This window comes from Paramormyrops kingsleyae, chromosome 13 (genome assembly GCF_048594095.1).
Source record: "Paramormyrops kingsleyae isolate MSU_618 chromosome 13, PKINGS_0.4, whole genome shotgun sequence".
Classification (NCBI taxonomy): Eukaryota; Metazoa; Chordata; class Actinopteri; order Osteoglossiformes; family Mormyridae; genus Paramormyrops; species Paramormyrops kingsleyae.
The window spans coordinates 23,436,755-23,673,786 of NC_132809.1; the positions used below are offsets into that span (position 1 = coordinate 23,436,755).

General features: G+C 43.3%; 10 protein-coding genes, 2 long non-coding RNA genes and 1 other non-coding gene across 20 annotated transcripts; 5 read left to right on the forward strand and 8 right to left on the reverse strand.

Moving 5' to 3' along the window:
* The first annotated feature begins 3,461 nt into the window (after positions 1-3,461).
* On the forward strand, positions 3,462-12,633 carry LOC111843576 (tetraspanin-3-like). The gene is made up of 7 exons (XM_023811247.2): positions 3,462-3,662; positions 6,342-6,533; positions 6,797-6,871; positions 7,595-7,696; positions 7,935-8,087; positions 8,989-9,072; positions 11,726-12,633. The coding sequence occupies exons 1-7, from the start codon at positions 3,600-3,602 to the stop codon at positions 11,816-11,818; spliced, it is 762 nt and encodes a 253-aa protein (XP_023667015.1). The 5' UTR covers positions 3,462-3,599; the 3' UTR covers positions 11,819-12,633.
* A 1,858-nt stretch (positions 12,634-14,491) lies between these two features.
* pstpip1a (proline-serine-threonine phosphatase interacting protein 1a) lies at positions 14,492-35,284 on the reverse strand. Of its 2 annotated transcripts, none has more exons than XM_023811243.2 (15): positions 35,060-35,284; positions 33,872-33,972; positions 32,890-32,964; positions 30,520-30,554; positions 28,165-28,271; positions 27,774-27,836; positions 26,169-26,273; positions 25,785-25,830; positions 21,744-21,823; positions 20,908-21,006; positions 20,552-20,648; positions 19,838-19,925; positions 16,124-16,209; positions 15,646-15,746; positions 14,492-15,131 (listed from the first exon to the last, which is right to left on the reverse strand). In XM_023811243.2, the coding sequence occupies exons 1-15, from the start codon at positions 35,090-35,092 to the stop codon at positions 15,000-15,002; spliced, it is 1,248 nt and encodes a 415-aa protein (XP_023667011.2). In that variant the 5' UTR covers positions 35,093-35,284; the 3' UTR covers positions 14,492-14,999. The 2 variants fall into 2 exon arrangements, with proteins under 2 accessions (XP_023667011.2, XP_023667012.2); XM_023811244.2 differs by lacking the exon at positions 35,060-35,284 and adding an exon at positions 34,842-35,041.
* Positions 35,285-36,468: 1,184 nt separating this feature from the next.
* On the reverse strand, positions 36,469-41,418 carry rcn2 (reticulocalbin 2). Its single transcript, XM_023811150.2, has 8 exons — positions 41,257-41,418; positions 40,672-40,821; positions 38,790-38,892; positions 38,453-38,649; positions 38,242-38,355; positions 37,753-37,846; positions 37,505-37,647; positions 36,469-37,055 (listed from the first exon to the last, which is right to left on the reverse strand). The coding sequence occupies exons 2-8, from the start codon at positions 40,810-40,812 to the stop codon at positions 36,912-36,914; spliced, it is 936 nt and encodes a 311-aa protein (XP_023666918.2). The 5' UTR covers positions 40,813-40,821; positions 41,257-41,418; the 3' UTR covers positions 36,469-36,911.
* A 17,396-nt stretch (positions 41,419-58,814) lies between these two features.
* Positions 58,815-77,640, forward strand: LOC111843562 (uncharacterized). Its single transcript, XR_002838192.2, has 2 exons — positions 58,815-58,904; positions 76,562-77,640. It is a non-coding gene; the product is annotated as an uncharacterized lncRNA (long non-coding RNA).
* Positions 71,086-71,167, reverse strand: trnas-gcu (transfer RNA serine (anticodon GCU)). The gene has a single exon. It is a non-coding gene; the product is annotated as a tRNA-Ser (tRNA).
* A 44,301-nt stretch (positions 77,641-121,941) lies between the features above and the next one.
* Positions 121,942-128,834, reverse strand: isl2a (ISL LIM homeobox 2a). Of its 3 annotated transcripts, none has more exons than XR_011982299.1 (7): positions 128,702-128,834; positions 128,099-128,288; positions 127,362-127,579; positions 126,023-126,303; positions 124,996-125,163; positions 123,775-124,420; positions 121,942-122,464 (listed from the first exon to the last, which is right to left on the reverse strand). XR_011982299.1 is itself a non-coding variant. In XM_072698416.1 (6 exons), exons 1-6 carry the CDS (start codon positions 128,757-128,759, stop codon positions 124,304-124,306), a joined length of 1,077 nt encoding a protein of 358 aa, XP_072554517.1. In that variant the 5' UTR covers positions 128,760-128,834; the 3' UTR covers positions 123,689-124,303. The 3 variants fall into 3 exon arrangements, 1 of the variants encoding a protein (XP_072554517.1); XR_011982298.1 differs by having other exon boundaries at positions 127,362-127,624; XM_072698416.1 differs by lacking the exon at positions 121,942-122,464 and having other exon boundaries at positions 123,689-124,420; positions 127,362-127,624.
* A 3,847-nt stretch (positions 128,835-132,681) lies between these two features.
* etfa (electron transfer flavoprotein subunit alpha) lies at positions 132,682-145,030 on the forward strand. The gene is made up of 12 exons (XM_023811163.2): positions 132,682-132,804; positions 134,985-135,134; positions 135,453-135,534; positions 135,770-135,852; positions 137,181-137,280; positions 137,659-137,769; positions 137,980-138,081; positions 138,181-138,249; positions 139,346-139,428; positions 140,908-140,973; positions 142,606-142,686; positions 144,532-145,030. Exons 1-12 carry the CDS (start codon positions 132,766-132,768, stop codon positions 144,565-144,567), a joined length of 1,002 nt encoding a protein of 333 aa, XP_023666931.1. The 5' UTR covers positions 132,682-132,765; the 3' UTR covers positions 144,568-145,030.
* Positions 145,031-145,633: 603 nt separating this feature from the next.
* LOC111843517 (transmembrane protein 266) lies at positions 145,634-193,476 on the reverse strand. The gene is made up of 11 exons (XM_023811161.2): positions 192,922-193,476; positions 186,731-186,825; positions 179,340-179,528; positions 157,919-158,073; positions 156,207-156,280; positions 155,728-155,784; positions 154,897-155,035; positions 153,246-153,361; positions 151,884-152,073; positions 149,518-149,580; positions 145,634-149,427 (listed from the first exon to the last, which is right to left on the reverse strand). Exons 2-11 carry the CDS (start codon positions 186,742-186,744, stop codon positions 148,910-148,912), a joined length of 1,515 nt encoding a protein of 504 aa, XP_023666929.1. The 5' UTR covers positions 186,745-186,825; positions 192,922-193,476; the 3' UTR covers positions 145,634-148,909.
* A 2,668-nt stretch (positions 193,477-196,144) lies between these two features.
* LOC111843519 (uncharacterized) lies at positions 196,145-199,375 on the forward strand. Its single transcript, XM_023811164.2, has 5 exons — positions 196,145-196,355; positions 197,064-197,140; positions 197,392-197,485; positions 197,714-197,866; positions 198,464-199,375. Exons 2-5 carry the CDS (start codon positions 197,116-197,118, stop codon positions 198,537-198,539), a joined length of 348 nt encoding a protein of 115 aa, XP_023666932.1. The 5' UTR covers positions 196,145-196,355; positions 197,064-197,115; the 3' UTR covers positions 198,540-199,375.
* Positions 199,376-200,292: 917 nt separating this feature from the next.
* Positions 200,293-204,552, reverse strand: fbxo22 (F-box protein 22). The gene is made up of 7 exons (XM_023811139.2): positions 204,333-204,552; positions 203,567-203,699; positions 203,386-203,467; positions 203,021-203,116; positions 202,556-202,708; positions 202,222-202,387; positions 200,293-201,980 (listed from the first exon to the last, which is right to left on the reverse strand). Exons 1-7 carry the CDS (start codon positions 204,461-204,463, stop codon positions 201,590-201,592), a joined length of 1,152 nt encoding a protein of 383 aa, XP_023666907.1. The 5' UTR covers positions 204,464-204,552; the 3' UTR covers positions 200,293-201,589.
* Positions 204,553-205,928: 1,376 nt separating this feature from the next.
* On the reverse strand, positions 205,929-209,207 carry lactb (lactamase, beta). 2 transcript variants are annotated; one of them, XM_023811151.2, is made up of 6 exons: positions 208,535-209,207; positions 208,068-208,134; positions 207,640-207,830; positions 207,182-207,488; positions 206,830-206,995; positions 205,929-206,608 (listed from the first exon to the last, which is right to left on the reverse strand). In XM_023811151.2, exons 1-6 carry the CDS (start codon positions 208,913-208,915, stop codon positions 206,086-206,088), a joined length of 1,635 nt encoding a protein of 544 aa, XP_023666919.1. In that variant the 5' UTR covers positions 208,916-209,207; the 3' UTR covers positions 205,929-206,085. The 2 variants fall into 2 exon arrangements, with proteins under 2 accessions (XP_023666919.1, XP_023666920.1); XM_023811152.2 differs by having other exon boundaries at positions 208,541-209,198.
* A 3,658-nt stretch (positions 209,208-212,865) lies between these two features.
* Positions 212,866-224,820, reverse strand: tpm1 (tropomyosin 1 (alpha)). 4 transcript variants are annotated; one of them, XM_023811250.2, is made up of 10 exons: positions 224,578-224,820; positions 223,864-223,989; positions 219,862-219,995; positions 219,192-219,309; positions 219,035-219,105; positions 218,025-218,100; positions 217,554-217,616; positions 217,389-217,458; positions 216,655-216,733; positions 215,678-215,908 (listed from the first exon to the last, which is right to left on the reverse strand). In XM_023811250.2, exons 1-10 carry the CDS (start codon positions 224,689-224,691, stop codon positions 215,905-215,907), a joined length of 855 nt encoding a protein of 284 aa, XP_023667018.1. In that variant the 5' UTR covers positions 224,692-224,820; the 3' UTR covers positions 215,678-215,904. The 4 variants fall into 4 exon arrangements, with proteins under 4 accessions (XP_023667020.1, XP_023667022.1, XP_023667018.1 ...); XM_023811252.2 differs by lacking the exons at positions 215,678-215,908; positions 216,655-216,733 and adding an exon at positions 212,866-213,725; XM_023811253.2 differs by lacking the exons at positions 223,864-223,989; positions 224,578-224,820 and adding an exon at positions 221,716-221,858.
* Positions 224,821-230,970: 6,150 nt separating this feature from the next.
* LOC140578212 (uncharacterized) lies at positions 230,971-235,305 on the forward strand. Its single transcript, XR_011982302.1, has 3 exons — positions 230,971-231,056; positions 232,687-232,827; positions 234,209-235,305. It is a non-coding gene; the product is annotated as an uncharacterized lncRNA (long non-coding RNA).
* The last annotated feature ends 1,727 nt before the right edge of the window (positions 235,306-237,032 follow it).

Sequence of the window (237,032 nt, forward strand, 5' to 3'; positions counted from 1 at the left end):
GCATGCCAACATAACGCCCATTTTCAAAAAAGGGGATAGAAGTAATTTGTCAAACTATAGGCCAATCAGTCTAACTTGTATAACTGGTAAAGTTATGGAGGCTATAATCAAAGAGAAAATGGTAGATTACCTGGACTCAAATAACATTTTGAGGGATAGCTAGCATGGATTTAGGAGAGGTAGATCCTGTTTAACAAATCTGTTGGAGTTTTTTGAGGAAGCTACTCAGGAAGTTGATGATAAGAAGGCCTATGATGTCATCTATTTAGATTTCCAAAAGGCTTTTGATGTTGTTCCCCACAAGAGGCTCTCACTTAAACTCAAAGCGACAGGTATTTTAGGAACTGTAGCGACTTGGATTGATAACTGGTTAACGGATAGGAAGCAGCGAGTAGTTATAAGAGGCTCGATGTCACAGTGGGCCTGCGTTCATAGTGGGGTACCGCAGGGTTCAATTTTAGGACCACTTTTGTTCCTAATTTACATAAATGATATAGACACCAATATATACAGTAAACTGGTGAAATTTGCAGATGACACCAAGGTGGGTGGTGTAGCAGATACTGAACTAGCGGCTCAGCAGCTACAGCGGGATCTTAATTTAATTAGTGACTGGGCTGACACCTGGCAGATGAAATTTAACATAGACAAATGTAAGGTACTCCATGTAGGGAGCAGAAATATAAAGTACAGGTATTTTATGGGACCTACTGAAATAAAGGTAGCTGATTATGAGAAAGACCTTGGTGTGTATGTTGATGCTTCCATGTCTCATTCTCGCCAGTGTGGGGAAGCAATAAAAAAGGCCAATAGGATGTTGGGGTACATCTCCAGGTGTGTGGAGTTTAAGTCAAGGGAGGTAATGCTAAGATTATACAATTCCTTGGTGAGACCTCACCTAGAATATTGTGTACAGGTTTGGTCACCATATCTTAAAAAGGACATAGCGGCCTTAGAAAAGGTGCAGCGTAGGGCCACAAGAATGATTCCTGGTCTTAGAGGAATGTCATACGAGGAAAGGTTATTTGAGCTAAATCTGTTCAGCCTCAAGCAAAGGAGACTGAGGGGGGACATGATCCAGGTCTATAAGATTCTAACAGGTTTGGATGCTGTTCAACCGAATAGTTACTTCAGCATTAGTTCAAATACAAGAACTCGTGGCCATAGGTGGAAATTAGCGGGAGAACATTTCAAACTGGATTTAAGGAAGCACTTCTTTACACAGCGTGTAGTCAGAGTATGGAATAGTCTTCCTGATAACGTAGTGCAAGCTGAATCCTTGGGTTCCTTTAAATCAGAGCTAGATAAGATTTTAACAACTCTGAGCTATTAGTTAAGTTCTCCCCAAGCGAGCTCGATGGGCCGAATGGCCTCCTCTCGTTTGTATAGTTCTTATGTTCTTATGTTCTTATCTTATCTTCCCGTAGATGCCAATGGCTTTGTGAACCTTTCAGAAACCGTCAGACCTGCTTTGACTTCAGGAAATCGATTGCTGTTTGACTGATGGAAAAGCAGCAGTGAAGCAGGTTTGCATCAACCCTACAAAGGACTTACTGTTCATTTGGCAGGTTTGTTTATGCAAGCAGTGCTCTCCAGAGTCAAGTTTGAATGTAATGTTTATCATTCAATTGTTTATTTATATTTTTACAGAGAGACCTTCAGTTTTATTGCTTGGAATTGCTACATAATTGAAGAGAGTGAGATACGAAAATGAACAGGTTATAAATATTTCAGAGTTGTGTTGATCGGGTTACAGCTGATATCCCTGTTGCAGTGCTGTACTGAAACACAATTCGATACTGAGGTAATCAGTCATAGTTTATGGGAACACTTAATGTTTCTTGGTCATTTATAAGCTGTATTCGTCTTTTTATGTCTAGCAAAGAAATAAAAAAGAGCAATAATTAAATAACCTTGCATCACAGGCCAGGATAGGTGACTAAAATATGGATATAACATAAATGAATTAATAAATACAAATGCAAATGATGCCTTGCAATGGGTTGGTGCCCTGTTCTGAGTTTTCCCTGTCTTGTGCCTGTAGTTTCTGGATAGGTTCTTGACTCCTGTGAGCCTACATGGGACAAACAAGTATAGAAAATGGATGGAAACATGGATGGATGGCAATACAAATATCTGTTGCATTCTAAGGTTATACTGAAAAGTTTGCAAACATAATGGTGTCTGATTCGTACGTGCAATTTTTTATTTGAAAACACCTGGTGGTAAAATTAACTCGAGTCACATAGCAGCAACATGAGTTTCTGTGTCAGGTGCCTTTGGAATACAAAACCCAGAATCTATTATGTACCAGACAGGTAAATAAATCATGAACAAATCAGGATCAAATGTTTGAATAAAACCTTCTAGAAAATCAAGTTTAAATGCAATTTTATAAAATGCAAATCAAAGCTAAAGTGACTCGTTCACTTGTACACATATGCAAATAGTCAATCCCATAACACATGAAGTATGATGGTTAATAAAACAATAAATCAACGATATTTAATTAGTGTTTATGGTGAAGGGGGCACACAACAGCCATACTTCCATCATTTTTTACCGCTAGAGGTCAGCATTTTGTACACGTTGTAAAACTGTTCAGTTAGCACATAAAAACAGAACACCAAATGATAAAATATTTAACAAGAAATGCAATGAAAGAAAGCCATTCAGACAAAATATGCATGTTTTCCTTTCACAATCAATATATACTCGTACATTTAATAGTTTTTCTTGTTCAGTATTATCACTGACAGCTTTGTATATAACACAATGCAAACCTGTCATGGGAGGACCGAAAATGCATGGGGGTATATAAACAAAATGAGAATAAGTAAGTGATGAAGTTTTAAGTTTGTGATAGACTTGCATGTTCCAGGGTGTGAGCAGTATTAACATCATTTTCATCATGCCGTGATTTAGTCAATGGTCCAAGGTGATCGTCTGAAGCGAAGAGCCAATATTATACGATAAGCCCAACACTGGAATTCTTTAGATGTAAGATTGTGTGATTTTTTTGTACCCAGTCTGGTTCCCAAAAGGTGAAAGAAGTTGGAGAGGATATAGGTGATCAGAGAAGAATGTTTACCATCCAGGACATCATGATGTCACTACAAATGCATCTTACTCTTATTTATAATTCATTGTTAAACTTGGCGTTCTGTGAAAAGGTCAATAGGCCTACCATGTTTTCGTAACACAAAACTATTCTCACCTTAATAACAAACATGAACACAAAAGAACATGATAGATGCTAAATTTCTATGCGTTCCCCACAGTTATATCCCATAGTTTTAAGCACACTCTGAAACACATATGTTGTAAGATAAATATAAATGTAAGAATACAGTTAATTTCATCGTGAGAGTTCTTTTATTAAGCCACACGTTTTAATAAAGCACATGTCCGCTGTGCTGCAGAAGCGATGAGCTCATCGAGTCACGTGACCGTGTCCGACAGACTTGTGCGCTGGTGGCGATTTCATGAGACACTGGGAGACACCGGGGCAGTACAACAAGGCAGACCGACAGCCATTTTAACATTATAACCGGCAAGCAGCATTCACCACACGAATAAGAAATTATATAAAAGGAAATATGGGCCAGTGCGGTATTACGTCTTCGAAGACAGTTCTGGTTTTCCTTAACCTAATATTCTGGGTAAGCAAACCTTTTGCTATTATTTCTGTATGCGAAATGGTCAGGAAGGCTGTAATATACGCAGCAGATTTTGTGACTTAACTGGGAGAAGCAATGTGCGTCGCCAGACTGCGATCCAGCTTGGATTGGAGGGGGGCCGATGGCAGCGCTGGGACAGTCGGCTCCGGAGAGGAAACTGCGTCTATTGTGCATTGTTATACTTAAGAGTATATAATTCTACCTAAATGTGGTGCCATAAAATGGGGGGGGGGGGGATGTGGAATCCAGTGCAGAAAATGACATTCTATATAATAACACAAGACGCAATACAATATTATATAATGCTGCATTATGTAATATTATATATTGTGACGAAGTTGCGTTCCTCTTGGTTTGCAGCGGTGGTTGAAAGTGGAGATGCGGCTGTTTCTATGGAAGGTTACAGCTTCAGCTGCGCAGGAATGAAACTCCGTGGCGTCTCAGCCACGGTCATTAATATGAGCACCGCGATCGTTCTTTTCTTTAAATCCTTCCCTGCTTCGCGAATCGTTTTCTGGGGCTTTGTGTTACCCGGTGAATTAGCGTCCTTACGGTGCGTGTGGTGCATTATTATCTATATCGCACATAGCTACAGCAATAATAAAAGCAGGAAAAAATGTCGGTGTGTCTGTCTATGCCACCTATTTACAGATATAAAATAGCATAGGTCATTGCTTTGTTTCGGTGTGATAATGTTGTTCCTCAGTATCCGGTTCTTTCAGATGTGCCGAGGTATGTGCATACAATGCATAATTTTAGCCATGTACTGTGTGCCAGACGTGGCTAACGGTGCATTCTCGAGTTCACCAGAGACGCCTAAAATGCCGAGTGCAACATATTCATTTCGTCAAAAATAGCTTATAATTTGATCTGGAGAATGTAAGAAATATGACTGAACAATGGATTGGCAGGGCACCAGTAATTGCAAGGTATTATTTCACAGAGAAAGGAGATAAGTAGGTTTTGCAAACATTGCATGATGAATTGGAAACCCTTTGGCCTGAAGACCTGATGTAGCCTCTTTTGGTCCCTTGGGGGGTGGGGAGGGATGATGGGAACAGAGAAACCCGGGTAGGCGTGGCACGTGCCCTGATGCACCCCTTGTTAGCCTGCTGGATCCAGGCAGGATACTGGAAGGGCTGGCTGTCCGGGTCTGGCTGTGCACAATACCTACAGCTTAGAGGGGTCGCTTAGGTATCGTTAAAACCGTTAGCTTCCACCTTTAGCTAACATTAAAACACCCGATCTACCCCCCCCCCCCCCTCACCCCAACCATTGGCATGATAGCAATAATTCTCTGTCACTAGGCAGTTTTCAGTAATAATTGGCATATAACATAGTTTAGTCATACCAGGATCTGAGCTGCAGAGTTCAGCTGATATTAGAAATATCTGCCATGACAGAAGACATCAAATAGAGAATGAGTATAATTTTTGGAAAGTATATATTGTTTGTTCAGAAATAACTTTTCAGTTTTTCTCCCCGTTTTGGTATTTCTGTAAGCGGCGTGTAAGAGCCATGGCTTGTCGACCCATCGACACTTCATGATCAGCAGATTTCAGACGGGACAGCAGCTGTCCCTGATAAGTATTTATGAGCTGGGATTATCAAGACACACATCTCCGCAGTGCTGAGGGGCTGTTTGTAACTGTGCGCATCGTCAAATCTGTCTGTCGCCGCGAGCGACAGTGAAAAGACGCCTGTGTTCTTCAGACACACGGCCTCTGTCACGGAAGTTGATGTAAAAGTGAAATATATAAATAAAAATGTCGCTTTCAACACTGATTTAAAAAATGAATCTAAAAATAGCTGGATCTGACAGATTCTCTCTTCAGTGAATTCATCTTGTGGTTAAAGTTTATTTAATTTCTCTATTTTTTTTAGTATTTGGTAACACCCGGATGACTATAAGACATCAATAGAATGCAGAACTTCCTTATAAGACCTTCATTTAATTGAGAAAACATCAGTAATTTTTATGTATGTATTCTTCTGCTTGAGTGGATGAGGTTTGACCTCTATATTGGTGAAGCATTTTGTGTTTTTGCCAGAACGGACAGGTCGTTACTCAAACCGCCACACAAGGTATCGCCAACCACTCACAACCATTCACCGGGTGACAAGAGGAAGTCTTGTATTTTTCTTTGCAATTTTCATTTCACGATGACAGACTCCTTGTAGGAAAGGCGTGTGATTCTCTGTATCACTTTCTGCCAAGTTGATAGCTTCTTTTACACACGGTATTCACTTTGTGTCTCTTATTATTCTCTATCTACAGCTTTCATGTAACATTTTCTGTTCTTCACCTTTCTTGGCATATACATCACATTTCCCACCGCCTCGGAATTACAGCACCCATTATTCTTTATTTACTGCATTGTCAGTACTGTGCTAAATGCATTAACTGACAAACATCAACACATCACTAAGCGGATAGGAAACCATCTGTGACTGTGACGTCTTCTACAGACAATGGCCTTCTGTCCTGAAGTGTCCAAAAACAGGTCAAGTTGGCTATTGTTTTCATTCCTGTTGTCTGCTAGGCAGTGTTAGTTCACACTAAGACATGACGACTCCATGACCTTTGACTCTCCAACTTCAGCAGCACTAAACAGGTGGACCCAGCCCCTGATTATCTTTCTCCTCCCTGTGTTTGTACAGGCGGCAGCTGGCATTCTGTGCTACGTCGGCGCCTACGTCTTCATCACATATGATGACTACGAGCATTTCTTCGAGGACGTGTACACACTCATCCCCGCCGTCATCATCATCGCCGTTGGGACCCTCCTCTTCATCATCGGGCTGATCGGCTGCTGCGCCACGATACGAGAGAGCCGCTGTGGCCTGGCAACAGTAAGGGGACGCCGGGGAATGTGGGCCTGTTTCCGCTTATGCACAGTCACATGGCCAGGCCCCCTGCTGGCCACTCAGGGAACAACTTATTAGCCTACAACTCCCGTAGACTAAACAGAACTTTGGGTCAAAGTTTGAGGGTCTAGTCAAGGCATTAATCATAAATAACCACACCCTGTGTATTTAGTTTTCACAAATGTCATTTGCAGGATTCTTTGTGACAGGAATCCCTGAATTTATTAATCTCTTTTTACCCCCAACAGTTTGTGATAATCCTGTTGCTGGTGTTTGCTACTGAAGTCGTGGTGGTGGTTCTAGGTTATGTTTACAGAGCAAAGGTGAGTCTTACCTTGTCTGGCAAATATTGAAGTTGGCTGGGCTTCTGTTAAGGCAGATTGAAAAATTCTTAGGAAATTGGTTTAGCTCATCGTAGTTGATTTAGAAGGAAGTAAATGTTAAGTGATACGTCGGTGCTGGTGATTAAGTGACTGCAGTGTGCCCTCTGAGCCACGCCAGTGTATGTGTTGGCACTGTCTCAAACATCCTGTTCGCACACCCCTCTGGACATTTACAGTGGGCCACTTCTAGAATTTAATGCCATTCCAGTAGACAATGTAAAACTTCAAGCATTGACTACTACATTATTGTAGCACCTGTGTGTCTCATATCCAAGGTGATAGAACTCCATGGTGTTCCTGCGTCCAGGTTTACAGTCACGCCTCAATCTGCGAGGCACAGCAGGCTCCAAACTATTTTCACATTACATTATAGTGCGTAGTCTTTTCCAATGAGCCTTCGTTTACTAAAATTATAGCCTGGTTCTTAAAGACTAAGAACATATTTTGGCTTTACATGTAATCCATGTTGCTCTGAATTAGATGAAATGTTTGGAATTTGAAATGTAACTCAACAGGTTTCTAACGACCCAAGTCAAGTTGCACCAGTTCAGCAGTGACCCACATTCTTGTTTAGTCACTGTGTTAGTCACCCGTCTGCTGAATATTGAGAACATTGTGTGAGTCCTGTTAATGGTATCTCATTAAACAAGCTGTTTTATTCAGGTTGAAGATGAGGTCGATTCCTCCATCCAGAAGGTGTACGAGGAGTACAACGGGACAAACTCAGATGCCCCCAGCCGTGCCATCGACTACGTGCAGAGACAGGTAATAAAGGTTTACCAAACATTTGAAGCTGATTTTGATGGAAAAAAAACATTTAATGTTGTAGAAGTGTGGCTTAGCGTAAAGCCTTCAGGTTCTATTTTCTTATGGAGAGAGTAAGCTAACTAGTTAATGACTTGTAATTTATGTCCGTTGAATGTACGCTAAGTAAGGTTTAGTGCTACATCTTGGGATGGTTACCATCTTCAGCTCCACGTTTCTCTGTCTCTCTCACACTCAGCTTCACTGCTGCGGCATTCACAACTACTCAGACTGGAGGAACACGCGCTGGTTCAAGGAGGTCAGGAACAACAGCGTCCCCATCAGCTGCTGCAGGCCTGGCATCGTAAACTGCACCGGATCCCTCACCCGCCCGGGAGACCTCTACCCGGAGGTGAGGCGTGAGGGAGATCTGTCCCAGCCTGGGGCAGCAGCGTTTGTGGGCAGGAGGGCAGCTGGGCGGTTTGCAGTGATAGCAGTGGGAATAAACTGGAAGATTGATGCAGGAGGATAACTGGCCCACTATTTTTCGGTTTGATCACAGAGAGGCTGCGGTATCAGCTAAAACCCTCCATGCCCCAGCAACGGCTACAAACTGTCTGTGAATAAATTGGTCACATAGTACATTGATTTTGTGTTGACGGCAATGACTGAGGGAGACACACTAATAATAAACTTTCACTCGTTTGTAGCCCATTGTGACAAGATGATAAAGGGAGGTTGATCTTCCCGCTGTAATCAAGGCAAAGGGCCGTCATGGGAATTAAACTGTGAAGTTTCCTGGCATTCCTTATTCTCTGACAGCTTAGCGGCAATTTTGCTATTGATCCTACTTACGAGAGCCATGATCCTCTTCTCAGTTGTATTGAGGGATTATTATTTTTATTTATTGTTCATTTTAGTTTGATTTTTCTATCACATCTTCTAGATTAAATGTACATGAAAGCATAATTAAGAATGGTTCATAAATATTATGGTCAAGGCGATTGGAATGACTCATAATGGAATGGAGGATGCATTTTTCTTCTTAACTACATTGTTTCCAGTTATCATCATTTTTGGCTTAATCAGGGTTGAGTCATTTAGGTTAAGGACCTCCCTTCTCACAGAATGCCTCCCAGTCTTTAACCTTTACACCACAAAACATTCTTAAATTACACATTTGTAATGGGTACACTGGTGGATCGCTCCTTTAGGACTGTATTGTAAAAATACCAGTAAGTTCTTTGTAATGGTTTTTATGGCATTGTGTGACACTTGTTGTTTCTTGCAATGCACTTGTTGTGTTTCTCCAGGGCTGTGAAGCACTTGTTGTGAAGAAATTGAAGGAGATCATGATGTACGTCATCTGGGCGGCCCTGACATTTGCGTCAATACAGGTAAAAAAACAAAAGGGATTTTCAACAAATTCCACATCAATAATCTGTGGGGCTCTACTAAGCTTTTTGATTCAATAACCAACCACTACAATACCATGCATTGTACATAAATTCAAAACGATGAACACTAGACATAGTAGTTGAACCATGAAATAACATACAAGGACTTGAAATAAGAATAAGCACAAGCTGTCGTTTCGAGTAAGATACACATGCAGACAAACCTGTGTTGCTTCATTTGTATAACTTAATTGGGATGACAGTATTAATAAGTTTGGTTATTTGTGTTAGCTTAATCTCTATTGGTGGTGTCTTAATGAGTTTTTATTGCAAATTAATTGCTCTTGTTGGATATCAGCATGTTATGCCAACAAGAGGATGATTGACTGGAGTATGTATTGGTATGAAATAAAACAATGACATATGGATATATGTCCCTAGTGAGCCATCCATGAGAGTAACTAGAAATGCACAATAGATTTGGTTAATATATCAGTTTCCGCCAATGTTACTTAAACGTTAAGACATCGACATCGGTCAGATGTGTCTTGGTGACGTTGCCACCCAATATTTAGACTTTAGTCCATATTCAAAATTGGCAGCACCAGACATAATTACTAAAATAATGGTGATGTTTGCAATGGACGATTAGCCATTTTTTGTTATGGAGGACGAGGGATTTTGTTGGTTCATTTAGCACTTATAACCTTCGCTATCATCTACCAAGTTGGCACCACTACACCGATGTCTGATTGCTTGTGTTATATGATGTGGAAGCTCCACACATTTTCGATACGTTAAGAAGGAATGTTACAAACATCAGTTTCACTACATATTTGTATGTAGCCAGTTATTGGTATCAGTTTCGGTAATATTAGACCAAAAATACATAGGTTATTGGTTTGGACCTAAGTTTCCACATTGGTGCACTATTAAGAAATGTGGATTAATGAGCACTACTACAGCATTGTACACTAGTGTAAGATGAGGGTATACAGGAGGAGAAGAGCTGCAGTACTGAGTGGGAGTATTGTTGCATTAATGCAGGATATACAGGAGGAGAATATCTGCAGTACTGAGTGGGAGTACTGTGACTATAAAGTAGGGTATACAAGAGGAGAAGAGCTGCAGTACTGAGTGGGAGTACTGTGGGAGTAAGGTGGGGTATACAGGAGGAGAAAAGCTGCAGTACTGAGTGGGAGTACTATGACAGTAAGGTGGGGTATACAGGCGGAGAGCAGCTGCAGTACTGAGTGGGAGTACTGTTCCAGTAAGGTGGGGTATACAGGAGGAGAAGAGCTGCAGTAATGCAGTACTGACTATGAGTACTGATCCAGTAAGGTGGGGTTTAGAGCAGGGGTAGAGCTGCAGTAATGCAGTACTGAGTAGATGTACTGTTCCAGTAAGGCGGGGTATATAGCTTGCCTACTCCCGCACTGACTTGGTTGTGTAAGGACTTAATGTGCAGTATAAACCCTAAAGGGGCCTAACAGAAAGTGCACCCAGGACCAGAAGAGCATTCCGACTCAGACTCCGCTCATGATAACTCAGACCTTGAAATGAGAACAAGCAACTGCTTTTAAGTAACCTAGAAAGGACCGTGTGTCCCCCTGTGTCTGAGCGAGCGGCTTTGTATAAGCAGACTGCTAAATGTGCAGTAAATTTCCCACCACATATTTTATTTATACATCAGAAGCAGGCTACCCATCTGTTATTTCCTGTTAACAAGTCTGCTGACAGTCCTGCTGTCAGGCATTTCTGCTTTTTCTCCTTTACAAACCTTTTGTTTTCGTCAGTTTTGCTTCATTAATTTTTTTTTCATTAAATCTTCATTATAACCTGGGCTAAACTAGCTGAGAGGGAAATTTAGAAGATGGTAGGCAGAGCAATGGAAGATTAACACATGGTCACATTATCCCTCTTCCAAGTGAAATTTTATCCGCCGGTGCTGTTCCTGCCACCCCCTTTGCATGATCTGGGGCGGGGGGGGGGGGTGCTCCAGTGACTAAGCAGGCAGAAACTTTTACTCTGTTCAGTGTGGACAAAATTTGTATGTGTAGATTTTTTTTTCTGTTCAGAGATTTTATCTGGGGAATCACTTGGGCTGCTATGGTTTGTGTGCTGGGGATGCTGGGAATTGCAGTCAGCAGTAAGAAAAGTAACTCTGCTATTTGTCTGGCCTTCTGTTTAGGGGAATTTCTACTGCCAGGCTAATTCCCCAGAGGTCTGTCTGCCCTGGGCAGACCCAGAGTGATAACTGAGGCTCAGAGTTCGGATTACACTGTTAGTCATTTCACAGTGCAGGAGATCAAATCTGTATAGAGGAACCTTTTCATGCTCTGTTTGCTGGCCCATAGCATGTAAGAGCCCATATACATGGCTTGGGCTATAGGGTGTGCCTTTCATTTGTAGGGCTTCTCTTTATGTTAGCCCTCAGGCTAGGCCTAAAGCTGCCCCTTTTTTCTCTTATCAATGGGGAAGCTTGGCGTTACTCAGCAGCTGCCCGTGTCACGTTCCAGGGTTCATGTATCCCATTTCCCAGCCCGGCCCCTATTCTGACCACACTTTCTGCCTGCACCCCCCACCTCAACCCATCCATGTGAGAATGCCTCCCTCCTAAGCTGACGGTTCTGCCCGCCTGTCTTGCTTTTAGATGCTGGGCATGCTGTGTGCCTGCGTGGTTCTGTGCCGGAGGGGTCGCGACCCTGCCTACGAGCTGCTGGTGAGCGGCAGCACATACGCCTGAAGAGGAGCGAAGTCTGAAGCCAGCCCCCCCCACCCCCTCCCTCCCCAACAGTCCCTCTCTGCTCACTCTGCACACCGGGCGCGGGCGGGGATCCTATTTATTTACACACATCATAAACTGCTCTTTTAACCTAAAGTATTTCAAAACCGCTGTAAAATAGTGATGGCCAGTGTCTGAAATGGCATTAAAACATTTGTATTTTTTGGCTGTTGGGGAACCCATACTTTTGTATAGGACGTTTGGTGGCTCCTGTTGGCAACTGGAATCTACTGTATGAAGTGATATTTGGAATGTCTTATTTCCTCGCGTGGCAGTTTGCACTATGTCTAGGGTTCGGGGGATATTTTATAAATATGAAATGACGTACACACTATAAATATTTTCAAGATGGCCTTCTGCTTTATGAGTCCTGGCTGTGGCAGGAGTCCTGTTAGTGTAACTCGCAGAGGGACCCTGTGTCAAGACGGTCCAGTCAAACACTGCTAAATTGTCCCTGATGTTTTTCTTGTTCTTGGGGATCCAGCACTCCACTTACGTAGTTTGAAAACGGACTGTATTTTCGAATTGACCAATTTGCACTGCGTAGTACGTTGTGAAAAATCACACCATTTCATAAATTTTTTTCTTCCGTTCTGTGTTCCTTTGTGACGTCAAGTGGACTGGTAGGAATTAGATTTGATTTGAAGATGTAACTACATAGAGTAACACGCCCCGATGTAAAAACTGAAGTCAATGTAAATAGATTAGGGAGAGAAACTTTCATGAAATTAATCTGTAAATTCCAAATAAAAAACAAACCTTTTTGTCCCACAGAATGATACTTGTAATACTTGTATGTCACAATATGAAAATGGTTTAAGGTTTGGGATTGTTGAAAATGACCCAGTTTTTCTTAATTTTTATGGAAATTTATTAGGATATTAAATTATTAGTGTTTTATGCCTTTAATGACAGCTGTTTCTGACTTGGCACATCAATTGCAAAAAATGATTATTCCAGTCCCGATTTAAGCAGCTTTCTACTGAAGTTCTTTTATTCACCTAAACAAGGCCTAGATGGTAGATTTTGTTGTTGTCATTGCCAATTTAAAAAAATATTATAGAGTGACTGGAAAGGACCTATAATTTTGTTGGATTTTACTCAAGTTCCCCTTATCTTGCTTGATTACTCTTGTCAGTGAAACGGGCAGGTGGTGAGTCACCATGGACAGGGTCCCCTGCCACCGCCACCCCCCCCCCCCCCCCCCCACAGAGAATGGCAGGTCACAAAGGCTCATTGTTATGGAGGGAGGGGAGAAGTCAGAATGTGCACATTTGTATTGTGCAGGAAAGGGCAAAGTTCACCTCTTTTCCCATGGAAGAGAGCTTGGTTTCTCTGATTTACTCATGGTATGTGAGTGTATGCAAATGTCTACCTCACAAAAGTGCTTTTAGTTACAAGCAACATGCAGACGTCCCAAACACATTTCACATTGTAAGGCTTATAACCAAAATCAGCTTTTTGCTACTTCTTGGAGCCATAGGTCACTCTAATCTCTCTGATTCATTTCTGTATCTCTGTAACTGGTGTGTGGAGTGTGTTTTATTGCACCATGCAATGTCCTTCTACTTTCAGCTTGGTGATCGTCACACAGAACATGATCATCACCAGAGAAAACTGTGTTGAAGCCTCACAATATATGATGTAACATTAGTGCCCTGAATGGTAGACGGCCGCACTGCAGATGGCTGCGTAACTTTCATTCCTGTTATCTCCATGACTCATTTTAGCAGCTGAGTTCATCCAATCTGTCTGCTTTATCAGAGCTCCTGAAACCTTTGAGCTCCTTGGACTGAAGGAACTGATGTAGAGAGCCTGGGTGTAAATGTGGGTGTGTCTGTGTGAGTGTGTCAGTCTGTGTGGGTGTGTCTGTGTGAGTGTGTCAGTCTTTGTGAGTGTGTCAATCTGTGTGAGTGTGTCTCTGTGTGTGTCAGTCTGTATGAGTGTGTCTCTGTGTGTGTCAGTCTGTATGAGTGTGTCAGTCTGTGTGAGTGTGTCAGTCTCTGTGTGTGTCAGTCTGTGTGTGTCAGTCTGTGGAGTGTGTCTGTGTGTGTCAGTTTGTGTGTCTATGAGTGTGTCAGTCTGTGTGTGTGTCAGTCTGTGTGTGTCAGTCTGTGGAGTGTGTCTGTGTGTGTCAGTTTGTGTGTCTATGAGTGTGTGTCTGTGAGTGTGTCAGTCTGTGTCAGTGTCAGTCTGTGTGATTGTCATTCTGTGTGCGTGTCTGTATGAGTGTGTCAGTCTCTCTCTGTGTGTCTGTGTATATCTGAGCTTTTTAATAGTCCCACCTACCTATGACTGAGTCATAAGTAGCATCATGGGCTCAGCTACACCTGTCAGTTTCTGCAACCAAACCTTCCAGAGTAGAAGTGTGGGCATTTGCGCACCCTGGCAGACCTGCATACCATTTTTTCCCCATTTAAACATTCCCTGTTCCTACTTGAGAAATTCAGGTCACCTGACCTAGATGCACTCAAGCAGGATCAGCCCTGGGGTGTAATCTGGCATCCTTCAGGTATCCAGTGTGGGTCATTATTTGGGAATGTGCTAAATTGGTCCATGCAAACCACTGAAGATGGGGGCTGGTTATGTGGTTTTTCTCTGGTGAATCTCTGGCTGATCATATCCACATTCCAAGGCCAGAACATTTTTTATAGTGCAACATGTAACATACAAATGGAGTCTCAGCAGCTGGATTATTCAAATATTATATATAAAAAGCCATTATATATTTTAAAGAGTACCACATCTATGTAAATCACACATACTAAACATCTGGGTGAGTAGCGTTCCTGTGGTGTGCATTATTATAAAATTAATGTAACATTCACTACAGTAAATTAACATTCAGTTCAATATAAATAACCGTCTGAATGGGGGCTGTCGTATTTCATTTATCGAGGTTTTCTATAAATAAATGAAGCCGATTCTGTCAAGCGGATAGTGACATTAGCGAAGCCCCTAATGGTCCATGTTCGTTATTTCTGCTCTCAGTAGTTCCCCCGTCACTTGTACTGCGGATGTCTTTGACACCTTAAAACCATGAAGTCCTTCCTTGGGGTGGCACATTTACACAGTGGATACATTCAGGTAGATTCCCTGGGGATGCGTGGGCAGGTGTGAATAGGCAATCACACGCCTTGTGTCACACTTTGGTCAAGTAGGTCCCCGGCACCAATCCCGATCGCCCATTCCTCTCCACTGTCCACCATCCGTCAGCTGCCTGATCAATGACGGCCACGATGTCCCCCATCGAGATGGACAGCTCATCTGAAGTCTGTGGAAAATAAAGGGATGGGGGGGTAGTGGTGTCAGATTTAAGCCCACCCCTCCAAGCATAACAAAAGCCTCATTCACAGTTCATCTCTACGTCCTTGAAGCTCTACGTGGGCCTGAAGTTTGTCACTGACTAGCAGACTGTGGGCGTCTGCTGTGGTGGGTCCTATCAATCGCAGCAGAGATTGCATCCTCACTGTGGTCTCTTGTGGGAGTTGTTACCATACTCCAGCAGTTACATAGGCCGTATTAATCTACATCTGTGTTCTACTCATGCTGAAGTGAGGTTCTGTGATACTACATACATTCTCAAAAGTTCAGATCAGTTGTATAATGGAGTTATGTTAAACTGCCTTGGTACCGATTAAGTCAATATAAAAATCATGACAGCTGTAATACGTGAAAAATGCAGCCCTCTGGGTTTTTCACTTGGACGAAAACCCTAAAGTACTTAATCGGCTGGTGGAACGGCCTGTGCGGGGGCTGCGGGGGCGGGGATGGCGGTTATCTCCCACCTGGGCCTGGTAGTCATATAAGGCTTTGTATCCCCCTCCACTGTTTCCACTCGTTTGGACGGGTATGGATGCATAGACCCCGTCGGATTTCTCTGGATTGTCTAGAGGGGAAACAACATGCAGCGTGTGCAAGTTGAGTAATTTTTCATATCAATTATTTGGCAACAAACAAACATGAAACTGATAACTGAAACAGAAGTGTTTTTCAGGTAACGTTCTGCGTTAAATTTAAGACAAAAGATGATTTGAGTATAGCGCCATCTGTTGGTTTGACATATTCTCATACGTCCTCAGCTTGATGCATTATTTATCATTATTGTATTTCTAAAAACAATGTTTTTGCTTTTTATCAGAAAATATAATGTAGTTTTATGCATTTTCTTTTTTCCAACAATTCCAAACTACACTCCTTTTTCTTTTGGAGCCTCCATACATACAGTACATACAGTCACAGGAGTTACAGCTTATCAGTACTGACCAGTAAAGGGTGCTGTTTCCCCAGCACAGCTGTCAATGTTCATCCTTGATCCACTGCTGCAATTCCCTTGTAACAGATTGGAAAACCTAAAAACAGAACCAGACGTTAAGGACGGCACTAAAAAAGTACAATAGTTTCCTGTAGACAGTTTTCTTGTGAAGAAATCAGCTTTCAGAGCCATTATCCAACTGAACAGCTTTGAGTATTATTTATCCTGTACAATAGCTTAATATACTTTTTAAAAAATTCTATCTTCTGGCATTACAGTTTTCAGTAGTAAACTATCCCCTTGCGCTGTAGTAGGGCTTCCTGTCATCAAGACAAAAAAAACACAGAATCTTGTCACCTGGATATTTTCTCTCACCCATTTCTCTTTTAGATCACATTTTAAGGCAACCAATCATTGAAACATGTGGGAAACTCCAGTGCTTTGCATTATGTAATGTTACTTGTAAGACTACATTACAATAGCACAATACAGTGAATTCCCAGTTAATGCCACAACAGCCCTACTATTTTACACATAAAATGTCTATGACATTGGATATTATTGCTGCTTGGGACTTTTCTTTCTCACATTGCTTCTACCCAATGCATGGTCACCATGGAGTGTATACTAGGCAGTATAAGCAGGAGGCAGCGTAAGCCAGACCACCATCATCAGCACGCATAGTAAAGACCATTTAGAGACAAAAGTCCATCGACACAGCCTGACTCTGGGCTGGAGATAGGAAATCAAAGACCCTCGCAGACATGCACTGTCACCCTGAACTTTTCTAGACATTATCCGGAGGGGCTCTACGTGTGAACGCAAATGTCTGAAACATTATACAGACTTTACCCTGTGAGCTCTTTAGTACGCAGTCCGGGTAATTTCTGATTGACCGCCGTGTGTGAATGCGGCAGGGAGAAATGCAGAGAATTGACTGCTAGAGAGTGGGTGTGTTGATGTTGTTTCTATCATGCGACTGGTGCAAAAAATGGAAGAATACAAACATCTTTTACTCAAAGAAGACCCCACTGAACACGGCTATCTTCTGTCAGTAGTGCTGCAAACAAAACACTGTGATTTCCGCTTCGCACTTTTCTCCATCACACCCTGCCCCCTGCATGCTCTACCGAAGCGTTACCCCTCGTCTAAACCAACCGGAATATTTCTAGTAGGTGTTTCCAGTAACTCATTTAACACTGAGGATCTCCAGCTGTGCGCCCCATGTGTGAAAATATCCCCACCTGATTCTGCAGACAATGTCCAAAGTTCACGTCTGAAATCAGCTCAAGCCACTTGGTGCAAACCCACGTGAACATGGGAAGAGCTTACAAATGCAACACCCAATGATGGAAGTATGCCCACAAGCCTGTACTGATATATAATTAAAATCATCAGCACACCATTCTATACCTCAGTGGCCCCTTTACCCCTGCACGCCTATACACGTCTGGATATGACCCCCATTTGCCACAGAAAGCCTGAAGGCATAGCTGAATAAAGTGTTGGAAAAATTCCTTAGGGATTATGGTTCATGCTGGCTTAATAGCATTGCACAGCTCATGCAGAGGCCTCAACCTCAAAGTCAAGCTACAATCCTCTCATTCCATCTCATCCCTATGGTGCCCTTTTGAATTTCGGTTGGGGAATTGTGTAGGCAGACTGGGACGAAGTGAGGTCTCACGCTGTTTGAGCCAACTAAGCATGATGCGGCACATTGTCTTACTGGAAACATCCATTTCAATGAAGGGAACACTGTGACCATGAATGGATGCCTAATGTGTGCCAAGAAAACAGATCTCCTCCACCCTTACAATCAATCAAACATTTCAATCAGACCAGGTGACATTTTTCCACTCTTCAATCACCCAGCAGTCATACCAAGTACAAGATCACTTACAGCTTGTGTCTTGCTTATTCCAATACTTAGTGGAACAGTAAATAACCCTCTTGACCCACACAGTCATGTGAAATTCTAAGATTTTGCGTATCAATACAAAGTTCATGACAGTACAATTAGAAAAAGACTGAACAAATATGGCTTGTTTGGAAGGTCTGCCAGGAGAAAGACTCTTCTCTCTGAAAAGAACATGGCAGCACAGCTTCGGTTTGCAGAATTGCATCTTAACAAACCACAAGACCTCTGGAACAATGTCCTTTGTACAGACGAGACCAAAGTGGAAAGGTTTGGCCATAATGCACAGTCCCACGTTTGGCAAAAACCAAGCGAAGCATATCAACACAAACACTTCACACCAACTGTGAAGCACAGTGGGCTAATGAATTGGGCTTGTGTTGCAGCCACAGGACCTTGCAGTCATTGACTCGACCATGAACTCCTCTTTATACCAAAGCACTGTAGTGTGGTGGGACTTTAAGAGAGCTGTGCATGAATGACATCCGCAAACCTCAATGAACTGAAGCATTGTTGTAAAGAAAAGTGGGCCAAAAATTATTATGTCCTGATATGTATAACTATAGAACTGAAAGCGGGTTTATGTGTATGTGCAGGTGTATATACAGCCGTGAAAAAAATTGAGACCACAGCACAATTTATATATATATGCGCATCATTATCACTCAGTTTCAAGGAGCATGTACCAATGGGTAGATGTGCATGAAAAAGTGGCCACTGTATGTCTAAATATTAGTTTAGTGGTTGATGGATGTTCCTCTCCTGCCCAGGGGTCGTGGGTTGGGGTTAATGACATAAAAACAAAGTAGCCAAAATAAGGTTTTCCTGCAGGGTTACTGGTAGGGTTACTATGTTTGGTGAGACAGATAAGAAGACACTCAAAAAATGTCACAAATATAAAATAAATAAAAATGGCTTCTATCTTTGCCGCGAGAAACAGCCACAGTTGTAAAATACGAGCAATTTATAATAAAAAATGAAGAAAAAAAGTATTTTTACTTAAAAAAAAATTCAATAAAATGTGATAAAACATGTTTTAATTTGGGAATATTTGCTTACATTTTTTAATATTGATTAAACTTCAAGCAACTTCACACTGTTCACACTGTTCACTCTGTTCACACTGTTCACTCTGTTCAACACGAAAATAAACAAAGTGTCAACGTGACAATGGTTTCCAGATGTTGACATCATGTGTGAGCAGCATGACAACGCAGGGATGTGCATATTGTTTAACTTTTAAAGTAAACATGTGCTTGAGCCATGCAAACGCGGTGTGACGATACTGAGTGGCTGCCGCATACTGAGAATTGTAAAATTGTAACCTAACTTTTAAGGCCCGATTACAGCTGTAGGGGTGGCCCATCTTACCCGCAAAGGGCCGGTGTGTACGCAGGTTTTTGGGATAAACCTTTAGGTCAGCTGGTCAAACCCAGGTGTGAGAACTCTTCAGCCAATCAATCCTCTAATTAGTAATCTAATTAGGGATCTGCAGTGAAAACCCGCATATACAACGGCTGTGAGAGAAAGTCCATGTAGAACAGGGAGAACATGCAAACTCTACAGATAGTGGGATTCAAATCTCCATCTCTGGAGTGATGAGTTGACAGTGTTACTCCGCACAACATGACCTCTCTGTATGATACACACTTACTAACCTTCTTTGTTCTGACCCATAGTGCTTCGGGAAGAAGCGTCTACTAAACAAACACACAGTAAAATGGAAATGAATATGAAAAACCATATTCTTTCACTTCCTCATGCCTTGTGGTTGATGTTAGGGTTGGGGGGGCCAGGGCAGAAATCTTACCTCTTCTTCACCAGCCCGCTGAAACGGGCACTGCCGTTAGAGCTTTCAGATTGGTCCCTGTCATAGTAATTCTCAAACGTGATTGGACCTGTGGAGATGAGGGGCGGTCTTAGAAAGATGCCACAGTCCGTGTGCTAACCAGGCAGGTGTGGATGCTACAAACACACCCGAAACGGGCCAAACAGAAACGTGAGCACATTTTCACTACAGGCCCTTAACACGAGGGTGCCGGGTAGCTGAGTCACTTCAGCTGGTGAAAAGCCAAGTTAGTGACAGAAAAAAATAACCAAGCTTCTTCTAAACAAGAAATCAGAGTGAGTTACATATTTGTAAAAACTGTTAAATGTCTGGCAAAGCATTGCATAGATAACATTGGTTTTCAAAATTGTCTTTTGCTTCTTTGTGCTGGAAATCTAGTGTAAGAAATACTTGGAGGACATTAAGGTCAAATGTATCTGCCCCCCCTTAACAGAACAACTGGGGCCAGTGTGCCCCCCCTAGTTGAAATGGTCTAGAACTGCTACTGTATTGTGTACTGTACAATGACAATAAAGAATTGAATCTTTAAAGGAAAGTTGAATATTAAAGTGGCAAGCTTGAGCCAACCTGGAAAACACTGCCCCCTGTTGGGAAATATATGCTATTAAAAGATTGTGTTGTGTAGTTTTGTTTTACAATCATATTAATTAAGCACAGTGAGTGCTTAAAGCCTACCTGGGGGCTGTGAACCCGTCTGTTTGCTCTGGATGAAGGAGTTGTTATCTGCAATGATGTCACACTGTTCTAGACTTTTCCTCACCTCCTCATAGAACTGCAAAACAACATCATATTACCAAAGTTCACAAACTAAGGAGGACATGTATAGGACTGATTTGGGGAATATAGAGCACATTCTTTTATGAATCTTCTCTTCATACCCTGAGAATAAGATTCTCATTTGGTTTAATCTCAATTAAAAACCCAAAATACAAATACAGGTTTACTGTTGTTAGTGATGTACTGGTACCATTGACAAGATTCTTAACCTGTTAATTTCATCAGGGTGGTTTAGTTGGAACACAGATACTAACCTCATCATCGCTGACACACTGCACTGAGAAATGGTTGCAGTGCACCCACATGGCATTGCGTAGCACATTCATACGGTCCATCTCCTGCTGCTGTAACACCTAGAACCCAAAAAACATTAAGAAATCATCTTATTAACCATGCAATACATTCTTATGGTCCATCTCCTACTGCTGTATCACCTAGAACTCCCAAACCATAATGGACGCAATTATGCATGGCAACACATTCAAAAGGTCCATCTCCTGCCACTCAAACACTGAAAATTATCTTATGATTATGCAACACATTCATCCATCCATCCATCTTCTATCACCGTTTGTCCTATTAAGGGTCCTGGGGTCTGGAGCTTATCCTGCACATATACCATTTCCAGTTGCTCGAAAAACCCAGTTCTTCACAATAATGCCACATGTTCTGTCATTGAAATAACTAACCCTAAAAATGATGCTTTTTGTTCCTTTTGCTAAATTATTGGGTATAACTTGTATTATATAAGAATGTGTCAAACTCAAACCCAAATTTGCTATTTTCAACCATCAGTGTTCCGTTGCCACTTTATCCCTGGCAGGGTCGCGGTGAGCATGGAGATCCTCCCATGCTGAGATATATGCTCAGACACGTTTGGCAATATAGAGGCATGATCTGGAATAGGATCCACCCCCAGAATTCTTACTGGATGAGAAGGTGGAAGATTGATGACCGATGAATAGATGGAGTTTCCATAACTACTTATTTTTGACCATGCATGCATGAGGTGAACAAGAACAGCCAGGGCTGGAACTGAACCCATAACCCCCACATCCAAGACAGGCTGAGTACAGGGGGTCACTGTTACCTCGCAGGTGCTTTGGTGCGTTTTTTCCCAGTCCAAGCGGGTTTCATCCAGCTGCTCAGTGCTGGCCACGTACTGCTTTTCTGCAGAAGGAAGGACACATGTCACAAAGATTAATCACTCTACTCAAGCTTTTCTGACTTCAAATCGAAAGCAGTACAAACACAACAAGGAACAAAGTGAACTGCGAGCACATTCTGTTTTTCCTGGAATGATCGTGCCACTTCCTGCAGAAGCGAGGGAGCTGTTTTCACAGTTCAGAATTGCCCGGTTGTTACTGTTCATTGCTGAAAGGGGAACTGGGCTCGCTGTGAGTGAAGAGTTTACTGGGGAACCCGAGTAGAAAATAAACTACATCTCCGCTGTGCACATATAAGCATTCATCTTATGCAGCATTTCTGACTCATGCAAAGTACAAGAGCAGTACAGCTGTGGTGTAAGTCAACTAGATGAACTTAATTAATTTGGGTTTGCCCAAGAGGTCATTAAAGGTCTTGGTTTTGATCCAGGACACTCACAAACTCAGACAATCAGACTCCTCCAAAGCCACGATCAGAGCCTTCATTTACACTGCAAAGGTCACAGCATCCTTGACAAAGTCATGATTGGTGAAACTTTCCTTACCAACAGATGCCCCACAGTTGCTGGACCCCACGACTCTGCCCAACACCCAATCCATGCAAGAACAGAATAGGAACAAGAACACACTCCTGACGAACCCCAGAATCAACTAGGAAGAACGGAAAAGGTTCTGGCTCCACTCTGCACATCACTCACAGTGCTGGTATACTGGCCAGCCATGATGTCCAGCAACTTCAGGGGGATTCCACGAAGTCTCAGGATGTCCCACAGGGAAGCTCGATCAACTGAGTTGAATGCTTTACGAAAACTGACAAAGGCTACAAAGAAACCCTGCTGATATTCGCGTTTGTGCTTGTGATGGTTGACTTCTTAGGGTAAAACCAGACTTCTTTGGTTGCTAACAGGCATGCACGTGATCGTGGATCCTGTTGAAGATGCCCCTAGTAAGGACCTTACCCGGCACTGAGAGCAGTCTTATAGGTCATAGTAGTTGCTGCCATTCAAGCAATCACCCTTCCCTTTCCAGATAGGGACTTGCAATACCAGGAGGACAGCCTTACCACCAGCCTGGAGAAGTTCACCCCAGATACCACAGATCCCTGTGGCCTTCCCTACCACAGCTGGTTCACCACCTCTGCAATATCGGTGGGATTGGGTGGTTCACAGCCAGAGATGTCCAACGTCCTAGCTGGATGGTCAGCTTTAAACACCTGCTCAAAGTGGCCGGCCCAATGGGTCACAACTGCAGTGTCATCTGTGAGGACCATTTCTTCATCCGCCATGACTGTGACTCTCCAAGGAACAGATCTGGATGCATAATGATTTGTTGGCAGGATGTGGGTCGCTAGACCACAGATTCCTCTAACAAATGCCTCCTTATCTGCCCTCAGAGCCCTTGCAGCCGTCCTTCCTAGTTACCAGTACAGACTGTTGCCATCAAGCCATGTGCTGTTACTCAATAATATGCAATAACATCAAAGGAGCATAAGAACATCAGACTGGAAGTATTTAACAGTTGAAACAAGAACTAGTAGCACAGTGATTTGCAATCTTTGTAAAAACAAAGTTTTGAGAGCTGTAAGTAGCATTTAGTGGAAAATCCCACTAAAGAAAAAGCGTGCAGTTGTGCAAGACAACGCGGGTAATATGAAAACCGCAAAGGATGATTTGGGAGTCACAAACTTGGGCTGTTTTACACACTCGCTACAGCTTCTGATACGAGAGGCTGCTGTCACAGTGAAGTGTAAGTGATGCTGTTGCAGTGGGAGAAAAATTGTGGGACATTTTAAGCCTTCACTACTTGCGTATACTTTCCTGAAAGATATTCAAATTGAACTGCAAATACCTCAAAAACGCATAAAGCATGATGTACAAATGAGATGGAACAGTACGTTATGCATGTTTCTAGCAGTCTAATTAACAAAGCCTTTTGGTATGCATTTTTTCATTTGTATTTATTAGTATAAAAAATAATTCATCATTCATTCATCATTATTGTATCGGAATCTGTAACAGTTTCAGCAATTCTGAATCAGTATTGGATCGGAACTGAAAAAATGTGGATAGGCCCATCCCTAAACACAGGCATCAGCAACCTTCAGGCTCTTCCTACAGAAGGTCTTTCACATCATATTAGAATCAGCAGTTCGCCCAAGTCTGCAACTTCCTCACACAAACTGCGTGCAATCTCAGAAACAGCTTGATCTTGGAGTCTGGCTAAGTCCAGCCTCATTTCCCTACTAGGTGGTAGACTACTGGACCTAAGCTGAATCTTCAGAGTGGCATCAAGTCTGTGGTCAGAATTCACAAGCTGGGTGCTCCTGTAGACCTGAGGAGCCTCTAGCGTCTGCCCAGGATGATGTGATTGATCTCCTTTGACACCAGAACTTGAGTACCAAGTCTAGCCATGCAGCTCAGGGTACTAGAACCAGGATCCAGCGACCCACAGCCCTGACGTTTTTGCAAAGTCGATGAAGATGGAGCCACTTTCACCACGGTCACCAGACTCTTGGTCGACAGCCCTGTCAATGCCAAAGGTCAGGTGGAAGTCACCCATGACCAGAGGAGTGTTAACTTGTGTGCATCCATCAACCACCGAGTCAGGTTACACTGAGCGTAAACTGACAACAGACAAGTCACCCAGAGGCTGCCTTAATCTGAGTCGCATAGTACGCTCATTGAAAGGAGTGACATGGGATACCATCAGGAGGAGCCAACCCACCATAGCAAAAGCTCCTCCCTGAATATGGCAGCCATCAGAGCAACCAGACCAATAAGAAGTGTGCCCACCTACAGAGATCTGACCACACTCTGGTCTGCATACCTCAAAGGCCAACCTCCACTGAAATGCAGAGCTTATGAAGCTCCTTCGACAGCAGAGTAAGATGGTTATCATGCCAGAGAGCCAAGACATTCCACAGATCTACCCAGATGGGCCGCCTCAGACCCAAGTGCTGCCGTGCAGCCAGCGACACCTCAGCCCCACATCAGCATCTATCCCCAACATCTCTAATCCTATTGGCTCTCAGCGGTTACAACTGTTCCGGGGACGAGGCTCCTGAGGGCTTCCCCCATCCTCTTCATGACGAATGCATCCTTCCTTTGGGTGGCTGCAGTAGAGATACTCCCACGGAGAGCAGAATAGAGTCCTGTCTGCTGTTTGGGAGCTGGGTGAAGATATTCACGGTGGCTGGAGTGCCAGTCCCGCCACCAACCCCTAAATATTTCCCTGCAAGAATATTATCTGTCCCTGGACAAAAGAAGCTGTCGCATTAAGAAAACCACATGAAAGCATTTGTTATGTTGTTATTTTGTAGCAAGAAAGGACCAAGACACTGCTTTTTAGGCGACATTCAAAGCAATGTCGTCGGATCAAATCTACCACTGTCCAGGCTTCAAAGTATGGTGGGGGCAGCATCATGCTTTTTAAGCAGGGAACAGGCATCTTGTAAAGGAAGGATGGGTTGCACATTGCATAGGGAAATGCTGCAAGAGAACCTGTTTCAGTATTTGGCGAAGGATCATTTTTCAGCAAGGCAATAATCTCAAACTCCAAACCTCGATCCAACTGAGACTCTGGAACTACTTGAAAATTTGAATCCCCTGAACCTGAACAACAGGAGTAATTCTGCTCATGAAAACTAGCCAAATACTTTCCTGAAAAAAATGCAAAGCAGCTACATACTGTTTTTGCTGCAAAAGGTGACTTTACAAACTATTAAAATGTGACGATTATGCAAATTTATGCAAACCACATATTCTTGCTGATTTTCCTAAGGACATTTTCTAACACGAGTCGCAATAAAATAATCCCTGTGTTTATAAATGAAAATATTAGGTAAAGCTTTACATTTACTGCACCCTAGGAATGGTGAAGAGTGCTTTGATCAACGGGACGAGCGCCCAGAGATGCACGGATGCCTCCGGCAGCGTCACGGCCACAGCGTGTCGGTCGTTACTCACCGGCCTCCTTGGCTGATTCCCTGCACTGCTTAGCCTTGTTCTGGGCCTGACGGAGGGGGAGGGGTGCAATGAGAGTGAAATTATGATGAGGAATTTAAACTAACCATATCTATGACACTATGTGGTGCATGCTATATTTAGTTATATGTCATAGCATGATGCCTATACTGATAAGATCGTTTGACAAGGTCATTTCCACCCTTGCTATTTCGACGAACGTGTGGTTGTTTCATAGTTGTTTTTCCGACTGCCTTCTGTACTCCTTTCTCGATGAAGTATATATAAATTCAAATAGATAATACTTGTGGGTAATGGTTACTGCAGCTTCTGGTAAGACGCAGCAGCGCTCTGCTGAACTCTGTCCAAGTTCTCACAGGTAGGTACCTTCTCGCACTGCTTGGGCGTCAGGTTGGGCGCATTCGCTGCCTTCTCGGACGCCTGCTCCGCCTCGTCTGCTTCCCTACACCGCTGTTCGTACGACCTTTTGGACTGAACAAAATGGTCGATAAGGGGTTTGGGGTGGTGGTGGTGGGGGGGGGGGGGGATGGTTGGGTTTCCTCTGTGACACATGACGTGCACACAAACCTCACAACAATACTGAATCTGCACGGCATGCTTCTCCTAAACTTGGCTTTTTGCTTTGGGGTAATTTGCACACAGGAAGTTCAGTTGTTTTTTTTTTTTCTTTACAAGAAAGGGGCTGCAAGAAAGGAAACTATCTGCCGTTGTGCAACGTGCAAGAGCTGAACAAAAACCAGAAACATGAACTAAAAAAAAAAAATGACTGAGATTTGCACAAACACAACAAGATAATCAGAAACAAATGCAGGCGGAGTGCTACCAGCTTCTGGTACACCCATGCCAGAAGAGGAGCACTGCACTGTCACTGCATCACTGTAATTCATAGTACTTTATAGTTTAGGCTTGCTCCCTGAAACCCTGCAGCTGCATGCTGCTTTAAGATTAGACCACCATTGTTACTGTATTCATTCAGGTGTCCAGTCACCTAGGGAAGTTAATGGGTCCTTACAATAATGTAATAACTGCTGATAACGTTTCAATTCTTAACGCAAAAAAAAAACAATATTAACTTAAAAGTAATATAATAACATTTCTGAATCGAAAACATTACAATGGTTTGTGCATAATTTAATGTTATTACATAAAAAATGTATTAAAAATGATATTATTGTCAGTTACTACACTATTGGAAGTTATTACATTACTGGTCTGCACAATCCAAAAAAGGATTTGATTAGATGATTATGTGAGATTTTTACAGCAGTATATGTGTGGGAATTTCAAAGACATCAAACTCGTCCTGGTGTCCATTACAGAGAACATTCATAAACGGATCAGTAATTCAACACTAAAATAACTAGACTTCTTTCATACTTTGCTAAATAATACCTGACGTATTTTCTAACAATGATATATACACAGCAACTACAGTTTTTTGTACTTTTTTTTCTCTGTCCATAAAATGCATTTGTTGATATGGTGGCCATTTTGTCAGAGAGAAAGAGTGAGTTTTCAAACCCCATCCCCACATATGTGGTATCATTGGAAGGCCCAGAAAGCAAAAAGCATCTTTATCATGCAATAGCAATAACTATGTTTTTTTTTCAAATCAGTGAAAGGACAGATGCAAAATCAAAATATTCACTACAGTGGACACAAATGGACGGGCGGAGTCTCAGGATGTTATATATTGTGAGTTGCCTCCATGGGTCACAGAAAGGGCACAGGGACCAGGAAGGTTTCAGTGTAATTTCACTATGTGGCTCCAACCTTTCATGCTTTCCTGTAGCGTTAGCATCCTATTCGCCGAGCTGAACTGTAGTCTGTTCCTCTTAGGTAACGCTCTCTGACAAAGCACGCTGCCTTCCGATACGAGCTAATAATTTCCCTAAAAGGCTTCTGACGCAGCTTTTGTAATCCCTGCTGGCATAGAGGGAACCAGCTGACAGTGTCTACTTTGCAACTCACCTCCATTGTTTTCTTGAATAATGACACCTTTGTCTTCTGAACTTTTTCCATAATTCCTTCAAACTGCAAGAAGAGACAAAAAGTAAATACAGCAAAAGCCGGTGATGTACTGCAGTATTATAAGGATTTGCATCGGCCTTATAAATGATTTAAGCAATAAAAAAGATGATTTGACAGAAGTCATCAAGCACAAAGGCCACGAACTCTGCTGGGGTCACCTGAGCAACCGCTGTCCTGTAATTCCACAACAGAACCGTAAATAGTCGTAAAATTAGAGGAGATAGAAGACCAGGAAAAAAACCATGTTCATGAAATTTCAAATCTCTTTATCGAAAGAGATGAGGGAAGCTCTCCAGACAAGCTGACGGGTCTGAAACACAGGCTTCCTGACCTTCTTCCTTTGCTCACGCTGTCGCTCTCGGAACTGCTCCATTCTCTTCACTTCTTCCTTCAGAGTTCCCGATAACTGGATGTGAAAATTCCCAATTTTCTCAATCTCTGAAAAAGGAGGTAACAGTCACTAAAAACAAAGCAACCAGCAGCTTACCTGAGCACCACCAAGCTTCCTGCTCTCCTTATAGTTTTATATAGCATTATATAGTATTTATATAGTATTATATAGTATTATAGTTTTGATTTGTTAAATTAGTTCCATATTTTTATATTATTTAATTTTCAAGTCCAATTTAGTTTTAGTTAGTTTAATTTTCTATATTTCAATTTATTTTTAATGTATTTCAGTTTCGGCTTAAGATTTAGTAATTGTATCTCTTGGGATTGACCGAAAGCTGTACAGCTCTTTTGTGTGTCTGATCTTTTTCGAGAACCGTACATGAAAATGCAGTTCACGCTATGTAGTAACATCCTCAAAAAGGGCAAAACATGTTCCAGGTAATACTAATTACTTCAGCAAAATAGTGTTTAAAAATGGCAACAGCAAGTGTTTGACGTTTGTTGTCATTTTATTTCATTTAGTTTTGGAAGGAATATTTATAGTTTTTTTTTTTTAGTTTTTTATATTATTTTCAGTCTTGTTTTATTTTTATTTCAGTTTATTTCAGCTTTGTTTTGCTTGACGATAGTAACCCTGCTGTACAGCCACCAGTTGTGGTGTTGTCTGGGTTTACTTCGATGTTCACAGCCTCGCAGTGGGAGAAATGTCATGTCACTCATACTGAGAAAGCTGCCATCCGCCCAGCACAGACACACACACACACACACACGTCATCACTGGCAACGCTGGCCTTTCTGTGTAATGCCATTAAGGGACCAGACAGATCTCTATGGCGGACAGTCATGTCGAAGCTCACTGCGTCCCTAGCAGTAGGGATGACGATTGATGATTCTGTTGAGTTGAGGTGCAATCAATGGTATAATCGAAATTTCCTATAAATAGGTTTCCTTCCTGCAAAGTGAACGGGTACTGATGCCATGTTCAGATGAAGCAAGCGAAAGAAAAAAACATAAAAGCAGAAAGAGAGAAAACTGAGGTCAGGGTGTGCGGTGAAGATTACTTGTGATGTTGGGGTAACCTACTTCTTGAACAGTGTGCACACTCATGCGCCCCAGTTGTAATTTAACACTATAAGTGTGTGAATGTACGTGTAACGGAGGAGTAGGCTTTAGTTCGATACAACAAAAATAACCTTCACTACCTCATACACACTTATGGTTAAAAACCTTCATGACCGCTGCCTTGAGTCGCTGCAAACCCATGCAGGTTGTATGGTTTAATAACAGCGGGGCTATTTCTGCAGATGCATCGCACCTATAGCAAGGCTACACAAACTTGCTTCTGATGACACACCACCCTGTGGAGCTTAGCTTCAGCATAGTTGGCTCTAATACTGTGATGCCACAGAAGGGCCTGATTATCTCTATCAGGAAAATTAAATTCGGGCTGCACCTTAGCTCTGGTGGGTGGTAGGACTGGGCAGCCCCGATCTACAGCACGCTCACGGAGCTACAGACACGGCCCCAGTTCTAAAGAGTGACCAGCAGAGTGAACTGAAATAAACGACATGAGCTTTACTGGCCATGTCCAAATTCAAGGGCTGCATCTTTCGAAGGACGTGGTCTACGAAGGCATAACCTTTCTTTGAAGGCACCGACCTGACACATTCGATCTTCGATTGTAGTCTTAGAAGGATACAGCCCTTAAATTCAGACACAGTCACTGAGATCAGGACGGACGGCTTCACCAAATGGGCCTTTCAGGAGCTCTACAGCAGGGGCATGCAGCCCCGAACCTGGAGTGCTGGTATCCTACCTGATGAGTTACTCTCTGCCTGAGATCAGGTGTGGTTCATCAGAGACCAGGTAAGATGGAAAACCTTTAGGATTCCAGCACTCCAGAACCAGGGTTGCCTAACCCTGCACTGATGTTAGCTGGGTAATGCTCTCAGACAACAAACAATGAATGTGGCTGAGATAAGCAAGAAGGGGTAAATGTTGTTCACAATCAATCATGCCAAACAGATTTTGTTGTCATAGAGACCCTGTGTCACAGTCCGTTGTATGTTTTAGATGTATAAGGGCAGATCTAGGAGGAAAAGGGTTTACTGATTAGACCCATATCAATGTTGAACATTATATTGAACTCAATGCCCATGGAAAATGACACAGACCAGTAGTTTGAGTTGATATTGAAACCAAGGGTTATGGCCCTGAAATTGATATCATATAGGAACAAAATACTGACTGGTGTAAACTTCAACGTCAAACTAAGCTTCAACGTCCGACTTACGGGCTTTGAGGTTTTCAAAGGAAGATTTCAAGGTCCTGTTGAAAAATTAAAATTAAAATATATTAGAACACAGAGATATTGACTGAAAACATGTAAACAGTTTCATGTGAGTAATGTTTTTACTTAGAGGAAGCTCAGTTTATTTTTTGTGAAGCAGCCCAACCCTGTATAGGATGACAGTGAGCTGGAGATTTCAGAAACTGATCAACTGAAAAGCCCTGTTTGAATCCAGAAAACACCAACATTTCAAGGCAATTGTGAAATAAATTATGTAGGTAATAGGTTAGCTAGACTGAAGCAGAGCAAAAACAAGAATCCATTTATTAACATAAATCCACATTTACACTCCGAACTGTGTCATTCGGTCCTGAAATCAAATCTGCAGTTTGAAATGTCTGTGCAGATTTTCAGAGCTATCTTGAGACCTTGTGTGTTGGGCCAATATTCCTTTGACCAGACACAGGGGGGGGAGGGGGGGGGTGACTTTCTCCCCTGGCCAGAGGGCCTTTCTGCATGGCCCTTCCTGTAATAGTGAGCTGTGATTCACACCAGCAGTACATAAAAACACCAAGTTACACTCCGCATTGAAATTTGCGGTGAATGTGAACAGGAAGTGAGAGGGCAGTGTGAACATATATGTACACTGGATACTCAGGGCCCTGATGTCTTATTGCAGATTAAAAAAATAAAAATAGTTATTCACATCCTGCTCTGGGCACATCTTAAAAAACACATTCACATCCTGCTCTGGGCACATCTTTAATACTCTTTAAAAGATTTTCATATTGATTTGAAACAGAAACCAAAATGCTCAAAAAGCTGTAATCTTTATTGTAAATACAGTAATGTCATTGCTTATATCCTTTACATTTAAAAGGTGATGCAGCCAATTTTAAAAACATGCAACCATGAGTCTGCCTAGAATGCCGTTCATGCTACTTCTTCATTTTTAGCATGATCTACAGAAATAAAGTCAGAGGAACTACAACACAATTAATTGTCACACATGAATAATCGGTATCAATACAGATTGAAATTACTAAGGCTGTAAATGAAATCACTTACTATTGCCATAGGTAATATACAACTGGGTAACACTTTACTTGAGGGGGACACAAATGATGTAGTTGTACACTTTTACTTAATGTATTAATTACCCAGAAACTAAGAATTAGTTATATATTGATCCCATGTTTGTTCATCAGTCATAATAATTAATGTATTTCCTGCAGTTCCTATTGTTATTCATAATTTGTACTTGAGTAGTAACTGAGTTACTGTGTTACTCGTGTCCCCTCAAGTAAAGTGACACATCTGTCTAAAGGTGACCTGAACTATCTTACATGACATGAGCAAGAGCCACTACGGTCACAACCATGCAATGCTCCCAAAAAGTATATGTTTATAAGAGCATTAGGCCTGTTTCTTAAAGCTTGTTGGCTTGCCCTGGTTTGCTCAGCTTTAATAGGAAAATTACACAGGAAATCACCTTCGACCTTTTCGGAGATCTGTCCTATTTTTACTGACCGGTAGAAATTCTGCTGCCACCTCAAAATTTTGCTTTGGTGTTACAAAAGCCACATACTAAATGGTTTCAGTTAATGAAAATACATCAAGTGCAGGTGCTTTTTTTGGTAACTGTCAAGGTTGAAAGTGCATTGAGCAGAAGGTATAAGCTGTGTCTGTTAACAAGTGGTTCATTTCAAGTTTTTAATGTATCTACTATTGGCCAGATGCGCAGAAGGCAAACTGCCCTTTCATGTCATAGATCAACGTGTAACTTTGGAAGGACCAGACTTTTAAGGGTTAAAAAATGTTTGCAGACCATGCATATGTAGAATGTAAGTTTATAATGATTATTTTTGTACATGGAACATGTGCATGGACAATTTTATGCATTCAGTGGAGATGCAAGTCAGGATGTTGGGAGATATTGTTAGGCCTGATAGTTGCAGGCACACATGCGGTCATACACAGCTACACACAATCCACTTGTTCATTTCAGTGTAAGCGTGTTGCAAAAGATGCAGACACATTCTGCTGCAGTCTTGCTCAGTGTCACTCTCATAGGCACAGGCATTGGGGCACAGAGACACGGATTAAACAGTAACTTAAATGCAGCATGTTTTGTCGTTCTCTGATATCTCTATTTGAATAAGGAGTTTGCATTTCCTGTTAGTTCGATAGCAGCTCATCAACAGAGGTACAAGCCTTGACTTCTGGCGCACGCACAATGCTGTTGCAATGTAATGTTGCTGTGTAGAGTTGACTCACGAATGTTTTACCAAGTGTGCATGCATAAAAAAATAAAAATAACTACTAACAATATTTAAAGGGACAGAAGCCCAACCCAGAAGTGAAACAGCCTACCCTATTTCAGTCTGTCCACCAGCCTTCCGAGAGATTGTCACCAGCTCCCTTCCATATCTCTCCTCTGCCTGCGCCCTGCGATGGTGGGACAGGAATGCACAGTTGACAGTTTTCCATATTTCAAAACATGCAGGAAGCAGGTGGTATAGCGGCAAGACTTCAGGTATTCAGTGAACTATCAGATCAGAGAAAAAGAGCCGTATACATGGAGAAATGTAGTGATTCAGTGTAGCAGGAGGCAAATGGAGCTCAGTTAGGGCCCCTTGACTTAGGTGGAGTAAGTGATGTGGCCTTGTGGGTTAGAGCTCTCCGCCTGTGTCCAGATGATTGCTGGTTCAAATCCCATACTGTTAGAGCCCTGAGCAAAGTCCTTAACCCTAAAACACAGCACCAGGGGCCACTGGAAAAATGGCTGACCATGATCTGTAACCCTAAGCTTTACTCTCACCTGGATGTGAATGTGAAGAATTCCTGCGTACTTGTACACTGGAGAATAAGTATCACCATCAGTGAACAAATGACTGGCAGTAAGAACAAAGGTGAAGTGCAGGGGCCGCCTCAGTCTGCCAGGGCCGCTCTGACACCCCTGCTTGTGCATCCAATCGGATCTTAATGTCCAGTGGAGGTGGCGTGTACCATGGGCCAGCCCTGTGACGCCCTAAGCCTGCTGGTATGTATCCTACCCTGATAATCCTGAACCACGTTATGATTACTGTTAACTTAGCCAGTTACTTATGAACCAGGTGAGTAAATGGATTGTTCCAGGCTAACACAGTCATCATCTATTGAATAAGTGGAGATTGAAGACGGATGGATGGATGGAGCCAGTTTATCTTACTTTGATCAACAGATACTATACTGGCACAAGGTTGGAGATACTGAGGACCATGGTTAGAGATTCCTATGGTGTTAAACCATTAAATAACCAGTACACTGTACTCTTGAGAATAACTGAAAGGATGTGGAAATCACAGGAACTTACCTCATCTTCAGAAGTTCCTCCATGTCTTTACACATTCTCCTGCCATCACACATCCGTTGGATGAGAACCTCATACCCAGAATTACTGGTGAAATCCTCTCCCTAAAAACGGCATGAGTAACCATAGTTAAACTATTTCTTGAACTTTATTGCAAGAATTAATTTTGATTAAATATTAATTTCTCCTGGGGCTTTCATTGATCCAGGTACCTTTGTGACAATAATAATATGAGCGTACATGCATTCTTTCATTTACATCCCACCATCTGCCTTTATTTACATGTGTTTAGTATTTACCCTTGAGTCTTAATAGGTTTCCATGGATAACAATCTATTAAGCTGTTAATTCTAACACTGATCTCCTGCCTGTACCAGCTGGCAGGACCTGGGTGAGGCTGCCACACCCAGATGTGCAATGAGGAGGCAGATCTGTAACTCCTGCCACTACAGAAGACAGGCTTCTCAGCTCCTTTAAGTGCCAGTCCATTACTAATAGCCTCAAGAAATCGAGAGTAACAAGAAATCAATCCATTCATCCATCCATCCAGGACAGAGTTGTAAGCTTTACCGAAAAACACAGATGTATAGCACACTGATAAGCATATTGCAGTACCTCCAGCACAGATAAAATAGGTATCATTGTTAATTTCTAGACTGCAGAATTATCTCACAAGCCGTATTCGCAAACACCCCAGCTTCACACCAGTTCCATATTAAAGTTTTCTAAGCTGTTATATTTTGACTAAATCATTATAATAATAATTTTTAACTGACGTATTTTGCCTGTCTGCTTGTTTAACAGAAGTAGGGTACGTGTTTTGCTAACCCAGTTTCCCCGCAGTTATTCGCTGATGGTTTACCCTGACTGTTCTACAAACAACCAAAAGTGAGACAAATAAGCATTTATACAAATATGAATATTTCATTCAGAGATATTTCCGAACTACAGTATATGTTACTATATCCCACACATTTCTGACGCTGTCAACTCGCTGCCATCTGAAATTCTGCATGCAAATATATCCTCTTCGCCTTTTCTGCACAGCATAATCTTCTATAGACCCAGGAAGAGGTGGCTATGTGTATTATTAAAATATCTGAACTAGTACTAATAAATAAATAGTTAGATCTAACAGGATTCAAGCGCGCAGCACCGAGGATTTCAAAAAAAGGAAATCGAGCATCTTACCCAAAATGCATCTTTAAAGCGTAACCCTTCCATTCTTCCAGTTCTGCCGCAAAACGTAAGTTAGTTAGATATTGTAAATTATGTAAGTAGTCCAGCGGAAGATCCGGTGAGCAGTAAAAAAAGTTTTTTCAAAAAAATATATATACATATATAAAAAAATAAATAGATCTAAAAGCGACTTTTTACGACGTTACTTGCCACATGTAGCGTTCACCCAAATCAGGAAGATATGTGAAATGATGTCACTGTGTATAGGCAGCCCCTGTACTTACTGGCAACTCGATTTGAATACCAGTTGTACTCAGATTTTGAGATAAGATTGTTTGGGGGCAACAATGCACTATAGTCATGTTATGTTTGGCACATATAAACATTATACAGAATAGCCCACACATCTATGCAGTGCTAAATACTAACTCAATTATTACTTGCCAGATAAATGGGGTTGAACAATGAAACAAACATCGGAGAAAAGTACTTGAGGTTTCACGCCTATATATGCGTGGGCTGATGGCAAATCTTCACTGATTGCACATTGCATCCATAAAAGCAGAGTCTGAAGGTTGAATTAGCAGAGCAATAGCACAGCTGTACGTATAATATTGCAATCCACACAACGTAATGGGAGACATATCAGAGTTCTAAAGAGGACAAATTGTTGACATGCGTCTCGCTGGCGAATGCGACCACAGCAGCAAGTCTTTGTGGTGTATCGAGAGACACGGTGTCCAGGGTAATGTTGGCATACTACCACAAAGGACAGACCACATCCAACAGGAGTAACTGCGAGAGGAAGCTGTATGAAAGGGACGTCTGGGCACTAAGATGTACCTAAAAAACATAAAGCCACAGCTGCCCAACTCACTGCAGAATGTGCACCTCACCTGTTCATCAGGAAACAAAACTGTTCATCAGGAGCTCCACAGGCTCTATGCTATAGCCAATCCTTTGGTCACTCTTGCCATTGCCAAACGTCAGTTTCAATGGTGCCAGAAGTGCCTATCTTGGGCTGTGGACAATGTGAAACATGTTCTATTGTTCTCCACCCTCACTGTCTTTCCCACATCCGGGAGAGTTAGTGTGGAGACGCCCAAAGTGGCTTACCAATCCTAATAATTATAGTCTAAAACCAGGTGTTTCAATTTCATTGCCAAACCCCAGTAGTTCAATTCTGGTTACGGGCAAAAGGAATTTATCAGACCATCGTTTTTCTATTTCTTCAGTTATTCACTACATTTTATAACAAACCACACTTAAATTTATCACCCATAATTAAAATTTCATTTAGTGATTTGCAATTCGCTGTGAACTGCTTCTAACTACATCACCCAGTGAATGTTGGACGTCAGATTACTTTAAACGGTTTTCACACCAAGGTTTCATGTGAAACTAAGAACCATAAAAGGAAATAAGGGTTAGAAGAGATGACATTTTAATGTAATTATCATCTGCACCAACCATCATTATAAATACAGACAGAACATGAAGATATGCACGTATTACACACTATAAAACACTAAAATATGTAGATATCTTGTGGTGATGTCAGAGGCTGGGTTTTGCACGTTTCAGTATGCCAGACATCATTGAAATTGGTCTTAACATCACTTGTGGGGAGGGCGGGGGGGAGATCTAACTTTAAATACAGTTCATTTGATCCATGGCAGTAACACAGATACAACCCTGTATAAAAAAAATTACCCATGATTCCCGGGGATCTCAGCCATGCTTTTTTCATCATTTAGTGTATTTAATGTTTAATAGTTTAACGCTAAGGGCTTTTATGGTATGACAACAATCAAAAAAGGCCACTAGACAATTTTTTGCTTCTTTTGGGAATGAAATTTCCATGCTATAGCTCGTCGTGTGCCATATGAAGCTGTCTGCCGTAGTCAGTGACTTCACTGTTCATGAAGGTCTGCTGATTATCCAGGATCTCCGTCTGGGACAGCATCTCATCACCATTCTGATCCATCTCCTTGATCAGATGCACAGCCTGTTTAAAAGGTTAAGGCAAGTAATGGTACCTCAGGTCATTCATGAATACTGAATCACTGCCAACCTGTACTTCCAGTGGTACAGCCACAGCCTCACAAGTGCAGAGACGTAGTCGACGTACTATAATCTAGCACAGATGTGTCAGACTCCAGTCCTGTGGGGCTGGAGCCCTGTGTAGCTTAGTTATTTTTCTGCTCCACCACAAATGATTGAGCTCAAGAGCTGTGTGGTAATTAGTACAAGGAGTTGTAAGTAATTGAACCAGGTGTGTTAAATGAAGGGAAACCCAAAAATGTGTAGAGCTCTGGCCCTCCAGTACTGGAGTGTGACATCCCTGATCTAGCATAAGCAATTGACATCGTTGAAAGCACTTTGGCATTCCCTCATTTGACCTTGTGTGGAGTTCCATCGCATGACCTCTTGTGGAAGTGCCAAAGCAGGGCTCACCTCTTCTCTGGCGGAAACGTAGCTGTTGGGTGCCACCCACCGTAGCTGCTCTTCGCGGTTTAGCTGACCGTCCTTGTCCTGGTCATACAGCTCCTTAAACCGAACAGTTTCGTCGACCTCCCACTGTGAGGGTTTGTCGTCAGCTTTTATTGGATGCAAAGACATAATCGGTTTACTTTTTCAGGCAGGAAAACCGCACTGATGATGAGCATTGGCAGTGCTTGACAGGAGAGTGACTGTTCACTTGCCATTCGTTCGGATATCTCCGAGGAATTCCTCTAGACTGATTAATCCATTTCTATCCTTGTCATATTCATGCAGTACGTCCTCAATGGTATAATCCTAAAATTAGAAGGATTCCTGAATGAGATTCAAAAAATATACAATAGTTTATACAATAGTTACCATGGCATAATGTAATATTCTCTTGTAGAAGTATTAAAAGCATCCATTACCAATTAGAACGCACTGTTATATATGGACAGGAGTAACATTACTTCTCCCCATAAGCAACTCATAAGAGTGCAAGAAGAGTCCAACCACATGGTGTTATATGACTTTAAGGTTAATGAATGTGTCTTTCACAGTACTCTGATCTTCTTTGCTTGGTACGATATTCCAAATAATGCATTCATCACAGAAACATTTGGAAATACAGTGATTGACACGGTTTAGTACCAAAAGCAAGTATGTGACAGTTTGATGGCCATCATAACCGAGAGACCAGCAGGACTCACTGCCATGTGGTCCACTTCAGATGGGTGGGTGAATGCCAGGAACTCAGTGAGGTTCAGCCCTGGTATGCCATCAGAATCAGCATGGTCAAAGCGCTTCTTCTCTTTTAAATGAAGCTGGAAACATTAAATGAAGCTGGGGTGTTTAAAAGTCAACAGTACTGTTTGTGTATATACTTAGTTTGTTTTACGACTTCTTATAGTATAATCGTACAAATCTCAGAGACTCCTCTTCAGGGTCTTCTGGAATTTTCCTTTCGTCAAAATCAATGGGATTATCATGCACAAATCTGTTGTATTCATCCCATGAGATGAGGCCATCTCCGTTGGTGTCAAACTCTGGGAACCTTTCCTCCGCATCTTCCAAAGCATATTGCCTGTACACCTTCTGTATCCACAGTGTGACCTCATCTACTGAGCAAAAAATAAGACATCTACGTTAAATCTCTTATGACACACTACGTTTTGGTTTTTTCATTTCAAACTGAAAAAAAGTCTGACACAAATCTATGTTCAGCAAACTACTTCTATTTAAAATTTTCAGTCATGACCTGCAGACAAACGCATATCTGAATTTGTGTCGATCTTCTTCACAATTTCTACCAGCTTCTTTCTCTGTTCAGCTGGGCTAAGCTTTGTCACCTCTTCTTTTTTCTGAACACCAATGATAAACAAAAATAAACTTTTAAATATACATATAGTTTCTAAATAAATGCTTAAAAATTCAACAGACAAGCAACATGCATAATAACCAAACTATAACCACTGGCAAAAAATATGGAATCACTACTCTTGGAGGATGTTCAGTTAGTTGTTTTGCTTTGGAGTCCAAAAAACAAATCACAGATATGACACAAAACTATTTTACCTTACAGCTGAACATTCTGGCTTTGTAAAACATACCTCCAAAAAATAAAATGACATTGCTGCAATTAACGGCACCATCTTTTTTTCAGATCAAGTAGAGGAAAGAATTATGGAATCAAGAACAAAGAAGAACAGAATTAGTGCTAGTACTTTGTTGCACCTCTTCTAGCTTTTATGACAGCTTGAATTCTTTGAGGCATGGACTTCACTAATGAAAAACAATATTCTACATCAATCAGGTACCAAAATTCCCATATAGCAGCTGAGAGATCAGCTTTGCAGGATAGAACCTTGTCCTGTGCCATTTTTTTTCAATTTCCACCATAAATTTTCAATTGGATTGAGATCCGGACTGTTTGCTGGCCATGTCATTGAGTTGATATGCCTTTCTTGAAGAAAAGTTTTAACACTCTTTGCTCGGTGGCAAGATGCATTATCATCCTGAAAAATGACTTCATCATCACCCAACCTACTTTCGATTGATAGAATGAGAAAATTGTCTAAAATTTCAATGTACACCTGTGCATTTACTGTAGAGGTAATGACTGCCATCTGTCCTGGTCCTTTACCTGACATGCAACCCCATATCATGAGTGACTGAGGAAATTTGCTTGTTTTCAGTCATCTTTAATTGTTTCATTGAGATGGCACCAAACAAACATTCCAGCATCACCTCTTTGGCCAATGCAGATTTGGAATTCATCACTGAATACCACTTTCATCCAATCATCCACAGTCCATGACTGCTTCTCTTTAGCCCACTGTAACCTTGTTTTCTTCTGTTTAGGTGTGAATGATGGTTTACGTTTGGCTTTCCTGTACCTAAATCCCATTTGCCTCAGCCGATTTCTTACAGTTCAGTCACAAACATTGGCTCCTGTTTCTGCCCATTTGTCTTTCATTTGTTTTGTTGTGCATTTTCTGTTTTCAAGGCATATTGCTTTAAACCTTCCCATTTTGTTTGTACTTGCTCCAAATTTTAGACACAGCTGACTGGGAACAACAAACATCTTTTGCCACATGTTGATTTACCATCTTGAAGGAGTTTTATAATCCTTTCCATTGTTTCAACTGACAGCTCTCTTTTGGGGCCATGTTTCCTGTCAATCAGCCAGGTGCAACAGCTCATTAAGGTCTGCAAGCACTGTTTTACCTGCAGACTAATTTGCATAATTAGACTTGTGCAGGTATTTGTTTCAGAAATGCAAATTACAATGGTGATTCCATAATTTTTTCCTCTACTTGACATAGAAAAATATGGTGCCATTAATTGCAACAATGTCAGTTTATTTTTTGGAGGTATGTTTTACAAAGCCAGAATGTTCAGCTGTAAGGTGAAATCGTCTTGTGTCATATCTGTGATTTGCTTTTTGGACTACAAAGTAAAACAACTGACTGAACATCCTCCAATAGTAGTGATTTCATATTTTTTGCCAGGGGTTGTAACAATATGACAATGTACTCTTGCTTAATAAACTGTAATAAATCTATTACAATTGTGAGCAGAGGGATAATAATAATAATAATCACAGCATATTAAGGTTGTACACTATAGAAAGCAAATACCTCTTTTCCAAGAACATTCACATCATGCTCTTGGCTGTGTTCTTCCCTAAAATGATGGTCTTCATGCCTGGCTTTGTGAGCCCAACACATAGCTAATAGCACCAGACTGATACACACGATGTACTTCACTTTCCTCAACATAATGTTTACCTGCGGAAGAAGCAAATTCGGATTAACAGTTAGATAGTATATAATATAGTATATGATGCAATGGGCTCCCATCCAGGAATCCTGGCTTAGTTAGCATCCCTGCAACCCTGGTTAGATAAGTGACTACTGAAAATAAGAGGATGAATGGATAGAATAATATGAGCAACATCTGTAATGAAATGTTGCGTTTTAGTGCAATTTACGCGCAAGTGCCCCTACACGAGGTAATATCTGAAAAGTAAAACAAAAATATTTAACCTATCGTAAGTTATATAATGTCTGCATTTACTGTACGTTTCTCATTATTATAACGCCAGACAAAAGCAAACTGTACAGTTAATACAGAGATAGCGTTTCGCATCTTACAATCTACCTCTTGTAACGAAATGTAATCGTAATAATACATGAAAGTAAAAATGGAAAATATTTGCATACCGTATATCTAAGTTCCAGCAATATTAAAACCAGAATACCTTTCTTACAGCAAAATAAAAGTTAGCTTATTGGTGGTTAACTTTCTGTAGCAAAAGCAAAAGATAGGAAAGTTCCATTTCCGTCGAACAACGAAGCGACAGATTTCAAAATAGCAGCAGGCACTTCCCTCAGGCAAACGATTTATACATATAAACTTGCCAACAATCAATTTGCTAAAGACGGTTTAACCTAAATAATGAGCAGTCCTTCAGGAAAATTTAATTAAGCTGCCAGTTTATTAATTAAAAAGATAATCGTAATTATGGATTTTCCATTTATTTGAACAATAACTGGCATCAGTCAAATAAATTACATTTATGTTTTACGTGCGGGACAAATATCACTCTTCTATGAACGCTACAGTTACCTCATAGCAAGAAGAACTGTATCTTTGCTTACATAACGTATGATGTTTATTTTCAGAGCATATTATGAAAATAAACGTCATACGTTATGGGACTCTTATTTTGAAAAGACACTTCAGCCGTAAATTAGTTAGCGCAGGCGTTCTCATAGCAACTTAGAAAGGTCCAATCAGGATTGCCATAGTTAGCACTGTTTTCTCGCAACATTTGGATACTGTAGAAACAGGGTTGCTGATGAAAAAGTAAAAAGACGAAAGTGAACAAACCGCGGATCCGGGTTTTTTTTTTGTTTTGGGTTTTTTGGATAGTTCAAAAGCAATTGCAAAGTAAGATTTATTAGAACGATCACAGAATCACATATCCCATAAAGAGCAGGTGCCCATTCATTCCCTCAGGCTCAGACCGCAAAAATCAGAACTGCTGCTAAACTGCCTCGGCCTATTACATATTAAGTATTATTGTATTAAGAACATAAGAACATAAGAACTATACAAACGAGAGGAGGCCATTCGGCCCATCGAGCTCGCTTGGGGAGAACTTAACTAATAGCTCAGAGTTGTTAAAATCTTATCTAGCTCTGATTTAAAGGAACCCAAGGATTCAGCTTGCACTACGTTATCAGGAAGACTATTCCATACTCTGACTACACGCTGTGTAAAGAAGTGCTTCCTTAAATCCAGTTTGAAATGTTCTCCCGCTAATTTCCACCTATGGCCACGAGTTCTTGTATTTGAACTAATGCTGAAGTAACTATTCGGTTGAACAGCATCCAAACCTGTTAGAATCTTATAGACCTGGATCATGTCCCCCCTCAGTCTCCTTTGCTTGAGGCTGAACAGATTTAGCTCAAATAACCTTTCCTCGTATGACATTCCTCTAAGACCAGGAATCATTCTTGTGGCCCTACGCTGCACCTTTTCTAAGGCCGCTATGTCCTTTTTAAGATATGGTGACCAAACCTGTACACAATATTCTAGGTGAGGTCTCACCAAGGAATTGTATAATCTTAGCATTACCTCCCTTGACTTAAACTCCACACACCTGGAGATGTACCCCAACATCCTATTGGCCTTTTTTATTGCTTCCCCACACTGGCGAGAATGAGACATGGAAGCATCAACATACACACCAAGGTCTTTCTCATAATCAGCTACCTTTATTTCAGTAGGTCCCATAAAATACCTGTACTTTATATTTCTGCTCCCTACATGGAGTACCTTACATTTGTCTATGTTAAATTTCATCTGCCAGGTGTCAGCCCAGTCACTAATTAAATTAAGATCCCGCTGTAGCTGCTGAGCCGCTAGTTCAGTATCTGCTACACCACCCACCTTGGTGTCATCTGCAAATTTCACCAGTTTACTGTATATATTGGTGTCTATATCATTTATGTAAATTAGGAACAAAAGTGGTCCTAAAATTGAACCCTGCGGTACCCCACTATGAACGCAGGCCCACTGTGACATCGAGCCTCTTATAACTACTCGCTGCTTCCTATCCGTTAACCAGTTATCAATCCAAGTCGCTACAGTTCCTAAAATACCTGTCGCTTTGAGTTTAAGTGAGAGCCTCTTGTGGGGAACAACATCAAAAGCCTTTTGGAAATCTAAATAGATGACATCATAGGCCTTCTTATCATCAACTTCCTGAGTAGCTTCCTCAAAAAACTCCAACAGATTTGTTAAACAGGATCTACCTCTCCTAAATCCATGCTGGCTATCCCTCAAAATGTTATTTGAGTCCAGGTAATCTACCATTTTCTCTTTGATTATAGCCTCCATAACTTTACCAGTTATACAAGTTAGACTGATTGGCCTATAGTTTGACAAATTACTTCTATCCCCTTTTTTGAAAATGGGCGTTATGTTGGCATGCTTCCAATCAGAAGGTACCACACCTTCAGATAAGGATTTTTGAAACAGTAATGTTAAGGGTCGGCAAATAATATCCCTCATCTCTTTTAACACTATAGGTAAGATGCCATCAGGGCCCTGTGATTTATTTATTTTGAGCTTAGCTAGGCTTTGCAAAACATCAGCTTCAGTTATATATATATTAGTTATAGACGATGTTGAATTAGTAATAAGAACTGGTAAGTTACTAGTGTCCTCGACAGTGAATACCCGTGCAAAACTATCATTGAACTCATTTACTATGTCAATGTCGTTTTCAATTATAAGACCCTTACTATCCTGCAGATTAGTAATTTCAGCTTTTAGAGCTCTTTTAGAGTTAAAATACTGGAAGAAACTTTTAACGTCATCCTTAGCCTCCAATGCGATCTTCCTTTCGACATTCCTTTTAGCTCGTCTAATGTCATTTTTTAATTCAGCCTGTAGATTTAGATACTCTTGCTTTATTATGTCATCATCAGTTATTTTCCATCTCTGGAACAAAGCCCTTTTCCTCCTTACTTTATACTTTATGTCCCTATTAAACCACCTAGGTTGCAATTTCCTAGATTTATTCTTGCTAGAAACAGGTATGAAGTCCTCTTGTACTTGCAATAATGTGCTTTTAAAAAATTCCCATGCCTCTTCAACAGTTTTGTTATTTAACTCCATCCAGTTCACGGTTTCTAGTTTTAATCTCATACAATTGAAGTTAGCCTTCCTAACATTATATATTTTTGATTTGGACTTTGCTCTTCGGGCACTAAACTTAACCTCAAATTTAACCATGTTATGATCGCTACTGTCAAGTGGTTCTAAAACATCTAATTTACCAATCCTGTCCTGGTTATTAGACAAAACAAGATCAAGAATGGCATCTCCCCTGGTAGGGGTGTTAACAAACTGAGTAAAAAAACAATCCTGTACTAATTCCACCATCTCAAGTTCATTTTCAGAAGAGCCAGCAACAATGTCCCACTGTATCCCCGGTAGATTAAAATCACCCATAACTACCACATCATTTTTATTGCTCATAATCCTAATATCACTGTATAACAATCTGCTTTCCTCAGCAGCTACATTGGGTGCTCTGTAACAAACACCGACAATTAGGCTATTTGAGTTTGTAGCATCTAATTTTACCCATATAGCTTCCGTACTTTTACTTATATCAGTAAGCTCCCTTGCCTGCAAGATTTCCTTTACATATACTGCAACACCACCTCCCTTCTTACCTATACGGTCTTTACGGAACAATGTGTAACCATCCATATTATATTCTTGTCCATCCTTATCACTCAACCACGTTTCAGTTATTGCTATAATATCATAAGAGTCCGATGAGATAAGAGCCTCTAAATCATGAATTTTATTCCTAATACTCCTGGCGTTTAAATACAGACAACAAAGGGTAGGCTTATTACAGTGCCTACTTATAATATGATTTTTTTGGGCTTTCCGTTTCCCCCCAGTTACATACTTAACTAACCTCCCTGCCCCCCCAGTCCCTAGTTTAAACATTCCTCAACTACTCTACAAATACGCCTTCCCAGTACACTGGTTCCCCTCCGGTTCAGATGCAACCCATCCGGCTTGAACAGGTCCCACCTGTTCCAGAAGGTCCTCCAGTGCCCCATAAACCTAAACCCCTCTTTCCTACACCATCCTTTTAGCCACGCATTTAATCTCCTTATCTCAGCTAACTTAGCCTCACTTGCGCGTGGCACGGGGAGTATTTCGGAAAATACCACCATGGACGTTCTGCTTCTAAGCTTATTGGCGACTTCTATAAATTTATCCTGCAGAACAGCCCTTCTACCCTTGCCTATGTCGTTGGTGCCAACATGCACCACGACAACTGGATCCACCCCAGCTGGGGCCAAAAGCTTGTCCACACGATCTGGAAGGTCTCCTACCTGGGCACCAGGCAGGCAAGACACCGTACGGGACCCTCTATCACGCGTGCACACATAACTGTCTACTCCCCTAATAATTGAATCCCCCACTACCACAACCTCCCTCTTTCTGGGGGGAGGGGGCTCCTCAGTGCCCAAGGGCCCACCTGCTTCCCCAGTCCCTTCCGGCTCTAAAGCTGGAAGCACCTGAAACCTGTTAGACACAGACACCTCAGGTGATGCCGCCTCTGTAACGTGTGTACGCCTTTTCCTGCGTCTACGACCTACGGTCACCCAGCTCTCTCGACCTCTCTGCTCTTCATTCTCCCTCCCCCCCGTTAGTGGCGTACACACCGTCTCCCTAAACGGCGTATCAACTAGCTCATCTAACTCACTGTTGCATTGGATGCGAGCCAGTTGCTCCTCAAGGTCGCGAACCTTGACCATGAGTGAGTCCACTAGCTTACATCGCTCGCAGATGAAGTCCGACTGGACACTAACGTCCAGAAGGGCAAACATCTTGCAAACGCAACACTGAGCTGGCCCCATAATTAACTAACTCACTATGACCCCGTACTCCCAACCCAGTAAATTTATATAGTGTATTTAACTATAAAGATTAATTTGCGTAACAATAAATGCAGTAACGTGCGGAGTACACTAAAATAAGTTATTACTTGTGTTAAAACGGAACTTAATTATTATTTTATTAAAAATTTTAAACCTGATAAACTTACTACTACTTACCAGAAGAACTTCTGCCTGAACCAAGTATGAACTAAAAACAAGGCGAAATCGAAGTTGCTCTTGGGAGGTCGAAAAACCACAAAAACCCCCTCACAGCAGGCTACTGCCGGAGCGGGAAAAAAGTGGAAAATGTCCTCCCGGCCCCGACTGGCGACCGAGCAAAGCTCAGGAGCAACTGTCCTTTTCCGACGCTTGGTAGCGATACCGACTTTAGATGTTATTAGTTATAATCGCCCCGCGGGTGTTTGTTACGGAGTTTAAACGCGGACAGAAAAACGCCGCGCACGCGACACCCGCAGCTCTCTGTCGGTAATAATCGCGCTGTTGATTAACAGACAGGACAGACAAGCACTCACGCTGACCGAAATAAGAACAATAAATAGAAATAAACAGCCACCCACGTAAACAGGTAAAGCACACAAACACTCAAAACACTCCAAAAAAACAATCCCAAACAATCGCTGCAGCTCAACACCACTCTCTCGCAGCAATCCCAGCAATCCCTTGCAGATTGACGTGCAGATTTTCCGCAGCGACTATATTAATTATATTAATAATATAGCCTAAGTATTGTTTTCAATGAAATCGTAATATAATGTAGCACTTTAGAAGATACTGTTTTACTAGCCCCATGCAGCTTCTGTACATGAAGAGACGTATACGGACGTACGGCCTGTCTTTGAAAACGTTTACATTAATTTCAGATACTTAAACTATATTGTCGTTGCATTGTCAGCACATTGTAGGCTGGTTTAAGCCATATTGCTCAAATTATGGGAGTCAGCTGAGCTGGAAACTTCATCAGGACCTGACAATCAGGGCTGGACTTTGCGGTCTCCCACAATGAATTATGATGGTCTGCAAACCGTCGACCCACATGCAAAATGCCCAGTGCTACGAGGAATATATTAATTTCTCTCGTGCTCTACCTGTCACCCTATACTTTGTTAGACGGTGTCGCTGTGGTTTTAATGTCTTTCTACGAACGTGTTGAGTTGTACCATTAAACATCGGATGTCTTTTCGATATATGTGTGTTTTTTGAGTTTAATTATTTAAATTGCTGGTTATAAGATGATTACTGGGAAACCACGCAGTAAACGCTAGTATTGCTTGTAGGGCTGCATCTTTAGTATAGTAAAACATCGTGAGGCGTGGTTTCCAATGCTAACACACATACAGAAATTACGGGACTCCACATTAGTGATAAAAATCTCTTTACATGGAAATACGTAGATAATCTCATGTTCAGCCATCAATAGTACCTTTGTGCATATATTTGAAGGGGGAACATTATTAACTTAAATATAACTATAGGTTCTCCCTGCTAAAATAGACACGCAGCAATTAACTCCCAACCGTAATACTAATAACACTAGTTTATGCACGTGTAATTATGTAGCTGAATTACTTTCAACCTTCTTACGTACTTCTTTGCCCAAATGTGAGGGGAAACGTATGTATAGAAACGTTTTGTGTGCCCAAGTTCAAGCAAAAGCCCCCAGTGCCCCAAGATGTACACTCTGTCTAAAACAAATAATTAGGAAAAAAAACTGTGGCAGCACATTATTAGACTCTGCCACAACGTCAGGGTCAGCATCCCTCCGACCCTTTGTGTCTCTTTATTTTTTTGTGACTTTATTTCTTGAATTTTGTTTCTCAGTGTTTATTTTCCATACTAGTTTTCTTGTCTTAGGTTGGGCTTGTGTTCTGATCTGTTCCTTTCTGGTTCTGTTCAGTAATCCTTGTGTTTTATTTCTAGTGTTTAATTCCCAGTTAATGTTTCCAAGTTTTTGGTATTGGTAAAGCTCCTTAGTGTCTGTGCCCATTAGTTACTAGTTCCACCTGTTGCCCGTTTCCTTGTGCCAGTGTTTGTTGATTGGTTAATTGATTGTCTTACACTTCCTTGTTTGCCCCAGTCGATCGTCACCTTCTTTTCTCCGCCTGCACCATGACCCGCCACCATAACAGAATGACTCACTCAAGAACAGAGCAGTGGCCTGTACTACGAAGCGGGGTTACTGGCTTATCGGGGTAACTTGTTGGATTTAAGGTAGTCTGGGCAAAATGTAAGTGAGCGAATATGAAGTCCATTTAAGCTGTGGTACCTTAAATCCGACAAGTTACCCCGATAAGCCAGTAACCCCGCTTCGTAGTACTGGCCACAGGACAGGCATTTAAATACACAGAACACTGGGGCAAACAAGAAACAGGTGTAAGACAATCAATAGGGAAAATAAACACTGAGAAAAACAATCCAAGAAATAAGAAAAAAGATGAGACTGGCCCTCAAGCCAACCTTGAACCCATACTAGCAGAGGCCTGTACTACGAAGCAGGGTTACTGGCTTATCAGGGTGACTTGACGGATTTAAGGTACCACAGTTTAAATGGACTTCATATTCATCCACCTACATTTTCCCCAGACTACCTTAAATCCAACAAGTTACCCCGATAAGCCGGTAACCCCGCTTCATAGTACAGGCCACAGGACACAATCTGAGCAACACACTCAACACACTGAGCTATAAGGCAGTCAAGGAAACAGGAGAAAACACACAAGGGTTTGACAAGGAGTGACAGGACAGGATGACCTGCGACACCTGCTGGCCAAACAGGGAAGAGACACAAAGGGTAGGGTTGGATGGATGCTGACCCTGGCATCAACACCTCTGCCCTTCTACCTTCTACAGAACATCTGGAATACCCTGTGATGTACCCACCCCTCACATAATGCATTTTTATTGGCTGGTTTTACTATCACTCAGCATTACAGTAATTACAGCAAGTGCATTCCATGCATTTGATGAATAATCATTGTACTTGCTATATTACCAAGTTCTTAGCCAGAAGGTATCGTTTTCAGATAAAATTTCATAAAAATGTAAGAAAATAGAACTGGAGACAAAAAACAACTTATATTGGTAATACAGTTTGCAATTGTAAATTCCTTGGCCTAACAGCATCTTTGTCACGGACCCGAGCGGATTTGGCGCGGGAGCGATGGCGTGACATGGTGCAGGCAGGACAGAAATGTGGACGACCCGGCTCACGTGAACAGAAGGGGTTTACAGACAACTGCATGTTCAATGAGTTGAACCATGCGGCCGACAGGGAGCGGGGAAAACACAAAGACTGAAAACAGGAAGGACAGGATGACCAGCAACCCCTGCTGGCCAAAACGGGGAAGGGACACAGAGTGAAACGACAGGAGCTGACCCTGACAGTCTTTGTAGCACAAAGCACCCCAGGGCTTTCTTTCTTCCTAATAATGTTCCAGACCGTGGATTTTGGGGATCCTGAGGTCTGGCTGATGGCAGGGAATAAAGTGATATAATTTCTACATAAAAATATATAAACATGTCCTTTAATAAAATATGAGAATGTGTACTTTAACCACATGTCAGGTGTTTGGTTGCAAATCTAAAACTGTGGAGTACAGTGGCAAATAAAGACAATGTGTCTTTGTCTTAAACATTGTTGAAGGCACTGTGAGCCTATAGTGTTGCACTACAGGCTAATATATAAAATACACCAATGTACTTTTAATTGAATTCCTTATATTTCCCATTCAATGCGCACAAAGACACTTTGAAATATCAGAATCAGAATACCAACCTTGATATTGCTTGGTATCGGATTGAAAAGAAGTATTGCCATCCCTAGTCCGGCATGACTAGTTTCTCTGAATTGTTCTTGACTGCTGCCTACGTCCAGCCCTGTGATTCCTTGGAGGGACTCCAGGGTCTCCCTGCATTTTATAAGCTGTTACGGGAGAAGAATGAGATATACTTTGAATTCGCTTAGAGGAGTTTACCACTAGAGGGCGATGTTCCCTCTTTTATTCTGCATGGTGTCCCCTGTTGGCACGGAAATATATGAGAAAAATCAGAGAAAGGCGAGACAAAGTAATAAGTGAACGTTTGTGCTGTGATAGGCTCAATAATAAATAGTAGACCTCAAGGAGACCACAATGGAATTTATTTCTATTTTTCTGGGTGGTCATTGCTGTAAATTCATCATCAGCTTGCAGCAACTTTTCAGCTCTCAAGACAACTCCTGAAATTGTCTTTGATTCTCTCAGAGTTGGCCCATGTTTTTCCCACTTTCTGGCACTTAATGTGTGACCTTCCTTTGAAAATACTGTATGTAATTCGTCCGGCTGCCACTTCTGTGGGTGGCAGTGAAGGTCTACGTCCACGAGGAGTCTGGGCAAGTTTCAAACCAGCACCCCCATGGCACCTCCCAGTTGCCCCCTCAGACGGCAGAGCCCTAGGTCGCGGCCTGTGTCACATAATGGGGTGACCGGCACTGGTGGGTGGTCACTACTGCGCCCTGGTGAAAGAGCTCTGTACATTGTGCTACTGTACTGGAAGAAGGTAAAGTCGGCTGTCTCTGCTCGCCAATGAACGTGGCCCTAATGGAAACAGCGATACGACACCAAAATAAACACTGCTCAAGCCCCCACCGGCTTCCACAGTCCCAGGCAGCGGCGGTGGAGCCAGGCCCCCAGGCACCAAGCCACCAGAGCAGGGCCACAGGATGGACCCGTCGACATGCTACCAGACCTTCCTTTTTGATAACCTGCAGCAGGAAGTGGACAATGATGCATGACAATCACCAGAGCCTTGTGGAATGTGAGTTACGACCTCAGTGTGACCCTGGCCTGCCCCTCCCGAGTGGATATGTGACATCCTGATTTCAGGTGTCACCTGGGAAACAGCAACACCCCTGGCATGCAATGAAAGTCAATATAGACGTCAATATAGTCAATGGGACATTTCCACCAAGACTGTGATGTACTTTTGTATGAGTCTGACTGTCAGTATTGGGTATCTTATCCCACATCAGAAGTAATTTCATGTTTTTTTGATTACCAGTAGGTGGTGCTGTTGACATATAATTTATATATATATATTTTCTCTCAGTGGATCTTGTTTTAAGGATCACACATTCCTTTTGTTTTCTGGCTTGTGTCAGAGAGCTGTGAAGGTATCCCAGTGAGGGAATTATCATAGGTTGCTCCCAAGCCATTATGGCGGCAGGCAAGATTGATGACAGCATGTAAATAGGGTGCGTGTGGGGGGGGGGGGGGGGGGTGGGCAGGGGGGCGGGGTGAAGATAAGTCTTCTCCCGTACTGAGGTGGAAGCAGCGTTTGGTTGGAGGAGGCCCTTCTGAGGTCAAAGAAATTCCCTTCTCACCCATGTTTTGATTTTTGAAAGGTTTGTGTGGCTCATCTTTGCTACAGACCAAATAGTATGAGTATCCTATGCAGGGGTGTCAAAAGGGACATGCATACCCTGGCAGATTCAGGGGGGCCCAAAACACAAGTTCAGGGTACCAGTTGTAAAAATTTTCTGAGGGTGGCAAAGGGGATGTTTTGTCAGTGGGGCCAGAATCTCTAGCTGCCCCCCTGATCATATCAGAACTCTCAAACACAACTCATTAGTTAATAGATACGATTTTAGCCATTCAGTGTTTAAGTTTTATTTTCAGGGTTGGTGTGTCGGGTTGGTTTGCAGATGGAACATCTCTAATTTCCCTCAGTCACATTGAACACTCCACTTGGTTAATGTGTCACCCTGCACTCTATTGGGAATCTGTGGTTGATTCCTGCTTAAAACTGCTCCTTCTGTATTCCTCACTCTACTGGCAGTGAACCCCATCTGGAATTCCACATGGGAAATTTGTGACATCATTCACTTTGTTACTGGGCATGTAGAGCAGACAGCGATGAATTTCTGGGAACCAAAGTTTGCCTAAAAAAGATATTTGCCATCATCTGGTTCTTCAAACAGCAGCATCTGGGTCTCAGGAGACTGCATCACGTGGTCAAACCAGGGCGCCCCCCCCCCCCACGAATGCCCTTTGGATTCCTCGACTCCTGAACCCTCACATATGCCAAGATGAGGAAGACTGAAGTAAACAGTGGCATGTCCCCATGACCTGGGAGGAAGATGACACGATTCATTCCCTCCGGAGAGAGTATGCCTGGAAGTATCAGCATCCATAAAAGTTTTTCCAGGAATCTGTGACATAAGTGCCATCCACAGGCAGTTCCAGTGATTCCTTGAAAATGACACAAACTGCAGTAGAAGCTCCATCTACAAAGACTCCACACCGAAGGCTCAACAAACATATCGGGGCTACTAGGCTGCACACAGAGAATAACCTATACCTTTCCTTTTAGTCATTTTCCATGGTGTGTATCTATTAATTTCCTCATTCTGTAAATTCCTGTCCAAAAACTGTCATGAAGAACAAGGCATTCCCTTTCGCGGCTAAGTGTCGGTCTTTAGCTGACTCTAAACCTCCTCTCCTTCACCTCTGACCTCTTTCCTGTCACCCTGACAGGTGGAAATTGCTGAGAAAGGGTCTGGCAGCGTAAAAGGGGTTAAACCCCGCTGGAACGTAAAACTGGTTTTCCATTTTCACCAAACTGGCTTTCTGTAACCTTCTCTGCCGCTCCATATGTCCGTGAGTAACTGTGAATCTTGCAGTGGTGTTCACGCAGCCTACCTTTAGTCCTGGACACAGGTATCATCCTATACGAACCCCTTCTATACCAAGTCACACCATTACTGCTAATACAAGCTGTGGGCGGACAAAATTAGATTAAAAGAAAATCATCTGCTAAAAATTTAGATGTTGAAAGTGTTTCTAGTGGAATCTGCACACCTCCCAGTCAGCCAATTGCCATGGGAAAATCATTATTTAATGAGATTTCTGGGTTTTTGATTTCCTTAAATGCAGACCAAGTGAGTGGCTTAGGCAGGGGTGTGGCTCGACTCAGGGGTGATGTGAGCATTATTCTGCAATATGAGGCCACAGGAAATAGATATTGATCGTAATGGGCTGCCATGGGGTGAGATAACCATTCACTGTCAAACCCAGCATGCACTCTAAGATGGTTTTGCCCACCTCTGTGAGTCTCTAGTGGTGTGTGAGTGATCTGGACCATCTCCAATAAGATCACGCAGAAAGACTGTAAAACACACATTTCCTTAATTAAATAATTTGCTTAATCCCAGCTGTTCCGCTTCACTTCTTATCATTTTTGTATCCCATCCCTTTTTCAACAATTGTGTCTGATACAGATGCAGCTATGCCATATTTTTCAGACCCAATACAAGTACCAGGTATGAGTACGAGTGCTCGCTTTCTGGTACTCACAATACCGATACCAATTAAGGCTAGGCAATGTCTTAAAAAATCATATATGATATTGAAATTTAAAAATTTAAGATAAACAATAATATAAAAATTACACCCCTGACAATTCTAAAGTCCCTGAATTGCTGCTGTTGATTCTCGTTTTTGAGTCTGTGGGAAATGATGGATTGGCAGGCTGGATTTAATTATTTAACAACATATCCAGAGCAGTGTAAAACTGTGTATAGCAGTGGTTCACAAACCTTTTATACCACGTACCACCTCAGAAAGATTACGCCAGCGGTTCCCCTGTTCCCATCATGCGCAGCCAGTCTGTTACTATATCTGAACCACACTCTCTGTGTACCACCAGTTCAACATTACGCTTGATCATTAGGAACAATATACTGAGCTTCTATTAATATCACTGCACGAGGGTTATCGTTTGACATTTTCTCTCTCATAGTTCAATGTACCTGCTGTGTCTGTCTCAGTACTGTGTCTCTGTCGCTACAGTCTCTCTGTCACCTCTGTGTCTGTCTCAGTACTGTGTCTGAGTCCGTACAGTCTCTGTGTCACCTCTGTGTCTGTCTCAGTACTGTGTCTCTGTCCCTACAGTCTCTGTGTCTCCTCTGTGTCTGTCTCAGTACTGTGTCTCTGTCGCTACAGTCTTTGTGTCACCTCTGTGTCTGTCTCAGTACTGCGTCTGTGTCCGTACAGTCTCTCTGCCACCTCTGTGTCTGTCTCAGTACTGTGTCTGTCTCCGTACAGTCTCTCTGTAACCTCTGTGTCTGTCTCAGTACTGTGTCTCTGCCGCTACAGTCTCTCTGTCACCTCTGCGTCTGTCTCAGTACTGTGTCTGTGTCTCACTGGCTTTGAACACTGACATCATTATATGCTCTTCTGATGTAATTTCTTTGAACCTGAGTACCACAACCTTTCACATCGCCCCCTTTCTGAAATGTTTACATCTCTCTGCAGTATCATGCTTCTTTGCCAAAAGAAGACCAATTTCTACAATTTTACTGTCAATTTGGTCAGATCCCCCAATGCCTTTCAGTTTAGGAGCCATTATTATCACTATGCAAATTCTCCTCAAAGCTTGATCTTCCACTAGCTCTTTTCCAGTTTAGCCTGTTTGGATGAGTTTTGTGGGGAGCATCTTCATGTCCCCCCCACACCCTCGCTTCTGCTACGCTGCAGTGGCCGGACCTTCTATCTTCACTTGATGACAGTCATTAGCAGCGCAGGAACCCTATAGTCATTTATGTGTCCGATTCCATTCGTTGGTAATGCAGGATGATATCAAGTTACGGTTTCCAGAGTCACGGCCCTCTGAATGCAATATCTTTCCATTTCCATAACCTCACCTGTCCTGCATCATAAGTGCATCAGTATGGCTGCTGTCTGTATTTTTGGGCCATGAATTGTCTTCCCACTCCATTCTGAAACACACCAATAACTTTGCAGATGTTCACCTTCCCCCCATTAAGAAGCAGTTTCACAGACTGAATCGTTCATAGAACTCTCCCTACATACAGTACCATGCAAAAGTCTTAGGCAGTCAAAAAATCTTCATGTTTCGTGTACAACTATGATAGTATGTCTCTTCAAATCTGTCAGCTTAGCCGTTTTGAAACCTTCTAAAGTTGCCCCAGTATTTTTTGCACCAATGTATTTTTTGACCCAACGGCTACCCTACTTGGTTTAGTTAATCAGTACCTCGTTAAGTTAACTAATCAAGTTAATTAATTAATTGAGCTGGTGGTGCAATTTAATGAACATATGGAACAGCTGAAGTGCCCCGGAGGAGAGGTTTGGGAACTGAAGGTGTTCTTCTAGCTATCCAGCAAAGTAACTTTTTGGAGAACAGAAGAAATTCTTATTTTTTATCTTGCCATTAATTTGAGTTTTTTTCTGAGCAAATATACACTTACTACCCTTATAAAAAGACTTGAACATTTTCTTTGACTGCTTTACACATAACATTACACATTCTCGATGTAGCCGATTATGAATCTTATAGATCCCACAACTTACCACACATACTAGCTTTTTCTATACATCTACACACCCGTGCACCTAATAGTTCCCCATTGACATGACACGATAACCCTCGTGATTTGACATTGGTATGTTTAGTTAGACACAGAAGAAACAACTCTCACTCCCTATATCCCTCTTATTCAAATCACGGTCCCCGAGGTCCGAGCACTGCTGGTTTTCCAGCCTTCCTTTACCTGTCAGTCAGGTGTGAAGCCTCTGACCAATCAGAATCAGTAATTATTAAACTAACTAACTGGGAGAACTGAAAACAAGCCCTGGATTTGGAATCGAGGTCCAGATTTGAAGAACCCTGCCCTAGACTGTAGCTGATGCTGATGGTTCTAAAACAGTGTTTCCCATTCCGATCCTCCGAGACCTGCAGACAGTCAACCAGGAGCTGGGAAGGAGCAAAAATGTGGACCATCTCTGAGGACCAGTTTGGGAAACACTGTTCAGTAACACTTTACTTGAAGGGGCACAAATACTTAGTAATAACAAATCATATAGAAATCATGAACAAATACAGTTGCTACTTGAGATGAAAGCTGTCATGATTCATTCATGATGAAGAAATGTCAGTATTTCACTTGCGTTATTCATTACTTGTACCTCAGTAGTTCCTTAGTAGTTCACAAAGGTTTACAGAATTAATAGATATAGTAACAAATATATTAACTGCTTGAGATAAAACATCAATCACTATTCATTAATGATGCATTAACATGAGACCAGTATGTAACTAAGACTTAGTTTGTGGTTAATTAATCCATAAGTAATAGTATAATACTATATTATTTTTGCCCAGTCAAGTAAGGTGTTACCCAGTGTTCTAGGAACATCTGATGTTCATGATGCAGAATTGTCGTAAAGAGAAACACCTCACACCTCTGCCAGAAACTGCGTTCAGTAATCAGACTATGTGGCAGAACAAGTGGAACCATCCTGATCCACCTGACATTCCCACACCATATCCTAGGCCCAGAATGCCATGTTCTGGAAGGTTTTTACATATAAACATAACGTGGGCATAAACAGGGTCATAAGCATATTTTCCCAAAATGCTGTATAACTGAGAAGGCAGGATCAGCCAGTCCCTGGAGCCATTGGGGTTAGGGGCCTCGCTCAAGGGCCCGACCGTGAAAACACATTGGCATGAGAGTTGAACCAGTGACCATCCAAACATGGGCACTGAGCCACACACCATCCCCCAAATACACGTCCTGGTCTTGACTTAGAACAAACTAATAGTAAACAGTTTTGTTGTGCCACAGATTTCTTGAGATGCTTCTATGCCTCAGTAGGTGTCTGTCTCAACTATGTCATTGTCCCAGAGTCTATATCATTATGGACATCAGTGGTTTGGCTCCCTAGAGCTTTGCCTGTAAAAATCTGAGCTGGGGGGGCACCGGAGGAGGAGCACATGCCACTCCCTCCCCATTGACATAAAGCAGTGCCAGGTGTCAAAAATTTGCATGAAACACAGAGTAACACGAGCCTGTTTTATCAGTGTTTGCATTCGGGCTCCACATTATTCAAAGATTATTCAGACCCAGCAGCATCGGCTCCAGTGGGGAACCTTCTACATACAAACAAGCACTGCAGTGATCTGTGAGTTCTCAGCAATTAGGCTTCATTACAGCCTTTCAAACTGTAACCCTCCATGCTGATCTATCTATGAGCTGTGCATGCCCATTTCTGCTCTGTCTGTGACATCACAGGTGAGCTGTGCATGCCCATTTCTGCTCTGTCTGTGACATCACAGGTGAGCTGTCCATGCCCATTTCTGCTCTGTCTGTGACATCACAGGTGAGCTGTGCATGCCCATTTCTGCTCTGTCTGTGACATCACAGGTGAGCTGTGCATGCCCATTTCTGCTCTGTCTGTGACATCACAGGTGAGCTGTGCATGCCCATTTCTGCTCTGCCTGTGACATCACAGGTGAGCTGTGCATGCCCAGTTCTGCTCTGTCTGTGACATCACAGGTGAGCTGTGCATGCCCATTTCTGCTCTGTCTGTGACATCACAGGTGAGCTGTGCATGCCCATTTCTGCTCTGTCTATGACATCACAGGTGAGCTGTGCATGCCCAGTTCTGCTCTGTCTGTGACATCACAGGTGAGCTGTGCATGCCCATTTCTGCTCTGTCTGTGACATCACAGGTGAGCTGTGCATGCCCATTTCTGCTCTGTCTATGACATCACAGGTAAGCTGTGCATGCCCATTTCTGCTCTGTCTGTGACATCACAGGTAAGCTGTGCATGCCCATTTCTGCTCTGTCTATGACATCATTTTTGCTCTGCAAATTTTATTGTGGAGGTCTCCCAAAATTGGTGAATTTTAATTGGCTAGACTTCATATTACCACAGCAGCATTGCTTTTGAAAATATCACCAAAATACCCTATTGCACAGTATAATGTCTGGATGGTATGATGTATAAAAAAGCAAATACCACCCAAGCCTATCACTTTTCTTGTTTCACCAGCTGCAAGCATGGTATAGTTAATCTGAATGGCTGGTACCACACATGATCTATGTACAAGACAGCTGCTTTTCCATTCCTCTGCACATTCTGCTAATTGATGATGAGCTGCTGTCCAGTTCATATTACAGACGGGTATTGTGAAGAGACAATCCACATCACAGCTCCAACATACAAGGGACTTTATTAAACTCAAAAAAGAAACAAAAAGACAAAACAAAGCAGGTAAATGATTAAAAACTAAGACGGAGACTAAAAGAGACTAGCAACAAACATGCGGCAACAACAGCTACAAACACACAATAACCAAGGACAGGGGCAGGCACATGGATACACCAATAGCGAAGGTAAGCAGGAACAGGTGTGGGCCAATTACAATCAATCAAACAAACACTAGGGCTGCGAACAACACAGGTGAGGGTCATAATCATGAATAGCTCAAACAAAAGGGATGACCAGCGACACCTGCTGGCCAGGCAGGGAATGATCCTGATGGTTCAGTGCTCTGGTTACTGTGCTGGGGTGTTCTGCAGTGTGTTCGGGGTGCTACAGGGGTCCTCCAGGGGTTTGTATGCATACTCATTGCTGCAGCCTGCGTCTCACTCCCTCTGCTCTGCATTGGGGCTCCTCATACCGATCAGCTTGCTTGTGTTTCACAGCTCATTAGCAGCAGGTTTATTCTTAACATGCCACTGAACGACGACCTGTTTAGGGGTTAACGAGGCACCACTCCCACAATGCCCGGCTACCATTGATGATCCTCTTTTTGATGTAAATTTTATGAAGACCTGTCCTAAGTATGGAGATGAATGGCTTTTTGATAGCCTTTAATGTGCATAATCTAAGCCCAGATCAGGCCTTGTACTGGAGAGTGAGACTCTGTCCTGCGTGGCTCGAGTAATCGAACATACTGGAACATGCTGGAACGTGCTGGAACATGCTGGAACGTGCTGGAATGTGCTGGAACATGCTGGAACATGCTGGAACATGCTGCCATGACCGGCAGCATTCTTTATTGCATCTTTTATTGGCTGGTGAGTTTCAGTGCCATCATAAACTTACCCATTGTGAAATTCCACATAGTGTTCTTTAAATACTTTGACCTAATGTCCTGAGGGACTCTTAATCAGTTTTTGCTTTTGTATTTCTGTAATAAAAAATTCCTGGTGCTTTAAGAATTAGTGTAACATAATCTGCTTTATTCAGTATATAGAGTTTTTAAGGAACTGTGTCATGTAAAAGCTGCTTCAGTGTATCTGGTAGAATATGGGTGTGCAACATCATGTTAGAATACTTCTTTGGGATGGGGTCTATGTGCAAGGTGTCACTTGTATGGAGCCGAGGAACAGAAAAATGTATGTAACCTAAATTCTGTACACTTTCCCCATAGAGAGAATCCGTGTGATGTGGCTTGTTTGATACAGTCCTTGGTCACTGAGTAAACTCACCTCTTCTATGCCTCTTACCAGAGGTGGATAGTTCAAGTACAGAAAGTAAAATCCAAACCAACATTTTGTTTCAACCAACCAGTTCAGTGCTCTGACTTTGACTGCATACTTAACCAATTGGTTGTAACAAAATCTTGGTCTGGATTATTACTTTCTGGACCTGGACTATCCACCTCAGCCTCTTGCTACCGTTATTCTCTTGTTGCTCTTGTTTTCTCCTCCTCCTCCTGATTCTCTAGGCAAGCATTACTCTGTCTGTGAACTTAGAGTTCAAGTGCAAAATGCGTAAAATATGGTTCATCTGCTGCTGAATTCCACAGGGTGAACACAATAGGTCTGAGTGAAATGGATTTGGAGAAGCTGACTTTCTGTAAATTCCAGAGAGCTGCTTGCTATAATTGTACACTCCTTTGGGTAAAATCTGCTTAACAACTAAATATCTTTAACTAAGCTTTATGCCGAAAAAGATAATTTGATGTGTTATTTCCTGCTTTGAAAGCTTTGTATTTCTGTTTTTATTTACTTTTTCCCCTGAGAAATCGAGATTGGTGTTCCCGAAAAGAGGCAAATCATTAACGTGCACTTTCTCTCGGAAACAAACACTCTGTTAGATAAAATGCTGGATGCCGGGGATCGTGTTACAAAAATTACGGCAAATGCTTTCTATGCTCTCTGAGTGAGTCGGCCTTAAGTGTAGATCAGTCGTAACAGAATCAATACAAATATGATCTGTCTACATGGGTATCTGTTATTTCAGCATCTGAACTTGTTCAGGATGGCAGCCGGTAAGTGCTTTCACAGGGTAGCCCTGGAGAACAGTTTGTGTATCTGTCTGTATGCGTGTCTGGATATTTTTCCACTCAGGACAAGTGATTCCTTTTTACATTGTACTTTTTACATTGTACACCACGATATTCTTGATGTAACAGATATTATCATGCAGTGCTGGTCCCCACGGGTTAACACAACCAAAGCTTCTTTATTCTTCGGAAATCTGCGGGAGTCCACTATGTTTACTCATGGAATCCACATGTTTAATGAAACCTGACTCAGTGAACAGAGTCTCTCAGAGTCTATAGTTGGGAGTCATGTGACTGTCCAGTGGCTGCCTGGGCTGCTGGTGAGCTTCAGGCAGCCCCTGAGCCATGTGCACCAATCCTGCAGTGGTGAAGGAGCAGGAACTAAAACACAAAGCAGAGCAACTAAAGTACAGAATCAAAATCACAGAACCAGAGGCAGGATACAGGAAATGTGGATTTCAGCAGCCAGAAATTGAGGGTGTGGCCCTTTTTTATGAGCGAATTTCACCGTTTGGTTTATATGAAGTCTGGAACTTCCAGTCATATTAAGGCCCATGGCCCAATGACATCATTCCAGGATGGACTGCAGTGATTTGGAGTTAGTGATGGTGAGAATCCTTAAGCTTGCGGTGTGAAGTGAATACCATGTTAGTTATGCAGTCACAGCTTGCGGTAAACTTCAATAAGTTCACAGACTGCCACTCAGAGATAGTAGCCAAGGTAAAGTAGGCACACAGTGTGCTGAAGTATGGGAACTCGGAGGTAAACAACATCATACATACATACACACATACATTCTTAGTAACAACTCGTTTAGTAAGGTTCTGAGGGGATCAGACTGTTTTTGCATGGTATACCCAAGCGCAACATATATATTAGTCTTTACTGTTATCTGGTAACATTTTGGCTACAGAATTTTTGGAAAAAACATTTTTCATGTTTTTAACAATCTATCAGTAGAGTCACATGCATAACTATTAGGAATACATGTTGGTTACGCTTAGGCACTCAAAATATAAAAAGTATATTCCAGCTTATTAGGGAAATATACATAGTTACCACAAAATGTTAACAATGTAAATGTTAAACAATAATGAGCTTTTCATAGATATATGAAGTACATGTCTCTTAGGCTATCAAAGTATTTTACTCTTGAAACAATAACAAAAAATTATTGATGTAGAGAAAATTAAGAACTGGTACCCATTTTTTTTGTACCCATTTTTACTAACAGTTATGGTAAATAATACCAAAAAATTTGCACAAAAACACAAACATGCTGTTAATGCTCCTAACCTCCCAACAATCACAAAAATGTGCCAGCATAATGGAGGGAATCACCAATATTAACAGTTTCTAAGAGTGGATGACTTTCCCTCCTTGTCCTGCATGCTTTGCCATCTGAAATGTGTGGAACTGCACATATATAAAAATGTTTCAAAACAATCAGTACGTTAGCTGTTGCTCTTTGAGTGAGATCATCATTAAGCCAGCTAACCTTCTACAGAGAAACAGAACTTTTATAACTTTGTCAGATTTTTAACATTTTAACAGGGTGGAACTTTAAGAGTGTGACAAGCAAGATAACGTTTCAAAAACTAAAAAAAAAAACAAAAGGCAGAAGTGATAGTTGAAACTTACCTCTGTTTGCACAGTTCAATTCTCGCTGAAAAAAAAGATGCTATTTCCAGAGAATGGTCTCAAAGGAATTGTAGCCCTTTTTTAAGAAAACGAGAAAGTATACATACTAACAGAGTGGAAGATGACTTAGGGACACATAGTAAATGAAGATAATTGTAAAAAAATAACCATAGTTTCATTGGATTTCTATATATGGTTTGAGGCAGTTAGCTTCTAGGTAGCCTAGTCTATAACATAATTAAAGAATATTTTGGGATTTTTATCACTTGCTGGTTCATAGTACTTGTGGAAGCTGATTACTGATTACTGATTACATGATAAAATTGAATGCACATTTCAATAAAAATGCATGTAAAATACAAAAAGACATTAAAAATACCAATTATCTCTGTTTAAGTGATATATAAGACTTAAATATAAATTAACCCATGTGGTATAAATATGTGACTCATTTTAGAGAAAATATGAGTAAGTAAATCATAGGGACAGAAAAGTCACTGTGTAACAGGAATGATGGATATATGATATGCTGACACATATTAACTGTTTTTTTTTTAACAACAAAACACGTAATTACAGACATATTTTTTAATAAAGAGAAAGACTGGGTACATGGTTTACTTGCTTTTAACTTAGCAGTTATGAATTTTTCCAGAGGGCAGAATTTATTTAGTCCATTAATTTTGGATCCAAGGGGAAAATGAAAAAGATTGAATAAAAAGACATCAGTGAAGTCATATAATCCAGGGCATCCCCTAACTCCATCCATCCATCCATCCATCCATCTTCATACTCATAAAAACTAGTTATGGAAAACTGACGTAATGGCTGGGGAACCAAAGCATTTTTCATTTGCAAATAACTTCTCGTTTATTTGGGAAGACAAGATTGTATTAGCAGCTCGACAGGTTTGACTGAGCACCAGGGAACTACCTGGAACCGTCTGCAGTCAAGGGTCCGTGTTGTGAGTGAAATCAGGTCCTGGCTACTGACTCCTGATTAGCACGTTCTAGGCAGTGGGAATAAGCTTGGTCACACACGTGGAAGCAAGGTGGCACCTGAGAGATCCACCATGTTCCTCTTTAGTGTGAATCTATGCCCTTAACCAGTCATGTTAACCTATAGGTCAAGCAAAACAGGAATAATTTCATTGATGTTGACGGTTGTTATAAAGTAACCGAAAGCCATTCATATTCGGAGGCTTTTTGGGGGTGCATGCTTTCTCGGATTCAAGGGAACAAGGACAGAAAATGGGATATGGATTAGAAAGTCAGTCCTCTGTGGGTCCGGGAAAAGCACAGATTCTTAAGATACTGCCTGTCAGCTTAGTTTGGGTCTGGCTCCCAGTTCGTTTATTACAAATATGACTGTGATCGTTACATTCATATCTATTGTGACCTACAACAAAGAAATATCAGGTTATCAGAGTTCTGCCGCAGAGCATGGGAATACTGAAAAACTAGTTTGAGTTAATTTTTTGGTAGATTAGTAAGCAATAATTTATCAATTTACCTTCCAGCTGTTTACCTAGGGTACGGTCACAGGGGGACAGAAGATAGCACAGGGCATAAAGCAGGGTGGTGCCCTGGATCGGATGCCAGGCTATTACAGGGCACATTCACACACAATCACACTCTAAAGGAAATTAGGAAATGCCAGCTCACATAACTGCATGTCTCTGAATTCCAGGAAAAAACAAAATTGAGCACTCAGAGGCAGACTACACAAGACAGGAAGGACATACAAACTCCAGACTCACACAGAAGAGGTGGGATTCAAACCCACAACCTTGCAGGTGTGAGGGTACAGCATTACTGAGCTGCCACCAGGAAGAACTAAGCATAAGAATTTCTGCTGCGACTGGGAAGGACATTCATTTGTGGGCAATGTTTTCCAGTAAAATAACTGATTGGTCAGAGGTCACTTTAACGGGGGTGGGGGGTGTGTGTCAATCCTGTAGGAGTATAACAGAAACAGCAACATGACATAACCCCACACTGCCTGGGCACTAACGTGTAAGACTAACTGTTAAACTAGGTCTTTGGGAAGATTCAGAAAGATCTCATGCAAAAGGAATCAAGTTAATAGTCATCGGAATGTTAATGGATATGAGCTGAGAACAGATGTAGAGCTAAATACTGTGGATTGGGGTGGTTCTGTACATGCAGTCACTATTTATAATCTTTTGGGGGAACCTTTGGCAAAACATATTCTGTATTTAGCTTGTTGGCCTGAATTGAACTACTTGTACCATTTTTCTGGTGGTGATATCCAAGCCGTCTGCAGAAGTACTGGGTATATACTGGATGAAATAACAATAACAATAGTTAACAACTAGAAATAGATGTAAAATTACAACAGTGCTGTCACTGCAGTGGTTTGCAATATTCATTGTGCCGCTGAATAATTCAAATATGATTTTATGAGCAATATTTCAATCGAGAGATATTTAGACACAAGGCTGGAAATTAAGCTTTCCCTCTCGCCTGTGGCGAGTCATTTAGACAAAAGAAGAGAACAAAAAAATTGCTTCCCTGAAAAAGCCCAGTTGGCTAGTTACAAGCATTCTTAAATTCCAGTGCTGGGATTTAATTTCTGTGGATATACGTGCTATATCCTGCTATACTCTGCTATACCCTGCTATACCCTGCTATACTCTGGAGCTGCCTGGTGAGAGGGGATCTCTGTCCACCAGCAGTGGCGGTTCTAGACCGTTTCAGCTATGGGGGCCAGACTGGGCCAGTTGTTCTGTTGGGGGGATTAGGTGTATTTGACCTGCCCCCCCGCAGAAACTCCCCTGTCCACTGGGCTGGGCACCATAGCACAGGTGGATACCTGTCCACAGCCCTCATGACTTCTCCTCTTCCATCTCCGCCTATGTGTCCAGCTGCATCATGCCTGCTTTTGAAAAGACGCCACTTAAATGCTCTCACACGAGCAGCTGTATGTAACAGGCGAATCATGGATGGTACAGATGCGCAGGGTGACGTCCCTGCTGTGTCCCGCGATTCCCTGCCTTCCTTTGTGTGACAGTCCCATCCCCTCAAAGGCAGCCCTTCTGCCTGCAACATGCACGAGATCCCATTGCATGTGACAGCTCGTCGGTGGTATATGGTTTTCCTCTGACCCCAATGCCTTCTTCATTTTAACCCTCTCTGCTGCTAATCTCTAATGCCTCTCCAGCACCACTTTAATCTATTGGTTTCCTTGTCGGAACACTTTCGTGCTTGACCACGGGGGGATATTCTCCGTATTTGAAACTCAAATCCATCCAACCATGCATCTATCTTGTTTAACTCCTCACCAAATACATGGTCACCATGAGCTTGGGGCCCATAGCAAGGCAGGGGACATCTTGGACATGAGTTACATTATGCGATAACACCAGGCGTGAGGCTCGATTAACGTTTGATTAGTGGACTTTTGTTTGCGGCACAGAGTGATGCATTTCCCATGATGACATCATCGTGCTCTTGACATTTTCCCAAGGCCAAATATTGGTGAATCCAAAAGCAAAATAAATCTATATCTGATGTGCTTTTTAGGGTACTATAACCTTGCTTTAAGGATCTCTTTCTTAAATCTGTTATGTTCCATCTTATTTGTGGGTATACCACCATTCCAGGCCCAACTTCCATAACTCTCACCAATGTGAAAGATTTTTAATTAAAAGGAAAGACCGTTGGCTGAGCCGTACAAAGGTCAAAAAAGAGGGCTCTTTTCAGAAACCGGCTCTAGCTCTCAAAATTTGCTACGTTGCCCCATTTAAGGCCGTGTGAATTAAATTGAAAATAAGATGTGATGATCAACAACCCTGGATCGATGCATCATGGGAACATGTAACATGTGGCCAGGCTGGGCCTCCCCTTACTTAGGGTTATTGGCTGTCATCCGTCCGGCTGTAATATTATAAATGCTCTGCCTGTGAACCTTTGCATTTGATAGATTGGCTTTTTTTATTGCAAACCTTTGACCTGGCACAAAAATGTGGCTGACCTGAAACACTGCCATCGTTCTTCTGTATCAATATGTAAGATTCAGAGGAGACTTTGGAGAGCAACTGGGGCGGTCTAGTGGACAGCCTACAGTATGAGGTAATGTGGAGTTTAGGGACTGACTAGCAGGTAGCAGACAGGGTAAGGAGGGTTATGGTGTAAGCTGGTAGGTCAAGTGTTAGTGAAGGACAGAAGGTTGGGTAGTATGAGTAATCTCTGCAGATATGTTAGGTGTTGGGGATGTAGGGTCAGGGTGTAAGGAGGAAGTATGTGAATGATCAGGGGAGTCTCGAGGCTGGGCAAGGTCACATGATGTGGTCACATGTTCCTGTGCATTTCTCTTGTGCTCAGGGCAAAATTCCTATAGTTTATTGCTCCTCTTCCCCATTTTGTTAAACCTAAAATTTAATTTCCATCCACACATGGGTGAACATGTACAATTAGAAAATGGACTAGCCGATGTGATTAGGGTTTAAGGTAGCTAATATGGTTAGCAAAGATCTAGAACAGTGCCTCACATCCCAGTCCTCGGGGACCCCAGACAGTCTACATTTTGCTCCCTCTCTGCCCCCAGCACACCTGTACCCATCACTTGGTGTCCTTCAGTGTTTGGTTCTGGAATGGTGACCAGATAATCTGTCAGGGAGGACATTTTGAGCCAAAAATTTCGATCAAAAGGACCTGGATGTCACTTAAAGCCCAGAGTTCTTGCTGTGTGCTGAATTGGTTGCTTTCCTATAATCATACCAAGAATCACTAATGTTAATGTGAAACAGCTGAATGAGTCTTTCAACCAAGGGAACAAGCCAGTCAAAGCACAAGTAGAATTGAACTATTTAGCTAAGCGCAGGAGCTTTTCAGTTCCAAAGTGTCCTCCCTGACATTGATTATCTGGTCACCCTAGTTCAGGTGTGCTGTGAGGGAACAAAAATATAGACTTTCTGGGCTTCCTGAGGGCAGCATGGAGAAACACTGGTTTATTAGAAATAGTATTCTAGGGTATGGGAGGAAGCTAGAGTGGCCACAGTAGGAGGATCACATTCATAAATCCATCAGCTGGCCCGGTAGCTTAAGCTAACTGCGGGTATGTGGGCTGGGGTATGTGAACGGCGCCGCCCTTCTGCTCTCCCGCCGTTGGTACATCATCATGGCGCCCCACAGGTGTCTCATCTCCATGCTTTTATTCCCGCAGTCAAATCAATGTGCTGTGCTGGCTGTCGGGGAGGCTCAGCGAGGAGACCATTACGGACCATTAACAGACGGACGTCTTCCACCGTAAAGCGCGTTTGGCGATCGTCACGGCGTCGGGCTCTGCCTTTTAAAAGTCGCTTCTTATGTGGAATGGGACGCCAGGCTTTTCTTCTTCCTCTGGTGTTGAAAGAGGCGCTCTCAGCGTTTTGGCTTTGAAATCAGCCCGACTACAAAAGAGACGAGGGAAGTGGTGGTAAGTGGGGTAACCTGATAGGACGGCGTGACAGCGTGCCGCCGCAACACGCTGCCAACGCTTGATGGGCACTGCTAGCTAGTCTGGCACTCTGCGGAGGATGTCAAATCTCTCGCTTCACACTGTAGACCGGCCCTCTTGTGACAGACAAAGGGGATGGTGGCGGGACCTTACCATAACACAGGCACCGTTTGTGCTGCCATCGCAGGGTGTGACGGTCGAGGAGTCTCTCGTGTTACTCCTGTCACAAGCCCTTCAAGGAGCTCGCTAGCTCCCTTGTCCTCCATCTGCTAGAGATGAGCTGTCAGTCAAGTGTGCCCCGCCTTCTTCCACTCCCCTGTCCTTCTGACAGCCTACACCCATCATCTGTGTATCAGTCCATATGCAAGAAGCAGAGACCTGATGGGTTTAATGACCATTAAGCGCATTATCAGTGTTTAACTCCTTCAGAATGAATCTGCACCAAAGGTATTGGGGTGTGTAGCAGTAAGTAACGGCTGTGATGTGATTGTGTGGGTGGGAGAGTATGAGTGTTAGGATGGTAGGGGGCAGTAGCGAGTCATGGCTCTTTCAAGACACTAGGCACTTTCCCACTGCAGGAATTTTCTTTCGGGAACCAGAACCTTTTTCAGGACCCAGGAACATTTGTCATATCCCCATTGCAGGAACTCGACCCAACTGTTGTTACTCGGAGGTAGTTCCTGAACCATTTTCTAGTCCCTACCCCAGATTAGGTACTTTTTGCTTGAGAGGAAATTACTGAGTTGGGCTTATAGCAATAAACTTTGCTGATTGGTTGACGACAAGCACCAGCACTGACTCAAGTTATGCAAAAGTGTGGGGAAAAGTAAAGCAAAAATTATTACTTGGAATCATTAAATTTTTAGTTGGAATTATTAAATTATTAGATGGAATTATTGTTATTTTGTATCTAAATTACATTTAAAGCATTAATGAATGCATTTTTGCTCGTCTTTATCTGCATCAGAAAATTTGATCAATATTTTTGTCCCAGGCCTGCATATTTAGTGTCCCAGGCCATATAAATAAAATCTAAATAAAATGAATCATCCAGTTTGAATCAATACAGGACGGATTCATCCTGTATCCTCAGACCCCATGATCGATCCCCCCAGTAAGTTTCATTCATTCAACTATTCATCTTCCAATATTTTGGGGTGGCAGTGTGAAATTATGCATGATGTTTAACCTACAAGCATTTGTGTCTCGCATGCTTATTTAGCATAAAGGTTAAAAATCCTGTTGTGCGGCGGGAAATCAACACACAACAGTGAGCAGGAACTACAAACCTTCCCAATGGCGACAGCTAAAGAACTCGGAACCAGGTTCCTGGACTTCAATGGAAAGCATGTGCACATTCTGGGTCTTTATAAAGTAATCTCACCCTCCTTTCAAATATACAGCAGTCGGGACTTGAAAAACCAACAGGAATAGAGATGTGTCCCCATCGAGAACTGAGCTGCACATCTGCACCTCCTCTCCATACATGCATGCATATACAGACAATGCACACCCACATGGGCAAAATGCACAGACAGATACACACAGGCTCACATTCCAGCACTCAGCAGCAATATATGCACAGAAATGCTCACACAGGCAGGTGCAAACCTTCACACGCGCGCAGACATGTTCACATGCTAATTTTCTCCTTCAGCAGTGCAACTATGAAGGTCAAACCAAGACAGGTTTAGACCTCTTAGTATTAAATCTTTATCACACCATAAAATCCTACATCTTTCCTAAAAGGATGCATTTTCCCATTAATCCCAGCATTTTACAGCAAACCTGTTAGCTCATCAGTCATGAGAAACAAGAAGTTGCTTTTGATGCAATATGCAATATTTGGGGATTAACTTTTCTTTGCTTAGGTGTCCATACCCCATTCATAATTAACTGCTGAGAGACGGGTCACGTGATTATCCATGCGCCGTTCATAATTAACTGCTGAGGGACAGGTCACGTGATTATCCATGCGCCGTTCATAATTAACTGCTGAGAGACGGGTCACGTGATTATCCGTGCGCCGTTCATAATTAACTGCTGAGGGACAGGTCACGTGATTATCCGTGCGCCGTTCATAATTAACTGCTGAGGGACGGGTCACGTGATTATCCGTGCGCCGTTCATAATTAACTGCTGAGGGACAGGTCACGTGATTATCCGTGCGGCGTTCATAATTAACTGCTGAGAGACGGGTCACGTGATTATCCGTGCGCCGTTCATAATTAACTGCTGAGGGACAGGTCACGTGATTATCCGTGAGCCGTTCATAATTAACTGACGAGTTACGTGATTATCCGTGCGCCGTTCATAATTAACTGACGAGTTACGTGATTATCCGTGCGGCGTTCATAATTAACTGTTGAGGGACAGGTCATGTGATTACCCGTGCGCCGTTCATAATTAACTGACGAGTTACGTGATTATCCGTGCGCCGTTCATAATTAACTGCTGAGGGACAGGTCACGTGATTATCCGTGCGCCGTTCATAATTATCTGCTGAGGGACGGGTCACGTGATTATCCATGTGCCGTTCACTGCTGAGAAATGGGTCATATGATTATGAGAGAGTGAAATCTCCACAGTTCTATCAGTGCATCAAACTCTAATATGGAAACCAGACTGCAGCCACAGGCTACGTCCCTCACCCAGCGATAGGGATGAATAATTAGCATCTGTCATGTATCTACTCGTGTCCGTCAATCAATCTCCCTTTGCCAGGTGGGAAGAAGCAGCACCACGCTGGTCGTGTTCACTGTTAGTACATGTACAGAAGGGACATCCTGTATCCTGGAGAAGACCCTCATAGCACAACCCTATACTCCATCCACAAGTGCCTTCAACTGCCCTGTTCTGTAGCATATGCAAATTCACAGTAAGGTGTAAGGCAAGACAGAGCAAGATCAATCCAGCTTCGGCAAGAAAAAAATGTTTAAAAAAAAGGAACTGGCTGTATTAAATGACGAAAGATTTAACGGCTCCAAAAGATGACATCCATTATTCATCCAGGTAACCATTATTCTTCAATCAGCTATCATGAGGGTAGGACCAACAGAGCCAAACAACGGATCTTCATTGTGAGCTGACTGTTAACATGTGGCGAGAGCACGTCACTGCAGAAACCTTCACCATAGTCAAAATAAACCTGGGTGAACACAGCGAAAAATACAACTGGCCGAGGCACATGGCTGAACCTGGAGAAAGTGAAGGTAACGTGAGTAAGGCAGCCGTCGTTTGCTGGATGTGACCTTAGTGGGCTTCACACTCAGGGCTGGTCTTCTCCGATTCTGGTGCTCGCAGTGGCACTGCGTTAAAGGTGCTGTTCAGTGTTCAGGTTCCTGCTCCTGCTGAGATCTTGCTGCTGGGGATGCTGGGATACCTCGCTGTACACTGTAAAGAGAGATACATGTTTTCTGTGCGATATCTATTATATATTAGAAGTCCATTCATCCACTAACTGCTCATCCTTGGGGGGGGGCAATTTCTCCCCTGGTCCTAACCTGGGGACCCCCAGATGTTCCCTGTTTTTGCTCCCTCTAAGTTCCTGGTAGGGATCAGAAATGTGGATTGTCTGGCAGGGAGCTGGGAGGGAGCAAAAACGGTCCAAAAATGTGTATTGTCTGGCAGGGAGCTGGGAGGGAGCAAAAACGGTCCAAAAATGTGTATTGTCTGGGGGTTCCCAAGGACCATGATTACAGAAACACTGGACTTTAGCAGACACTTTTTTCAGTCATTGGGACAATTGGGGGTTAAGGGCCTTGCTTAGGGGCAGTGACAGTGACATCACACTGCCAACCCGGATTTACGCCAAAAACCGCAGGAACAGCATCTCAACCCCCACAACACCTTTGACAATAAATACTCGACAAGGATGGGATTTGAACCCACGCATGCAGAGCACAATGGATTAGCAGTCCATCGCCTTAACCACTCGGCCACCTTGTCACAGTGCAAATGCTGCTTCAATCTTTAGCTAGCCTAACTGTATGTCCTTGGAGAAGGGAAGGAGCCAGAAAACCCAGAGGAAATCTATGCAACATGCAGTCCAGGATTAAGACCCCCTGCCCTGGAGGTGTGAGGCTCCAGTGGTGCCCAGTGAGACATCAAGCCACCTTTATTTGAGAGGCAGGCTAAAAAAATGATATATGTGGTGGACATTAGCAAGGATGGCTCTATTACCATGTTGGCTGAGACAGACGGGGGACGGCAGAAGGGCAGGATGTCCATGCTCAGATGCAGGCCACATGTCCCCCCCCCCGACCCGAGTCACACGTAACGAGTAGATGGAAAGCAAGGGAAAAGTTGTCTGTCCTCAAAGTAACACCGATGATCCTGATTTACGGCCACTCTCTGTGATTGGGCAGGGGCGCCGGGGATCGATCGCGGTGCCGCGCATCCACCTGTTAAGAGCTTTTCCGCTAATTGGCTGCCAGAGTGCCGCCAAAGCCACAGTGTTTCCCGGTGAACAATAGCATGCGAAAGTGCGTGTAGAGCCGGCCTGATTCTCTTCCCACGGGCCATTGATTTTTAAATGAAGTATCACAGAAAATCAATAGTAATCAACAAATAGAATGCAACACAGTTTAGTGTCATGCCCCAGGCCTGGGCTCAATCCGTTTCCGGGCCTGTCACAGCTGCAGTGGTGAAGGGGAGGGGCCTAAATCTCCAAACAGGAAGTGAAGCTGGAATGTAGCAGTTGGGGTGAGTTTGTGCCCTATCCTCAGTATAAGCGTTCCCAGCTGAAGGTCTAATGGTGATGATACCTGGGCAACATTTTAAGCAACTTTGTTGGGTAGTGTTGCCGACCAGCGTTGCTGAGGCACTTTCCCAATAATACTGGACAACAAATTTGGAAAACTTTGATCAGCAATGGGCAACTTTTGCGATCATCCAGATCCAGACGAGTCGTCCTTTGTCTCACCTGATTGGCGGTTGTCCCGCAACATTGCTCAAAGAGTTGCCCTGTGTATCATCACCTTAAGCTGTTCCTCAGGCCCCGGATCACACCGCCCCAGACTAACTCGTCCCTCTAACGTGTCGGTGAACCTTCAGCTGAACCGTGAAGCTCACAGGCTATAGGCTAACTGGCATTCCTTTCCGGCACGGAGCTATCAGTCACTGCCACGGGGCTAATTACCCAGAGCAAGCCTGAGCCACAGGCCCGCATCTCCCCACTTGACAAGCTAGAGAAAACTCAGCCGACAGAACCACCTCACGCCCTTCCCGGGCTGGCTATAGAGCATGTTGATTTGTGATGGTGGGGGTTCAAACGCTTGCCATGTTGTTTCCAAGGTCACAGCCATATTCCACTGCCAATTTCTACAGCAAGGGCTTTTACTTTGGCTCATTTGAAGGTTCCAAGGTTGCTGCGAAAGTCCTGCCGTGTGTTAACAGCTTTGGTGTCGCAAACCCCCAGCACACACTCAGTGATGGGAAAAAAAACGACATTTTCTATGCTTATGATTAATGAGTCTCATTCCTTGGGGAATTAATAGCTCCCATCATTTAAGCTAGTCATGTTAGCATTTTTTTAGGTACCGAGGACTGATTGAACTTGCCCTGTCATGCCTTGTGCTGTGGTACGGGGATATTCTGCCAAAGGACAGGCCAGTAGTGATTTCCTCCCATGATGGAGCACAGTGGCCTGCTGTCAGGACCTCCAGATTGCCAGGCCTGGGCCAGTGCTCCCATTCATATCTGTACTACGCAAGACCCAGTTGCAGGCTAAGCTGACTAAAGCAATGGAGAAACACAAACGACCTCAGCCCTGCAGTGAGAGAGCTACTGTATGAGGTGCCCTGATTCCACTCCTGCGTTGACAGTTACTTACAGACAAGAGTCTTGGAAAGTGCAAATGGGCAAAAGTCTCTCGCTAAATTAGCGCACAACTAGGTGGGATTAGCCTGTCCATAGACTTGACATATGGTTTGTATGCAGTAAATATATAATATATAACTTTAATATATAATATAGCAGCAAATAGTGTACTTTATTCATCCTTGTGGGGAATTTGGGTAGTTGTCACCTACCCCATCTTGCTCTCCATGAGACACACAGACAGGTGAGAGTAGGTTTAGAGGTTAAGGGCTTGGGATTTGAACTGGCAACCTTCCGAGCCTACAGGGATACGCCATGCTCTTTTTTTTTTTTATAGAGTCAGGCCTGCTCTCTCTATCCAGCCAGCGCCATTGTTACTGTCAACCGCTAGATTGTATATCTGGAAAAAATGCTCCCATTTTGCTGCAGTGAGATTTATTTTTTTAATATGGGTTTCTTGTAACACTTGGCATGTGGACTGTAAGCTGTGTGGCAGTTTCTGGCAGGGCCGGATCGAGGTTTAGCTTTATACATTTCCTTTCTGTTCAGTGTAGAACCTTCCCACAACACCCCTCGCATGCGCTGTCCGTCACCAGGAACAGAGTTCTCTGTGTCTGATTCAGTCCTGGTAACATGGTAAGATGAATACAAAGGCAGCCCTATTTGCAGAGTTAAAATGTAAGTATGGCGGTACATTGTCCAAACCCTCAACTTCACAGAAATCAGATGAGGAGTTATCTGTTACAGCCACATGATAGTCAGGCTTAGTATAATACTTAGCATTAAACTTAGCATAAGATTTTGACATTGGTTGGAAATTTATTGAAGATGGTCATGGCATATGTTTCTATAAGAGCCAAACAGCTATATTTATTTGTTCTGTAGATTTATTTGTGTTACTTTGCCTTCTTTGTATGTTATTTAGTCTTTGGAACATAAATCACTACCTACACAGCATTATTCTTGTTATAATTATTTGGTTCTTATCATAGCGTAAATGACGTGGTGGTCCATGTATTAGATCTAAGGTTGTGTTGTGGTTCACCGCCCCTACAGTGTTTAAACTAACATACCACTGATCATAAATACTACTGGTCATATAATAAAAACATTTATCATTTGACATGGGTTATGGATTTGAATCCCTCCTGCTATATGTTTGCACATTTAGCAGGATCTTCCCAATCTGTGTGGATTTCCATCAGGTATATCGCTTTGGCTAATCGGTGTCTCTAAATTGGCGATGGATCTGTGTGCCCTGCAATGGACTGGCATCCCATCCAGGGTGTAGCCCTGCCTGGTACCCTGTGTGGCCTGGGATAGGCTCCAGTGACCCTGCAGTGGTTAGCAGATGGATAGATAAAACATCCTTCCATTCCTTTTTCCTGCTGATCCATTCGAGGGTGAGGGTGAGAGCCAGATGTGAAGGGTTACCCAGGTGGCACTCAGCGTGGCATATCTGCAGCGCCCTCTGCTGGATGCCAAGGTGGTTCCAAGCCTGCCATGATATCCTTGGTCCTCCCCCCTTACCCCAAAGTGGGACATGCTTAAATTCAGAATGAGCCTTCAGGGGCCTTCTTATGAGCCCCCCAAACCACCAAAACTGGATCTTCTCAGCACCAAAGACTAGTGAGTCCATCACCTTCTCCTGAAGAATCCCATTTACTTACCTCCTAAGTAAGAAGTAAGCTCATTTGGTTGCCCCTACATATAATCTATTTTTTTCCCAGTTATGCAAAGCTCTTGAACCAAGATAAAGCTGCAGTTTGTCTGCAAAAATGCCTAACTTCAGTTAACATTTATTTATTTATTATTTAGGATGACCAAATCGACAGTGTGCCAACACAAAGAGTTCCAATTAGCTATTTGTAACAGCCAACATATGTAAGTGCCTATTTTGTGAATTAAATACTAATTCATTAGGTTCCACACGTGTAATTACTCAGTCTGGAGTGAGCCAAAGATGACTTTCTCCATCTTCTGCCTGACAGGCATTAATCAGTAATGCCGCTTTAATGGACAGCTTGCTGATAGCCTTTCGCTCCCACCGTATCGCTCATCTCTTCTCCTAACCTTTCTGTGGGAAACTCTTTGGCAGTGAAGAGCTGCACGTTCTCTGTAGAGGCTGAAAACACAGCATTCTTAGCTGCAGAAGAAAATGATGATTTTAAAACGAGCAAGACGATTATATGAGCCTTGAAATTTTCCTTGAGTTTTTTGATATTGATAAAACCCACTAATACAGCTGATATACATGACGTTTTGTATCTTTGGAGTGCTTCTCCCAGCAACGTTCATTCCACAGCTCCATGGTGATGTCTATTTTTCTTCTCCATCTCTGTGGAGCCTGTGTGTGGTTCTGCGATCATTCAGGACCTCCAGTTAAGTGCTTATTAGTCTGGGTTACCCCTTTCTGGGAAGCTGTCCTCGAATGGCGCATGATAAAATTCACATGCAGTTCATGCACTATTCAGAAAGATTTATAATGCACTTGAAGATAGGGAATAAGTATAATAAATATATTTTCCCTCTATTGTGTCTCACATCTGGGGCAGATATTTGATCTTTAGAAAAATCTGCATTTGGAAGTGATTTAGGAACCAATTTGTTGTACAGCAGACTTTTGAAATTAGCTCTGTCCCTACTTGGAGATGCAGACCTTGGATAAAACTGAGTTGGTTGTCGGCTCACACTGCTGTCCAAGCACAACAGGACTCGATCTCGCACACTGCTGTTACATGCATACCGCCCCCCCCAATTTGTGTAAAAGGACGTGTTTTGCCTGGGTAATGTCTCCATGGTGTTTCTCTGAGCTGGGAAATGTAAGATCCCGTTCAGGGTGTGGGCAGCTATGTTCCTCTCTCAGATACTGGGACCTGCCATCAGGGGGCCTTCGCCGGTGGAATTGCCCCCCTGGCTATTAGTTTATCTGTCGGCTGCTGTCAGTACTTCCCCCCGCTAGTGTGCGGGGATCTGATTGAGAGGCCTTATCAGTGGTCCTGTGGCATGTAGCTGCCCTCTGTCCTGCCTGACAGCCCACACCCCATGCGTAGACTGACTGATGGTCTAATCGCTGATAGATGGCCGACGCTTCCGGCTAAGCTGCTGGCCGAAACTCCGCCATTCACAGCCCCCGGAGTGCCAGGGGGCTGCTGCGTTTGGTGAATGACCTTATTTCGTTGCCTGTGCAAGAACACGAACTACGGCCATGTTTATTGGTAACACACCAAAAAGAGGCATGGACGGACGACATGGTAACAAGTATCCAGTTGCTGGCACATAAATCGCAGCCTCATGTGTAAGATGGACAGCAGTGTCAGGCTTTGGGAGCAGTCAGGAAACCCAAAGCGCATAAAATAAACACAAGCGCAGAGCTTTGCTTGCCCTAGTGACCTTCTCCTCTCCCCTTCATTTTCTTATCTTCGTGGGCCTTGATACTCAGAGCTGTGGACACTTCTACTCTGTCATTGAGTCACTGGCTGTTATTTTTGTTTGTTTTTGTTTCTTCTCCTTCTCCCTCAGGCTAAAGGAGTGCAAGACATCACTGGACGCCAAGGCACAAACCCCAGACTCCTGCAAGTCGAGCGAGATCCTGTCATTGGACCTGTTTGAAGTATGACCGGGCTCAGGAGCGACCATGGGAGCAGAGCAGCAGGGCCGGCTCCTGTCCTTAGGCGCTGAGGCCCTGCCAGTGTCAGAATACCTTTCAGTTAGCACTTGATTTACAGCCAAAAGAAACAGGTTAGTTGACCTGAAACAATAACCCAAAAGAAACCATTAACGGTGGAACAAAACACAGTTTGTGATCCTTGGGGCTGGTGCTTATGGAGCCTGTGGCCCAGAAGCTTATGTAGGTTGATCCAGAAGCTTGTGCATGGGAAGTTAAGTAGTACTGGGCCAATTTTACAGTCACACCTCTGGTCTGTGCAGGCTCTAGATGTTGATGACCTGGTGTGGAATGGGCTCTACCTTAGCATCCCAGAGCCAAGATCTGGTAACACTTTGTGACCTAACCCTAGTGGACTCTGGTTTCTGTCACACAGGCCAAGTCTGGTGCATGTTTCCAAAGCACTAAAGCTATCAGTAAAATATCTCCCAGCCTCTGGTTCACTCAGGGGACCAGCAAATGTTCTCCAGTATTTATATAGCTCTTTTGGACTATATCCACTGATTTATACAGTGGATTACCACAGTAATATAAAGGCTTCTGAATGTAAATATTCATGGGGTACGCTCGTATTGCCTGAGGTATACGTGTGTTGTTTTTTGACATAAATAATCTGCCATTCATGGCTGCATGTTAGAAGGTTCCGGCAAGGCTGGTCTGCTGATGGCCGTGCAGAATATCTCCAACAACTAGTAACACTGGCAGAATAAAATGCCACTGAATGATTTGTCCTGGCTTGGGGCACAACACCTTATGCCAGTGCTAAATGTGACAGTCCGCAGCCACGGGGGACGACAGACAGCATCCAATCAGCTCACTGCAGGCCAGATTCACCACTGCTTCACATCACCGTCATTCACAATATATTTCATTTCCTGACCACTGAAGTCATTTTGCCAGGCTTATTTTTTTAAATAAATTTGAGTCCAAATGATCGGATCTGAGAATTATTAAGTGGTTGTTTTATTGGTTATTCTCCTACTGAAAGAAGTTTGGTTTTCCAGGGGTAAGATATCGTTTGGGGTTCTGTTTCGAAATGAGCTCATATCAAACCAGCCAGTTTCAACAGTGGCGTTACCTTGTCTTATTACTCTACTTCCATCCTGACGTTGACAGAAAAGTTGTAATTTACTTTATCCATCCATTCATCCATATCCCAACCAAATACCTCAGCCAGAGCTGTGGGGAAGCCTGGATGGTGTCCCAGGCAACATCCGGCATGAGGCAGAGGAACTCCCAGGATGGATGTCCAGTAAACAGTATCACTGAGGATCCGGTATTAGTGAATCTATTGAAAAGTGATCCAGTCACGTGTGGCTTAAATTACAGACATGTCATGAATATACACATGCTTTTTATGGTAATTATGCAAAGTGAGTGGATATATGAATGGCTATGAAGATGGCCAATGATGGTCACAGAGAAGATGGCGAACACAAAAGAGCCAGAATCAAGTTACCGAACAGATTCAAGACCGCAGTGAAAGTGAAGACATTGAAGACCACAGCGACCTTAGCACATGTATGAAAGAGTAGTGTGAACCAGATGGTGACTTAGTCTGAGATCATCAGTCCTGCACCTCATCTATCATGTACAGCATCATTTTAATTGGCAGTATCTAAGGGAGACTTAAATGAACCGAGAATTTTACGCAGCTGTAACTGTAAAACATGAAAGTGCAGCATTGACCTGGCTTGAAATATTAGCCTAGGAAACAAAGATGATGTTTGAAATGTAGCATTTAGTTATATTTTAGGTGGAATGCCACCTCTTCTGGTGTATGATACTGATACTATCCAGTAATATAGCGGCAGATGTATCTGATCATGAGCAGGATAATCTATAGTCCTGTCTATCGTGGTTTGTAATCGCCCCATGGGTTGGAAAAGCTCAAGACACGTTTTTATTGTCGGGGCGGTGGCTAGGAAGCTGATTATGTCAATCATGAGCAGGAGGGGAGGGGCAAGGGCCCATTAATGTATTTCCCCTGGGGCAAGTCAGTGAGCGAGCGGGCAAGTAGAGTGCAAAAAATAGCTGTGAGTAGTGGTCTGGTGGGGGGCGGGGGGTGTTCTTTATGGGGCTGAGCCTGTCAGGACTCTGTCATGCTAAGAGCGCTCGTATCCAGTGCACTCCTGAAAGAGACACCAGAGGTCAGTTACTCGGAGCTTCATGGTCTGAGCGACTAAGTAAGTCTCACCTAGAAAACACCCTAAGCGTTTAGGCTGTAAGGATGCCAGTTGCTGTTAGGTCAGAAAGCACCTTCTGTTGCTGTAAAAGTCAATGGAAGGTCCTGCTTCTGTATGACTGCAAATATGGTATTAATTATCTTGGTAGAGCATCATCCTATTTAATGTTGCCGTTTCATTTTTATTAAAATGCTGGCATATATGAGTATCGATGTTGCGTGTTGTTCAAGAAAAAATTACTCAAGATTTTTGTTTAAATTGAATATACATTAATAAACATTATATGATTATGTCTCTGATAAGTGGTCACCTCATTGTACACGTGTGTAAGGATGTGTCAAAGAACAATAATATTTCTCACTTTCTCAGTTTGGCCATGGAGACATTTTACCTCAACCTGATCTTATGAAGGAGTCTCACACACATGATAGCGCGATGTCACGTCTAGGAGGGTGTTTTTCCGTATCTCCCTTAGCTACTTGGGCTCCTTGGTAACTTGATGCACTGACGACGGCCCCTGACTGTCCACAGGTCCAGCACTGGGATGTATGACGGATGCCTGTCCACGTATCAGCCTGAACACATCCAATCTCAAATTCACCTCATCCCATCCCAGCAGTTCCGTCACATTTTGGACCAGTGAACACGATCGAAAAGAAGAAACTACAGGAAGAGCCCATAGCACCGTGTTGGTATTTGCCACATGAAATCCTCTGGTTCCTGGTCCCCGGAAGGTTTATGATGTTGACTAAGGCACCAAGTTTCCAATAAACTCTATCCAGCTGTAAATGGGAGGCTGCAGTTGCCGATAGTAACTCAGAAGGTGCCAGTTTAGCATTGGATGAGTATTAATCAACAATGTAATGTGATGGTGCTGCTTCACAGACAGGGTTAGGGAGCCGAGTCAGCTTGCTGAGCCCCTTCCTGTTCTAACTCCTGGTCAAAGTCAAATAAACAGAGTCTCCATCAGTATGGCCGCCCCGGGCTTCGCTGCCCCAAGGCGCTTTGGGAACATTGACCTAACAAGCATCTCCCATGTCACTGCTTTGGCTGCTTCGGGTTTGTTTTCTCTGTGGTATCTGATAAAGTGTCCACTTTCTCCTCCGAAATCTGGGACAACACTCGATACCGCAGCCCCCTGCCTCCCCCGCTACTCCCAAACACACGCACACACACGTTTGCATGCATAACTTTGTGGGGACCGTCCATTCATTTCTATGGTCAAAACCATAATCCCAGCAATGGCAACCTTAACCCCTACCCAGCCCCAACTATAACCATAAGCAACCAAACAAAATATAGGTCTTTTGTCGTTTTTAGATTTTGATTTAGATTTTGATTGCAGTCACAGATTTTTATAAAACTGTGCTTATGCTTGTGGGGACCATTTTTTGTCAAAATAACAGGCTTTTATCACACAATGTAATCTATACATGACCCGCACACACACACAACGTCCTGCAGCTTTGGCCCCGCCTCCCCCTGGCTTCCCGCCTGACTGCAGTCTCTGACCCCAGCACGGTGCTCCCTCTGTGACCGCTAATGGTTTACTTTGTGTCAAACCTGGTTTCGCGGTTTCTGCCCCGAGTCCTGGCTCGCGTTCCCCGGTCCCTGTGCTCCCAGAGGCTGCCAGCGTCCCTGTTTATGTTTCAGCCTCGCTGCTTGTGGCAGCCCTCAGAAAAGGGGGGTGTCCCGAGAGCGCCAGTGTTTACGAGGCGGCGGGGATGTCAGACGCACCGGGGGCCTGCAGCTGCCATGCTGGGCCTCTATTTACATTCCCATTGGCCAGCTGTCACAGGCTGACTCTTTGTTGTAGTCGCCCTGGTGGGGCGGGCAGGGGAGGGGCGGCTCCTCTTTTTCTGGATTCGGATGACGGGGCCCCCCAGTCGAGCTGATTAAAGCTGACTAATAACACAAACACATGGAGCCCAAAACAAGTTTAAGCCTGCGCTGCCTATCAGTCTTTCTTGGTTAATACGGATCAGAATGACGTTTGGAAAGATGTAAGAAATAGCAGTGAGTGTTTCACGCTGCTGTATGCATTGGGAGCCCCATGACGTGAATTTGGCCCCCAGTAATTGGACAATTGAGTGACAGCCACTGCTGGAACGCAGCTAATGTTTTCATTCATTTATACAATTAGACAATGAGGTGGGAAGGATGTCTGTCATCGTTTTGTGTTTCATATGTTTGTCTTCTGTGTTTTAGTGGCATCCTGTCTAGGAAGTTCAGGCTAATGCCTTTTGCTGCATAGCAAAGGCTCCTGCCCCCTGCCACCCTGGACAGGAAGAGCGGCGTGAAAATGGTTGGATGGATGGATGGATTTGTTTTTGTTTCTATTGTCTGCTGTTATTAATGAATGACAACACTCAGACCTAGACCTTTAGTTAACCTATGAGAGCCAGGAGGATGAGTTAGAGTTTGTGTGTGTGTGTGTGGGGGGGGTATGTATATATTACATATAAAAAACCTGTTATTTTGATATTGCTGGGACCATTTTTTTCAGTCCTCAAAAGGGGAAATGCCATTTTATAAAAATCTGAGACTGCAATCAAAGAACTAAAAATGCCAAAAGTCTTGTATTTTATTTGGTTACTTATAGTTAAGGTCAGGGCTGGGTAGGGGTTAAGGTTGTCATTGTTGGGATTAGAGTTTTTCCCATACAAATGAATGGAGAGTCCCCACAAAGATGTGAATACAAGTGTGTGTGTGTGTGTGTGTCTGTGGAGGGGATTGGTTCTTCAGATAATACTTTGCCAGTTGTGGCTTGAAAAATAACAACGAAGAGAGTCATTGGGACAAAATCCATGTTTCGCTGATCATAAACAGCACTAAAGTGATACTATGATGAGTTTAACAAAAAGGTGACTGACATTCACTTACTGAAATCTTACCATTTTTGGACTAGGACCAGAGTGAAATCGTGCAAAACCATATTGTTGTTGCAGCATTGTTAACACAAATTCTCAAATCTCCAGTTAATGGGAACATCACTGTCCTTCATGTAATCCTGGCTTTAGGCTGTTTTAGAGACCTAGATGTTCTGCTTTGTTCACTGAACTGAAATGTAATTAAGTAAATATAATTACATCTTAGTTATTCCCTCCCCCCTCCCCCAAAGTGGGGAACTCTTAGTATGGGTACCGACACTACATGAACTATGCATCTGTGATCTCAGGGTATGAATCTAAGGCTTTGGTTCAGATCAGATAACTTTCTGCTGAGAAAATCCTCTCTCACATATACACAGATACCGGTACATGGTGCGGCCGTCTGCATGCGGCGATGTCATGCAGGCGCAGTCACTGCATCCCTGCTCACTTGCAGAGTGGTACAGTCCCTGTGCTGTGTCCTTGTGCCCTGTGAAAAGCTGCTACTCCATTTGGACTTTCCGGATTTATTTTGGATTCGGGTCCTTGTTCATGGAGCTGAAATGGGAATTTAGGCTGCAGGAGGTACAGTGGCTAAAGGACGGACTGTAGCTACTCAGCGCTGCTTAAAACAACCCGATAAACCAATAAATCAGCAGAGGAGGAGGGGAAACTGGCAGCATGGACAGTATCAGTCATAAATCTGAAAGATGATGGAATGATGTACATACAGGAAAACACACACACCAACACACGCACACACACACACACACACACCAACACATGTAGGGTAAACATGTCCTTATGGGGACCGCTCATTCATTTCAATGGGAAAAATGCTAACGCTAACTATGACAACCTTAACCCCCACCCTGCCCTAACCATAACCATAAGTAACCTAACAAAATACAAGAGTTTTTGCATTTTTAGTTTTTTCATAGCAGTCACCAATTTTTATAAAATAGAGTTTTCCTGGTCCCCATAAGGGAAAAAAAACAGATATTTATCAGGTTATGGGGACATTATGTCCCCATAAGGATAGGTAAACCCGCTCGCACACACACATACTGTGTATATATAGTGTAGGAAACTGCTACATACAGTATGGTGCCAAAGTCTTAGTTTGTCAATTTTTTAAGGCTATTTACATGGGTAGCACATGTATATTTGCTCAGAAACACATAAAAAAAAATGCAAATAAACAGTTACAAAATGAAAATGTTGTTCTCCAAGAAGTCACTAATATCTTGTTGGATGGCTAGAACATCACTTTGGCTCCCAAATCTCTCTTCAGGGGCACCTCAGCCATTCCATGCAATATATTAAACTTCACCATCAAGTCACTTAATTAAATTAAGTTAATTTGATGAGGTATTGATTAAACAATTTGTGCTAGTGGTCTAGTCAACAATTACATGGGTACCGATGTATCTGTTAATTACTGCAAATTCTGGGCTGAATTTCCAGAGGTTTTGAAATTATTAAGCGAACGCACATTGACAGATATAAAACCATAGTTTTACACCAACATGACAATAATTTAAACATGATGTTCTTTGGCAGCCTAAGACATAACATATGCAATCTATTTAGACTTTTGCACAGTACTTAGAATTTTCTATATTCTCGTTTATATTCTCACATGCCTTGTGGCACTTTGAAGTTTACAATGTGTCATTTCCACTGGAAGCATGTAAGACTTTGCTTAATAAAGTCATCGTTATGTTCAGTTCAGATTGATTGCAAAATTAATGATTCTAAGCGGTTTGGCTTCAGCAAGCAGATTTGCATTGTGACATTCAACCTTGCCCTGTACGGTCTTGTAGAAGGCTGTATGACTGTTAATTTTTATTAGATGTTTGTTTCACCTGTAGAATAACTGCATTATGATACCTATGCTCAGTGGACCCACTTTTGGCTCCAGAACCGCTTCAAAGACTGATAATTTGTGTATTCAGAGAAGCATTTCCACACACCACTGTGGTACTGAGCTGTGATTTTTGCACTTGTAACCTTCACGTTAGCTTTAGAGAACCTTGCCATTCTCCTCTGACCTCTCACATTAACAAACTGTTTTCAGCAGTGTCATAAGTCAGCCCTTTATTTTATATATACAAGAATGATCGTATGCATATAGAATATTGTATAATAAAATTAAATCATCTTTAAGTCACATTGTTTGGTGTTTTTAACCTTTTTATCACCATTTTCTTAGTGGATTATTGCTACACAATCGGATACGAATGTATCTGCGGTCTACAAATGGCCATAAAGTCGATCATTCATAACTTGCATAGGGCATAAATCACCTGTAGTATTTTTTCGACGATACAGCGTTTTGCCATGCTACATCGCTATTTGTAAAAAAAAAAAAAAAGTTACTGAAAAAGCTACAGGGTTTTCAGAGTAGTTGCACTACTAATAAGCTACTGAAAAAGTATTAATTTAGTAGCATCGCTAATTTTAGTTAGGCCTAGCTACTCCCCGACACTGCTTTTCAGCCACAGAAATGCGACCCAGTGGGTGTTATTTTCTTCATTATAGTATCCTCTGTAAACTCTAGACACCTGTAGTTTATTAAAATCACAGAACAGTCGCTGTTTCTCAGCTGGAACAGTCAGATATAGCACCAAGACTCAAACCACATTGAGAGACGCCGCAGCAGTCGAACAGTGAGTGAGCCTCTTGCTGTATGTAATGAGTTGCAGCCCCATGATTGGCTGTTTGCAGGAGTCGGCTGTTTGCTTTACCAAGCAGATGAATGTAATGAACTGGCCATTGAGTATATCAGCCATTAATTAAGAAATTGATCAATTTGAAAATCAATGTACGTGTTTTGTTAAACTAAATTTTTGAAAATGTAGAGGAAAAGGTCATTTTAAGCAAAGCCAACCAAAACTCATTTTTTTCGTGCACGTTGGGAAAACCTGGTTGATGATTGGCATTTACACATGACAAGTAAAATAGGTTGTTAATGCAGATAAATATGTTCTGGTATTTTAATAGCAGCAGAGGCTGTTCTGTGCTGTCAGGGAAGCACAATTCAAACGCACAGTGAAAACATTGTTTAAAGATTACCATGTCACGCAGTCTACCAACAGAGGCTAATCCTGTCATTGTTCTTTGATTGTGGTCCTCCTGAAGAATGACTCGCAGAATTTATAGTGGAAACACTGGCTGTTAAACCACTTCAGAGGTGAAACATCACTGCTTCATTGTTCTGCCGATATTGTCCCTGTTGCCTTAGACTTTATAGTGTTAAGTTCAGTAATGCTGCAGCTTTTGCTTAGTCTCAAAATGTGTATGAGCCCAGTTTTGTTGTGGTTTATCTCTGTTTATCCCATGAGACAGTGAGAAAACATTAAAAAGAGAAAACTTGCCCAGGACTTGCTTGTACCTGGTCGTCTTTGCAGGTATACATAATATCTGTTGCGTCTGTTGATTCTGGTTTCTGTTAAGCAGTTTTGTTCAGCCCTAGTACTTAGGCATGATGACTAAGTTAGCCTGGATCAGTGCATCAGACTCAGAAGTAGCTGTAACTGAAAATGTGATCAAATCCCAGGTGGTCCAGCATATCCATGCATCAATTAACCCCTTGCCCCCTTTCTTAATGACTAATAAGAGCTGTTTTTGGGTTCTGAGGTCAAAGGTAGACTCCTCCTTCCCAGAATTCCACTCACTCTGTTATCTCTTTGATGGCAGACATAACGATGGTTACCCAGGGCAACAAGTGAATAAGAATCCTAGGCTGTACTATTTCTGTTTGTGTGTTCATTCTCCTCTATCTCTCCTGTCTTGTCCTCAGGCTCCCTTCTTCCCCCCCAAAACAACCACTAATCCTATTATTCAGCAGCCCCCCCCCCCCCCAGTCTGCCAGGGAGTGCCTTAGTTCAGGTTCATCTCATAATTCTCTCCACAAGTGTGAAAGGACCGATTTTTTTACATTGAACGCTGCGTACATAAAGAATAGTGAGTCCTTACCTGGATGTTCCTGTGCCATTAATAATAACTTGTGCAAACTTTCTGTGTTTAAAGGTGGCAATGCATTCACAGGGCAATCTGAACGAATGAGGCGGCTCTTTTTCCACATCTTTTCCGTTATTTACTGAAGGCGAGCGTTAAAATGCAGCGAGATCGACATGTGGATTTCAACACAATTCCAAAGCCGCTCGTAAACACTTTGCTCAGTCACTGCCACGCCTGCGAGGGATAAACACGCTTTGTGCCACTGCGGCCAATGGGCATCGGAAGCACCTACATGAGATGCAGATGTGTCTGTAGGGGTGTTGAGGTAGCCTGGCTGATTGCCAGTAGGTCTACAGAAGAGCGGCATTAGCAGAAAAGCAGGGAGGCCTGCCCCTGCACTGCAATGGCTGTGACTTTACTGCCGTTTCCCAGCCTGCAGTGCCTAACTAGGCCTGACATGTCATGTTGGTGCGTGCAGTGGTTTTCTTTGGGCTATTTGATGATTGCTGTCACCAGCTGTCAGCAGCATTGTGACTTGGCACGGGGCTTCGATACATCTATTACCTTTAATGTTTCTAATTTGTGCTTAATTTCTGTCAAGTCAAAGGTTGTGTGCTGCCAACAGTTTCTAAACCATTTCTATGCAAATAATGCATGACTTGGCCAATTTGCCAGTGGTATAATCTACCCTCCCCAAACTGCCACTGTCACTGAAAGCAACAGTCCTGCAGTTTCAGTAGCACTGCCTGCGCGGTAAACGAATTTCTGTTAGGAAGGAACTGATGATTGACAGGACCATTGTAATCGCAGAAGAGGCAATTATATACCATGTCTAGGAATTATGGGAAGATTCTGTATTTGGTGCATGACACCATCATCTGGAAGATATACTGTAAGGAGAACCAGCGCACCAAAGAAAACGTTGGACCTGCTGTAAATTTTCGGGCTGTGTGAATGAGACAGAGGTACCAGACCTTGGGTGTGAATGAGGCTTAACAAAAATCTGGAGGTTAAATTAAGAAACGTCATTGTTTTTGGAGTGAAGGAATATAAGAACAAAAAACATGGCAGAGAGAGAAGAGACATGAGAAAAAAGAGACCAGACCAGAACAGGAAAGGGGCTCTTTGCTAATTTTACAAAATCAAGTTCTGTAACTATTTGATTGACATACACTGGTTGTTTGTACAAATTAATTGAAACAAGTAGTAATTTTTTTACAATCTGATTTTCAGTTTCATTCTGGAAAGCCTTCATTAGTCACTTTTTCAATGGGTTGGAGTTACATCATTGTACGTAGGAAATTTCATTCATCCTTGTTACATTTCTTGACGGGTGTGGTGTCTTTCAGCCTGATCTAGCCCTGTGCCGCATGTTGAGAATGATGAGGAACTTCATCAACATGAAGAAAATCAAGGTACCTGACTGGCCTAGAAACTCTTCAGAGAATCTGTGGTCAATCTGCGAGCAGCACTTTCGAGGAATGGACTGTACCACAAAAGATAAACTTATTCAGGCATTAATTCAAGTATGGTACTGGGACCCCAAGATCATCAAAGACTGCACAAAATTGTTGGACTCCATGCCAAATAGCATCGAAATGCTACTAAAAACCAAAGAGGTCATATTATATGTTGAGATGTTGAACTTGTTTCTAATAATTTACACAAGGGTGTAGATATTGGCCAGTGACCATGATGGTTTCATAATTTTTGCGATGAAATGATACAAATATATGTTCATCACAGAAGAATTTTTGCTGGGAATCTTCTTGGGTGCGACCTGGCACACAATGACGCCGTGACTAGCAAAACTTTTACAGTGCAGAAAAGCAGTCAGTATTCAGAATTTAGCATTTCCATGTCTCTCTCATTCCTCCATAAGCTGGGTTAGGCAGCTTTTCATTAACAGCCAGTTAGGATTTCCTTCAAAGCAGGTTCAGAAAAGAGCATCTGTAGGTTTGGGCCGCCAGCACTTCACATGCATTCATCTTCTTCTTGTCCAGCCGGCAGAGCCATTTGCAAACTGAAGAAGGACATTATATGGGCCGGTGAGAGGCTCAACAGGTTCAGACACTGGGCCGGTGATCAGAAGGTTGCCGGTTCGGTTCCTGGGGTCAGCAGAATGATTTCATCACTGGGCCCTTGAGTGTGACCCTTAACCCCTAATTACTTGAGGAACCCAGCTTTCTCTAAAATATATCTGCTATGTTTGCAGATTATCCACATTGATCCCAGGCCTTAGGGATGCCGTAAGGGACAAACATCTCTCAGAGGGTCGGGTTAAGGGAGGGGGATGGACACCCTTGCTTATTTAGGCCCAATCCCAGCTGTGCAGAGTGCAAGTAAATCTTCATTCTTCCAGTATGTCTGCATACTTAGCCAGCCGTAAACAGAGCTGTCCAATTGGGAGAGCCGGCTTAACCTATCAGGAGCAGTTTGGCTGCTCAGGCCGGTAGCCGGCTGGTCGTGGTCTGCAAAGATCCACGTGACACAGCAGGTTAAACTGCACTGTGAGCAGGTAAGAGTTGAGGCTCATAGCCAAAAGGTACGTGGTTCAAAATGAACCAGCTGATAAATCTTGGATTGCTTCAGTAGAATTATTCTGGTGCACGAATCAGTGAAAAGTAACATTGATAAAATGCAGGACAATAACAGTTTCGCATGAGAGAATCAGGTTAGCCTGAACAAATCACCCTCACATTCCCCGACGTGTCTACCGTCGTCTGAAACAGAATCTCTGATCCCCGCATAACTTCAGCATTTTTTAGCTACTCGCGATTGGCAGCAGAAACGAAACTTTGCGAGTGATGGAGACAGGGACCCACCCCGTTTCAGGCATCCCGCGTCGGGGCTTGCTGAACGCCCTGAAGTGGCTGGGGTGGGGGCAGATAACCTCCAAGCGCCTTCTTTCATGTGTCTGGTCCTCTCTCAGCACCCCCCCCCCCCCATCCCCCCCTCCAATGTCTTACCCGTCAGTCCAGACACGCCTGCCAGGGATGTCCTCAGTTGTGCAACAGTTCGTTTGCAAGGCTTATCTTCACAACCTATGAGTCACTTCCAGTACTCAAACACCTCCTCCCACTCTGCCCTACACAAAAGCTGACTATTCAGGTCCTGAAGATCTTACCGTATAATTATATGACTCCATAATCTGCTGTCAATTAAAGTACAGCTTTAACCTGGAAGGTATTTTAGGAAGTCGGCAGTTGTCAGTATCAATAATGCAAACAGATCACTCGAATTTGACTTGCTTGGGACTGATGGAGCTTGTCTGTGCAGAAATGACTGACTTCATTCCTTCATGCTGCTTTCTGAAACACGCGACTGATTCACCCCCTGGACTGACGCGACTGGCTGAATGTCTCCCGCTGAATGACAAGCACGCTGTGGTCGTCCTTCCTAACACCACGCCTCAAATTTGTTTCAAGATGCAACCCATTAATTTGTGTGTCTTCTTTTTAACTTCAAAACACCGAAATATAAGACTAGCTAAGAAAATTTTAAGTAAGTGACGTAAATGTATTATCTTGAGGTAGCAGAAAGGTCGAGGTTTTTTTAATTATTATACATTTACGTTTCTCTTATTTATCTGGCATTTTTGTCCAAATACATGTACAAGAGAAGCAGATAATGCATCACATTACTGCTGTGGATTGCTCTGTGCATTACATTTGTTCCAGTATAGAACTGTTAGTCTTTTCTCAGCGTTCGACACTGGTTTTCCCTCTCAAGTGCGTTTTTTTTTTTGGTCCCTGGCGCTTTATAACGCAACAGTTCACCCTGAACATCTGAGCAGTTTTTCTTGCTTTGAGTCCCCGCTGCTGCTGGGGGCGTTTTGGATTCGGCAGCGTAGGACTTGATGAGAACACCTTCCTTTGTGGTGTGTCTCCGTGCCCTGGTTGGGCTGGCTGTTCCCGATTGGCCAGCTTCTGCAGAGGCCACTGCCACCTTTGGCCCACCCTACTTCCTGTTCTCATAGAGACTGTGCGCAGTGTACAGCATCACATAGCAGTGTTGCCTCTTAAACCACCTCAGCTGCAGCAACTTAAAGTGAGACGCACTAAGAAAGTCAGGTAACTTCTAAAAGGTCACTGATTGTACCCATGATGCTGTGGAGCAGCTCGACTTCAGCTGCCTTTTTAGTTTGCTGTTTATATTTATCTTGAGAAAACCCTCTTAGAGCAGTAATGGGAAATCCCTACTGCCTACAAAGTGGTTAATATGCATTTGTAGCTTCTGATGCACACAAAGCACATTAGGCCAATTAATCACAAAGAAATGTATCTGGTGTTTGAGTTGTGGCCTGTACTTCCCATTGCTTTTGCGCCGTGGCTCTCAAAGAGCAGACGTTCTTGCCAGTAAGAGTCTCTAATGGACCGGAATGGGTCCTCATTAGCATCCTCTGTTTTCACAGCTCCATTAAAGCAGAAATGCACCTCATATTTAAAATGCTTTTACAGAGTATCATATAGTCATTGATTTTATGGCTTCCAGCATTTAGCGGAGCCCAGGGCTTTCTGAAGATTCCTTTTCCGCCTGGTCCGGTTCTGCATGCATGCTGGAGTGGAACAATCCCTGCCTGAGATCTTGTTAGTATGTTCCGGACTCACAGACCTGAGGTGGCTCTTGTTCCCCTGTAAAAATTGTGACTCGTCACTCAGGAGCGAAGCTGACCTGGTTATCGTTTTGAAAAACGCTCGTGTTCCGTGATGACGAGAGGCAGTGGTTAACCTGTGATAAATATGTTTAAAAATGGCTGACGTAAACATACGGCTTTAAATAATGTCCGGGCCACTTCGCGTGAGGAAGTCAGATAAAGTGGTCTGAATGTCGAATGGTTTCTGTCACTCTCCAGGAACAGGGTACTGCGTCTTTTTGGAGAAGCAATTTTCTCTTTTAACAATGTACAACTCGTTCTTTCCTCATGAAGTCAAGAAGACTTTGATCCCACTCTGGAATGGATGGTTTGGTGTATAAAACTGAAAACCGAACGGCTATTCTAACATGAAGCCGACAATGAGGAATTGTTAAGACTTTCCTGGCAGCTCTTTGGATGGGGGCGGTATAGGACATCCACTGTCACCTTTACATATCAGTAAACATATTAAAGCCTCCTAATAAAATGTAAATGAGACCTGAGGAACAGGAGTTTCATGCCAGGAAGAAGCTGAATAAGGTGGTAACTGGTCACAACAGAACATTCATGAGATCAGTCGGGTTACATAAAGTTTGCGATTCTCTGAAGTTAATATTTAACTGCGATAAATAGCTATGCACTCACCCAGAGACAGCCGTCCCAAATATTAATGATTATACGATTAAAACACTGCTGAGACTGATTGGGATAAAACAAAGGGGAGCGTAGATTAAACATAATTAAGGTAGAATGGGTTCTAATTTTATATTGTACATTTGATTTTAATTCAATTAAATGTGGTGCGTGAGTGATAGGAATTGGGCCTATGTTGCATCGCATTTGTCCTAATTGGAAAACAGCTCTTAAGAGACCGTCTGTTTCCATTGGGGGGGGGGGCGGTATCCGCCCTGGAGCGGAGGCTCAGCCAGGGGGGTCTGTCTTGCCTGCGCGAGTGTGTATCCATATGTGTGAACGTGCGATACTGAGAGAAAGAGGCCTGTCTGTTTTAGCTGTCTCACGGCGGCTGCAGAAAGTGTCTCCTTCTTGGGGGATTTGGGGTTGGGGGGTGAACAGATGCAGATGTTCCCTAAAGCAGCTTCTCCAAGTGGCTCTGGGAGTGGCTTATCTTTACAATCAATATTATTATTTGCCTTGAAAATGTTTTGACCTGGGCTGAGTGCCGGCTTAGAGGAGATGGGTAGCCTGCAGGCAAGGATGGCTGTGTGTGATTGTATAGCGAATCTCCCTCCCACCCAGCAGGGGCCGCTGGAGAGCCAGCGAGGCCTCTCGGGACTGTGTCTCTGCATCGGATTCCTGTCCGCTGGCTGGCCACGCTCCTGGAATGCCGAAAGCAGCGGCCAGTTCCGCTGGTGGGAGCCGGAGATTCAGGGAAGAACAAATTAGGCACGGGTGGAACAGAAAAGAAAAAGAATCACATTTCTCACCTTTAGCGAAGGGGAAAGACAAGAGTGTTGGCAAAGGAGGGACACAGGAATTGGACTCTGTGAGGTTTGACATACAGAGCTGACGGGCACAGAGAGAGAGCAGAGACAGCAGCGATGCGGCTCAGAAACCCGGGTTCGACAGCCTGAGTCATCCAATGAAATCAAAGCAGCCTCAGTTCTTCCAGGAAACTGCGGCACGTGTGACGCATGACTACACAAGGAGGGAGGCAGCCCTAAAAACTCCTTGGATGTCCTGAAAACATCCAGGGTATCAGCGTGATCAGTGGGAGAATTAAATCAAATTTCATTGAGCTCACAGTGAAAGGAGTGGATTGTCTCACAGTATAAAGGAAGCGATTCTTTCTAACATGTCGATCTGTTCCTGCATCCCCCCAAATCACATCCTCCTGAACAGATTTGTGTCCAGATCCAGCCTGGTGCCGGGAGAGTGGGCTGCCTACCAGGTTTCCGCCTCACAGGAGAGCGCCTCTTCTGTCTCTCTTTTGGGTGTCTGGTGTATTCAAGGGCAGTATTTTCCAATCCGCTCCTCAAGGACCCACAGCTGGTCCACGTTTTTGCTCCCACTCAGCTCCCTGTCAGACACTTCACATATTTGCTCCCTACTGGAAGCTTAGAGGGAGCAAAAAACAACATGGACTGACTGAGGTCCCTGAGGACTGGATTTGGGAACACTGATTTAGGGGTATCTGCAATCATTACTGCAACCCACACTGACCTAATGCCCCCCCAGCCCTGACACCCTCCCACCTGCACCTCTATGCCCACTGACCCCCTCCCATACTACTCTTACCCACCCTCCCTTCCTCATTACTCAGAACGCTGCCCCCCTGATACTCCGCACCGCTAGCCAGCGGTCACCTGGCCCCAGTCCACCCCCCCACAGCTCACCAGGTGAGCAGATTACATCCGGCTCCGCCCCCTCTGCAGCACCCATCGGGGGGGGAGGGGGGGGGGGGGCTCGGAAACCCCATCCCTCTGCTCCTGGAGATAAGCCCACATTATGGGCTGGTGACAATGCGGCCGCTGTTTGCGGGGGGGAGCCGCTTGGCACACGGTGTCGCCGAGGACACCAGGCAGGGGGGAGGGGGGCGTGTGGGCCGGCCGCTGGCGGGCGCAGGGAGGAATGTGTCCTGCGCCCCCTGGGGTAACCTGATCCAGGGATGAGCTTCCAGTGCTGGGAGGCGAGTGAAATATCACCTGACATCATAAGACCAGGACATCATGCTTTTCTTTAAGATGCAACTAAGAGGGAGTTTTAAGTGAAAAAGCTACAGTTGGCTGAAAGGTGCAGGTTTTAATGTGTCACACGTATGGGGACGTCTCTAAGCAAGCAAATACACATATTCATTAGAATACATTTTATTACAGTGAGGATCACATCTTAATAAAAAACAACAATCAAGGAAGCTGGGACCTATTTTTAAATAACTTTTGTAGTGTGATTGAAGCACTTTTGAAGACTTTTTAAAGACTTTCTAAGCCCTTGAATGAGTTATTCTACAACATTGGCAGACTGATAAATTACAGCAGATATACTAAGAGAGCACATGTAGCAAAGCATGACAAAGCAGGATTTTTCCTCGATATCTGGCTTTTTTGTATTCTTGGGGGAAGCGATATGCCTCCACGTTGAATGGCATTGCATAATGAGGGGAATTACAAAGAGGGTCACCTGGTTACCTGTTGGTCCTTTGTGCTCTTGTGATGGCAGGTTAGTGCTCACATAGTCGACACTGACAGCTGGCCAGCACTCTATCACACGGCCAAAATGTACGAAAAGCACCATTCATTACCGCGATACACCTGCGCTTCACAATGCGGACCCCTAACATGACAAAGTGGACCCTTAACATGATCCTACAGACCCCAGCCCACACAGCAGTCTCCCACAACATCGGCGGCCTGAGAGGTCAGAGGACTATTCTGGGATGCCACGCTGGAATACTAAGCTGGAAGACCTACTGGAATCCAATGCTTGGGAACCACACTGTAACATTATATTGGAAAACCTTGATTAAGATCAAATTCCTCACAGTGGTTTATATTTCATGGGTCTGGGACATTTAATGTAATTTTCAAATCTACCCATCACTGGTTCTTTAGGCCGCTCATCTCTTCATATTGTAGAATGACTCTTCATAATTTTCCTTGTACACGTAGCATTTTATTCGATGTTTTTGTGACGACTTTTTCAGCCCTTGAATATGACCCATTTCTTCACTTCCTGGACTCCCACACGTCTTTCATTTGGCTGATTGACGTTACGGAGCAGCCAAGCAGCACCAGGCTCGCCAGCGAGAACCAGCCTGTGGCCCCCACCCCGGATGAGCATGCCAAGCTCGGAAGAGGCCCTGTGGAGACACGGCCAGACCAGCGGCTGTGCTGAGAGCCCGGGAAGAAATTAGACATGGTGTTTAAGCAGCCGATAGCGGGGTCTCTGGCGAAGGCTGTCGACCCAGTGAAGTGTCACGGGAGGGACATGGATCTGGGGACAGGAATTCCGTTACGGAAAAGCGGACTTTGGCAGAGTCACACAAATGCACCTTTTTTCTTGGAGCCCCTGTGCTAGTTCGCTGCCCAGAAAGCACAGTTTGGAGGGGGGTTTCTCCAGTTACCTCTACGGCCGGACTGAATAGGAACAGCATTATCACTCCAGTCATCCAGAAGCCGCCTGTTAAAAGGCTCCTTTTAGTGTTCGATGGCTTTTCCCTTTTCACCTCCAGAATGGAAAGTCGTGCAGCGAAAGGCAGTCAGGCCATGTGACATTTACACCGGCAATCTGAAAGGACGCCCGGCTCCTCAGACAGGGTGTCGACCTGTCCACACACAGAACAGTGTGCATGGCAAAACCCGTTTGGGTTCAAAGCAAAACGTTTCGGTTGAGGAAACGAAAAACTATGCAGGCTATCTTTCTAAATACCATGTCCGTGGTAAAAATTGCACTTTCATCAAAATGTCCAGTAAAATTTGTCATGGTGATGTCCCCCGTTCTAGGCTGAAAAATGAAAACTGTATATGACAGACATGTAGTGTCCAATGACTTATTTTTGAGGGATCCTGGCAGCATTTCAATGTCCCAACAATGGCATGTTATGCCGGCAAGAAGGCCGCAAAACGCAGTGACCGAGGTTTATTAGAAACACTTTTCCGAAAAGCTGGATAATTACTCAGCCGATCGGCTTTCCTATTCCGGAATTTCACTGTAAATGGCGTTGTGAGTAATGGTGCTGGATTTTCCCCCTGGAAAACTGAACGCGTCTTTTTATCTGATGACCGACGACAATCTACGCGTACATTGCGGCCCGGCACTGCATTACGCCCGCGCCAGCCCGCTTTCGCAGAAAATGAGCAGCAGATGTCAAGGTTGTTGCAGAAATCAAAATGTTTATGACTAGAAATAATCATATTTTGCTTTAAAGAATCGGGTTGCAGGGAGTTGAAAGGACTGCTACTCTTCAGTGCTGTTTCAGGTTAAAATGTACAGTCGTGAAAGAAAAAAACGTAGCTGAGGAATGGGAGCCAGGGGTCTCGGTAATGTCTCCATGGCTGGAATCTCCTCAGGGTTGCTGGGAGACATAATGTTGCACAGCAACGCCATAGGCTGGAGAGATATCGATAGTGATGGACTTTATTGATGGTGGGTACCCTATGCTGTTGCCATATATTCATTGATCCCTCGATCCATCTGTTTTTTGCTTCTCATCCAGGGTCAGGCTGTGGGGGCAGCAATCTAAGAAGAGATACCAAGACCTCCCTCTCCCCAGCCACCTCCTCCAACAACTCTAGAAGGATACCAAGGCGTTTCCAGGACAACCTAGAGTCTCAGCCTCTCCAGCATGTCCTGGGTCTGCCCCGGGCCCTCCACCTGGTTGGACATGCCCAAAACACCTCCCCAGGGCGATATTCAGGCGGCATCCTAGACAGATCCCCAAACCACCTCTACTATCTTCTTTCGATGCAAATGGAGCAGAGGACCTACTTTGAGCCCTTCTCGAATGTCTGAGCTCCTCACCCTATCTTCTAAGTCTGAGCCCAGAAACTCTGTGAAGGAAACTCATTTCTGCCGCTTGTATCCACAATCTCATGCTTTTGGTGAGGGTAGAAATGTGGATCGGCTTGTAAATCGATAGCTTTGCCTACCGGCTCAGCTCCCTCTTTACCACGACAGAATGGTACAGGCTCTGCATAACTGCTGATGCTTCACCGATCCGCCTGACGATCTCCGGCTCCTGCTGCTGACATCCAGTACATTTTGAGATGTTTCTCCAGCTGTGGTCTGGAGTGCCAAGGGTGGCATGGTGGTTCATTGAGTAGCATTGTTACTTCACACTTCCAGAACTGTATGTTAAAACATGCCACCAATTCGGATGTTAATCCAGTGTTTTTGTTTCTAGGTTTCTTTCAGGTTCTTTCATACTTGTACAATCTAAAAATAAACGGTTAGTTTTCAGATTAACTCATGATTTTAGATTGTTTATTGTTGGTGTGAGTGCTCTGTTTTGGGCTGGCTGTCTTGTCCAGGATATCCTTCTGAGACCCAAGGAAAAAAGTGTCCTTCAATTATAGGTTATTTGTCTTTGGGGGAAATAAGACATCTAACAATTTAGATTTTTTTCAAATTTATTTTTATTTTTAATTTGACAGCATGTCCTCTTTAGTGCACAACAGGAATAAATAAATTTCCTTACATCAGTGAAAAGATAGATGCAAAAACAAAATGTCCACTACAATGGACATGAATGAATGGGTGGGGTCTCAGGAGGATAAACTCAACCTTGCTCCACTTGCTTCCTTGGATTACCAAGGATTACTGAAAATGAACTGATAAATGTACACTTTTCTTCCTTCTTCTATAACTCAGGGCTAGCTCCTCATCTCTTAGCATCTCTGAGGTGGTGGGCTCGCAGAATCCTGAGAATCCAGGTGAACACTGTGAGGTGGAGACAGAAGATGGCATAGAAGATGGCAGAGTTCTGAGAGTCCAGGTTCACATTGAGTGGTGGACACAGAGGATTGCAGAGTCCTGAGCACAGAGGATTACAGAGACCAGTGTTCCTTCTCCCAGCCTATTTTCTGTTCAGCACATAAACAGCAGGCAACAAGAGAGCACTGTGGCTCGTGAGGACAGGTCCTGTGCTTCAGCTCCAGCCCACAGTAGCCGTGTTTCCTGTGAGGTCTAGAGGCGTGGTCCCTGGAAGGTTTTGTTTGTACAAAGCATATCCCTGCAGTCGCCCTGACGATTGAAATACTCAGCAGCCTGGCAGAAATATCTCTGTCGATGGCACATACTGGGCACAACCGATTGGATCATTAGGCAGAGCCGGTGAGCACTGCTAGTTTTTCAGTTTAGCCGACTGCTGTGTGTAGGTGTGTCTTGGAGGCTCCCTGAAAAGAGCTTCTGTTTCCCTGGACAGGGAATTCAGTAAAAGTTGCATGGCAGAGAGGGAGAGAGCTTCAGGCATTTCCTCCGCTCCATATTCGTTTTGTAATGTAAACAAAAAGATTGCTTGTGTCCGTCAGCTAGAGCTGTCTGTATAAATATATGCATGATCTGGTACAAACAAACACCTGGTACTGTGGGTCCCTGTAAGGCTCTAGCTCCACAATCTGCTGTCTCAGCACCTTCGGATTCTCAGGCTTCTTCTTGCATCTTGGTGTTTCACTGGCTGAGTCATGCACACTGTGCTTGCCTGCTGTCTTGGGTTAGATTTAGCACTTGTGTTTTCATATGTGTAGCTATGACTCTACCTTGGTTTGCCTGTTTGATAGTGATTTATTCGCCATTAGCTAAAGTATATTGGATTGCTTCTCTTTGCCTACCCCATCTTGCTCGCCATAGCTTGGGGGTCACAGCACTGGGTCAGCCCTCATGCGGTGCCCCTGGAGCTGTGGGTTAAGGTCCTTCTGCAAGGGCCATTGGACATGTGACTGTTCTGCTAAGGCCAGGGCTCAAACCAGCAATCTTCTGATCAGAAGAATGGATAGTTAGTCTTCTGAGCCACTCACAACCCCGTTATCTGCTAGCCTGTGTGCATTTGTATGTGTTTACATCTGTCTCTGCAGTTTTCTTCCTGTGACACCAGCTGGCCTTCGCCCATCTTGGTCGTGTAATTAGATTAGAGTTTTGTATGTATGTCGTGTCATGTGATGTAAGGTAATGTAATGCCATTCAAACGCTGTGTTCATCAAACACCACCTGCAGTTTCACTCAACTCCATTCTTTCCGTGTCGTCAAACCGTGGAGGAGACTCACACACTACATTTCGTTGTACAAGCATGCAATGACAATAAAGGTTTTCAATTTCAATTCTCTAAAGACGGGACTTGGAACCTATCCCAGGCAGCGCATGGTACCAGATGGGCAATTTAGGGATTCACCTACCTGCATGTCTATAGACTGTGGAGGAAATCTGAGGACCCAAAGGACACCCACACAGCATGGGGAGAAAATGCAAACCCCAGAGGGGAGGTGGGATTATAACCCATAACCATTTAGGCAACAGTGCTAGCCAATGAGCTACCCATGATTCAGTCTGATTTCATATTAAAGACAGGGGTGGAGAACCAGACTCATGGAGACCTGGTGTCAGTGCGGGATTTTGGGATGACCTCTCAATCAGCCAATAATAAAACAGTGGCTCTCAACTCCAGTCCTGGGGCCTACTGTGATTGGCTGATTGAGAGGCCATCCCAAAAACCCGCACCCACACCGGCTCTTCATGGATCAGGTTCCCCACCCCTTTTATAGACAATCATCACATTTTAATACAGAAAACATGCAATATATCAAGTCAGGTCTTATTAGGGACTGTTTATAAATGTCAGCCAGTTTTCACAGACCCAGCTTATGCTTTTTGACCAGGAGGAGCAGAGAATGGACAGGTTTCTGTACAGGATATCAGTGACCCCCCCCCACCCCCCCACCTTGTATGTCATGTAGCCCCATACAATAAACCCCAAACAATAGCTACCACAAACTCAGCTGCCCTTGGCTACAGAAATCCGCTAAACCAACACTGGTCCTACTGCACCTTTTTCAGGGACTCCTGTTTACACTAATGCTTAGTGTGAAGGAATAAGCAGCTTTCTTCATTCTTTGCTGTTTTTCCACCGGATTTTTCGGGTGATGACCCATCTTTTATTACTGAAAACCGTTCAGTGTGATCCGTCAGTGCCAGCCTCCTTAATGTAATCTGCGTTTTCAAATGGGGCTTGAGTTATGGCTGCAGGGTTTGGGGATAATTAATATCAAGGTAGGGTCCTTTGCATGAAATAAGGGAGGAAACTGCCAGCATTTGGCACTAAATAATCAGAGAGCTAAGTCATCGGGAAACACTGGGGTAAATATAGCAAAGACTGTTGTGTGTGCTCTCAGAAATGACCCCCAAGTACTCGAGTGATGCATTTGCTTCCTCCAGGCTACCACATTTCGTGGAATCACGTCTTGGAATCATTTAAACCAGCACTGATTTTCTCGTTTAATACTGAAAAGGGAGCCAGGTCCCCATTGAATGTTTTCAGCGCCTTGTTTTGGGTATTAGGGAACATCGCCCAAAAAGCAAATTAAACAGCTGGATTCCTGAGAATGAATTCACCCTCACAGGCTGTCGTTGACATTGGCAGCCTTTCAAAAAATGCCATGTTTGTGTTTCAGATGATATTTAATATGTCGTCTTGTTATGATGACGAGACCAGCAGTAGAACCAGTGTAGAACGGATATTTCTGCCGTCCAAATCCTCTTGTGAGAAAACGATTTGTTGGATTTTTGGCCTAAGTTGAAATGTCAGCGTGTGGGATTTCAGTCCAGATCGGGTTGCTGCCTAATCTATAGTCACTGGGGACATTAAGATGTTTTTACTTGGGAGGTATGAGCAGGTATATCCCTTACGGATACACTCTTTCCTGCACGGCGGAGAGTTTTTTGCCCTCCCTGATCCAGTGTGCGAGTGGAGAAGGTCGACCCTGCTGTCTCGGACAGTGTAGGCATTGGCTAACTGACGCATCAGCATCGGACGCTGTGGTGACCTCAGAGGTTTGGGCCTGCCCTTCTCATGTGAGTTCTCGCCTCTGCGGAAGTCAACCAGCTCATCCAGATACCCTGTTAGCATGTCTGCCCCAATCCACCCGTGACCACAAGGGTTGCCAGGTCAGAGCCTTGCACGGATGTGTCCGTATGCTGGACTACCTGTACTCTCTTCCTCTAGGGGGCACTCTGGTGCTCATTGCTGAGAAGGAGCCAGTAGCAGAGGAACACTGTCACAGAGGACCTTGTTAGGTGCTCTTAGTTCAAGCACACACACATACAAATACAGAGCTATCTTTGGCAAACATACACAAATACAGTCCTGCCGTCTTCTGCAAAAACGCACCCATACAAACATGTACACGCCATGTTTCATCTCTGCAAACACACATAATGACGTGCAGCTTTCTTCACATATACCCGCCTCCGCACTTGACCTCTCTCAAGCCTAGTCTCAGCTGTCTGTAGTGTTCTTCACTTCCTGAACTCTACATCGGGAGTCGCTGGACCCACACGGTCTCTCTCACACCGAAGCCTTAATTCCAGGCGTGTCTGTAACCTCCTCACAACATACAGAGAGTCTCAGCCAGTTTTCAAAGATTCATTCGCCATTTTCTTTTATTAAGACCATTCCTGTCAAAGATACACCCTCTGTTTGAGGAATATGACATTTTCACTTGCAGAGGAATTTCCGAATGAGATTACACGTCTTGGGGAACTTTCTATATTTTGCTTCAGTCTGGGGTGACATATAGGCCATCTGTTGTTTTTCTCAGTACATCACAGAAGGTCATATGGCCTCGGTTTGGCTTAAACAGAGATCTGAATCACGCTCTATCCAACAACCCGCTTAACACATTACATCACAACACAGGGACCTTGCTCATCTCCCCAGGCGTCCACAGGTCAGAGAAGCTAAGCTTCTAGAATGTACTCCAAGAATATGTAACATGCCTTTGAACCTGACCTTTGGGAAATGGCCAGCAAGACCAGAGAGGAGAGCAGGCTTGAGGTGGACAGATGAGGGGTGTGATGAAACACAGGAACCTCCAGAGACAGAATCCTTCCAGCTCAGCATCACAGCATCCCCCCTCCGGTCCCACCCAAATGGGAATGCCTGTCGTTCTTATTGGCCTTGCCTGCTGTCAATCACGACAAGCCGAAACAACACTGACTGAAAGCGACACAACACCTTGTATTTCCTGATATTCCTCACTAGAGTCAAAATTTAAAAATTCAGTCCACTCCACCTATGTGTATTGACTGACGTAAGCTTTGTTTTTACTTAAGAAAACAAGATTTGCAGTGTATACAGAGGTCGCCGGAGCCCCGGTGAGGCTGGGGGAGAGGATAAAGGGATAAGAGAGTAGGATTCAGTGACGCGCCGGCAGGCAGGGGTACAGAAAGGAAACGTGATTGCCTGCATTTCGGAGCTTTATTCTGAGTGACAGACGCTACAGGAAAGGGAGCGCGACAAAGAGCTGGAGGCAAATGGCAGGCCGTAGGCTTGGCTCGCTGGGAGGTCCAGTGACTGACAGCTCTGAGCTCTCCTGGGCGCCCCCCCTGGCAGACATGCCGCAGCTTGAAGCTGCTGACCCCCCCCCCCCCACCACCACCCCGCTCCAACAGACCAATCCAGGCTGCCTGGAGACTCGGGTGCTGGAGTCGCACCCTAATTACTCGTCATTTGTTACTGAGTCAGTGGGTGGGTGGGAGGGGGGGGGGGGGCAAAGTTCGCAAAGTTGCCGATTTGTCTGACTGACGGCCGGCCTTTGCGAGGAGTCACCAGGGTGGGCCGCACCTGAGAGCTGGGAGCAGGGGATCGGGTGACCGCGTCGCTGGCGTGGATACAATTACAGTGAAGATTACAGTCGAGTCCTTTGTGGTTCTCACAGCCAAGACTCACAGCAGGACTTTTCCCAGAGCGGCTTTGGTCATCGTTCCCTCCGCTATTCCCTTCCATTGATATAATTTCTTACTGGTGTTAGATTATAATGAAAAATAAATAAATAAATAAATAAATAAATAAATGTATATCCTCCTGAGACCCAAGGAAAAAAGTGTCCTTCAATTATAGGTTATTTGTCTTTGGAGGAAATAAGACATCTTAAAATTCAGATTTTTTCTAATTTATTTTTAATTTTTAACTTGACAGCATGTCCTCTTTAGTGTACAACAGGAATAAATACGTTTCCTTACATCAGTGAAAAGATAGATGCAAAAACAAAATGTCCACTACAATGGACATAAATGAATGGGTGGGGTCTCAGGAGGATATATATATATATATATATATACACACACATACACAGATGCCCCTCTACTTACAGTGTTCGTAAGTCGTTATTCTACATCATTTTAAGGGTATACACAAGTACAAAGAACTAGGATGCTGGGAGTACACACGCTACGCTGCTGCGCGGCGGGAGTAGCGGCCAGAAGTCATACTATTGGCACACAGAAAAAAAAAATGATGTTGCGGACAGGAAACGGGTGCCCAAGTTTTCCAGAACTATCATGCTCAACTTGATACTTACATGAAACAGGGAAATCTGAAATGATCGCATGTGTTGCTGTGTCTCCCCCCTCCCCCTGCAGCGTTCACCCAGGCTGCTCTCTGAGGTACGCTTCAAGATGGCTGCCTCGCTTCAGCAGGCATCACTCTCTAGCCCGTATGGGCTATAGTTTCCATCCTCCCAGCCCGCAGCCTGTCATGTGTGCCTATCATGCTATCACATTATTCTTTACAGACCTTATTACAAGACCTTCAAGCTAATACCTTCTTGGAAGGGATGTAAGACAAGACATTTATAACCTTTACATTGCATTCAAAGCACCTTCAAAAGACCACAACGTGTTCAGAAGCATAGCATAGACATTCATATATGATCCATATTTTATACAACTGTTTTAACTGTTATTTTTATGTATGGTTGTGGTCCTACCCAATGCTCATAAGTCACCGTTGGAGAGATTTGCCGCTTTTTCCTGTCAAAGAGAGGTCTTTGCTTCCAAACATATGGTATTTCTCCTTCTGTTTGCTCTGTAAGGACTCTGTGACTTACGCCTTCCCTGACAAACCCCATTACTTCTGTCTCATGATACTGATCTAAGGCTCTCAGGATCAGAAAGGCGAGCTGTCTCCATCCTCAGTCTCTGACCATAAATTCTGGCTTTTAGTATTGGTCCTCGTGTGTGTCCTCTGCGACCCTCGAAACTCTGTTTGCGTTAACCTGCTGGGAGCAAGGTTACCTGCGCTGTCATGGGCGACGAGAGCATATCAGGCCCCATTATCCCAGTCAAATCAGCGGTGAGCTAAAGGGGGCTATCAACATTACAGGATAGTGTCCTGGTTTGTGATCTGCTTGGGCTTTCTGGGGAGAGATTCTGGAAAAATGTGCACATGAACACACACATACTACTCTCTAGCAGAGGCACAGCGACAGGACATGCAGGGCAGGCTGGGAGGGGCCCAAAGCTGGGAGGGGGGGCCCCCGAGGGCGGTCGATTACATAGCACACCGCAACGACAAATCTGCTTGGGTTCATAAACTCGTGTTTATGAAATTCTCTACGTTGATATCATTAATTTAGACCTTATGCTAAAATAATGGTAAAAAATTTGACTGTGTCAAAGGTGGGCGATTTGTAGGGCACCATTGGGTTTTTTTGTCCAGGGTCCCCAGAGTCTGTAGAGTCATCCCTGTGCCCTGCACAGAGTCGTCCCTCCGCCCTGCACAGAGTCGTCCTCCCTGCACTATAGCCAGCAACATTTCCTCAGGTTTCTGAGAGTTTGATTTCAAACATACACTGTTGGCCAAAATTATGGAAGCACTTCCAATTTTGAGAGATTACAGACCCTTATTCCACTGTTGCCCCAGCTACTTATTTAATCGTCCCATGTATGATATTTGTGACATTCTTTGATTGTTTATAAACATTAATGCTAATATTTGTGCAGTAATCTTTAATGTGTCCCATTCTGGGCTCTTCCCTACGCTCCAGACCCCCCCCCCCCCGTGTCCCTAAATAAGACAAGTGGTAATAGAAAACTGATAGCTATATTACTGTTTTGTTCCATCTATGAATGGAGTACTATGATTTATTAATAGTCACATGTCATGAACATGCAGAGATGATGAAGGCAGGGCTCTGCTTCATGTTGGAGGTCCCACAGCAGGCAGACATTTTTGGGATCTCTCAGCCACGTCAAAATCCAGGAAGTAAGAATGGACTTTTCAAATTGGAGCTGAAAGGTAGAGATGTGCTCCGATCGTGCAACTCCATCTTTAAGGCCAAGGAGCCTCCTTCACTCCCATTAAAAGCGTCTCCACAAGCAGGGGGGTGATTAGCAATCACATTAGCCTGCAGGGAGGGGCAGAGACAAGCTCACCTCCGATTCTGCCTGCTTTGACTGGAACGTAAAGTGCTGACCTTTGACCCCACTGGTCCCAAAGGATGCATTTTGTTGCCACCAGACACCTTGTACAGTGTTTTTAGGGAAACTAATTGATTGTTGAAGAAGACTGGGGAATTAGCCTTGTTTAGCTTCAACTGTGGTGGCCAGACGGTGTGAGAGGCCAAGCTCACAGCAGCGATGGGCCCAAGCTCTCTCACATGTATAAATGTTAACCAGACATTATTCAGAACTTTACTGCAGCAGAATTTACTCTCAGTGTCTGGCTTGCGTAACTGAAATGATTCGCTTGCTAGATGTTTATGAAGGAAAACAAGACTCTGTAATGAGGTGTTACATTTGTAGACAGACTAATTATGTAATTAGTTTATTGGGGGCCATTTAGATTTAGGTCCTCCTGCTTGTCTATTGAATTTGCTTTAATCAAGACACAACTCTTCCACACAGGGACCATTAACCATATGTTGTACAATGTCGTCTGCTGGAAGAGGAACATGTATTTCCTGTTGCAGACCAGGTGACTATGGCTGATGAGTGCAGGCGTAATATTACCAGGACACTCCGGATGTCTAAATTGCTTTTTTTCCAAGGGAGCTGGGATATCTTAGAACTCTACACTTCAGTCAATTATGCAGCTGGTGAATTTTAATGAGGTTCAATGGGTGGATCTTCTTGACAGAAGATTCAGAAACATTGCAGTTCAAAGGCTCTAACCGTTCATGCTGAAGTCCAATGACTGGTCCACCATTCATGACCACCATTACCAGCAGCTTTGAAGCACGTCAGAGCGCGAGCTCATCTTCTGCTTGAGGCAGAACGTATCAAACTACGCTAGTCTTGCTGTGAAGGGCACATGGGTGGGAGATTCAAAACACTGATATTTTGGTGGTGGTACAGTGACTTTTATTCTGTTCTGGTTGGAGCTTTGCTTGACTGAACTGTGCATGATACACTGTGCTGTTTGTGGTTTCATGCACACCTCAGTTATCTCCACCCACCTAGTGTGATGAGACACTTCAGCTGTGTAGTTTATTAATCACCATGGTGAATAATCAGTGTTTCTGCACCCCTGCACTCTGCAAGCACGCCCCCAAGCTGGAAACCAGCCAATCATGGACCAGGTGGTCCTGCAGAACCTCGCCCTCTGCACCGGCTTCCCCAATCTCCTCCGGTCAGCCCCCTGCCCATCGAACACCCTTTGTGTGGTTACTTTGTCGACCTTTAATGTGATAAGTGTGTTCTCAGGTAATACGGAGATGTTTCAGCTCTGCATCTGTGTTACACGCTGAAGTTCTCAGGCAGTTTCACTAGTGTTGTGTTGATTTATCATGTCTCTTTGGGGTGGGAGACGTGTCCTGGAATTTTTCTGGCACAATACAAACTGTCCAGCATCTTCTAAGGAAGTAAGTAAAGTTTATTTATTAAGTGCCTTTCATAGACAAAACAGTCACAAAGTGCCGTACAAAACTAAAAAGCAGAAAAACATAAAACCAAAGAATAATGTTAAAATACCCTTGTAAAAACAGACAACAATGCATAGCAAAACACGATTTCACGGGATGGTATTTCCCAAGCACCTGAGAAAAAAGGTAAGTTTTAAGCTGCCTGTTAAAACCTTCAGCAGAGTCTGCAAGACCCAACGATGGAAGATCATCATTCCACAGCCCAGTTTCTTGTTCCTCCATGGAGAGTGCAGAGGAACAGTGCTCTCAACTGGGTGGGGGCCATAAAATGGCAGCCCCCCTGCAAGATGCCTCGTTAACAGGGTCCTTGTGCCCCTCACCACCCCCCACTAGGCCATCACACGATGCGCAAATCTCCCTGTCCCGACACAGGCCTCTGATGTGTTGCGGGACTGGGCCAGGCGTTCCCTCTGTGACCTCCTCCAGATGCCATTAAGCCAGGACACTTCCTCTCTGCGGGCACCAGACCCCTCCCTCGCTGCGTCCGCCATGCCAATGACCCTCAGGTCATCCCTGACTGGAGGAGGCCAAGCAGTGCACAACGGTCAGCCATGCAGTCTGGATCCGGAGCAGGGCTGGGCATGTGTCGGGGTGAATGAGTGTCCTGGGATAAGGAAGCGGGGGAGGCTGTGTACAAACGACCCGGGGCGGGGGCGTCTTCATCCAGGTCCCACTGAGGAACGGCTGCCCCCAGCTCGCTATTTAAAACAGCTGCCGCTCAAAGCAGCCCAGTACAGTTTTATGGACATTTGGGATGGTAGGATTTGTGCTGGGGCTGTAATCACCTCCTGGGTCCCATTAGCCAGCAGAGCGAGCTAATGGGCACCCTGCAAGGGGCCGGACAGCTTCCCTCCCCGACTTACTGGTGACGACCTCGCCACTGCGGCAGGTCTCAGATCAGCCGTCGTGCAGAACAAGGGAAAGATTAGGGGGGATTTTGTGGGGGGAGGAGGGGGGATCAAGGCCTCCCTCCAGGTTGACCCCACCTGTGTGTTCTGCGGTGAGCTAGAAGGCAACCAGGCCCTTCCTCAGGTGGGCTGGAATGAATGCGAAGTTCCTGAAATTGCAGCATTGGGTGTGTATGGGGAGGTGGTTCGTTCTACCCCCCCCCCCAGATCCACCGTGGATGGAAGAATCTTACATTGCACATGGGGTCCCAATTTGGGATGGCAGAGGAACAGTTTATTACCTTCCTTTCTGCCCTTATTTACAGGACTGATTAGATGCGGTTCTTCCACCCTTCAACATGTCTTTACTGTAGTATAATTAGCTCATTCTCTCAACACAATTGTAGTTAAATATCTAATTAGGTATATACAGTACTGGACAAGTCTTAGGCTGTCAAAGAAATTGTTTAAAGCAATTTATCTGGGTAGTAACTGTTTATTTCTGCAGAAATTAAAACAATTTATCATTAGAATACATGCAAATAGCTTATGTCTTTTTGTCTCTGTGTATGTGTCTGTGTATGTTGTGTGAGTGGGTGTATGGTCTATGTGTATGGCTGAGAGGTGTGTCTGCGAGGTGTCTGCGTGGGCAGTGTGGGCCTGGGTCCGGGGCTAGCTGCTCCTTCCTGGGCGCGGCTGCCTCCTTGGCATGGTTGCTGTCCCTCCTCCCCGGGTGGTGGCCTGGGGGGGGCTCGGGCCTCTCCGGCGCGGTGGGGCTCTCTGCCGGGGGCCGGTCGGCTCCCGGCCGCCTGGGGTCCTGGGGCCCTGGCTCTGGCCCGTGCGGGAGCGGCCGTCCCCCTCGCGGGGTCGGCTGCCTGTTGCCTCTGGTTCTCTGGGGCTCGTGCCCTTTTGGCTGCGGGGGGCTGCGCCTGGGGTCTCCCCCCTCCTCCTCCTGCTGGGGTGGGGACGCGGCTGTCGTGGGAGCGTGGGGCCTTGGCTCCTCTGTGCTCTTGGGGGGCCGTGGACGCCTTGGGTCTCCTGGGCCTGTCTCCGCTGGCCTCTGGCTCTTGTGGGGTGGGGTTGCGGCCCCCCGCCCTTGCTATCAAGTACATTCCATGGAGAAATTCACACGCACCCAACACACGTATACCCCCACACAGAAGAACACACATGCAAACCCACTTCCACACTCCCTTCCAAGCACATGCAACAATTTTGGATGTCTGTATATCTGTTTTATTTTCTTTAATTCTGGTTGTGTCTTTGTATTTGTCCATTTTTGGTTGTATTTCAAATGCTGTTTTATTTTTTTTTATTTTTTTTTTCCCTTGATATGTGCTTTTTACGTTACTGTTGTCTTTCTTAGCCTCTCTCCCACTGTTGTCTCCCCCTTTGTTCGTGTTTTTTTTTTTTTTCCTTCTTTTCTCCTCTCTCGCCTCCTCTATAATCTCTCTCCCTACCCCTTTTCTTCACTATCACTCCCTTCCGGACAGCTCGGCAACTGGAATATTTCACATGTGTTAAAAATAAAATACAATAAATATACAAATAAAAAGAAATCAACCAACATGAAGGGCCTATACAGAGTCTATAGAGCCCCTCATGGCAAAGCAAATATGTCTGACACAGCAGTGCATTCAGACCATTATTCTGCTTGCTAAAGCTGCCGGACAGGACACATTAAAAAAAAAAAAAAAAAAAAAAAAAAAAAAAAGAATACATGCAAATGAATTGTAACACATCAAAGAGTAGCAAGAATTTCTTTTGTTCTCCAAAAGGTTACTGATATCTTGTTGGATGGGTAGATAAACTCTGCTTTGGTTTCTAAATGTCTCCTCAGGATCACTTCCGCCATTCCATGTATTTTGTTAAATTTCACCACCAGCTCACTTATGCTGCTTTTCCACTGGCATGCAGGAACCGAGTCGTACCTGATCTGTACCACGAACGTAGAGTAGTTCCATCTTGGTTCCAGCTCGCTTCAGTTTTTCACTGCAGACGGGTCTGCTTGATAAAGGAGTTGCCAGGTTTTCAGAGCGACAGTGACGTAACCCTGAAAAGACGCTTATTCACTTTTCACACACCGTGCACCATGATTTACTACCTGCTAAATGCAATGGTGGGCACAGCTAACCGAAAAGTTAACCGCTAATTCCAAAGTTTAATTCAATAACGCTAAACCAAAAACCACAAAAAAATAATAGAATTAAAAATATCAGAAGCTAACGATAACCGCCAACCATTAACTTCAGTTTTGGGCTCTGAAACCCTTAAAAAATCCCTACTAGACCCTAGACAGCTGAAATTTAGCCTGTTTAGCAATTTACTTCCGCAGGGCTGGAGTGATTACCTGGGAATATTTAGGACTTACCCAATTGGGGTTTCTGTGGAGTATCCGGCATAAATTTTCTTTCAAAAATATTCTGTTTGTGAGATAAAAGCATTTTTGTTGGAAGAGTCTTTTGCCCTCAGTGCAGTTGCTTGGGGACTACAAACATGGCGCCGTTTACGCAGAACTAGTAAGTTCTTTATTGGTCTATAGATCTGTCAATCAGAACCCGGAATAAAGGAAAGTAATCAGGGACTGAAGCAGGATATGTTACTTACAGTAGTTGAATAACTTGTCATAGTTTAGGTAGTCTGGGCTAAATGTAACAAGTGTAACAAGTGAACAAAGATTAATTTGCATTACGAATCCATTTCGTTCAGCTGTTCTATAGTAGTTTATAAGCAGGTTGGAAATGTTCAAGTTCTTGAGAGTGCGTTAATACATTGCGATGTGCAATACTACTAATAATTAATAATACATAGAATATGCCATTTTTTCCTTCATATAATCCATGCCTATCAATGCAGAGCACTGGTGTCTCTGTGTATTTAGACGCTTGGTTTAGGCACGCTTTTCACCCTGCTAGCTGTGTCAGGTACGGCTTGCATACTTAACAATAGAAAACTTTCAGTTCGCAGTACGGGTTAGGTACAGCTCGGCTCCTGGTGGCAGTGGAAAGTGGAAATTTGTCATGAAATTAACTTAAACAATTTGATTTAATCATGCAATAATTTAGTTGATTTGACGAGATATAGATTAGCGAAACATGATGTGCTAGTGGTGATGTCGTCAAATACCTAGATATTTACTGCAGATACTGTGGTGATTTTAAGAGATTTTTTGAAAAGGCAAAGTTAACACACATTTATACTGGCATCAAGATCATTTAAAAAGCTTTCTTTGGCAGCCCAAGACTTTTTGCAGTACTGTATATTAACTAATTAAAGATTAAACAATGATCACGCTGGTGGCTATGCATGTGACTTTGAAGTGCATGTTCAAAGCGGGTGAGGTGTAAACATGGTGATAATGCTGGAGAATCTCCAGAGTTTGTGTGCAGACCTCAGGTCTCATTCCCTGTGTTCCACCCTTTGCACGTGTTTGTGGTGTCAGGTTCTGGCCACGAGAGGTAGCGGACTGGACAAGAAGATAACTATGAAACGAAATGATGGAAAATCCTGAATACCACATATCTAAGATTATTCATTCAATTCACCTAGACACACTAACTACTGGAGCAGTTGCATGGGTGTAAATCATGGGAGGCATGAGGGGTTGTGACCCCCCCCCCGCATAATCTAAACTAGTCAATACAACCCCCAGGACCCCCTTAAATGGGTGGAGATCTCACCCCCCCCCCCCTCCCTAAGACCCAACAGAAAGTTGTGCCCTTGACCAGTTGAATGGTAATAAAGCTGTGGTCTTTTTGGGAAGTAACTGGGCAGATCAATGACTTGGATAGAACTTTACTTAACAATATTAATTGTTGCTTATCTCTCACACAAAGGGTTTAAGGCTCTTCCACTCCTCATGGCACCATTCCGCGTACAGGCCAACTGGGATTTCGATCCACCAGTGCCGACTAATGCAGCAGCTAGACTTGCAGACACTCCTCGCAAAAGTTTTGCACGTGTTTAGAACATCACACCATGTGAATAATAATAATATTGGGAAATAATTTATATCAAAGACCCAGTCCTCTGTCATGCCAGCTTTGTTATGACTATTGTGTGATGTTACTTCCCTTAGACCAGAAGCACAGCACATTACCGTGTTTCTTTTAATCGGATCTCTTAGTAATTAGCCGTCTCACTGGTAGCAGCTCCAGTCTGAAATTATGTTGTTTCTTCATGTGTTCCTATTGGTTGGGCGGCTGATTTGGGTTGGAATGGATTTGGCTGGCTGAGTGTGTTTAGGGGAGGACCCTGGAAAAATGCAGGGGCATCACATGACCAGCCAGGCCCTTCAATGCTAATGGCTAATGTTAATGCTAAGGACACAGTCCCCATAGGAGCAGAGACCTCCTGTGTAAATATCAGTTTAACTCTTTAGGGACAGATTACAAGTGCTGATCACATTACCGAGGCCCTTATTAAAGAAACGGCTCGCAATTATGTGACTCTTCAGGACCTTCCGTAGCTCCTCTCCAGCTTAATTATTCTCAGGCATGTGATTAGCATGTGCTGGTCATTGTCTGTAGGATTTGCATATTGTGTTATCAAACTGAGTGACAGCAGGTGATTAAATTAGACGGGGGAGACAGATGTTAGTGAGCACAGGAGCAGGCGGAAGGCCTTCCTCTCACTAATGTACAAAGGATGCTATCAGCCTCAGTATCTGAAGCTGCCATTGTCTTCACACTTGGCTGCTCCTCGTCCTTCATTTTGTCAAACAACAACAGAAATGTGTGAGGTAAAATATCAAGGGCCAGTGATTTTGGGTAGGGTGGGGGGGCAATCCTGAGGTCTGCCCTCTCTGTTGAGCAGCATTTGGAAACACATAAGATGGATCATGCTGGGCGGGGGGGACTCTCCAATAAATGAGCCGTTTGGAAGTAAACACAGCCTCTACTGGCTTTATGGTGTTTAAACATTTCTGCTTTGTACTTTTTGATAGTATTAAAATGTTACTGAAAGAAAAGCGACGTTCAGACACATCAGCTCTAAGGCTCAGCTCGTAAAAGTAGCAAATTTTTATTCAAAACCGATTTCAATATGCTTGTTCATGCCTGTAAATATGCACATTCTGATAAATGCTAACAATATAAGAAGGGCCTGAGATCAGAAGGTTGCCAGCTCAAATCCCAGAGACGGCAGGGCGATTGCACCGTTGGGCACTTGAGCAAGACTTGAGCAGCCAAATTCTCCAGGGATTGTCTGACCTTCATTTCTGAAAATTATGCTACTTTGGATAAAAGCATCTGCTAAATCAGTGTAACTTAACGTAACCCGTTACTGAGGAGCTTCAGCTGTGTGAAATGCGGTACCTGTGTGTTTTACCTTCAGGTGCAGTTAAATGCCCAATGTTGTAGGACCACCCTGTGCATCTCTGCTGACTGCGAACAGGATTACCAGTGTGGCAGGCCGGGGGGGGGGGCTGCAGCGGCGTCAGCCCGCCGCGAGCTCAGGGACGGTGAGCCTGGCGACAGAAAGCGGGCGAGATCTGCCAGCCCAGGCTCTGTTTACCCAAAGGCACGAGAAATAATGCAGATCACAGAAAGGATCTTTGAAGGGGAACCGCAATCCAGAGTGATGTATATTCCCCCGCTCTGGCCATGTAAATATTTCACCCCAGAGCACCGCGGCTATTTTAAGAGTGACTTATACACTGTCATGCGCACAATAACAATTGGGCTTGTTTCCGTTTCGGGGGCGTGTGACTGCATTTAATGGGACTGGAAGACCCTGAGAAATAGTCTATAAAAGGGAAATAGCTGTCATTTAGCCTTAATTTGGGGGCAACTCTGGGTCTTTAATCGATGATTCAGTTGTCCTTGATAGAACACTGTACCACGTATGTGAAGGTGTCTTCAAAAATCAGGCTGAAGGAAAGAACAAAATGTTGTTCTTTTTAACTGTACAGTGTACCATTTTTAAAGGCTGCAGACACAGGTCACATGACTGTGTAAATTTGCATATTTAGGTCAGTCACTCCGACACATTCATGCCACCTCCTGCTATTCCGGAGTGCACCCCATCCTGAAGCCTGAAGTCTGTCCCGTCCTGACTCTTTCCCATCCTGAGCCTTTCCAGTCCTGAAGCTTGTCCCATCCTGAGCCTGTCCCATCCTGAGCCTGTCCCATCCTACCTTTGGCAGAACAAAAATGAGGACCCTTTGACCTCCTGCTTTCATCTTGTAGTCTACTGCATGATTCTCCCAAAAACAGTTCTAATGACCTTAATAAATTCTTCTTAAGCACTTTCAGGCAACCATGCTGGGAGCGCTGAAACATAAAAATAAATTGAATTAACTAAATTTCAGGGAAGACCCATGGGCCCCCAAGAGCCCCAGGGGCCCCAGGGCAAGCCAAGCACAGGGAGACCACCGAGTCCTTCAGCTTGGGAGCACAAGGTCGGACAGAGCAGAAGATGGACACCGGCAAGGCTGGTGGGGGCTTTGGGGGGGGGGGTTATTGTTGGTGCTGCAGGGTGGATGATTTACAGGCCCCTTGGAGGGTAACCCCGCTTTTCAGAAAATTGGCTCCTTTAAAGCCCTTTGCTTTTCTTTTTGTTTGTTTTCTATAAACCTTTCAGAATGTTATGAAGGTAGAGAGCTTGTTTTGAATAAGTGAGCCCAATACAGAAATCTGCCCAACGCATTATCTACAGCTGGATCAAAGGTGACAGCTGACTCTCGACAAGAACTCTGCCATCACTATCTATCAAATTTTAATGAGGTTGATCTTCTAGTTTTCCAGTTTTAATGTTCAAGGGTTTACTGCCCCATTGTAGATCGTGTTTACCCCCGATGAAAAAAAAGCTAACCTTGAGATTGCCTGAATCAGTAGAATTTAGAAGCAGGGACTTAAAGATGATGAGATGTTCGGAGTGGGGGTGGTTAGGGGATAAGTCTTCTTAACAGGATCTTCCTTTCACATGGGCTCCTGGCCTTCTCAAAGCTGGTTTTCCCCTCACGCTTATCAGTAACTTGACCGAGCCTTCTTTATGGTCGTGCAGATGTTCCAGGACAGGATGGAGATCTGTTTTGTGTTTCGGAGGAGGCCGAGATTCAGATTTGTGGCTCTGTTTGAAGACTGACGCATCCCGGTCACGCAGACACAGGGGCCGCTGTTGTCTAGACGCGTCGTTGGAGAGGAACCCAAAGCGGTTCTTTGAAGAGCCCTCTTCCTGGCTCTCCAACTCTGGGTGCTGACATGGAGAGCCCTCTGCAGAGGCGGGGTCCCCACAAAATCCCAGAGGAACATCTCAGCCTCGGTGAGGAAGAAGACCCTGGAGCGTGAAAGCTTTCATTTAACTTCACCTTTTAATTCAAAGTCAAATTATCTAGAAAAGTAGCCTTAGATGCTGAGGAATACCCTGCATTTAAATGGTTCTCACTTAAACTGCTTCTATATCAGACTCTAGTACTAAGATATATGGCAGTCATCATCAACAAGCAGATCGTGATTGACGAATCAATCGACATAAGGTTCCCAGTTGATTGTGACACCTACTACCTCCCCCCCTGAACCACGCAAGACAATTTACTGAGGGGAATCCCTCCCATTCTGTATAACATACCATTGTGACTCGGTAACTCTCCAGATTATTTACCTCATAAAAGTAGCTTGCACTGTAAAAAACACCGGCGACCACTGGCTTAAGGTTTAAAGTCACACTGACCCGGTTACGGGTGTGTATATCAATCTTTACAAGCATGGTCTCATTCCCAAATTCATCTAGATCAAAATTTTGCGTGTTTTATCCTTTCGGCATCTTTCTCAGAAGAGCCTTTCATCTTCGGCGGCCGTATATAACATCATGCTTATTTTATGGTCATTTCAGGCAAGTCACTGCTGCATTATTCACGTCAGAAGCCGGGATCATTCTGGGCGTCTCGCCGGGCGCCGACGCGACCTCCGGCAACCCCCGTTTCCCCCTCGGCGGGCGCCTTCCAGCGCCGTGTTTGCGTTTGGGTGCGCAAACGTCTGCGTCTTTGTTTCACAAGGCCAGGCCGGGGCGTTACGTAAGAGCGGCCCATAAAAGCACGGCGCCATTTGAAACGCCGGCCGCCCGCACTTGCGCAGAGAGCACTCGGCTTTTACGCGGCCTCTTTGCGGACGTTGGCCGTTGCGCGGCTTCAAAAGCTTGTCGTTGTCTTTTATAGCTTAGGGGCCCAAACAGATAGCACTGTGAATGGGCAGTGACTCAATGCAGAGCTGCTCCTGCTTTGGAACACTGACTTTTATTTATTTACCCCCATCCCCGCCCCCTCGTTCCCTGTAAGAACAGGAACGGAAACCCAGTTTACGGGCAGCGCCTGTTACACAGGCCGCCAGGATCCACTTTTTTTTTTTTTTACATCCCTCCAGCAATGTAAACTCGAGGACGCACAATTTGTTTAGAATTTTAAAGAGCTGAGCAGTGGATGGCGGAGGATTATGGGATGGCCGTGTGATTTGTGGGGCGTTACGGGGCCCTGCTGGCTGACATGGAGCGCGACTCTGCGTCTGACGCTGTCCGACCTCGTGCCGGGTCCCCTGAGCGGGGGCTATTCTGTATTCTTATGCGTTATTATGTTTAATGTTCTGCTGAGAGATTTATTTCCCTGGAATCAGAATTTTTTTTTTTCAGATTTATGAAACGCTTTTCAGCGCCAGGTCCTCCTTAAGCGTCCTGGCAGCGGAAGAGATTGATTATGTTATTCATTCTCTGCTGAAAATAAAAATCTTCCTCTTCAAATGCATCTTATCCAGTCAGCCTCAAAACTAACAATAACAAACCACACTTTTGACAACAACCAGACTATGAAAAAAAATATAGGAAAAAAAAAAATATATATATATATACACACACTATTTCAACTAAGATATGCTGGATGTAAAACCAATTTAACAGTTTAATATAATAGATGCGAACCAGTTTATATATATGTTTTATATTTGTATATGAAATGTATATATATGGTATAAAATGATTTCATATTTATATATTTCATATATATATTGCGTGTGTGTGTATGTGTGTGTATGTGTGTGTGTGTTTGTATATGAACTGGTTCACATCCAGTGCATTAAACTGGTAAACTGGTTCTCTTCCAGTGTATTAAACTGGTAAACTGGTTCACATCCAGCGTATTAAACTGTTAAACTGGTTTTACATCCAATATATCTTAATTTTTATCCTAAATGTAATTAATTAAATGGAGTAATAAGTCAGGAATGTTAGTGATTCCTCATGTGTCGTGTTTCAGCTCTGTGTCTTACATGTAGCGATCCCCAAAAAATGTCTCATTCTCACAGCCCCAGTTTTGTGCGAGTCTTAGGTCCCATGGGGAGAACAGAATTGATCAGCATTGTGTTTTAACAGAGGGTATCCTGTGCTGTCCCGCCAGCCTTTGAACACCGCTGTAGAACACGCTTCAGAGGGGCTTTCACCTTGAAATGATAAAAATGTGAATTACTGGTTTGTTTATCATGCTCTTAAAACCTAAAGTGCATTATTAAATGGGGTGCATTGAAGGCGCATTGTTAAAAGTGTCTAAAACCCTTGTAAATCCTGCTAATTTATGTCATTGTTCTTCAGGAGCTTCACTCAGCCCTTCTGGTTTCAATTTGCCGCTGCGATCCACTGCTGCCTTGCTGCTCGCTGTGTCTTATAGCTGTGGTTCACGCCCCCCCCCCCGCCATGGGCGATCACGACCTGCCTCGAAACCCCCTACAAGGCGCCAGATGCCCCCCCCCCAACCCTACCCCAGTTCACCCAGTTAAGGTTGGTCCCAGGAGGAGACTGGGTTCTGAAGCTGATGACCGTAAAGGTTGCCATGGGTTGCAGCAGAATCTTGTTCCATCCCCATTAAAGGCTACACCTTCAGAGCAGCGGTAACACGTACCGCCTGGGGGGTCAGCTGTAGGGGGCGGGAAACTGCCATGTTGCATCCAGCTCCCCCCCACACACCCAAGGTAACGGTGATCACCACATTTCAATAAGACAAATAGCCTCACAGAAGCTATATAAATCCTAAGTAAATCTGAAATCACATAAAAACAACGCAATTCCACAAGCACAAGCTCATATACCATTGTGTTGTTTTTCCCTGATTTTTGTTTTTTTTTTGGAGGGACTTATAGGGAGATGTGCTGCCGGAAAGTGATGTCTGTCTGTCCGGCTTTCACACTCTGTGCAAAAGGGTGGCGTCGACCGTTATCTCACCTGTTACCGAAGACTGATGTGATCATCTACCGTCCCACATCTATGCAAAGACTAGAATGGCTTCCTGGCCAATGGGGCTCTTTTCTTGGTGGCCCATACCCTGTCTCTCCATCACGGTCCACCCCCCCCCCCCCCCCCCCGCCCCCCCACGACTGTAACCATGCTGGTCCCACAGTGCACTCGACATCAGCATCCTGACCATAACCCCTTATCGTACACCCCAGGGAGTCCTGTTACTCCACTCTAAAGACCAGTCCCTACCCCCCCCCCCCACCCCCCTGCCCCCAAAGCCATGACTCAGTGGCCTGTTCTCTTTGTGCACCATACATGCCATTTAATCCCCCTCCTCTATCAATATTGGGCCAAAGTTAAGTGATGAGCCAATTCATCCACTCATCCTTTCATGGGGCAGTTAATATTTACTAATATAAAGCAGACCTCTCTGTCATCTCTCACCCAAACCACACACCCGGACCTTGTGTCCCTCCCCCAAAGCCGACACCCGCTTTCTTTCACAGCCTACTTCCCTTTTGCTGAAAACGTCTGTCTTTCGTTTCTGTTCCTCTCTGCCGTCTGTTAAAGCCATACCAGCGTAAAAGTCCCCATTCTATCCGCCGACTGTCCCCTTCTCACATGGGGCCTCTGTGATGCCCCAACCAGAGCAAGTCACACACTTTGTTTATCCTTTGTTGGATTCACACATACAAGGAATCCTAATTATTATCCTGAATATGATATAAGCACTTAGGGTGACTTGTCTATAGATGTACCCCCTTCCCCCTTTTGTGTTAATGTTGCTACTGCCCTTACTCATAGTCAGATAAACATACGCTCCTCTGGAGCTCTCGGTCATTTTTTCTGGATTTACCTGCCACCATGTAAATCTCCAGCGGACGGGTCTCCCACACATCCCGGCCGCCTCCCCTCTTACCGCGCCGCTACCTAGGCTACTAATCTTGAGATTAGTCGCACTCGGAGCGAGAGAGCCCGCTGTCGCTGCATTTACAAAACACAAAGATGTATGGTGAGCTGCTCTACGTCTCCTGCCGTCACTTTTTGGGGCACGGGCCAGAAAATAAACGCTCTTTCCACGGGATTTTTTCGGTATTTTTACTTGCCAAAACGCGCACAGTATAAACAAGCTGTTACAAAAAAAAATGCTTATTACAAAGAGAAGTGCATTTGGGTAGAAGATCACTTGTGTGCAGTTCTTGGGGGATGAAAAACAATAGTGTGGAACTTAGTCTTGGTGTCAGGTTCTTAAAAAGGCAGCCTCCTTTGTGCCAAATGCTCTTCTCTGGCTGTCTCAAGGAACGTTTTAGCGGCAATCCTCTTTTATTTGGCTAGCAGACAGAATATAAGCTATTTAAGCTGCCAGTCCAGCCTTTACCAAACCGAGATAAGTCTCTTTTCAATGTCCCGGGACCTTAAAAATAGCACGACAGCGGCTAGCGTACAGCAAATAACACGGCTGCCGGGTTGTTCCTTGTGCTGCCTTTATACACCTATACCTTTGGGAGAAGAGTGGTCTACCAGATAAGTGCAGAAAAAAAATACATATACTTAAGACTTTTAGTAGGCCTACATGAGAAACAGGTGAAAAGCAAAGGAGTTTTCAGGAAATATACATCACCCCTGTGACAGCATTTTTCCTTTGCGTGCCCGAATTGACTGTATGATAATTCGCAATCTGACATTAGATCAGTCCTAGATAAAAGCCGACAGCGAAACCACAACTGTGCTCTAGAGTCTTTATAAATAAGGTGATACCTCGGGGAAGAGTGTTCGCAGTCATGAAGATGCATTCGTTATGTGACAGTCCAGTACTTGATGATATTGCATTTTACTTAAAATTGTATCAGTTTAATTAAATTGCTTTGCTGATTTGCCCGAAACTTAACGCCACATTTTTGTAAAAAAAGTGAGCAATTGCTGATGCAGATTGTCAATTTTAAAGTTCATTCTTTGAGAATAAAAGTATGTCCTTAAGTTCGATATTAATTAGGCAACAAGCATAAGAATTGCCGATACATTACTTGGTTATTTATTAGGAAATTAATTAAATCATGTCGGGTAATACTGACATTTAGCTTCCTTTAGTGTCCACATGATGTCTATTCTGCTGTTGCGTTATTTTTCTTAATTGGAACTTTATTTGAAATGCTTTATTGAGGACATTCTGTAAGATAATTGGTTGTTAGGGGCAGATCGTGTAGTTTTAGCAATAAAACGGCGAACAATGAGTTCAGCCTGTAGGTTACACTGAGCCATCGAGCCAAATTTTTTTAAACCAAATATCCCGATGGAAAGCTTCGGCCACGCATAGAAACAGCGAAATATCTGTATAATTTGAAAATAAAAATTACATATATAAAATATACGCGGCACACTATCAGAAATTCAAGACTACACACCACTTTGAGTGCTGTTAAAGTTACAAAATAAAAAAATATGGAACTATTGAACATCTTATTTAAACGAATTTTGTTGTTATCAATACATGATTTAAATTCATCGGACAGGCGGATATAGAAAATGGATGGATTGATGATAATTACGTTGTGCACTTTGCCTCTTCTTTTCCCAGTAATTGTTTTTTTTTTTAAATTTTGCATATTGCTTCTGATAATTAATTTTATCAAGTGATCTGCTTATGTGCTTATATTAATTCGAAATTTTTCAAATATTCACGTCCTTTATTTAGGTGATTAATAAAAAAATTCAAATTAAAACACACATGTATACAAGCCGATTACAGTTACACCGTGCATTTATTTAAGAATATATTTAATTTAACTGACTGTATTCAATCGATTAGCATACAAGATTAAGATTTACGACTATGAAGAATTTTTATTCATCAGTACTGTCGCTTATACGCGTGGCACCAGGATGGTCTGCAGTATAAGTTAAATGAGTTAATGACGTTTCAACCTGTAGGGGCTTTGGGCATAGCCTCGGGCTGACCTTGTTGCTTACGTGCTCTAATGGTCTGCATTTTCTTAGTCCTTCATCACCTGCGTAATTCCACCACGACGGCACCGGCTCCAGTCCTCAATCCTGTTAATCCCGAAGCGCGAGGATGTGCTGCAGTTTGTGAAACTGACGTATTACTTTGCATTACCATGAAGATACATGACAACGGATGTACATCTGAAAATGCATTTCTCTGCGATATAAATGAATTATACTATAGTGGTGCCGTCTATGAACTTGTATTTTATTTCCTTCCTGGATTTTAAAATGGTGCAAAATTAAGAAACAACACTGAAATTTGTTTTCCCTTGAATGAACTAGATTTTAAAGGATTATTTAAGTTCGTAGCATTGTAACAAAGTAACTGTTACTCCGCTGTCATGGCCCATATTTTACAGTGAAGAAAATTAGCATGACTTATGGTTTATCATTGGTTTACCAGTATCACGATAATGGAACTTGTGTTGTTTTTTCTCCTTTGCACAAGCAATTGTCTGTTTCCGACTTAAAACTATATACTACTAAAATCTTTGATATTGTTGGTATTGGTTTTTTTTTTTATAAGAATGCAACAATTCCCTGATTCCAGTTATTTTTTCAAAAGTTTCTCATTTTAATGCTTTGCACTGTAAACACAAATTTTTAAAATGCATATTTTACAAATTTACATTGTATGTTCTTGAAATTGAACATAGGAAATGTAGGTGTTCATGTCTTCGCGCATCGCAAGAGCGCGGTAAAGCGCCTCTGGGGGGGATTACCGCTGTCTATTTTCATTCGGCCGCGTGGGGCAGCTCGCGCTGCGATGCACTGGAGATTAGAGGATCACCTCTTGTTTGTTTTTGTTCTGGCCATGATAAGTTTAGGCACACCCAGCTGGAACAGCGGATAAAGAGATACAGGTAGAGATACACTTGAGAAATATGATAATTGCTCAGTTTCTAGAAATCTCAAATGCTTTATTTCCAGACTGTTGACAATTACAGCTCTAGAAGTCTACAAAATCAGTAAAAATGATGAAAGAATCCGTTGCAATCGCTGTATTAGCAAAGCACCACGTACTATAGCAGTCTTTGGTTATAGCTATGTTCAAAAAATGTAAATATGTGTATTTGGGAAGACGGCTAGTAACTAATACAAGATTTTAAAATCATAGCTATATATAGCTATGATTTTAAAATCTTCTTCTTATTATTATTATTTTTATTGTCATTATCATCCTCGCCGTCGTCATCGTCGCAATGTCATAGCCTAATAGTATAGTTTGTTCACTTAATGCCGTTACATAATGTGTCAAAAATGATCAAAAAAAGCTTTAAAAATGCCCTTTTAATCGAAATTATATAAACTAGCCTAAATCATATATTTTTGATCATGCTGATTTGCATTTTAGTTACGCAAATGTTTAAAAATACATTGGTCGGAAGAGATAATGGTATCACTGACTTTTAAAGTTAATGTTGTGCAGGTTTTTATGTATGACTAATTGAATAAAAACCTGAAGTTTTACCGATAATACCGATAATTCATCTATCATCTTTACCGTGTCTGTGTTAGCTTCACATCTGAATTTCGTTACCTATGCATATAGGCCATACTTTTACCTGCTCTTCAAACAGTATAATAATAATAATAATAATAATAATAATAATAATAATAATCTATTTGCAATACTATTTTATTTCCATTTGTACGTCACAGAAAATATTAATGGAATTATAAACTAAACTTAAAGAGCAATCTAAAGGTTCAGGTTAAATATACATTTTTGTCTATATGCGTAGGTTCCCTCGAAATGCAATTTGGAGTTGCATTTCTTAGCTTTAGGTGTAACTTGTACTAATTAGTTCTAAGAAGTTCTCTAAACGTACAATACGTACATTCACGGTAGCCGTGTCGTTAATCGTTTCGATGAAAACTGGCCCCGCTAATTTCATATGCACACTACGTTAATATATGGTGCCCTTTGATAGCCGCACACTTGTAACCTTTAACATCCATGAAATGCTTCAGTTACACGATTGACGATTTGCCACCCATATTCCTAATTCACTTCAGGTGTTGTTTTCGAAATAAAAAAAAAATGCTTGCGTGTGTTCAAATCCCAACATAACAATCACCTACTGACGACACATACACGCTGACTGAAATATCAAATGTTGTTCCTTTAATAACTGATATACATGTGTTTCTCTAATATCGTTATAATAACAGTATAGGCCTACGTATTGCTTATATTCGCTTTAGATATTGAAATTGAGCTTAAATCACTAAGTGAGTATGTTTGCACAGATGAATACTTAAATGTCGAAAATTTTCCCTGCAAGATACTTAACTATTTATTAGTGGTCCAGCATCATCTTAAATCAAAATGACTGTAGGGCGTTGTAATTATTCAGGCAATGAATGTGAACTTTCGTGTTCAGTGTCCATTAATGCGTTGAAGCTTGTCCGAGTTTTTTTTTTTTATTACTCCGTTCTTCGCTGCAATTAGACCCATCCTCCGGAGCAAATCTTTTGATGCCTGAAAAGCCAGTCCAGGCTGACCTGGGGACTCCGTGTCCGGAGGCGATTCACAGGCCGGATTCTGATCGTATTGAAAATAAACGGAGGATACTCCAGGGTGGGTTTACCAGCTGGGCCCCTCGGTCCACTTCGGTGCCGCGTCCTGTGAATGAGAGAATCGAGTTGTAGCGGCTTCATTCAGCGTATCGTTTGCAGGTGATGCCAAGCACAGATAAGGAGCCGCCGATCCTTGTCGTCTGTCTAGACTTGTGACTTAACGAGCGAAACTGGAGTGATCACATCACAAATCCCCCGAAGACGCTAATTCGGAGTCCCGGAGCTCCGGCAATGAAGCCACCCACTCTCCCAGAAATAAACCCATGTCAATCCAGAAACCGCCATCGCTATGTCAAAAGCGGCCAGTGCACGAGGGGCCACGTCTGTATATTTAAGCCGAGTTCAAATTACGTTCATTGACAGTACTATGGATAGATATTACTTGCATATAAATAGGCCTATATTTTAAAACCCACTTTTGATTTTTGCATAGGCCTAATTTTGACCTGAAAGTTTGTTGTGGATAGATTTTAAGAAATACTCGTTGCACATTAATTGTATCATTTTGAATATAAAACGAATTAAAATATTTATCAGAAAGGTAATGAATTTATGGAGGACCTGCATAGTCTATGCCTACATGATATTGTCGTAAACAAAATAGAACACATAGAGCTTTTGCATTTAATTCTGGGGAATTAAGTAAAGTGGATTAAAACCATGATTTGACCCATAGTTACTTTTGCTTTTGCTAAAGTCAACTTCCGGTGGTTATTACCACGTGTACGCATATATTCATTAACTGTACACGTGTTGTTGCTTCAATACAAACTGCCTGAATTATGGGTAAAATAATTAATAATACACAGCGAACAAAACAATATGCAGTAATATATTGCAATTTTCACGTAGCTTTTGTTTTAATATTTAAAAGATACACTTAATAATTTTGCTCAATGAATTTTGAAAATATCGATTGTAGACTTTGAAATCACTTTATAATAGGCCAAAACATGCTAGACTTGATTGACTAGTGGCGTTCTTGCTTAAACGTAAAGTAAATCTGCAAATTATGGGAACGTTAAAATCTACGTGGTACTTAAGTTTCATACTTGATAATTAAAGTAAAACGACCATATGATAAATTAATTATGCGTTATGGTTATGCTTTGTTTTGAGATAAATTGGAATTGTGCGAAATTTGGTCATAAATAAATAAATAAATACATGAAACAAATATCTACTTCTTCGATACAAACCAGTTCTAACAAACGATCGTGTCGGTACATGAGGCTTTATCATGCAAACGTTCCTTTGACATAAAACACAGTCAGAATTTTGTTGTTTTATTGTGTTCAATGATTAATCTGTAGGAAGATTAATAGTATTTTCTACCAATAAATAACAATAACTTACTTCTCTTTGAGCAGCTCAAACAATCTGTCCTCCATCTCTTAAGATAAAATATTTTACAATCAGAGTAGCTTTTTATTGTCTTCGGATATCATGCGCAGAGAGACAAGCACAGGGGGCTTTGGACTTCAATGAAATCAAAGTGATGAAATAAAAAAAGATCATGTTGAGCAAACAAGACAATGATGACCATGATTTTTTTTAAAGTTCATAGATTCAGTACAGAAGAGTCAGTGGCCCGTAGTCAATAGCCGTTGATTGATTTGTAAATCCTCAAAGATTTATCTGTCCCTCCTTCTGGATAATGTTGATGCAGTAATATATTTGGGCACATTTTCCAAACATCCCATATCCTTGGAAGACAAACAAATCGGTGTGTTAAGCAATGCTTTGCTTTTCGTAATTCCGTATCGTCCTGCCAGTCCATTATTCGGAACGTGACTCGCTTCCCCCCTTATGATGCGCTGTTGATTTCTCATGCAGATAGCGGGAACATGCTAAGATGGTCGGGGCTGGGTGCTGGGGGCCCATTTCACGTCTCCACTGGGCTGGGTACCATACTGTTTGGCGTGTCTGGTAGCTGCGAAGACAGAGATGTAACGTCGCTGCCCGACGAGTTGACCAAGGAACCCGCTTCTGAGAAAGACACCTACACGGGGAGGAAAGGGTTTAGCACATAAAAAAGCATCAAATCATATGAAAAATGTAGACATATGTGACATTTTTTGTACAGGGCTGAGTTTTGAACAGATTCCAGACAGAAACTTTGTCCACATGCGCACAAAAACACACATGGTACTCCGACAACATTGGTAGGGAGTCGTCACTACCGTCCACACCCAAATCTATGCCCTTCACTCACAGTAAATAAAGTTTAGACCAAACAGCACACTGGTAGCAGCGAATATGATGCACCAGATTACAAATGTCAAATCGTGATTTCAGCAAGGGGGAGACAGATGCTCTGCTGTGTGTGCGCCATTTTTCAGGTCCCCACGAAGATCTGTGAATGCAATCAAAAAACTAAGAATGCCAAAAGTCTTGTATTTTGTTTGCTTACTTATGGTTAAGGTCAGGGCTGAGTAGGGGTTAAGGTTGTCATTTTTGGGATTATGGTTTATCTCATTGAAATGAATGGAGAGTCCCCACAAAGATATGAATACAAACATGTATGTGTGCGCATGTGTGCACGTGCTTGTGTGTATGTGACTACTGTAATCATACCAGCTGTTGAAATGCAGGCTGGTCCAGATCACTCTGAAGGGCAAACTCGCTCAGAGCCTTCCACGGGGGCTGATAAGTCTGCACCTCCACCGGACTGGCCTGGACGGTGCTGTCGTGTCTAACGGGACTCCCTGCCACAAGGGGCGTCCCCGTCAGGCCCTGCAGATTCTAATGGGGCAGAACACAACATGTGACAGTGTTTCACGAGAAGAGACGACGGGCGCAGGCAACTCAAACAAGGTGCGCTGACGTTTAAGTACGAGTGTGAAAGGGAAGCTGGCAGTCACTTCATTTAACGCTCTCGGCCTTAACCAGACTAGATGTACACACATATATTATAAGCATGACAGTTTTATTGGCCATCGGCATGGCGCCCTTCCGTAGTGCCCCACGCTGCCTGGGATGGGCTCCAGGCCCCAGGCACCCTGACCAGGCTAAGCGGTTAGAAGATGAATGGGTGCGTCATACATTATTACGCTAATATATATATTACACATTACATTATTAATCGGTGTAATATATTATGTTAAAAAGAAAAAAGTGTTTCACTTCTGTGGTATAATTTAAGCAAAGCAAAAATTAGTACATGGTGATTTAATCTAAGTGTAACATATATCATATGTAATGAAAATTTTATTTTAAGTGCCATGGTAAGGAGTAGGACCATAATAATTAACCAGTTTAACTGTGGACCAAATTGACTGTGCGACTGAATCAAGAAAATATTTGGAGTGGTTTGAACTGTTAAGCTGAACTGTTCAAATATCACTCAGCATAATGCAGACATTTATATTATTATCAATAATGGTAACCATATAACGACACTTAATTCTCTGTTGATTGAATAATCCAGATATTATACGATATATCAAAACCACTATTTCAATTGTCAGCGCATTTCTGGTTATATTTGTTATTAAGTTAAAATATGAAATGACCACATGACCATATCTAAATGCACAAAGCTACGCTGACCGTACCATTTCCAATAATAGGTATAGATTAATGATCTCGTTAAAAAGCTTACCGATTTGTCGCTATGTTGCTGCTGCTGTAACTGCTTCATCAGAATGGATCGCTTCTTGTCTTTGCAGCGTTTATTCTGAAACCAGACTCGTATAACCCGCGGACTGAGACCGGTCATTTCCACCAGCTGCTCCTTCATTAGGGCGTCCGGCCTGGGGTTGGCGTTGTAGCACGTTCGCAGCGTGTGCAGCTGCTTCTCGTTCAGCACCGTCCGCACTCGAGTGGTCTTTTCGGACTGCTTATGGACATTTCGGTGCGGCGGCTGCCTCACTGCCACGGGATCTGTTACACAGAGACACAACGAATTGACCTGATTTCTGAAAGCTTTGCTTTTCCAACATGTTGAAGTTCAGACCACATTAAAACAATTACTGCATAAACATTTAATTACTCCGCAGGCGGCTCCTTTAAAAAAAAAAAAAAGGATTAATTTACGATTACTTTATTGTAATATTGACCTACGATTACGTTATTGACTTATGCTGTGCAATTTTGTTCAAATAATGTTACTTTAACTTGAAAAGTAGAAATGGGCCTAGTACTACTTCAGAAAGCCTTGCTTTTGATATTCTTAATTAATATTTGTATAATTAATTTATTTCAGAACAGGTAAATTCTGGCCCTAGTCTAACTTACAGGTCTATATGTATGCAAACAAAAGTACGTGAATATTCATGCAATCATACAACAATGTTTATTTCAAAGAAGCTTTCCGAAGAATAACACAAGAAAGAAAATTCCGCTCACTTGACGTTAAAAGTTCAAAGCATATGATGAATTAACCATCATTCCTAAAGGTAGAAAGAATGCACAACATTTACAATTGATTCACTTTAACGGGCGAATTTAAACAATTACGAATTTATCTGCCTTTGAAAAACTAAAATTACACTAATTTATGGTACGTGTCCATTGATTTCAAGACCTGAGGTTGGCCTAGTAGCCCGAAAACTTTGTGAACTATACATCTTCATAAGACAGCGGAAATGTCAATATTGTTAAGATGAATAACTTACAGGTCATAGGACATCAGCGTCGCCAAAACCGACACCTGGACAATAAGTCTCTCAGCGAAAGCGCAACGCCAAACACATTTTTGCACGCCTATCAAATACATTTTATTGACAGTTGTATTTCGGTGTTTATAAAATAAACAGGACATAAATTATAACAATAAAAATGACTTGTAAGGTAAAACATAACCTTAGTCAGTTTTGCCGGCAACACTGTAACCAAACCAATGGCTTACTGTGCATCACCGATTCTCCATTACGATCAATCCTCATACTTCCCTAAATACTGAAACGGTTCACATTACTAGATAAAACGAAAAGACGCACCTGCCATATGAAGAGCTCTGTTCGAGTGGAAATGCTCTGGGCTGACGGGGCTGTCGGCGGAGCTGCGCTCCATTAGAAGCCTGTGGTCAGCCCGACAGAGCAGCTCCTCATCCCGCAAGGAGAACTCATCTCCCGGCAGGAGCTGTCTGCTGCACACGGAGCACCGGAAACACTCGATATGATACACGTTGTCTCGTGCTCTCATCACCAGGTCACTGCTACTAAAGCCAAGGTTACATTTAAAACATTTTATTCCAAACAACCTGGAAAGAAAACGGCAACACATTTTAAGTATATTATTAAAAAAAACAATCTTCAAGTAATCAATCAATCAAACCACTATTTCGAATTTTGTTTATGGAAAGATACATATTAAATATACATTTACGATAACTACATCTATCTTTCGGCTACTGGAAAGATCAATATATTAATTTGCTAATTTTAAGCTGATATATATGCTTTTTTCGATATAACACAAGGTTTAATGAAAGAAACAAAAACAATATGAATTATTTTATATCAAGACTAAGGCACAAATAAACGAAACCAACAAAGGGGTTTCAATAAATTAGTTAAATAAATACCACTATTCTTTTTTTCGCATTTAATCGAATTTAAAGAAATTGTAAAAGCTTAAGTCTTAGTCATATTTTATAGGCATGTATATTGTAACTGATAACAGCTTGCGCATGACTATTCGAAATCACATTCGGACACAAGGGGAAGCTTCGCACCTGATATAATCTCTTTTGCAGTACGTCTTCCCATCCCTGACAAAGCAAGTGCATGTTTCATCCAGGTACTGACTGCATTCGGCACATTTCAGACACGCGGCGTGCCACTCCAGGTCCGGGGAAACTCTAAGTAGGTACTGGTCCTGTATCTGACTCCCACAGCCAACACACAAAGCAGATCCAGGCTTCTCTGCAAAAGTGAACAAAACGCAACCACCGGTTTCTTTACAGGCCACCGCACTCTTGAAATTGAACTTCGTGCACGTGAATATGTAACATGCACGCATGTATAGTGTTCGATTATGTTGTTCGATTATGGTGCTGCATAATGGAATGGGCTAATGGTCAAAACAAACCGTACAAATAAGCGAAACAGGTTTGCTAACATTCAGACATCAGTAAATTTTCATTAAAATTGCACAAGCACAAGAAACTAAGAACTTTAACTTTGTTGTTTCAGTTCAGTGACTACAATCATGCAATATATCTGTTGAGTACACTTTCAAATATGTAGTTTTGTGGCTTGCACCTTTAAATACTCGGCATTTCAGACAAATGGTTAAACATATTTCTTATAAAAGCTATCGTTATAATTTGACTTACGCTTGGAATGATCACCCATATCACCCAAGAACGAGGAGCAAAAAATAATATCCACCATGCAGAACCGATGGCAGTGACGGGAGACGAGAAAGGAAGCAGTGAACTGCCCGCCCGGTTCCTCTTCTGGCTGATAACTTGTATTTTCCAAACGGGAGCGACGGGATGAGCCTGCATTGCACTACAGGCGGTGTGACGTCACGCACCAACCCAACACGCACGTGAACGGGGCGTTCGCCAAGAAAATGCATCAAACGCACACGTTTTTACAGTAGTGATTTCTCATGACACAGGAAAGTAAACACAGTTTTTTAAGGAATGATCCAGGGAAGGGAAGATCAAACACTTGCAAGAGTGAGATAATGTTTTTATTCGCATATAACCTGTATAACATACCTGTGTGTATTTAATATACCATATATACATTTAATAAATGCCATTTGTATTACATGCATCTAATGTATTGCAGCTGAGATACAAGAGATGCATGTATGGTTTATTTTCATTTATATCAGTTAAAACACACCTGGGCAAAAGCTCGCGCGCGAGCTGTTATTACTGTCGGATGCGATCATAGAAATGAAAAAAAAAACACAATCACAAATTCTTAACTGCTACTTTCATACCGGCACGCGAAAATGAACCTCTACGAAGAAGAACAAGTCTTCTATTGTATCTTTCATGGGACATGAAAATAACAAAATATGTCCCTTGCTCACATGACGCTCGATTTGGACCGCCTGAGAAAACAATTGCCTAGAACTTGAATCAAAGCCCTCATATATATAATATTTATACACAAACAAATTTATTTGGTCTACAATTAAAAACTTTACCATTGAAAAAAAGGTCCTAAAACAGAAAGAGTTGAAATGGGTCTCTACTATCGATTTTCGAGAAGAGAGACCTCTGCTGGAAGGAAAGGTGAACTAGGACGTTGGTTTCTCACCTGTGAAATTTAAGATACGCAATTTCTTGCGTTCTAATAAATTGCTAAATTGAAGGCAGTGAGTACAGTTTGATCAAACAACTATTCAAAATGAGAGATTGAAAACATATAAAATAAACTGAATTACATTACCTGACTTTTACTTTACTGAATATGTTCTCAATGTTTTATCTTGTACGAAATAGAAATATAGCCTGTGAGTCAAAAGAACAAATTAAAGGAGAAAAAAAAAACACTTTTTGAGAACGATTTACAGAATACACACGTAGTCACACCCGTCTTAATTTTATTAGCTGGCAACTTACCAAGTAACCAAAAGATGCCGCATACATGCGTACAGTAAATCCGCAGAAACGATTTTAATATTAACCTACATCGAGGCGCGAGGATTTTCTCTGAACTTTTCACACAAGCGCACGACGCAAGCTTTAACATTATGGCAATACAGTTTGGCTAATTTAAACGTGGAAGGTCCCAGAAGAGATGAAAAACAACGATTAAACAAAAACATATTTGAAATAGCCTACAACAAGACAGATGAAATGATAAAATAACGAATAAATAAAAGTCGTTCCGCAAATGTCTAATTTTGCTAAGTCACGGGCATGCGCAGACTAAATTGTAATTCATCGTTAGATTTATAATTTGTTTTAAATTACTCATCAGTCAGGAAACTATTAACGATGCATAGCGTTAAATGCAACCTGTAGTATTTTTTCGTTTTAACAATAAATGTGCTTTGAGGTTTATAAATTTTATTTACGAAATACATTCCTAAAACGTTATGAAAACGAAAAGTGCGCATTTTCAACTGCTGTAAAACTACCTTGATGACAGACAGAAATAAGACTCTCTTTTGTTAAGGTTATGCAATATTCAATATTCATCTGAAATGATAAATATTGAAAAAACACACTTCAGAAAAAACCCGGGGATTCTAATTTTTAACCAAGCCAAAAAAAAAACCGCGGATTAAAAAATTTCGAGATATTTCCACTGTTCTTTAAAATCAATCGCGCTAATTGCCTTGATTAATTAAGTATATGGTCAAAGAAATTGTATTTTCAAGGTATTGGAAGCCAAGTTTTCAAATGTGCCTTGGTCGAAACAGGAGCAATGCTCGTGCCCTTCTCAGCATATTACCCTGGGCAAACCATGACCCCCTGCCGAACCTCACCTTTGACATTGACCTACAACCCCACACAAATAATTTAAAGTTTCAATTAGAATTAGTAGATGGAGGAAGATTCAGGATTACTGTTTGGGCTTAACTACTCAGGCGGCATACCCAATCATTGTCTTATCCAATTAGTTTATCTTAGTTTATCTAATCATCCCTTTTGGTGTACATTAAATAAGAAACCAACCAAACATTCACCTCACCATGAATATATTTTTAATTTGGTTAGAATATGATTATGCTGCAAATTTTATTCCCGTTGTATCTACAGCATTACGAAAAGCAAATATCACGCAGATAGCATTAAAAGCTCCATTATTTTCAGTTTTATTAAAGAGCGTTCGCTGAACGAATTTGAAATGCTTTAGCAGTTGAATCTATAGGCTGCATCGCGTGTAGGTCGTGATATACTTTTATCTAAATGAAATGTATTTCGCGTGATTACATTTTTAAATTATATATACTTTGTATTCCATAGTTCTTGGTTTTCATTTTAAACATTACAGGAAATTTCTTATTTGGTTAGTCAACATGCAGCACCGAAGAATAGCTATTACAACGTTTTACAGGTCATTGTGAGCTTAATTAGATTTTAGTCATAATTCCATTTTTATGTTCCCCAAATAATATGCACATTCTAAACTAATAAAATTAAGTCATATGGATCGTTATTCTTAGGCTATATCATCAAGTATATTTTATATTACGGAACATTATAGTATGAAACGCTTTGATATAAACACATGTAACTATTAATCTTTGTTAATAGGGTAGGCACACCTAATAATAAATCTAGAAGTCAGCTGCTCTTAACAAAAATATGTCTCCAACTGTATTGTGTAAAGTTATTTTGGTCACACATTCGAAGTGGCAGATGGAAATCCTGTCACGGCACTTTGTACACCGGAGTCAAACGTTAGCTGGCTGCAAATTGCTCATATTATATCGATAGGTATGTGTATGTGGAGCGACCCAGGGTGTACCCGCCTCGCACATCATGCCTGTCTCCCGGGATTACTGCGACGCTGATTGGATGCTGCTTACTGAAATTTAAAAGTTGGATATAATTAATAAAAGTAAGAACGGGCATCACTAAGCCTCATGTTGGGTTTCCCAGACTTAGCTCCTTCGGCTCATTTGCTGTCTTTTATTCCGACTCACTTCATTAGGCTATTGATTAGGCATGACCTGAAACAAAATATGGATCTTGATATGCAAACAAAAACATCTTTTCCTTTTTTTGTAGTCTAACATTCAAATAACGTTTTTTTAAATCTTAGGAATCAAGATAGAACATTCGTCTACGAATAATTTAATTGCCACAATTTAAAAGAATTATTCATTTAAAGAAAGCACACAAAATAATATTAAAATAAATTAATTTTAATACAAGGGAAAATCATCTATGATTTCACAACGAGCGCATGGAATACCACAAGTGTTAATAAAGCCAGATAAATTAATAGTTTAACTTAAATAAAGCCAATTGCAAATACGCTCCTGTAGCATAACAAGTCCAACATGGAACTGACAACACTAAAGCTTATGGGTTCAAAACCCAGGAAGCACACATAAATTGTCACCTTTTCCTCTGTAGAATGTTTTTTGACAAAACGCCACATAGCCTAACTGTAATAAAAGTAATATAGTCTACGAAATTCCCCAAAAATCAGTGTGCAGACTTTGCACTATCTATTCATCACAAGAGAATACGTAAATCAACTGTAAGCAAAGCCTTACTAAAACTAGCGGTTCTACTCTCATACATAACGCGCTACATTTGGACATTGCAGACACCGCTGCTCAAGCTTACTTTTACACTCTAATAAAGTTTTTGTGCACTGAACGGAAGTGCGTGTAGTCCGTTTTATTCTCGCGAGAACACGAAACTCCGGGTTCCAACCTTTACCGGAGGACAGCATAATCTACAGCGAAGAAATGTTTAAGGCCGTTAAACAAGTACATTTCAGGCATTTGGTAAGCGCCAAAATGAATTCCTACGTTGATTAAATTGCTCCACCGCTGTCGTTAGTAATGACGGTAGTTTTCGTATATATTGTTTACAAAACATAAAGACAGACGGACAGCTGGGATACATACAGCTGGTTATCTGCAGAAGGTCAAGGCTGCCACGCACGTTCGGTTATTCGCTTTCTCCACTGTTTCGTAATTATACGTTTTATTCAGTTGGCCACGATCTAGGGCATTATCTTCAGCGGTTTTATTGCACTATTTTAATAATATGTGTTTTAGAGACTGATGGTTGTGAACACCACTCACATAAGTAATGGATTTGTTACCGCAAGCTTTGACACTGTAAACTGGACTTTGCATGCTGCTGACACATTTAAGGCAACACGTTACACATGCACCTAACAGCTATTACTTATTTATTCGCAGTATTGTTCATTGCTGTTTGTCGCCCTGTTACGAAACTTGAAGCAATGTTATGGAAGAATTATCTATGTGGCAGTTTGCGAAACGTGAAGATGACCCTTTGTATGCGAACAAAATGGCCTATTGATTAAACTCAGTCAGTCAATCATCACCCGAAATGGTTTTTGAAGAAGCTGACTTTAATATTAGTTAATTGTAAAACCTTTGTTTGGCAGTTCGTGTTTTTTTTCTCCTAAATTGTTCTAATAATACAGTTGGTGAAATTATCCTTTATTTCCCATTTGCACATGTACTTTGTAAAGTTTCTCTTTGCAAATCCCATCTTCTGTTCCTTTGAGAGAGACATACAGACATTCACTGGCCACTTTATTAGTTACATCTGTTCCGCTGCTTGTTGAAGCAAATATGTAATCACCCAATCTTTTGTCAGCAGCACAATGTATAAAATCATGCAGATGCTGGTAAGGAGCTTCAGTTAATGTTCATGTCAAGCAGCAGAATGGGGACAAAAGGTGATTTTAAGTGACTTTGAATGTGGCATGGTTGTTGGGGCCAGATGGGCTGGTTTGAGTATTTCAGAAATTACTTATCTGGTGGCATTTTCATGCACACCCCATCCCCAGGGTTTACAGAGAATGGGACAAAAAAGGAAACAGAAAAAACATCCAGAGGGCAGCGGTTTTCTGGGTGAAAATACCTTCAGAGGTCAGAGAAGAATGGCCAGGCTGGTTTAAGCTGATAGTAAGGCAACAGTAACTCAAATAACCACTCATTACAACCGAGGTATGCAGAAGAGCTTCTCTCAATGAACTGATGATATTGGATCATGAACGATTAAAATGTCTCCACGATCTGTTATTATCGTGCCACAGTGCACATTCTATCAGTTGCAGTTCTATGGCTTATACACAAATAAACATACGTTTTATTTATTTATTAAAATACTTATATATATATATATATATATATATATTTATTTATTTAGTATTTTATTTTCTTAAGGTAATTTTAGTTTTTTATGCATAGAGTGCCACCTATCTCCAGATTACTACAACTTTTAAGATATTTTATATTAGTGCTGCATTGAAAGAAATTTTGACCAATAACCTCCAAATCCCTTGCTGGCTGGAGGGATGCTGCTAATGAAACTTGCTGGTGGGAGGTCGGTACATAGTTTTTATCCTGTGGAATGCAAAAGATAGATTAGCAGTTCATTTTTAATAATGAATTAAAACTTTGAGACTGCTTCTGAGTTGAGTTTCCACCTGTCCCGTGTAAAATCTAACCCTTTGTCCCATTTTTAACCAATAAGGGATGCTGTTTGTTCCATATTTTTGGATTGTGTGATAGATCCCCTCCTTTCCCAACCTCGACAAATTTTTATGGTTGAAGACCCAGGCTTCCCTTATTTTTTCAGATTGGGGAGTGAGCTGACAAAATCCCTTGTCCTCCACCGTGGGAAAAAGGCTGGTCGTCTAATATAGGGCTTCCCAACATTTTAATGTCCACCGACCGGTTTATGCCCTGAAAACTGGTATCAGGATTTTTAACGAATATGGGCTGCGATCAATATATTGTGTGTGTCTGTTTTATGCGCTTGGTAGTTGTATGTCAAGAAACAGAGGAGAGCATGAAGTAATATTTGTTTAACATGATAAATTTAAGTCCTAATATAACATCTTCAGTTAGACAATCCTGCCTTTAGGTTACTAGATGGTCACACTTCTAACATGAACTTGAAGGATGTATTTCCTTTGCAGTCGGGCCTCATCCGGAGGTTCCAGAGCACCCTGGTGGTGGCTGAGCATGACAATGACAAGCTGACTCCCATCACGCTAAACGCCATCACTGCTGCTAAGAAACTGGGTGGGGAAGTGACCTGTCTGGTGGCTGGAACGAACTGTGCCAAGGTGGGTGCATGTAACCTTCCTCTTCCTCCAAATTAATATCTGCTCTTCTATACAAAACATTGTCAAACATGTTAACTGTGTTAATCAACTGTGTTAATCAACTGTGTTAATCAACTGTGTTGATTATGATTTTGTGGGTAAGTGGGTTTGTGTATGTGCCCTGTGATGGACTGGCATCCCATCCACCCTGTGTTGTGGCCTGGTTCCCTGTGCTGCCCCTTAACCAGAAGAAGAGTGATATGAATGTTTTGGCATGCTTGTTTAGTGTGTGCTCTTAAGGACGTTGTTCAGCGTTTCAGAAGTTTGGTCTGTTGACAGGTTGCTGAAGAGCTCACTAAAGTCCAGGGTGTGAAGAAGGTGCTGGTGGCCCAGCATGATGCGTACAAAGGGCTGCTGCCAGGTGAACCGTGCATCCATCCCGTTCAGCGATGCTACCTTGGCTTAATTATAGGGAGCGCTGTGTCACTGCAACAGTCTCTTAACAATAGATATGTTTGACATGGAAATGCTTCATTTAACTTGATGAGTGTCTTAGTGGTTCCTGAGAATTTGTGTTAGTCATGGCGAGGGGGGGGGGGGGGGGTTGCCGAGTCCCGTGCGTCAGACTCACCCAAGGCTTTCCTGCTGCTTCACAGAGGAGTTGACCCCCCTGGTCCTGGCAAGCCAACAGCAGTTCAAGTTCACACACATATGTGCTGGAGCCTCAGCCTTCGGGAAGGTAGGCGGAGTCATACTGCTCTATCTGTGACCCAGCCCTTTAAGAGAACCCTCTGCCACCCCTTTAAGAGAACCCTCTGCCACCCCTTTAAGAGAACCCTCTGCCACCCCTTTAAGAGAACCCTCTGCCACCTCTTTGAGAACCCTCTGCCACCCCTTTAAGAGAACCCTCTGCCACCTCTTTGAGAACCCTCTGCCACCCCTTTAAGAGAACCCTCTGCTGTCTGTCTTTAAATAAAGGTTGGACGGTCACGGTCTTTGAGTGACAAGGGGCATGATGGTCTGTCTTGTGCTGCTGAATGACTTATTTCCTTTATTAGACAATTTCTGAGATCCCCTGGGGGGTTAAAGCTTCTATTACTCATTTGTTGAAAGGTAACTACTGCACTCAGTGTTGCAGTCTCTAATTTCCGCGCAGTAAATACAGTGAACCCTGTGCTAGCATGTTCAGATCCAGAACAGATGACTCTAACATCAGCTCTTTACTGAACATTGTGCTTTGATGGGACCTGCCTTTGTTGGCTTAACAGCAATTTAATTATCTTCAGCTTCTCTGTTGCCAGTAAAATATGTACATTTGGCTGATGAGGGCAGGCGACTGACATCCTCGCTTTTTCGGGAATCCTAGCTGGAAACCTGCATGGGCGCCCGGAATGACATGCCAGTCAGACTCACGTTCTTCTAAAAGCAGAGCCTGACCCGTTCATGTCTGAATCAAAAAAAAAAAAGAACCTTCCTCCCAGACCTGCATCTCTTAATGTAGTCTGTGCTCAGTTAAAAGCACAATACACAAATGCTGTGCATCTAACCCTCCCCGTACAGTCAGTGGACCACTAGCTTCAATTACAGGTTTTTGTAATCTGTCATTCTGGCATAGAACTGTCAGGCACCTGATATAATGGCATTAAAATCGAATTACAGTGCATTAAATGGTATAATGTGTATTATGACCCAGTAGCTATCGACTGTAGCAGGATGTCTGTCTGGAGTTTCCCGGGGAGCTGAATGCACTGGGCACTGTGCTCCTTAATCGGGCAGATTCCGTTTCGCTTTATGGACAGAAAGCAACCATGTATCGTTAACCAGTTTTCATTAGTGCCCGCCCAATCGCGTCCATGTTTTATTCAGGGGGCTGCATTTTTGATCGCAATGTTTTTAAGAAACACAGTTTACTGCCCTGAGCTTTTCGTCATCTGTTTTATTCCTCTGCTTTTCCTCAGGGCCTTTAAATGTCTATAAACAAGACTGTAAAGCCATGAGGGCTGCTTGTTCAGTGTTGCACTACTGTGTGATTTTATCTAATGTGTATCTGTGTGTCTGTCTGTACAGAATCTTCTGCCCAGGATTGCCGCCAAGCTGGACGTGGCCCCAGTCTCTGACATCATCGAGGTCAAGTCGCCAGACACGTTTGTCAGAACCGTTTACGCAGGTGAATAGCTTCCCGCTGGTGCTGTTGGGTTTCCCCTGCCGACAGAGAGGAGAAGCGTGCTGCTCGGCCAGCACCCGCCCCGCCTGCAAGGCTCCGGTGTATCTGTGCAGTTTAGGCAGGTTAATGCATATAAACACTTACTGTGAAGCAGCACGACTGGAGCCTGAATGGAGATCAGCCTGGAGCCATTTGCTGAATGGCTTTAGCAGTATGTACACAGTGTTTATTGACATTTTCTACCTCCTGGTTAGTGTGAATCAGTCTTACAGGCACATTTAAGCCAAAGCTTGATGAAAGCTGGAGCGGTTCTGCAGATGAATAACATGCTATCTGTCGTCCTGCGTTACGGCGGCTCTCTGACTGTTCTCCATGCCACAGGGAACGCCCTCAGCACAGTCAAGTGCAACGAGAGCGTGAAGGTCTTCACCGTCAGGGGGACGTCCTTTGAGGCCGCTCCGCTGGAGGGTGGGAGTGCTGCCAAGGAGGAAGGTATAGTTCCCCCCCCCCCCCCCCCCACTCTTGTTATCTCGCTTTCCTCCTCTACCCCCCCTTCCCTCAATCATCTTCCTATGCCATCTGGGGTTATAATACCTCCTGGCCCAGCACTGCCACCCCTCACTGATCTCGCTCTCTCACCTGCGGCTGTACCAGTTCTGAGCAGCACTTGTTGTCCTGATACTAATCCTGTGTACATCACAGCCCCCCCCTCAGCCGCTGTCGGGGTCTCGCAGTGGTTGGAGCAGAACCTGAGCAAGAGCGACCGTCCAGAGCTGACCAGCGCCAAGGTGGTGGTTTCTGGAGGTAGGAAGGCCATGCAGCGCTTGCGGAATCACACAGCCTTATCTGCCATATCTGTGCGGGATCCATTCTCATGACTACTGCTCCTGTCTGCCCATGTAGGGCGGGGTCTGAAGAGTGGGGAGAACTTCAAGCTACTGTATGACCTGGCGGACAAGATGAACGCGGCCGGTGAGGGGTGCGGGGGCAAGGGGGGACCTGAGAGAGACCGGGGTGCCAAAATAACTTTGAAGTAACAAGAACATAATTACAGAGACAAAGGCACAACTGGGTAGCTTTACCACTTTGTGTGAGCTTTCAGAGTGAGGATGGCGAGTTGGTGGGCAGAGGTATCGGTCACAAAAACTGAGAAATCGTTTAATTTTTCAAGGGAAACCGTGTCAAATACCGTGATGGAGAATGTTAAGCTGCCCAGAGCAGAAAGCCACGATCCCTGGGATAGACAGGCAATTAACACCACAAAGGTGTGGTGTTATATATTACCCCAGTATGGAATCAGCTCTCTGTCTTCAGGAGCCTGTTCCACTAAGCTGCCATTTGTCTCTTGGCGCCTGTTTGGAAACCATTTATACCAAAGGCCAGTGCACAGTGATACTGAACCTGGGCCTCTGATCAATGGAAAAACTAATATAGTCTCATGAGTCACATTTTACCCTGTTTCCTGCATCAGGCAGGTTTATTTGGAGAGAGCAGAATGATGCTTTGAAGCAGCAGTGTCTGTTGGCAGCTCTTAATGGTGGTGAGGATTCTTAATGGTCTGGGCAGGCATCTCATGGGAGTCATTAGATCTGATGGCTGCTCTACATGGCTATATAATGTTCAGTGGACATTAATACAGGGTTTCCATATTCTAAGATGTTAACGTCACTGAAACTTTGTAGAAAGTTCTGGAGGACAGACTGCAAAGCTGATTTTTCCACCTCCTTCATAGGCCTTTATTCTGAGGGATGGTCCAGCATAGAAGGATTGACTCCTTAGCTCTCTGACATAGATATATTGATACACATTTCTGTTATTTGTTCTCCCCTGTACATTTTACATTTCTTTAGCACACGCTTTTGTCCAGAGTGATGTGCAAGTGAGGCGAATAGCACATTACAAGAATACAGCTGTCAAAATGTGGAAGTGCCGCCCGATTCCGCTTCCAGTCAAATGCCTGTAGCAAGTGTGGATTGGCATCGGCACAGGAGCTGTACTGTACGTGGCAAAGAACAGTAAGAACTGGAATAGATACAGATACAGGTAATAGATGTGTGTGTGTTTGCAGTCGGAGCGTCCAGAGCAGCTGTAGACGCTGGCTTCGTCCCCAATGACCTGCAGGTTGGACAGACCGGCAAGATCGTCGCTCCAGTAAGTAACTGTTTGTTGTTCTACCAATACAGGCAGTCCCCAGGTTACGAGCAAGATCTGTTCCCTAAGTCTGTCATTATGTTGAATTTGAACAATACAGTACGTAATAATGATAATATTTACACAGTAATAATAAAAGTAACTACCTACAGTGCTGTACTGCACCTCGAGCCGACCAACCACTGAAGCCATACAATGTTTTCACAAGCTTCACTAAGTAGTGTGTGCCATCCTTATTACAAACCTTTGTATTTAACCTGAAGTTTTAGTATAATAGGCTTTATGGCAGCCTGTTCGTTAGTACGACTTGTCTCTGAGTCCGACATTCGTAACCCGGGAACTGCCTGTATTAAATGGTCCTAAGCAAGAGACATTAGTCACGTCGGTTTATTAGAAGGTCAACAAACACCAGAGCTTAAGAAAAAAAAAATTGCATATATGTATTTTTTTGAGTTTAGTGATGTATTCAGATTAGTTTTCTGGTTTATGCAATGGAATCTGTGAGAAATAAAAAAAAAACAAAAAGTTTTGTCTGTAATGTGCATTTAAAGCCCACCTTTAAGGCACCTGTATTACTCTCCAAAGACTGGCCATTATCCAGTTACCCTCCAATCTAATAAGACTAAAAAGGTTTGTTTTCCATTATCCGGCTGCCGGGGGATGTTCCCGCTGCCGTTTCCCACACATTAGGGGAGTTCCAGGCTCCTGAAATACACTTAATGGGCAGTTTAATGTCATGAATGATGTATCAGGAGAATTAGTGTCAGCTCCGAGCATGCGAGGCCCCCCAGGACCGGCCAGCGCCAGTGATGCCGTTACGCAGGAACCAGCTTTCCTGTGGCGTGTGAGGAACGGCGAGTGTTTAGCGTCTTTAAAATAGCCCTTCCTACTCAGCAGTGGGGCTGCTTCCTGGGAGGAAATGAGTAAAATCTAGTCCCCCATCCCGGGCTGAAAGGTGAGCCGCTCTCTGCATGCATAATTAAAAGGCCTCTGCAGGTAATGCAGCATCCGCATAATGAGCGTTAATTATTGATGGCTGCTTTGTTAGCATAGCCGTACGGCGGTGGCTTTCGGAAGCGGGGCAGGCGGGGATGGACGGGTGTCGCCACGGAACCCGGCATCGTCCAGTCAGAGCCACCCTGCTGATTCACTGTCAGCTCACCTGAAGCGGTATCTTTAACGCTGGTAGTCGGTATTGTTTGTAGCTGGTAGTCAGCGAGCTGGAAAGCGCCCTTCACGTTGGTTGTAAGCACGTATTGTGCACTGTGGCTTTCCGATACAGACATGATCATGTAATGAATGCGTGCCACCCCTCATGCCCCCCCCCCCCCATTTGAAGGCTCAGATTTTAGTGGAGTATTCCTACATTGGTGCACGTAGCAACCCATCTAGGGTGACTGTAGAACAGGAAGGGTACTGAAGGCTAAACTGGACCACCTACTGTTTATCTTTGGTTTGACTGGGAATGTTTGTTTGCAGGAGCTCTACATTGCTGTGGGAATATCTGGTGCCATTCAGCATCTGGCTGGAATGAAGGACAGCAAGGTATGTTTTACACAACTAATACCTGTTAAGTATGTTACACGCTTGTGAGTAGAGTCATGTATGTTACACATGGCTCTGAGCCTATATGTACAGTATGTTACATACAACTCTGAGCCTGCGAGTCTGCCTGAGAGGTCAAACTTCGTTATTTGAAATAAATTATAATTTCAAAATGTTTTTTCAATATTTTTGAAGATTTGTGATTCTATTATTAGTCTTTTGACATGCATTTCCTCATTTTTGTTTTGCATAATTGTCACTAAACACAGAATAAGGGATCTGCCACTAGGGGCAGACTCCCAGGAATTTATTAGTCTAGCCAGAATGTCTGAACCTGCAAGAAACTAGTGCAATAATGTGTCATTCACGAGAGGAATGCAATGATATAAATAACTTTCAAAAACCTGAAAAGCCTTTTCGCCCGCAATTATCATCATGGGGGATCTACCCCCACTTGGTGAATTGTATCGAGAGATTTCAGAATACAGAATGCTGTTGAAAATCCTGTCAAAATACCATATATCGTGGTATAATATCTAGACGAGGGGTGGCCAATCTTATCCGCAAAGGGCCGGTGTGTATGCAGGTTTTTGGGATAACCTGTAGGTCAGCTGTTCAAACCCAGGTGTGAGAACTCTTCAGCCAATCAGTCCTCTAATTAGTAATCTAATTAGGCAGTTGCAGCGAAAACCCGCGTACACACCGGCCCTTTGTGGATAAGATTGGCCACCCCAGATCTAGACTATGGAAAAATTTAGTGCTCCCAAACTTAGTCGCTGAAGGCAGCATTTGATTGAATGATGTCGTTAAAGTTTTAAGCTAATTTATGCACATTATGACATTTCACACTACGTTAGATATTTTTTTGTTGATGATGTTGGTGTCTCTGTCCCATGGGTACCTAAATAAATAAAAATGTGTTCTTACATAATTGTTACGATAATGGGCTAATGTTTCCGTTTAGGCAGCTCATCCATGATGGGCTATGCCTGTGTATAACTGTATAATTAATATTTACATTTATTTGAATGATAAATGTTACATTATAAAAATTCTAATTGAGTACAGTAATGTAGGTTATTCATAACTATGCCTGTGAGTAAAATGAAGTATGGTGCACAGAGCCCTGTCTGCATGAAAAGCGAATGGCGGATTCAGTCATAATCATAATAAGCTTTTATGATACTGTGTCTATTCTGTTACCAGGGAATTTTCTATTCACAAGGAAACAGTAACTGTAAACATGAGCAAAAGCATAAGTGACAGTGAGGAATATTGATGTAATGTACTTGTTAATATTATGGGATGGAAAGGGTGTTCAGGTGTGCCCTAGCTTAGCAGTAATTTTTAAGTCCTTTTATATTCTAGTTGAGAGGTAAATAGGCATTAACAGACAGGTGGGCTGGGAGTATTTTATTTGGCCCACTTTCATTTGAAGTTGTTTGTCAGGAGTGACGTTCTCTTAGGAAGCAAACTCTTTTTCTTTTCTTTTTTTCTTTTTTAACGTGTGAATGTGAAACGCAGAGAGTTCTGTAGCTATTGCTTCTTTATGGTTGTGTTTTGGTGGGATTGTTCAGGGTTTGGGGCTCATGTTTGTTTGAGAAGGAAACTCCATCTTGTTTGTTTTTTCAGACTATCGTTGCTATTAACAAGGACCCGGAGGCTCCCATTTTCCAAGTGGCTGACTACGGTTTAGTGGCTGATCTGTTTAAGGTGAGAACCGCGTGCCGGGTAATACTTAAAATGCCTCCCTTCATTGTCACTGGGCAAACAAGTGTATCAAAACATAAAAAAGATAAATCCTTCTGCATGAACCTGATCAGTACCTAACAGGGCAGAAAGTTTGTGGACTCTGTATTATGGATGTTTGTGGTTATTACTGTCTTATACTGTATTTACCTCTGTTCAATGCGTGAATCCTTCCATGCAACTGCAGGAAACATAGCTATTCAGTATGGTTCTGCAGGTCTTCCTCTGAAAGGATTTTTGAGTAATTCAGTGTGTTTTCTGTAAAGGCAGATATGATTTATGATATTAACCCTGTATTTGGACTAAGTTTAAGGTGTAACGGCACACAAAATTCACAGTTCAGTATGAACTGCAAGTATAGAAACAACTTTGCATGAGTTTAAACGATATCCTGTTGGCAATACTGCACAAATGTGGCCCTTGGTGGTTAATCCATGTAATCACAGCTATACCTACACGTGCCTAGACTCGTGATCCACACGGTTTTAAAAATTTCAGTGTTTATTTAAGCCGGATCGTTTTGACAGACGTGCGGATCCCCGGTGTGTTTGGGTGACAGTTTCTGCAAGCGTAATTCACTCGGGAAAATGCACTGTTGCATTATTAAAGGAACAGTGTAGTGCTGGCTTTAATAACTCTGTACATAATAATTAGGTAGTAATAATAAAAGTACGTACGTACAGTACTGAATGTTGAGCCGACAAATCTCTGAAGCTGTGCAATGTTTTCATGACCGTTACAAAGTAGTGCGCATGTTCGTTATTACGAACCATTGTATTGAACCCGAATTGTAATATAATATAAGACAGATCGGTTTTATGGCGATCTGTTTGTAAGTACGAGTTGTCTGTGAGTCGGACGTTCTTAACTGGGGGAATGCCAGTACTTTAAATGTAACTCATTATTATTTCTGATTTTATGATCAAGTACTAAGTAAATACCAGCTAGTATTGTTCCTGTTCCTTTTGTAAAGTGGTGTGTTTTAACGATATTTAAATGGACGTAGAGCAGAAGCTACACTGACAGTATCATCAGAGAACGACACTTGGCTCCAAATCGCAACACCGCTGATTAACTGTTTGGTTACATGTTTGGTTTTCATTAGCTTGCATGTTGGAATCTTAACCACCACCCTGAGCTTCCTGAGTTGGGTCCAGGCAGATGCTCAGCAGAGGACTATGTTTGCTGTTGACGGCGCTAACCAAATTGGCTTCTTTTTAAAGGAGAGTTTATGTTCATTTTATTGCATTCCCTGCATGGACAGGGAATACATACGGTTTTGGTACTGCCCCACCGCTGCCGCAGACACTTACTACTGATCACATTTTGAGTCATATTGCACCAAACCTGAAGCATATGGTGCTTTTCCAATGGCACCAAGAACTGAGTATTGGTACTGTACTTTGGCAATGGAAGATGACGTCAAACAGGTATGCAAGAATACAAGAACGGTCAGTACACGTATTGACAAACACCCATTATATGAGAGTTTATATTATACATTATTTTATATTTTATATATATATATATATATATATATATATATATATATATATATTATATATATATTATTGAGAGAGCGTTTAGTTTTTTATGGTATTATTATACTCACACTGATTTTAGGAGATGTGCTGCTTATTTTGTTCACATTTCATACCTGTGAGTACATGTGAGGCAGTGAAGGTGTTTCTGTAATGTACCTATGGAATATGTTATCAGGAGAGTCGTGAGCTCTGAAGTGAGCAGTAAAGACTCAGTCCGGGCAGTGAAAAGACCCTGATTACTTCAGTGTCCGCTTTTCACTCCTAGGCTGTTCCAGAAATGACGGCGTTGCTGAGCAAATGACCTGCTTCACATTGTCAAGGCCGATTTCTCAGCATGATGGCAACTTTGAACCCTTTTCCGGAGCTGAAGATCCACCTTAAGGAGACTGTCGCCATTTAGGTCAAACATGGCTTTTGATTATACATACAGCTGTCATGCGGAAAGACCTGCCAGGACTTGCTGGATGAAGAGAGGCCACCCGCCAGTAGCTCCACATTTTCACAACCTAATTGCCTTTATATAGATAATACTGTCGAAATTAAACCTCAAATTATGTTGACCTTGTTTTCTTTGTGAGGTTTCGATTTTGCTCGCTGAAGGATGAATTCTGACGGTAGGGTTTGCTGGCCAGTTGGCATTGATGGGTATCTGGAATGGTACCCGGATACCCATCTCCTGTTAATTTAGTTTCTGAATGACTTTTGGTGTTGCAGATAAAACAAAACAACTGTAATTTTTGTAACGTAATAAAATTCAGAAATAAGTTTGTCTTGTGACATGATTTTCTCGTTTGATTTCGTCACTTGAGTAAGAGCATTAAAATGGCCATATCTTCACACCCAAGTAAACGCTTCATTGATAATTTGCTATTTATTATTTGTTTATGAAAATCTAAAAGTCCCAACCTGAGACACTGCTCTGATTTGTTACATCTGAGTTACAGTTGTATAAGTAACAGTTTACATACAAAGGGCAGCCGCTAATATTCTGTTCAATTAAACATGACCTTTGCATATGATTCAACCGTTGTACCCTTGGGGTAAAATGCCTGAAATGTAGTGAAAACAAGCAGTTTGAAAAGGAAACGTTTGTATGGATAAAATTCTAAGTGACAAATGATGTTCATGTTGTGTTATGTCTATTAACTGTAGCAATCAACAGCTTTTGATGCTTTTGTATCTAATAATATAAAAGAGCTGTAGTTCTCTGGGGAACTTCTGAAAGTCTGCTGTGACATTAAAGAAAAACAATGCCATGGGGGGGCACGTCACTTAAGTGCTGCCTCTTCTGCTACTATGCAAATTCAAATATGAAGTATGACAGGTACCGATTTTCAGAGGCAGTGTTGAATCATGACAAAAGTAAGCATGTGCATAAACTTTTATTCAATTTTCTGCTGTTGTTTTACAAAAATATGATAAAATTCTTACTGCTTGGTTTGTTCATGTACCTCATGTGTAATAAGACAAATTTGATGCATTTAAATTTTATTTTACTGTAACAGACATAATAGGTTTTAACAAATATTGCGTATACTCCTAAACTCTGTTTACCTGTTTTAATTCTCACTAGTGAGAACTCAGGCACTGTTTTGGTGTGTTAGTTTAATATTAGAAGTATCACTTTTAATGCTGGTTAGTACTGTTCTACCAATATAGCTGCCAAGAACAGATGCTGTTTGATCATTTAGGAAGCACAGCTTAACAAATCACATTAAGGTGACGCGTTGTTACTTTGTGGTCTTTGGAATCGTTTTTGTGATTTGTCATTTTAACGGAATTTGACGTTTGCATTGAAATCCAACACTCTCAACAGACGATATTTCTCCCTAACAGAAGAAGAGGGTGCAAAGATACAAGACTAACATAACATCTCCCATGTCTCTGATGCCATCCCGCTAGAATGGTAGACAAATTGTGAATAAACATGGAGACAACACAATTAAACGAGCATATGCAAAAATTCAAGGCTAACCTTAGCAAAGGAGGGAACAAATATAACTGGCCGATCGGCGAATTTTACCGACAGCATCCCCCCCCCCCCCTCCCTGAATGGTAGGTGTTACCGCTGGCACCCCGCGCTTTGATTGGCATGTTATTGACGTTCTATCATTTTTAATTCAACCCCCTTTCTCTTTTGTGCCCCCCCCCCACCCCCGGAAAAAAGGGGGGTTTCATTAATTTGGTGTCTGGCTGCAGAAGGGGCCTGAGAGTGCGTGTCATCTGTCAGGCCCCATCCACTCTCAAGCCCCTACGTCATTTCCGTTAAAACGACAGAATCCGTCTTCCCAAACCCCAATACGTAATTTCCGTTTAAACGATAGACTCCGTCTCAAACCGGAACAATACCGTTGTACATATGTGTATAAATAAATATAGTGCTATTGTATGTGTTATTATTGTGAGACATCAGACTATAGCTAATATTTACTTTTTAATAATTATTTTCTTGTGCCATATGCCGTGAAATATTGTACTTTAATAATGTAAGCATTTAAATGTTTGTATAGCGTTGTTAATAGGGAATTGTACACGGGGAGTGACTATACGAAGCAAGTATTATGCGGGAGGGGGTTGCAAACAAACCAGCAAATGGCAGTATTTTTGTTTTAATGTGGGGGTGGCACCATAGGTGCGCATGCATGGGTGTGTGTGAGTTCCCGTGACAGGTATGCTAAATGTTATTGAGCTGTGGGACGGGCAGGACTGGAGATAAAGACGCCACAGCGGCGGGAGCGATAGGTTTGACGTTCATGCGACGATTGGCTTGCGGTGGCGATCTTCAGGAGCAACGGTTGAGGACTAGTGAGATCGTTCAACGCGCTCTAGTTCCTTCCGATAAGTTTTACTTCTGGTGAACGTACGGACACGAACTGGGTGGGTGTGTGCGTGCGTGCATAGGTGGGAACTGATACCCCCCCCCCCCCAGTCATTTTTAATAAAAAAAAATCCCAAAAACAAAATGATTAATTATATTGTGAATACAATAATATAATGTGGAGTTGCAATAGTTGTACAATTGCCTAATTTAAATAAACGTTTGCCAATAAATATAATAGTTGTGCTTTGGTACTGGCCAAAGTACAATATTTTTACGATGTTTAACATTTTTTTCATTTAAATTTCTACAAGAAAAACTACTATTCTAGTTATATACAAACTATGTTGTTTTTAATAAAAATGTTTTTTTTTCTCACAACACAGCAAAAGGAAATTAAGCTGTTAATCTTTCAAACCCAACAGAATACAGTATAACAGACTTTGGCTGACTTTATTATGTGACTGAGCACTAGTCTTAGGACTTTAAGGTAAACACGAGTTGCCTGTAGTAAGGAGAGGAGTTCGACACACGCGTATTTCGATGTGATGATTAATTTCTAAACTGTTAAGCCATACATACCGCGTTTTAAGAATTATATGCGGGACAAAATTGATTTTGTAGCGGCAGTCGGCAAGTCGTAATCTATCGTGACAAGACGGATTATGTCGTTTTAACGGAAATGACGTAGGGGCTTGAGAGTGGATGGGGCCTGACAGAGGACACGCACTCTCAGGCCCCTTCTGCAGCCAGACCCTTCTCGTAATTTTGGCTATTCGGAACAATAACTTAAATTAGTCAATTGAATGAATCAGAATACCACATACAATGAGTATTCACGTACAGTGAGCGCAGACGCTATCCCTGGAATCACACAGCATTAGACGAGGGAAGACAAACTACGAGCAATTTATGGACAGCACCCCGTCTGTATCCTGACTGTAGGTTTATTTCCATTTAGCTGAAGCTGCATGGTACAGCTCCCTTTGTGGGGTTCTTCCACAACTTTTCATTTTTCACTTTTTTCACTGTGAAGCTGTCAGCTTCCTCAGTTGGATGCTGCTCTCGTGTCACATGTCGGTTCCTTCCAAATAACAGCGAATAGAAGTTGATTTCCTGCCTCACCTGATTGCATCACAACTGCAGATAAATGTTTTCTGGACCTTTCGCTTTGTATTGAAAACCAGTCGAAATGAGCAATAGAGAATCAATCCCTGCTATTTTCTCAGAATGAATTTTCTAACACCTGCACTCTCCAATAATCATATGCAACATTAAGAAAAAGTATAGGATTAGTGAGCCGTGTTTAGTGACTGAATACAATGTCCATTTTTCTCCACCATTTAACATTGTAAACCCTTCCATTAAGTCCTCAGGTGGCTGGAGTTTAGTTTGAAAATCAGGTAGTTAACCCCTGGTGATATAAATACAAATTCTGTTCTCACCAATTGTAGAAAAAGGTCAAAAGTAAGAAATATGCTGCAAATAAATGTCGTCCAATCAGACGTATCCTGCAGCAGCTGGATCAGAGAAGACCATAAGTTTTGTTATAGTATTTTATAGCAGAGCAAGAGAAGTCTCTAGGATTTTCTCTGCGTATTTCTGAGTTTCTCACCATGTCTGAGTCCATTCCAACCCCTTGGCAATGACAATGGGACTGTCTGTGGTTTCAGATGCACTTAATGCATAACCATGTCAGTATGGTCTGCGCTTTCACAAAAACAGTTGTACACTTCCTATGGTGCTACAGTTCTGGTTCTCCTCCTCCGGGCAGGAAGGGCTGTTCAGAAGGGACTCGGGATGGAGATTTGTACCCCTCAGCTCGCTATGCCTCAGGCACGCGGCCCACGGGGGGGTCAGGAGGCTTGCGGAGTTTACACTTCTCCTCCAGCGAGGGCTGCAAGTGTATCAGTGGCTTGGTGTGGAGCACGTTGAGGTTCTCCTGGTTCTTCTTGTTGTAGAGGTTGATCCTGTGCTCCATCTCAGGGCTGGGCATCTTCAGGTTGACGGGGTCCAGGCCCTTCTGGGCCAGGCAGGAGTCCTCTGACAGCGAAGACAGCAGCTCCTGCACCACGGCACTGGGATCCAGCCGGGCCGAGTGTGCGGCCAGAACGCTGGGATCCGGCTGGGGTAGGTGGGCGACCGGAGCGCTGGGATCCGGTCGGGGCAGGTGTGCGACATGAGCACTGGCATCTGGCCGGGGAGAGTGAGTGACCCGAACACTGGGATCCGGCCGGGGCGAGTGAGTGACCGACACGCTGGTAGGGTCACCGCTCAGCAGCCCGTGGTCAGACAGGTGTACCTCAATGGCTGTGGTGGTGATGACACGTGCCCCATGGGTGCCTGGGTAATCAACCAGGTCATCAGTGAGGACGGGTGCGTTTTGCCGCAAGAAGCATCAAAGCAAAGGCAGACAGCAAGTCACTCACTCACCTTTGCCCGACTCGCTGTAGTACTGGCTGATGTAGTTGTTCATGTCGTCATGAACTACAGGCTCTGAAAGAAGAGATACAGTGAGAAGTAATGAAACGCTCATTACCTGAGTCATTAAACTCAGTGCGTAGAAGTGCTCCATCAAATTACTATGGCCCAGTGACTGGCCAACTCTAAACATACAGCCACAGAGAAAATATAGCACAATTTTTTGTTTCACTCATTTCTCAATCTATGTGCATCTGTGAATTATATATATATATATATATATATATATAATAATAATATTACAATCTGCAGCCTGTTTCTTCCTTGCTTTATGGGACTTCAGTCCTACTTCTAGGAGCCTGATATGAACTGTCCTAGCGGTGCACTTCACACCTGCACTTTATGTTTCCCATGCCTATTGAAGGTCACCTGATGTCATCTTGCAATTCACGAGAAACTGTCGGATAAGTTAACGGTCATCTCTGGCATTAGAAAGTCACTTCCACCCTTTATCTTGCTGTTTTTGGTCGTTTCCAGTGTCTCCTGCTTCACCTTATTGTTGTGTACTGCTCTTTTAGAAATTTTGAACCTGGAAGCAACCTGCCGCTCAGCATCGCCTTCTGCCAGCAGAACCCAAATTAATCCTCGATCTAAAAATGCAGATGTGTTTAAAAATATAGAGTGGTCTCTTATTTTTTTCCCTCTGCTGTATAAGAAGCAAATTGGTTCCTCTGATGGCTTGCTACTAGTTTACATAGCCTATTAGATATGACTCTTCTGTGATGTATAATCCTGCTCTTAAACTGTCTGTCTTATCCATGGATCTTATGATAAATGTACAAGATCTGCTAACCCTAAAGTATGTCTGACAACCCTGTCAGTGTGCATATGGCACATGTTTAATATCCTAATTTGGAACCAAATGGAATGCTGGTGAACTCACTCTTGGACTTTAAACCTGAAATTATCCAGCTGTAGTAACGTGTCACAATGTGAGATTTAAGTGAGTTTAAGAGAAGCTCAAATCAGCCCCAAGAAGCAGACGGCTGCTTGTGCCCATAGCCGTTCGAAATGCCCGTTTGGTGGGGGGCTAATGCACCCGGCGGGCCCTCTGTCACCCAAGGACCCACGGATCCTCTGACCAGTAATTTCGTTTACATTTAGGCCTGAAATATTCATTGGGGCCACCCCAGGAGACAAGGCGTCACACTCACTGAAACAGACAAGACAGTCATTCTGTAATGAATAACGCATGAACCCCAGAAAGAAAGTACCGTTAAAAGCCTTTTATGCCTCCCCAATCATCCCAAAATAAACTTGGATATTACAATGGACTCGTGATTTGTTTCTTTTGTTAGTCTGTGTGATCTGTTCCTAATAACAACTGCACAAATTTCAAAATTACTTAGCCACTTAAAGGCAACCTAGATTCATTAAGAATTTATGTTTGGTTAAAGAGAAATGATCCATAAAAACACATGGATATGGTTTGCTAATAATGACGATGATAAACAGAACAATACAGCTGAAGAAAAATATTATTTGCTCATAAAATACAGAAGTCTTCTTATCTATGGAACGTACACGTCCATCAAGTTTAAACAAAGGTCACCGTTGCTTCTTACCGACACTTAATTATGCCTGGTTATATTTACTGCCATTGTCTAAGACAGGTCATCTGAGTACTTCTCCCACAGCGCCCCCTAGTGTTTCATTACTGTGCTTCCTTTTTGAGCCGTACTGACTTATACCAGCAAACACGGGGTATAAGGGGTGGCTGGGGGTGCATAGCTCTCTGTATATACTGTGAGCTGTCTTTGTTTTGATAGACCTTTTTGCCAACGTTTTAGAGAAAGCCACACTTGTTCCCTTGGGGGTGATGGTTTCCCACAATCCCCCGGGGAGGCTTGTATGTCTTTTGCCTTATGGGGTCTTTGGCGTGAGAGTAACAGATGTAGGATGCAGGCCCCTGGCTTCTCAGAACATGACCCACCACACAGAAGTGTCCAGACCTCCTTGGAGCTCCACTGACCTATGTGATGAAGACACAGGCACCTAATAGCCATCCGGCTCTCCTGATGCTCCGTGACCATATGAAACACATGCATTCCACGGTAAACTCTATGCAGTTATGATATTTTCTATTTACAACATAAATACATGAATACACATATTAATTTACAATATTTAAAGTGCTGTGCACTGCAAAGCATGACGGTAACTGTACAGTTAGTCCTGCTGCCAACCAATTATGTCATAGACAGTGGGTGGGATTAGGACAAACAAAGAGTTCTGTCAATTTTGTTTGAAGTATACGGCCATCTTTACACTTCATTTCAGAGGTGTGTATGTGTGTGTGTGGGGGGAGGGCAGGGTACCTGCACGGGGGCAATTCTCCCTGGTGCTCGGACCTTCGCCATCTGCCTCCCCAGGGCCCAGGCCCTCCAGGACCTGGAAGGCGGCATTCCGTGTGGCCCAGCCAGGGTGCATCTTTATGGCGGCCTGGCGCTCCGCGGCCAGGTCCAGATCCTGCTGGGCCAGGTGGGCCCGCAGTTGCCGGATCTCAAACTGAGACACAGACACAGTGAGGAGCTCAGTGTCAGCACTGCACTCTGGCAGGCATATGCCACGTGGAGACACAGAGACAATGAGGAGCTCACTGGAAACACTGCATAAACGTGAATACCTGCATACAGCTCAATACCACATCACCCATGGGTCAGTATTAATTCAATGGGTCCAGCACAGAGGGCTGCAGGTCATGACCAACAGGAAGCCCCCACATGATTCCTTGTTTATTTATCCTGATTGGCTGAGAGCCATTTCTTTGCAGGCTACTGGGCCTGTCATGGATGATCTGTAGGTATCTATAGCTGATTGCTTTGCACAGTTTAGTGCCTTTCTGCCGGAGCACAAGATCAGTGTGGGATGAGGGGAGGGTGTTTCAGGGGAAGCCAAGGGGTGAAATCAGGGGAAAAGCCCCTCTACTCAGCAACATCTTATTCGACTGAGTATGAAGCAAGTTCTCTGTGTGAGTTAGAGAGAGACTGCGAGCAACAGCCCAGCTCATGTTGTTTAACCATCTTGTGTTTCTAAGACAGAGACATACTGTGGTTTGTATGTTGCTTGGTTCACCCATCCCGGTGCTATTAAAACTGCCCCGTTAAACCCTGTGATCCCTGTATCCCATCTCCATGTCTTTCATAGCGTTAGAGCATGTCATTAAATGTACGTGTCGCATCATTTAACATCTTAGATTTTAACCCTTAAACGTGAATGAGGAAAATTAACCTAAAAATGACAGACATTCACTTTACAGAAGCTTTATGTTAAATAGCAAATTTGAATGCTGTTATTTTGTTGCCCTCTAGTGGTGAAAATTAAACCAACTTGAAGTAGAAGTTGCAGTGAGTAGTGCAGTGTTTCCCGAACCAGTCCTCCAGGACCCTCAGATACTCCACGTTTTCGCTCCCTCCCTGCTCCCTGCCAGACAGTCCACATTTTTGCTCCTTCCAAGAGATATGAGTCAAAGGTGGAGAATCCTCTTTTTTGACTAGACCCCTCATCTAAAGCAATGATTCCCAACCTGGTCTTACTGGGATCTGGGAGGGAGCACATGGACTGTCTGGGGGCCCCAAGGATCAGTTTAGGAAATAGTAGAGTAGGAGATAGTGGGACACCAGCATACTGTGAGTGTCCGCATCCACCCAGCGAGAACGGGGGGGGGGGGGGGGGCTCACCGCCTGCTCCTGGCAGATCTGTGTCAGGCGTTCCAGCTGTTCCTCTCTAAGTGCCTTGGTCTTCTCATACTGCTGCAGCTCCAGATCCATCTCCAGCTTCACCTGGAGCACGTAGGCTGTGGAGGATTAGGGAACTTTATGACATTCAGACAGTTATGATATAAATGGCTGACCTGAACATTTTTGCCACCTCCGCAATGTTCCTGGGACAGGGAGCTGATCCAGCAGCTCAGACAGAATCACCCTGTCACCTGAGGGAGAGTCACACTGTCCACTTTTACAGATGAGCCAGCCTCACACACATAATGCTTCCATTGTGATTCAGAGTTTAACAGTCCCCCAATCAGCCAATGCACAGAAACTGTTATCACCAATAAACAAACAAATATCATTTAGAAAAAGACATGTCAAGTCAAGGAGAGACATTTTTACGCCAAACTTGAGATATACATTGTAAATCCACATCATTTGCATTGCGTGTGCAACAGTTATAGAAAAAAACGCAACACAGTAATTGTCAGACTTCGTCCAACTTTACAGAGGTGAGACCCAAGACTCACCAATGATCCCATCACTGGACTGCTGGTCCACAGAAACCTGCTGTACAGTTTAAACTCACCATTCAACCATATTACAGAGATGGAGCAGCAGAAAGCCTCCTAGTCTGGTTGTCTACAACAGTGTTTCTCAGCCGGTCCTCAGGGACCCCCAGACAGTGGGAGCTTGGAGGGAGCAAAAACGTGGGCCGTCGAGGGGTCATTGAGGACCGAGTTGGAAAACACTGGTCTACAACATTCTACAAACCGTACAGACAGGGTGTAAACCAAAAAAGCTACTCCAGCATAGCATGATAAATCATGGACAAAATAGATGCAAACCTCCAATAAATACAATAAATGCATACATAGAATAAACCTTATTGATCTCTTTGATTACTGTATTGGAGATTTAGTGTAAAGAGTGAGTTTTGTGTGTGAAATCAGAGGAACAAACACCATGGAAGCTTATACAGTCCCAACGTATGATTTTGGTTTACGCATCATAAATACGTGAACGCAGGTCGTCCCCCGAGCAGATGACAGCACTGCCCAGTGGCCACGAGAGACACGGAGTCTTCAGTATCGACTTTGCATACATTACCGGAACAACCTAACAAGCTGCGATCAAACGTTTCACTTCGTGTCCTCTCATTGCCTCATGGAAGGATGGAAATCGATAAGAGTCTAAATATAAAGAGCGCCGGCAATTCACCATGACGGCGGATCAATAATCGCATTGTTAGGGGGCCCCGCTTACCATAGATTAACTATCATGGTAAGAAAATGAGCTTCACATCCAACAAATCTGCGGATTTATCACCGACAATGACGATGTTCTGCAACATTCAGTGTATCATGGAACATTTATTTAATCTATTAATTAAATGTGCAGTTTGTGCTAAATAAAATAAAAATAAATGCTCTCTGAAATGGTTTTTAATTACTTCTGCTTCATATTCACAGCATTTTTCAGCATTAATTTTAAGGGAATACAAGAGGCCCAACAAAGGCTTTATTACTCAAAGTGGCCCTCCTGTGGCTGATAGTGAGCATTACAATCTTCGTGTAACAGGCACCAGGCTCGTGAAATCATTCGGTCACCGGCCCCTCACCATCAATGACTCTCTTGACCCTCCAGATGCGCAGTGTGATGATGAGGCTGATGGCATCCCAGGGGCTACTGGGCCCATTGGCCACCGTAGAGGCCACCATTGGGGCCAAGGAGAGCACGATGACAGCACCGTCAAACACCTGGAGACCCCCCGAAGGGGGAGGGTACAATACATAAGCCGACAGTGTAGGCACCAGAGGCGTGGAACTCGGGTCCAGAGAGCAAAGTCCAGACCAAGATTTTGTTTCAACAAGCCAGTTGAGTTCAACCAACCAGTTGAGTATAAAGAGTCACAGTCACAGAGTACTCAACTGGTTGGTTGAAACAAAATCTTGGTCTGGATTTTTGCCCCCTCTGGCAGGCACATCACACACCTCATAGTCACAGATAAGTTACTATTCTGATTCAGCTCAGCTATCACACCTGAACCTTGACCAGTTCAGGGCAGGCCCATGTCTGTCTTGATCATTCAGTTTACCTGCTCTTGCCCGCAGTTTACCAAAAACCGGGAATGGGTCTGCTTTGTTTTTCCCCCAGTAACACAGACGGACACCTGAACCTAGACCTAACCAGTATCAATACGATACCAGATACAGTATAATAGTTATCATGGTTTGCTAGAACACTCCAACCCAATCAGGCACTTTTTTCAGCTTTGCAAGCCGCTGACATTTTTTTGAAACTACAAAACTAAGAATTCAGTTGCATGTGAAGGAAATGTGTTGATTTCGCTAGACTGGCAGGTGACAGTCATTCTCATGGTCCCCCATCTCCTCTCGGTCCCTCTCCGTGTGCCGCTAAAGGAGGACAATCAAGCTTCACAGGGATTTACCTCAACCTTGTTCTCAATGTAATCCCAGATCCCTAAAACCACAATCCGGAAAACAGTCTGGGGGAGAGAGAGATAAAGATAAAATACCATTATGTTAGCATTATGGTAGCAGCCATGATTTCATTATCAATAAATCTGCACCAATAGTTTTGACAAAAAAACACATACATTTACATCTACTACTGACATAGCACTCAAGAGAGTAGTGAGAAACACATCCTTTAAAACTGTAAAACCTGAATGAAAACCAGTATCATCTCTGTGTTACTATGTACAAAGTATGAACAAAAATTTTTTTTTTCTCCTTAAATTACATTGCATCACATACTTTATGACTTGAACAAAACGTCCAAATATACCTATTATATATGGATATATGGTTGATTTGATTTGAACAGTTGAATGAAACTAAAGCTGTGTACTTGTTACTCACCGTGGATTGAGTATTACTGAGTAATAATGAATATCTGTTCCCTTACCTCAAAGAAGAACAAAGACAGAATGACCAGGCTGGTCCAGTGAATGATGCTTGCAAACTGGAATGCGTTGACGACTGTGGAAGAGACCCATAAGCAGAAACCATGTCAGATCCAGCACTGAAGTGTCACACATATACATCACATATCAATGTGTATGTGCCTGTGTGGACTAGGGCTCTGTGTCTCTGATCAGAAGGTTGCTGGTTCAAATCCCATGGTCGGCAGAGCTTTGTGGCTAGCAGGGCCCCAACCCTGATTGCTCCAGAGACTGGCTCTCCCAACTTTCATAATTGTACATCATTTTGGATAAAGGAGTCAGATTAATAAATAAGTTAGTGGCATAGTTCCATTCAAATTGCAGTAATATGCAAACAAAGCAGTAACTTTTAGCCATTTTGGTACCCCAGGGTATTACGGTATGCTTGCCTGAATGAATGGTTGATATTGTAGGTTCAGTCAGACACCCTGCTACCCTTTGTCAGCGGATAGTGTTCTTACACCATGATGGGATACATACAGCTGTATCAGTCATCTTGATCTGGAGTATCTCCCTCAATCCGTTCCCCCCTCTATTAACCTCCCTGCCCCCCAGTCTAGGTACCAGCTTGCCTTCCTCCTCAAATTCATTCTCACCCCCCTGCACATTTGTCTAACGCATTTGCTTAACGCTGCATCAGCTCTGTTCGCTTGGGACCCGGAGCTCAAGGTCGAAGGAACAGTCCGATACGTATGACAGTAAGGCAGCCGACACCTTCCTGATGCTCCTGGCTATTAGCCACCCCCCCTCGTCGCTCCCACGCACGGGGCCCCACTGGGGAGTATTATCAGACTATAAGTAAGGAGAATGTTAATGTGGAAAAACAGCAGATAACCTAATAGAGACACTCTGGTCACTTCCCTGCAGCTACGGTACATAGTTAGCAGGTTTGTGCGTCTGTGACTTTACACCTACAGCTGAATCTTTCTTGTGGATTTGAAGGGATTAGCACATGATTTTATTATTAGCAGAAAGTCTCGAGTAGATTTAGGAAAACAATGAGATGTTAATGAATATTTAATTCTCCAGATAATTTCATTTATGTACCAGTCTGAAATACCGTAGAAATACCCTCACTGTAAGGGTTCAGTGTGAGTCAGTATACAGATGCAGTGCAAGGGATCAGTGTGTGTGAGTCAGTGTACAGATACAGTGCAGAGGATCATTGTGTGAAAGTCAGTGTACAGATACAGTACAGAGTATCATTGTGTAAAAGTCAGTGTACAGATACAGTGCAGAGGATCATTGTGTGAAAGTCAGTGTACAGATACAGTGCAGAGGATCATTGTATGAAAGTCAGTGTGCAGATACAGTCCAGAGTATCATTGTGTAAAAGTCAGTGTACAGATACAGTGCAGAGGATCATTGTGTGAAAGTCAGTGTACAGATACAGTGCAGAGGATCATTGTGTGAAAGTCAGTGTACAGATACAGTGCAGAGGATCATTGTGTGAAAGTCAGTGTACAGATACAGTGCAGAGGATCATTGTGTGAAAGTCAGTGTACAGATACAGTGCAGAGGATCATTGTGTGAAAGTCAGTGTACAGATACAGTGCAGAGGATCATTGTGTGAAAGTCAGTGTACAGATACAGTGCAGAGGATCATTGTGTGAAAGTCAGTGTACAGATACAGTGCAGAGGATCATTGTGTGAAAGTCAGTGTACAGCCACTCACACTGAAGGAGTTTGGTATCTATTAGGAGCTCCAAGGCCAGCAGCAGCACCACTAGCACGACACAGGCCACCAGGACACAATTGAATCCAACGCTGAGCAGAAAGATTTGCCAGAGACTTGTCTTCCAGCCACAGCACGGTTTCAGCCAGTTGGACCTGTCAGCACATAGACAGAACCAGGACTTTCAAAGCGCTGTTTAAAAGCTGACTGAATGAGCTAATATAGTTTTGCAATTTAAAGTGATCAGCAGTAAGAAATGTCAGCTACAACAGTCCACATGCAATTTAATACTACAAGTAATTTAAATGCGCAATTAAACAGAAATAAAAATCACTTTGCAGCTCGGTAATTATATATCTTCATCAAGTAATAAATAATGTATAAAGAATGGAGAAATCAGAATGTGGCAATTCTTGAGCTGGTCAGTAGAGGGCGCTGTTGTACACAAGCACCTAACCACAATAAGGCAGTGGGGCGTCGCTGCTGGGGCAAAAGGTCAAGCAAAGCAAAAAGCTGAGGCCCACTGTCTCCATTATACAGTGGAAAACACCGTATCACATTTTCCCCCATTATTAACAATCGGTCTAAACATGGTTGAATGAATAAATGATCTCTACAGACATGCATTTGCACTGACTCTGAGCGCTGTTGAAGTGGAGCACTCAGACTGTTCCCACAATGCCCTGGGCCAGATCAGGTGCCAATCCAGTCAATAAGATGCTCCCTCTCCTCAGCCCGACCATCTAACCCCTGGGATTTCTGATATCGATGCTCATAGAAAGCAACAGCTTACAGTTAATAAACATTGTTGTGTCTAATGCTCCTCCTCTGGGATTAAGGTAACAGAGAACTACCCAGCTGTCTTGGTTGATACTTAATAGTTGCAGCCTGATCTGATTCTGGAAGAAAAACTAACCAAAACTAAAAGCACTAGCCCACAGCAGGTTCAAGACCTACTCTCCATACGTTTGTATAATAATAATAACAGCAATACCAATAATCATCATCATGGGTGATTCTAGGTTTTTTTAAGGTGGGGGCACAAAAGGCCATAACTCATACTGCGGGGCCGACCTTATCATTAGCCAATGATGTTTTAAATCAATGAGTGACAGGGAGAGGGAGACTCTGGGGCCAATCAGCTTTCAGCTGGGGTCACTGCCCCAGTGCTCCTGTACATGTCTTAGTGATACTACTACACAATATACTGCTTACTACTACCACTAGAAGGTCTAAGGGCCCCAGTTACATTACTGTGCCATAACCAGTTTCCTTGTGGCACCTGTATAAACGTCTCCACACGTCCTTATCCTCTGGCTGTGTGTAGTTGGATGTACATTCCACAGCAATGCTGAGTGGTGCTTTGGTCTCATGAGCTTGTCAGAAATCTCTTTGACCCGTTAGACACGGCGCAGGTGATAGGAGACAATGGCTTGGTGAGATTGGTCAGCCACAGTCTGAGGATAAGGAATTAGGGCTTTATACTGTAGTCATCCACACCGGCTTCGTGCTCATGCCCAAGTCAGCCTGGCTTGGCTGCTGACCGTAACACACCGATCCCCGTGTCCATTTCCACTGGGACATTGGTACCTCTGTCTCCCTCCCTCCCTCCCCCTCTGCTCTCTACCCCCAAAGTGGCTTGGCAGACATTCTCCTGTCTCTTGTGTTGGTCACATTGCTCCTCCTGACAACAGCAGCCCAGCCAGGGATGAACACAGACCAACTTTTAATGATGTTCGCCAGCCAGGCTAAAGCGGCTTCCCTCTACTCAGCTTCAGGTATTCCTCAGTCTTTCACGTTTCCCTACTGGGTCTAGAATCTAGTTTCATGAGATCTATCTCCCACTATTAGTCCAACCATCGATCCATCCACCCAGCCATCATCTTCCATAGCCCACAAATCCAGATATACATGCCAATCAGTGCGAACTCAGTACAATATCATACGTAGCATTAGTTCAAATACAAGAACTCTTGGCCTTAGATGGAAATTAGCAGGAGAACATTTCAAACTGGATTTAAGGAAGCACTTCTTTAAGCGTGTAGTCAGAGTATGGAATAGTCTTCCTGATAACGTAGTGCAAGCTGAATCCTTGGGTTCCTTTAAATCAGAGCTAGATAAGATTTTAACAACTCTGAGCTATTAGTTAAGTTCTCCCCAAGCGAGCTCGATGGGCCAAATGGCCTCCTCTCGTTTGTATAGTTCTTATGTATTTTAGGGACAAAATACATAGAATCTCTATAAATTTACAATCATATGAAGATGTACACTAATACATAATGAATGTTGAAAAAATTAGTTCCCATTCATTGAAATGCAAATCATGGTAGCAGCACATCTAACAGGAGACAGCAGACCTGCCTTACCATGGCTACAGACTTCATGTCCTTCTGGGGGCATCTCCAAACATTCCCAAGCCAACTGAGGGATAGAGTCTGGGCCTGAAACATCTCCCTTGGTGGCTCCCCAGGTAGCTTCCCTGTATGATATCTGCACCACCTCAGCTGTCTCCTATCTATTTCAAGGTCCTCCAAATCTCCAAACTCCTCACCCTGTCACACATTGTCTTGCAACCCTGCGGAGAAACCTAATTTCAGCCACTTGTCCTCATGCCCTTGTCCTTCTGGTCAGTACCCACAGCTCAAGACCACAGGAGTGGATTGGGACATAGACTGACCATTAACCTGCAAGCCTCGTCCGAAATATTAGCTCCACACCACAGACCTGTGACCCATCTGTCAATGTCACTTTCCATTTTCCCATCACTCAGAAAAAAGATCTTGAGGTATTTAAACTCCTTCACTAAGGGCAAACTCTCCCCCTCCCACGAAAGGAGCAATCCCCTCTTTTCCAAGAGAGCACCATAGCTTCTGATTTGGAGGTAATGGCCCCGCTGCTACTTCCTTGGCATCAAATGGTTGAAGTTCGAGGTCCTGGACATATGAGGTCAAAGGAACATCATCATCCACAAATAGCAGGGAAGTGACCTATAACCCCCCCCCCCCACACACACACACACAACTGGACATGCATCCAGGCATTTGTGTTAATATCCTGTCTACAAAAATCACAAACAGGAGTGAAGACAAGAGGCGCCTTTGCCTGAGGCCTCGACTCACTATAAACAGCCTTGACTTCTTGCCAAGTACATGGACGTGGGTCTTACTACATTCATGCTGGGACGGAAGAGCTCACAGTGCTGCTTCCAGTGGGCCATATTCCTGCAGCACTTCCTATAGGGTGTAACTGGGCCGATGGTCACACTCCTTTTACACAGAATACCGACACAGCACCGGTATGAACATCGTAAAATTCACACCTCAGTATAGCTCAATTAGATACTCAGGAGAGCCTAATTATTGACATTAATTTCAAGTCAATGCATTACGTCTAAAATTTAGCATTGTGTTTAAAATCTTCTCCTTAATGATTGGTGTAGTATTTAGCTAAACCTCTTCAGAGGTGGCTGGTCCATAGAAGGAAAGGAGGTAAAGCTTTAAATTTTTAAAATTACGAAATAAGTTTTATTGTCATTTAAAAATACACATTCTCTCTATGAAATCACTATTGTAATGTTGTAAAATCTTCTTACCTCCTCAACCAGCCGTCACTGAACCTGATACAGTATGTAACACCCTTGGATAACTAGTGTTCATTACATGGAAGTTTATCCATGACTTCAGCACAGGGAGTAACCAGCGATATACGTAACTGGTCATGTAAAGAGTTCTATGTTCATCTTAAACATTTGCTGTCATTTACTGTTTGAAGTAAAGTCTTTCAAACACCCCGGTAGATCATGTAGCTAGTTTGGCCCAGTGTTTCCCAAGTTAGTCACAAGGCACATGGCAACCCTGCACTGAAAGAGCGATTATGGAAGATGCATGCATAGATGGATGTATTTATAAGACTGAACATCTGCAATATGACTCTGAGCATTAAATAGCAGGGGACAATGTATTTTGTCTCCGTGTAAGTGACTTGGCTGAGTGTCATATTGGAAATGTAACATTCTGGCCGCGAGCTGAGTTAGCGGGTAGCCGCTTTGTGACTCGCAGCCAGAAGAAACTGCGTGCACAGTCTGTCACCGAATATGCCGGGGCACGGGATGGCTGTGACAAGCAGACAAGGCTTCATATCCTGCACCTACGCTGTTTTTTTTTTTTTTAAATTAGAAACAAATTCCTGTAAGCCGTGAGGCACATGGTTGGGGAGGCAGGCGAGATGCCAGAAACACTCAGAGCGGAGGTGACATTAAGGGCTCAGGACAGAAAGGCGGCGGGCAGAGACAGGCTGCACGGGCCCCTCCCCTCCGGGGGACATCGCACTTTACAATGGACACGCGTCCATAAATGCCATGGGAGGGGGGGGGGGGGGGCGCTCAGAATACAAGCCGCAAGAGCCGCTCACATACCACGCTAACATTCTGCTCTCATGCAGTCACGTGTTTTCAGGCACGATTGGCGCTGCTAGCTGGTAGCCAGAGAGACCACTGTGTTTTGGGGAGGGTGTCTGCTTTCCAGATGGTGCCCAGGCCCCCCCACCCCCATCCCCGACATCCTGATGCCAAATGAAGTCATCAGATTCGGACACCAGCAGATCTGACCAACAGTCAGTTATACACACCCCACCTCAGTACAGCAAACCTATTATGTAATCTACAAATTTACTAAATCATTCGCCTGCTAGGGGATGGTATGGTGGATTAATGATGAGCGCTGTCGCCCCAAGCTTCAGACACCAGGGTTCGAGTCTCCGACATGGCTCCATGTGTGTGGAGTCTGCATGTTCTCCCCGTGTCATCGTGGGGTTTCCTCCAGTTACTCCAGTTTTCCCCCCACAGTCCAAAAACATGCTGAGGTTAATTGGAGTTGTGTGTCAGTGACTTTAAGAGAGAGAATATGCCCTGCATTCTGGGATAGGCTCCTGCCCCTCCATGACCCTGAATAGCACATGTGGTTGGATAAGATGGATGGGCATTCCTCTGCTAATAAGGAGTACCATGGGCGTCATTGTATTTTAACCCTAGACCTTGAGTATTTACCCCCAATGCCAATCTTCCTTCAAAAAAAAAAACCAAGTCCCAGGTAAATTTCACTTAGCCCCTGATTTCTCTCAGTAGCTAGAAACGTCCCTGATGAATACTTAATAAAAAAGTACTACTTACAAAATTTCATGAATCAAAAAATTTCTCGGAGCAGGGGGATTTCAGCTGTAAATGGGGGGGGGGGGGACACAGTAGCGCCACCTTCAGGGAGGTCATCCTCCCATAGCATAAAGTGGACATGCATGACTGGCCTCCTATTCCCTTCCCCTACAGTCCTCCACTTTAAGGTCTCCAAGGGAAGGCTGCCCCCTCCTGGTTGGGGCAATCATTAGTTGCCAGCCAAGCCCCCACTGGCTCTCCTTGAGGCCGACGATGAGGAAACCACGGTTACTGCCAGCCTGCATTGTGCTTGTCGCCCCCTTGTGGTGCAGGGCAACATCATATTATACTAATGCTGTGTTCCATTTACTTCGGAGGTCGGAAGTCGGAACTGGGAATGACATCACAGCCAAGTTAACTGCGTTCCAGTACAGCAAGTCTAAAAGCCATTTAGCAATCCCAGGGAGCTGTTTCAAACAGTAAGATTTCTTGCTCAGCCTGATAACTTGTCGCATTTAATTTATCCCAGTTTAAATGGCCTTAATCTTCATTCACTCACATTTAGCCCAGGCTACCTTAAATCCAATAAGTTATCTAGCTAAGCAAGAAATCCTGCTTTCCGGAACAGACCCCAGTTCTAGCCTGGTTAACTGTTAGCCATTGTTAGTAATATCAGTCGATAACAACACATTTCACAGTAATTTGCACATAAAAACACCGTAGTAACACGTCCAAAGATAGCGGTTGGACAGTACTGTGTGTACGGCCGATTTAATGAGTCACAAATAAGATGTAAGTGCTAATAACCAGTACAAAACTGCAGCTTTAACTTCTGTTGATGAAGAATGCAGCCATCTTGAATTCTGAGGTCGGGATTGTGTCGACTTTCTTTCGGAGGGGGGGGGGGGGTGGTTTCCAGTAGAAATATTCAACTAGGAACTCGGAATGTCCGAGTTAGGAGTTTGAATGGAACACAACATTACCTGGTGCAGTCTCTCATCCCTTACTGTCCCCTAACAAGCACAGCTGTTGTATCATTAGCTTATTACTGTCTTGAATAACAACATTGTAGAACATTGTACTGTTGATTATTATCTTGCTAATAAGAAAAGCTTTACCAAGGGGAAAAAAAACTCTCTTTAATACTCTGGCCGTAGTATTAATTCTAGTATAATTCTAGTATTATAATGCTAATAATGATCCGCTGTTGTATAACATATCATTAACGTTCTGAAACTTTCTTTGCCCTGAATTCCTTTGAAACTCTCCCATTAAACACGCTGTCTAGATAACTCCAACCTCTTCAGCCCCAACCACTTCATGAATACAAATGGAGGCATTGAGAGACATTTCGAAGGTGACACACTGCGTCCTGGCCACTCTTGCACTCTGAAGGTATTTCAGGCTCCGGGTTCATCGCCCATGCAGCCGCTGTGACGTTACGGCCTACTCAGCCCTGTCCGAGGGTGACTGGCTCTGTGGCCAAAGGAGCAGCGAAGGCCGAGGATCGTTCACTTAGCTGGGGGCACAGACAGTCATTTAGAGCTTCAGCGTGTTCCCGCGCATGCAAAAGTAGGTCTCAGGCCAGGAGTTTGTTTATTTTCCGTCTCCTGTTAGTGTAAAGAAAATAACGGCTTATTAATTACTCAAGCAGCTGGTTTTAACAGGTCTGCTGCTAAGCGCAGAACTCACCGTGACCAGCACTGTTAAGGCTGGATTCCCAGATGCAAGCGCACTGGGGGCATGTTCTTACAGCCGGAACAAATTCCATTAGAGCACAATGGCGTCGATGATACTGATAAGGTGTAGGCTCCCGGAGATGTTCACTGCTGTTGGAGAGTTTGGCTCCAGCGACAGATCTGTAAAGCAGTCTGTGAAGTAGGATGAGGATGAACCCTTAGGACAGCTTAGCATCAGAAGCCCAGGGATTAGGGACTAACCTAAGAAGCACTCCATGCTGGATGTGAACGGTCAACACAGCTGATATTGTCCTCTGTTCTCTTACTGTCAGCAGAGCAGAGAGTAGCTGAGGCTGGGTGTATCTCTGTTGTCTGTTTTGTCGCTCATTTATGATGCTTTGCTGCGTTTGTGTTTTAGTCGTTTTATTGTCGAGGAAATTCCATTTTACACATTTTTTTTCTTGCACCTCCATGTTGTATGTACAGTAACACTATCCGGCCACAACCTTGTACACAGAATTGTTGATGTCGAAATGGTGCAAGAAATGAAAAGTAACTAGACAAAAATATGAATAATTTAAAGATATTGATATTTTTAATCATATAGACTAATGTATACATTTAAAAAAATCATTATATAACCAATATATAACCAGTACTGGAAATGAAAAAGGGATTAAAAGAACCAATTTGAAAAAAGGCCAAGCGATACCAAGCAAACTTTGAGAAAAAGTAGCTCTATGTGTTTTGAACTATATACACTGTCTGTTAACAGGAGGGAAAGTTGGTTCAATGGAACATTGAGGCAAAGTATTCAGGTTCAGTCACCATGTAGGGTGCAGAAGTGGGTGAGTGAATGAGCTCGGCTTGTGTGGCTCCTACTGTCAAGCGTGGAGGAGGCAGCATCACGGAATGGAGTTTCTTTCCTGGTGAGAGAGTTCATCACTAAATCCAAGGCAACCGGAACCAGCATGAATATCCGAAGGTCCTTCAAAGACATGCTACTCCCTGAAGGATATGGGCGATCGGGCAGTCCTTCAGTCTTTACGAAAATAACAACCCAAGAACTATCTGTTGAAGAAAGAACGTGAAGAACAACTCAACTGGCCTGCCCCAGCTTCAAACCTCAATCCTGCAGAACTTCTGTGGGACGAACTGTACAGAAGAGTCAAAGCAAAGAAGCCCATAAGCACCCAGCATCTCTGGGAATTTCTGCAGAGGAGCTGTGAAAAAGAGGTATATCCAACATATGCAGCCTGATATATACCCTGTGGTATCTAGCTAGTCATCAGGCCGCCACAATCCCAAACTGGATGTGCGGGATCTAACAATGAGCAGATTTTTCCGGCTGGACTGCAGTGAGACAAGCTTGAAGAGGTCACAGGGGTGTCAGTGTGGATACGGTCAAATGAACTTTGACTCCAGACGCATCCCAGAATGCCTGACACCCTGCTACACTGCGAATGCTTCCACGTTCTTTCTCCATGTTGGGTTCTTGTTCTCTGCCACCTGTTCAGCATTCACTCGGACACCCTGGTTTTCAAGCTCCGTGTCTGAGAGGAAAAGGACGACAACAAGTGTACAAACAGACGCTGAGCTGGCAAGCGCTTCTCAGGCTGAGATCCCAGATTTACCTACTCATGGGCGTCACTGCAGATAAATCCCTCAACATTTCTAAATAACCAACCATGCAGTGCACTAGCAGTGCATTCTGGGAAGTAGTATTGTAGTACCACACGCTACAAGACCTAAGAACACTCAATCGATTCAAGCAAGCACGTCATACACGTATAAATACTAAATGCATCTCTGCATACACCCTATCAGACAAATAAGGACAGCTTGTGGGCACAGGGTAGGAGCAGATGGCCCTCAGAGGGGGCGGATATCCAACACCTCAGTGTGACTGCGGCAGGAAGTGTGACGCTGAGCTGGAAGCAACGGCATTCAAATCCAGACGAGACTCACAGGCCCCGCCCCTCACAGTGCAGGACACGCCCACTCCACATACCCAAGCCTCACGCCACAGAACAAAGCCACACCCACTTTGACTCACAGAACTCACAGAACTCGCCACTTATGGAACAGATCCACACCCCCCCTTCCCATGAAAAAACTAAGACGAGTAATTTTTAATTATGTCAGAACATTCATCTTTTATTCTAGTCAAATTGGAGAGACGTCAATATATTGTGTTTTTGTATTTAGGAATGTCTACTCCTTAAAGCATCCCAGCTAATATAGACAGACTTTTGGTACCTGTACTTTACTTTGACAATTCATTGTTTATACGCAGTTCCAAAACCTGACCTTTGAAGAAGCACACACAATGCTAGTCCCTGGCTCATGAATTATTTAGCCAGTTTTGAAGGAAATTGCCCAGGGGAAAGCAACTGAAGGCTGAATGGTATATTTTATGGTTATACCAATATTCCCTACATTTGCAGGGAGAAAAGATATATATTTTCAATCTTAAGATATAATTCATCAAGGAGCATAAGAGCTTCTTTTCCCTGAAGCTAAACTGTGAAACCCAAAAATAAAACACAAGGAAGTAAACAAAATGTGCAGGCATGAGTCTGTGTCTTTTGGAGTGGATGGTTCCTCCAATAGGATTTGTGGCAGTCCTGGGCAATTACTGTTGATTAAAAAAAATCAATTGGAGAATAAGTGTTTGAAAAATGGATTTGGCTGTCCATGTTCAGTCTTCCAGTGACTGGTTCCTGCTCAGTCCCTGAGCTGGTCAGCCAGTGAGCTCTCCTCTTTAAATCACAGCTCCAAAAGAGAAACCCCATACATTATCATGATGATGGTATCATCACTGGGCTTCAGAGTTGAAAAGGTCAGGTCCAAAAAGTAGAAATGCAGGTCAATGTTTTATTTCAACCAACCAGTTGAGTATAAAGAGTCAGAGTCACAGAGTACCCAACTGGTTGGTTGAAATAAAACCTTGGTCTGGATTAGTACTTTCTGGACCTGAACTTTCCACCTTTGTGAGGCTTTTCCAAGTGGCACAGATCCCTCTCTCTGTGCTGATACCAGTATGGCCTTGCATTTTTATTAATGCAGAGTCGACTCATAGTACTGCACACCATCCCTCAAGCCCCATCCTGCTCGCATTACGGGAGAGTAGTGTGTTAATATGAGAGCAGTTTAAAGAGGAAGCGATCACGTACTGTGTGGGTATGCACAGATACGGGTGTACAAGTATGTTCTGAAGCAATACCTGCGTTGGAATTTTGATCTTCAGATGTGTCCAATGAATAGAGCGAATGGGCTGGGCTTGGTTCCAGAACTTTCTGAGGCACAGGTGACAGAAGCTTCCCCTGAGCCCTGGGACAAAAATCTAATTCTCAGCAGACAAATATGAAAAGGCTCCTCCAGGGGACATAGTGAGCCCCCAAGGCCTGAGTGGGGAGACAGACAGAGAGCCTTGCAGCCAGGCAACACGGCAGGGATCAGAGGGGTACTGACTGGGCACTGGGCATGAGCTGATTCCTGCCATCCAGGCAAGTACATCGTGTACCAGGACTGTAGCAACCAAGAGGCCGAATGAACTCACAGCAGCTGCGACTTTAAAAAAGGGTAATTGAATATTTACTTACGGCTAATTCTGACACCCTGGTGTATCTGCAGGTTACCTAACTCTCAATAAACCTTAAGCTAAAACTTAGATGGGGGACAGCTATTATTTCAAATTAATAAAAAATAGCTTAAAAAACACTTATTCATTAAATAGATCAATGAGATATTGTGCATATACAAACCCAGGAAGCAGTTCTGAAGCCTAACAAATTGTGCGACTAAGCAAGAATCCTGTTTTGTCATATAAGCCCCTGTTCTCTGGTTAGGTCAGCCTACCCCAGCTTAAATGGACTTCATCTTCGTTCACTTACATTTATCCCAGACTACCTTAAATATGACCAATCATGTCTGTGTTTACATGTAGTCAGGCAACAGCGTGCCAGATAGAATGTTGCAGACACGTTCACAACAAGCCAGAACAAATATGTGCGAGTTTAGGATTTACAAACTTTTGGAGTGTTAGTAAAATTTCGAGGAAGCTAATTGGTCCGCTGACGGTTTTCAAAGTTAGCGGAAATGCTAATCCGCTAGCTAAAATGTTAGCTTTGCTAATTAGCGGTTTGCTCAGGTGACCAAATTCTGCAAATCAATGAATGCAAAGGGTTAATAGCAGGAAATCCTGGTCCCTGTGTTGAAATGATGCAAAACCCTTCAGCCTCATTGTCAATGCACACCTCGCTCTCCACACAGGAGTCATTCACCCCCACCCCTGCCAGGAGGAAGTTTAAAATTCAGGCCGCCTTTCGCCGGAGAAATTGGCATTTAATTCCGGGAAAATGGAGATGGATCTCACTACATCTGCAGAAAAGTTGACGAGCCGGTCCCTTTAATGGGTTTTTCCCTGGACAGTCGATCCCCCTTCCCGCGTAGCCAGAAAAGCAATCTCACACTTTGCATGTCCGTGAATATTAACATGCTCACGCTAGGCCCTGCTCCTGGTTCCTCAGAACAGCGGGCGTTAGCGCTGAGGAGGACAGCTAAACATGCCGTGGAGCACCTAAACGGCACGTCATAGCCAGGTGGAAACATTACAGTAAACCAGGAAAACGCTCTACCTGCTCTCATTATCATTTATGTTAACATGCTACGTCGCTAAATGAGCAACTCATATTCTCAGAATTATGTGCCCAGTCCATGACAAAACCCGCAGAAAAGGGCACAACCCCCTCTTAGACCTTAGTTATACAGGTTTAATGTTCAGAAACTTTATAGCGAAAATGTATTTGAAAAATCACTATCAGTGGTATACAGAATAAATTGTTAGCTATACTTATTGATATTACTACAACTAACTCAGTGATTATCACTTTAAGGTTTGTTGGTTCAACCCCTCCCCCCTGTCCCCTAATTGTGTGTGTGTGTGTGTGTGTGTGTGTGTGTATGGACTTTTATGTTCTCCCCGTGTGTGTGGACATTCTTTGCAGTCCAAAAACACTCAGTTAGGTGAGCAATGTCTCTAAGCTGCCCATAGAATGTAGCATGTGCCTTGTAACATAGATAAAAGAGACACTTATTTTTTTTCTTTTTGAGAAAGGAGGGTCCTCAGATAATTTGGGGTTGACTAGGAATTTTATGCTGCTTTTCCGTAGGATGCCAACTAACGTGATGGCAATAAGACCACTGGTAGCTGCTAGCCAAAGGATGGCTGTTGCCCCACCTTCTTCAGGTGGGGAGAGCCAATCCGACGACAGGTGTCAAAGAGAAAGGAGCCTCTTTGGTTTCTTCAGACGCCACTCTATGGGGCACGGCAGATTAGCATAAAACGTAAAACAATAAGTGTAAAACAATTCTGGTAATCAGCGGCATCCTGCAGCGCATAAGAATCAATTCACTACATGAAGGGGAGGGCAGGGCAGGGGGCACGCGGACAGTAACACAAAGATAACATGAGAAAAGGCCACAATTGTCATCTGTTTATTCGTGTATTTGAATAGCAGACAGATGATTCATTTCTGTGGTAGCCCATGGAAAATTGGCCTTGGGAAAAGACTTCGGTTTCTTTTTGTAATTCCTCCGACACTCCGATCGAAAGAATACGAGAAAGATCTTTGGTTACCAGGACGACATTTCCCCCCAAATAACCAGTTTATGACTGAAATGTGATTAACGTGTGCTGACTGCCCAGAATTCAAGCCCCAGAATTAAATAAATGTTCAATTACTTTGATTTTTTTTTCAGAATTACCTCAGACAGTTGGCAGCTTCATGACTAGACTGAAAGGCCCAAAATGAATTACAGAAAGAGAGCTGCCATTTTGTTTTCAGAACCACCAGAAGTCTCACTGACGGTGTTGACCCGGGAAATTCACATTAATTATCTATAGCTGCAGATTATCTGCCTTTCAGCACTTCAGGCAGGCGGCTGCAGACTACAGACACTGTGCCACTGCAACTGAACACACCCAGGACAATGAAACACTCCATGAGTCTCATGTTGCTTGGGATTGATGTCCCAGCATGCTCTGCAGCAGCCCAGCTCAGGAAGTGGTGTTGCTGCAAAACTTTTTAAAAATTATTCAAATAATTGAAAAAAGACACAGCTGCAGGGCTTTATGAGTCAGTTTAGTGCAGATACTTTTACCAAACCTGGTTCTTTAACACTATATTACCCATCATGCTTTCACACGCATTGACCACTTGCAAAAGGGTTTGTAACCTGTGATTTACATATCTATAGCCTAGTTACTATTTCCAGAATCATTGGTTTTAAAAATTTTCCTAAAACTTTGTTTCCATTTCCTCTGAAAATTTGTAATAAAAAAAACCCTGAAATGACACACTTAGCAGACATTTTTGTCGAAAGCAACCTACAAGCCAGGGATGTTTTTTCCACCTGTCTTTTTAAGTATAACAGATGTTTTATTTTTTGCATTAACAGCGACGCCCCATTTTGCCTGGTTAAAAGGAGCAGGTATTTTAAACCTAAATACCTGCTACCGTATCTTTGTTTTTCGCTTTGTCACATCAAACGCCACAAATCAATGGCCTTTTTTTACTTCGTATTTCAGATAGTTAAATAACTTGCAGAAAACTGTAAATACACAATGTGTACTTGCAAGAACGGAATTATTTCTTTCACTCAGTCGGGTTTCTCCAACATCACTGTCTTTCGGGTGATGTGCTCGTTTTCCCCTGCAGGCCAACCACACGCAGGCTGTAAATTGCTCATAGTGTGTGAGAATGTGCACCCGGTGATGCCCTGGCACTCATCCAGGGGGGGGGGGGGGTCTCTGCCTGTGTCCCGTGCTGCCCGGGACCAGCTCCAGGGGCCCTGTGACCTTGGGCTGGATAAGTTCGTGGAAGATGCATGGATGGATGCATTCTGTGTTTATGCTGGTTGAATAGTATAGAGTATTGGGGTATTTTAAAGAAAAGCTGAAGTGAATTTCTTTGTTTTTGACCTGCTGTGGGGTGTAAAGTATTATACGCACATACATACATCCCTAACCTTAACCATAAGCAACCAAACAAAATAAAAAACATTTTTAGTTTTTGATTTTTTAATATATAAAATTGAGTTTCCTCTTGTTGGACATTTGGTCCCAACAATGTAATATTTACAACCCCCCCCCCCCCCCCCCAACACACAGAGGAAAGGTGCAACTCTTGTGCCCACACACTTGGACCTGCCCCTCTCTCTATTCAGCTTATTCAGTCTCACTGGTGTGTGTGTGTGTATGTGTGTGTGGGGGGGGGGTGTAACATCCATCCATCCATCTACTTTCTGTACCCATGTGTCCTTTTCAGGATTCCGGATCCCAGAAGCTATGGGCACAAGGCAGGGAACAACCCAGGATGGGTTCAATCACACACCATTCACTCACACGCACACTCACACACCATTCGTGACACACTCTTACCTGGGTATTAATCACACAGGTAATCAGCCAAGCTCAACTGCACTTTAAATACACAACATATGATAACGTGATGTTATCATCAATGTGTAATTAAAGACTATACACTGAAAATGAACACAGGAACACACGAGTATCAGCTTACACTCAGTGATTACAGGAGTTATAGAGGTGAAGAACCTGCAGATCCCCGGGAGGTAACTTCTGTTATACCTTTGAGTGGCAGTAAAAATGGAAAACCACAATGTCACCGTTTGCCGATTAAATTATCTTTGGCTAAGGTGTAGATTGCTGACACGCACACTGCTTTAGGTTTTAACTACCCTTCCCTTTTCGGCTGTTCAAATTTATCAAAATAAGGCTCATGTCCCCCTGTTAAGCAGGCATCACTCCCAGAGGTGTTGAAAAATGTGACACAGCAGCACGTGGCAGCACCGGTACAGCAGGCACCCTGCCCGGGAGAGGGGGTCGGCATCGGGAGTGCGGAGCGGGCCGGCGTTCCACCTCGGGCCCGGGGCCACGTCCCAGACAGGAAGATGGATAGCCTGACCCTATTAATAACTGCACTCAGCTTACAGGGCCGGCCAAACTGCTAACAATGCAAGGGCTCCTGACAGGGCCAAGAACACCCCCCCATCTGCAGCCCCCACCCCCCCCTATTCATACGGGGGAAACATTAAGTTGACTGTCGCCCCTGAAGTATCTTGACTTTAAGCAGCAACACTTCAAGGTGAAACACACTACCCAGAATCCTCGGGGTACATTACATTAGTAGCAAAGGAATAATTCACACTGATTCATACTTATTAGAAGTGAAAAACCCTGTGGAGGGAGGGGGGTGTCCTGGGATAAGCCATGGTCTGGGGACAAGGCTGACTGCAGTTTATTGTTAATTAACAATTAATTAATTGGTTAATATTAAACGGCCATTTGCCTGTGAATATTTAGGATACGTGGATGTAGAACAGGCTTCTTTGTTATTGAGATCAAGGCTTCAGTAAAATGCCAATTATATATATATATATATACACACACACATGAATCCTGGGCTCATGTGACCCTTTGTTTGTAGTGACGAAGCATGATCGTCGGCAGCATCTTCTGTGAGCTCTGATGTTTCTGAGGGACTTATTCTCAGTTGGGGGGCTACCCCAAGTGCCATGGTGGGCATAAAAGAGAAGAAAAGGTGACTTCCTCTGCTGATCAATCCCCCACCCGTTATCCTAAAAATAGTCTAGTTCATTTGAAGCCTTTGTTTGCTCCATTCAGACACTAATGAAAAACTCCCAAAGAGAGTGTACTGTAAGTACAGAAAATAGTTCATCACTGAGCCTGATCTGAAGACAAAGATGTTGGTTGTCAAGGAGATTATGTGACATAGCTTTAGCCGTGACACGGAGAGCATTCCCAGTCTGGACTTCATTCTGAAGATCGGCAATTTATTTCATCAGTGAAATGGGTTAACAAGTCTTCACAGTCTTTTAATCTTAAATTTTGAGTTTTTCCATGAAGCGTTGAGGCAAAATAAAGCGCCTTCACTGTCATAACCGCACCTACTGGCCATTTTTCCATGTGCATAAGAGCCAGACAACAGGTCTGATACAGAGTCTTTGGAGTTTTAGCAGATATTTCTTAGTGACAGAAACTTATTCATGTTTCTCCCTCTGCCTCATCTCTAATGTCGGCTACAGTAATAATGCTCTGCTTTGCGCTGGAAATATAATGCAGGAGGTGCCATTGACTGAGAGCTTCTATCAAGTGGTTATCCTCCATCTATACTGTATATGGGATGGATCTCTCACTGCAGATCTGATGACCTGATGTTTTCGGGGAGGGTGACACATATATCACTGGTCACTGTCTGAGTGCACTCTCACTGATGTGGGGGTGGGGGTGAGGCATCTCAGATGCATTTCTTACTAGTGACCTTTTGACACGCTATTGAAGAGAAATGCATCACTCACAGGGCAAACCAAGTGCAGTGCCTTGCGAAAGTATCGAGCCTCGCCTGAATTACAAATGATATGCACATATATTTTTCATCTCAGTATTTTAATTGCAAACTCATAGTCTCTCACAGTATATTTTCAAAGTCAAAATCAATTATCAGCAAAATCTTTTAATCAGAAACTAAAAATTCTGTATTCGACCTCTACACAATAGTATTTGACAAAGCCAGCTATTTTGGGGCAAGTAGCTGCCAGCTTTTTATACTGTTCATGAGTGAATTCAGGAGTGATTACCAGGTCTTTCTGATTGGTTGGATGTTGCTTTTCAATGAAAGCCACAGGGTCTCTATGGGATTTAGACCTGGACTTTAGACTGTAAAACATTCACCTTCTTGTTATTTTAGTCTCCCCTGTATTGATTTGACCTTGTGATTAGAGTCATTGACTTGCTGAAAGTTTAACTTTTTTCCCAAGATTTTTTTTTTTTTTTTCAGACTGAAGCATGTTTTTTGTAATACCTCCACATTTTTTGGTTCATCCATTCTCCCTTCAGTTTTGACAAGATGCCCAATTCCTGAACCTGACAAGCATCATCATAGCATGATGCTGCCACCACCACATGTCACTGTAGGGATGGTGCTAATTGAAGCATGGGTCGAGTTACGTCTGTGCCACATATAGTACTGTGAATTTTGGCCAAAAATCTCTATCTTTGCCTCATCAGACCACAAAACCTTGTCCCATATGTTAGCTGGGTCACTCTCCTACCTTCTGGCAAGCTGTGGACATGCTTTCATACAGCTCTACTTGAGTAATGTCTTCTTTCTTGATCTATCAGTGTTAAACCTCTTGTATACCTTTTGTACCCCTACTAAACAAATGATACTTGGTTATTTATCTCTAAGTGTCTTACATGCTACTTAGTCATTTTCACTCCTTACCTTCTGACTGACAATCTTTCCAAATATAAAACTGAGGGGGGGGGGGGGGGGGGGGGGGGACATGGGGGTTATCCCACGTGGAGGACAGCTGTGTCCTCAGTAAGGCTAAGGTTTTCTCCTCCTACATCTGGAGCTTCCAGAGCAAAGGGGTTGGATAATTATACAAGAAGCATTTTTCAGTTCTTGGTTTTCTTTAAAAGATTTGCTCACAGATAATTGATTTTGACATGGAAAATTTACTGTGAGAGACCATGAGTTTGCAATAAAAATATATTGGAAGAATATGTGTATGTATCATTTGACATCCAGGCAAATTCGGTCATTTTAAGGGCAGTTCAATACTTCAAGGCACAGTGTGTTTACTGCTATATTGTCTTCTGCATTACACCAAATCAATGCCACTTAAACAAGAGTGAAAGGTTAACAAAACAGTTATATGTTGGATATTAACGTGTCTTTATTCCTTAAATATTAACATAACTCAATAAATCAGCTCTCACTGTTGTCATCACCATCACAGGATATTTACTCCTTCATTAACACAAATTCTGTGGAACGTCTGGAACATTTCATCCGCATTACGTTTATATTTATCTAGCTGGCGCTTTTGTCTAAAGCAACATATTAATGTGGAAAGCAGCACATTTCAAGCATTCAGCTGTCAAGAAGTCGACTTGCTTAGGTCAAGCTTCCATTGAATGCCCAGGTAGAAGTGTAAGCTGTGAATTACTGGAAAACTCTACAATCCTGACTTGGTTTAATGTGATTCAAACCCTGAGAGCCATTAATTCAGCAGTTCAAACAGGGACAATTAATTGACACCTCAGGTGTAATGAAAGTAAGGAGGTGTGTTGAGAAATTCTGTGCTCTATGGTGCCCCTGCTGGCCTGCTTGTGTATGTGCTGTACTTGAACAATTAACCTGATATTACAGCTTAGGGGATATGATACCAAACGGCAGAAACCGGTCAGTCATACAGCTGCCAAAACAGAAGGTTATCATTCAGACATAAAATTCCCCGTGTCACAAACAGTCAATATGAATGAAAGATGAGCAGTACAGATTAAGTGCTTGGCCGATGCGGGTTCTCAAAACCAGTACAGCTATGGCATCTTGGCAACATTTCAGCCCACAGACTTCAGACTGTCAGCCCGCATCTCCATCTCAGAAACTATGTTCTACCATCATCGTCCTGATTGGTCAGGCTATATACCTGATTGGACCAGGCTTTAAATCTGATTGGTCCAGGCTTTAAATCTGATTGGGCAGACTTTAAACCAAGCTAGGGGTGACTTTTCAGCAGTGCCATGCCTACGAATCAAACTTTCCCATGAGAATGCCAGTTCTAGGGCAACTGTATTTCACTCCAATCATTTTAAGGTTTGCTGCAGGCTGTTAGTATTGGAAGTTATGCTGCATTCATTCATAGATCCCATTTAGGGAAGTACATTGGTTGTGATGTTCGCTGCAGTTTGCTGCACAGTTGAGTATCCTTCTTTTGTCCCTCCTCTCCTCCCTCACCTGATGTGGCCACCATGTAGGCCAGGGATCTCTGCCTGATGAATGCAACTGTGATATGGTTGGTCTCATCTGGGATTTAATCGTGTCACGTCATACCTGGAACGCAGACATTTCACTGCATAGTCACTGTATAGTCACTGCATAACCAAGGCTGGCCCTGGATGTTCTGACAGACTTTTGGTTGAGCACCCCCCCCCCCCCCCGCCCCACCCCCGACCCCCAGAGCAGCAGAGAAAAATGTTTGTCTATTTATGTATATTAAAAACATTTCTGTAGCACAGGCTGTCTGGCTGCTAACTAGCTAGGTTGTGTCAGTTTCACAAGAAAAGTAGTGAAATATTAAAACTAGTGTTAATAGCTATAAATTCATGGGATGCAAACAGAGGTATTTCTTTTGACTTTTTTCACTCACTCTTCTGCATCCTCTAATCCAGGGGTGGGGAACCTGTTCCATGGAGGGCCGCTGTGGGTGCAAGTTTTTGGGATGGCCTCTCAATCAGCCAATCACAGCGGGTCCCCAGGGCTGGATGTCGAGAACCACTGTTTTATTATTGGCTGACTGAGAGGTCATCCCAAAAACCTGCACCCACACTGGCCCTCCATGGAACAGGTTCCCCATCAGATTAAGAGCTTAAGCTCAAAGCAACCCTACATTGCTGAACTTTTTCATTAAATCAATGATTGCAGCATCTTCCCAAAATTAAAAACAGCGACGTTATTGATCGAGGCCATAAATTAATTCACAGTAAACAATGGCTCCCTAAAGTTGTCTCTGCTCCTCCCATCCTTGAGGTGTGACTCACAAACCAAAGAAAAACAGACATCTTGGGAGTTTGTTTTTTGCCAGAGGATCTCTGCTTGTGCTGCATTTGTGCTAAAGATGACAGTCACATGCTTCAAATTCCTCAGATTCAGATCGGAAATTCAGACCGAAACACCGACAGAAATTCCAACCTACACTCAGGTATTTCTCTCTGCTTCACTTTCGCTGCCAACTAAGCAGAGTGAGATAAATACTTGCAAGCCGAACATTCCAGGAAAGCTGTGGGACCGCTAGGGTTACAGTAAACCAGTGTTTCTCAACCCGGTCTCCGGGGACCCCCAGACAGTTCACGTTTTTGCTCCCTCCCAGCTCCCTGCCAGACAGTCCACATTTTTGCTCCCTCCAAAAGCATGAACTGTCTGGGGGATCCTTGAGTAACGGGCTGAGAAAAACTGCAGTAAATTCACGTCGCAAAGAAACAGCAACTAGCATCACCAGAGCTGAGCTCCTCAACTAATGTGTCATGCAGAGGACCGTAAAAAGCCGTCCTATTTTTCTAATAGTTCCTTTGTTGAGGGTGTTGACCTGAAACATCTAGGTGAGGCCTATTTGTACAGAATATCATGGGTTTTCCTATTTATTTTTGCTACCCTCATCCTGTTCCTGAGTTCCCCTGGTGACAGCCACCTGCCTTGCGTGCCTGAAAGCCATCTGTTCCCAAGTGGCGACACAACAGCACACAGAGTTTGGCGAAGCTCAGGAAATGGGCGGGGGGGGGGCCCTATTCTTCACGGACCTAGCATTGGGGAGGCCAGTGGGCGTGGATCATGTTTGTCCATGACGGAGGGTTACTCTGTGCCTTAGGAACCCAAAGTTTCTGTCCCCCAGGCTTGTGGGGGGCGTACACATCTTCTTTACTTTTCTGAGAGAATACGACGGCAGCAGAAATAGTTCCTGCAGAAACCATATGTCAGGAGGTACTTTCATCATTAAGGAACAAAACAGCCAAAGAATCTGATCCAATCCTCTTACAGGCCATATGTCTTATGTGACGAAACCATCTCCTGCCAATTATCCACAAAATTGACCTACTGCTGCTGGAAAATGAGAAGTGAATATATATAATTTAATATCATGCCATGTATAATTACATCCTATGGACAGAATTTAGACAGTGAAGGCTGAGATACGACTCTTTGTCAGGACAGATTAAGGATCGTGTCTTGTGCTGAGTCAATTATCACACCAGAGCGACTGCCAGGCTCATAAGGAAACATAAGGTAAGTGGGGAAATGGCCGTGCTGCAATTTCAGACTTTGACTTTGCCTAAATTCAGGGGCAGATCCTGGCAAGGCCAAGATGGGCAATCATCCATCTTCTGAGAAGGTGCTGACTTGGCAAATCCCTGGTCGACAAACACTCCACCCCCGTTACAGGTTTTCTCTTTTTTTTTAAATCACCCTCACTGTGTTCACTGCAACTAGGCTGACATGTATGTGTCAGAGACAAAGTGAAATTGGGGGGTGAAGCTCGCCTAGGGGCCCCAGAATCTGTTTTCTTTTCTTGTGTGATTCCCTTGCGCACATATCAAAATGGCTGCCTTTTCCTTTCCTTCATTTCTGCCATTTTGTTTACCATTGACTCCCATATACACATCCCATATACACATCACTTCCCTGCCCAGACTGACTCTTACAACTACGCCTCTCACTAAACTGACATATATTACTAGTACATTCCTAAAACTGTTTGTCAAAATAATTTAGTGTCACTATATAAAGAATTACAACAGACTTCTACAGACTGTGAACTTTAAATCCTCTTAACCTGTTACTGCTATTAAAGCAAAGCAAATCCTAAATCCTTGGGTATGGATCCATCACAGAGCCCATTTTTCGAAGACAAGACGGTCAAAGGGGGGTAAAGGCAGAAGGCAGTGCAGAGAGCAGCCTAGCATGTGAGAAGGACCATGATCTCCTACCCCTCCCTGGTGTCCTCCTCATCCAGGTTGGAGAGCAGCTGTGATCCAGCCATAGAGAGGTCCAGTGTTGCCAGTGGGAAGTCCCTGTAGCCAAAGCTAACAAGCTGGACTGGGGTGATGTGCTGGTTGTCCTCCTCCATCTGCTGGGAGATGCTTTCTAGGTCTGCATAACCAGCCTGCTGCACCACCCTACAGAGAGACAGACATTTTTAAGGTCACTCGTCATTTCTGTTATTGTCTAGTCACACAATTATACAGTCGTCAATGGAACTAATTTACGGTAACATCAATCAGCGGTCTTTACTGGAGTCTATCATTGGGCTTTGTCAAAGGAATCCATTTAACAGTCTTTACTGGTGTAGTTACTGGGCATGTGATATGACAGCTTCTCATATGCCTACTGTATGTAAAAATAGCCATTTAATATCTTTGATCATTACTGATCTGGTTACTGGGACAGTGAGACACATATTGGAGAAGCCCAGTGCTCCATACTACCATGCCGAAGTAGAGGAAAGGCTGATTCGGGTTACATATTAACTGCATAAAGACTGAGGTTATGGATGATCCATTCATGGGGTTCACAATGTGTCATCATAGGCAAGGCTGCCCGGTAGGGAGGTTCCGCACAACAACAACGGGTCTAAAACAATTTTACAAGCATACTGTTGTGGAGTAAGTGGATTTCGGAAATCCTGATACGGAAAGTGCTTCTGAAAAAAAATAAAATATTCAGAAAAAAAAGGAGCAGAGAATCATAAATGACTGAGTGTTTTCGACATCTCCTGTAGAAATGTACATCATTTGAGAGGGGGAAAAAAATCACATTTCACCTGAAACACAGTGACCTTCCATTGCACTGGACGACTGCAGAAAATATACCAAGCATGTTCCCGGACTCAACCTGCTCACTGGGACTGCTGCGTTTCAAGCTCAAACACATTGTTCAAGTGATTTGGCAGATAACAATAATGACATCAAATTAAAGCCTGGCTCCATGTAAGGATTAAGGACGACATCCATTTTGGCTTTTCTTTACATAAGTAAATGGACCTATGCTTAATTAGTATGTCCCACTACTAACAGTGTAAGCAAAATATGCACACACCAATAATAATGCATCCATCTTTTGACAGGCGGACCTTGGGCCTATCACAGGCAGCCATTGATAAGGTTACGCCCAGGACGTGATGTCAATCCCCCAGGTACACACACTACGGGCATTTAGAGAGGAAAGTCACATGACATGAGGAGGACATGCAAAAAGTGGAGGTGAGATATAAGTCCCCAGTCTGGGGGGTGTGAGGCTACAGGCCCCCACCCTGCTGCCCAAAACTACAGCAAATTTAAATTAAATACTAAATTTACTCTGGTGGTTGAATTAAAGGACGGCACAGTGATGCAGGCGTTAGCATTCTCACACCTTTGGGACCAGAATCTGAGTCTCTGCCTTGGTCTATGCAAGACGTAGACCTACCAATATTGTGGGAGTTCTGTGTATGTTTATGGGGGTGGAGGGTTGTGACTGATTCGGTCTTATCAATGCTGAAACCAAACCTATGCCCTTGGGTCTGTGTGTGTGAAGTTTGCATGTTCTCTGGTTTCCCTAAGGTGAACTGGAGTTGCCAGATTGTGAATGTGTGCACCCTGTCCTAGGTTATTCCCTGCCTTGTGCCTGTAGCTTCCCGGATAAGCTCGGGACCCCAATGATCTGGCATAGGACAAGCAGGTATGGAAAATGGTTGGTTAACAAAGTTTCAAAGTTTTAACTGAAAATCTGAAACTCACACCCTCATCAGCAGGTGAAACTTAGATGATATCATTTGACTATTTTCCAGTTATTCCATCCAACTTATTTCTTATCTCAGCTGGCTCAACGAACAGTTCAAATTACTTACACCTACTGCACCACTTGTGCCAAATATCTGGACGTGACAGTCGCCCATCCATCATACTTCTCCCTCCGCTGATCCTGCTGCTCAGCAGGTCGGCCCAGACGACTGTCTCCAAGGCCACAGACTGTAGCTCGTTCTGGGGATCCCCAGACGTTCCCAGACCAGCTGGGAGACATAATCCCTCCAGCGTGTCCTGGGTCTGCCCCGAAGCCTCCTCCCAGTGAGGTGGCCTCACTTGGGAGCCGTCCAGGTGGCATCCTTACAAGATGCCCGAACCACCTCAGCTTACTCCTCTTGATCTCAAGGAGTAGCAGGTCTATTTGAAGCCTGTCCGGATTTCTGAAATCACCCTGGCAAAGTCCAGAAACCCTGCACAGAAACTGCATTTCGGCTTCTAATCTTGTTCATCCAGTCATCACCCAAAGCTTATGACCTTAGACGAGGACAGGCATGTGAGCTGACCGGTTAACCATTACTGTCATCTTATGATATATCTCCTGCTTTACCACCATGAACCTGATCGGTGGCCACAAAACCCGCAGCCACCGAACTGACCCACCTGCCAGTCTCTCCCCTCCCTCGCATCACTTGTGAAGAAGATCCCAAACGACTTAAAGTCCTTCACAAAGGACAGCCTCTCCCATGAAAGGGATAGGCCACTGAAACTCTGTTTAGTAACATAATATTCAAATAGATGTATGATTGTTATTATGAATAACAATCACAAATAAATAACAATTCGCTGGAATTTTTAATATGTATTTTTTATTTGCCACATACACAAAGGTGCACTGTACATATGTATGATGTAATGCTCCCTGTATTGTGCTCATAAAGAACTAAAAGAAAGACAGATAATATTCAAAAATAAATATAAATAAATAAAATTCAGATAAAAATAAATAGCATAAACCAATTAAATAAATTAAGACAATATAACACGATACTTTAATGTAAATACCTATATTATAGGGCTCCCATAGCTTGGTTACAGTAAATTTGATAATTTAGTAGCCTTATTTGATAAAAGTGTCTTTGCATCAAGATGGCGGCCTGCTTGCTGGTGAGACTCTCGAGCACATGATCGCTTTGCACTCAGCCTTTGTCACATTTGCACATGTGAAAGACTCGGCCGGAGCGGGTAAAATGGCACAGCAGGACGCCTGAGGAGAGCATGCCCCAGCGCTGTCTCACTTGAGGGGGGGGGGGGCTCGCACCAGAGGACGTGTTAACGGCGTAAATAGAAAAGAGAAGCGTTATGACCTCGAGCTTGAAATCAGAAGGTCAGAGAGCGCTGCCCTCTCTTATTATGGGCACGGCACTGCTAGAAACATTAAAGGCAGCCTCAATGGTGATTACCAGTCATGCCACCATGCTGTTACAAAGGCAAATCCAATAGGATGCATTCATCTACACAGCCAGGTAAGAATCACATTCTTTTTAGGGGAAATAGTGGATACTCTTAAGACACTGATATGCCTAGTAAGATCCATCTATCCATCTTTTAACTAGTTATCCTGGTTACTGTCATGGGTCTAGCAGCATATGTGAATTTATAAGTTCCACAAACCGCCCGGTGTTTAATGAGCAAATGCTGTACATATCTTCTCAGTAATAGCTGGAGGTGGTTTGTAGAGTCTGTGTGAATACAGGCACTCCAGTGGTGATGACTGCCACACAGTCGACACAGTTCAGCAGGACCTCACATTGACTCTGCAGTGACTCCAAATTAACAGGAGACTCCTGGCACAATGACTCGACCACCATTTCACAATAACTCTACTGTGACACCAAAATAACCCTCATGGCAGCTCAAGTGATATTTTGTCCTGGCCCTACAAAGGGGCTACAATGATTCTCCTGAGATTAAACTAACAATGCAGCTCCCCAAAATAAGAAATCATCAATAAAGCAGAAGCTAGAAGTATTGACTGAAGGACCAAGCAGGCCACAGAGGAAAGCCTGGGGATTACAGAATCAGCCAATGAGAGAAGAGGGTTAAACGCTGCTGTGACCCAGTATGTTATATTGCTCTGCGGGGCTGTCTGTGGAGACCTGTGTGCCCCTTACTCTGAAATGTTAATGTAGTCTGGGCCTGAAGGTCAAACTACTTCTGCCTTATTTTAGGCTTTCATGTCACCGTTGTTTTTTGTCCTCTTGTCATACCCTTAAATCTGGGAAGAAATGTCTGTGAAGATTTTTTATGGAGAAAGCAGTTGATTGCTCATGTCTTTACCAATATTTTTGCAACGGTAAATATATAGAACTTCATAAAACAATGTGCCTGACATCTGTCATTCTTCCTCACCTCACACAAATCATTTTTCTGCCTTTTCGGGGGTATTCGAGGATCACGCAGTCTGCTTTAGCACCCCATAGCGAGCCTTGAGGTATGCTCTGTAGCCTATCCCCGCGTCAGTGAGAAGCGCTTCTCTAATTCTGGTTAGCCACGTTTGGTGCTAAGTGGAATCAGGCTAACCAGACACATATGTGGGTGTCATAGGATTGGAATTCATAACTTGTTTCATAACAAGTGAGCTAGTCTATGCTGAAAAGCCCATCAGGGAGACAGTCAAACCAAACAGCATACATGCTAAGCGACAATGGGCGTATGTCTCATACATACACCAATGACAAAGAAGGCAGGAGCAGCTGAGAGCATGGAGGACATTTTGAGGTGCTTAGCTTTGTGCCACCTGCAGGTAAAGCACAGGTCAAGCCATAGGCAGGTGTAGCAAGAACAAATACACTGAACAAAGGGAAAAAAACCCACTTAAGAGTCAGAAATATCTCCCACAGTGTCCCACAGTGGCCTTTGTGAGTTATAAATACCCACAGTGGCTATTCTGCCGGGGTTTCCCGTTACTGTAACCTTAAGTGTACTGCCATCCTGAAGACCCTTCAGAGCTTCATATTTGTATTGCAAAGGTGAGGAAATGAGCACCTCAAACAGCCTTTGGTCAACTATGCGATTCATGCAAAACACAGCCAGTCACAAACGGTCACTTGTTACCTAATTCATTAATTTTTTACTTAAATCAGGAATCTTCAAATGTCTCCTGGAGCCTCAGATCACCATCAGATGCACAAATACCATCAATGCTGTAACCACAAATACCACAACCGGATACTATACGGATACTGTATTTGACACACTAAGCCCCATATAATATATAAATACCATTTAACAAACACTTCATGCAGACACTGTAAATGAAGTCTTTATAACCAGCTCATTAGTGGGACTTAACCTTTCTGTAATCTTGGGATGATACACATAAGACATACCCATGCTTTAAGATATAAAAATTATTAATCTGTGATTAATGCTTACACTTTACCTCCCCCTCCTAGAATTGTAGAAAATTAACTACAATGAGAATCGTAACCATGCAAATTTACAGCATTTTTATATATCATTTAGATATTTTTATATAAGTCTGGTCTGTACTCATTTAAATATCTATATATACAAGTTGTGATACATAATTATCAGAATATTTGGTGTTACTGCATTACTGAAATGCATGCAAGCATTATTGGACTTTTTTTTTTTGGAAAAAGGGGGAAATTGCAATCAAGACATCCTTCAAGGTATCCTGTTCTTGCCATAAAAATAATGCATAACAAGCTAAATTAATGGATGGCAATGGATCTTTAAAAAACCCTTTTGCCATAAAATACACAACTGTAATTCTAACCGAATGAAAAATATATGTGTAAAATCAGCAAAATATACTGTAATAGATTCTTCTTTATCATTGAGGCAGATAATAAACAAAGTATCCATCTGATCACCTCTGTTAATAAATTTATTTTTGCTGTTTGGCTTGTTTTTTCCTTCCTTTTTTAAATGAGTTTTATCAACATGTTGTAATAGCATACAGCCTACAGCCAAGTTTCATCTCCTTCAGTTTAGCCTGACTATGCAACACATTCAATCAACAACTTGCTCAAGACTAATTAATTAAGAGCTGAGTTATAATGAAAAACAGCATTCTTTATGGCTATTAGGGACCAGTGCTTACACCAAGAATCACTGTATTTAATCATAAAAGGGACCCACAAAAATACAAAATTTTTTCTCTCTGAAATCGGATCTGTATAAAAAGGCTAAATGAGGCTAACATCTGTGACAGGTCTCCTCAGAGAGAAGCTCTCTTTACAACGGATGGTTGCTGCTGATTTCCTGATGGGATGGTTCTACCTGTAATTTGGAACAAGTCCAAAATATTAAATTACATTTGTTGGACGCTTCTTATGTGTCAGCTGTTGCATTTAGCGATTTAATGTCTACACCTATTGTACTGTGCTTAAAAGTCTTAGGCTGGCAAAGAAAATTATGCTTAAATCATCTTTATACTGATGTCTGTCAAAACGCATTAGCTTAGCCATTTGAAAACCTCTCTCTGAAAGTCACCCCAGTAATTGCAGTAACAATCCAATATACCTACGTTTTTGTTTCCTCAACCACTTGCACACCATGTTTGACTAATCAATACTTCACCATGTTCTTTAACTAATTAACGTAATTAATTAAGTGAGTTGCAGGTGACATTTAACAAATACATGGAATGGTTGCTACTGAATAAAGGCTAGAGAACGAAGGTGACGTCCTTCGAGACACCAGACAAAATATTAGTAAATTTCTGGATAACAGAAGAAAACAGAAACATATCCTAATATTAAATTGTATCACATTTCTGAGAAAATATACATGTACTGCTAACTAGATAACTAGCTTAGATAATATACTGCACAGATAACTAGCTTGGATAATATACATGTACTGCACAGATAGCTAGATAACTAACTGAACATTTTCATCGACGGTCTGAGAATTTAGCATAGTACTGTATATACCTCACTTTTAGTTTCTGTTGCTACAACCAGTGATTATTATAATTATGTAAGCTATCCTTGACTTTTAAACACCAGTAAAACACCTGAGTAGTCCCATGTGACCTCTTTATATGAACGTACAATTTCCAGTTTGTATCTTCACGCAATTTTTAATGGTACAGACCTTGCCCAGTGCAGCCATGATTGCCATTATGATGCATGACCAGCCACAAGGTCACATAGGCTTACATTATAAAGGGCTTTTACGGTGTCAAACAGGCCTAGACTGACAACAACCTGCTGAAGACCAAGAGCACGAAATGTTTTAAAAACAGCCTTATAGCAACCTCATTACTGTGTCCTCTGCTCCCCCCCCCCCCACATCAGTGCCAAAGCTCTTATTCCCAGTATCGACTTGATCAATTCCTCAATCTCCTATAGATTAGCTTTGATGAAGAAGTGGAGAGGTAGGTGACAGGTGGGACGCCCTGCATTCCAAAGCAGCTGTCTCGCTCCCTAGTGGCCCCCGCATGACCCCCCGTTCCAGTTCCGGAACACTTCTGCTCAGAACACCTGATCGTTAGCCAAGGAGGTAGTGATGCGTAGAGTGAGGTGGATCTGAGCTGGGGATAACAGGTCAGACTCCGTACTCACCCAGGGTCGGCCATGGTGAAGATACAGGGAGCACTTCCACTTGACTTCAATTTCTCCAGCTTTCCAAAAGTAATTATGCTTCTCTCATAATGAACCTGTTCAAAAAAATGCCAAAAAGCACATAATGAGCCCACTGAATGGACTCCTTAAATTCTGTGAGATTTCTGTATTTCAAACGTCGAGCACATAAGATACAGTATCACAGGGATCTCACAACCAGAGGAATGAACCAGCAAGACGCTGCTTGGTGTTGGTGAGAGAAATGCATGAGACACAGCATTCTTTACTGTCACCTGACCATGTAGGACATGTGCATAGACATTAGGGTGACCTGCATGACCCCAAATGGCTACCATGAAATGTTGTTTCTCTGGGGGTAACTGGTGATGAGGAAAAGACAAATTAAACATATATATATATAGCTAGAAGAAAAATCTATCCATTATTTACTGACAGTTATACATCCAAAACAGCAATAAAATATTAAAAATGAATAATAATAATTAAGAGACTACAGCACAAATTTTTGTTCCACTCATTTCTCAATTCATGGGTGCGCGTCTGTGAATAATTTTTCATATATTTATTTTTCATTTTCAAGTTGCAACCTGGTTCTTCCTTGTTTCTCATTAATGAAGGGCTTCTTCCTTACTTTATGAAACTTCAGTCCTGCTTCTAGGAGCCTTATACCAACTGTCCTAGCAGTGCACTTCACATCTGCACTTAATGTTTCCCTCCAGTGTCATCCTCCGATTCATGAGAAACTGTCGGATAACTTAACGGTCATCTCTGGCATTAGAAAGTTGCTTCTGCCCTCTGCCTGGCTGGTTTCTGGTTGTTCGCAGTGTCTCCTGCTTCACCTCATTCTTGTGTACTGCTGTCTTAGAAATTTTGAACCTGGAAACAACCTGCTGTTCTGCCAGCTAAACCATGATTAAACTAGGATTTAAAATGCAGATTTGTTTAAAAATATAGAGTGGTCTCTCAATCTTTCCCACGGCTGTATATACAGTTCTCACAAAAATCTTGGAATGTTTGCTTAATTAAATACAAAATCATTACTTTTTTCATTTGTTTACAAAAAAAAATCATATTACGGTAGAAACAACCGGCAGTTTCAAGTAAAACATTCATTTCAAGTCGTAATAAATCGAAACCCAAATTATAGTTCTAATAGAGCTGTTCTGTGTTAAAAACTTCATTGACAAGCAATCTCAGTTGGGTGCCTTTTAATTAGTAACATCTTTGCAGTAACAAAAAACACCAAACGTCTTTAATATCTTTTTGGGAGCCAGTGACTGCAATTGCAACTATTAGCAAAATTGCAAGAATAGAACTGAATGAGTCAGTCAAAAAAAATTACGGCTGTGCTGAAGATATGTGCAGACATGTTAAGCATTGCTTGTCATGACTTTTGTTATGAAACTAATAATTTTTACAGAATTAAGTAATCTGTGAGCACTGTGTACATGCGTGTACATTGCGCCAGACAGTACAGATGCATAAATCAGAGAAGGAGAGGAGGAGATACAGCTGTGAGCTGCTGTTGGGAAGTTGAACTTCACTGCTTTCCGCAAATACAGTAATGTGGAAAAGTCTAAGGCTGCCAAAGAAAATGATGTTTAAATGATCTTCATGATGGTGTAACTCTATAATATTATGCCTGTCATTGTGAGTCAGCTTAGCCATTTCAAAACATCTACTGAAGTCAACCTAATATTTGCAGCAACCACCCAATACAATCATGTATTTGTTGACTTGACTACTAGGATACCTGGTATGGATAATTGCGTAATGCTTCAGCATACCGAGATATTTTGGATAATTATGTGCTTCCAAATTAGTGGGAAATGTTTGGGGAAGGCCCTTTTCTGTTTCAGCATGACTGTGCCCCAGTGCACAAAGCAAGGCCCATAAAGACATGGTTGGGTGAGTTTGGTGTGGAAGAAACTTGACTGGCCCACAAAGAGCCCCGACCTCAACACCATCAAACACCTTCGGGGATGAACTAGAACGGAGATTGTGAGCCAGGCCTTCATGTCCAACATCAGTGCCTGACCTCACAAACGCTCTTCTGGATGAATGGGCAGAAAATCCCACAGATACCCTCCTAAATCTTGTGGAAAGTCTTCCCAGAAGAGTGGCAGCTGTTATAGCTGCAAAGGGGGACCAACTCCATATTGATGCCTATGGATTTAGAATGGGATGTCATAAAAGTCCCTGTAGGTGTAATGGCCAGGTGTCCTAACACTTTAGTCCGTATCTATAAGAACATTATATCAATGATGATGCCCTGTCAGAGATGAGCCCCCCGCTGCCTCATGCTCACACCGTGACGGCCAGCTGGCAGCCAATGGCGTTCACCCACCAATGTTACGGACAGCTGCAGGCCGTCGGCAGCTCAGTACCACCGCTGTGGACACTAGGGTGGCATGGCTGAGTGGGGCCAGCTGAGGACGGGCAGGACCAAGAGAACTGAGAGCAAAATTGGAGGGGAGGGGAGGGGCTGCCCTGGGGTTGGGTGTGGCTCAACAGGTTAGGCTGCTGTGCCTGTGATTGGTAGAGCCCCGGAGGGGAGGGGAGGGGCTGCCCTGGGGTAGGGCATGGCCCAACAGGTTAGGCTGCTGTGCCTGTGATTGGCAGGGCCCCGGCTCAAATCCTGTAGCTGGCTGAGGGATCCCATCAGTGGGCCCTGAAGCAGTTGCTCCAATGACTTGCTGCTGGGGCCCTTAGTGGAAATCTGGGCTGGTGCAGCACCCTGTTCAGAATATTCAGCCATGCCGCTTTACTGATGTGTGTCTCCATGGAATGGCAAATCAGAATAAAATAAATGTTGGTCTGGTGATTTTGAGTTTTTTTTTTTTTTGTCTTTTTTAGATTTTCATTTAACTATTTGCCTTTGTATAGAATAGATGTGGCAGTAACTGATAAGTATTATTTGAGGTTGGAAAACATCTCCTGTGCTTAAGGATTATTTAGCCAACCCAAACTATTTAAATAAATTCAACAACAATGCAATATAACAATACAATTGTCATAATCCTGGAAAAAAAAAATCAAAAAAGGACAAATTCTCTTTATGCATCAGAACCAGGCTGTAGCAAGTGTAATAACACATTGTGATCTGTTAGGACATACCTACGATATGTCATTGTGCAGAAGGTGTTAAAATGGGAGGTAACATACAAATGTCATCAATGCAAATTTGCATGAAATGAACTTCTATTGCTATTATTTTTAAGTGATATACACCAGTAGTACAACATTAATACATTTATTAATAAAGCCCAAATTGCTAGTTAGCTAATTCATTACATTCAGTTATGGTGGCACACAGGGATGGATTAAGGTGTACAGAGGCCCCTAGGCTACAGTAGTCTGTGGGCCCTCCAACCCCGCCCCCCTCCGCGCTAATGGGGGCCCCCTTGCAGGCTGGCACACGTGGGGCCCCTAGGCTTAAGCCATATCTAGCCTGTGCGTTAATCCGCCCCTGGTGGCGCAGTGGTGAGCACTGCTCCCTGGGACCTGCGTTCAAGTCTCTGCCAGGGGTCCGTGTGTGTGGAGTTTCTGTGCTCTCCCTGTGTCATCGCGGTGTTTCTCCTGGGCATGCTGGTTTCACCCACAGTCCAAAAGAACATGCTGTGGCTAATTGATGGGTTGGTATCCCATCCTGCCTTGTTCCCTGCCTTGTGCCCAAAGACTCCAGGCTCCCCGTGACCCTGAACCCAAGTGGTTTCAGACAATCAATGGATTATATTTGGTTATGTTGACACTGCATACATAATGGGAACAAGAACAATGAACCTTTTGCTTACTGATATAACTGTCTCGTTAGGTATGTTTATATTGAATTTATTAAGCCATAGATATATACAGTATTTATATTGTAATGTAATACTATTGCTTAAACCAATAGCAACATAGAGCTACAGCATTATACACTTCATCTATAGTTGTACATTATTGGTCTATCTCTATATATGTTGCATTTGCATAAAGAATATTTTTGATCAAGTGTAATATGATGATCTCTGTAGTGTTACAAAAATAAAATTTTATCACCTAAAAAGAGGATATTCAGAAATAAACTCAGCATTAAATATAAGGTCAGGCAGCAACACACTACATCCCAGAATCCTTGAGTACAGTTGCTTAAAGCTAAATTTGCACACAGTTCACATTTTACAGCCTGATGAAATTGTCCACATCACTATAAACACACATCCATAAACTACATGAGCCGTTCTGATCAATTACCTCTCACTCACATCACTTTGCCGTGAGTCTGAAAGTTCATTTATCATCATTTTCTGGGAAGTCAAATGCATATTTAGACAAGCAGTTATGTGAGTAAACAACCTCTTTTACACAGGGAACTGTACAGATGAGCAGATGTGTTACATCCATCCATCTATCCATCCATCTACCCATCCATCTATCCATCCATCTACCCATCCATCTATCCATCAATCTACCCATCCATCTATCCATCCATCTATCCATACATCTATCCATCCATGCATCCATCTACCCATCCATCTATCCATCCATCTACCCATCCATGCATCCATCAATCCAGCCTGGAGCCAGTTCTTATGCAGAGACACCAGTTTACCTAGCCAGATGTTTTAGCAGGAATAAAACATATTAGGGTCAAATACTTTAGTGTTGTAGTAAAATGGATAAGACAGTTGGTACCCATCCTGAGACATACTCACAGAGGCACATCGATCTGTCATACAGCATTAAGAAAGAGGTTATCTGCTCTGAAGGAATCCAAATAGAGGTGAACTGTCATGATCATTTTATTTTTTGGATTAACTCTGCAATTTCTTGCTGCATAACATATTTTAGGTAGCTAGGGCCCAGGTCTCCCACAATGCAGACCAGATTAAGTGGTTGGAAAATGAATGGATGGATGGATGGATGGGTGGGTGGGTGCATGGAAGGATAGATGAAGGTGAGGTGTTATGGTGGTGTATATGGTGTGCAGGTGATATAAATAGGCCGGGTGAACAGTGTAAGTTGTTGGCTTTATTAAAGGCAAACTTACTTTCAAACACAAAATAGGATATAGTATGAGGTCATATTAAACGATAGTATAGTCGATATTAGAATGATTGCTACATAGCTTCAAATTTCATCTACATGGTCACTGCTACCTGAGATTCAACCTAAGACCTTGACCGAACAACCCAAAACACACAGAATTCCCACAGAGATGAGAAAAGTGAAATTTAATCTACTCTGAGACCTCTCAGTCTTCATAACCCGCACAAATAATATTAAAATTTCAGTTGGAGAAGATTCAACTCTCAAGAGACCACTCAGATTTCAGACAGAGCACACTCAACACACACAGAGATTGGAGTTCAGGCAAAACACACTCACCCCACACACACACACACACACACACTGTAAGGACTGAACATACAATCATCACAGTCACCATTCAGAGTTCAGACTCAACACGCACAAAAATTGCTCAGTGTTCAGACAAACCACAGACAATCGTCACCGATACCACTCAAGCAGACAGGACCGCGGAGAGTTCAAACAGAGCACCCTCAACCCTCAGAGAGACCACGCAGAGTTCAGACAGAGCACATTCAGCCTCCACATAGCCTACTTTCTCTGTTGAGTTCATAGACCAAAATTACCCCTGTGTCTCAATTAGCTTTAAAGCAGAGAGGAGTAATTATTAATTAATTAATTAATTAATTAATAAACAAATAAATAAATAAATAAATAAATAAACAAATACATAAATAAATGTAATTACTAAGTCTTCACAAAAAATAATTTTCATATAAAATTCCGACTTTAAACTGTGGTGCTCAATCACTCGCACAGACATTTTTTCATGAATATGGGAAATTCTGGTTGTTTTATTTTATTCTAAATTCACGTCTATATTGACCTCTTAACAGAACCTTGCACTGATGTTTGTAAAAGTACGGCTTTCGCAGTCTTAACTTGCCACAGCATGCAATCATACTGATTACAGAAAAAGCCAAATCGGTCAATTCACATAAAATATAGATGAAAATATTAATTACCTACTACAGGCATTCCAGCACGATGTCTCAGTATTTCATCTAAGATTATCATTAACAAAAGAGGTCAGAATAAGGACGGCGGAATTAAAATATATACTCATTATCCGTAATATTTTCGAGCAGAAAACCTACCTCTTCCGAATTACATTATTGACTGTCCTATTCTGTCCTCCCGGTAACGACGATAATGCCTCTGCCGATGACTACAGTACTGGAAGCTCCCCGATCGCAATGTGTGGCTTGCTATCCTTGGTAGTTTGGTACTGGGCAGGCAGCCCATCCGCTGCTGGGAGTACGGGGCACGACGAAACAGCTCGGTCCGTAGCGAAGGCATCATCATCATCATTCACCGAGGCGCGATCCAGAGTCTCTGACACGTCACGAAACTATATAAGTGCATCGCTGGATGTGGACGAAGGCATCAGCCACTCTTTGCTGGTAACGGAGGGTCCTCCCCCCATTTCGAGTTAAATCTGGGACTCCGGATGCCAAATATAGGTCCTATAGAAAGGGGGAGCTGTCCAGGTGCTGAAGCGTGATAGACCCGCGGTGAAGTATAATAAGCAAAATAGTGTGCTGATGAAACGTGGGTAAGACTGCACACGTCCGGATATATATTACTGCTTAATTAGTATTAGAAACATACCAGGAATGATCAGAGATATAAGTGTAGCTTCAACTTGAAATTTTTGCTTGTCTCGACTCTCCGATATATTTTCCTAAAATATATATTTAATACGGGAATGCATTTAGAGTCCATGGCAATCGTCTTAAGCGTTTGTTATTCAGCTGTATTAGACACTGGATGGTTAATTACAGCGCACACCAATCAACTCCCCCCACCCATCTTTTTCACAAACCGAACTGAAGGGGATGAGCTCTTGCCGTTGTGCTACACTAATGGAGACATTATGTATAACTCCAACATTTTTTATAGAATATACGTAAACGGTAATTATGAAATTACACTGTAAGCGAGGATTAAGTTGCGTTTGGTTGGGCGGTAATTAACAAAAGAATGACACTTGACTTTACTGTTTATAAAGGTAAATTGTGATGAAATCAATTCACTGTGCTCAGAGGTGAGCATCGCCTCAAAAATTCCAAACGTTAAACGAAAGCTTAAGAAATATACTTCAGAATTTAGGCTAAAAGTAATTGAGGGATTACAGGTGAATTGTCACTTATTATTAAAACATTTTAAATACACGAATGGAATAAAACTCGTCAATTTTACCGTTCGCTTCAAACGTTTCGTTGTTAATATTCCCGCAATCCGTTAATGGATAAGCAGCCGGAAGATGGACTGACATGGATGGTATGTGAAGGTTAATCAGTGTAGGCCTGTGTATGTATTTGAATTAAAAGGTCAATGACTCAAAGAGCCGCGCAGGGGTGAAGCAGGTCCTGATTGGCTCACTAAGTTAGATCTATGACAAGGTTTTATATACAAGTGCACTTATAGGTATCTCAATTGGGGCCTTCAATTTTTTACATGTTCCATCAGTAGCCTACATTTAGTGACACCGCTTGATTAAAACACCGAATTCTTGACTTCTGAAATCTAGTTATTCACAGGCTATTATTTAAAAATGGATTCATTTACACACTGGTAATGTCAGTAAAGCACAAGGCACGTTGCAGTTCAGTAAGTTTTTTGTGTGTGTGTGTATGTGTGTGTAAGCTAGATGTGGTTATTGTGTCACTGTGAGCAACATCGGGCTAGGCTGTGCCAACCTGCACTGGTTTGATCAGAGTCACATTTTATCGGAGAACTGTATCAGTTAAACAAACACAAACTTTTCATAATAAATCTGATAAACTAGAGCAGCATTTACATGAGAATTTCGCTGAAATTTGTTTAGGGGAATGAAAACGCGCACGGAATTGCCTTACAAATGTTAGAAAACATCTGACACACGATAGTCTTCCTGAATGGAGCGTGTCCTGACATGCAAAATGCAGATTACCGAAACAAAAACCATTTACACCATCCCTGAGCAACAGAAACATGACACTACTGTAATTGACGGCTTAAGCAAACACCTGGAGACACATTCATTTAGTCATCTTATTTTTTTTATTTTAGGATTATTAACAATGATCGGTGTAAATTATGAAAACGTTTATTTTTTGGCAACACGGATGATTCACACGCCCGCACTTGTTATTAAAACAAAAACATAGGCAGCTTACGTGTATACAGGTTTTTCTTAAAGGGTGTTTGTTTGTTAAGCGGCCGAATATGAATACTAACATTACTTAGAACAAATCATGATGGATTAGCACACAAATTCGGTTTATTTTATTATCTGGATTACTCTCGATTATTAGTGTAGTAGCCTAAGTGTTTGCTGTCAAATTGGATATGGGCAGTTGGGGAGTTCATGTTGTAACACGTTTTAGTTTATTAAGCATCTGATTGTAGAAAAAGCGTCAGTTTCTTTGCAACAGAAGCGTACGTCGTTTTATGAATGATGCAAGGTAATGATCCCCAAAACAGATCGTCATGAAGGTTTCCAATAAGGCACACCGCCTCTTTCCATTTTACAGTCATTACGTCTCATATTCTTTACATCATAGGGCGTTTATGAAATCAGAGTGCAGTAATTCAAAGGGAGACGCGACGTGGCGTTTAAAGGCGAGCGCCAGCGGCATGGCGGTCCTCTGGCTGGAAGGTTTTGTGCAGCCCAGCCTCGCAGCCAGATTAAGCCTCTTCTTCATTTCCCTATAATGGCAACTTCACGACCGCAGAAGAAACTATGTAAACAGATCACACAAACGCAAGCTTCCTCACAATGATCTTCATACCGCTTCATTTCACTTCCCCTTCTGCATTGTGAACATTCCTCCTCTGATATATACCTCTTCGCTTCACAAAAGTATTTTTTTAACTGAACAGGACAGAGTAAACGCCGTATATCCCGAAGGACACATGGCTGTCACTCTCTGCTATTCGGCATCCGGGGATGCGTCATGAACAGTATTGTATGTTTTTCGGCTTAAAAAGCCATAGCTGCCCCATATGGTAATTTTTCGCTTTGACCTTATAGTACTACTACTGCAATTCACTCCTAACATTATACTATTCTTTAATAATATTATTACATCTAGTTACGAACATAGGTCACTTTCAGCGTCACTGTTCTCTAGAACCACGATGCTGCCAGAAAATTTGTTTGATGCATTTAATTAATAAACAAATCAACCAATTCATAACTTACAGTAGACAAACTTACAAAATGTAAGGGGAACTATAACGTTTTAGTGCACTTCCACACTTCTCTTGTTATGAATGGGAAGATCAAGCTCAAGTTGTACGCAAACCGGTATGTAGGTTTCTGTATCAATCTACCATGCTGTCTGTGACCCTATGAGAAAGTGCATTAATAGCTGTGTCACTAGCAATGTGGACAAACTGCAATCACGACATTTCTCACCTATAGAGAATATACCCACGCCCGTTTTACTGACGATTAAGTTTCGGAACGTAATGTCATTCTAGCTAGAGACTGACTCACTAGCACAGAAACCACGGCGGTTGTGATCCAATTCACTTCTTGAAGGTAAGCTCTAAGTTTTATATATATACTCACAAATATTCTGTGATTTATCTGTCTATGTAAATTGACTTAATAGTTCCATGTATAAGACCAGCCACTGATAAGACTTAGTTACTCTTTTGCTTATAAACATTTGCATTTATGCTACACTCGTGTCAGTACAGGTGCATACAGCCGAATTACGGTTCTGCATGCCTTTTTCCTGAATTTCAAACAAAGACGGGAGATTTGTTACATTTAGGCTACAAAATAAAGTGAGAAAACAGCCCAATGAATAACATGGATGAGACTCGTAGTTTTCTTCATTAAGTGTATCATAAGCTCGATAGGAAGACAGATGATAAGGACACGTAAACAAAAGATGTCATCAGCAAATACATACTAGCTGGGCATACATATTGCTCCATGAGTGTGATGTCACGGCATGAGCCAATTTCAGCACCCCGTGTGGTCTTTTAAGACAAGAAAACGACTTTCTCGATGACACAGTAAGTAGTGCGAGGGTTTATATCCTACATATGAGTACATGTTGATGCAAACATATCCGTCATTGTATTATTGTCATACAACTCATGTCACATGTGACAACCTTTCCAGCTGCCTGAATGCGCCTTTTGTTGGTCAAACATATTTATTACTAAATAAGTATTAATCTGCTACTGCATTTTTTTAATTTATGCGATTTTATACTGCGTTTTCTCATCCTTTCAGGTGAAGTTTCCTGTAGGAATTTCTATATCCAGAAAGAAAAAAAGATTCTCAAATGATGGCAGATAAAAATATCCAAGGTAAAGGAAAACAGGATAATCATTTGAAAATGTAAACGCTGAGTCCGTAATTTCCAGCACCATAGTGGAGGCTCTTTAGCACAGGGCAAAATGAAGAGGCAGAAATCCCATTAGGGAGGTACCGCAGTGCTTTGCACAGGCTGACACAGCTGCCTACTGACCATATGAGGCGCAAATGGCCTTTTGTAGAGTCACCTGCGTTCTGTCATTTGGGTTAATGATGGACCTCTGTTTTTTTTTTTTTTTGGTAGAACATGGCAACCTCTGTAACGCTTCAGAGGCCTCATACTGTACCAATGGGGGGACGTGCTACCGGATTCCTGCCATGCCTACAATCACCTGCATGTAAGTTACCTGTTACCTGTAAGTTACCTGTACTCTAACTGAAGGTGATGCTCGGAGCTCTGAAGTGACATATAGACACGGACCGCAATCTACAGCATAATACAGCTCAGCTCAATAGTGGCGAATGTTTCCCCCAGACATCCTGAACGTTATTAGTCTAGTTTCTAGGGTTAACTCTTTTTTTAGCCTACTCACTAACCTATTGGCAAACGCCATGACTGTTTGCAGATGTAAAAATAACTTTAAGGGCAGCAGATGTGAGGAGTTTCAGCTCTTCAGCCAGTCGGATACAAGCGATGACGCCGGCCTGATCGCAGCCGTGGTCGTCTTGGTCATCCTCATCCTAATGGCGCTAACGGTCGTCATCTACCTCATCTTCAAGTGAGTAAAATGTGGTCCTTCATGGGCCAATTGTTGAGCAAAAAAAAAAAAAATGTATCAGTCATCCAACAAACTGGACAGATATTTGCTGTACTACATACTATTACTAGTTACTATATATTAGTTACTGAGTAGTTTGTTAATGTTATTCCTTGCTAGTTAAGGATTTTTCTGTGAAAAAACCAGCATCTTTAAGTGCTCCAAATGCCAGGCCTGTGACTTGCCTTTGGTAGAAAACTGTGGAATTAGCCAAAAATGGTACAAAACAGACTCATAAGCAGCACATTAGCTAAGCAGTGAACAATATCTACTCACGATTCGAAGGTTCCGCCTGTGGAAGATTTCCATGTTTTCTGTCTTTTACTTACCATTTCAGAAAGAGTGGGTGACATTATACCACTCCTTAAAGTTTGGTGTGTAATTTCTGAAAATAACACCCTTCATGCTATATACATAAACACATATTTTTGGGTCTGCTGAGTATTGGTCCGCCATTCTCAGAGCCCTGAATGAGTTCTTAAGTCAAGGATCATCAGTAGGGGGCTGTAGAGACCAGGCCACACACTCATGTGTGATCCACTCTGTCACACCTCACAGGCTGTGGGCCCAGAAGAAGAAGGCCCAGAAGCAACAGAGAAACAGACCGTACCAGCAGGTACCGCGCAGGGTGTGAGACCAGCGACCGGGGGAACATCACGACATCCTCTCCAGGCGTTGATGAACTGAGCGGCCTGTGAGGATAAAGCCATGAATGACCCACAGTGGAAGGAGAGAAAGGTGCCTGCAGTTGGCCATTAAGCACGCAGCTTCTCCTGCCTGTCTCGCTGCTGCTCTGCATAGCTCCCTGCCGTGGGCGTTTTCTCAGCAGACCAGACGGACCCCCAGAGGCAGGACATCTCAGTGGATCCTTTCTGACGAAACCAAGCATGTACAGACGCTCCTCTACTTACGAATGAGATACGTTCCGAACGGCTATTTGCAACTTGAAATGTTCGTAAGTCGTTATTCTACATCATTTTGAGGGTATACACAAGTACAAAGAACTAGGAAGCTGGGAGTACACACGCTACACTGCTGCGCGGCGGGAGTAGCGGCCAGAAGTCGTACTAGGAGGAATTGGCGCGCAGAAAAAAAAAATTGATGTTGCAGACAGGAAACGGGAGCCCAAATAAACACAATTTGGTCCTTTTCATTCGTATGTCTGAAAGTTCGTAAGTTGAAAGTTCGTAAGTAGAGGAGCGTCTGTATATTTATTTCCATTGCCAGAACATAATGCTGGCTATTTACCACTGATAACTTGCTGCAATTGAATCCTATGCAAAAACCAGAATCTTATTTTTGATATATGTGATGCCAATTCAGAGCTGCGTGACGGAGTGCAAAGTGCAGCCAACTGAATGCACAGGGCTGTCCTTCTTCAGTCACTTTTTAATCATTTGTATAGTTTCCTTTATGCCATTCCCTGTTTCCTGTTAGTCAATAAAAAGGCAGCTTGTCATTACGAACACACCTTTTTTTGTAATCCTCTGGTGTACTGGATTGTTAATCATGTGAATAGTGACACCAGCTTCTCTTCTATGGTATTACGGATTAACATGAATCATTTACTCTTTAAAGCATTCACAATACTCAGCTACAGTAACGAGACGTTCCTCCCACGCAGTTCGTGTGATTTTTCATTCACACACAGGAGCCTCTTTAACGTTTGATCATTATCAATTAACTGTCTGCCACAGTCACCCTTCCAGTTAGAAGAATGTGTCTTACAACACAGAATCAACCAGAAAGACTTTTTTTTTTTGAAGTTTTATTTGACATGTTTGAAAAACTGAAGGATTTGATTTCTGTACCCTGTAGGCTGCTCATTCTAATGCCCATATTAGCTTTGTTTATCGCTACCTTAAGTCAAATCTTGACATCAAAAAGCAGTAACTCCCATCCTGACTGATGAAAGGTCAGCAACTATGCAGCTAAGTTCACTACCAGTCAAAAGTTTTTCTACATTACAGGTTTTTAACAATTTACCAATTTCCAAATTTTTATATATTTTAACTCTGGTTTAAAATATAATTGGGAAAATAATCTAAATAATGAAATCTCAAGGAGCAATGAGAGTGAGATAAAGAATTTGCTATAAAAATTCATGGAAAGCAGTGAACAAGCATGGAAATTGCCATGGAGGCATATTGTTAGTTGGACTGACTGTTGACGGCCTATTACTGCCACAATTTGATAAACCAACAGCATTTCCCAGAATTCCACAGGTGAGGCACACAGCCACGTCTGAGCACCCAGTTACACAGAGCTCACCCACGCCATGTTGCTGGCCTGCAGGCATGAGTGCTGGACGGGGACCCTCCACAGAACCGTTAAGCTTCCTGTCAGCACGCTGCAGAAAGTCCCCCAGAAACCCAGAGGAATCAACGTTGAGGACAGACTGACTTGTTTATTGGGAATGTTAATGACAGAGGAGGTGAACACACAGGTGCATATGCAACGTAGAGAACTCCCGCTCACTTTATTAAGGCCGAACAGCGTGAAATGTGTCCAAACTCCCTGTAATAAGACGCAGCGAGAGCTAATCTTCACAAATGGCCCCAAAAATGTTCCGCTTGAGGAAAATTCAATTTTCCCGAAATGAAAAAGGACAGACACCAAACAGGAGGGGAGCCGCTGCGGGGCAGCAGCGAAAACAACCGAAGGGCTTCGAACCCGGGGCACGTCACAGCAGAGGTCGCCGAGGGCAGTGCCGCTGTCTGCAGGTTCGATTCACGGTGGGGGACACTCAAAACGTAAAAGTCCACAATTTACTGAGACAATCAGGTCAGCTCCTGTCATCATGTCTGTGAGGATGGGCATCTCTTCCCTTGAAATCACACTGCACGAACTGAAACGGACCTTCGAAGTGACAGCATTACTGTCCTCTAATACTGCATTGGGGTGGGGGGGGGGGGGCTGGAAAAGAGCCATTTGTAAATCTGGAGCAGCAGAGGATTCACTAAAGGCCACAGAAAAACACTCAAATTAAACAACCAGAGGTGGTCAATAAGTAATCACTTAATGTCAATAAGAAAATCCAGTCACATGGCACACAGAAGCAAGGCTCACAGTGCGGTATGATGGGCTGAGCAGCAAGGTCCACACAACCAGAGCAGGGGGCGGGCCTTCAGAGGCCACGCCTCAGCCCATCGCCATGGCCACACCAATCAGGCGTGGTTCACACTAACACGCATAATGATGCTTTATTGCACAATAAAAAGGATGAAAAGGGGAGGAACCCTCTGTCTGACCTCCACGGGGTGCCCCTATCGATTTCGTTTCTGGGTGACTGACCTGCCCCGCCCTGAGGGACTCACATTCGAAGACGAGCACCGGTCAGTACTCGGGCATCGTCGGCATGCGTCTCTACCTCAATGGCAATCCAAAGCGCGAGACCAGAGCAAAAATGCTGATAGCAAGGATTTCAGTGTGGGGAAAATACGGCGCTTCGACAAAAGCTGGGTCTAAATGGCCGAAGAAAGATCTAGTTAATGCTGGGGATGAACCGGAGTAACCTCTGCTGGGACTAAAGACACAGTTACTCTATCCTACAAGATGCCGGTTTGTATCACACCGAGCCACAAGCCGTCAAGGAGGCGGAGCCGGAAGGCTGAGAGAGCAGGCGTGGGACGGCACCGAGGATCACCCGCCCCCCCCGGCCGGCTGCCCCTCCCCCGCAGGCCGCTATCCCAGGTGCACCAGCGTCATGACGGTGGTGAAGCCGTGCTGGAGGCCGTCGGCGTCCGAGTTGGTCAGCATGTAGTTGCCCGTGACGATGCGGTCGCAGCCGATCTCACCGTTGCCGAAGAAACCGAAGAGCGGGATGCTGGGAAAGACCTTGCGGAAGGCGTGCACCTCCACGTCGCGCTGGTTGTAGTAGTTCTGGCCGCGGCCCACGCAGGCGAACATGAAGCCCAGCGTGTTGTGCTCGGGGATGCTGGCCGCCTTCAGCCGCTGCACCGCCGCCTCGGCCGCCTTCTCTGTGGTCACGTCTTGGTCCAGAAGCACCGAGGCCCCCTGGACCCGAGGCCCGCTCAGCGTCAGGCCCACCACGCCGTATGAGCCCCGCCCACAGCTACAGAGGGCACACAGCACAGTCACGAAACACCACCAGCAACAGCTCATTTTAACCATAAACTCTTTCCCTATTGGTATTTCGTATGGCACGTACTGGTTTGAACTGTGGTAATTTACACACACACACCACAAAGCCAATGAAAGTGAAGCTCACCACCAACCAGCCAGAGTACAAATCCATCACTAATTAGCCAATGAGATTTGAGAAGATGAGTTTGAGAATCATATAATGCTCTCACCATATCCTGGAGTGGGAAAAGACACTCTCCACATGGCCCCCAGCGACGAGGACACTGCTCTGTGCCAGAGGCTGCAGAATATGGTGCAGGAAGCGTGGGCCGCCCGCCTTGAAAGCCTGGTAGCCGAACAGGAGCACTACACGCAGTTCGGGGTCACCCACGAGACCTGCGATGCAGCAAGAACCCAAACGTGTGGCAGGCAGCCTTCTGCAGCACCAAGACCTTCAGTCACACCCATAAACACATTTCCTACACACTCAGGGATTATTGGTACAACAGGTTCCTGCAGGGGGGGGGGGGGGGGGGACAGTCAGGCAGGCGACTGGGCACCTACCTGCTTCCTCCAGGGCTGTCTTAGAGAGTGTCTGCTTGCAGAAGTGGAAGGGCCTGATAGTCACCCCATCCATGCTGGGGATCATGAGGGCGAAGCCGGCCTCCCCTTCCTGGTGCTCCTGCGGCTGGCTGGAGGGCTGCCCACTAGGGGTCACTGCAGGGGAAGGAGAGATCCACATGGAAATGTGTCTGGTCTCATCTCTGCTTGACCGACTTATCCACAGAAACACACCCACCCTTGCACAACCCTAAGCAAATGAACCACTTAACACTCCATAACTGGAACAGACAAAACTGGTTCTGGTCTTACAAGTAAGGGGTGCAATGTAGTGAAAACAGACATTTCACCTTATTTTGTAAATCGACTTAACAACCCAATGATAAAGAGGCACCTGAAATCAGCATAAATTAACACTGAGGCTTCCTCATCAGACAGAACTGAAAAAACGAAGCAGTGCTCCCTTACACACAATGCCAGGGGTGGCGATCCCAAGGATGTCACAGCCTTTGGGAAACAGTCTTTTGAGGTCCTCAGCCACGTCAGAACTGCACATGGTCTTTGCTGCAAGAAAAAAAAGTTAATGGGTGGGCAGAAATTTACAAAAAGTCTGTAAGAGCGCTTCTTTGCCCGTGACATGCACAGATTTTCAGGGGCAGGTGCGTGAACAGGGGGGATATGCTCTCTCAGAAGATTTTGTGTGTTTTTGTGTCAGTTATCGGAAAGGGGTGTTTATACATCAGGGCTACATTCATTCGTTCAGGTGGGGCAGCCCCCCTCCCCACTTGTGCCTGCTCTTTCCCTTTTATCTGAACTTCACTAATGGATCCTACCTTTTTTCGGCCAGTAGGAACGTCCATTGATGGTCTCGCTGTCGGCCATTAAAAGAACCGTCTGTGGCAGCAGGTAAATGTTCTGTAAATATCAAAATGACAGGTGCAGTGTATTAACTTATCTGTCACCATAACATGGGCAAAGTGATCAAATGTCCCAGGATGCAATGGCAACCAGCACCTCGACTTCTTCGGCCAAAGTCCTGTAGAGAACGTGTCCTTCTGAGCTGGAGGAGCCGGTGGCTGACACCCAGCCCAGCTGCTGCTGGGTCCTCAGTACCCGACGAGCGCAGTTCCTCCACAGGCGACACACGCTGTAGATAACACGCAAAATGTTAACTACCGCACATCGTTAAATGCCATCGGTGTTACAGGCAACAGCCCCGCTTCTTTGGGAGGAAAGAAGATCTGGAACTATGGCTCCAAAGCTACAACGTTAAAATATTCAACACATTAACTGGAAACGTCAGGGCACCTTGATCCTGACGTAACTCGTTGATTTACTTTTATAACAGCAAGCAAATGAGGTAAGACTTTGCAAGTCGCAAGTTCAACTGAGAGTGAAAAAAATCTATTGCTTATACTGACTACAAAACCACATCGGCAAATAGCGTTATGGTGTCTTTAGTATTGGATACTAATATATCGCTGTGAATCCCACTTTCATAAACCATATATTTTTTTAAATTATTGCACTGAAAGCCGAGCCTACGATGATGCCCTTTGCAGACCAGTGGAGGCGAATCGCAGGAGCTCCGCCGACTATTACCAGATACTTTCAGGCACAGTCAGCCCCTCTTGCTTATTAGTGTAAAAAAACACCGTTAAAATAACTTTGCGAAGCTCTACTTCTCAGTCACCATATCGGACTCACACATAAGCCCCCCCAAGTTATTTTCGGGAAGCGAGGACGTCAGTAGCTAACCAGGTAACCAGGTGCTTCATACCAAGCGCTACGGAGAAGTGACTTGGTCGGCACGAACGTCAGTATCCTCTCCACTACTTCGGCCACATTGCTGAGGATGTAACCCGCTTTGCTTCCATACTCAGCGTTTAAACAATCGGTGTTTACATCCATATTTCCCTGAAAGCGACCCAGCACATCCGACAGCTTGTCCTTCGACCTCCTGACCCCGGAAGAGGAAGCCGCTGTCTTTTCCTGCCGAGACGTCCCACTGCTGCCACCTAGCGATTTCCCGCTCTAATAGACATTCCAGACTTTGACTAGAAGCCGTTTGAGAAACGAACTATATATCAGTCACCGACTGATTTAATCCTGCTACTCACTGACTGATATATGTTCCCGGTGGGCTAAGCTGAGCAATGATTGTTCCCCCGTCGTGGGCTTCATCGAGACCATATTTTTTCCAGTATTGCTAATTTCATTGCTTTTGTGTTTATTGTTCTGTCATTTCCTTAAAATTTCATACTGGTATGAAGGATTCTCCACATTTCAACAGATGATACTTTAACCTTATATCGCCAAAAGGGCTCCATATACTGGGTATCAAGGAACATTCATCTTTTTTTGTCAAGGGAGCACCAATACATCAGTGTTTCTCAAACCAGTCCCCAGCGACTTCAGATGTTCCATAATTTTGCTCTCTCCCAATTCCTTTGGAGTTGGGAGGGAGTGAAAACATGGACTGTCTGGAGATCCCCAAGGACTGGTTTGAGAAACCCTGCAATAGATAATGTTGCTGATTTACCTGAGGATACCAGAGGTGAATAGTTCAGGTCCAGAAAGTACAAATCCAGACCAGATTTTGTTTCAACTTACAAGTTCAGTTCAAGTTCGACTTGGGCTGAGAGGTGCTGCATGATCTATCTTAAGTCTTGCTCTCACGAGGTTTTTGTACCATGTGACATGACAATAAAAACTTTGAATCCTTTAAGTAAATGAATATGATCTTTTTCCTGGATCTTTTTACACAGGGCCACTATACACAATAGTTTTATTCACTGCTAACAGTTTGTATCAGGAGTTGGTTATTGTAAAAGAAGCAATGTGCATGCAGGTGATATTTGTATAGATTTATCTACACCCTCCTGGCAGTCAGATCTCACAGACTACAAGTAGAAGTTGTCCGACTTGGCTGCAGTCAGGTTATACTCTAGCCCTTCAGCCAACGGCAGATCTCGCTCCACGTCACGTCAGTTGCAGACAGACCTAAGCCCAAGTCGAACACACCCATAGTCACAGACTGAGTACTCAACTGGTTGGTTGAAACTAAGTCTTGGTCTGGATTTTTACTTTCTGGACCTGAGCTATCCATCGCTGGAGGATAGTTAGTGGTGGAGAATAACATTCATTGAAGCAACCCAGTAAAGTGTCTCTGAAGTGTTGGTCTTATTGTACAAATTTTACAACCGTACAAAGTATATATACACATAACATGCCTGTGAGAAATGTGTGTATCCCTGCAAATTCCCCCTTCAGATGGAACATAGTTTACTTTGTACTCTTATTATACAGCATCTGAATGAAACCCACATGCTTACTGTTTCATGACTTCTGAAGTGTAGCACAAGCAAACAACACACAAGTGATTATCAATTTTAATTTACACATCAAATGTACAAAAATAATTGACATAAAAAAGCTACTTTGAAAGTAACCGTCGTGCATTTTTGAGAGCCAGCTGGCGACCCGGCTTCATTGGCACTGATTCGAGTTGCCGGTACGCACTCTGTCCGTCGTCAGCCTCTCCTGGCTTTGTCAAACTCCTTGGCGATCTTCAAGGCTGTGCTGTTCAGTCCCACGGACTGCATGTTTATCAAGACAGCAACGACCACTCCCCTTGGGGGGGTCGGCACCTCGTTCGGGGGCTCCTGTGCTTCCTCAGGCAGCACCAGGAGCACGCTGCTGGCCCCCACGGCACCCCCTGTGTGCGAGACGTAGTGCCGGCGTTTCCTGCACTGGCCGTATTCCTGATGTTTCTCCACGACCAGCCAGCCCATCCCGTATCTGCCGTCCTTGTCCCAGGAGCCCTCGGTCTTCTCCACCGGAGCCCACACCATGGCGGCGGTTTGGGGCTTCAGGAACCCGGGAAGCAGCTCCTCTTTGTCTTTCCTGTGGGCCATCTGGTGGCTGTACAGCATGGCATTGCCAAACAGCAGCAGGTCGCCCACGGTAGAGAGGAATCCACCCCCTGCCCACTTGTAGGAATTATCCACATAGGGGCAGTTTACAATCCGGCCTTTTTTATTGAAGTGGTAAAACCTGCAGCAAAGACAAACATAAAAAGTAATTAAAATGTGTGCGTGTATGTATATATATATATATATATATATATATATATAATTATTCTGCTTGGTTTTTATATTTTAAAAAATATTTTTACTTTAATATTTTATATCTCTTTAACCAGCAGCTAACAAATGCAACTCATGTCACAAACCCACCCCCCAGAGCTGAAAGGAGTGAACCCCCCCCCCCATCACCTGGAGCGGTGGTATATAATGGGGTCGTTCTCTTCGGCCACGGTGTTCAGCATGCCCAGGTCCCGGAACATCTGCGTCATGTGATCCAAGAAGCGCTGGCCCGCGGCCCTCTCCACCACGGCACTCAGCAGGGTGAAGGCGTGAGTGGAGTACAGGAAGGTGGCGCCTACGGAAGAACCCGGAACAAAGCTGTAGGCGGAACGCGGAGGCGAGGTGCCCAGGCAGCACCATTATGATATCCCAGGAGGGTGGGGATGTCCAATAATTCCTTTGGCAGCATCAAAGATGTTATTTTGAGCAAATGCCCATGATAGACAACCAATCACAGAGCATTTAGGCCGAAAAACCCTACCTGGCTTAAAAACAAGTGGGTCATTTTTAAACAGCTCGAGAGCCTGACCCACGCTATCAAAGCTCTGCTTAAGGTAGTATTCCTCCAGTTCAAACTCCCTCTTCTTCTTCCCCGGCCCGTCCTCCTTCTGCTTGACGTCATTGTTTTTTTCTTTGTTGTCGACACCCCTGTCCTCTTTATGCAGCCTTCCTGGAGACCCGGGGGGGCGTTTTGTTTTCTCTTTCTTCTCTCTCACTTTCTTCAAGTCTTTCTCATAGTGGCGTATCCCACTCAGATGGGACAGCAGCATCCGTGTGGTTATGGTTACCTGGAAGAGTGTGTTGGGGGCAGGAGGGTCATAAACCACTGATTTCTTACAGCCCAACAGCACAGAGTAGAAAAACCAGAACTTTCCACTCAGATGCGAGAGGAAGTGTCATATCCACACCCTAGAACGTCCCCTAGGCCCTGTCACTTACAGATTTTCCCTCAAACTCTTTCTCAGGGAACTCAGGCACATATTTCTGCACAGGTATGTCGAGATCCAGGAGGCCTTGTTCCCACAAACGCGCTGCAGCTGTCGTAGTGAGGGACTTGCTGATGCTGGCGATCCGCATCACGCTCTCCGCTCTGCAGGGAACTCGGTTCTCCAAGTCCGCGTATCCCAGCCCTATAAAAGGCACAGGCTCAGCTTAGGAACTCACATGTCCCTTTCGACCACATGGTAATAAACCACCTTTATTTTATATATACCGTGTACTGCATCACGGGTGTCCTGCCTTGTGCCCTGTGCTGCCTAGGATAGCCCCCAGAACCCCCTCACCCCTCCCCAAGCAGAATAAGCAGTCAGAAGAAGGATGGATGGATCTTTTCTGCAAAACCAAAAGAGACATGCACACAAACTGACCTTCTGACCAGACAGGAACTCCATCTACAGATACTCCGACCACAATCCCTGGTGCCCCTACTTCATCCTGGAAAAAGAAAAAAAACAGTGAGTCCAAAATATAATTTAAAGAAATGTTACTTGATGAAAGAGAAAATTGTTTCCACCAAGTGTAAAATAAAAACCATGACATGACTGACATGGTTGTTTATACTACAGGTACAGCTCCACTAGATGCCTTAATAAATAATAATAATAATAATAATAATAATAATAATAATAATAATAATGAATACATTATATGTAGACTTCTTGAAACATAAGCTATGGACACGCTTAGTTTATATTTTAAAAATTCTGCCTATAATAAAACACACTGGCTTAATTTATCGCCGTAACCTTCAAACCACGAGTTTTGTGTATCGATAATGCATCGTGCATTTAAAATAAAACACGTATAAACATTATGAAATATGACCCCCAAATACCTGTACCTTTATCCTCTGCAGCAGGTCCCGGCTGACTTTGACGGCACCGTCGTAGCCTCCGTTCCCGGTGCGCTCCCCTGCCGTTTCCTCCTCGCATTCACTACCCACGTACACATGATCTTTTATTCCTAAAGCTAAGACGGAACCGGCACCGACCCCCAGAATCCAAAACCGTAACCGTGCAAACTTAAAGGACGCAAACAGACTGCTTGCGCTTGTACGGGTGCCCCGTCTTTGTTGGTAAACATGCGGACAGTTTCTCGGAAGGTTCCTTCGCTGAAACCGGCTGGTGCGTAAAGAATAAAAACGCACTTTCTGCGGACAGGCGAACTTACATTTCACGATTAAATCATTAATCGCAGAGGAAAAAAACCTAGACATGGCTTTTAAAAAAGCGTTAAAAACAGTGCAAAATCTAGCAGTGCGAAACAACAGCAGAAAAACAAGAGTGGGGCATTGAAGGGGCTGTCTTTCAGTGTGTACATATCAAAGGCTTAAGTAATCGACTCCGGATTCAATGATGACCTGTTACCGGCTGGAGGCTGCTGTACGCCGTGCCTTTTTCACTGCCTGTCACGTGTCCAGCGGTGTCGCACGCGAGGTGCCCGTATCAGAGGCGGACACGCGCGCGGTCGGGGCGCCGTCGCCCTCTGCTAATCTGCCGGCGCCTGCTGCCGATGTTAGGGCACTCTGCCCACAGCTGTTTAATGAGCATTATAGAAACATCCATGATCTGCAAATGTGTTTTACGGCCTTCAATTTGTAGTCTTGCTTTATTGCATAACTGAGATGTTTCAGTCATTCGCTGCACAATAACCCGTGACGTTATTCTATGTCTAGTTAAATGAATTTATTAATTAAAATGCAAGCTATAGTAACGGAGATAAAAAAAAATATTGAATCCTCTTATGGATCGATGCTTTTCTTGTTTCTTCATGTAAGACATTTAATGGTGAGCTGATATAAATTAAGAATGTAAATTAGATACATTGGATATAGGCCAACATTTGCATTATCTTTGCACTGCCCCGGATGGGTTTTTTTTTTTTTACTGAAGATCATCACTCCATCATCACTCCATCTCACTCAGTCGCCATGAGGCGGCTCGCGGCACAGCCTCCAGGGGTCACTATTGCACAACAGCGATACAAGAATGCTCCCTTAACACAGAGGAGGGACCACAGGAGCACTCTTCAGATGACAGAGCCTTAGGGTTGGCGAATGTAAGGGCTCGTAACAGGACACGCACGATAGTGCCGCTGGTGACCCCAAAAAAAAGCTGTGACGGTATAATGAAGTTATTACAAGTCAATGGGTTTGTGGTCAAGTGCTGAAACTTTTTGTTCATCCGATACCAAGAAACTGAATAAGGGATCCCTAAATATATAGTAATTCCCAAACATACTCATTGTACATATACACTGTATTGTAGACCAATGGGCATCATGCTAATGTTGATGAATGTTAACAATACATGTCAAGTATTTTTTTTTCTGTGTTGCCCCTGCTATAGCGCTAATTTTATAATAGCTAGAAGATGGATGGTTATGACTCGGGTCATTTCCCTGTATTATGCTCAGACTGATGATATTAATGTGAATTATTCTCTTATGTCAGTAAATACAAGGCTTCTTTGCGGATACAGAAACTCTTTAACGACACCCTCAAGTAAAAAACCATTATCTGTAGTCATTACCTATCCATCCATTTTCTGAAACCGCTTATCCTATTAAGGGTCATGGGGGGTCGGAGCTGATCCCGGAGGCTACGGGCACAAGGCAGGGAACAACCCAGGATGGGGCGCCAACCCATCGCAGGGCACACTCACACACCAGTCACTCACACACCAGTCACACACACACCGTTCACTCACATAGAAACACATATGGGCAAGTTGGAAACTCCAGTTAACCTCAGCATCTTTTTGAACTATGGGAGGAAACTGGAGCACCCAGAGGAGACCCCACGGTGACAGGCGGAGAACAAGCAAACTCCAACCCAGGTCCCACAATCCCACAATCATTACCCATAACATATTTTTAAATATATTTAAACAAAATCACCCAGAGTATATGGAGCCTAGTTTACTGGAATCGTGGTGAGGAATGTAGAAGTTTCTACAAAAATGGCTGAGAGTGAAATATTTGCCCTGCAGAGAGCACAGGCTTGCAAATTGCCGTGTATAACCAGGCCCATCGGTGAATTCTCACCTGTCATTATCTGCAAGGTGAGCCGCCGTTCATGTAACAGGCATAGGCAGAGTATAAGCTGACATAAGCACAAGCTTAGCCTTACAAGAAGGCAGTTTGAAATACCCAAAACAGTATTTTCAGTCTCATGCATCAACGTCAAGGTCAGCTTGAGTAAACCATGTTTCCTGTGTGTAACACCTAACCAGTCTGAGTCTCAGTTTTAGTCCTCACTTCCTGGTCGGTGTGCAGAGCTCTGGGTCGGTGCCGCACTTGCTGAAAAGGCCGCGTAACGGCGGCAGGGTGGCTGCGTGGGCGCACTGCTACCTCCAGGGTGTGAATGTTCCCCCCATTTCATGTGGGTTTTCTCCCACAGTACACAGACATGCAGTTAGGCTAACTGGTGTTTCTGAATTGCCCTTAGAATAAGACTATGTCTCCTGTGATGGTCTGGCCTCCCTACCAGGGTGTAGCCCTGCCCTGTGCTGCACAGGAAAGGCTCCAGTACTCCAGTGACCTGGACACGATGAGCGGGTGCAAGATGAACAGATTAAATTTACTTTTGAACCATTAGCAATTAATTTCTCTTTTCTTCATGCATAGCATGAACAATAAACATTGATAAATTACACTGAAAAAGTAAAGCATTACATTAGTAGCCTGTCTGTAATTACATACCCGGTATTTTCCTATCTGCTCAAAATAATCCAGTAGTCCAGAAACTCAAATGCTTCTCAGCCAGCACATAGCACAACACTCCAAAACAAAAAGCACGATATTAACCTTTAAGAAGGAATCCACTTCAGAAAGATGAAAAGAAAAACAGTATGGTTTCCAATTCTTACCATCTTGTGGTGTCCAAACCCACAGGCTCCAATTTTGCGGAGTTTACAAGCGACTGTTTAGGTCAGACATTTTTTACACAGTGTCTTAAAATTAGGAATCCGTTTTACAATTTAATTTTGGTTTTGTACAGATTTCATAAAGGTCATCCAACCACACGACCATTTTAAGTCTTCATTTAGCACTGAACATGCCCATGATGCACTCATTAAATCCATCAGGATTTTCTAGCGTTGCATCAAAAGAGTCAACAAGCCTTTATAAAAGTAATAAAAGTATCTGATGAGACACACAAACCCTTCATACTTAACTTTCCATGGTCAGATATTAAACTGTTTACATCCCAACCACAGGAAAAAAAAACTAAAGGAGGTATTTGGAAAGTACAGCGTGACCACAAACTCTAATACATGACAGTGCACGCAGTTCTCACAATAGCTGATGAAACTGAGCAAGTATCAAAAAACAAGTTTCACACAGATGTTGGTAACTGTATTTGTGTTTCAAATTCTCAGGAAGTAATTCAGTGTTTCTTCGATCAGGAGTTATTTGGGCTATACTGAGTAGGGCATTCTGGGATTGCTGGCTGATCTCCCCTGATGGCTGCCTCTGTCATATTACCTTCCCGTCTCCAGAGAGCAGTATCAGGTAGGAACATGCCAGAAGGCGCAGTCAGGGAGAAAAAACTGTGAGACGCCCCTTGACCTTGTAGACTAGCAAAGTGCTCCTTCGTTTTATTTCTTCGTTTCTGTGATCCACTTCAGCCTGTGCCACTCATTATTAAAGTAAAATTGTCAGCCCAAACATATCCCAAGTTATACTTGCCAAGCATTTCACAATCAACCTAAACAATTTTTCGGAATTAATTAGATAAGGTGTCATGGCTGAAGGTTCTCAATGAGAAATTTGGAAGTTCTCTTCTTTAGCTTATATATAAGTTATGGGGCTTTTTTTTTTTTTTTTTTTTTTTTTAAATTGAGCAATCAGTGTCTGTCCATTTTTCTAAAAAAATCAAAGACTTGTTGTACATTATTACCGAAGGCCTCTAGGGGGCAGCATCTCGGCTGTGTTAAGAGCTTTTGTTTGGTTTAGCCAGACTCTGTTGCGTCTGCTTTCCTCACCGCACCCATCAATGCAAATCCCTCTATTGTGTCAGGATTTGAAGGTCTTCTGTTCATGTCTGTTCAATAGGTGAAGCCAACTTTAACATACATCAAAAACAAGCTACCATTGGCTGACAGAACTCAGACAGAAATATGTTCAATAAGACGGAATGAAAACTCAAAAGAAAACGATAACTTTAGAAAATATTAAAAACTTGCTTTATTGTTATCTATTACCTTTGTACATTTAAAAGGGCAAATTTAATATGTCCACAAACTACACCAGGCAAGAAATTATGACCTCACAATTATAAATGACAAGACAAAAAAAATGCACCGACAGCTAATTTTCCATACCATCGAAAACAAGATATTAATGTAAAATAAATATAAAATGGAGTAAATTCTTTCCTAAATTATAATAAATGGTACACAGCTATTAAAAATAGCGTTTTGGCAAATCAAGTTACCTTTGGTCTGTGTGAAGATGAGATTCTTCATACTTACATTAACTTTCACACCATACACAAGGGCACAAAGAAACAGACAGTCTTGTATGTAGTGAGAATTTGGCTAACATTTATGTCAGTAATGGTAAATTAATCCCAAATTAAGTGCAAATTCTGCCAATCTTGCTTGCTAAAATCACTCATGAATGCCTGTTATGGCTGAAACAGGTGTTCCACATTTGTTCGCTTTTAAATGTCTACTCACTTGAACAGAGTTTGTGAGAAAACTGCACAGTCTAACCTATTCTAACCAGTCAACTTAAAAAAAAAAAAAAAAGACATTTTCATACAATTTCAATTTTATGAATGACTGACTTCTGCGGTAGGGGACAGTGGATCTCAACACCCCCCTACCTACTGAAGTGGGAACAACAGCATAGAGCGGCGGGTGGTGTCCGTCCCCTCGAAGTGGCTTGGGGGGGGGCTGGTGTGCTTGGCAGATACACACCACACACCCCCGGCCCTCACATACTATTTAGCTCCATTAGAGTCTGGTCCAGCATCTGCCGCATGTTGAGGTTCTCTTCTTTAGAAAGGGACAGTTTCTCTGTTAGGATACCAGATAAAAAATTAACAATGGCTGTAAAAGGCACCCGGCCCAGACTCTCAGTCTGCACCACTCAATGTATGACACGCATCCATGGGGAAACCACGGTATTTGATAAGTGCTGGTCTGGAGACTGATATTTCAGATCATGCAAGTCACTCTGCCTTGTACATAACATAATCTGACATTAATACAGGGCAAAAAGCATTTTTAATCACATGACTGCCCACTTGTTACCTGTGCAACTCTTCAGTGAAGTCAGGGAAATTTATACAGATTTTTTAAGTCTTTACTTTAGGCCTCAGTTCATAAGCAAAAATGTGATTCTTTTCGAGCTGTTAGAGGGGCGGCGCTGGGCAGTGCATGAGCAGGTCGAGGAAAGAGAAAGAGGCCAGAGAGTTAGAGTTGGAGGAGGATATAGAAATGAAGGCCCTCAGATGGTTACGGTGGTTAACAGTAATATGGGGTCCACCTTCTGCTCTGGGATGGCAGAATCACTGAGGTGGCCTGACAGAAGCTTGACCAGGGAAGGGCCAAATTAGCCAATCTAAACATACAGCTGCATTACACTACTGAGCTAACCAATCAGAAGCCACTGCAGTGTCATGAATTCCTTACATGAAAATACTAAAGGTTCGTTATGTGGATTTCATTTGTCCTGATGATATGTGTACAGACACACAGACACGTACACACACATATTCACCTCATTGTGGGGACTGTCCATTCATTTCTATGGGGAAAAACCCTAATCGCAACAATGACGACCTTAACCCCTATCCAGCCCTAACCTTAGCCATAAGTATCCAAACAAATTACAAGTGTTTTGGCAATTTTTTGTTTTATCACTTCCATCACAGATTTATATAAAACTGAGTTTCCCCTTCCGGTCCCCACAACATTTAAATAACAGGGTCTTATCACAAATGTCCCCACAGTGTAATACATACATGACCCACACAAACCCACCCAGCCACACACAGACACAGCCCTTTACACAGAGCTAGTAAATGGATGGAAGGAATCCAAAGCCTCATATACAATAAATCTCTACACACAAAGGCTTGGACACTCCTCTGCAGCTAATCAAATATTACACAGTATGGACTTCTGAGTGAGCTTTAAGGAGAATTAAGTGTACAACACTACAACACCTTCACTCTCACCGTCTCTCACTCTCTCTAACACACACACACACACACACACACACACGATGAACACTGATTACTCTATGTTCAACTGACTGTGTGTGTGACAGAAACAAACCTGACACATTCTGCATACCATGAGCCCATAATTGTGGTTTCCCAAAACCAAAACATGCGTCAAATGTGCAATTCTTCTTCATCTCAAAGAAACTGACTCATAACCATGTTAAACTGGCTCTTCACAGAGGAGACTAATGTCAAGGCCTCAATAACATACTGTAGCTTTTAAGGTCCTCACTGTTGATGTCCTGCATGAACCCTAAATCCCTTTAAACTAGAATTAAACTAAAAAAAGTAAAAAAAAAAAAAAAGCCTGAATGTATCCATCAGATACAAACTCCTTCAGAAGATTCCAAAACGGACCCAGGTCCAAGCAACCCAGAGCAGGCAGACAGTCTAGGACAGGGGTGCCCAACTCCAGTCCTGGAGGGCCAGAGCCCTGCACATTTTTGGGTTTCCCCTCATTTTCAACTCCTTGTGCTAATTACCACACAGTTCTTGAGCTGAATAATTTATGGTGGAACAGGGAAAGAACTAAGCCACACAGGGCTCCGGCCCCCCAGGACTGGAGCTGAGCACCCCTGGTCTAGGAGCAGAGTTAGCATGAGGCTAGCTTGGGCCGTTCTATACAACCTTTAAAATGAAAATGACCAATGAGCTGAATGATACAGGCTCCTTTTATTAAAGCCACTGAACAATAAATTAAGGGACATAGAAACGAAAAAGAAAAGACAAGACAGGAAATAAAGAGGTATAGCTTACATAGATGGAAGTTTATTTTTACATAAAGCAAAAATGAATCAAAGGTTCTGTACAAGAGATGGGAGAGAGACGGCTGGTGGGCGGCTTCCGAGAGGGAAGGGGGGGGGAGGGCAAAGGCAAAGACAGAAGGGATTGGGTGCAGGAGCAGAGGGAACAGAGCGCCACCTGTCAGCCGGCCGGAGATGTCTGGGCGACGCAAAGTAAACAATTTATCTGTGCGGGAGAGAAGAAGCGAAACTTGAAGGTGGGGAGGGACTCAAGACGGGGGGGGGGGGGGGGGGGATGTTGGAGGGTAAAAGTGTCAAAACCACTAGAACCCAGGGTCAGTGACACTCGGTATTAGGGGCGATGGTTTGACATGAAGGGGGTGCTAATCAAACTGCATTCTCTCTAGTCTGAGGACAAGGCCTGTTAGGAGTTCCTAATGATCTACACCACAAACGGCATTCCTGCGTCCACTGCAGGTGACTGTTAGAGGGTGTAAAAAGTTTGGCACACGACACATGGGAAACATGGAGAAGTGTAACAGATTGTGGTTTACAATTATACACTTCAAACAACACACTGCATGCGTTGTTTAAGAACTAAGTACTCCAAACACATTTCAGTAGATTACAGAAACCGCAGGCTGGATATGAGGAGAGCCACTCGCATAAGATCCGCTGGTCAGTATCTTACGCATCTGTTGTGTGGGTTCTGGTATTTAAACCATGGTTTGTTCCCACAGCCGAGCAACAGACAGCTCACTCTGTGGCTCGGCTGATAAGACAACAGGGCTCCAGCACAGCCGAGAGGCCGGCCTCCATAATTCACAGCAGACCAGTCAAACATCCAGTCGTAATAATATGCTACAGAATTATGGGCCACTGGCTGCCAGAGACACAACAGCAAACTCAGGGGAGGTGGACAGGCATGGGGGGGGGGATGCAGGGGAGATGGACGAGGAGGTGGGCAATTACATGGATGTCATATCGTTGAGGGCGTGGTCCAGCTCTTCGCTGATGGCCTTGTACTTCAGTTTCTGGGCATACAGCTCATCTACGCGGGAGTGGGGTGGGGGATTGGTGGATTCGGGGGGCGGGGGGATGGGGATACGTCAGGAGGGATGGGTGTGCAAACGAAGAGGAGTGGTCCACCCAAACGACAGGTCACAGTGAGAGACGGACAGAAAATGGGAGAGGAAAGAAGTTAACGGAGGAAAAACTGAAGAGCGCATGAATGGGTTTAAACAGTGAAGAAACAGGATGGGGTTGGAGGTTCAAAATAAACAGCATGCAGACTGATGCTGCAGATGTTAAGGACCCCCAAAGGCGGCAAGTCACGCTGCGGCCACATGGTCAACCACCAGCAGTGCAGCAGGCACCTCCCATCCGCAGGGCAACACTGCACCTTCGGGCTCAAATCACCAGATTCCTGTATTCAACCTGCTGTAACTATGATTCCCTATTTCAACGCAGGAAAGGTATCTATTGCGTCACTTCTTTTGAGCAAAGGCAACAGAATTCAATTTGTGGGTTTCTACTTAAGAGAGAGATGGAGAGAACAGCGATCGAATTCTCATAAAGCAAAAAATAACAGATAAAGATAAAAGATGAGGTAGCACAGGCTAAGCAGCAGCTGGTAAGTTGTTTCTCAAACCATCCTCTGTCTAACTGGTCCTGGCCATTTATTTGGAATGAGGAGAGATCCATACCTTCCAGGTCATCAATGGTCTTCTCAAGCTTGGCTACTGATCTCTCAGCAAACTCAGCACGAGTCTCAGCCTGTCGGAGGAAGCAGGACCTCAGAGTCATTTGGTTGTCCACTGAAAGGGCCACCACCCCCCCATGACTCTCCACGGCTGCCGATGTGAACTCACCTCCTTCAGCTTGTCGGTGAGGACCTTGATCTCCTCCTCATATTTGTCCTCTTTCTGTGAGTACTGTGGATGGACGGGGAACAACAGGTTAGCCAAGACACTGCAGAGATAGAATTGCCTGGAGGATTTGAAACAGAACCTGTTTCAGAGCTGATCCTCAGAGACCCCCACACAGTCCATGTTTATGCTCCCAGAGCAAAAATCTGGACTGTCTGGCTGGGAGGGAGCAAAAACGTGGATTGTCTTGGGGTCCCCAAGGACTGGGCTGGGAAACACTAACCTAGAACACCAAACAACATCAACCTTGGGCCCTCATTCCCATATAAAAAGTAGGTGCTGTTAACTGTACCTAAACAGGACACAGAAGAACAATGGCTGGGACATGCTGGTTCCTTACTAAGCATGTGATATTCATCACCGTGGCTGAGCAAGCATGTGAACTGTGAGCTCCAGCACAGGACAGAGGCCTACCTTCTCAGCCTGGGCCTCCAGTGACTTCATGTTGTTGGTCACAGTTTTCAACTCTTCCTCAAGTTCAGAACATTTTCTGACGTTTTAGGTGAAGACAGGGTGCGGAGGTGAAGGCGGGGTGGGGCAGGGTGGAGTGTAGAGGAAGTGTGGGGAGTTGGGTAGAAAACAGGAAGATGGCAGAGACAGCGACAGGAAGTAGAAAAACACAATAAAAATCCAGAGAACAGGAGAAGGGAACCCAAAGAATCACAAAATGTTGTGCTGTGTAGAAGCAGGATTTCTAGAAAGGTCTAGGCTAGCACTGAAAGGAACAAAGCACCACTTAGAATAACAAAAAATAAAATTCACAAGAAGAGTGGTTTCAAGAGTAAAGCAGCAGAGACTAAAGAAGGGACAGGTTAATGGTGTAAAAGGTTAGTTTATATACCTGAGCTTCAGCAGCCATTAATGATTTAAAGCTTTGTTCCAAAACTCTCAGTTGCTCCTCTGCTTTTCGTACCTGTCTGTTAGTGGGTGTGAGGAAAGCAAGGCCATTCAGATCACGGGAGTCATGCGGCATGGTTTGCACATGCAATGCTGACACAGGAGAATGGCGACATCTAAGCGACTCTGGGTTACATGGGCGAAGGTGTCATGCAGACTAACACAGTGTGTTGAACTTCACAGCACTGCTCTTCGTTTATTTAGCAGAGGCTTTTATCCAAAGCGACACAGGGTCAGCCGGTCCTTGGAGCCACTGGCGTTAGAGGCCTTGCTCAAGAGCCCAGCAGTGACATCACTCTGCCAATCAGGGGTTTCGAACCTATGACATTCTGATCTTATTCACAGAGCCCTAACCAGCGGAGCCACCCAACCCCCGTCTTCATTCTTAGTCTTACAGGGATGCAGTATGCATGGGTATTCACCCTAACTAAGCAGTTACACTAATTCAGCTCCTCCTGTTTATCACTGAATATGCAACCATCAGGCAGGTGCAGGACAGGGACCCGGTGCTGAATTAAAGAGCTTACCCCTCATTCAGCTCAGCACGTTCCTCAGCACGCTCCAGATCTCCCTCAATGATCACCAGCTTACGGGCCACCTGCAGACATAACGGCACAGCAGAGTCACCCACCAAGCAGCTTGACAGACGGGTACCAAAGCCGACGGGCACATTCAGGAACTCGCCTCCTCATATTTGCGGTCAGCCTCCTCAGCAATGTGCTTGGCCTCCTTCAGCTGGATCTCCTGCAGCTCCAGCTTCTCCTCATCCTTGGTGGCTCTGTTCTCAATGACCTTCATGCCTCTGCCAGAAGACAGCGTTGCGTTAGTGTTACCGTGCGCCAACACTTCGCGCGGCTCATTCAGAACTAACTCTACTGCAGTTCAGCAAAAATAAACCGGCCTCTGAAGATCAGACTGTTGATTGCACTAATTTTTCTACTTCAACAAAAACAGAATGAAAGTCACATAAGCAGGAATAACTTGTCACAGGCAGTGTACAATGAGGAGGTGACTACACCCAAGGGCTGAGAGGCACAGAGGGATGTTTATGGAAGAAACAAAGGAGACAGAACTCCGCTCTATGCTGCTGTCTCACCCTTTACTCTCCGCTTGTTTCTCCCACAACAATCCCCGCTTGTGTCTGTAAACAGTGGCGCTACTCTATATCAGCAGGTTTTAGCGGAAATGATTTTGCAAACCCCAATAAGAGCATATGAAGCCACTTAACCTATAATAAATAGGAAGCAGCAAAAATACTCAGTCGATGGTATATAAATATTTTAAAAGGGCAATTATCTCTTCTCTGACACCCCAGAGAGGGATGCACTTTTTGCCCCCCCCCCCACACACACACCTCTCGCTCTCATCAGCAGCCTTCTCTGCCTCCTCCAGCTTCTGCAGGGCGGTGGCCAGACGCTCCTGGGCACGATCCAACTCCTCCTCAACCAGCTGGATGCGTCTGTTCAGGGAGGCTACATCAGCCTCAGCCTATGGGGAACGCAGCAGAGCACCAGCGAAATGGTGAGACAGACACAGAAACCAGAACCACACACAACAAAATGACACTAAAGCAGTGGAACCACGCACACACACACACACACTTCTGCTGATTAACTGGAATCTGCACAGGTGTCTGTTCAGTTCCTGTGTTGTGTGAAGGCTGCACTGCAGTGTTAGGGCCTAGAGATTTCAGCACTAAATATGAGGGTTACATATAAACATACCAGCTTGCATTTGTTCAAAGGAGTTTGGCTAAGAGGAAACAGAAAAGTCAAGGTTGACAACTTTGGTCAGCTAACTTAGGTGAGACAAGTCTGCACAGGCATTAACACGCAGGCAGTTTTATTACCTTGTAAATAGTCTCTAGTATTTGCCAACGACCCCAACGCTTTTGATGTAGCTAATTTTAGGTTTATAATGTAATACTATAGATTTGCCGTAAGATTTCTTGTGTGAGTCTGAAAGCCTGAGTGTCTCGCCAGATGCGTGAGAGTTGGCAGCCCTGAAAGGTTTAAGGTATTACTCCTGTCAATAGGCCCATCAAGCCGATTAATTCACTACCAAATGCGAGGTGAAGAAATTACTTCAAATGCCAAAAAAGGGATTTCTATTATACACTAGGTGAAGTGCAGTGAGCGCTTCCTAATAAGTGAATGGATAGGTTTAAAGCAAATTAACCTTAAAATGCAGATTCATGAATTACTGCCTAAACTAAAAATCTAGGCCCACCTGGTTGTTTCCTCTACCAACAGAGAAGGATAAATGCAAAACAACAGACATAACTCGGTGCTGGCGGTGGTTCGCAAAGCCAAGCCGGCGTCGAGTCCGCCGCGTCAGCCCTACGCAGCCGGCGCGGTTCACGCCACCGACACACCAAACTGCCCTTTATTCCCATTTCTGACCCTTTCCTTAGCGCCAGGCTAAGTTCGCCCACATCAACTGCCCGCTGCTGTAGTTTTAACATACTACATTCGTATTTGTTAGTTTTTTTTTATTTCATAAGATGTTAACCTTGTTGAAACGTTGAACTGCGACTCCTGCTTATGGGATTAATTAGATTACAGAAAGGTGTACATCATAAATTTAGACAAATCCCCGTAAAGTCATAGCATGTTAGCGTTTATAAACAGGGGGACTTTGAAAAGTAACTAAATTACCCTAAATACACACGCCTTTTTATACGCATATACAAGAATGCCCAGGAGTTTAATATTTTGACTTTAAATGAGTGAATATTGTTATATTAATGACCAGAGAACATTCTGTGACCCACAGTACCCAAATGATCTTATTCACGATTGTTTAGTCAATTTAAATAAAAATTTCGACGCAGTTTCAAAGTTCTAATTTTTTACTAGTATGTTAATAGCACAATTTCATGGATTGTTAGGGAAAACATAATCGCAAATAATATGCCAGTTCGTTTACTGATCTAACACGTAAAGGACACAGAACTACACACGGACTTTACACTAATAATTACACCAAACGCAGCACCACTTAACTCCGTTATTAATGATATGTTATTGTTTTTAAGAACTACAACCCTATCAACATCACTTTAACAAAATAATTCTAACAAAATAAATCTCACTGTTGAGCCCTAAAACAACACAATACTCCCACACCTTACCCGCAGGTTCGTTCAAACACGGGTATGTGAAATCGCATACTTATTTTAAAACTTTTTCATTTTTTCATGGCTTACTGCTTCTCTGGTTTTTATCTCCAAACTCAGCTCTTTCTGCAGTTTCTGGGCTTTCTCTTCAGCACTATCTGCATGCTCTTGCAAAGACTTTATTTTCCTTTTCACGGCTTCCAGCGAGCCTGCCATTATTTGTCGGCCTCTTTAAAAAAACACCAACAACCTTTACGCGATTTCCTACAAAAGACGTGCAATGACGCGCTGCCTATGCAAAAGCGACGGGCTGCACCGCACCAAGAGAGCTGTGGCAGCAACACCGGAAGTGTGCTTTCATACCCTGGGCTGGCGCCGTCAAATGGCAAATTACTTTACAGAGGGGCACTTTGTGCGGACTTTCTGTCCGAATTGAAGGAGATGACAAACCGTTCACGACCTCAGATGAAAATCTGTACTTCTGTAATAATAAGGACATCAATCTACGTTCCAAAAGAAGCAGTATAAGTGTATTCATTTATATGGTACGCCCCCTGCTGATGTAATTTGGTAAATGCGCCTTGATCACGTTGACGCTGCTTGGTCACTTTTGGACAACCTACAGATTGAAAATAACAATTAAAACAGTCAACAATATAGAATATACACATTTCTCCGTAGTTGATTTATTTGTTATATTTCATTGTCCGTAAATTTTATCGTATGTAAATCACTGAACGAATAGGCCTAGTTAATTTGAAATAAGTGATTAGAAAAACATGGTACTCAATGCGTAATACAGCAGAAGCTTGCACTAGTGCACCGTTCAGAGCAGCCCCTGCCTTGTGCTTCCTGGGACAGACTCTATAGGCTCGCCACCACCCTGTACTGGATAAGAGCTTGAAAAATGGATGGACGTAACGCTCCAAATGTTAGAAATAATTTTAATAGTTCTAGTATTTAACCAGTCAAGAATTATATTTCTTTTTATATTCTACAAATAAAATAGCTTGCAGGGGATTAATAATTCGGTACTCAGCTCGCATAAAACTTCTGAAAATTGGAACATAAATCCATCTGAGTAGCCTATTTCTGTTATTGTACCGTTGCAGCTTAAGAGCTAAAGACAATGTGGCATTATGATTTCTGTTTTTTTTGGGCAACTTAGTTCCTGTATTTCATTCTGAGCAAAGACAGCTGCGGATCCTATTTCGAAACCTATTAGCATATTCAAATCTATACTCTTCCTTTTTATTCTGCAGGCATTTGGACCCCGTTTTCTAGATGAATATGAACCATGAATATGAATGTGGAATGTTCCACACAAAATTAAGAATGAGAAAAATATGCGTGTGTGCAAGAGGTTGTTTTCACTTTATACAGTCACTGCTGGGCCCTTGGTCAAAGGGTTAACAGCTGTATAGTATATACAGTATAGTATATAGTATAGTATAGTATATCTGTAATAAAAACATTAGTAAATTCAACTTTTCATTAGTTAAACACGATAGTAAACACGATGTGATATTCACAAACTAAATGAAGTTATTTAAAGTTAAGTATGTTTTATTATATAATGCAAGGCCAGTTTAAGTAAGTATTAGTTAATAATCGTCCTTATTAGATGTGGGCATACGGAGTAAGTCAAGTTCCTTTACTTAAGTTGCTTTACCATATAAAGCACGGGGCTAAATTTAACTGTCCGTTCGCTCCCAACATAGAGACTGCAGATCTTGCAAGTTTATGTTTCCTACATAAATGCCTGTTAGGTTTTTTTCTGAGGTGTGTAAGGTTACTTCAGAATGTTTTAAAAGCCTAGCCATCAATACCCTTCGTCGACAGAAACAACGCATGATTTAGAAGGATATTTCAGATTTGAGTACAAAAACGTAAATAAATGAATGACTTCACCATCCCCGGGCAACAGAATGCATGGATGTGAGAAAGTATGTCAGACTGCAGTGGTAATAATTAGTGGTAATTACAGATTAATAGGGAATATTTTTTACATCCAACATTTTGCAAGAAAACTGAATGTAGAACATAGGTAGTCTACTTCATCCCTATCATTAAGATGTAACTAATAAATACTTGAAAATAAAAATGCAATATGCATGTATTTAGTATTCATATGAATAACAGTAGACGTTCCAGTTTTAATATTTCACGTTTTTAGTGGGGAAAGACGGGATGCATTGCAGGAGTGGTGACGTTACAACTGTCCTCCCCGCTACTTACATCAGTGGCTTTCTTCTCAGCCAGTTCCAGTTTCTCCTGGGCGTCTTTAAGGGCCTCGGAGTACTTGTCCAGTTCATCCTCAGTTGACTTCAGCTTCTTCTGCAGAGCTGCCAGATCATCCTCGAGCTGTGTAGCGGTTCATGCCGCCGTGGGCACGCGCGAAACCATGGAGCGTGCACGCGCAGAATCAGCGCGGTGCGCGCAGACGGAGACAATAGACAGAAAGAAAGAGCACAAGTTAGGAGAAGCTACCACAGCTAAAGATATACCTTGCTGGCAGCGCCCAGCTTTTCTTCAGTAGCAGAACCCCCCCTTATTAACTTTATTAACAAGTAAATTAACAAATATAATTTGTTTCAAAAAGCCTGGCCACGTTAATAATGCAATTTATAACTTGGCAATTTCATACACCATATTTATTATAGATTATATAATATACTGTACACATTGATGTAGCTTATATACTGGCATTATAGCATGCATTATGGCATGCATTATGAATGAGCAATTAGTCACTTGAGTTTATTTTCTTGTAGTGTCCACAAAGTTTGCAATAAAATATTCCAAACGTGTGAGGAAAAAATTCAAGATCTTTTATGTCCCTTATTTTGTACGTTCTTCTGAGGAATTGCTATTAATCCGTAAGGGAGAGACGATCCATTATGTTTTTCTATTGGTTTATTCGATTTCTCTATTTTAAAAATAAATGCCGACCTGTTTGCTCCTCTCCTCAGCTGCTTTCTTGTCTCCCTCAGCCTGCTCTGCTCTGTCCAAGGCATTCTCCTTGTCCAGTTTGAGCATCTGCATCTTCTTCTTGATGGCATCCATGGCTGCTTATAGTTTGTCTACCAACAAAACCCCCAAAAGAAACTGCGGAGAAGTGGTTGCTCGGAGGGCAGCTTCGAGCGTCTGTGCCGGACTGAGCGCCTAGCTGGAGTGGAAGCTTTTTCTCACTGTACCCTGTCAAATATGTACTTTCGCAGGGGGGCGACTGGATTCTTTTGGACATCCAATACTTTTTTGGAAAGAGCTTCTGCTGGTCCCTTCCCCTTGCCCTGTCTTTTTTATGGATCTGTTAGACGATTCGCTGTTCCCAGACATTTGACCGTTAATATGGCTATATATGGGATTTGATGGGCAAAGAAGCTACCCCGAGCAAGACGTCTGTGCCTATTTCTAACACTGTACATATTAAACCGTGGCGTTTAGGAGACACGGGAAGAGAAATACATAGAAAATTTCCCTGAAATGTAAAACAAACATTTAATTACTCGAGAAAATGTCCGACTTTCATATTTCGATGCCTTTCTTCTATTAAAATTTTTGATAAAAATGTCCAAATTTTATTATATTTAGTCCATTTTTATTATTACACCAGTTTCAGTAATACACCCAATATTTTTGCAATGTAGATTGATTGAGATCTAATGCTAAAAAAAACGGGAGCAGATCAGACTGAACCGAACGTGAATGTCACGGCAGACAGTAAGCAGGATGGGCTATAAGCAGTTAATATATCCCTGCTAACGTGACTGCCTCCACGTAACGCCGCCTCAGCTTAGGTAAACTGTCCCGTCAGTGATACAGTGGTGATGAAGGAAGAATGGCGTTAGCGAAGCCTCTGATGCATTGTTCACAATCTGAACAACACCAGATACACATGCACTCCGGCGATAGTGTATTTCATGACTTCCCAGGCAGCTCCCTAAGTGCTGCTGAGTTCTGTCAAATGGTCCTCGACGGGACAGGCGAGGTACTCGGACGTTTCCAGCAGCCCATTTTACTTATGTGGCACAGCTGTCAAGCCTGATTAAAGCATACGGTGAAGGCATGGGTAATCCGGCCCTCTTGGGTTTAACACTTAATACCAATACTCAATATCTAAATGGCGCAAGGCATCTGATATAACAATATCAGTGGATCCGATCGGTTGCAACTTTTTGCTCCTCAGGGTTCATGTATAATCACTATCATATATAATCACTGATCTTTTTCCTTCCGTGGTATATGCGATAAGTTAATTTTCAGTATAACCTATTTCGACGACGTGAAATGACAATGATTTTTTTTGCGACTTAGTACATAAGTTATGATTGTTTCTACGTGTTGAAATAACTATGCGCGCGATCAAGCGAATGACAGTAAGTGTCAATCGTGTCTTTTCTAAAGGGAAGCGGTGCCAGAAGCTGGCTTATGTCTGTGCCCTGCTGCTTCGGCTCTTGTCCTCCTCGTTCTTCTTAAGTTCCTTCAGGCAGTATTTTTAGTAACGCCTTCACCCCCTCGACGCACCTGCCTTGGTCTGTAAATTTCTTTTAGAATACCACACCATGTGGCTGGGGTCAACCCTTATGAAGTACACCCCTAAAATTAAACTACCTCTCAAACTTTATCTATCGATCTATCTATGCCTATATTTAAAAAATATTTATTATCGTCATTGTCAATCCTGTTATTTAAGCAGAATTATATTGAACCCATCTGAAAATTTCCTTTTTCACAAGGCTGTGTTTTTAACCTAAATAAACATTGCCATTTCAGACACTATCTTGTAATCTGTACGTACTGTAACAGGCATGCGTGCTACGTCACACGCAGAATTTTAACTGATTGTAAGCATGTGCTTATTAAGAGGCACAATCAAAAGATATGCTTTGCATTGTGGCGTTTTACATTTATATAAAAGAAGGGCGTTTCCGTCTTGCAGGTAATGTTGTGAGATTAGAGAGAGAGAGAGAGAGAGATCAGATGCTGCTAGTGTACAGTATTACACCTCCTGAATGTCATACGTTACTGAGTCCCCCCCCCCATAAATGAGATCAGCCTGGAGAGTCAGTGGGACGTATCACCTATGTGAGCTGGACGTTGATCTCTGGCAGCTGCTGGGAGGTGGATTCGGGACACATGGCAGCGAAGACAGAAAGGAGGAGCCCAGCCCTGTTAGCGCGATGCTACCCTGACTATTCGCGATCAGTAATCAGGGCTATTAGGCTAAAACAAGGACTCATCGACATTTAACAGCCTGACTGGACTGATGATAGATGCTACTGAAGAAAGAAGTGAATGGCTGGTTTAACCACACGCTCAGCTGGAAAAAAACAGGATTCATTTTCTTCTGGTACTTAAAAAATAATAAATTGATTATATTTAATAACCATGTATTAGATAAATGGTTCTGGAAAATGGATAAAAACATTTTTTGGAGCTAGCTGAATGCTATAGTATTCAAATCTCATCCCCAGTTACCAAAATTGTTTTAATTGCAGGGCAAGGCTTGTTCCGTAGCGCCATTAATCTCTCATGAGAATAGCTAGCTGTGAAAGTGACCACGGAGTGGGATTTTGTTTTTTGGAACCTGAAAACCACCGAAAGTCACGTAGTTTGGAAGCCAACCTAGCAATCATTCTTCAGACTTTCACCAGGCTGAGAATGGATCAGAATAATCTGCTTTCCTTAAAACATTCACAGACCATCGCAGAATTATTACAATGCATACCAGACCGTATAAGAATGACACATAAGGGCAAACAATTTAACAAACTCAGAGAGAGAGAGAGAGAATCAAGAGATTTATGAAGTTTATGGATTTTAAAAAAGTGAACATTATTCTAAACTCCTGAAAATATTTCTGGTCTGTCTAGCAGACTCAGAAGGTGTCTGCGGTTCCTTAGTTGGTTCGGGGTGGTATGCCAAGAATGAAAACAGCGGCTATAACTGAGCTCTGCTGTACGGTTTTGTGGAGCACTGAGGAACAAATGGGTACAGACTCAGCAAATAAGACTTTTAAAACAAAACGTTACAACAGTCATTGCAAGACAAACACCATCAAGTAACTGATGTGGCAGTTTCATGACAAATGCTAAATTATTGAGTAGAGGTGAGACCGGGCAAAAAAACCGAACCGGTGTTTTAACATTATTGAAAAGGATAAATTAGGTTGGTAGAAAGATAAGGTTAAAGGAAGAGTCCAACAGCGCTTCCTCTCTTTGCAGGCTTACTTCTTTTAGGTTTATGAAGTAATTTGGTCATTTGCAGGCCGGCAGAGCGGAATGGCGGCTTCAGCATGTAGCATGCAGGCCTTTCTGCCGCCTCCGCCTTCCAGTGCGGTTACTGCTACAGTCATGTCAGCTGTTTTTACAGCTGCAGCTTCACTCAACGCATTTTTGCTTCCCTGCCAGGGAAATTAAGAAAACCATCAGTTGAATATCCAGAGATGTGTAATTATAAGCTGAATTGAAATAGAAGAATGCTATGTACAGCTCATAATTATATGCTTCTGCGCTACAAGAGAGTGGAGAGATTTTCAAAAAATTTCTCATATGCTTTGAGAAAAATGAAGCAATATTCTGAATCCCAACTCAATAAAATGTTTCTATTCTTCACAAAAGACATAGAGATTGCAAATGATACATTCCCATCATATGGACAGAGATGTACACGACAAACACGCTTTACTGGTAGGACAAATACTCATTGTAATTCAGTTTAACTCATTGTAATACTAGAATCTCTGAAAAGAAAGAAAAAATATTTTATTGTTGAGAAATAACCTGAAATGGATCTTAATGTTGTCAGATGTGACACAATCCTTCCTGGTGCTTGAAAACATACTGGAGATTATCTGCAGTCTGCACAACATCCCTGCTCACATCACCACAGCCTGCTCACTGTGGTCACTGCAAGGAGAAGAGCACAGGCTCCTGAAATACTCACAGTAATTGAGTGAAGACTTTTTGCAGTGGCTGTTAAACCCAAACTTTGGCTGTCACCCACATTGCAAATGAAAATGACTGACCTTTCTTCGGGGGGGACAAGCTCTCTGCACTCGTCAGGCCAGCTTTTGTCAAATGCCAGTCCGGTGGCATGCCTTGCGTTTACAGAGCTCACAAGAGCTCAGACCAGAATCTCTACAATCCCAACCCTCCCAAATGACAGGTCCATCAAAACAGTATTGTGTGACCACTCCTTGGTGATGTCCAGTTTACATGCAACACTCAAAATGAGTCAACTGATTTCAATATTATTTTCATCCCCGTCCAGCGACATGAGGTTACAATTATGGACATATTTAGAATGGCCTGTTCTCTTAGGAAAAAACAAGACCAGAAAAATAGGGAACGTAATATAAAGATCAAAGCACATAATTACACGATCTTAGTATTTTTGGTGCAAGTTAACTTCGGGTTCTGGTTTGTTGACCCTGGTCCACCAGAGGCCTTGATCTTCTCTAGCCATGGATTCCCGTGCGTAGCGTCAGTCCACAGGTCCACCACAGCCTTCCAAGGAGGGACACTGGCCGTGTGCTTATATTTTGCAGAGTAGCTATGTAGTTTAGAAGATAGGATACAATCAAAGTCTCACACAATGCTTTGAAATGCTATTCAACTGCTATGCAAAATGCACATGGACAAAGATCTTATTTATTCACAGTGTAAACATTTAATAATAACCTCTTCTTACTGCTTCCAGAAAACAAAGGAAAGGCTACAGAGAAGGAGACTTACATTAGGAAGTCTGGTTAGCATAGATCGTTTACAGCTGGTTATTCCACCCAGGCTGTATTTCACTCATTTAATATGCAGGACAGGATTGTTTCGGGTGACTCAGAACAACACAGTGATTCACCATAATCCTGCACATGTATTCAGAGGTCTAATGTTATGTGTTATGGTTCCTTGGATGTATTTTGACTGAACTAGTTTTACCTGCTCATGTCCCAGGAAAAGGGAGCTGCATCTGCATTGATTTGGGCTTAGTTTTATTTACTGAAACAGGAGGATATGGAAATGTGTAGCAAGCATGAACCAGGGAGCGCCGAGCACACCTGACCATCTTCTACCCGCTGATCCTGGTCAGGGGGGCCTGGAGCCTATCCCAGGCAGCAGCGGGAACGAGGCAAGGGATTGGGTGCCAGTCCATCGCAGAACACACAAATGGGCAATTTAGAGACTCCAGTTCGCCTGATGATTAGTTTCCGGGTTAAAGGACGAAATTGGAGATCCGATTGCATAATGCACAGTGGGGGGAAATATTCATAGACCGTTGCAGGGCACACATGCATACTCATATAGCATGAGAGACCGGGAATGAGAGCACCCAGAGGGAACGCGCACGACATGGAGCGCATGCAATCTCCATACACACAGAACAGGGGCAAGGTGCAGACCTCCAGTACTGCGGATGTGAGGAAAGTGTGACACCTACTGAACACTGATGCTACCACCCAGACCAAAGGTCTTAGCTAAAATCATCTGATAGGACACAATGAAACTATGTGAAACAGGTTCAGAGATTCAAGCTTGTGAAAAGGGTCATCCTGAAAAACTGTTCACAGAAAAGTCCACAGAAAAATAAGGTGGTACATAATTAATACCACTAGCAGTATTATTAGATATACTCGAAATAGCACTGGTGCCTCAGTCCTCCAGGGATGGGTGTGAAACCTGCCAGATGTGTGCAGGAGGGAGTTTCCTCCTGCTCTCCAAAGACGCATTTGGGCTAACTGGGTCTCTGTGCACATCTGTACTCCTACTAGACCAGGGTTTCTCAACCCAGTCCTCGGGGGCCACCAGACGCTCCACATTTTTGCTCTCTCCCAATTCAGCTGGATAAAACACACAAAAACTGCAAGGTATTTTGTAAAATATGGGACTATCTTCTTATACTTGGGCCGCAATTAAATGAAAATTGCTGCATTGCATATTCGATAAATAAATGAGGGCTGTGTGTCATTAATTAATTAATTAACCTTTATAGTCCCTCATGGGGAAATTATTTTTATGCCTCCATCAACTTGCTCTTTGTAGAACAAACTGTCTGTGAAGGGCAGCCACCTGTTGGGGCACACAGGGAGCTGGGGGTTAAGGGCCTTGCTCAAGGACCCGCAGACATGCTGAGGCTGGGATTGAACCAGGGACCTTGTGATTACAAGCACTGAGCCACACGCTGCCCCTTATGCCAAAACAATTCCAAATAAGCTCAAAATAAGGGCATCCATTGTGCTTTTCTTCATATTTTAACACCGTCGCACAATGATGATGAAAGCATGCTGACGCAATGTGAGCGCAGACCATTCAGGGAGTGGGGGGGCGTGGTGTTATCGTGCTCAGGCATTGGTATAAGGCAACCGGGCCAAGTGTAAGTATGGCCGAATTGCTCTTGTGTGTGCTCTGAGCGGGACTGGGACTGTGTCCAGGGTAAGTAACTTGATGGTGGATATAGTGCTTGAGTACTTTATTACGCTTTCACTGCAGTTTGTGACAGGAAATGATGGAGGAAGAGAAGCTGAATGTATCTGTCCCGTCATACCCCGGTAGGCTCTTTCAGGATGGGTTCACTGGGTAGACAGTTTGAGGACACGAGGATATAAGATATGAAGCATGCAGACACTCTGTGCAGCCTGTAAGCCACTTTAGCAAGGCCTTCTGGATCGTTCTGTGACTCCTGGCCTGGCATCCTTCCTCTACTTCCTGGTCTGGAGAGCAGCAGGAGAGACTGAGACGGTCACCTCACAGCTCAGCCTGTGCCAGGTCCAGAGCAGCGCCGGCATGGACGGCTGACCGCCCCGGGGACGTGCCTCGCCTCGCCTCGCTCCCCGTCCAATGGCTTGGGGTCCACTTTCTGCCCACGTAGAGTGTGTATATATATAGAGCTCGGAGTGCGGTGGAGACCCCGTGGTGTGAGAAGGCAGCGCCATGCACGGGCATGTTGAGCCATTGAATCCCAAGGTCCGCTCACCTGGCTATGTGGAACAGGTCTCTGCACGGCCGCTCCCTGTGGGCCTGCCTCTGAGGTCCAGCTGCGGGGAGGCAGTTCTCCACTGCTCAGCGGAGGCAGGAAAGCTACACCAATCTCCAGCCAGGTTAATCCACCATGTTCATGAAGAACCAAAAATAAACAGCACCAGCTACAGACTAACATCCCCCCCCCGTCACAAAACATGGGCTCACCCACATAATGAATTAAGGCGAAGCGGATGGTAACACGATAGTGCTGGAACTCGGCCTGCTCTCTCATAGCGTTCCGCACAGAGACTTAGCGGGCAGGCTGCGAATTCCACTTGTAATGTACAAATGTCAGTGGACAGGCTAAGCTAATTTTCAGCTCAACGTTTTGCTTTTTCTAAAAAGCCCCCCCCCCACCAGGCAGCAGGTGTGTGCACTGAGGCTCCTGTTTCAGGTCCGGCGGCGGGGTATAGAGAATCCACGATGGTGCCATATGCTGCCATATTACTTGTGCGACTTAGCCGCTAATGGAAGCTAATAGGGCCTCCCCCCGTTAGCACCCAGGTAGCATACCAGTCGTACGGAGGAGGAGTCTCGTTCTGGGGGGGCATGGCTGGGCTGATCACAACACCTTATACGGCAGAAGTCTCTGGGGCTGGATAGAGCTTCATGCTAACTCTGAGGGTGCAGTGCCTGGCTACAGTACATGGGGGCCCGCAGACGCCACAGTCAGTAAAACTTCACACACAATCAGCGTGTCGGTATTAAACACCACCAAACCAAACTTTCTCCAAAGACAGCTGTGATACTGGGTGGCTGCCATCAGTTTTGCGAGTCTTTGTGAATTAAAAGGCGCACGAGACGATTCCAGTGAAGCACAGGGAGAAGCCAAGGGGAGTCTTCTTTGAAATACATGGCGCGTAGGATGATGTCGGCTGCTGCCAGGCCGGTGCGCCTCACATTTCCGCACCAGACAGACGCAGGCGGGTTTTCCCCCTCGGAATGCAGCCATCATGTCCAGGCCGTGCGGAAACCGTCAGGATACCATCACAACGGAGTGAGCATAAAGCACGCGGGCGCTTTGTTCTTCTCGTCCACCCAGGCGCTGCGGTCCCGTTCCTCTGAAACGCTCGGCGGGAGGACTGGCGGTAAACGAGCTCTCACAAATCATTCCTGATGTCCTTCGATCCCCATGAAAATGTAGAAGGCAAATTCCTTCAGCATGAAGCACTGGCCTTAATAGGTGAGGACTACTGTATTCTCGCATACCGTGAGAAAAGGGTGGGTGAAGAGGGAGCACAGACCATTCTTTCAGAGCCCACTGCCCATGCGATGCATCAGATAAGATTCCTTACCACCATCCAAGCCCTCTTTCATGCATGGAATTTTCTTCATGTTCTGATTCAGGAGTCCCCATGAGGACATCTTATCGGGAGATAAGATAACACCCTGGTTCTGAGCGTGTTGCCTAGCTACCGGCTTTCTGTTTTTCCACATAATTTAAAGAAGTTATTTTATAAACGTGACCTGTCTTAAAGACAAACATTAAGACGACCTACAGTTGCCTCGCAGCAGTGTCTGTAACTGAATAACTGACCCATTTGGGTTGTTCTATGTACAATCTCATGAAGATTGAGTGACACAGAGAATATGACTGACCTGCTCAGCAAGGCTGTGACATAGAAGTGAGGGGCAGAGAGTCCTTGGAGTAATTGGGGTTAAGGGTCAAGCTCAAGGGCCCAATGGTGATACCACTCTGCTGATCAGGGGATCTGAACCAACAGCCTGCTGATCAGACAGGGTCCTAAGCTGGAGAGCCGCACCATCTTGCTTAGCCCTGCCAGATCACTTAGAGTGGGGTTCCCCAATTTCAGTCCTCGAGGGCCAGAATCCAACACAGTTCAAAAACATCTAATAAACCTGGGGGGCGGGGAGGTTAACAAACCAGGATTTTTTTTTTAGCCAGATAACTTAAGCCGAATGTAAGGATTGTCCAGTAGGGATGTCATTTATCTCTCTTTGTACTGGACAGTTTCCAGGTTTGGCTTAAGTTATCCAGTTAACTGGGAAATTCTGCTTTGTGGAACACCCCCCTGGCAATTAACTGATTAAGATTTGTTTGTTTCTGTGTTGAATTCTGGTCCTCTGACAAAAGAATTGGGGAAACCTGATGTAGAGCAATACCTTAATTACCACCAGAAGGAGCACACATATGCTGATGATTTCAAAGCCATTTTTTCTGTTTATTTATGTTATTATTTAACAGATGCTTTTGTCCAAAGTGACAGACAAGTGAGGGTCAGAGAGCAGGGTCTTTACTCCTTACCCAAAGGTCCAACAGTGAAACAAACCTTGTCAGTTCCCTCCATTACTCACTTCACTTATCGTTACCTCTTTATATCCGTGGACTATTTAAATGGTTTTTGTTAACAATCACTCAGAACCAACAGAAACACATCCAGTAAAACTAAAGACTACAAAGGTCCATAGGGGCTGAAACAATATACTTTCTCAAAATACATTTAACAAATTGTTTCTCTCCGAAGGAAACTATAGACTGTGCAATGTGATGGACATTCATGAGCTTTATAAACCCTACATTGTTTTTGTCACACTGTATGTAGATCTTCACCAATACTTGACCTTCTTCTGGCCCTGAACACTACAAGGTTCTGTTATTCCCCGGATACGCAGCTTTCCTGCATGGCCATATGAGGCCCAGCCTTTACTGAGCGACTCCCGCAGGTGAAGCCCAGAGGCCTGCCTTCACACCTACCCAGTGAGGCCTCGCCATTCCACTGGAAGCCTGCCAGCACCACCAGTCACATTCTGCTGCAAAGCCCATTTACTCTGGCATTCATAAAGCCATCATCGCTCATAAGGGGGAGAAATCGGAAAATGTTTACCAAGTCAAACCCCCTCCCCCTTCACCCCCCCTGCCTACATTGGTGGGGAAACCTGTTGCCCAGGAACAGCAGGGCATTTCAGTAAAAAAACAAGCTTTTTTTTTCTAGCAAAAAGCACACATTGGGCTTCCATTGTGGCATCTGGTGGGGGGTGTGGGTGTCATGTTACCCAGCAGACAGGTCAGTCCCCACCCCCTCCCTGGCCCACTGTCCCGTTAGGCTGCCACTTCAGAGGCGGCTGAGGGCTTTCCCGTGGAGAGCTTGGCTCGTCGCTGAGGAGAATCCGTGAGGAACAAAGGGGGTGTGGTGGAGCAGGACCCCCCTCAGCCCCACCTCTTCTCTGCTTTTACAGCTGTCCAAAATTAGCCTGGGTTTGAGCTCCGGCCCGTGGCCCGATATAGCCTGGGCTTCAGTGCTGACTCAGGCATAGCCTCACAGACCACGCCAGTGCTGGAGTGACACTCGGGTGAGATGGAAGCCCATTATTCAAGATGGAAGCCCATTATCCAAGATGGAAGCCCATTATCCACTGCTATCTGAGGAGATCAGTGTGGTACTTCACTGCATTGTTCACGGGGAACTTTCTTTTGACCCCAAACACAGTATCTCATCATAGCAGTGAATTGAGAGAAGACACACTTTACCGATGATGTCAGAGAAAACCTAAGGACAACTCTTTCAGCTCCAGGGAGGAATCCTCTATTTTAAACCGAATAATTAACCTAAATCATGTATCACCATCTGTCTTCCATTCACTATTAACAGATTATCACATTGTTTATTACATATTCATATGTACTATTACTTCATCTTAGAATTATGTGCATTTTTTGGGTTCATTCTGCTTTTATGAATCATTAAAATATCGGAAATGCCCATTTTCTTTCACCTTAACAGATTTCACTGTGGAGGAATGTTTCTCCTTATTGTCACCTAGGATATTCCTATTCAAGTTTTCAACAAATCAGGTCACAATGACTTTTAATTTGGAAAACAGGTGCACAGTCTGTTTCCTGTTTCAACGTGCCCCCTTCCCTCAGGAAATTGTCAATTTATATGGACCTTCTTATTTCATGCACCAGGCCATAAAATTGGTGATAATTTCTTGGGGCTCTGTGGCTGCCCAGGCTTTTAATTACTCTACGTTCATTAAGATTCTCAATCCTATATAAATATAAATGTCTGCTCTGGTATCTACGTTTACTGTTCCCATTCATCTACAACCTTTTACATGGTTGTGAGGAGGCTAGTAATCCTATTGTAATATATGTACTGTTCTTACTAAACTGAGAGCTCAGGGAGATGCTTAGCATCGCTATATTTACTGCTGGTATTGTTGGAAGACAGGCTTATATAACCATGACAGGTCTACATAATCCTGCAGGTATGGCAGAGCACGGCAATTTCTGAAGGGTGTGGTCACAATACCATGAGTCAGGGCCTCACCCCTCGCAGCCTAACGGAGAACTGCTGGCAGGTGCAGTGACGGGGGACATTAGTGCGACAAAGAGTGAGTGAGTCAGCCCTCAAAGGCTGAGCTAGCGGAAAGCAATGTCTCATTAAAAACCTTGGTTTCTGTCTGGGAAAGGCCGCCATTATTTCAACTTAGGAGAGAGACCACAGAAAAGGCAAAGACAATCAGAGGAATTCCCACAATTCCCAAGACAAACAACCGAACCAACAAAAAAACAAACAAACAAAAACATTCCGCACTAAGCAACACATTTCGAAGTTCCTGCACTTCCATTCTAAAAGCTACCCCAGAAAATAATTAATCACACCGCTGTGAGTCCAACACCTCAGTTAGCTGTCCCAGTCTGGATTCATTTGTGAGTTTGTTCTTTTTTTACAAGATTCCTGTACCCTCACAAGGCCGAAAATTGGTTTGTTTTTAAAGGGGCAGCAGGCTCGTGTGGTGACTCGGAGACTGCGCCTATACTGTACATACATCAGCGGCATAACGGAGGTTTCATACAGAACGCTGGTCTCTTTCAGTGGGGAGAATGTGCGAAACATGCTTTGTGAAAACCGTTTCTGCCCTGCGATGGTGGTGGACGACATTCCAGCGATGTAAGGGAGAAAGGGCTTTGTGTTTATGTTGGCGAATGCAGGAAGCCCGAATGTTTCCTGAACACATTCTGATGAACCGCGTCTCTGTAAGCCTCCGGCACATATGCAACATATCCGTCTCAGCCTGTCGGCTCGGCACGCTGGATTGCAGCTTCCGCAGAATATTTCAGCCATACGTTGCTCCCCCTGGAGTGAAACTGGGAGGCAGAGTCCTACCAGTAATATGGCCTCTGGGTTTGGACCCACACCAAAATGGTTTAGCTGATCATTTTTCAGTAATATATGAAATGACTCAACATAAAAATATTTAGGAAAGCACATTCTCACATTAGGAATACGTTTAAGATGGTGAGATTAATTAAGATGGCGTTAGGCTTCATAGCCAATTATATTTTTGTGGACATTACAAAACAGGATAAGAACTGACTCATGTTTTCAAGAAACCTTTGAAGATGAATGCATGGACGTGAAT

Bases quoted from the DNA above. Each gene is read 5' to 3' on its own strand.
- isl2a (XM_072698416.1), bottom strand. From the start codon at position 128,759: ATGGTGGATATTATTTTTTGCTCCTCGTTCTTGGGTGATATGGGTGAT. The intron at 127,625-128,098 runs GTGCGAAGCTTC...TTTTCTTTCCAG, and splicing joins TGCAAAAGAGATTATATCAG to GTTGTTTGGAATAAAATGTT. The intron at 124,421-124,995 runs GTATGATTACAG...CTCCCCGTGTAG, and splicing joins AGCCTGCATTTCAACAGCTG to GTGTCTTTCTCAGAAGCGGG.
- tpm1 (XM_023811252.2), bottom strand. From the start codon at position 224,691: ATGGATGCCATCAAGAAGAAGATGCAGATGCTCAAACTGGACAAGGAG. The intron at 219,996-223,863 runs GTAAGTAGCGGG...CGTTCCCCATAG, and splicing joins CTGAGAAGAAAGCCACTGAT to GCTGAGGCTGATGTAGCCTC. The intron at 219,310-219,861 runs GTGTGTGTGTGG...GTCTTCTGGCAG, and splicing joins GCTGCTGATGAGAGCGAGAG to AGGCATGAAGGTCATTGAGA.
- LOC111843517 (XM_023811161.2), bottom strand. The intron at 155,785-156,206 runs GTAAGGGAACAG...TCTCTCCCCCAG, and splicing joins TGTCTTTGTTCTTCTTTGAG to ACTGTTTTCCGGATTGTGGT. The intron at 155,036-155,727 runs GTAAATCCCTGT...GGGGGTCTCCAG, and splicing joins ACATTGAGAACAAGGTTGAG to GTGTTTGACGGTGCTGTCAT.
- lactb (XM_023811151.2), bottom strand. From the start codon at position 208,915: ATGTCTAGGTTTTTTTCCTCTGCGATTAATGATTTAATCGTGAAATGT. The intron at 208,135-208,534 runs GTATTTGGGGGT...TTCTTTTTCCAG, and splicing joins TGCAGAGGATAAAGGTACAG to GATGAAGTAGGGGCACCAGG. The intron at 206,996-207,181 runs GTAGGGTTTTTC...GTTCTTCCGTAG, and splicing joins CCCACTTGTTTTTAAGCCAG to GCGCCACCTTCCTGTACTCC.
- etfa (XM_023811163.2), top strand. From the start codon at position 132,766: ATGTTTAAGGCCGTTAAACAAGTACATTTCAGGCATTTG. The intron at 132,805-134,984 runs GTAAGCGCCAAA...TTTCCTTTGCAG, and splicing joins AAGTACATTTCAGGCATTTG to TCGGGCCTCATCCGGAGGTT. The intron at 135,535-135,769 runs GTGAACCGTGCA...GCTGCTTCACAG, and splicing joins GTACAAAGGGCTGCTGCCAG to AGGAGTTGACCCCCCTGGTC.
- fbxo22 (XM_023811139.2), bottom strand. From the start codon at position 204,463: ATGGATGTAAACACCGATTGTTTAAACGCTGAGTATGGAAGCAAAGCG. The intron at 203,117-203,385 runs GTAGGATCCATT...TTTTTCTTGCAG, and splicing joins TTCCTACTGGCCGAAAAAAG to CAAAGACCATGTGCAGTTCT. The intron at 202,709-203,020 runs GTAAGGGAGCAC...CTTCCCCTGCAG, and splicing joins CGCCACCCCTGGCATTGTGT to TGACCCCTAGTGGGCAGCCC.
- rcn2 (XM_023811150.2), bottom strand. From the start codon at position 40,812: ATGTTGAGGAAAGTGAAGTACATCGTGTGTATCAGTCTGGTGCTATTA. The intron at 38,356-38,452 runs GTACGATTATAC...TAATGTTTCCAG, and splicing joins AAGAGGAGTCTCTGAGATTT to CTTCATTTAAAAGAGAAGAA. The intron at 37,056-37,504 runs GTGAGCCCTGCT...CCTTTTAAACAG, and splicing joins ACGTTTCCGCCAGAGAAGAG to GCTGTGCATCTGATCAAGGA.
- LOC111843576 (XM_023811247.2), top strand. From the start codon at position 3,600: ATGGGCCAGTGCGGTATTACGTCTTCGAAGACAGTTCTGGTTTTCCTT. The intron at 6,534-6,796 runs GTAAGGGGACGC...TACCCCCAACAG, and splicing joins GCCGCTGTGGCCTGGCAACA to TTTGTGATAATCCTGTTGCT. The intron at 7,697-7,934 runs GTAATAAAGGTT...TCTCACACTCAG, and splicing joins TCGACTACGTGCAGAGACAG to CTTCACTGCTGCGGCATTCA.
- LOC111843519 (XM_023811164.2), top strand. From the start codon at position 197,116: ATGATGGCAGATAAAAATATCCAAG. The intron at 197,141-197,391 runs GTAAAGGAAAAC...TTTTTTTGGTAG, and splicing joins GGCAGATAAAAATATCCAAG to AACATGGCAACCTCTGTAAC. The intron at 197,867-198,463 runs GTGAGTAAAATG...CACACCTCACAG, and splicing joins GTCATCTACCTCATCTTCAA to GCTGTGGGCCCAGAAGAAGA.
- pstpip1a (XM_023811244.2), bottom strand. From the start codon at position 34,883: ATGCAGAATTTCAGATGGCAGCGAGTTGACAGCGTCAGAAAT. The intron at 28,272-30,519 runs GTAAGTCGGACG...CTCCTTTTTCAG, and splicing joins CTTTGAAAACCTCAAAGCCC to AGATTGAGAAAATTGGGAAT. The intron at 19,926-20,551 runs GTAGGCTTTAAG...TCATCTCCACAG, and splicing joins GACGGGTTCACAGCCCCCAG to GTCCAATCACGTTTGAGAAT.